This window comes from Anomaloglossus baeobatrachus, chromosome 4 (genome assembly GCF_048569485.1).
Source record: "Anomaloglossus baeobatrachus isolate aAnoBae1 chromosome 4, aAnoBae1.hap1, whole genome shotgun sequence".
Lineage (NCBI taxonomy): Eukaryota > Metazoa > Chordata > Amphibia > Anura > Aromobatidae > Anomaloglossus > Anomaloglossus baeobatrachus.
Window position 1 is genome coordinate 306,645,729 of NC_134356.1, and position 288,358 is coordinate 306,934,086.

The following is a 288,358-nucleotide window of genomic DNA, read 5'->3' on the forward strand; positions in this document are numbered from 1 at the left end:
TTGGCAAAAGAGCAGAGCGGAGCGCGAAATCAGCCCATCCAACATGGCATCACTGAAGCAGTCTGAGAAAGACAGGCCGGTGAAGGTTGTCTCCTGAGGGTGAAGGTTGTCTCCTGAGGGACCTGAGGATGCTTGTTCTGAGCCGGGAGAGCAGCTGGAGGATCTTGGAACGCATGGCACAGAGAAGCGTTCTAAAATTGAGCTGTCTCCATTCAACTCGGATCACTCCTCCTGAAAACCTGCTAGCAACAGTGCTATTTTAAAGCTGGCCTTTGACCGCAGAGATGTGGAGGCCGAGTTTTGCGAACTGAACCCACCAATAAAAGATGTATTTGCAGCAGCCTCCCTCTGTAACACCAGTATGGCCTCCTAGAATATGCATATGGGAAGTCTTAGGCTATGTGCCCACGGTGCTTTTTTTTCAGCACAAAAAAAAGCTGCTTTTTTCTGTGCTTCTTTTCATGCTTTCATGCTTCTTTTCATGCTTTCTTGCTTCTTTTCATGCTTTTTTTCTTGATTTCTTTTCTTGCTTCTTTTCATGCTTCTTTTCATGCTTTTTTTCCATGCTTTTTTTCATGCTTTCATGCTTTTTTTCCTGCTTTTTTTCCTGCTTCTTTTCATGCTTTTTTTGTTACTATTGAATGCTTGTTTCAGCTCATTAAAGTTGGATGTGAAAAAAAGGTGTTCTGATGTCATTTCCTTGTTCAGCCCATTTTTTTCAATCTCCATTTTGGAATAAAAGTGACAGGAAAATGATGATCTATTAGATCGTTTACCAGCACCGCTATTTACCGGCTCATGCAGGTGAATAGCGGTGGCGGGAATCAGGTGCTCAGAGATCACCGTTGCTATAGCAACCTGCTCATTAGGTTACTATGGCAACAGTGGTAGCGGTGATGTCACCACTTACCAACCTGCAGTCTCTGCTAACTCATTGAGTGATTAGACAGCACGGGGATTTGAAGCGTTCTTCCTCCCCCGTGCTTTCTGATATAGCAGAGCTAGATCGGTGACAGAAGACCAGGATTGAGGAGGGGTGAGAGGGAGTAAAAAAATGGAGTCCCTAAGTGTGTCTGTGTATTTATTTTTAATAAAGTATTTTTTGTGTGGTGTCTTTTTTTAACCCTTTATTGGAGATTCTTAATATCCGGGTCAAACTTGGCTTCACATTAAGAATCTCGGGCTTAATACCAGCTGGTAAAACAAAGCTGGTATTAACCCCTTATTACCCAGCGTGCCACCTGGCACCATGTCCACTGGAAGAGTTGGATACAGCGCCAAAAGATGGCGCTTCTATGAAAGCACCATTTTCTGGGGCAGCTGCGGACTGCAATACACAGCGGGTGGCCCAGAAAGCTTGGGCCACTCATCGTTACGGTTTCCAGTCCCCAGCTGTCTGGTTGTACCTGGCTGGACACAAAAATTGGGCTAAGCCCATGGAATTTTTTTTTTAATTTTTTGGCAAAAAAACTCAAGAAAAAAGGGCTTAACTGGATTTTTCATTGCCAGTGAAGGTAACACCAAGCAGGAGGGGTTAGCAGCCAGTAGCTGTTTAAGTTACCCTAGCAATAGAAAATACAGCGAGAGCCTAAGCATTTTTTTTTACTCCTAACCCTTTTGGGTTGTGTTTGTTTTTTTGTTTTTTTTTTTTAATGAATTAAAAAAAAAAATCGACATGGGCTTCGCCATATTTTTGTATGCCAGCCAGGTACAGCAGGCAGGTACGGGTGGCCTCCAACCCCCAGCAGCCTATTTGTACCCAGCTGGGAACCAAAAATATAGGGAAGCCCTTTTTTTAATTATTTCATGAATTTCATAAAATAATTAAAAAAAAAAAAACGACATGGGCTTCGCCCAATTTATGTGTCCAGCCAGGTACAACTAGGCAGCTGGGGACTGGAATCCGCAGTACAGGGTGGCCCAAGCATTCTGGGCCCCCCCACTGTGAATTGCAGTCCGCAGCTGCCCCAGAAAATGGCGCATTCATAGGAAGCGCCATCTTCTGGTGCTGTATCCAACTCTTCCAGCGGCCCTGGTATCGGGTGGCTCACTGGGTAATAATGGGGTTAGGGCCAGCTTTGTATTATCAGCTGGCCCTAAGCCTGAAATTCATGGTGTCACGCCAATATTAGACACAGCCACCATGAATTTCTAGTAAAGATAAAAAAAACACAACACAGAGAAAAATATTTTTTATTAGAAATAAAACACAACACAATTAGTGACTCCATCTTTATTGAACTAAAGAACCCCCCTCCGCTGTAGTCCTGGGTCGAGGGTCCCTTGATGTCCAATCCGAATCCAATATCATCTGATTGAAAGGCAAACTGATCAGATGATGACACATCATCTGATCGGTTTGCCTTCTGATCAGATGATATTGGATTCAGGTCTTTGAACCTGACACAGGTTCAAGGACCTGAAACAGATTACACATCAGCTGATTGTCTAAAAGTCCCATGGGCTCCAGAACCCGCTGGTAAGCAGCTGATGCTATCACCTGATAGCATCATCCGATCGTTTACGTCCAGGGAAGATCAGCTGATTCATCATCTGCTTGTTAAAAAGCTGGCAAGCTGTTCACCGCTGGACGTAAACAATCAGCTGCTTACCGGGAGGTCCTGGAGCCCATCGGACGTGACCCAGGAGACTGCAGAGAGGTAAGGTGAAGAGTTCATGCCAGCAGCAGATCTCCTACATGAACTGTATTCAACTTGTGACATCCCCGGACCTCCCTGTAGAGTGGTGTCGGTAAAACACTGCAAGAATACTGAATGTCTGGTGCAAGGCACAAGGTGAACACAGTTCATGCAGGAGGATCACCGGGGTTTTTCGGGGTTCACCTTGACGTCAGCGGGGGTTGCCTGCATTTATGTGGCATAGGCTGTGCACCAGGCATTCAGTATTCTTGCGGTGTTTTACCGCGACATCTCTTTGCAGGGAAGTCCGGGGATGTCAGGAGGCGAATACAATTCATGCTGGAGAATTACCGGGGGCTTTCCTGGAGATCCCCCGCTGGGATTAACTATTCACCTTGTGACGTCAGCGGGGGTCCCTGCATTGTTTAATGCCACACGTCACTGCAGAGAAGTTCGGGATGTCACAATGTGAATACAATTCATGCAGGGGGATTACCGAGCAATGCCGCCCACATTCTTGGAGATCCCCGCTGGGATGAACTCTTTACATTGTGACATCAGCGGCGGTCCATGCATTGTTTACCGCGACACCTCGCTGTATAAGTTCCGGGATGTCACAAGGTGAATACAATTCATACAGGGGGATTACTGTGGGATTTCCTGGAGATCCCCCGCTGTGATGAACTCTTTACCTTGTGACGTCAGCGGGGGTCCCTGCAGAGGTGTCGCGCTAAACAATGGGAGATAAGATAACAGCTGCCAACGCTGGCTATGTGGCTTTCTTCTATGAAGGAATCTACATAGCCATAGCTTTCTTTTCTCCCTAAAAACGCCCAAACGCATAAAATATAAAGCAACGTGGGCATTACACATGCGTTTTTTCTTGCTTTTTTCCCTGACTCCATTGAAGTCAATTGGGGAAAAAAGCAGGAAAAAACGCTAAAACAATTGACATGTTGCTTCTTTTTTCAGCAAGAAAAAAAGCAACTGAAAAAGAAGCAACGTGGGCACAGCAAGTCCTGATTCTCACAGACTTTGCTGGGATGCTTTTTCCTTGCTTTTATTGATTAAAAAAAGCAATGAAAAACGCTAGAAAAAACGCTGTAAAAACGCCCTGTGGGCACAAGGCCTAAAATAGGACATGTTCCTGATACAGAAGGAGCTAAAAAAAAGTAAATGAGAGGATAAAAGAAGATGAAGGAAGAGTTAGTGCATTAGAAGACCAAATTCCTGCCATACTAAAAAAAAGTGCACAAAGTATTAATATGCCTTTGAATAAGGCAGGTGGTCTGGAGTAAAACTTAGAAGCAACAACATCCAGTTGGTCAGTGGTCCAGATAGAACAGAGAAAGGTGATGCCGGAACCTTTTTTGAAACCTGGCTTTTTAAATCTTTTGGAAAGGACACCCTCTCATGCATCTACAGCCTCCTGGGGTGCCACCTCGTTCTATTTTGATAAAAGGGGTATAACCATCTCCAAAATCCTATCCCAATATGTAGTAGGTGTAATAATAATAAAATTGGCAAATACCTCCAATTAGAAATGTAGTATAGTTCTCCTGATATAGCCATGGCTCTTAAACAGATATTTTTCATTTATTGCTCTGTCTCATTGCATTGGCTCTTATTTCTATTATTGGGAACGTAAATAACTAATTCACAATCAAAAAATGCCTTTAAAATTTTAATTTTTAATCATGATCATTAAAACACTATAAAGTGCATGTACGAAAAACACACTCCATAGAAAGAGAGTGGACTAGAGGGTAATTGCAGGAGAAAAAAAAGGTAAAGATGTATATTATACCTGAGAGGCTATGTTACCCCTAAAGTTTCACCCTGCCTTACAGTGGAGGTCGGCGCCCTAAATAAAACGCAACTGGCGCCCCCGCTGACTGAAGACTCAGCCTCAGAGACCCTATGGAGACCCTACAATAGGTCCAACCAACACAAATTATATCCACCACAAAAAATAGGTAAATAAATAATTCTGACCAAAAGGAATAATGACCTGACTCAGACACTGATAATGTAAAACAATTTTATCCACTAGCCACATACAGTAATATGCTGAGCCCTAATAGATCCAGCATAAAACACAAATCCAAACCGCTACGGCTACTGGTGTGCACCACAGTACCCAGCAATGAATGGAATGGAGAATCCTTCTTATAAATTTTCTGGAGTCCAGGAAGTACTTAATATATGTAATATAATATAGGATTGTGAATTCTCTAATTAGCCTTGATTATTATATCTGGGATGATTGTTTACATTCTAACTTTAGGTATGTAGTGTTGTTACTTACCACTATAGGTGGTCTGTCCCCCATATTAATTTAATTCCATAAGTCACTTGGGTAGTCCATTTGATTTTATGTATTTTAATTGCTAATAAAGATATATTGATAATGTTCTTGTAAACTTTCTTGCTTTGGTTTATTGGTGTTTATTTGTGTAATGTTGTAAAAGTAAAACCCCAAAGAGGCCAAAGTGCGTTTTTTTTTTAATTTTCGGTGACTGAATATTTTTCACTCTTTCAATATATTACATGATAACATGGATGTTGTTATTCAAAAGAGACACTTGTCCATACATGCATGGAAAAAAATAGGAATTACTACCTACCGGTAATGGTGTTTCCAGGATCCATCATGACAGCACCACAGGAGTTGCTTCCTCCGCCCTCTACAGGGACAGGAACACAAGAGGTTAAAAACCCCTCCTCCACCCAACCTCTCCAGTGGCTTTTCAAGTACCACACCAGGATGGTACTAACACCACGTTTATTCATGCTTGAGCTACATACAATGTAAATGCACACGCAGTAGAAACAAAGGGAGGGAAATAAGGGTGCGGTCATGATGGATCCTGGAAACACCATTACCGGTAGGTAGTAATTCCTATTTTCCAGGACCACATGACAGCACCACAGGTGAAAACCAAATTAATTTATCATTGGAAGGGGGAGGGGGGGGGGGAATTCCTGCCTGGAGCACCTTCCTACCGAACTAGGTCTGATGGGAGGACAGAATATCCAAATATCCAACTTGTAGTGTCTACAAAAAGTGTTGGGACCTGACCAAGTGACAGTTTTGCAAATCTGGTCTAAAGAAGCTCCCGCCCTTTCTGCCCATGTGGTAGATAGTGATCTAGTGGAGTGGGCTCTAAGGTGATCTGGCGAGGTCTTACCCGCCAATTGATGGGTTAGATCCACAATATCCTCAACCTATCGAGACAGGACAGCCTTAGATGCCAATTTGCCTCGATATTTTCCCCTAAACTGAAGGAATAAGGTGGAGTCCAATCTCAAGTTCCGGGTTGCCTCCAAATAGCTCAGTACTGTCCGCTTCACATCCAAGGAATGCAGCCGCTGTTCCTTTTGGTTCGTGTAGTTGTGGCAAAAGGATGGCAAGACAACTTCTTGTTCTAGGGTAGCAGAGGAGACCACCTTGGGGCGAAACGTCAGATCAAGTTTCAGCACAATCCTGTCATCCAGGACCTGAAGATACGGTTCCCTGATAGACAAAGCCTGTAATTCACCAATCTGCTTAGCCGTGGTGACGGCCACTAAAAACACCGTCTTGAAGGACAAATGTTCCAGCGAAATGGTAGATAAGGGCTCAAAGGGAGAATCACAAAGGCCATTGAGCACCAAGGTCAGATCCCAGGGAGGCACTGTGGGCCGAATTGTAGGGCGAAGGTGCTGAATCCCCTTCACGAATCTGGCAATCCAAGGATTGGACGCCAGTGGCATGTCAAAGAAGACGCTGAGCGCTGATATTTGGAACTTCAAAAGTGCTAGGCGTAAGACCCTTGCGGAATCCCAGTTGCAGGAAATCCAAGATTTTCGGAACATTAGGCCGAGAACTGTCAGCAGGTTCTTCACCCAAAAAGGAGCAGAATTTCTTCCAGATTTTCCCGTAGATGGTCCGGGTAATCTGCTTATGACTTGCCTGGAGTGCAGAGATGACATCAAGCGACAAGCCTTTCCGTCTCAGGAACCGCCCTTCAAGATCCAGGCCGACAGCTGAAGGTGAGCCAGGCACAGGTGAAGCACTGGACCCTGGCTGAGGAGATCGCCCGTCAGGGGAAGGAGAACCGGATCCGCAACTGACAGGTTTCTGAGTAAAGAGAACCAGCTCCGTTTGGGCCAAAACGGGGCTATGAGAATCACATGGGCGCCATCTTGTTGAATCTTCCGGAGTACCCTGGGGAGCAATGGCAGGGGTGGAAAGGCGTACACCAGTCCCATGGACCAAGGCTGGGCCATGGCATCGATCGCAGCCGGAGCATCCCGGGGATTCAGAGAGAAGATTGGTAGTTTGGCATTGGTCCTGGACGCGAACAAATCCACCTGGGGTGTACCCCATCTTTTGACCAGATCCTGAAAGACACTGTCCTTCAGCTCCCATTCCGATGGGTCGATTGTGCGCCTGCTCAGGAAGTCCGCGAGATGGTTTGTCCAAGCCCCTGAGATGGATAGCAGAGATGGAGAGAACCGTGCGTTCCGCCCACTGAAAGATCCGTGATACCAGAGCCTGCAGGGGTGGGTGGTGAGAGCCCCCCTGATGACGAAGGAATGCCACCACCGTAACATTGTCCGAGAGGACCCGAACATGGGGACCATGGAACAAGGGAGGAGCCGCCTGTAGAGCCTGCAAGACCGCTTGGAAATTGGACGACTGGGTTGACACCTCCAGGGGCCACCTGCCTTGAAAGTAAAGGGAGTTCACATGGGCGCCCCAGCCCGTCTGACTGGCATCGGTGGTGAGCGTGACGGATGGCGAACAGTCCCACAGAACGCCCAATTGAAGATTTTTCCTGCACATCCACCATCTGAGACCTTGAATGACCTGGGGGGGGTCAGGGAAATCTTGCAATGGAGGGACCAGCAGGACCCCACAGTGTAAGACAGGATCAGCTTTTGAAATGGCCTGGAGTGAAATTGACTCCAGCGAACACATTGGATGCAGGAAGTCATCATGCCCAGGATGCTCATGGCCTCTCTGATGGAGCACAGGTTCCTTTGACGGAAGGCCCGGATTTTCGACCTGATGTCAACTACTTTTTGAGATGGCAAAAAGGATGTTCGCGCATCGGAGTCCAGAAGAATGCCCAGAAACACCTTTCTCGTCTCCGCCCTGAGATTGGACTTCTGATCGTTTATGATCCAGCCGAGGGACGTCAGCAGAGTCAAGGTGGTGGCAATCGTCCGGGATAGCTCCTCCGGGAAATCCGCCAACAGCAGAAGGTCGTCCAAGTAAGGGATGATGGACACGTTGGATCTTCGCAGGTGTGCCACAACTTCCGTCATTATCTTCGTGAACACCCTGGGAGCAGAAGAGAGACCGAATGGCAGGCACCGGAACTGGAAATGATACATTACTCCGTCCCTCTCGAACGCAAACCTCAGGTATTTCTGGTAATGTGGGTGAATGGCTATGTGGTAGTATGCGTTTTTCAGATCTACCGTGGCCATGATGGAATGGGTGTTGAGAAGAGGGATGGTGGATTTTATTGATTCCATCCGGAATCTTTTGTACCGGACCCACCGATTGAGGGGCTTTAAATTTATGATCGTCCGGAATTCTCCGGAGGGTTTGGGAACAGAGAATAGGCAAGAATAGTGGCCCTGGAACTGTTCTGAGATCGGAACCGGGAGGACTGCTCCGGTGTGTAGTAAGGTATCCACATCCGACCATAGGCTGTTGGCAAGGGACTGCGACTGCGGTTTCGTCAGGAGGAATCTGGTTGGGGGGGTCCCTGAAAATTCTATCCGTAGACCTTCCCCCACCACTTGAAGGACCCATGGATTGGAGGTTATCTGTTGCCAGGTGCCCAAAAACTGGCTGAGCCTTCCCCCGTTAATGGCGTCAGGATCTATCCTGTTTCCTGCGGGGTTCGAAGTGGGGTTGCCTATCTGGGCCGCCCTTATGGAAACCCCACCTGCCCGTCTTACCCCTACCCTTATAGTCCTGCCTAGCGGGCTGAAACCTCCGGGAGGGAAGGGAACGTGGGTGCCTAACCTCCGTGAAACCGCCCTTTTTATCGGAAGCCTGTTATAGAATTTCATCTAGAGCAGGACCGAACACCCGGGCATCTGAAAAGGGGAGGGAGCACAGCTTATTTTTGGACGCTCCGTCACCAGACCAGGTTTTCAACCATATGGCCCTGCGGGCAGAATTAGTAAGGGCCTCATTCCTGGCAGAAAAACGCACAGACTCAGCGGAAGCATCTGCCATGAATCCTGTTGCCAGCTTTAGCACAGGAAGGGATTCCAAGATGGCGTCTCTAGGGACGTCATCCCGAACCTGAGTTTCCAGGTCCGATAACCAACGGGACATAGACCGAGCCACGGAAGTAGCGGCAATGTTGGCCTTAATGGTGGGTGCAGAAGCCTCCCAAGCTTTTTTAAGAAGGCCATCAGCCTTCCTATCCATGGGGTCCCGGAGACCCGAGGAGTCCTCAAACGGAATTGACGTCTTCCGTGCGACTTGTGCCATGGGAACATCAATTTTGGGAACATCCTCCCATTCCTTGAGGTCGTCGGGTTCAAACGGCAGTCTGGCTTTGAAGTCCCTGGGAACAAGCAGTCTTTTCTCCGCCTCCTCCCACTCGGCCAGAATCATTGCACGCACATGGTGATTTACGGGAAAGACCCTGTGGCGCTGAGACCGGAGCCCCCCACACATTTCATCCTGTATGGTCCGTGGCTTTTCCGTATCCTCCACCATCATAGTTCTCCGTACGGCACGGAGTAACTCATCAGTGTCGCCTGCGGAAAATAAGTAACGCCGCTCTTCCTCAGGCAGGGGACCCAGGACCTTATCTTCCCCTGGGGAGTCGGAGTTCCTGGACATCTCATCTTCCTCTGAGGACTCTAACAGATGGCGTGGACGTTTTTGTGCAGGAGGCGCCGGGGGCTCAGGTGGAGGGGAACGCGACTTGCAACGACAGCCTGAACCTCCTCCCGTATCATAGACCTCATGTCCAACAGGAGGGTAGTCTGCTCTTCAGAGATCAGTTTTGTAATACAGGTCTTACAGAGCTTTTTAAACACAGGTGTCAGGTTGTTTAACATCACACACCGCACAACGTTTAACTTTAGTGGTACATTTCTTTTTGGGGATGGTGCCAGAACCCACAGAAGAACCTCCAACCTGCAAAAAAGAACAAGGCTCAGACAAGTCTCCTGGCTACAGGGCAATGAAACCCTGAAGGGCTGACACTTACAGAGACCTGGGCATCCTTAGAGGTTTTAGTGTCTGATTCCTTTTCAGCCATCACAGGCAGTGCTGGAGTGCAGCCTAACGAAAAACAATGTACCACCCCCCTACCCTTCCAGGTTTTTATTACCTGAGTGAAGGGGCCAGGTTGCAGTCCTGCCGTCCGAGTCCCGTTTTTGAAATTCGCGCCAATTTTCCGGGGCCGCACTAACCCGGAAGTGCGGCACATGCGCTGTGCCCGGAAGTCTCGCGTGGCTGGAGGCAGGAGGCAGAGAGCCCTCCCCTCGGAGGGAAGCGGCAGGCGCCGGGAGCTGCAGCTCGACCGGCGCAGCTGAGGGACCCCGTGCAGCGAGGTGTCGGCCTGGGGCATCTTGACAGGCCGGAAGGAGAGAGAGCGGAGCCCCCCCCTCGATCCACCTGGACCCTGTACATCCCGGTAAGTTCCTACATCCGTCCTATACAGGGACAGGAAAAACACTGGAGAGGTTGGGAGGGGAGGGGTTTTTAACCTCTTGTGTTCCTGTCCCTGTAGAGGGCGGAGGAAGCAACTCCTGTGGTGCTGTCATGTGGTCCTGGAAATAAAAAGTTATGGCTTTTGGTAGAAGGGGAGGAAAAAAAAAAAAAGGAAAATGGAAATTGGCCATATCGGGAAGGGGTGAAAGTTAAACAGGAGCAAACGGAGCTCGCTCCGGCTACCACAGCCGAATTCTCCTAGGTATGGTGTGATCACGCTCCATAGACCAGTACCCAATCTGATATATTATTACATCACATGTTGGGAAAGGGATTTAAGTATTCAAAATAGTATTTAGGAAGTTTAACCCTTCAAGTAATTCACAGGAATTTTTGCCAGGTAGAATGAAAAAAATAAAAATTATTTTTTTCCATTAAAAAGCTGTTCTTGCCCCAAGTGTTTGATTTTTAAAAGTAATAATAATAATAATAATAATAATAATGGAAAAACCTGTGTAAGAAGTTGTGTGTTCCATTTTCTAAGCATGGCAATGCCCTATAAATGGTCATACACTACTGTTTGGGCACATGACAGGGATGGAGCACAAATTTTGTTGGGATAGCTTGCAGGCACCTACAGAACCCCTGAGTTACCAAAAATGCAGAGACCCCCCCCCCAAAAAAAATCATACGTCTCCATGAATATTGAACATACACACAGCCCATGATAAAACACAAACATGTGAATATCACCATAGATTATAATGAATACGTGTTGTATCTGTGAAAAAAATGGATACAAAACGTAAGTCTGAATGAGGCCTGAGGGTGTATCGAGTACATTAATCCACAAATGTTTTATTGAGTTCTATAAATCCGGGCCATGAAAAATGATATTCTTTACAAATATTTAATTTACATTTTTTTCCTAAGAGGTAATAGGAGAAGGACCATGCAACTTAGCATGCAATTTCTCCCCAGTACGGCAATGCCCCATATGGGGTCATATATTAGGTACAAGTACAGTAGAAAACAACAAAAGTGACCCCATTTTGTAAACTCTACCCCTAAAAACATTTATCAAACAGCGTAGTGGTCATATTGATGCTCAACATGTCTTATAAAAACTATGGAAGAAAGAAGCGCGCATATAGGGTCTTACCCAGTAGGGAGATCGATAATTTTCAAGGGAGTACACTCACCTTTCAGGGTTGTGAAAGTCACAACCCCTTGATGCACTTGGAATGGTGGTGATCAGCCGCAGCCCCGAGATGTGCACATACTGGAAGTATCCAAGGAAGTATCCTATACGATACCCTTTGATACGATTCCTTTTGAATGTCCTGATGGAGATGGATACATCTCTGAAACGCGTAGACCTGTATAAACAATAAAGGGATTTCATCAATAATCGGATCCTGTGGTATAGCGCGGCATTTTACCAGATTTCTTCTTCCTTGGATACTTATATAAACATGTTTTATGAAATTAATATACAACAGATAGCAAAAAGTGAAAGTTTCATTTTTCTGCATTTAGGTTTTATTGTTTACAGCGTTGATTGTGACGTGTTAGCTTCATTTTGCCAGTCAGTATGATTAACACAATACCAAAAGTATATGGTTATATTTAGAATTTTCCCTGTCTGCACATTCTGGAAGCATATTGCTGATCCCTGCCTAACCGTCCCTGTATACACTAGCATAAAGGGATCTTTAGAAAAAGTATTTCAATGCAGCATCACCAGTGGTGATGCACTTACCTATGTCCGCGGTGAACGCTGTGCTGAATGCCGGGCACATCCGGTCACATGCAGTATGAAGCCAGGTGTACGCTTCCAAGCTTCAGACAGGTATAATGATAACAGAGAGTAATAGAGACGGGTTTCACAGCCGCGCCAAAGGACTACTGGATTCTTCTCAGATTAATGTTTCTTTATTTCATGCACAGGTCAAGTCTTTTTTTTTTTTTAAATCAGATACTTTTTTATTAAAACAGAGTACATACAACAGAATAACAAATCGGCATCCAAATTAAATTTATCACATCTATTGCCCCTTTAACTCCCCCTCCCGCCCCCCTCCCCCACCCCGGCAGCAACACTTCTCCCCGATACTACATCCCATATAGTACACACTTATAATACCCTTCAACTGTAGTATAGCAACCATCCCGTTGTGCAGGAGGAACAACTAGTAACACAAATAAAACAAAACATACACATCAGAGGTCTCAGACGGCTATCCCCGTCCCATATCAGTTTACTGGTCCATCACTCGTCTTATTCGCATTGCAGCCAAGGAGACCAGAGCTTCTCAAACATTTTAACATTCCCCCTTCTTTCATACACTCCCCGTTCCAGCTGAAGAATACATTTCACCCTTTTAATGTACTCTCCCCTGGTCGGGGGGTCTTTTTTAATCCAGGACCTGGCGATTAGCTTTCTTGCCGCATACAGCAGCCTACCAATGACAATTTTCATAGTATTTTCCACCCCAAGCTCCTCAACATATCCCAATAGGCAGATCACTGGTTCCCTGGGGAGGACACACCCATATGTTCTTCCTATCTTGTGGATAACCTTAGTCCAAAAGGACACCAGTCTCGGACAAGACCACATCATGTGAAAAATACCTGCGTCAGATCCCTGACACCTTGGACACTCCGAATTCCTTTTCAACCCCATTTTAAACATCAGTAAGGGAGACCTATATACCCGGTGAATCACGTATAGGTGAGACAGTCTGGCCGGTTCGCTCATGGAAAGTTTAGGGACATACTCCAGGATACTCTCCCACACCTCCTCCGTTATCGGCCCAACTTCCTCCTCCCATTTAGATTTAGTTTTAATTGGGTATTCTAACAGAAAGGTATGTAGTATATCTTTATACGTGCCAGAAATGATCCCTTTAGTGCTTCCTCCGCCCTTACACACATACTCCAGTACCAGGTCAGTCTGTATGGCCACACTTTGTTTAGCCGCTTGGGCTGCAATCGCATGTTTTAATTGTCTGTAGTGGAGCCAGCCGGACGCCGGTAACTGAAACTCACTCTGTAACTGCGGGAACGATTTCACAATTCCTCCGTCCAATATCTGATGCATGTATATCACACCCTTGCGTCTCCACTCCTCAATATTCCCCATTTTCTGAATCTCCGGGAGATTACTGTTATCCCAGATAGGTGTAAACTTAGTTAACCGGGTCACCCCTCTCACCCTTTTCAGCCTATCCCAGGTCTTATTTATAAGTGCCATTGTAGGAGATGTTCTACCCAGGAGCCCCACCGCACCATCCTCTAGTCCCATTACCAATGGACTTCTACCCACTATGTATTCCAGTACTTCTTTAATGCCCCCATCTTTCTCTCGATCAGACCAACCCCTGAGGTGTTGACATTGCGCCGCTATATAATACAATTCCGGATTTGGGATTGCTAGACCCCCCTCATCCTTCGGCCTTTGTAAAGTCTCTAATCGCACCCTAGGCTGCTTTTTACCCCACACCAGGTCCCTAAACAGCGAGTTTATCCCTTTAAATCTTTTCCTTGAAATACAAACAGGGGCATTGTGCAGTATGTATAGGAGTTTAGGCATTACTACCATCTTTAGTAAATTAACCCTTCCAACAACTGACAAATGTAGCTTGTTCCAGGCATCCACCTTGGTTCTCAATTTTTTAAGGAGCGGCCATAAGTTCACCTGTATGTATTTTTCTACTGGCAGAGATATCTGGATACCTAGATATTTAAATTCGTCCACATTCTTCAATTTGTTAGCCCCAGTATCCTCATTTGTCCAGGCTACTTCCCCATCCACCTTAAAGAGGCTCGATTTAGACCAATTAATGGTCAGTCCCGAAACTTTTCCAAATTTCTCTATTATCTGCATGGCATGATCCAATGAGGCTGATGGATCCCCCAAGAAAAGTAATAAATCGTCAGCATAAAGAGCTATTTTCTCCTCTAAATGCCCATACTTAAATCCATGGATCTCCTTTGTTTTCCTAATGGCCGCCGCCAGAGGCTCTATTGCAATAGCAAATAGGAGCGGCGATAGTGGGCAGCCCTGCCTCGTTCCCCGGTGCAACTCAAACGCTGAGGAGGTCATACCGTTAACTCTAACTTTAGCAGTAGGCCTATTATACAACAGCTGCACCCACTTTACAAACCGTGGGCCAAAACCCATATGCTGCAACACTTTCCACAGATACCCCCACTCAACACTATCGAACGCTTTCTGGGCATCTAACAAAGCGATCACCCTCCGGCCAGGGTTGTCAGGCGGCAACTGTAGATTAAGGTACAATCTCCTGATATTAGCAGCTGTCGACCTATTGGCCATGAACCCTGATTGGTTCATATGGATTAGGTTAGATATAACTCCAGTCAGCCGGTTTGACAACACCTTAGCCAGAAGCTTCACGTCCGCTGTTAATAACGAGATGGGTCTATATGAGAGTCTGGAAGCCTCGGATTTTTATCCTCCTTAGGAATTACTACTATTATTGCTTCTCTCATAGATTCAGGCAATACACCTTCCCCCTCCGCCACCTCAAAGACTTTCAATAGTTTGGGTAATAGGATTTCTTCTAACTGTTTATAAATTTCAACTGGTAGCCCATCTGCTCCCGGTGCCTTGTCATTGCTCATGCCATGCAGAGCGCCCTCCAGTTCATCAATAGTAATAGGTGACTCCAGTTTATCTCTATCCGCCACAGACAACACCGGAAGCTCACCTCGCTCAAGAAATGAGTCCACCTCTTCCACCCTCATCTCTCCGCTAGAAGAATATAGCGTGCGATAGAAATCTTTAAAGACCTCAAGGATCGCCTCAACCTCAGTGACCTGTGTCCCCTCCACCGTGTCCATACCATGCACAAATGAACTACTCCTTTGAGCTGCAGCTATGACCGATAATAGATGACCAACTTTTTCCCCCTCCTCATAAAAATGCAATTTTTGGAATGCCTGCTTCCTTGCCGCCTTCTCCAAAAGCATCTTATTAACCTGTTCATGCGCCTGCCTAAGATTTTGCTTCGCGTCCGTAGTAGTACTCCGGATTGCTTCCAGCTCTGCCTTATCTAAGGCCTCCAGCCTATCTTTCTCATCCTGCCTCGTCTGTGTTTTACGTTTACAGATATCCCTGAACAGGAGCCCCCTGAGGTATGCCTTCATCGCATCCCATACCACCAGCGGACCAGTGCTACCCTCGTTGTGGATAAAGAAATCCCCAAGATCCCGTTCTATAGTCCCCATATTAATACGACGGATCCATGTTGGATGAAGCTTCCACTCTCCCCTCCTTCCCCCTGTCAGGGTCCCCCGTCGTATGGACACTAGAATTGGGCTATGATCTGAAATCACTCTTGTCAGATATTGCACGTCACTTATCATTGCATCCATCAGATCACTAGCTAGAGCCATGTCAATGCGGGACAGAGTGTTATGCGAAGCCGAATAACAAGAGAAGCAGGATACCCTCCCATTCCTCACTCGCCAGGCATCCACCATTCCAAGTTCCCCAATAAGAGTGCCAAACGAAGTCATACAACTATCCTGAATACCTGGAGGTCTACTACTCCTATCCCAGTACAGGTCTATCACATTATTGAAGTCCCCCACCAGTAAAAAAGGGATTACTCCCCCCTTCTCAGAGAACTCCCTTATCTCCCTTAGTTTGGTGCACTTATATGGAGGTGGTATATATATTGCAGCTATACACATGAGTCTGCCAAATATTTTACACTTGACGGCCACACACTGTCCCTCTTTATCCACATACACTTCTATCTCTTCATATTGCACAGAGTTATGGATCAGCAGTGATACACCCCTTGCATAGTTGGAAAAGGTGGAGTGATAGGCCTTCTGCACCCATCTCCTATTTAAAACATGTGTTGTCTCCTTTGTTAGATGCGTTTCTAGTAGACATATTACTGACGGGTTCTGGTCTTGACCATATTTAATTATTGCCGCTCTCCTAGACCTATCTGATAACCCTCTAATATTCCAACTCAACACCTTAATTCTATCCCCCATTATCCCACCCAGTAAAACCATCAAACCTTGTAGTATCTCCCAATGCTGCCTCTACCCTACCCCTTTCCCCCCTCCCCCCCTGCTCCCCTCCCCTCCTACTCCCCACCACTTCCTGTTTTCGAGTACTCCCGTGAAGCATCGGGTTTTCCAAACCTGGTCCATAATCCCTACTAAATTCCCCCCTACCTCCCTCGCCTTCCCCTCTTAGACACATTTTAAAACTCGTCCCTTTTCCAACAATTCTCCACTCCCCCCCTTTCTATGTATAATCATATTCCACTCAACCAATATAACAGTAAAATGGCGAACAGTAATTAAACTGGAATCTCAAATTGTAAATACCACCACCGCGCCAAATTAGGCAGTCCCCATGTCCTGCGAAGCTCACATCAAACCCTTCGCATTCCCCCTGCATACTACCTCAATCCCAAAGGGAAGGAGAAAAAAAAAAAAAAAAAAAGAAAAAACAAGAAGGGTCCCCTGTAAGCTCCTAAGGATGTTGTAGAGCCTCAGCCGGCCTTCTCCAACACACTGCAGATTCAGACAGTCAGCTCATTCCTTCAAACGGATCCGCTTTTCGTTTGCGTCCAACCACTGCATGGCTTCCTCTGGAGTTGTAAAAAAGTGCACCCGCTCCAACGCCGTCACTCTTAGCTTTGCCGGGAACATCATTGAGTATTGCACCCCCATCTCTCGCAGGCGCCTCTTTACTCCTGTAAAAGTCATACGTTGCTTTTGAACAGAAATGGAGTAGTCCGGGTATATGGAAATTCTCTGGCCGTCAATCATAAGATCCTCCATGTCTCTTGCCTTTCGCAGTATAGTGTCCCTGTCTCTGTAGTTGAGGAGCTTGGCTAGCATAGTGCGAGGGCCCCTGCCTGCTGGTTGTGGCTGCATCGGGACTCTGTGTGCACGTTCCACAGCATAGAGCTTGGATAAGACATTAGCACCCATTTTCCCTCTGAGCCAGTCTTCTACATATTTAGTGGGGTTTCTTCCTTCCGCTTTCTCAGGGATGCCGACAATTCAGATGTTATTTCTTCTAGAGCGGTTCTCTAAATCATCATTTTTTGCCATGATTTCAGCTATCTGCTGTGCAAATGTTTTTTCAGACTTTTGTAGTTTTGTAATATGATCCTCTGTTATCCCCACTCTCTCCTCTACAGCCGTTGTTCTCAGGTCTGCTTTCTTGAGGTCTTTCTTAATGTCAGCAACCTCTGCCTGTAATCCCTTAACTTGCTTCGTCAGGGAAGTCAGAGCCTCTTTACAAAAAGACACCACTGCAAAAATGTCCTTTAAAGTGGGGTTTTCTGGAGCCTGGTCTGCACTATGTGCTTCCTCTACTTCTCCTGTCTTATCTTGCTGCTGTTCACCATCCCCCATCTCATCAGAGCTGGCATTGTCTTCTCCCTCCTCACCTCTGTTATCTGTATGCTGATGTGATTTCTCTGAAGTCCGGGCAAATTTCTCCAGCCTTGCCGCGACCTGCATCCTCTCCTGACAGGCTGCATTAACTTTCTCAGCTTCCTGCCTTATCATGGCACCATCCTGAGAGCTGGGGACTTTCCCGCCTCCATTATCTTTTTGCCTGTGACGGACCATGGCACCTCTCTGCATCCACCAGACTCACTCCAGATAAGTCCTCACCACCTTATCTTCCTGACAGCCGGCTGAGGCAGTGATAACAGCGGTATTCCATGCACAGGTCAAGTCTACGCGTTTCAGGAGAACACAGCTCCCTTCTTCAGGACAAACCAGCAAAGAATCATCAAATCTTTCTTTGCTGGTTTGTCCTGAAGAAGGGAGCTGTGTTCTCCTGAAACGCGTAGACTTGACCTGTGCATGAAATAAAGAAACATTAATCTGAGAAGAATCCAGTAGTCCTTTGGCGCGGCTGTGAAACCCGTCTCTATTACTCTCTGTTATCTGCCTCATGGGGACCGCTGCCGGGACTTGGTGTTACATGCTGCTATAGGTGTTGCGACTATCACAACCGGAATTGGTGAGTAGTATTACTCTTTGCTTTACCCTATATATATTGGGGTAAGACCCTATTGCGCTTTCTTTTTCCACAGTTTTCACTCAGACAGGTATAATGAGCATGATCAGAAGAGCGGGGCATTCAGTACAGCATTCACCGATCTAATCTGTAGTTGAATTACCAATTATAACTATTGATAGGGGACCTTTTTTGTATATACTATTATAGGACAAGGTACAGTTTTTATTTGTACCATTTTGGGGTATATCTGATGTTTTGATCACTTATTTTTCCATTCTTTAGTGATACAAAAAAAAAAAAAAACTTAAAAAATATAAATATATATACAGTATATCAGAATACAGTGATACCAAATATGTAGTTTTTTTTGCTTTTTACTTTATTACAGTGAAAATTTTATTTTTTACAAAAAAATATATTTCAACTGTTTAAAGGGTTTAACCTTTCTTTTTTTTTTTACTATGAGCCTAAGACATTATAGGTAGATAACTGCTCCTATCTGCCAGCTCAGAGTGGTCACAGACCGCACTCACCGGTGGTTCTGCGGCTTCTACTTACTCACGTTGACGATCTACTCTGTTGACGGGGGAGTTTCTGCCGATGTCATGCTGATCGACTCCCCACAGCCTAAAAGCTGTCATGCCCCATCAACACAGCAACCCCAGAAGAAGAAAAGCTGCTCTGTTCACATGAAAGAGCAGAATCACTGTCAGGCTATGTCCGCACGTTGCTTTTTACCTGCTTTTTACCTGCTTTTTTGCTGCTTTTTCAACTGCAGCGTTTAATGCCAAAATGGATGTGTTCTGCTTTTCAAGCAAAGTCTATGGGAATTGTGGTTTCTTGTCCGCACGATGCAGTTCAAACTGCAGCCTTTTGTCAATTGTTTTTGCCATTTGGGTTTTGCACTGCAAAGCTGAGCTTTTGACCAAAGTTCTGCAACAAAAAGGTTGCAGTTTGAACTGCATAGTGCGGACAAGAAACCCAAATTCCCATAGACTTTGCTTGAAAAGCAGAACACAACCATTTTGGCATTAAACGCTGCAGTTGAAAAAGCAGCAAAAAAGCAGGTAAAAAGCAGGTAAAAAGCAACGTGCGGACATAGCCTTAGAAGTGGTCCATGACTGCTCAGATACAAGGCTAGGTACAACAGGCAAGTATGATATGGGGGGGGGAATCCCTGATAGCTCTATTAATAAAACTAAGAGGCTAGGAGTTTTTTGTTTTATTTTTTGCATGAGGAAAAGTTGTTATTCTCTGAATAATTTGGGGGTTAATGTGACTTTTTGGGGTTTTTTTAGGTGAAGTTTCCAAAAAAAAACAGCAATTCTATCTTATGTTATTGTCACTGGTTTGGTTTATTGTTATATAATTTTTATTGATTACTTTCTAGTAAATCTTTTGAGATGAAAGATGAATAAAAAAGACATTTATTGTTCATTACAACTGGAGTTCACATAATATGAGAAAGTTTTAGTTTATAATGTTACAGAGGGTTTGATGTCAACTGTGTTCATTTTTATGTTTTACTACTTATTTGCAATAAAATTCCTTTGGAAAATATTTGTTTTGTGTTGTTATATTGAGCCACAACTTTTGTAATTTCTTGTCAATGAGATATATGTGGGTTTGTTATATGTAGAGCGATATTGTTTTTATTGCTACCATTTTGGGCCTATTTGATTTTTTTTTTATTACTTTACCCCCCAGGCAGAAAGGTCGCCATTTTTATTTTCATTACAATATTCACTAGGTTGGATAAATATCATGATCATTTTCTAGTTTGGGTTTTTATGAATATTGTGCTACCAATAATTTATTTAAATTCTATTACTTTTTCACATTAATTAATTTAATTCCCTTAAAATGTATTTTTATTTATTTTGTGTTATACTCTAAAAGCCATAATTTTGTTTTTATGTATTTTTAGTCAATAAAGTTGTCTGGGAGATTTTTCTTCTTTATTTCTTTTTGGTGGGAGAAAACGAAACGTTTTGTTTGTATACATTTTTTTATTAGATGAAATGTCATATAAAATAGCAATTATGTCACTGTTCTGGGTAATTTTGTGTGTAGGAAAATATTTTTTTTTTTTAGGTTTCAAAACATCTGATAATTTGTTTATGTCCCCTTTTGCTACCTTAACTCTAGGATATATAATTTGTAACATTACTGATATAGTTCACTGCGATATTTCTGTATATCATATTATGCCCTGCCTCTGATGAGGCCCAGTAGGAATATCAAATTGGTCCCCTCTTGCCCTATGAACAGAGCTACATTTCACAATCTCGTACGGGGGGGGGGGGGGGGGGAGGTACTCTCTCTGTCGTCTACTGGATGCAGCCTTCACATCACATCTGAAGTGACTGAGAAGCTTATACGACAGAAAATACCCAAAATTTCACCTTTCTAAAAACTGCATCCCTTAGGCCCCTTTCACACATCATTTTTTTGCCATAAGTGGCAATCCGTCGAAAATGTGACAAAAAAAAACGGATCCAGCACTGGATCCGTTTTTTTCTCATTGAGTTGTATTAGACACGTATGGTGAGACGTTGCATCCGTCGTACGACGGATCTGTCGAAAAATGTGTTTGCGGCCGACGGAAATGACGTCCAGAGGAATGTTTTTTGTCACCATCGAAAAAATGGACGATGGATCCGTAGCATTTTAGAATGGAAGCCTATGGGCACCGGATCTGTCCTATAACGGAAACCAATAACGGATTAGTTTTTTTTTTTTTTTTTTTAAACAGAGCATGCTCAGATGTGGTAAAACATGGTCTGGCTGAACAAATCTCTCTCAGGATGTGTTCATATAGGTTTTTAACCCCTTAACGACCGCGGGAAGTAAAATTACGTCCTAGCGGTCATAACGTTACTGCCCGCGGTCTGCCGGCAGCAGCATGCTGCGATCGGCGCACATCTCAGCTGATTTTCACAGCTGATATGTGTGCCTGCTAGGCACGAGCAGAATCGTTATCTGCTCGTGCCGTTTAACCCCTTAAATGGCGCTGTCAATATGTAACAGCGCCATTATAAGTGCGATCGCGGCAAACTTTTACTTACCGCCCGATACCAGAAGTCACGTGACGCAATCACGTGACTTCCGGTAGTTGTCATGGTAGCACAGGGTCATGTGATGACTCCTGTACTACACATGACTTGCTTTCACTTTCACTGTGCCCGCGGCCCAGTGAAAAAGAAAGTGAGCGTATCTGCTGTTTACAGCTGTGTAGCTGTGATCAGAAGATAGTGCAGAGCGATCGGATTGCTGATCGCTATAGCCCCCTTGGGGGACTAGCAAAATAAAAAAAAAAAAAAAAAACCTAAACGTTCAAATCACCCCCCCATTCACCCCATTGAAAATTAAAGGGTTAAAAAAATAAAAAATATACACACACATTTGGTATCGTCGCGTTCAGAAACGCCCCATCTATCAAAATATAAATTCAATTAATCTGATCAGTATACGGCGTAGCGGCAAAAAAATTCCAAACACCAAAACGACGTTTTTTTTTGTCGTCACAACTTTTGTGCAAAATGCAATAAGAGGCGATCAAAAAGTAGCATCTGCGCAAAAATGGTACAGTTAAAAACGTCAGCTTGAGACGCAAAAAATAAGCCGTCACTGATCCATAGATCCCGAAAAATGAGAACGCTACGGGTCACGGAATATGGCGTAAAACGTGCGCCACTTTTTTTGGACAAACTTCCGAATAGTTTTTAACCCCTTATATAAAAGTAAGCCTATACATGTTTGGTGTCTACAAACTCGCACTGACCTTAGGCATCACACCCACACATCAGTTTTACCATATAGTGAACACAGTGAATAAAATATCTCAAAAACAATAGTGCTATCGCACTTTTTTTGCAATTTTTCTGCATTTGGAATTTTTTTGCTATTTTCCAGTACACTATATGGTAAAACTTATGCTTTCATTTAAAAGTACAGCTCGTTCCGCAAAAAAAGAGCCCTCACATGACCATATTGACTGAAAAATAAAAAAAAAAGTTACGTCTCAGAAAAAGAATGGCGAAAAAAAAAACGGAAAGCGAAAAATCGGCGGGTTGTGAAGGGGTTAATAACAAATAACCTTTGACATATATAAAAATGTTACGAGGGATCCATCGCACCAGTTTCACCGCAATCTACAACTGATCCGTTCCATCAGTCACAAATCGGATTGTGACGAATAGCAAAATAAAAATGTGTGAAAGAGGCCTTACACTGTTCAAAACCCAAATCCAACAAATTTATTCAGCTTTACAAACTTCATGGGAACTAAAGCACTTTAGCACTGAAATTAAAAAAATGAAAATGTTACTTTTTTCCCACAAATATGTACGTTTATCCCCAAATACTGCATTTCCACAATGGTAACAGGAGAAATTGCACAGTACAATTTGTTGTGCAATTTCTCCCGAGTATGCCGAAACCCCCCTCCATATGTGGTGGGAAATCACTGTTTGGGGACATGGCAGTGCTTGGAAGGGAATGAGCACCATTTGACTTTTTTGAACACAAAATTGGTTGGAATCGTTAGCGGACACCATGCTGCGTTTGGAGAGCCCCTGAGTAACTGAGTGCCTAAACAATGGAAAATCGCCAGAAGTGACCCCATTCTGCAAACTAGACCTTTCAAATAATTTATCTAAATGTGTGGTGAGCAATTTAAAGTCACAGCTGCTTCACAGAATCTTACAACGTAGAACCAGAAAATGTTTTCCCATTTTCACGGTTCCCACAGAACTTGTTTTAGCTCCAATGTTTTTCATTTTCACAAGAATAGCAGGAGACACCTCAAGCCTCCTCAAGTCTCCTCAAGCAGCACCTCACACCTCTCCTCCAATATACACAGCCTACTCCTTCAGCACCTCACACCTCTCCTCCAATATACACAGCCTCCTCCTGTAACACCTCACACCTCTCCTCCAATATACACAGCCTCCTCCAGCAGAAGCGCACACCTCTCCTCCTCTATACACAGCCTCCTCCAGCAACACCTCACAACTCTCCTCCAATATACATAGCCCCCTCCAGCAGCACCTCACACCTCACCTCCTCTATACACAGCCTCCTCCAGCAGCACCTCACACCTCTCCTCCTCTATACACAGCCTCCTCTAGCAGCACCTCACACCTCTCCTCCTCTATACACAGCCTCCTCCAGCAGAAGCGCACACCTCTCCTCCTCTATACACAGCCTCCTCCAGCAGAAGCGCACACCACCTCTCCTCTACACACAGCCTCCTCCAGCAACACCTCACACCTCTCCTCCTCTGTACACAGCCTCCTCTAGCAGCACCTCACACCTCTCCTCCAATATACACAGCCTCCTCCAGCAGCACCTCACACCTCTCCTCCAATATACACAGCCTCCTCCAGCAGAAGCTCACACCTCTCCTCTGTACACAGCCTCCTCCAGCAACACCTCACACCTCTCCTCCTCTATACACAGCCTTCTCCACTATACACAGCCTCCTCCACTATACACAGCCTCCTCCACTATACACAGCCTCCTCCACTATACACAGCCTCCTCCTGTAACACCTCACACCTCTCCTCCTCTATACACAGCCTCCTACTTTATACACAGCCTACTCCAGCAGCACCTCACCTCCAACATACACAGCCTCCTCCTCCAGAAGCTCACACCTCTCCTCTATACACAGCCTCCTCCAGCAGCACCTCACACCTCTCCTCCAATATACACAGCCTCCTCCAGCAGAAGCTCACACATCTCCTCCTCTATACACAGCCTCCTCCACTATACACAGCCTCCTCCACTATACACAGCCTCCTCCTGTAACACCTCACAGCTCTCCTCCTCCAGACACAACCTACTCCTTCAGCACCTCACACTTCTCCTCCTCTGTACACAGCCTCCTCCTGTAACACCTCACACCTCTCCTCTAGACACAGCCTACTCCTTCAGCACCTCACACTTCTCCTCTCTACACAGCCTCCTCCTCTATACACAGCCTACTCCTTTCAGCACCTCACACTTCTCCTCTATACACAGCCTCTTCCAGCAGAAGCGCACACCTCTCCTCTATACATAGCCTCCTCCAGCAACACCTCACACCTCTCCTCCTCTATACACAGCCTCCTCCTCTATACACAGCCTCCTCCAGCAGCACCCCACACCTCTCCTCCTCTATACACAGCCTCCTCCTCTATACACAGCCTCCTCCAGCAGCACCTCACACCTCTCCTCCAATATACACAGCCTCCTCCAGCAGCACCTCACACCTCTCCTCCTCTGTACACAGCCTCCTCCTCTATACACAGCCTCCTCCAGCAGCACCTCACACCTCTCCTCCAATATACACAGCCTCCTCCAGCAGCACCTCACACCTCTCCTCCTCTATACACAGCCTCCTCCAGCAACACCTCACACCTCTCCTCCTCTATACACAGCCTCCTCCAGCAGAAGCGCACACCTCTCCTCTATACATAGCCTCCTCCAGCAGCACCTCACACCTCTCCTCCTCTATACACAGCCTCCTCCTCTATACACAGCCTCCTCCAGCAGCACCCCACACCTCTCCTCCTCTATACACAGCCTCCTCCAGCAACACCTCACACCTCTCCTCCAATATACACAGCCTCCTCCAGCAGAAGCTCACACCTCTCCTCTATACACAGCCTCCTCCAGCAACACCTCACACCTCTCCTCCAATATACACAGCCTCCTCCAGCAGAAGCTCACACCTCTCCTCCTCTATACACAGCCTCCTCCTCTATACACAGCCTCCTCCAGCAGCACCTCACACCTCTCCTCCAATATACACAGCCTCCTCCAGCAGAAGCTCACACCTCTCCTCTGTACACAGCCTCCTCCAGCAACACCTCACACCTCTCCTCCTCTATACACAGCCTCCTCCAGCAGCACCTGACACCTCACCTCCTCTATACACAGCCTCCTCCAGCAACACCTCACACCTCTCCTCCTCTATACACAGCCTCCTCCAGCAGAAGCTCACACCTCACCTCCTCTATACACAGCCTCCTCCAGCAACACCTCACACCTCTCCTCCTCAATACACAGCCTCCTCCTCTATACACAGCCTCCTCCAGCAGAAGCGCACACCTCTCCTCTATACATAGCCTCCTCCAGCAGCACCTCACACCTCTCCTCCTCTATACACAGCCTCCTCCTCTATACACAGCCTCCTCCAGCAGCACCTCACACCTCTCCTCCAATATACACAGCCTCCTCCAGCAGAAGCTCACACCTCTCCTCTGTACACAGCCTCCTCCAGCAACACCTCACACCTCTCCTCCTCTATACACAGCCTCCTCCAGCAGCACCTCACACCTCACCTCCTCTATACACAGCCTCCTCCAGCAACACCTCACACCTCTCCTCCTCTATACACAGCCTCCTCCTCTATACACAGCCTCCTCCAGCAACACCTCACACCTCTCCTCCAATATACACAGCCTCCTCCAGCAGAAGCGCACACCTCTCCTCCTCTATACACAGCCTCCTCCAGCAGAAGCGCACACCTCTCCTCCTCTATACACAGCCTCCTCCAGCAGAAGCGCACACCTCTCCTCTATACACAGCCTCCTCCAGCAGCACCTCACACCTCACCTCCAATATACACAGCCTTCTCCTCTATACACAGCCTCCTCCACTATACACAGCCTCCTCCAGCAACACCTCACACTTCTCCTCCTCTATACACAGCCTCCTCCAGCAACACCTCACACTTCTCCTCTATACACAGCCTCCTCCAGCAACACCTCACACTTCTCCTCCTCTATACACAGCCTCCTCCAGCAACACCTCACACTTCTCCTCCTCTATACACAGCCTCCTCCAGCAACACCTCACACTTCTCCTCCTCTATACACAGCCTCCTCCAGCAACACCTCACACTTCTCCTCCTCTATACACAGCCTCCTCCAGCAACACCTCACTTCTCCTCCTCTACTTCTCCTCCGCTACTTCAGCCTCCTCCAGCAACACCTCACACTTCTCCTCCTCTATACACAGCCTCCTCCAGCAACACCTCACACTTCTCCTCCTCTATACACAGCCTCCTCCAGCAACACCTCACACTTCTCCTCCTCTATACACAGCTGTGATACCAATGTGATATGACTGAAAGAATGTGTGATTAGATAGGCATGATCATAATCATAAAAGATAGGAGTGATCCCAGATATTATTTGACCTATCAATAATTCAGTATCAAAAAGATGTCCTTTGGAGGGCCAATATGATGACCAAAGAATACATGTCTTGAAGCAGTTTTCAAGATAAAGGAAGTAACATTCACAGTTCCACTTGCCGGAAACTTGTGGTTAGCTTAAAGACAGGTTTAAGGAAGCTTGCATATGAAATTTACGGCTCATTGCAATATTTCCTAACACTATGGTCAAACTGTGGTCGGTCAGTTGACCACTGGCTAAATGTGCAGGAAATGTGCAGGAAGCTACTGGTGCCCACAGCAGCTTGTGGTCAAGTTACATGAACATGACTCAGCTGTCATATGCTGGTGACCATTTTAAACCCAGTCTACAATATTTTCCTATAAAAAATACACCGAACTCGCTTAATGTTAGGGAAATACCTTCCAGGACATTGAAGTGTACGTACGCACTGTTCCTGTGATGCCATGCCAAGATGCCATGTTGATTCCTTATCATTAACTCGAGTTCCCTCCGATGTGAAAGGATTGCTACAACATAACGGTAATGTTGATGCATATTTCTGTTATTGTATAAGTTTCTATGACTATAGTTCTTATGCCTATGTACCATTGACTATATATATATTCATGTGCTATTAAAATAAATAGTATCTTGCTATAAAGAATATTAGTATTCGTGCCTGATTAGGATATCAGTGAGCGCTTCGTAAGTACGGGCTTTCAGCCCAAAAAGGGGGCTGAAAGCCCGTACTTACGAAGCGCTCACTGATATCCTAATCAGGCACGAATACTAATATTCTTTATAGCAAGATACTATTTATTTTAATAGCACATGAATAGTTAATGGTACATAGGCATTTAGAATCTTATACAATAACAGAAATATGCATCAACATTACCGTTTGTTGTAGCAATCCTTTCACATCGGAGGGAACTCGAGTTAATGATAAAGGAATCAACATCATGGCATCTTGCATCACAGGAACAGTGCGTACGTACACTTCAATGTCCTGGAAGGTTTTCCCTAACATTAAGCGAGTTCGGTGTATTTTTTATAGGAAAATATTGTAGGTTGGGTTTACATTGACAGCCAGCATAAGAAATAGGCTGCTTAAACATGCTCCTCCAGCATACAAAACAGTTATTTTAACCTTAACTGTAGCGCTGACTGGAGAATCAATCGGTGTAGTTCTAGGGAGAATGAGGGAGTTACAGGATATGGGACAGTGGGATAAATCGTCCCCTGGAGGCCATGTTGGTAACAGTAAGCTAAACAATCCTGATTGGAAAGAGAAATCAGTAGGGAAGGCCCCACGGGTGTCTCGCAAAGACATGTTCCAGGCTTTGCTTAAAGCCGGGATCAATAAGGAAAGGATTGATGGAAAGGAGACAGGAGAATTATGGAAGTTGTACAAACAGAAAGTTCTATCTGCAAAGAAAGTGACCACTACAAATATGGAAGGGGGTTCAAAAACCCCCAAGGTAAAGAAATTAGAGGGAAAAGGGGAAAAAACCCCAAAGAAAGTGTCTTGGGAAGATTTTCAGTCAGTTTATCCATGGGAAGAACTGGCTGCAGCCGTGGCCACAAAGGTCACGGAAGGAAGGGCTAATACACAGACTGAAGTCTGTGTAAATGAAAGTTCAGAAGGAAGTGATTTACCATAGGTAGCCAGCCAAGCCCCCCTATTGATAAAAAGGGACGAGCGTCCCTACGTCAATCTTAGCATACATTGTAAAGGGGGAAATGTTCAAAGAGTCCCAGCTTTGATTGACACGGGGGCGGAGGCTACTTTAATTCATGGAAACCCAGAAAAAATAAAAGGACCTCGAGTAAAAATTGCTGGACTAGGTGGTCAATTGATCACCGGGGTTCAGACACAGGTAGCTTTGAAAATAGGTAATTTACCTATCAAGAAGTATACGGTGCTGGTAGTACCTATACCAGAATATATTTTGGGAATTGATATCCTAAAATGGATGACTCTTAATCTAACCAAAGGAAAATTCTCCTTTGGGGTTATGTCTTGTCATAAGGAAATGCAGATTTCACATTATATCAATGATATAATGATACAAGGACAAGATGAGCAAAGTGTGAAAGATCAATTGACAAAACTGGTTGCTCATATGTGGAGTAAAGGATGGGAAATCAGTGATGCCAAGGTTCAAGGACCGTCTCAGGTGGTAACATTTCCAGGGATTCAGTGGAACAAGGGGCACAGAGAGATCTTGCCCAATGCCAGACAGAAAATTATTAATTTTCCGGTCCCTAAATCCAAACAGGAGACTCAGTCTTATATTGGATTGTTTGATTTTTGGAGACAACATATCCCTCATTTGGGACAAATGTTGGCTCATTTGTACAAAGTAACGAGTAAAAAATATGAGTTCCAATGGGGAGAGGAACAGCAAAATGTGTTTGAGATGGTCAGGGAAGTGTGGCAAGACATTGAAGGGATTATTCAATCTACCAAGACCACTGTATTTCATGTCGATGCTCATGTCCCTACTAACTCACTTGAATGTTTGTTTAATTCAGAAGCAGATAAAGCAGCAGCCATCAGACAAATCAGTCCAACAGTTGACAAGGAAAAAAGAGGCATGGTTGCAAGGTACAGCTGTTTGGGCACACCAGAAAGAGCGACACCTTATTCAGCAGGTTTAGACCTCAGTACATTGGAAACTGTCGTGGTACCCCCAGGTAAGGTAAAACCAATTTCAACAGGATTGGCTTGCCAGATACCAAAGGATCATTATGGTCAAATAGCCACTTGTTCTAGTTTAGTGTTAAAAGGAGTCATAGTGGTGGGAGGGGTAATAGATGCAGATTATCAGGGAGAAATCAAGGTACTGATGCTAAATTTTGGAAATGAACCTTTGATTTTGATGAAACACCAGAAGGTGGCTCAGATGTTGATAATTCCAATAAACTTGTCTGAAATAAGAGAAGGAACTGCCCCGGCAGAATTAACAATACGGGGTATTAAAGGTTTTGGATCCTCTAATATTAAAAATGTAGGAGCAAAAATATGGATTCAAAACCTCCAAGGACCGCCCTCAGAGACAGAGGTAATAGCGGTCGGAAAAGATCGTACTCTCCTGATAATGAGACCAGGAGTGGAGAAGTGGGAATATGTCCCACAAGAAAAATGTTATTTACGAGAATAATAGTGTATCTTTATTTGCAGAAGGTGTGGTAAATAAGCGGAATCCATGGTATCGGTTACTGGGAAGAGCTCGATAGTGATGAGATGGAGAAATTCCTGTGTTTGATGTTTGCCTCTCTGGTCGTTGGATGGACAAGTCTACATCAGGAGGAACCTATGGCGAATGAATTTCTGATGCACCATCACATTTTCAACACACAGATTGCTGGATCTGTACACATTCTTCGGTTACAGCCACCAGTATCCCTTATCTGGATGTCCCAGTATCGATGGAGGAAATCTTAAAGTAGAAAAGTTGTTCTGATCATCTTGCTGATAAAGACACTCGATGTGTTCATCTATAGAATGCGACAGTACCCATTTCCATAGTGGGATGGATCAATCTTCCATGGTGGCAAGGCAATTTGAATGCAACAGTCACCAATTTGCAATATCTGGCTTTTAAGGGAGGAATTTGGGTACTAAGAAATAAGACTGGACTGACTAACCTGGGATTCATCCCTATGGGGAATATAAAAATAAGTTTTGGGACAGCTATAAATACTGTAGATGCTTTTAAACCCAGCTTAGTGGAAAGGACAATTCATGATATGTTATGGCCTTATGCCAATATGTTCATAAATGGGACTAGTGAAACTTCTAGTAACATATCGGGAAATGTAATGTGTAATGATTCCTTTGAATATCGAGCAAAATGCCAAAACACATGATATTCAAGGGAGCTTTTCAGATAATATTGCTTTTAGTTTTAATATACATAGTAGTGAAAGTGATTATATTTGTGATTCAACGTTTATCCAAACAAACCAAAAAATCAAAATCTGTGGCAAAGTCAATGTTAGTGTCCTATTAAAAGTGATATTTCTTGGTCATGGTATGGTATATTCCGAGTGATCTTCTTCTAGTTGAATACTGATGATGGAAAATAATCCCTGGGATCAAGGACCGATTGTGATACCAATGTGATATGACTGAAAGAATGTGTGATTAGATAGGCATGATCATAATCATAAAAGATAGGAGTGATCCCAGATATTATTTGACCTATCAATAATTCAGTATCAAAGAGATGTCCTTTGGAGGGCCAATATGATGACCAAAGAATACATGTCTTGAAGCAGTTTTCAAGATAAAGGAAGTAACATTCACAGTTCCACTTGCCGGAAACTTGTGGTTAGCTTAAAGACAGGTTTAAGGAAGCTTGCATATGAAATTTATGGCTCATTGCAATATTTCACTAAACTGTGGTCAGCCAGTTGACCACTGGCTAAATGTGCAGGAAATGTGCAGGAAGCTACTGGTGCCCACAGCCGCTTGTGGTCAAGTTACATGAACATGACTCAGCTGTCATATGCTGGTGACCATGTAAACCCAACCTACAATATTTTCCTATAAAAAATACACCGAACTCGCTTAATGTTAGGGAAAACCTTCCAGGACATTGAAGTGTACGTACGCACTGTTCCTGTGATGCAAGATGCCATGATGTTGATTCCTTTATCATTAACTCGAGTTCCCTCCGATGTGAAAGGATTGCTACAACAAACGGTAATGTTGATGCATATTTCTGTTATTGTATAAGATTCTATGACTATAGTTCTTATGCCTATGTACCATTGACTATATATATAGTCATGTGCTATTAAAATAAATAGTATCTTGCTATAAAGAATATTAGTATTCGTGCCTGATTAGGATATCAGTGAGCGCTTCGTAAGTACGGGCTTTCAGCCCCCTTCTTAGTAGAATTTAGCAAGACAACAGCCTCCTCCAGCAACACCTCACACTTCTCCTCCTCTATACACAGCCTCCTCCAGCAACACCTCACACTTCTCCTCCTCTATACACAGCCTCCTCCAGCAACACCTCACACTTCTCCTCCTCTATACACAGCCTCCTCCAGCAACACCTCACACTTCTCCTCCTCTATACACAGCCTCCTCCAGCAACACCTCACACTTCTCCTCCTCTATACACAGCCTCCTCCAGCAACACCTCACACCTCTCCTCCTCTATACACAGCCTCCTCCTCTATACACAGCCTCCTCCAGCAACACCTCACACCTCTCCTCCAATATACACAGCCTCCTCCAGCAGAAGCTCACACCTCTCCTCTTTACAAAGCCTCCTCCAGCAACACCTCACACCTCTCCTCCAATATACACAGCCTCCTCCAGCAGAAGCGCACACCTCTCCTCCTCTATACACAGCCTCCTCCAGCAGAAGCGCACACCTCTCCTCCTCTATACACAGCCTCCTCCAGCAGAAGCGCACACCTCTCCTCTATACACAGCCTCCTCCAGCAGCACCTCACACCTCACCTCCAATATACACAGCCTTCTCCTCTATACACAGCCTCCTCCACTATACACAGCCTCCTCCAGCAACACCTCACACTTCTCCTCCTCTATACACAGCCTCCTCCAGCAACACCTCACACTTCTCCTCTATACACAGCCTCCTCCAGCAACACCTCACACTTCTCCTCCTCTATACACAGCCTCCTCCAGCAACACCTCACACTTCTCCTCCTCTATACACAGCCTCCTCCAGCAACACCTCACACTTCTCCTCCTCTATACACAGCCTCCTCCAGCAACACCTCACACTTCTCCTCCTCTATACACAGCCTCCTCCAGCAACACCTCACACTTCTCCTCCTCTATACACAGCCTCCTCCAGCAACACCTCACTTCTCCTCCTCTACTTCTCCTCCGCTACTTCAGCCTCCTCCAGCAACACCTCACACTTCTCCTCCTCTATACACAGCCTCCTCCAGCAACACCTCACACTTCTCCTCCTCTATACACAGCCTCCTCCAGCAACACCTCACACTTCTCCTCCTCTATACACAGCCTCCTCCAGCAACACCTCACACTTCTCCTCCTCTATACACAGCTGTGATACCAATGTGATATGACTGAAAGAATGTGTGATTAGATAGGCATGATCATAATCATAAAAGATAGGAGTGATCCCAGATATTATTTGACCTATCAATAATTCAGTATCAAAAAGATGTCCTTTGGAGGGCCAATATGATGACCAAAGAATACATGTCTTGAAGCAGTTTTCAAGATAAAGGAAGTAACATTCACAGTTCCACTTGCCGGAAACTTGTGGTTAGCTTAAAGACAGGTTTAAGGAAGCTTGCATATGAAATTTACGGCTCATTGCAATATTTCCTAACACTATGGTCAAACTGTGGTCGGTCAGTTGACCACTGGCTAAATGTGCAGGAAATGTGCAGGAAGCTACTGGTGCCCACAGCAGCTTGTGGTCAAGTTACATGAACATGACTCAGCTGTCATATGCTGGTGACCATTTTAAACCCAGTCTACAATATTTTCCTATAAAAAATACACCGAACTCGCTTAATGTTAGGGAAATACCTTCCAGGACATTGAAGTGTACGTACGCACTGTTCCTGTGATGCCATGCCAAGATGCCATGTTGATTCCTTATCATTAACTCGAGTTCCCTCCGATGTGAAAGGATTGCTACAACATAACGGTAATGTTGATGCATATTTCTGTTATTGTATAAGTTTCTATGACTATAGTTCTTATGCCTATGTACCATTGACTATATATATATTCATGTGCTATTAAAATAAATAGTATCTTGCTATAAAGAATATTAGTATTCGTGCCTGATTAGGATATCAGTGAGCGCTTCGTAAGTACGGGCTTTCAGCCCAAAAAGGGGGCTGAAAGCCCGTACTTACGAAGCGCTCACTGATATCCTAATCAGGCACGAATACTAATATTCTTTATAGCAAGATACTATTTATTTTAATAGCACATGAATAGTTAATGGTACATAGGCATTTAGAATCTTATACAATAACAGAAATATGCATCAACATTACCGTTTGTTGTAGCAATCCTTTCACATCGGAGGGAACTCGAGTTAATGATAAAGGAATCAACATCATGGCATCTTGCATCACAGGAACAGTGCGTACGTACACTTCAATGTCCTGGAAGGTTTTCCCTAACATTAAGCGAGTTCGGTGTATTTTTTATAGGAAAATATTGTAGGTTGGGTTTACATTGACAGCCAGCATAAGAAATAGGCTGCTTAAACATGCTCCTCCAGCATACAAAACAGTTATTTTAACCTTAACTGTAGCGCTGACTGGAGAATCAATCGGTGTAGTTCTAGGGAGAATGAGGGAGTTACAGGATATGGGACAGTGGGATAAATCGTCCCCTGGAGGCCATGTTGGTAACAGTAAGCTAAACAATCCTGATTGGAAAGAGAAATCAGTAGGGAAGGCCCCACGGGTGTCTCGCAAAGACATGTTCCAGGCTTTGCTTAAAGCCGGGATCAATAAGGAAAGGATTGATGGAAAGGAGACAGGAGAATTATGGAAGTTGTACAAACAGAAAGTTCTATCTGCAAAGAAAGTGACCACTACAAATATGGAAGGGGGTTCAAAAACCCCCAAGGTAAAGAAATTAGAGGGAAAAGGGGAAAAAACCCCAAAGAAAGTGTCTTGGGAAGATTTTCAGTCAGTTTATCCATGGGAAGAACTGGCTGCAGCCGTGGCCACAAAGGTCACGGAAGGAAGGGCTAATACACAGACTGAAGTCTGTGTAAATGAAAGTTCAGAAGGAAGTGATTTACCATAGGTAGCCAGCCAAGCCCCCCTATTGATAAAAAGGGACGAGCGTCCCTACGTCAATCTTAGCATACATTGTAAAGGGGGAAATGTTCAAAGAGTCCCAGCTTTGATTGACACGGGGGCGGAGGCTACTTTAATTCATGGAAACCCAGAAAAAATAAAAGGACCTCGAGTAAAAATTGCTGGACTAGGTGGTCAATTGATCACCGGGGTTCAGACACAGGTAGCTTTGAAAATAGGTAATTTACCTATCAAGAAGTATACGGTGCTGGTAGTACCTATACCAGAATATATTTTGGGAATTGATATCCTAAAATGGATGACTCTTAATCTAACCAAAGGAAAATTCTCCTTTGGGGTTATGTCTTGTCATAAGGAAATGCAGATTTCACATTATATCAATGATATAATGATACAAGGACAAGATGAGCAAAGTGTGAAAGATCAATTGACAAAACTGGTTGCTCATATGTGGAGTAAAGGATGGGAAATCAGTGATGCCAAGGTTCAAGGACCGTCTCAGGTGGTAACATTTCCAGGGATTCAGTGGAACAAGGGGCACAGAGAGATCTTGCCCAATGCCAGACAGAAAATTATTAATTTTCCGGTCCCTAAATCCAAACAGGAGACTCAGTCTTATATTGGATTGTTTGATTTTTGGAGACAACATATCCCTCATTTGGGACAAATGTTGGCTCATTTGTACAAAGTAACGAGTAAAAAATATGAGTTCCAATGGGGAGAGGAACAGCAAAATGTGTTTGAGATGGTCAGGGAAGTGTGGCAAGACATTGAAGGGATTATTCAATCTACCAAGACCACTGTATTTCATGTCGATGCTCATGTCCCTACTAACTCACTTGAATGTTTGTTTAATTCAGAAGCAGATAAAGCAGCAGCCATCAGACAAATCAGTCCAACAGTTGACAAGGAAAAAAGAGGCATGGTTGCAAGGTACAGCTGTTTGGGCACACCAGAAAGAGCGACACCTTATTCAGCAGGTTTAGACCTCAGTACATTGGAAACTGTCGTGGTACCCCCAGGTAAGGTAAAACCAATTTCAACAGGATTGGGTTGCCAGATACCAAAGGATCATTATGGTCAAATAGCCACTTGTTCTAGTTTAGTGTTAAAAGGAGTCATAGTGGTGGGAGGGGTAATAGATGCAGATTATCAGGGAGAAATCAAGGTACTGATGCTAAATTTTGGAAATGAACCTTTGATTTTGATGAAACACCAGAAGGTGGCTCAGATGTTGATAATTCCAATAAACTTGTCTGAAATAAGAGAAGGAACTGCCCCGGCAGAATTAACAATACGGGGTATTAAAGGTTTTGGATCCTCTAATATTAAAAATGTAGGAGCAAAAATATGGATTCAAAACCTCCAAGGACCGCCCTCAGAGACAGAGGTAATAGCGGTCGGAAAAGATCGTACTCTCCTGATAATGAGACCAGGAGTGGAGAAGTGGGAATATGTCCCACAAGAAAAATGTTATTTACGAGAATAATAGTGTATCTTTATTTGCAGAAGGTGTGGTAAATAAGCGGAATCCATGGTATCGGTTACTGGGAAGAGCTCGATAGTGATGAGATGGAGAAATTCCTGTGTTTGATGTTTGCCTCTCTGGTCGTTGGATGGACAAGTCTACATCAGGAGGAACCTATGGCGAATGAATTTCTGATGCACCATCACATTTTCAACACACAGATTGCTGGATCTGTACACATTCTTCGGTTACAGCCACCAGTATCCCTTATCTGGATGTCCCAGTATCGATGGAGGAAATCTTAAAGTAGAAAAGTTGTTCTGATCATCTTGCTGATAAAGACACTCGATGTGTTCATCTATAGAATGCGACAGTACCCATTTCCATAGTGGGATGGATCAATCTTCCATGGTGGCAAGGCAATTTGAATGCAACAGTCACCAATTTGCAATATCTGGCTTTTAAGGGAGGAATTTGGGTACTAAGAAATAAGACTGGACTGACTAACCTGGGATTCATCCCTATGGGGAATATAAAAATAAGTTTTGGGACAGCTATAAATACTGTAGATGCTTTTAAACCCAGCTTAGTGGAAAGGACAATTCATGATATGTTATGGCCTTATGCCAATATGTTCATAAATGGGACTAGTGAAACTTCTAGTAACATATCGGGAAATGTAATGTGTAATGATTCCTTTGAATATCGAGCAAAATGCCAAAACACATGATATTCAAGGGAGCTTTTCAGATAATATTGCTTTTAGTTTTAATATACATAGTAGTGAAAGTGATTATATTTGTGATTCAACGTTTATCCAAACAAACCAAAAAATCAAAATCTGTGGCAAAGTCAATGTTAGTGTCCTATTAAAAGTGATATTTCTTGGTCATGGTATGGTATATTCCGAGTGATCTTCTTCTAGTTGAATACTGATGATGGAAAATAATCCCTGGGATCAAGGACCGATTGTGATACCAATGTGATATGACTGAAAGAATGTGTGATTAGATAGGCATGATCATAATCATAAAAGATAGGAGTGATCCCAGATATTATTTGACCTATCAATAATTCAGTATCAAAGAGATGTCCTTTGGAGGGCCAATATGATGACCAAAGAATACATGTCTTGAAGCAGTTTTCAAGATAAAGGAAGTAACATTCACAGTTCCACTTGCCGGAAACTTGTGGTTAGCTTAAAGACAGGTTTAAGGAAGCTTGCATATGAAATTTATGGCTCATTGCAATATTTCACTAAACTGTGGTCAGCCAGTTGACCACTGGCTAAATGTGCAGGAAATGTGCAGGAAGCTACTGGTGCCCACAGCCGCTTGTGGTCAAGTTACATGAACATGACTCAGCTGTCATATGCTGGTGACCATGTAAACCCAACCTACAATATTTTCCTATAAAAAATACACCGAACTCGCTTAATGTTAGGGAAAACCTTCCAGGACATTGAAGTGTACGTACGCACTGTTCCTGTGATGCAAGATGCCATGATGTTGATTCCTTTATCATTAACTCGAGTTCCCTCCGATGTGAAAGGATTGCTACAACAAACGGTAATGTTGATGCATATTTCTGTTATTGTATAAGATTCTATGACTATAGTTCTTATGCCTATGTACCATTGACTATATATATAGTCATGTGCTATTAAAATAAATAGTATCTTGCTATAAAGAATATTAGTATTCGTGCCTGATTAGGATATCAGTGAGCGCTTCGTAAGTACGGGCTTTCAGCCCCCTTCTTAGTAGAATTTAGCAAGACAACAGCCTCCTCCAGCAACACCTCACACTTCTCCTCCTCTATACACAGCCTCCTCCAGCAACACCTCACACTTCTCCTCCTCTATACACAGCCTCCTCCAGCAACACCTCACACTTCTCCTCCTCTATACACAGCCTCCTCCAGCAACACCTCACACTTCTCCTCCTCTATACACAGCCTCCTCCAGCAACACCTCACACTTCTCCTCCTCTATACACAGCCTCCTCCAGCAACACCTCACACTTCTCCTCCTCTATACACAGCCTCCTCCAGCAACACCTCACACTTCTCCTCCTCTATACACAGCCTCCTCCAGCAACACCTCACACTTCTCCTCCTCTATACACAGCCTCCTCCAGCAACACCTCACACTTCTCCTCCTCTATACACAGCCTCCTCCAGCAACACCTCACACTTCTCCTCCTCTATACACAGCCTCCTCCAGCAACACCTCACACCTCTCCTCCTCTATACACAGCCTCCTCCTCTATACACAGCCTCCTCCTCCATACACAGCCTCCTCCTCCATACACAGCCTCCTCCTCCATACACAGCCTCCTCCTCCATACACAGCCTCCTCCTCCATACACAGCCTCCTCCAGCAACACCTCACACTTCTCCTCCTCTATACACAGCCTCCTCCAGCAACACCTCACACCTCTCCTCCTCTATACACAGCCTCCTCCAGCAACACCTCACACCTCTCCTCCTCTATACACAGCCTCCTCCTCTATACACAGCCTCCTCCTCTATACACAGCCTCCTCCAGCAACACCTCACACTTCTCCTCCTCTATACACAGCCTCCTCCAGCAACACCTCACACCTCTCCTCCTCTATACACAGCCTCCTCCAGCAACACCTCACACCTCTCCTCCTCTATACACAGCCTCCTCCTCTATACACAGCCTCCTCCTCTATACACAGCCTCCTCCTCTATACACAGCCTCCTCCAGCAACACCTCACACTTCTCCTCCTCTATACACAGCCTCCTCCTCTATACACAGCCTCCTCCTCTATACACAGCCTCCTCCTCTATACACAGCCTCCTCCTCTATACACAGCCTCCTCCTCTATACACAGCCTCCTCCTCTATACACAGCCTCCTCCTCTATACACAGCCTCCTCCTCTATACACAGCCTCCTCCTCTATACACAGCCTCCTCCTCTATACACAGCCTCCTCCTGTAACACCTCACACTTCTCCTCCTCTAGACACAGCCTACTCCTTCAGCACCTCACACTTCTCCTCCTCTGTACACAGCCTCCTCCTCTGTACACAGCCTCCTCCTGTAACACCTCACACCTCTCCTCTAGACACAGCCTACTCCTTCAGCACCTCACACTTCTCTATACACAGGCTCCTCCTCTATACACAGCCTACTCCTTCAGCACCTCATACCTCTCCTCTGTACACAGCCGCCTCCTCCTCTGTACACAGCCTCCTCCTGTAACACCTCACACCTCTCCTCCAATATACACAGCCTCCTCCAGCAGAAGCGCACACCTCTCCTCCTCTATACACAGCCTCCTCCAGCAGCACCTCACACCTCACCTCCTCTATACACAGCCTCCTTCAGCAACACCTCACACCTCTCCTCCTCTATACACAGCCTCCTCTAGCAGCACCTCACACCTCTCCTCCTCTCTACACAGCCTCCTCCTCTCTACACAGCCTCCTCCTCTCTACACAGCCTCCTCCTCTCTACACAGCCTCCTCCTCTCTACACAGCCTCCTCCTCTCTACACAGCCTCCTCCTCTCTACACAGCCTCCTCCTCTCTACACAGCCTCCTCCTCTCTACACAGCCTCCTCCTCTCTACACAGCCTCCTCCTCTCTACACAGCCTCCTCCTCTCTACACAGCCTCCTCCTGTAACACCTCACACTTCTCCTCCTCTAGACACAGCCTACTCCTTCAGCACCTCACACTTCTCCTCCTCTGTACCCAGCCTCCTCCACTGTACACAGCCTCCTCCTGTAACACCTCACACCTCTCCTCCTCTAGACACAGCCTACTCCTTCAGCACCTCACACTTCTCCTCCTCTGTACACAGCCTCCTCCAGCAGAAGCGCACACCTCTCCTCCTCTATACACAGCCTCCTCCAGCAACACCTCACACCTCTCCTCCTCTATACACAGCCTCCTCTAGCAGCACCTCACACCTCTCCTCCAATATACACAGCCTCCTCCAGCAGAAGCGCACACCTCTCCTCTATACACAGCCTCCTCCAGCAACACCTCACACCTCTCCTCCTCTGTACACAGCCTCCTCTAGCAGCACCTCACACCTCTCCTCCAATATACACAGCCTCCTCCAGAAGCACCTCACACCTCTCCTCCAATATACACAGCCTCCTCCAGCAGAAGCTCACACCTCTCCTCTGTACACAGCCTCCTCCAGCAGCACCTCTCCTCCTCTATACACAGCCTCCTCTAGCAGCACCTCACACCTCTCCTCCAATATACACAGCCTCCTCCAGAAGAAGCGCACACCTCTCCTCTATACACAGCCTCCTCCAGCAACACCTCACACCTCTCCTCCTCTGTACACAGCCTCCTCTAGCAGCACCTCACACCTCTCCTCCAATATACACAGCCTCCTCCAGCAGCACCTCACACCTCTCCTCCAATATACACAGCCTCCTCCAGCAGAAGCTCACACCTCTCCTCTGTACACAGCCTCCTCCAGCAACACCTCACACCTCTCCTCCTCTATACACAGCCTTCTCCTCTATACAGCCTCCTCCACTATACACAGCCTCCTCCACTATACACAGCCTCCTCCACTATACACAGCCTCCTCCACTATACACAGCCTCCTCCACTATACACAGCCTCCTCCACTATACACAGCCTCCTCCACTATACACAGCCTCCTCCACTATACACAGCCTCCTCCACTATACACAGCCTCCTCCACTATACACAGCCTCCTCCACTATACACAGCCTCCTCCACTATACACAGCCTCCTCCAGCAACACCTCACACCTCTCCTCCTCTATACACAGCCTCCTCCTCTATACACAACCTCCTCCAGCAGCACCTCACACCTCTCCTCCAATATACACAGCCTCCTCCAGCAGAAGCTCACACCTCTCCTCTGTACACAGCCTCCTCCAGCAACACCTCACACCTCTCCTCCTCTATACACAGCCTTCTCCTCTATACACAGCCTCCTCCACTATACACAGCCTCCTCCACTATACACAGCCTCCTCCTGTAACACCTCACACTTCTCCTCCTCTATACACAGCCTCCTCCAGCAACACCTCACACCTCTCCTCCTCTATACACAGCCTCCTCCTTTATACACAGCCTACTCCAGCAGCACCTCACCTCCAACATACACAGCCTCCTCCTCCAGAAGCTCACACCTCTCCTCTATACACAGCCTCCTCCAGCAGCACCTCACACCTCTCCTCCAATATACACAGCCTCCTCCAGCAGAAGCTCACACATCTCCTCCTCTATACACAGCCTCCTCCACTATACACAGCCTCCTCCACTATACACAGCCTCCTCCACTATACACAGCCTCCTCCTGTAACACCTCACAGCTCTCCTCCTCTAGACACAACCTACTCCTTCAGCACCTCACACTTCTCCTCCTCTGTACACAGCCTCCTCCTGTAACACCTCACACCTCTCCTCTAGACACAGCCTCCTCCTCTCTACACAGCCTCCTCCTGTAACACCTCACACTTCTCCTCCTCTAGACACAGCCTACTCCTTCAGCACCTCACACTTCTCCTCCTCTGTACCCAGCCTCCTCCTCTGTACACAGCCTCCCCCTGTAACACCTCACACCTCTCCTCTAGAGACAGCCTACTCCTTTAGCACCTCACACTTCTCCTCTATACACAGCCTACTCCTTCAGCACCTTACACCTCTCCTCCTCTACACAGCCACCTATTCCTCTGTACACAGCCTCCTCCTCCTACTCCTCTCTACACAGCCTCCTCCTGTAACACCTCACACCTCTCCTCCTCTAGACACAGCCTCCTCCAGCAGAAGCGCACACCTCTCCTCTATACACAGCCTCCTCCAGCAGCACCTCACCTCCTCTATACACAGCCTCCTCCAGCAACACCTCACACCTCTCCTCCTCTATACACAGCCTCCTCTAGCAGCACCTCACACCTCTCCTCCTCTATACACAGCCTCCTCCTCTCTACACAGCCTCCTCCTCTCTACACAGCCTCCTCCTCTCTACACAGCCTCCTCCTGTAACACCTCACACTTCTCCTCCTCTAGACACAGCCTACTCCTTCAGCACCTCACACTTCTCTATACACAGCCTCCTCCTCTATACACAGCCTACTCCTTCAGCACCTCACACCTCTCCTCCTCTGTACACAGCCTCCTCCTCTCTACACAGCCTCCTCCTGTAACACCTCACACTTCTCCTCCTCTATACACAGCCTACTCCTTCAGCACCTCACACCTCTCCTCTGTACACAGCCTCCTCCTCTGTACACAGCCTCCTCCTGTAACACCTCACACTTCTCCTCTAGACACAGCCTACTCCTTCAGCACCTCACACTTCTCCTCCTCTGTACACAGCCTCCTCTGTACACAGCCTCCTCCTGTAACACCTCACACCTCTCCTCTAGACACAGCCTACTCCTTCAGCACCTCACACCTCTCCTCTGTACACAGCCGCCTCCTCCTCTGTACACAGCCTCCTCCTGTAACACCTCACACCTCTCCTCCAATATACACAGCCTCCTCCAGCAGAAGCGCACACCTCTCCTCCTCTATACACAGCCTCCTCCAGCAGAAGCGCACACCTCTCCTCTATACACAGCCTCCTCCAGCAGCACCTCACACCTCACCTCCTCTATACACAGCCTCCTCCAGCAACACCTCACACCTCTCCTCCTCTATACACAGCCTCCTCCTCTATACACAGCCTCCTCCTCTATACACAGCCTCCTCCAGCAACACCTCACACCTCTCCTCCTCTATACACAGCCTCCTCCAGCAACACCTCACACTTCTCCTCCTCTATACACAGCCTCCTCCTCTATACACAGCCTCCTCCTCTATACACAGCCTCCTCCTCTATACACAGCCTCCTCCTCTATACACAGCCTCCTCCTCTATACACAGCCTCCTCCTCTATACACAGCCTCCTCCTCTATACACAGCCTCCTCCTGTAACACCTCACACTTCTCCTCCTCTAGACACAGCCTACTCCTTCAGCACCTCACACTTCTCCTCCTCTGTACACAGCCTCCTCTGTACACAGCCTCCTCCTGTAACACCTCACACCTCACCTCCAATATACACAGCCTCCTCCAGCAGAAGCGCACACCTCTCCTCCTCTATACACAGCCTCCTCCAGCAGAAGCGCACACCTCTCCTCTATACACAGCCTCCTCCAGCAGCACCTCACACCTCACCTCCTCTATACACAGCCTCCTCCAGCAACACCTCACACCTCTCCTCCTCTATACACAGCCTCCTCTAGCAGCACCTCAGACCTCTCCTCCTCTATACACAGCCTCCTCCTTTATTCACAGCCTCCTCCTCTCTACACAGCCTCCTCCTCTCTACACAGCCTCCTCCTCTCTACACAGCCTCCTCCTCTCTACACAGCCTCCTCCTCTCTACACAGCCTCCTCCTCTCTACACAGCCTCCTCCTCTCTACACAGCCTCCTCCTCTCTACACAGCCTCCTCCTCTCTACACAGCCTCCTCCTGTAACACCTCACACTTCTCCTCCTCTAGACACAGCCTACTCCTTCAGCACCTCACACTTCTCCTCCTTTGTACCCAGCCTCCTCCTCTGTACACAGCCTCCTCCTGTAACACCTCACACCTCTCCTCCTCTAGACACAGCCTACTCCTTCAGCACCTCACACTTTTCCTCCTCTGTACCCAGCCTCCTCCTCTGTACACAGCCTCCTCCTGTAACACCTCACACCTCTCCTCCAATATACACAGCCTCCTCCTCTATACACAGCCCCCTCCTCTATACACAGCCCCCTCCTCTATACACAGCCCCCTCCTCTATACACAGCCCCCTCCTCTATACACAGCCCCCTCCTCTATCACCTCACACTTCTCCTCCTCTGTACCCAGCCTCCTCCTCTGTACACAGCCTCCTCCTGTAACACCTCACACCTCTCCTCTAGACACAGCCTACTCCTTCAGCACCTCACACTTCTCCTCTATACACAGCCTCCTCCTCTATACACAGCCTACTCCTTCAGCACCTCACACCTCTCCTCTGTACACAGCCTCCTCCTCTCTACACAGCCTCCTCCTCTCTACACAGCCTCCTCCTCTCTACACTGCCTCCTCCTCTCTACACAGCCTCGTCCTCTCTACACAGCCTCCTCCTGTAACACCTCACACTTCTCCTCCTCTAGACACAGCCTACTCCTTCAGCACCTCACACTTCTCCTCTGTACCCAGCCTCCTCCTCTGTACACAGCCTCCTCCAATAACACCTCACACCTCTCCTCTAGAGACAGCCTACTCCTTTAGCACCTCACACTTCTCCTCTATACACAGCCTACTCCTTCAGCACCTCACACCTCTCCTCCTCTGTACACAGCCACCTATTCCTCTGTACACAGCCTCCTCCTCCTCTCTACACAGCCTCCTCCTGTAACACCTCACACCTCTCCTCCTCTAGACACAGCCTCCTCCAGCAGAAGCGCACACCTCTCCTCTATACACAGCCTCCTCCAGCAGCACCTCACCTCCTCTATACACAGCCTCCTCCTCTATACACAGCCTCCTCCAGCAACACCTCACACCTCTCCTCCTCTATACACAGCCTCCTCTAGCAGCACCTCACACCTCTCCTCTATACACATCTCCTCCAGTAGCACCTCACACCTCTCCTCTATACACATCTCCTCCAGTAGCACCTCACACATCTCCTCCTCTATACACAGCCTCCTCCACTATACACAGCCTCCTCCACTATACACAGCCTCCTCCACTATACACAGCCTCCTCCACTATACACAGCCTCCTCCACTATACACAGCCTCCTCCACTATACACAGCCTCCTCCACTATACACAGCCTCCTCCTCTATACACAGCCTCCTCCTCTATACACAGCCTCCTCCTCTATACACAGCCTCCTCCTCTATACACAGCCTCCTCCTCTATACACAGCCTCCTCCTCTATACACAGCCTCCTCCTCTATACACAGCCTCCTCCTCTATACACAGCCTCCTCCTCTCTACACAGCCTCCTCCTCTCTACACAGCCTCCTCCTGTAACACCTCACACTTCTCCTCCTCTATACACAGCCTACTCCTTCAGCACCTCACACCTCTCCTCTGTACACAGCCTCCTCCTCTGTACACAGCCTCCTCCTGTAACACCTCACACTTCTCCTCTAGACACAGCCTACTCCTTCAGCACCTCACACTTCTCCTCCTCTGTACACAGCCTCCTCTGTACACAGCCTCCTCCTGTAACACCTCACACCTCTCCTCTAGACACAGCCTACTCCTTCAGCACCTCACACCTCTCCTCTGTACACAGCCGCCTCCTCCTCTGTACACAGCCTCCTCCTGTAACACCTCACACCTCTCCTCCAATATACACAGCCTCCTCCAGCAGAAGCGCACACCTCTCCTCCTCTATACACAGCCTCCTCCAGCAGAAGCGCACACCTCTCCTCTATACACAGCCTCCTCCAGCAGCACCTCACACCTCACCTCCTCTATACACAGCCTCCTCCAGCAACACCTCACACCTCTCCTCCTCTATACACAGCCTCCTCCTCTATACACAGCCTCCTCCTCTATACACAGCCTCCTCCAGCAACACCTCACACCTCTCCTCCTCTATACACAGCCTCCTCCAGCAACACCTCACACTTCTCCTCCTCTATACACAGCCTCCTCCTCTATACACAGCCTCCTCCTCTATACACAGCCTCCTCCTCTATACACAGCCTCCTCCTCTATACACAGCCTCCTCCTCTATACACAGCCTCCTCCTGTAACACCTCACACTTCTCCTCCTCTAGACACAGCCTACTCCTTCAGCACCTCACACTTCTCCTCCTCTGTACACAGCCTCCTCTGTACACAGACTCCTCCTGTAACACCTCACACCTCTCCTCTAGACACAGCCTACTCCTTCAGCACCTCACACCTCTCCTCTGTACACAGCCGCCTCCTCCTCTGTACACAGCCTCCTCCTGTAACACCTCACACCTCTCCTCCAATATACACAGCCTCCTCCAGCAGAAGCGCACACCTCTCCTCCTCTATACACAGCCTCCTCCAGCAGAAGCGCACACCTCTCCTCTATACACAGCCTCCTCCAGCAGCACCTCACACCTCACCTCCTCTATACACAGCCTCCTCCAGCAACACCTCACACCTCTCCTCCTCTATACACAGCCTCCTCTAGCAGCACCTCAGACCTCTCCTCCTCTATACACAGCCTCCTCCTTTATTCACAGCCTCCTCCTCTCTACACAGCCTCCTCCTCTCTACACAGCCTCCTCCTCTCTACACAGCCTCCTCCTCTCTACACAGCCTCCTCCTCTCTACACAGCCTCCTCCTCTCTACACAGCCTCCTCCTCTCTACACAGCCTCCTCCTCTCTACACAGCCTCCTCCTCTCTACACAGCCTCCTCCTCTCTACACAGCCTCCTCCTCTCTACACAGCCTCCTCCTGTAACACCTCACACTTCTCCTCCTCTAGACACAGCCTACTCCTTCAGCACCTCACACTTCTCCTCCTTTGTACCCAGCCTCCTCCTCTGTACACAGCCTCCTCCTGTAACACCTCACACCTCTCCTCCTCTAGACACAGCCTACTCCTTCAGCACCTCACACTTTTCCTCCTCTGTACCCAGCCTCCTCCTCTGTACACAGCCTCCTCCTGTAACACCTCACACCTCTCCTCCAATATACACAGCCTCCTCCTCTATACACAGCCCCCTCCTCTATACACAGCCCCCTCCTCTATACACAGCCCCCTCCTCTATACACAGCCCCCTCCTCTATACACAGCCCCCTCCTCTATCACCTCACACTTCTCCTCCTCTGTACCCAGCCTCCTCCTCTGTACACAGCCTCCTCCTGTAACACCTCACACCTCTCCTCTAGACACAGCCTACTCCTTCAGCACCTCACACTTCTCCTCTATACACAGCCTCCTCCTCTATACACAGCCTACTCCTTCAGCACCTCACACCTCTCCTCTGTACACAGCCTCCTCCTCTCTACACAGCCTCCTCCTCTCTACACAGCCTCCTCCTCTCTACACAGCCTCCTCCTCTCTACACAGCCTCCTCCTCTCTACACAGCCTCCTCCTGTAACACCTCACACTTCTCCTCCTCTAGACACAGCCTACTCCTTCAGCACCTCACACTTCTCCTCTGTACCCAGCCTCCTCCTCTGTACACAGCCTCCTCCAATAACACCTCACACTTCTCCTCCTCTAGACACAGCCTACTCCTTTAGCACCTCACACTTCTCCTCTATACACAGCCTACTCCTTCAGCACCTCACACCTCTCCTCCTCTGTACACAGCCACCTATTCCTCTGTACACAGCCTCCTCCTCCTCTCTACACAGCCTCCTCCTGTAACACCTCACACCTCTCCTCCTCTAGACACAGCCTCCTCCAGCAGAAGCGCACACCTCTCCTCTATACACAGCCTCCTCCAGCAGCACCTCACCTCCTCTATACACAGCCTCCTCCTCTATACACAGCCTCCTCCAGCAACACCTCACACCTCTCCTCCTCTATACACAGCCTCCTCTAGCAGCACCTCACACCTCTCCTCTATACACATCTCCTCCAGTAGCACCTCACACCTCTCCTCTATACACATCTCCTCCAGTAGCACCTCACACATCTCCTCCTCTATACACAGCCTCCTCCACTATACACAGCCTCCTCCACTATACACAGCCTCCTCCACTATACACAGCCTCCTCCACTATACACAGCCTCCTCCACTATACACAGCCTCCTCCACTATACACAGCCTCCTCCACTATACACAGCCTCCTCCACTATACACAGCCTCCTCCACTATACACAGCCTCCTCCTCTATACACAGCCTCCTCCTCTATACACAGCCTCCTCCTCTATACACAGCCTCCTCCTCTATACACAGCCTCCTCCTCTATACACAGCCTCCTCCTCTATACACAGCCTCCTCCTGTAACACCTCACACTTCTCCTCCTCTGTACCCAGCCTCCTCCTCTGTACACAGCCTCCTCCTGTAACACCTCTCCTCTAGACACAGCCTACTCCTTTAGCACCTCACACTTCTCTATACACAACCTCCTCCTCTATACACAGCCTCCTCCTCTCTACACAGCCTCCCCCTCTCTACACAGCCTCCCCCTCTCTACACAGCCTCCCCCTCTCTACACAGCCTCCCCCTCTCTACACAGCCTCCCCCTCTCTACACAGCCTCCCCCTCTCTACACAGCCTCCCCCTCTCTACACAGCCTCCTCCTGTAACACCTCACACTTCTCCTCCTCTAGACACAGCCTACTCCTTTAGCACCTCACACTTCTCCTCTATACACAGCCTCCTCCTCTATACACAGCCTACTCCTTCAGCACCTCACACCTCTCCTCCTCTGTACACAGCCGCCTCCTCCTCTAGACACAGCCTCCTCCTGTAACACCTCACACTTCTCCTCTAGACACAGCCTACTCCTTCAGCACCTCACACCTCTCCTCTGTACACAGCCTCCTCCTCTGTACACAGCCTCCTCCTGTAACACCTCACACTTCTCCTCCTCTAGACACAGCCTACTCCTTCAGCACCTCACACTTCTCCTCCTCTGTACCCAGCCTCCTCCTCTGTAAACAGCCTCCTCCTGTAACACCTCACACCTCTCCTCTAGACACAGCCTACTCCTTCAGCACCTCTCCTCCTCTGTACACAGCCACCTACTCCTCTGTACACAGCCTCCTCCTGTAACACCTCACACCTCTAGACACAGCCTACTCCTTCAGCACCTCACACTTCTCCTCTATACACAGCCTCCTCTATACACAGCCTCCTCCTGTAACACCTCACACCTCTCCTCCTCTATACACAGCCTCTTCCTCTGTATCACAGCCTTCTAGTGGAGTACCTACTCACTCCTTTCATTTTTTTTTTTCCCCCCTCACACGTGCACTACTGCTTCCTGTTATGAGCACAGCGGTGTAATCCACGGTGCTCCTCCCTTTCCTGTGACGTCATGCCTCACAGGAGCAACTCCATTCTAGACACGACGGAGCTTGATGTGGCCTGTGCCTGCCGCGCACTGATACACTGAAGGCGGCGGCTCTGATTACAGCTCGCAGCGGCCGGGACGTCGCAGCCGGTGAGTGGTGTGTGGCGTTCGTGGAATTTGTGTGTCCGCCGTGTCCTCTAGCAGTGTGGGCCGTGTGGACGGGCTCTGCGTGCCTCCAGTGTGAGCCGCGGCCTTGGTGCCAGCGAGTGTGGCGGCGTGACACTGAGCAATGTGACATTCTCGCCGGAGGTGCCGAGTGGGGAACGCCGCTGTCAGCTCCATGCTCCGCCGTCAGGCTGTCACGTCCTGTTTATGCCTCTGTATCCGTGCGGGGCGGCGAGCAGTGCTGTATGGTCCTCTCCAGAGCCAGGCTGGTGAGAGGCCCCGAGCAGGGATAGTGAGCTTACAGCTAAAGGGGTGCTCTACTGTTAGGCGAGTGGACCTAATCTAACAGGGCAATACTCGTCCTCCCCGGGTCCACTACCAACTCCCTGCAGTTAACTTGGTTTGTGTTTTGGTGCAGAGGTGACATCACATCAACAGCGCAAGCCAAACACTGGGCCCAGCAGCCACACACAAGCCAAGCTCAGTGATTGGCTAGAGCGGTTATGTTCACTGTTCATATGTCACTGCTGCAGCCAATCACTGAGCCCCACAGAGACAGTGATGGACCTGGGTAGGGCGGGACCTGATCTTCAGGGTTTGGGTTAGGGTACTTTCACATTTGCGTAATTTACCTTTTGGCGCAATCCGCTCTTTTGGAAAACAGCGGAATCCGTTAACGGATTCCGCTGTTTCCCATAGACTTGTATGGATGATGGATTGTGCCAAAAGTACCTACGTTGCTTCCACTGGCCGACGCTGCGTTGCGAACGCAGCATGTAACTTTTTTGAGTGGCGGAATCCTTTATTTTTCACTGTGCATGCTCATCTATTTATTTTTTTTTTTTTTTAATCACAGAAACTTTATTTTGTCTCTCGGTGGCCGAACGTTCAGCTTAGCAGCAGTCTTTTGAGAGCGCTCAGCTGGGTGCCCGGCAGCCGGCTTTTGAGAGCGCTCAGCTGGGTGCCCGGCAGCCGGCTTTTGAGAGCGCTCAGCTGGGTGCCCGGCAGCCGGCTTTTGAGAGCGCTCAGCTGGGTGCCCGGCAGCCGGCTTTTGAGAGCGCTCAGCTGGGTGCCCGGCAGCCGGCTTTTGAGAGCGCTCAGCTGGGCGCCCGGCAGCCGGCTTTTGAGAGCGCTCAGCTGGGCGCCCGGCAGCCGGCTTTTGAGAGCGCTCAGCTGGGCGCCCGGCAGCCGGCTTTTGAGAGCGCTCAGCTGGGCGCCCGGCAGCCGGCTTTTGAGAGCGCTCAGCTGGGCGCCCGGCAGCCGGCTTTTGAGAGCGCTCAGCTGGGCGCCCGGCAGCCGGCTTTTGAGAGCGCTCAGCTGGGCGCCCGGCAGCCGGCTTTTGAGAGCGCTCAGCTGGGCACCCGGCAGCCGGGTGATCAGCTGATCATTCACAATAGTCTGCTGCCGGTAAAACTGTAAAGAAGGAAAAAAAAAAAAGCTTTCCGTTGTTTTGTACGATCCGTTGTGCCATTATATGCAACACATCCGTTGCATCCGTCACACAACGCAATGCAACGGATGACGTTCAACACAAGTGTGAAACTAGCCTTAAGAATTAGAGCAGGTGAGTTCGATTTGTTTTTTTTCTTTGATAGGGTGCGTGCCCTTGATCCGTGTTAGCAGTGTTTTGGATATAGCATGCTTCAGCTTCGTCCAAAACACTACAATGTGCAGTATAAGCATAGTGGATGAGATTTCTAAAAATCCCGTGCCCACTATGCTTGTTTTTTCCGCAGCAAACACTGACCTGCGGTGCGGCTTCCCGAGCTGCAGCATGTCAATTGTTTGCTGTGGAGACTCAAGTGTTCAATGTAGGGAGAACAGAAGAGACTGGAGTTCCCCGAACCCTGGTTGTGGATACAAGTAGCTGCGGTCTCCTGCGGAGGAGACTCGCGGATCCGCCGTGTCCAGGATGCAGCAGGTCCAGATCGTGAGCACATACCCTTAGTCCCCGTGCCTATGCTGACTGAGTTTTTTTACCTGAGTATTTATAAGCCGGAACAATGGAGGTAAAGTAAATCAGAAACTTGTGCACTACGTCTGCATTTATTTCCCACTCCTGGCTTTAATTAAAAATACTGCCCAAATACGGCTGGTGTGCTGGTGGCCTGGAACGTCCTTTCCTTCTGTATTCATTTTATAGTATGTTCACAAAGTAGAAAACTCCTTTAAAGTGGGCTGTCCACATAAGTTATTTACTGAAGGAAGCTATGGCTGAAAAATCCCAAAAACCTCAAGTACTTTTTTTTTTTTTTTTCCGTCTCTAAGGCTCTGTGTGCACTAGAAAAGTGATTTTTCTCAAGAAAATTTCTTGAGAAACTTCTGGGAGTTGAAGATTTCCGCACCTGCGGAAAAATCCGCGGGAAAAACGCATGCGGATTTGCCGCGGATTTACCGCAGGTTGCTCCCTGCGGTTTTGCAATAAATAATATAGATAATCGATAGACAGATAATGGATAGAGTGAAAGATGGATAGATGAATAGATAGGCCTCTTTCACACGTCAGTGATTCTGGTACGTTTGTGCTTTTTTTTTTAAACCTACCAGAATCCCTGACATACGCAGACCCATTATAATGAATGGGTCTGCTCACACGTCAGCGATTTTTCACTGCACGTGTCTCCGTGCGGCGTACCCGCGTGTGCGTGATTGCCGCACGGAGACATGTCCATTTTTTTCTGGCATCACTGATGTCTCACGGACCACGCAGTGGTGTGGTCCGTGAAACACGTGCCAGAAAAAAACATGCTTTTAAAATAAAAAACATTTTTACTCACCCGGCTTCAGCGGCGCTCTCTGCAGCCCATGCAGCTTGCTGCTTCTGAGCCGGCTCATTACTGTCGCGCATATTAATGATGCACGACACAGCCGACCCGGAAGCAGCTGCTGCGGGGGTCAGCGCCGGCCGGATGCTGCACCGCGGGAGCGATCAGCACCATGGAGAGCAGGTGCGCGCACAGGTGAGTTGATTTCTAAGTGCAATCACGGGCCACGGAGAATGGAGCCCGGATTGCACTTAGACAACCCACGTGTGCCGTAATTCACGGCACACGCAGGGACATGTGCGTGTTTTACACGCCAGTGAAAAACGTCAGTGTTTTTCACTGACGTGTGAACCGGGCCATAGATAGATAGATGAGAAAGACCTATAGAATGTCCCACCTCCCTGCATTTTCTAAGCTGGCACCCTTTAGTGACTTTCATGTGGCACTAAAGGGTGCTTAGCCTTGTATTTAGCCATAAAATAAATAAATAATTAAAAAAAAAACGACGTGAGGTCCCCCCATCTTTTGTAGCCAGCTAGGGTAAAGCAGACGGCTGCAGCCTGCAAACCACAGCTGGCAGCTTCACCTTGGCTGGTAATCCAAAATAGAGGGCACCCCACGCTGTTATTTTACATTAAATAAATAATTTAAAACAAAAAACGTGGGGTCCCCCCCCAATTGGATCACCAGCCAAGGTAAAGCGGACAGCTGTGGTCTGGTATTCCCAGACTAGGGAGGTCCACTGTTATTGGACACTCCCCAGCCTAAAAATAGCAGGCCGCAGCCGCCCCAGAAGTGGCGCATCCATTAGACGTGTCAATCCTGGTGCTTCGCCCCAACTCATCCCGCGCCCTGGTGCGTTGGCAAACGAGGTAATATATGGGGTTGATGCCAGATGTGTAATGTCACCTGGCATCAAGCCCTGGGGTTGGTGAGGTCAGGCGTCTATCAGATACCCGACATCACCAACCCAATCAGTAAGAAATAAAAAATAGACAACAAAAAAAGTTTTATTTGAAAAAACACTCCCCAAAACATTCCCTCTTTAACCAATTTATTGAAAAGAACAATCAATTCCACGTCCGGCGTAATCCAATAAGGGGGGGGGGGCACGGCGATCCATACCATAGGTCAGCCCAGGTCACTGCATGGGATGCCGAGCGCTGCCATCAGGAGCATAGATGATATCATTACCTGCTGTGATCATCTCCTGTACTGTTGACGTCAGCGCTGTCACTGACTTCTATGCCCGCCGCGTTGTCGGAAGTATCGCGAGAGCCCGTGACGTCACCGCTAGTGACAGTCTCGGGCCGCTCGCGAGACGGGCATAGACAGCAGTGACCGCGGTGACGTCAGGAGGCAGGAGATCGTCACAGCAGGTAATGATCTCACCTCCTGACAGCAGCGATCGTCATCCCCGCGGCTCCCAGCACTGCAGGGTGTCAGTGTCTGCCTGCGCTGCCGCGTGACAGGCTGATGACACTGCGGGCAGACACTGACACCCTGCAGTGCAGGCAGCCGCGAGGCTGGAGCGGGACACAGACTGCACGGGCACCTGGAGGTCGCATGGAGCTTCTTCTGTGCGGCGTCCAGGGAGTGTGACGTCTGTGTTTACTCTGCTCCGCTTCCTCTTCCTGGCATAATGACATCACTTCCTGCAAAACCGCAGGCAGCGATGAGCATTACCGCAGGTAAATCGCGGCTATACCGGGGGTATACCGCACATCATTTGCTATCTGCGGTATACCCCCGGAATTTCGCGATTACATTAGTGAATGGAGTGAAATTCCGGGGGTATACCGCAGGTACCTGCGGAAAATAATGGACATGCTCATTTTCTCAAGAAAGTTTCTCGAAAATTTTCTCAAGGAAATTTCTTGAGAAAAATCCGCACAGTGCGCACAGCTATTTTTTTTTCTGATAGGATTTGCTGGGAAATGTCTGCACAAAGATTGCAGACATTTCTCAAGAAATTTCTGCAGCAAATCCGCGGGTAAATCCGCGGGTAAAACTGCCTAGTGCGCACAGAGCCTAACTCCTCTAAAGCACCACTCTGGTTGTTTTGTGTTCTTCACTGCTGGGGTGGTGCTTTTAATCTAGGTCCCCTGCCTTCGGTCTTAGGCTGGACTCACACGAGCGTATGGCATCCGATGCGAGAGCATCGGATGCGATATGCTAATGTCCCCCGGCTCAGGCTCTGCTGCGAGCGTGAGCCGGGTGTCATGCGACTGTAACCCGATCTTGCGATCGGGTCACAGCTGTGAAGCTGAGTGCAGGCGCTGCGGAGGAGAGGGAGGGGTTCATCCTCCCATCTCCTCCACTGTCAGCCTGTGCGTAGATCGCACTGCACTGGGATAACATCCGAGTGCAGTCCGATGTATCTCTCGCATCCATTCACTTGAATGGGTGCGAGAGATACGGCGGTAGCAGCAAAACGCAGCATGCTGCCGCTTTTCTCGCATCCAGAATCTGGATGCGAGAAAAGCTGACCAACAGCTCAACCTCATTGCCTAACATTGGTCAGAGTGCAATGCGAGAATTTCTCGCATTGCACTCGTCCGATTTTCACGCTCGTGTGAGCGTACCCTTATACTCGCCCTCCAGCATTCTCACCTTTTACCAACGCCACTCCAGTCCCCAACATCATTTTCTGATCGTAACTTCTTACTGGCTGAAAGTCATGTTAGGTTACAAGCACTCAAAACTAGTCGATGAGACACAAAAAGGCTTTCATAGACTTGGATTGAAGTGTTACTTTCTCCTTGCTCCATGAAACACTGCAGCTGCTGGCAGATCACAAACTGCCGAGAGCAGCGATGATAGATGAAAATGGCGTCAGGGAACTCAGACTTAAAGCACCACCGCAGCGATTAAATAAACAAAATGTTGGTGTGGGGCTTTAACCCCTTGATGACATCTGTTGTACATGTATTGGGGGTGTATGGAGCAGGCTCGCGGTGTAATCCCAACCCATACTCTGCAGGTCATGACTGTGTATTACAGCCTGTACCTGCCTCTAACAATCACGGGTGGAGTTTATCTCCGCCCGCAATTTTTAACATGTTAAATATCTGTCAAACTCCGCCAGCATTATGACTTGCCCATGACGTCATCGCTGGGTGCCAATGGATTGCTATGATAGCTAGGGGTCTGCTGAAGATCTACATGCTTGTGATAGCTGTGGTCCTATGAAACCCTGTTTGTGGCCGGGCTTCAAAGGAGACTGATTTTCACTAAATGCAGCAATTGCTGTAATATTGCACAAGTGAGCAGATGATCGCAGGTTATAGTCCCATAAGGGGGTTATTAAGAACAGTAAAAAGTATTAAAAAAAAAAAAGTTTAAAAAGATATAAAAATTCAAATCACCCCCCTTTTGCGTCACTAACAATAGAGATAATACCGTTAAGAATAGACCTTCACTACTCACAAAAAGTCAGGGAAATTTGGCTTTCTGGTTAAGCTTGTGTAAAATGTAAAACATTCACACTACAGTGATATTTTATCATGAAAGTTTAAGGGTATGTGCGCACGTTGCTTTTTACCTGCTTTTTTGCTGCTTTTTCTTCTGCGCTGTTTAATGCCAAAATGGATGTGTTCTTCTATTCAAGCAAAGTCTATGGGAATTTGGGTTTCTTGTTCACACTATGTTGTTCAAAATGCTGCCTTTTTGTGGCAGAACTTTGGTCAAAAACTCAGCTTTTCAAAGAAGCAACATGTCAATTGTTTTTGCCATTTGGGTTTTGCACTGCAAAGCTGAGTTTTTGACCAAAGTTCTGCCACAAAAAGGCAGCATTTTGAACACCATAGTGTGAACAAGAAACCCAAATTCCCATAGACTTTGCTTGAATAGAAGAACACATCCATTTTGGCATTAAACAGGGCAGAAGAAAAAGCAGCAAAAAAGCAGGTAAAAAGCAACGTGCGCACATACCCTAAGTAGAAGCAAAGAGTGGTGATTTTCTCTAGTCCCTTCAACGACAGCATAGGACAGGGGTGGGGAACCTTTTTACTGCCGGGGGCCATTTGGAAAATTCTACCAACCTTCGGGGGCCGCACAAAATTATCAACTTGAAAATGACCCGGCTATAATTAGTCAAACAATTAACTCTCCCCTATACCCCTACTGTGGCGGCCGTAGATGATTCTCTTTGGTGCGCTGTGATGTTTGCTTCTCACAACTGCTTTTCCAGGTTTGTCTTTGTTTGAAGCGCAGATTGGTAAATCATATATATCACACAGGAGACACTGTATATACACACACCGCTCTGACACACTGGCCGTATACTGCACACAGCCTTGACACAGATGTCCTATTTTACACCACCCACGATGCACACTGGCCATATATAGTACACATGCACAGGAGATACTGTATACTGCACACAGCACTCACACGCCGTAACCAGCACACACACAAGCCATACACAGCACTCACACGCCGTATACAGCACACACACAAGCCATACACAGCACTCACACGCCGTATACAGCACACACACACGCCGTATACAGCACACACACACACACAAGCCATACACAGCACTCCCACGCTGTATACAGCACACACACACACAAGCCATACACAGCACTCCCACGCCGTATACAGCACACACACACAAGCCATACACAGCACTCCCACGCCGTATACAGCACACACACACAAGCCATACACAGCACTCCCACGCCGTATACAGCACACACACAAGCCATACACAGCACTCAACAAGCCGTATACAGCACACACACACACAAGCCATACACAGCACTCACACGCCGTATACAGCACACACACAAGCCATACACAGCACTCAACAAGCCATACATAGCACTCAACATGCCGTATACACAGTACATAAGGAGAAGAAAAAAAGCTCTGCATGTAAACATGTGCACACCAGGAATTAGATATACCAATAAACCTTACAATATGAAACTTTATTAAGTGCCAAACACAACAAACAGCGCGCGCACACACACACACACACGCCATATACACAGCACACACACGCCATATACACAGCACACACACGCCGTATACACAGCACACACACGCCGTATAAACAGCGCGCACACACAGCACACATGCCGCACACATGCCGCATACACGCCGTATACACAGCACACACGCCGTATACACAGCACACACGCCGTATACACAGCACACACGCCGTATACACAGCACACACGCCGTATACACAGCACACACGCCGTATACACAGCACACACGCCGTATACACAGCACACACGCCGTATACACAGCACACACGCCGTATACACAGCACACACGCCGTATACACAGCACACACGCCGTATACACAGCACACACGCCGTATACACAGCACACACGCCGTATACACAGCACACACGCCGTATACACAGCACACACGCCGTATACACAGCACACACGCCGTATACACAGCACACACGCCGTATACACGCTGTATACACAGCACATACACAGCACACACGCCGTATACACAGCACACGCACATGTATACACAACAGACGCTGGACACTGAAGTCACAAATACATTTGATATATGGTGGTATATATTAGATATAAACACACTTAGCGCAGATATAAGTACCTGCTGCTTAGGTGCCCTGTAAGATCAGGTGCAGCACAAGTGATGGATGCAGCAGCTCAGCTCAAGGGCTGGCTTCATTCTCGTCTTCTCTCCAAAAAAAGACCTCCTAGACCTGAGCAGCCGAGCACAGAACGGGAGGGTGAGAGGCAGCACGCACAGCACTATGCACTGCAGCCTTCTATGTCCCGTACAGGCCCCTCCCCCATCACTCTGATTCTAGCTGTAATCTCACAGGGAGCATGTAGGAGCCAGAGGGAGGAAGTCCCATCCCCAGTGCTGTCTCCCGGCAATAGACAAGATGAGCGGCTGCCCGAGCATCGCAGCCACTGGGAATCTGCTCCAGTGCCCCGGGGGCCACAGAAAAGGTCATCGCGGGCCGCATACGGCCCGCGGGCCGGAGGTTCCCCACCCCTGGCATAGGAGGTTGTCTCTCCACGCCCTAATTGGGACAGGAAGCACAAGAGGTTAAAAGGACCCTCCCACCTCCCATAGCCAGTGTCTTTGGCTGCTTTCACACCTCCGGTTTTTCCTGTGCGGCACAATCCGGCACTTTGCAGGAAAATCGCAACCGTTTTTTTTTTTGCTGCCGGTTGCGATTTTCCTGCATAGACTTTAATTAGTGCCGCATTGTGCCGCATGGCCTTGCGTTCCGTCCGGTTTTTGCCGCATGCGGCAGATTTAGCCGATGCGGCGGCCGGATGGAACGTTGCCTGGCACGTTTTTTCGTGCGGCAAAAAAAAACCGCATCGCGCCGCATTTGGCCGATGCGGCACATTTTTCAATGCATGCCTATGGCGGCCGGATGCGGCGCGATGCGGCAATAACCGCATCCGGCCGCCGCATGCGGTTTTTGCCACTGCGCATGCTCAGTAGCATGCCGCAAGCGGCAAAAACCGGACTGGCCGCAAAGGAAAAACTTATGCAAAGGATGCGGTGTTTTCACCGCATCCGTTGCATAGCTTGCACAGCCGGATTGAGCCGCACAGCTCAAGCCGGATGTGTGAAAGTAGCCTTTCCTGTCCCCATGGGGCATGGAGAGGTTTATTTTTTTTCTCCTATGCTATGGTGGCAAACATTCCGTTTCAGGGGGGCTGGAGCCCTTATGTCGGCACCCAGTCCTCCAACTACCGGGAACACAGGGCGGTCGGAGAAGCCCTCCTCGCTGCCCAGGATCTCGTCCGGGACACTCACGTCCTGGTCTACTAGGACAATGTCTCCACAGTGGCACATCTCCGCCATCAGGGCAGTACTAGGTCAGGCGCTTTGAAGTCCGTGTCCTCCCGGATCTTCCACTGGGCAGGACAGTCCCTGCTATCCCTTTCTGCAGTCCATCTACAAGGATCCCTAAACCTTCAAGCAGACTTCCTGAGTCATCAGGATGTTCACCCAGGGGAGTGGAGTCTGGACCCAGCGGTGTTCTGCTCTCTAGTGGAAAGGTGGGGTACTCCAGAGGTAGACTTCTTTGCTTCAGCTGGAATTCGCAAGGTCACAACATTTTTTTTCTCCCTGAACCCTCGGGACAACGCGTTGGCGGTGAACGCCTTCTGCCACAATTGGTTCTTTTTTTGCCTCGCCTACGTCTTCCCGCCTATTCCTCTTCTCGCACTAACCCTGAGGAAGATCAGGGACGACGGAGCCACGACCATCCTGGTAACTCCTCTGTGGCCGCGGCAGAGTTGGTACAGCCTGATCCTGACTCTCAGAATCGACGGACCGGTCCTCCTGGGTTCAGACCCCAGTTTACTGTCTCAGGATCCGATATTCCATCCGGTCCCCCAGAATCTCCAGTTGGCTGCCTGGCTTCTGAGGCCCGGGCACTGAAGGCCCAAGGACTTTCTGACAAGGTTGTGGCTGCTCTACAGAAGAACCGTAAACCAGTGACTAATAGTATTTCCAATAAAATCTGGATGAGATTTTCCTCCTGGTGTGGTTCTCTGCCTCCTGACCCGCTCCGGCCTAACGTTGCGCAGATTCTAGACTTCCTCCAGAGTGGATTGGACCTAGGCCTTCGGCCTAGCACCCTGAAGGTACAGGTCTCGGCACTCAGTGCAGTCTTTGACACGGCTCTGGCAGATCATCGCTGGAGCCGCCGTTTCTTTGTGTCCGCTAGTAGGCTCTGTCCGCGACAGAGGGTCCTGACGCCTTGCTGGGATCTCAATGTGGTCCTTACCGGACTATCTCAGTCGCCCTTTGAGCCGCTGTCCTCCTGTAACATCCGTTCTCTTTCTCACAAGACTGCCTTTCTCGTGGCTATTACGTCTGCTCGTAGAGTCGGGGAACTTCAAGCATTGTCTATTCGGGAGCCTTACCTGACTGTCAGAGATGACAGCATTGTCTTTCAGCTGGACCCTTCCTTCCTTCCCAAAGTGGTTTCGGATTTTCACCGTTCTCAGTCCATCGTCCTGCCTTCCGTCAGCATTCTAGGACTCCGGGTGAGGAAGTGTTCCATTCTTTGGACGTTCGGCGGACAGTGTTGCACTACCTGGATCTTACTGCACCTTGGCGTCTTGATCATAACCTGTTTATCCAGCCCTTTGGTCGAAATAAGGGCAGGAAGGTGGCTAAGAGTACCGTCGCGAACTGGATTGTGCGGGCCATTAGAGACACCTACCTCGCTCAGCATCTGTCTCCGCCTACCGGATTTCCGGCGCACTCCACCAGGGCTACCTCTGTCTCCTGGGCTGAACGGGCAGGGGCTTCTCCTGAGCAGATCTGCAAGGCGGCTACGTGGTCTTCCCTCCATACTTTCACGAAGCATTATCGTTTGGATCTGGATTCCAACAGGGATTTGGCTTTTGGCAGGAAGGTCCTGCAGGCTGTGGTCCCCCCCCTAGGTATCAATTCGTTATTATTCCTCCTATGCTGTCGTGGAAGGGACTAGAGAAATAAGAATTATTCTTACCGTTAATTCGGTTTCTAGGACCTTCCACGACAGCACGTAATTCCCTCCCTTATCCTCGATGTTCCTGAATGTGTTGCACTTCTCATATGCGATGGGTTCTTTGTAAGACACTGGCTATGGGAGGTGGGAGGGTCCTTTTTAACCTCTTGTGCTTCCTGTCCCAATTAGGGCGTGGAGAGACAACCTCCTATGCTGTTGTGGAAGGTCCTAGAAACCGAATTAACGGTAAGAATAATTCTTATTTCACTAAATGCAGCAATTGCTGTAATATTGCACAAGTGAGCAGATGATCGCAGGTTATAGTCCCATAAGGGGGTTATTAAGAACAGTAAAAAGTATTTAAAAAAAAAAAAGTTTTAAAAGATATAAAAATTCAAATCACCCCCCCTTTTGCGTCACTAACAATAGAGATAATTCCGTTAAAAATAGACCTTCACTACTCACAAAAAGTCAGGGAAATTTGGCTTTCTGGTTAAGCTTGTGTAAAATGTAAAACATTCACACTACAGTGATATTTTATCATGAAAGTTTAAGTAGAAGCAAAGAGTGGTGATCTCTTCATCTTATACATTTTATTGGGGCAAAAGGTAACAGCGGTGGAATTACCCCCCCCAAAACAATAAATAAAAAAAATCAGTGTCTAAAAAACTTATCATGTGGCATTGAGCATCAATTACAGCTTGACAGTGATGTTTCATGCTCCTTACAAGTGCAGTTATTGTCTGCGGAGGCATCCCACTCTTCTTGAAGGGCGGCCCTGAGGTCATTGAGGTTCTGGGGTACAGAGTTACGAGACTCTACACAGTGATTCAGCTGATCCCATAGGTTTTCTATGGTATTCAGGTCTGGAGAAAGTGCGGCCACTGCGTTTGAGGTACCTGTGTCCAGCAGCTATTATCTAATCTAATGAAGCGACCTTGATGAGCTAGAGCATTGTCGTCCATGAAGATGAAATTAGGCCTTTGTATTTCATACAGAGGCACAATGACTGGATTAATGGTGTTATTCAAGTAGTTGGAGCTTGTTACTGTACCATTCACACAGTGTAGGGCACTTCTGACTAGACACCTGTCCACACTATAACACCACCACCACCAAAGGCTTGTCTGGTGACAAAAGTGGTTGATGCATAGCACTCTCTTTGAAGTCTCCAACATCTTTGGTGGCCATCATTTCTGCTCGGCATGAATCAACTTTAACCAGTTAACAGCACAGTTAAAGGCCCACTGGTCCCTTGTCCAGCGTAGATGCTCCAATCAAGAGTGGTCAGGTATTTTTGCAGGTCGTCTAGCACACAGACCACGCTGATGTAATTGGTTTTGAATGGTCTGACAAGACATTTGGGTACCTCGCGCCTCCTTAAACGTGCCTGGAGTTGTCATTCATCCGGTTCTGAAGGGGATTGTTCACAAGGAAGTGGTCATCAGTGCCAAATCCCAGTCCCCATATAATATGGGTATCAGAATCTGGCCCTTAACAATGGTGGTGGAAAGGATAGGGGCATTAGAGCAAGCGCTTTACTTACTGAGGCTCCGACGCGACTGTACTCCTGGCATTTCCCTTGTAGGGCTGCTCATTAGCCTCCTACATATTCACTGCTTTCCCCCGCAAACCAGCATCTGTGATTGGTTGCAGTCAGACTTGGCCCCCCCCCCCCTCCACCCTGAGTGACAGCCTGTCTGCTTCCAATCACAGTTGCATTGTGTGTCTATTCGTGGTATAAAAAACATTGGTGTAAGGTCCCTCCATATTATGATACCAAGCACAGATAAAGCCTATGGCTTCAGCCCCAGCAGTGCGCTTATCTTGGCTGTGTATCAAAATAAGAGGAACCACATGCAGCTTCTTTGTTTAAACTATTTAAATTAAAAAAAAACAGCATGCGGTCCCCCTAATTTTGATACCCAGCCAAGATAAAGCAAGACAGCTGGAGGCTGGTTTTGTCAGGCTGGGGAGACCCATGCTTATTGGGAGCCCTGCAGGCTAAGAATAGAAGCCTGCAGCTGCCCCAGAATTGCCGCATCAGTTAGATGCGACCATCCCAGCGCTTTATCCGGCTTTTCCCGATTGCCACTGCTCTAGGGCAAATCACGGTAATAAGGGGTTAATTGCAGCTCACAGCTGCTACTAATCCCTATATTAGTAATGGGAGGTATCCATGAGATACTCCCCATTACTAATCTGTAAATGAAAAGTAATTACACACACACACGCACACACACACACACACACCAAAAAAATCCTTTTTTTGAAATAAAATACAAAAATCACCCTCTTTCACCACTTTATTAACCCCCAAAACACCCCTGCAGGTCCAACGTAATCCACACTCTCCCACAACGATTCCAGCTCTGCTACATCTGAAGTCCAGCGCACGATCATGGACTTCAGGCAGAGACTGAGTCACAATGGTGAGCGGTGACGTCACTAAGGTTAGTTGCAGCCACAGATGGAGGTTCCCACGGCCCTCCAACTGTGACTGAGGTAACTTGACCTTGCATTGCACTCTGACCAATGTTAAGCAGTGATGCAAGTCAGAGAACACCCACCCTCTCGTTTATCAGACTAATGTGTGTGTGTTTTGGCTTCATACTGCTTACCTGTATATGATTGTCCTGATGAAGAGGCCTCTGAGGGCTTTGAAATGTGTTGATCAATAAATCATATTTTATCTACTGTATTTTTCGCTTTATAAGACGCACCGGATTATAAGACGCAAAAAAGGTAAAAAAAAGAAAAATGGGGTCCGTCTTATACTCCAGTGTTCTCTTACCGGAGGGGGGCAGCAGTGGTGGTGAAGCGGGGTCACAGGAGGCACAGGTTGTGCTGGCAGGCACGGCGGGTCAGTGGCAGCGGGGTCCGTGGTTGCAGGCGCGGTGGCGTCCGTGGTGGCAGGAGCCGTGGGGTCCGTGGTGGCGGCAGCAGCTGTGGCGGGTGAGCCGTGCAGCAGGCCGGTGCATTGAGTGTCCGCGGTCCCAGTTCAGTGGTGGCAGCGGTGGCGACTGCTCAGTGGTGGCAGCGGCGGGGACTGCTTAGTGGTGGCAGCGGCGGCGACTGCTCAGTGGTGGAGCAGACGGATGCGGTATTTTCCTCATTGTGTCCGCGGTCACTTTTCAAGTAATGGCGCCCGGAGCGACGCATGCGCAGATGGAGCTCTCATCCAAGGGCTCCATTTGCGCACGCGCTGACTCCCGGAGCAGCGCGTGCGCAGATGGAGCTCTCATCCAAGAGCTCCACCGGCGCCATCATTTGAAAGTGGGACCGCGGACAACTGGTAACTTGCTGCACAGCCGCCCGACCCGCACGCACAGAGTGGCAGCCAGCAGGCTGCCCGCCCACCCTGCGTTCAAGCCGCCAGGTACCTGTGCTTGCGTGCAGTGGCAGCCGGGTACCCATGGCTGTGTGTGGGTGGCAGCCGGGTACCCATGGCTGTGTGTGGGTGGCAGCCGGGTACCCATGGCTGTGTGTGGGTGGCAGCCGGGTACCCATGGCTGTGTGTGGGTGGCAGCCGGGTACCCATGGCTGTGTGTGGGTGGCAGCCGGGTACCCATGGCTGTGTGGGTGGCAGCCGGGTACCCATGGCTGTGTGCGGGCGGCAGCCGGGTACCCATGGCTGTGTGCGGGCGGCAGCCGGGTACCCATGGCTGTGTGCGGGCGGCAGCCGGGTACCCATGGCTGTGTGCGGGCGGCAGCCGGGTACCCATGGCTGTGTGCGGGCGGCAGCCGGGTGCCTGTGTGCGGGCGGCAGCCGGCTGCCTGTGTGCGGGCGGCAGCCGGCTGCCTGTGTGCGGGCGGCAGCCGGCTGCCTGTGTGCGGGCGGCAGCCGGCTACCGCCCGCACGGGCACCCAGCTGCCGACCCCACACAGCCATGGGTACCCGGCTGCCACCGCACGCAAGCACAGGTACCCGGCCGCTTGCATGCAGCCACAGGCACCCGGACGCCCGATCGCCTCAGACAGGACCCCCCCCAGGTACCGCTATATAAGACGCACCCCCCATTTTCCTCCCAAATTTTTGGGAGGAAAAGTGTGTCTTATAAAGCGAAAAATACGGTACATCATTTGGACTGATTTGGTGGTGTAGGAGAATAACCCTTTTTTCTTCCTTCCACTGTTTGTATCCCCACGTGGGTTCTGCAGCGGCCTTCAGGCATTTGTATGGTGGTTGTTACCTGCACAACCCCATCAGGTGCGCGCCTAAGTGGTTTCTCCTTTAATTTTAATTGTAGAAGACCCTATTTTGCTCTTCTTTTTTTTTTTTTTAATTTTTTTTTTTTGTTTTGTTTTGTTTTTTTTTTGTAGCTTCTATTTACTGTCTTCTCCACACCTGTGACCCGACTCGCACATGTAAGCGAATCGGAGCACCATATAATGACACTGCCCACAGCAGAGATTGAGCAGAGTGTCATTAGCATATCTCATTTGATGCTCTCCCATCGGATGCTGTATGCTGATGTGAGTTCACCCTTATTCTATGTTAAGCTGCTTTGACACATCCAGTTTTTTGCAATGCGGCAGTTTTTGCAGTGCGGCTCAATCCGGCTCAAAAACCTATGCAATGGATGCGGCGACAAAAACGGATCCGTTGCATAAGTTTTTCCATGCGGCCCGTTCGTTTTTTGACGGATGTGGCTTGATACTGAGCATGCGCAGTGCAAAAAACTGCATCCGGCGTCCATAGGCTTGCATCGTGAATCGCACGGATCTGGCGCAATGCGTTTTTTTTCGCTGCATAAAAAACCGTGCCAGGCAATGTTTTATCCGGCTGTCGCATGGGCTAAATATACTGCATCTGGCAAAGAACGGATGCAACGCAAGGCCATGCGGCACAATATGGCAAGTCTATGCAGAAAAAAAACGCAACCGGTGGCAAAAAATAACGGTTGCCTTTTTTTTCTGCAAAACGCCGTATTGTGCCGCTCAGCAAAAACCGGATGTGTGAAAGCAGCCTTGGGCTGTGTGCACACTGCGGGTTTGTTTCTCCAGCCAAAAAGGCCCCTACCTGCTGAAAAACCGCACCTAAAACGCATGCGGTTTTACCAAGTTATGCTGCGTTTTTGCTGCGGTTTTGTCACTGCGGTTTTTTAACATTGTCAATGGCAAAACACAGGGGAAAAATGCAGAAAAGAAGTGACCTGCTACTTTTTTTTTCTGCAGAAATTCTGCAGCAAAACCTGTAAGGAAAAAAGACGCAAACTGCACCAGCAAAAAAACGCAGTGTGCGCACAGGGCCTTAGTAAATACTTCTTCTTTGTGGAGATCCATCCACCGAACAGGTGGGGCATTTCTAGATGCTGATTAGACCGCATGATTATTGCACAGGTGTGTCTTAGGCTGGCCACAATGAAAGACCACTCTAACGCTGGTTTCACTTCAGCGGTATTCTGCAGCACTGCCGGATCCGGCACAAGTGCAGTACAGTTCAATACAGTTCACAGGCATCGTGGCAAGCTCCGGTCACATGACCGCCAGAGCTTGCCGTGAACTGTATTGAACTGTACTGCACTTGTGCCGGCAGTGCTGCAGAATACCGCTAATGTGAAACCAGTGTAAAATGTGCAGTTTTATCACAGTACAAATGCCCGAGATGTGCCAAGTTTTGAGGAAGTCCACCAGAGGACCTCAACATCCAAGATCGTCTGAGACCAGCCACCTGGACCGCTGCTGTAACAATCGGTTTGCATAACCAGAGTTTTTGCAGAAACAGTCTCAGGCAAGCTCATCTGCTGCTCGTCGTCCGTATCGGAGTCTCCACTTGACTGCAGTTCGTTGTTGTAACTGACTAGAGTCGGCAAATGCTCATATTCAATGGCGTCTGGCACGTTGGAGAGGTGTTCTCTTGATGGATGAGTCTGGGTTTTCACTGTACAGGGCAGACTGCGTGTAAGGAGTGATGTGGGTGAGCGGTTTGCTGATGTCAACGTTGTGAATCGAGTGGCCCATGGTGGCAGTAGGGTTATAGTCAGGCGTATGTTATGGATATGCGGTGTCTTTTATTCTTTATGCCATACTTGTTTCATACACTTCATCAGGGTGCACCCAAGTGCATTATTAAGTATAGTGGTGCGCTCCAAAACTCCCCTTTTCGCTCTCCCGCGTATGTTATGGATCACTAACACAGATACATTGTATCGATACCATTTTGACTGCACAGATACCATAACTGTCTGAGGCCCATGGCTGTGCCATTCATCCACGACCTTCACCCCATGTTGCAGCATGGTAATGCACAGCCCCATGTTGTATGTACAGATTCGTACATAATTCCTGCAAGCTGAAAACATCTCAGTACTTGCATTCTCTGCATACTCACCAGACATGTCACCCATGAGCATGTTTGGGATGCTCTGGATCTACGTGTATGACAGTGTTCAAGTTCCAGCAGCTTTGCACAGCCATTGAAGACGATTGACCAACATTCCACAGGCCGCAATCAAGCTGAACAAGTCTATGGCTATGTGCGCACGTGTGCGTATTGCATGCAGTTACGCTGCGATCTGCACCGCAGCGTAACTGCATGCGTCCTGCGTCCTCAGCACAATCTATGAAGATTGTGCATGAGACGTGCGCACGTGGCGTATTAGAACACAGCGATTCGGCTGCTGCTTAAAGCATACGTTCTAAGAAGTGACATGTTACGTCTTTCGTGCGCTTTGAATGCTGTCTATAGGGAAAGGTAGCATGCATAGTGCATGAATTCTGCAGGCACCAGGCGCTTCACAATGGAGCTTTTCAGCTGCGCTTTGAAGCGGACCTTTTGTGGCAGTGCATAGCGCACATAGCCTATGAGGCGCTTATAGGAGATGTTAGGCTATGTATCCACGGTAGAATGTACCTGCGGACTTTTCTGCCTGAAAATCCGCGACTTTCGTGGCAAATCCGCACCCGCGGATTTTGATGCGGATTTTTTTTTTTTTTTTCCCATTCTATACCCAAATCCGCACCAAAATCCGCAACAAACAATTGACATGCTGCAGATTTTTCCGCATCAAAATCCGCGGCAAATCCGCAGCGGAAAAATCCGCAGCATGGACACAGCATTTCCAAAATGCCATTGAAATGGCTTGGAAGTGCCGCTGCTGCAGATTTTCGGCAAATCCGCGGTAAATCCGCAGCGTGGGCACATAGCCTTACACTGCATGAGTCAAATACTACTACTCCTAATATTCACTTATAGCACCATTAATTCCACAGCACTTTACATACATTGGCAACACTGTCCCATTGGGGCTCACAATCTAAATTCCTTTTTATGTCTTTTGAAATGTGGGAGGAAACTGATGAACCCCGACTAGACATAAAAACATATAAATGCCTTGCAGATTTTGTCCTTGGTGGGAATTGAACTCAGGACTCCTGTGCTAAAAGACTGCAGTGCTAACCTCTCTAAGGCTAGTTTCACACATCTGGCTTTTCGCCGGTTTGCCGGATTCAGCTCACGCCAGTACAGTGTATACAGTACACTGGCAGCATGACAAGCGCCGGTCACATGCTGTCATGTGACCGGAGCATGTGACCCGGAAGTTGCGGCGCTGCCATTGTACTGTATACACTGTACTGGCGTGGGCTGAATCCGGCAAACAGGTGAAAAGCCGGATGTGTGAAACTGAGCCACTGTGCCGCACTCTGGTAGTAAAACTGCACATTTTACAGTGGCCTTTTATTGTTTCCAGCCTATGGCACACCTGTGCAATAATCAGCTGACTAATCAGCATTTTATATGTCACACCTGTGAGGTGGATGGATTATGTCAGCAAAGAAGTGCTCAATAATACAGATTTGGACAAATTTGTGAATCATATTTGAAAGAGTCATTTTATGTAATGGGAGTAAAAACAAGTGTTTCATTTATATTTTTGTTCAATGTATATTTTAGTGTTAAATTTAAATATATATGTATTTTTTTAAAGAGAACCAGCCAGCAGAATTTTTCTATATGAAGTGTAAGCAGTGCCATACTGGCACTAGGATGCTGAATTCAGGCATACCTTTTGTTCAAAGATGTGATGCTCGGTTGTTGAAATATCTTTAATCGAAGTTCCAGAAATGCACTGCACTTTGGTTATGTGCATCGGGGGTGGTCCTTTGTGGGTCATGTCCATGACGTATATGCCTTCTCCTGTGTCATGTATTGCATGCCCCCTTTTCCTTATCTAAATATAGCGCCACGCTGCCATTGCTGCTGTTGGCGTGCAATGCAAGTCTCAGGAGGAGGGATATATGGTAAGGACCTGACCCACAAAGGCTCAGCCCACTGCACACATCAATCCAAGTGCATTTGTCCCCCATGTGGCTTCCACCAGTAAGCTCTTATATGCGGCATTCTAGAATACTGTTTATACGTGCCTAAGCCAATCTATATACTATAAGAAAGCAATTATTATTCTCAACTTTGGGGCGGTCCAGTCCGATATGCGTCCCAGGTCTTGATCCGTACCTGCTATCTTCTTGCAGTCGCCGTTCTCCATACCTGCTACATGTGGATGACTCATTCTATCATGTACAGCAGGGGTAGGGAACCTCCGGCCCGCGGGCCGTATGCGACTTTTTCTGCGGCCCCCGGGCTGATTCCCGGGAACTGTAGTGCTGGGGCGGCAGCCGCATCTTACTGGCTGCTGGCCCTTTTAAAACCCCACACAGCGCGTTCAATGCTGAACGCTGCATTTCCTATATCTGAAAGACTACGTCCCCACGCTGGCACTGCCTACGTGAGGACGCACTTTGTAGGTGGGGTCGGCGTGAGGGGCGCTAAAATCAAAAGGAGAGGATTGACTGCCAATCATCCCCCAGGTCTTACTGTGCCGGCAGCGCTCTGTGCCCAGCGGCGGTGGCTCCCTGTGCCCAGCGGCGGTGGCTCCCTGTGCCCAGCGGCGGTGGCTCCCTGTGCCCAGCGGCGGTGGCTCCCTGTGCCCAGCGGCGGTGGCTCCCTGTGCCCAGCGGCGGTGGCTCCCTGTGCCCAGCGGCGGTGGCTCCCGGTGCCCGGCGGTTGCGGCGGCTCCCGGTGCCCGGCGGTTGCGGCGGCTCCCGGTGCCCGGCGGTTGCGGCGGCGGCTCCCTGTGCCCGGCAGCTACCTGTGCCTGGCGGCGTTTGCTCCTCTCTGTGCCCGGCGGCTCCCTGTGCCCAGCGGTTGCGGCGGCGGCTCCCTGTTCCCGGCGGCTCCCTGTGCCCGGCGGCGAAGGCGGCTGCTCCTCTCTGTGCCCGGCGGCAGAGCCCTCCGTGCCCGCAACCACCTCCAGCGCTCTGTGATCCCAGCCTCCCCCAGTTCTCTAACTACCTCCAAGCTCATCCGAGTCTGCCTGTGCCCCCAGCGCTCTGTACCTCCAGTGCTCTGTGCCCCCCCCAGTGTTCTGTGCCTCCCCCCAGTCTCCCCAGTGATCTGTGCTCCCCAGTCTCCCCAGTGATCTGTGCCCCCCCAGTGTTCTGTGCCTCCCCCCAGTCTCCCCAGTGTTCTGTGCCTCCCCCCAGTCTCCCCAGTGTTCTGTGCCTCCCCCCAGTCTCCCCAGTGTTCTGTGCCTCCCCCCAGTCTCCCCAGTGTTCTGTGCCTCCCCCCAGTCTCCCCAGTGTTCTGTGCCTCCCCCCAGTCTCCCCAGTGTTCTGTGCCTCCCCCCAGTCTCCCCAGTGTTCTGTGCCTCCCCCCAGTCTCCCCAGTGTTCTGTGCCTCCCCCCAGTCTCCCCAGTGTTCTGTGCCTCCCCCCAGTCTCCCCAGTGTTCTGTGCCTCCCCCCAGTCTCCCCAGTGTTCTGTGCCTCCCCCCAGTCTCCCCAGTGTTCTGTGCCTCCCCCCAGTCTCCCCAGTGTTCTGTGCCTCCCCCCAGTCTCCCCAGTGTTCTGTGCCTCCCCCCAGTCTCCCCAGTGTTCTGTGCCTCCCCCCAGTCTCCCCAGTGTTCTGTGCCTCCCCCAGTCTCCCCAGTGTTCTGTGCCTCTCCCCAGTGATCTGTGCCGCCCGAGCCTCTCCCATTCTTCTGTGCCTCCCCCCAGTCTCCCCAGTGATCTGTGCCCCGAGCCTCTCCCATTCTTCTGTGCCATCTGTGTCCCCAGCGTCACCCTGATTTCTGTGCCTCCAGCCTCTCCCATCATTCTCTGTTCCCCCAGGGCTCTGTGTCCCTCCAGCATCCCCCAGGGCTGTTTGCCCCCGGCTATTTATATAACCCCAGCAATGTATGTGCCCCCCAGCTATGTCTGTGTAACCCAGTGATGTGTATATACCCCCCGTGAAGTCTGTCGCCCAGTGATGTGTGTACCCCCAGTGACGTCTATGCCCTGCTGCTTCCCTAGTGATGTATATTCCTCCCAGCCCTCCCCAGCAATGTTTATGCCCCCCAGCTATGTTTTGTGCTCCCCATCAATGATGTATGTATCCCCCAGTGATGTATGTACCCCCCAATGATATCTATGCCCCCAGCCTCCCCAGTGATCTATATTCCTCCCAACCCTCCCCTGTGATGTATATACAGGAGTCCCAGCCAACTCAAACCTGGAAAAGCAGTTGTGAAAAGCAAAAAGATCAATATCGCCTAATATTACAGCTGCACCAAAGAGTACAAGCTCCAGCCGCTACAGTGAGTTAATTGTTTGACCAAATATATTAGGGTAATTTTCAAGTTGATAATTTTGTGCGGCCCCCGAAGGTTGGTAAAAATTTCCAAATGGCCCCCGGCAGAAAAAAGGTTCCCCACCCCTGATGTACAGTGTCATCCATTGCGCTCCTGCGCACTTCTCTGCCCTGCTGAGGTCAGAGCAGATTATTGTAGGGCGCATGCACAGGCGTTCTTTCCCCGCACCAGCGCATTACAGTACTTTACTCTGCCCTCAGCAGGTCAGAGAGAAGTGCACAGGAGCACACCGGAGGAATGAGTGGATGAAGTAGGACGCGTTATTCACACAAAGCAGGGAAGGAGAACTGCGATCGAATGCGGAGATGAGGCGTCTGATTAAGACCAGCAACGCCCATTGGACCAGACCGGGCGGCATGTGAATATAATAAAAGGTCGTTTGTTTGTTTTTGTTTTTTTTTTGTTTTTTTGTTCCCCCCCACCCCCACCCCCACCCCTCCCCCCTTCAACAGATCAGCCTGGGTACATACAATGTTCTAGAATGCAATATATAAGGGCTTACTGGTGGTGCTAGCCGCAGCTCATATGGGAAAAAAACCTAGGAACAGGTTCCATTTAATATGTTGAGCCATTCTGTTATAATTCCACAACTTTTCCTTTTTGGTGTTGCTATGTCTGTGATGACGAATGTGTAGACATGTAGTGGACTCCACCAGCATGGACACTTCAGTCTATGTGATCATTGTACATATGCTACCTTCTCTGCAGGTTCTGTTAGGCTATATGCGCATGCTCCAGTTGCAGCCAAACTGCAACCAAAACTGCACCTTGTCACACGGAGCCTGAAAATGTAAAAAAAAATGCTTGTAATGATGGTGCATTTTTGCTACGTTCTTGTTAATACGTTTTTTTAAAGTAGAAACAAAATATGATTGGATAGGATAATTAATATAATAGATGGATAGAAAGCATAGATAGATAACATATAGAATAGGTAATAAGAAAGAATAGAAGGAAATAACAGAATAGCTTGATAGATGGCTAGCTTGTTAAGCTTTTTTTTTTTGTGTGTGTGTGTGTGTGTGTGTGTGTGTGTGTGTGTGTGTGTGTGTGTGTGTGGTAAAAAATGATGGGTCCCCCTCACTTTTCATATCCAGCACAGGAACAGCTGGAGGTTGCAACCCTCAGCTGTCTGCTATACCTTCGCTGGTTATGAAAAATAGAAGGGATCCCATGCCTTTTTTTTTTGGGTTGGTTCCCCCCCATTTTTCAGAAACCAGCCAAGGTACAGCAAACAACTGGGGGCTGGCATTAATAGGATGGTAAGGGCCACCGTTATTTGGCCCTTTCCAGCCTAACAATAGCAGCCCACAGCCACCTGAGAAGTGGCGCATCCATAAGATGGACCCAGGTTTTCCCTTTACCCTGGTGCGGTGGCAATTGTGTCAGTGAGTTAATAGCAGCCTACAGCTGCCCTACCATTAAGTCCTAAATTAGTGTTGGCAGTCTTCTAAGACCCCGCGCCCATCACTAATCTGTAAGTGAAAATAAATAAACACTCCTGCACCCCCCCCCCCCAAAAAAAAATCCTTTATTTGGAATGAAATACAAAAAGCACCCTCTTTCACTATTTTATTAACTCCCAAACACCTCTGCAGGTCCGAAGTAATCCACACGAGGTCCCACGTTAATTCAACTCCGCTACATCTTTCCTGTCACAGTGAGCGTCATAGAGCATGACTGCCAGCTGTGAGACCGAGCCGCGCAATCAGAATAAACTCTGGTGAACCCCTGACGTCACAGCTGCAGGACCCACAGTACAGCGTGTGTCGCGTTAGTGACGTCACAGGTTCACCGCTGTGAGGTTCAGGCCACGACTGAAGTGAGCTGCGCGATCAGCGGTGACGTCACTTAAGACTCCAGCTGTGACCGCAAATCACCTGAGTGACGTCACCGCTGATCGTGCGGCTCACTTGAGTTGCTTTGTGGAGCTGACAGCAGGCAGTCATGTTCGATGGCGCTTGCTGTGAGCATCAAATGTAGCAGTGCTGGAAGCATCACGGGACCTCGTGTGGATTACGTTGGACCTGCAGGAGTGTTATTGGGGCTAATAAAGTGGTGAAAGAGGCAGGGCTGTGGAGTCAGAGCTCATTTTGGTGGAGTCGGTATAAAATGTACCGACTGCGACTCCTTAAATATATAATAAATTGGTGACAGTAGTGCACTGCAGAATGTGCTGAATATTTTACTAAATATTTAGTATAATTCTTATATTTAAGTGAAAAATTTATTGTAGTTCAATGTGAACATCAGACATTTAATTATTTTTATGATACAATTAATCAAGATATTTAGAACATAAAATATATTTATTGCAATACAACTTTAGAACACAAAAAACTAATACATTGTAAATATGTAATACACTATGTAATATACACACGATATATATGTAATCTACTGTATATTACATAGTGTATTACATATTTACAATTTATTACAGTTTTTGTGTTCTAAAGTTGTATTCCAATAAATTTTATGTTCTATCCAAATATCTTGATTATTGTATTATAAAAATTATTAAATATGTAATGTTCACATACACATGTTCATGTACTACAATACATTTTTCACCTAACTATAAGCAATATATGTAGGAGTCGGAGTCTGTGCAAGAGAAATTGAGGAGTCGGAGTCGAAGGTTTGGCTTCCCGACTCCACAGCACTGGAAAGAGGGTTGTTTTGTTTTTTATTTCAAATATGGGGTGTTTGTGTTTACTTTACTTACAGATTAGTAACGAGGGTGTCTCATTGACGCCTGCCATAACTAATCTAGGACTTAACTGCAACTATGGGCTGCCATTAACTCCTTATTACCCCGATTGCCACTGCACCAGGGCAATCGGAAGAGCTGAATAAAGTGCCACGACTGTCGCATCTCATGGATGCTGCAATTCTGGGCAGCTGCTGGCTACTATTTTTAGCCTGGGGAGAGGCTAAAAACCATAGGCTTCTCCAGTCTGAGAATACCAGCCCCCAGTTGTGGGGTTTTATCTTGGCTGGGTATCAAAATTGGGGGAACCGCACAGTTTTTCTTTTATTTTACTGTACGATATAGACCTGCCCACTGGCGTCTGAGTGGTTGCAGTCAGAGCTTTCACTCAGCGACTGGGCAGATCTGACTGCAACCAATCAGACACCGGTGGTCTGTAGGAGCAGTGAATATCTAATAGATTAATGAGCAGCTCCGGAACAAGGAAAGGCAGCAGGAGCAGTGTGACAGCTGCGCTGGTGATCGGTGAATATGAAACACTTTGGCTATGTGCGCACTAGGCCGTTTTACCCGCGGATTTACCCGCGGTTTTGCTGCGGAAATTTCTTGAGAAATCTTTGAAATCTTTCTGCAGACATTTCCCAGCAAAACCTATGGGAAAAAAAAATAGCTGTGCGCACGCTACGTTTTTTTCTCAAGAAAATTCTTTGTGAAGATTTTCTTGAGAAAATTTCTCGAGAAAATCTGCATGTCACTTCTTTTCCGCAGGTACCTGCGGAATACCCCCGGAATTTCACTCCATTCACTGTAATGTAATTGCGAAATTCCGGGGGTATACTGCAGGTAGCAAATGATGTGCGGTATACCCCCGGTATAGCCGCGATTTACCTGCGGTAATGCTCATCGCTGCCTGCGGTTTTGTAGGGAAGGGATGTCATTATGCCAGGAAGAGGAAGCGGAGCAGAGTAAACACACACGTCACACTCCCTGGAAGCCGTACAGAAGCGCTTCCGTGTGATGTCCGGCGGGTGCCCGTGCAGTCTGTGTCCCACTGCAGCCCCGCCGGTGCACGCACAACAGTATCTGTGTCTGCCCGCAGTGTCAGCGGCTTATCACCCTGCTGTGCAGGCAGACACTGACACACAGCAGTGCGTGCAGCCGCGGGGATGCCGAGCGCTGCTGTCAGGAGGTGAGATGAGGTCATTACCTGCTGTGACGATCTCCTGCCTCCTGACGTCACCGCGGTCACTGCGGTCTATGCTCGTCTCGCGTGCAGCCCGAGAGTGTCACTAGCGGTGACGTCACGGGCTCTCGCGATACTGCTGACAACGAGGCGGGCATAGAAGGCAGTGACAGCGCTGACGTCACCAGTACAGGAGATGATCACAGCAGGTAATGATCTCATCTATCCTCCTGACAGCAGCACTAGTCATCCCCTGCAGTGACCTGGGCTATTGATGTTGGCTCAGGTCACTGCATTGCTCTCCCAGCCGATGGGGAACATTCTGTTCTTCATGGACTGGGACAGTGACTATGGTATGGATTGCCGTGGGACGGCCCCCCCTTATTGGACTACGCCGGACGTGGAATTGATTGTTCTTATCAATAAATTGGTGAAAGAGGGAATGTGGGAGTGTTTTTTTTTTTTTTTGTTTTGTTTTTTTTTCCCCCTCAAATAAAACTTTTTTTTTGTTGTCTATTTTATATTTCTTACTGACTGGGTTTGTGATGTCAGGTATCTGATAGACGAGTGACATCACTAACTCCAGGGCTTGCTGCCAGGTGACATTACACATCTGGCATCAACCCTATATTTCTTTATCGTTCCTATGGGAGACCCAGACCATGGGTGTTTAGCTTCTGCCTCCGGAGGACACACAAAGTACTACACTTAAAAGTGTAGCTCCTCCCTCTGAGCTTATACACCCCCTGGAGAACCAGATCTAGCCAGTTTATCGCTTTGTGTTCAGGAGGCATACATCCACACATGCATTCTCATCTGATTTGTTTGATTTTTGGAAAGAGTTTGAAGAAAAGCGGGTCCAAGTCTGGACTCCCGGCATGTCCCTTCTCACCCCACTGTGTCGGCGGTGTTGTTAAGGTTGATTTCCAAGGCTGGAGCCTTACATGCCACGCTCCTTCACCATCCCTCCTGGGCTCTGGCTTGAAGTGGGAGCCAGCACGGTCTCCATGCCTGGCAGGAGTCCGGTCTCCATCCACAGCCCCTTGAGGATCCTGTTGGACCGGAGCACTCATCCCTAGGGACCTGGCCCTGCGTCTCAGCAGCTAAGTACCTGAGACGTTTGTGTTGGGGGTCCCGGTTCTTTATTGTTTGGGGAGAGTATGCTGTATATGATTATTTTGCCTTTTCCGGCGGGTTCTCTAGCTTTTGCCTGAGAACCGCGCCGATGGTGCCTGCTTGTCGGCCTCGCCGCTTATATTTAGGCCCCGGCTTCGCCGGAGGCCTAGTTTCGTTTTCCTGCCCTCGCATGTCACTCATGCAGAGGGACAGGCGACAGGCTCGGCTCCTCCCGGCGGCCGTTCTACACAGGGGAGGGACACTCCCCACTGCTTGGGCGTCCCTCCTCCCCTGCAGGTCTCTATAGCCCTCCAGTACCCGCTCTCCTATAGGAACGCCCCCTAGTCCCGCCCCCTCTCCTCGCTCCGGCGGCCATTTCTCACGCAGAGTTCACTCTGCTCTGGGACATTCTGCACTCTGCATCTCTGCTGAGGTGCTGTGCACTGGGGGACCGGGCTTCGGGATCTGGAGGGCACACAACACCGCGCCCAGCGGTCTGGTAAGCCACAGCCGGTCTCCGGTTGTGGACCTCTGTATTTTCTCGCTGGGGTTCATTCTCTGCAAAGCCCCCACTCCAGCAGCATGTCTCACACAAGGAGCAAGGCTCCAAAGCTTTATTCAGTATGCACTGCATGTAAGCTCCTGCTGCCTGAGCCGAGCACTTATCCACACTGTGATGGTTGCTCTAACTTGGCGGTGCCACAGCCTGGAGTCTCACCCCCAGTGGTCTCTCAGGCTGCTTCTGCACCTGTGGCTGAACCCCCGGCCTGGGTAGAGTCCTTTTCTAGGTCCATATCCCAGTCATTTGCTGAGTCCATGGGACTTTTGTCCAGGACTTTGATGAATATGCATCAGCCCTCCTCACAGGGTGCCTCTAATACTCTTGACAGAGGATTCCTATCCTCTGACCTCCGTCCATCAGAGCTCAAAGAGGATTCATCATCAGGTCCCAGACCCCGTCCTTCTAAGAGAAGGCGCAGGGTTTCCTCCCCCTCCTCATCCCACGGCTCTGTCTCAAGAGCTGACTCGCAAGATGAGGAGGATGCCCTCACGGGTGGCTCGGAGGCTATGTATCCCATCGATTTCTCTGAGGGTGACTCAGATCTTAAGGCTCCGTCACACTAAGCAACATCGCTAGCAACATCGCTGCTAACGAACAACTTTTGTGACGTTGCTAGCGATGTTGCTGTGTGTGACATCCAGCAACAACCTGGCCCCTGCTGTGAGGTCGTTGGTTGTTGCTGAATGTCCTGGGCCATTTTTTAGTTGTTGCTGTCTCGCTGTGTGTGACAGCGATACAGCAACAACTAAATGTGCAGGCAGCAGGAGCCGGCTTCTGCGGAGGCTGGTAACCAATGTAAACATCGGGTAACCAAGAAGCCCTGTCCTTGGTTACCCGATATTTACCTTTGATACCAGCCTCAGCCGCTCTCACTGTCAGTGCCGGCTCCTGCTCTGTGCACGTGTAGCTGCAGGACACATCGGGTTAATTAACCCGATGTGTGCTGTAGCCAGGAGAGCAGGGAGCCAGCGCTAAGCATTGTACGCTGCTCCCTGCTCTGTGCACATGTAGCTGCAGCACACATCTGGTAATTAACCCGATGTGTGCTGTACTAGGAGAGCAGGGAGCCAGCGCTCAGTGTGCGCTGCTCCCTGCTCTCTGCACGTGTGGCTGGTCACTGGTGAGCTCACCAGCAACTCGTGTAGTGACGCTCCAGCGATCCCTGCCAGGTCAGGTTGCTGGTGGGATCGCTGGAGCGTCGCAGTGTGACATCTCACCAGCAACCTCCTAGCAACTTACCAGCGATCCCTATCGTTGTTGGGATCGCTGGTAAGTTGCTTAGTGTGACTGGACCTTAAGTGACTTGATTGCTTCTATTAATTCTGTGCCGGATCTCAATCCGCCAGTCTCAGAGGAGCAACCCTCGTTGGCAGAAAAACATCAGTTTACCTCGCCTAAGAGAGTGAAGAGTGTGTTCTTTAACCACTCCAGTTTTCAGACCGCTGTGACCAAGCCCAGGGCCTGCCCTGACAAACGCTTTCCAAAGCGTGGTTCTGATGATCGGTTTCCATTTCCACCTGAGGTGGTCAAGGAGTGGTCTCACTCCCCAAAGGTAGACCCTCCGGTGTCTAGGCTCTCAGCCCGGACCGTTGTCGGTGGCTGACGGCACCTCACTTAAGGATTCCACTGACCGTCAGATTGACCTTTTGGCCAAATCTGTGTTTGAAGCTGCGGGGGCTGTGTTTTCCCCAACTTTTGCAGCAGTGTGGGCTCTCAAAGCCATCTCTGCTTCTCTGGAGGAGATGCATTCCCTCACCAAGGAATCTATGCCTGAGATGGTTACCTTAACCTCTCAGGCTTCAGCTTTTTCATCTTATGCCAGGTCTGCAATGCTAGAGGCTTCTCACCGCACTGCGGTGGCTTATGCTAATTCTCTTGTTATCCGCAGGATTTTGTGGCTTCGAGAGTGGAAGGCAGATTCTTCTTCCAAGAAGTTTCTTGCTGGGCTCCCTTTTGCTGGTTCACGGCTGTTTGGTGAACAGCTGGATGAAATCATTAAGGAAGCTACTGGCGGGAAGAGTACTTCCATGCCACAAACCAAGACCTGGAAACCCGCCCAGGGTAAGAATCAATTGAGGTTTCGTTCCTTTCGTTCCTCCAACTGGTCATCCTCTAAGCCTTCCGCCTCGTCCGCTAACTCAGCTAAGGATCAGAAATCCAACTGGCGCACAAAAGCGCGTCCGCAGGAGGTTCTGCCACTAAGGCAGCCTCCTCATGACTCTCGGCCCGCTCCAGCCACGTCCTCAGTCGGTGGCAGGCTCTCCCACTTTGGCGACGCTTGGTTAAAGCAAGTCTCCGATCAGTGGGTGAGAGACATCATATCTCACGGCTACAGGATAGAATTCTCTTCCAGCCCGCCAAACAGATTTTTTTCTCTCAACTCCCCCCTGCTCCAAGGCTGCCGCCTTCTCACAGGCCGTGGCATCCTTGCAGGCAAACGGTGTGATTGTACCAGTTCCTGCTCGAGAACGGTTCAGAGGTTTTTACTCAAACCTCTTCCTAGTTCCAAAAAAGGACGGTACCTTCCGGCCCATCCTGGATCTCAAGCTTCTCAACAAGCATGTCCGGGTGCGCATGGAGTCTCTGCGATCAGTCATTGCCTCTATGACCCAAGGGGATTTCCTGGCGTCCTTCGACATCAGAGATGCCTATCTACATGTGCCAATCGCAGTGTCACACCAGCGTTGGTTACGTTTTGCGATAGGAGAGGATCATTTCCAATTCGTGGCTCTCCCCTTCGGGTTAGCCACGGCCCCTCGGGTATTCGCCAAGGTCATGGCGGCAGTGATTGCGGTCCTGCACCTCCAGGGGTTGGCAGTGCTTCCTTATCTGGACAACCTTCTGGTCAAGGCTCCATCCAGCGCAGACTGTCAGCGGAGTGTCTCGCTCACTCTCGCCACTCTAGCCCAATTCGGGTTGCTTGTCAATCTTCACAAGTCCACCCTGACTCCGACCCAGAGTCTCACGTACCTAGGGATGCAGTTCGAGACTTTGCCGGCACTTGTGAAGTTGCCCTTAGTCAAACAGCAGTCTATCCGGCTAGCGGTGCGCTCTCTGCTGCGGCCCCGCCGTTATACCCTCAGGCGCCTGATACAGGTGCTGGGTCAAATGGTGGCGTCCATGTAGGCGGTTCCCTTTTGTCCAGTTCCATCTGCGCCCCGAGCAGCTGGACATTCTCCGCTGTTGGGGCAAGCGGCCTTCCTCCTTACACAGGTTAGTGGCTCTGTCGCCACGTACCAGGAGCTCTCTTCAGTGGTGGCTTCGACCCCTCTCCCTGTCCCAAGGGCGCTCCTTTCTGACTCCGTCCTGGGTGATTCTCACCACGGATGCCAGCCTATCCGGCTGGGGAGCGGTATATCTCCACCACAGAGCACAGGGCACTTGGACTCCGTCCGAGTCAGCCCTTTCAATCAATGTGCTGGAAACCAGAGCTGTGCTTCTAGCTCTCCTAGCCTTTCACCACCTGTTGGCGGGCAGGCACATTCGAGTCCAGTCAGACAACGCGTCAGCGGTTGCCTACATCAATCACCAAGGCGGGACACGCAGCCGCCTGGCAATGTTGGAGGTCCAACGCATTCTTCAATGGGCGGAAGACTCCAAGTCCACCATATCCGCAGTCCACATCCCAGGCGTGGACAACTGGGAGGCAGATTATCTCAGCCGTCAATCCGTGGACAGTGGCGAGTGGTCCCTGTACCCGGCAGTGTTTCAGTCAATCTGCCGCAAGTGGGGCACTCCGGACGTGGACCTAATGGCATCCCGTCTCAACAACAAGGTTCCGGTTTACGTGGCTCGCTCCCACGATCCTCAGGCCTTCGCCGCGGACGCTCTGGTTCAGGATTGGTCCCAGTTTCGTCCGTCCTACGTGTTTCCCCCTCTAGCTCTCTTGCCCAGAGTCCTGCGCAAGATCAGAATGGAGGGCCGTCGAGTTATCCTCATTGCACCGGACTGGCCCAGGCGAGCTTGGTATCCGGACCGGCTCCAACTGTCCGTAGAGATGCCGTGGCATCTTCCGGATCGTCCAGACCTACTCTCGCAAGGTCCGTTTTTCCGCCCGAATTCTGCGGCACTCAATTTGACGGCGTGGCTCTTGAGTCCTGGATTTTGACGGCTTCTGGTATTCCTCCTGAAGTCAGCTCCACTATGACTCTGGCCCGTAAGTCTTCCTCCGTCAAGATCTATCACAGGACTTGGAAAATTTTCCTGTCCTGGTGTCGCTCTTCCGGCCATCCTCCTTGGCCATTCTCGTTGCCGACCCTTCTGTCTTTTTTACAGTCCGGTCTGCAGCTAGGACTGTCCCTCAACTCTCTCAAGGGACAAGTCTCAGCTCTATCAGTGCTGTTCCAGCGGCGTCTCGCCCGGCTGGCTCAGGTCCGCACCTTCATGCAAGGCGCGTCTCACATCATTCCGCCTTATCGGCGGCCCTTGGATCCCTGGGACCTTAACTTGGTCCTCACGGTATTGCAGAAACCCCCTTTTGAGCCCCTTAGGGAGGTTTCTTTGTATCGTCTTTCTCAAAGGGTGGCCTTTCTAGTTGCCATAACTTCTCTCAGGAGAGTCTCTGATTTGGCTGCGCTCTCCTCGGAGTCACCTTTTTTTGGTTTTTCACCAAGACAAGGTAGTTCTCCGTCCGACTCCGGACTTTCTTCCTAAGGTGGTCTCTCCCTTCCACCTTAACCAGGACATTTCCTTGCCTTCCTTCTGTCCGGCCCCTGTTCATCGCTTTGAGAAAGCGCTGCATTCTCTGGATCTGGTGCGTGCTCTCCGGATTTATGTGTCTCGCACCGCTGCGCTTAGGCGGTGAACCTCTCAAGCTTTTCAAAGCACACTCGACCAGAGCTGTCGGTGCCTCTTGGGCTTTTAGGCACCAGGCTACGGCTCAACAAGTCTGTCAGGCTGCCACTGTCAGGCTGCCACAGACTAGCCTGCATACCTTTTCGAAGCACTACCAAGTGCATGCTCATGCTTCGGCAAGTGCGAGCTTGGGCAGACGCATCCTTCAGGCGGCTGTCGCCCACTTGTGAAGTTAGACTCCGCCTACTTCTTCATTTTTTTTGTTTATTCCCACCCAGGGACAGCTTTGGAACGTCCCATGGTCTGGGTCTCCCATAGGAACGATAAAGAAAAAGAGAATTTTGTTTACTTACCGTAAATTCTTTTTCTTATAGTTCCGTATTGGGAGACCCAGCTCCCTCCCTGTTGCCTGTTGGCAATTTTCTTGTTCCGTGTGTTATCACCGGCTGTTGTCGTGGACAGAGTCTCCGGTTGTTCCGGTTCTTGCTCGGTTCTACTTGTGGGTGGCTATTCTCCTTCAGCTTTTGCACTAAACTGGCTAGATCTGGTTCTCCAGGGGGTGTATAAGCTCAGAGGGAGGAGCTACACTTTTAAGTGTAGTACTTTGTGTGTCCTCCGGAGGCAGAAGCTAAACACCCATGGTCTGGGTCTCCCAATACGGAACTATAAGAAAAAGAATTTACGGTAAGTAAACAAAATTCTCTTTATTACCTCGTTTGCCACCGCACCAGGGCAACGGGATGAGTTGGGGCGAAGCGCCAGAATTGGCACGTCTAATGGATGCGCCACTTCTGGGGCGGCTGCAGCCTGCTATTTTTAGGCTGGGGAGTGTCCAATAACAGTGGACCCTCCCTAGTGTGAGAATACCAGACCACAGCTGTCCGCTTTACCTTGGCTGGTGATCCAATTTGGGGGGGACCCCACGGTTTTTGTTTTAAATTATTTATTTAATGTAAAAATAACAGCGTGGGGTGCCCTCTGTTTTGGATGACCAGCCAAGGTGAAGCTGCCAGCTGTGGTTTGCAGGCTGCAGCCGTCTGCTTTACCCTAGCTGGCTACAAAAATAGGGGGAACCCCACGTCATTTTTTTTTTATTTATTTATTTTTTGGCTAAATACAAGACTAGGCACCCTTTAGTGCCACATGAAAGTCACTAAAGGGTGCCAGCTTAGAATATGCAGGGAGGTGGGACATTATATAGGTCTTTCTCATCTATCTATTCATCTATCCATCTTTCCCTCTATCCATTATCTGTCTATCGATTATCTATATTATTTATTTCTGTTCAGCATAAAAAAAAACGCAGGGACCAACCTGCGGCAAAAACGCATGCGTTTTTCCCAAGAATTTGGTGTGGTAATATTTAACTCCCAGAAGTTTCTCAAGAAATTTTCTTGAGAAAAATCACTTTTCTAGTGCGCACATAGCCTTAGAGAGAGAGAATGAATTTATCCTGGAACAATCTGGGTGACCTGCGTTTTTTGTGAAACACATGGAAACCACACAAATTTAGTAGCATGCATTTTCCGTGCGGACAGCAAATCTGAATGCTCATAGACTTCTCTGGGAAGTCAAGTCAGAATTTGTGGACAACAAAACTGCACTAAAAAACGCAGCGTGCACATATAGCCTTAGAGCATCACTATATATTGTACTTGTTAGATCAGAAGCCTCTAAATCTGCTGACATAGCTAATATTATGAGGGCCGAGCCTTCTCTGCAATATCTATAGCTGTAGTGTTAGACTATGGGCATCTGTTTTATCAGCCGCCCTCATTCCAGGATTGTGTAAACTTGTTATGTATTTCATACGAGATACAAAGTACATGTGTGGTGGGAGGGAGCATAGTAAAACCACTGCTCCAGAAGTTTGCACAACTTTTTTATTACGACTTTAAGGCCCTGTGCGCACTAGAAAATGGTATTTTCTTAATAAAATTCCGCACCCTCTGAAAGATTACCGCACCTGCGGCAAAAAAATCGCACCCTAAAACCGCATGCGGTTTTTCTACGGGTTGTTACCTGTTATGCCTTCAATGCAATAAAGCACGTTGAAAAAAAGTGTTGTCATTTCCTTCTTGTTCTGAGATAAATGATAGATAAATGATAGTTACTAGAGGAATAGATAGATGATGAAAATGGTTGATAGATATTACAGCTTTATTTCGGTTTGTGCCCCCACCCACCCCCAACAGTATTTGTGATACAGCAGTGACCCTGCAGGACTTTGGATCTGAGTTCTCGCAGGGTCACTGCCGGTCGGTGACGTCACTATTACCGCTTGTGAGGCCCTGAAGTTCTCGCGAGCAGTAATGTGTTGACATCACCGACCGTGAGAAATGTCCTTTAGTTACCCCTGCAGCCTTGTTCACGAGGCTGCATTGAGTACTGTGTGTCAGACGCTGCTGGATGAGTATGCAAGTGTCGTGGGACCTCGAGGGGTATTTTGAGATTTTAATAAAGTGGTGAAAGAGGGTGTTTTTTTTTTTTTTTTCTGTTTTATTTCAAATAAAGGATTTTTCAGTGTACATGTTTATTTACTGTCCCTTTCAGATAAGTAGTGTTGTGTCATAGACGCTGCCATTACTAACCTTTGACTTAGTGGCAGCTATGGGCTGTTGCCATTAACTCTTTATTACCCCGATTGCCACTGCATCACGGCAATCGGGAAGAGCCGGTAACACATGCGACATTCTCAGGGAAGCTGCGGGCTGATATTCTTGGCTGCGGGAGTGGTGGGGGGGGGGCATTAACCATGGTTCTTGTTAGCCTGAGAATACCAGGCCCCTGCTGTGTGCTTACCATGGCTGGACGGTAAAAATACATTTACATACGATTTTTTTTTATCGGTTTTAATTTTTAACATGTAAGTTTCTGATTTCTGTGTGTGTATGAGAGACGTGTGTTTACTCTGCTCAATTTCCTCTTCCTGTCCTAGTGACATCACTTGCAAAACGCAGGGTAGTGATTGACTGTCTCGAAAATCGTGAAATACCGCAGGAATAACGCAATGAAACGCACATAATTTGCTACCTGCGGTATTCCCTGCAGTATTTCATGATTACCGTAGTCAATGGGGTAAAATACCGCAGTTACGGTAGGTTTGTTTCCACGTTGTTTTTAGTTCTTGTGAACTACCTGAAAGCTTAAAAGGAAGGTATCGTCAAAAAAAAAAAAAAAACTGAAAAAAATGTAAAGTAATAATGTTTAAATGTTTTGTTTAAATATTTTTTTTTTAATTGTGCAAAATATAAAAAAAAAATTAAGTTTGATATTTTCCACTGTTAAACACTAGGGGGAGCAGCTTCTGAAATCCTACTGAATTTCCACTGTATAAAAAGCTCAGATTACAGCCTGCCGTAAAGTGGGAGGAGTCTACTCTCCTGTGTGTGATGTCGCCTCCCCCCTCCTAATCTAAGTGTTTACAACAGATAACAGAGAATGACATGTAGGGACACAATGCACAGCCATTTTCATGGTGACCAGAAATGCCTAAAAGCTGGGTTCACACTAAGCGACAACGACGTCGCTGTTACGTCACCATTTTCGGTGACGTAACAGCGACCTTGTAAGTCGCTGTTATGATCGCTGCTTAGCTATCAAACACAGCAGAAGCAGCGATCATAACGTCGCTGTGCTACATGTGCAGAGAGCAGGGAGCCGCGCTTAGCGCTGGCTCCTTGCTCTCCTTGCTACAGTATACATCGGGTTAATTACCCGATGCGTACTGCAGCCACATGTCACAGTGCAGGAGCCGGCGCTGGCAGCAAGGGCGGAGGCTGGTAACTAAGGTAAATATCGGGTAACCAGGGAAAGGTCTTCCCTTGGTTACCCGATGTTTACGCTGGTTACAGCTTACCGCAGCTGCCAGTGCCGGCTCCTGTTCGCTTCATTTCGTCGCTCTCTCGCTGTCACACACAGCGATGTGTGTGTCACAGCAGGAGAGTGACGACCAAAAAATGAAGCTGGACATTCAGCAACGACCGGCGACCTCACAGCAGGGGCCAGGTCGTTGCTGGATGTTACACACAGCGACGGGACGTCGCTGCAACGTCACAGAAAATGGTGACGTAGCAGCGACGTCGTTGTCGCTGTGTGTGACACCAGCTTAAGTGTCACCAAGGACAGCAGACAGTATCACACAGGATAGGATTAGATACACAGCTCAGCAGACAGTATCACACAGCAGAGGATTAGATACACAGCTCAGCAGACAGTATCACACCGGAGAGGATTAGATACACAGCTCAGCAGACAGTATCACACAGGAGAGGATTAGATACACGGCTCAGCAGACAGTATCACACAGGAGAGGATTAGATACACGGCTCAGCAGACAGTATCAGAGGATAGGATTAGATACACGGCTCAGCAGACAGTATCACACAGGACAGGATTAGATACACAGCTCAGCAGACAGAATCACCGGTACACACACAGGTACTCACATGCAGTGACACACACACACACACACACACACACACACACACACACACCCCTTTCACATCATTCCTCCCTTTGACCTCCGGTGGGCGCTCCAGGCCATCCTCCCCTGCGTCCGGCCAACATTTTACACATCCGATCGCATACACTCACACACACTCACGATATCGCACATACCTGTACAATCGCGCACACACACACACACACACACACACTCAGCAGCGGCGGGCAGACCTGGGGGAGCTGCGGCAGGAAGCAGAGCGGGGACTTGGGAGAACGGAGGGAGGTGGGTGTCATTGGAGACGGTAACGGCGGCGGCAGTAGCTGGGGCAGAGCAGGGGCTGGGGAGAACGGAAGGATGGGATGTCATCGGAGACAGTAAGGAGGGGAGGGGAGGCGGCCCGTACTCACATCCCGGCGGTTGACAGGGGTAAAGTGGAGCAAACAGCACACGCTGTGAGCTCCACAATAATGGCGCTGAACTCCTCCCTCTTGTGTTCTGGACAGCCCAGGGGGCACGTCCACGTCACAGCAGACGCCCACTGTAACGTATGGCAAGGGGTCGGAGCCCGACTATCAGTCTATGCACAGGGGCTGCCATAAAGGAAGGAGTTACTGTCGTTACACACAAGGCAAATCCAGCATGGCAGCCCCCAGTGCCTCCAGTAAAATAAGAATTGCATAAAAACTAAATAAGCTGCGATTTTCATTTTGTATTAGAAATACTTGATTTCATAATCACTATTTTTAATACAAAAATTAAAAAACCGCGATACCTTCCCTTTAACAAATTTCCTAAGAATGGTTTTGAAGGGTGCTGTTTTTAAAATGGGCTCCCTTTTCGGCGTTTATTAATTTATTGGCCCCCAAAAGTCATTTCAAATGTGAAATGGTCCCTAATAAAATAGGACATGTACATTTTGGTTGGAAAAATTAAAAATCGCTGCTTAACTTTTAACCTTTTTTCATTTCAAACAAAGTGTCAAATACAAGATTTACAAACATCCAGGTGTAATCTCACCAGTCCCGGTAAAATGGGGCAAAATTCAGTATTCTCGTTTATTCCTGATACGAAAACAAAGTGGGATCTACAGAACGATTCTAAAGCCCTTTAAGCAGTAAATGACATACAGAAGATTCAAGATGGAATCCATAAGGTCCACCATTCCCCTGATGACATTTTTTGGCATGGCAACAGTCTATTTACACAATTTCTGCTATCCCATCCCTATACATCCAGCTCATCTGAAATCTCTTAAGCTGGGTTTACACACTGCAACATCTCAAACGACATCGCTGTAACGTCACCGGTTTTGTGACGCAATAGCGATGTTGTTTGCGATGTTGCAGTGTGTGAAACCTATCAGCGACCTGGCCCCTGCTGTGAAGTTGTAATCGTTACAAATCGTTCAGGACCATTCCTAGGTCCTTTGTTTCCCGCTGTGCAGCATGAAGTTTCAGTGTGTGAAGACTTTGTAGCGACTTTGTTAGCAACTTCCCTTTCAAAAGGCTGCTTATCAACGTCCCCAACAACCAGCTAGGTCGCTCTGCAGGTCCGGATCGCTGTTGAGTTGTTGGCCAGGTTTGCCTGTTTGACAGCTCACCAGCGACTTAGCAGAGACTTAGGGAGGTCGCTGTTACGTCACAAAACCGGTGACGTTATAGCGATGTCCTTTGCGATGTTGCAGTGTGTAAACCCAGCTTTAGATTCATGGTTCTACAAGGGCAAAGGATTCTTAATTTTCAATTCAATGCTCTGCCCTTTGGTATCTTATCAGCACCTCGGGTGTTCACAAAGATTAAGGGTACTTCTCACGTAGCGAGATCGCTGCTGAGTCACGTTTTTTGTGACGTACCAGTGATTTCATTAGCGATCTCGCTGTGTCACTGAGCAGCGATCTGGCCCCTGCTGTGAAATCGCTGCTCGTTACACACAGTGCTGGTTCATTTTTTTTTTTTTTTTTTTTTTTTTTTTTTTAGACATTGCTCTCCTGCTATGATGCACACATAGCTTTGTTTGACAGCGAGAGAGCAACGATCTGAATGTGCAGAGAGCCGGCGTCTGGAAGCTACGGACGCTGGTAACCAAGGTACACATCGGATAACTAAGAGAAGCGCTAAGCTTGGTTACCTGATATTTACTTTGGTTACTAGCGTCCGCCGCTCTCGGGCTGCCAGTGCTGGCTCCCTGCACACGTAGCCAGAGTACACATCGGGTAAATAAGCAAAGCGGTTTGCTTAGTAACCCGATGTGTTCTCTGGCTACGAGTGCAGGGAGCCAGCGCTAAGCGGTGTGCGCTGGTAACCAAGGTAAATATCTGGTGACCAAGCAAAGCATTTTGCTTAGTTACCCGATATTTTAATTACCAAGCGCAGCATCGCTTCCACGCGTTGCTGGGGGCTGGTCGCTGACCGAGATCTGCCTGATTGACAGCTCACCAGCGACCGTGTAGCTACGCACCAGCGATCCTGACCAGGTCATATCGTGGTCTGAATCGTTAGTACGTCGTTTAGTGAGACGGTACCCTAAGGGGCACTTTGCACACTGCGACATCGCAGGTGCGATGTCGGTGGGGTCAAATTGAAAATGACGCACTTCCGGCATCGCATGCGACATCGCAGTGTGTAAAGGCTGGATGATACGATTAATGAGCGCAAAAGCGTCGTAATCGTATCATCGGTGCAGCGTCGGCGTAATCCATGATTACGCTGACGCGACGGTCCGATGTTGTTCCTCGCTCCTGCGGCTGCACACATCGCTGTGTGTGAAGTCGCAGGAGCGAGGAACGTCTCCTACCGGCCTCACTGCGGCTTCCGTAGGATATGCGGAAGGAAGGAGGTGGGCAGGATGTTTACATCCTGCTCATCTCCGCCCCTCCGCTCTGATTGGCCGCCTGCCGTGTGACGTCGCAGTGACGCCGCACGACCCGCCCCCTTAACAAGGAGGCGGGTCGCCGGCCACAGGGACGTCGCATGGCAGGTGAGTGTGTGTGTGAAGCTGGCGTAGCGATAACTTTCGCTACGCCAGCTATCACCACATATCGCTGCTGCGACGGGGGCGGGCACTATCGCACTCGGCATCGCAGCATCGGGCTGCGATGTCGTAGTGTGCAAAGCCCGCCTAAGGCTATGTGCCCACGCTGCGGATTTTGCCGCGGATTTCCCGAAAATCTGCAGCAGCGGCACTTCCAAGCCATTTCAATGGCATTTTGGAAATGCTGTGTCCATGCTGCGGATTTGCCGCGGATTTTGATCCGGAAAAATCTGCAGCATGTCAATTGTTTGTTGCAGATTTGGTGCGGATTTTGGGTATAGAATGGGGAAAAGAAAAAAAAAAATCCGCATCAAAATCCGCGGTAAATCCGCGGGTGCGGATTTGCCACGAAAGTCGCGGATTTTCATGCAGAAAAATCCGCAGGTACATTCTACCGTGGACACATAGCCTAACAGTGGTAAGCTTTTATCAGGAAACAGAATGTAATCATCCACTGTCTTGACTGCTTCTTGATTATGGCTCCTACCATACTACTGCTTAGAGAAAATGTACAGATGACTATCCAAATTCTAACATCCCTGGAATGGCTGGTAAATCAACAAAAATCAAGCCTACATCCATCAACCTGGAACATTTTTCTAGGAGTCTTCCTGGATTTTCGATAAGAATCCTAACCAGAATCCTTTCTGCCGAAAGACAAACTGGTATGAATAAACTACAGAATTTCTTCACTTCAAAGTCAAAGGGTCAGTATCCATAAGGTTTGCAGTGTCTGTTCTGTGATCCATGACATCATGTATTCAAGCAAAATACCATGGGCCCAGGCTCATACAAGAATTCTTCAAACCTATATTCTATCTTGCTGGAAAAGATTCCCCCTAATCCCTGAAATAAAAGGATTCAACTGCCGATTCAAGTAATGTCTTCTCTCAGCTGGTGGCTCAAACCAGAGAATCTAGAAAAATGTGTATCCTGGATTCAGGATGACGGAAGCCAGCAAAAGAGGATGGGGGGTGCTGTAGTCTCCAGAGTTTCTTTCCAGGGAGGTCTGGCGAGAGGAGATGTACATTCAGTCATCAAATTTGAGTGCTGAAAGCGGTGGAAGAGACCCTCAAAGCTGCAGTAACTTTACTTGAAGGGACACGTGTGTACTCCAACAATATGACACCAGTGGCTCACCTTCATCATCAAGGGAGTACGAGATGTGGAAATCTGAGGGCTGTCTCAAGAAAAAAATTTCCTGGACAGAGCAGCGCTTTCTGTCCCTATCAGCATTCCATCTGAAAAGTTCCTCCAACTGGTAAGCAGATGTCCTAAGCAGAAAAGTCAAACATCCGAGCAAGTGGCGTCAGAACAGGGTCATTTTTTCTAACGATGACCAACAAATGAAGCCATTCAGAAGTGGACTTATTTGCAAATCGCTTAACGCAGAAGTCAATACTTCTCACTGAATGCAGGTGCATGGCAGTAGACTCATTTGCCCACCCCTGGAACTTCGTTGGCATACGGGGAAGATCAATACAATCCTCATGGCACCCTTCTGGCCCAGAAGGAGCTGGTTTGGAATATTAAACAATCTGCAGTCGGAGAACCATCTTATCCTCCCTCCAGTCCACGACCTTCTACAACAGGGTCCAATCTCCCATCCAACCCCACAAGATCTACATTTGAAACTATAAGTTTACATACATTTTTTTTTAAAGAGACACACATGCATGTTTTTCTCATTATCTGACATGAAATCGGAATAAACCTTTCCTATTTTAGGTCAATTAGGATTACCAAAATTTATACTGTATTTGCCAAATGCCAGAATAATGAGCGAGAATGTTTTAAGGTATTTTTATTAGTTTCTACAAAGTCAAAAGTTTATATACTGAGTACTATGCATTTAAACAATATGGAACAGTCCATATGATGTCATGTTTTTGGAAGCTTTATAGGTTTATTGCCAACATCTGAGTTAGAGACACACCTATGGATGTATTTTAATGCACACATGAAACACTCCGCTTTTTTGTGTAGTATCATGGGAAAGTCAAAAGAAATCAATCAAGATCTCAGGAAGAGAATTGTGGACTTGCAAAAGTCTAGTTCATCCTTGGGTGCAATTTCCAGATGTCTGAAGGTGCTTCCTTCATCTGTACAAACAACTATACGCAAGTACAAACAAGATTGAAGTGTCTAGCCATCATACCGCTCAGGAAGGAGACTGGTTCTGTGTACCAGAGATTAATGTGGTTTGTCATGTTCTGAACGTTTGGTCAGACGTGTATAGCAACCCAAGAAAAGCAAAAAGACCTTGTTTCACTGTGGCTTCTGTTAGCATCTTAACGAGTACTGTATCAACAGGAGGCCATTACTCCAAAATAAACCTAAAAAAAACCCATTAATGTCTGCAAATGCACACAGGAACAAATACCTTAATTTTTAGAGACGTGCTGTGGTCAGAAGAAACTAAAATTTAACTGTTTGGCTATAATGACCATCGTTACATTTGGAAGAAAAAGGAAGAAGCTTTGAAGTCTAAGGACACCATCCCAAGTGTAAAGCACGGCGGTGGCGGCAGCATCATCATGTTCTGGGGTTGATATACTGCAGGAGGGACTGGTGCACTTTTACAAATAGATGACATCATGAGGAAAGAAGATTATATGGCCATACTGAAGCATAATTTCAAGACATCAGCCAGGAGCTTAGTTTGGGCAGAAATGGGTCTTTCAAATGGACAGTGACACAAAACATACTGCCAAGCTGGTTACAAAGTGGCTTAAGGATAAGTCTGTTTTTTAGTGGCCATCACAAAGCCCTGATCTCCATCCTATTGAAAATTTAAGGGCAAAGCTGAAAAGGCCAGTGCGAGCAAGGCGATCTACAAACATGGCTTAGGCTAGTTTCACACATCAGTCATTTTGCCGGATTGCTGGATCCGACACACTCCAGTACAGTGTAATACAATACAATGGCATCGCGGCATGACATCAAGTGACTGGAGGTTGCCGCGATTCCATTGTACTGTATTAACACTGTACTGGAGTGTGACTGTTCAGCAATCCAGCGAAATGCCGGATGTGTGAAACTAGCCATAGTTACACCAGTTCTGTCTGAAGGAAATGGCTCAAATGCCTACCAACTAGTGTGAGAAGCTTGTAGAAGGATATGCTAAGTCATACAGTTTAAGGGCAATGGTACCAAATAGTAATGAAATGTATGTACACTTTTGACTTTGCATAAAGTAGTAATGCCTTAAAACATTGTTTTTTTTTATATTTATTTTGGTTCCTAATTGACCTAAAATGGGAAAGGTTTATGCTGATTTCATGTCAATGATGAGAAAAATATGTATGTGTGTCTTTATAGATTTTTAGATGGTGTATGTAAACTTCTAATTTCAACTGTTTGCTTCAGTGCCTGTTGGGCATTCAAGGCTATGAGAATTTTGATTTTTTTTCTGAAGAAAGTTAACTACGAGGCTCAAGGATGGTCAATATGTGGTCTGAAAGTTTTCTTTCCTCTTGGGGCAGCAGGGTAGATACACAAAGCACTTATGCTTTTTGTGTGATCGAGCCGGTATAGGTCCCATCACGACTTAAAAAGTTAACCAGCAAGAATATCTATCTTTGCAACCTGGACTCCAGAACATACAATGTTTTTTGGATTATAAAAGTTTTGGAGGAAAATGAGGGGTGCCTGTCTGTGCCAGCTGCCGGGTGCCTGTCTGTGCCGGGCGGGTGTTCCAGATAGTCTGCCCCCAGTTCGGGCTTCAAAAAATGGATTTTGGATGAGCGCTCAATCTGCGCACGTGGTGCTCAAGACGCAATTTCTTTGATGCACGAACTTCCAACAGAGCATCTGGGACACTCGCCATACCGGCCTGCTCCACCGCAGCTTCCGCTGCCACCACTGACCCGCCGCTGCTGCTAGCACTGACCCACCGCCGCTGCTGCCAGCACTGACCTCCTGCCAGCACAGCCTCTGCCTCCTGTGACCCCACTCCACCACTGCTGCCGCCCCCCTCCGATGCGTCTTCCAAAATGAAAAGTACGGTAGTTTAAGAAAGTTTAGTTCATACCACTAATGTTCTCCTGCTACATTAAGCTTGGACTTTGAATCAGTTTGTGAAAGCTCTACTGAAAGAATGAAAGACTTTTGTCTCAAGTTTCAGGGACTTTCCAAAGCAAAACTGAAGGAAGGCATCTTTTGTGGGTGCGTTTTTATCGAAAACTCATGAAGGGCGACGTGTTCAAACCAAAATGAAAGTTGTTTAGAAAAGGGCTCTGAATTCTTTTAAAGGCGTGAAGAAATTGCTAAGTAACAAAGATCCAAAATGCAAGTCCATCATGGAGAACATGCTGAAAAGTTTCAAAGCCTTGGGTTGTCTGAATTTGAAGTTACATTTTTTACGTTCCCATTTGGAATACTTTCCTGAAAACCTTGGTGCGGTTAGCGAAGCGCAAGGAGAGAGATTTCATCAGGTTATCAACTGCTGGATGTTTCATAGAAAAATCTGCAGGCCTTCTATAAGAGAATAGCTATCTATGTTTTGAAGAGAAATTTAAAAAGTGCAACAATACATTTCCAGTAAAGTTGCAGAATGAATGTTCAGTACATTTTTATAAATAATTTTGTCTTTTTTGGGCTACAATAACATTTTTCTTTTCTCACTTTTATGTAATTTCACGTGCATTTTGTGCAAAATCCATACGTGTTAAAATTAGAAGTGTTTTTTCTTTTAAATCAGGATATAAGAAAACATAATCTGTTATTGGATTTGATACAATTTTCATAAACACAAATTTTGCATACCTGTGAAATGAAAAAGAATTTGTCACCAGATTTGGTAACTATAAGCTGTGGCCACCACCACTGAGCTCTTGCTGCGGCCACCACCACTGGCTTTCTGGAATGCTGTGTATAAGACTATGTGCGCACTAGATAAGAAATTTTCTTGAAAAAAAAAATCACTTGAGAAACTTCTGGGAGTTGAAGATTACCGCACCTGCGGTAAAAAAACTCACCAAAACCGCGGGAAAAAACGCATGCGTTTTTCCCGCGGTTTTTCCGCAGGTTGGTCCCTGCGGTTTTTTTATGCTGCAACTGCAATAAATATAGATAATAGACAGACAGATAATGGATAGATGAATAGATAGATGAGAAAGACCTATATAATGTCCCACCTCCCTGCATTTTCTAAGCTGGCACCTTTTAGTGACTTTCATGTGACACTAAAGGGTGCCGAACCTTGTATTTAGCCATAAAATAAATAAATAATTAAAAAAAAAACACCACGTGAGGTCCCCCCATCTTTTGTGGCCAGCTAGGATAAAGCAGGCAGCTGCAGCCTGCAGACCACAGCTGGCAGCTTCACCTTGGCTAGTAATCAAAAACAGAGGGCACCCCACGCTGTTATTTTACATTAAATAAATAAATAAATAAATAAATAATTTAAAACAAAAAACGTGGGGTCCCCCCCCAAATTGGATCACCAGCCAAGGTAAAGCGGACAGCTGTGGTCTGGTATTCTCACACTAGGGAGGTCCACTGTTATTGGACACTCCCCAGCCTAAAAATAGCAGGCTGCAGCCGCCCTAAACTCATCCCGTTGCCCTGGTGCGGTGGCAAACTATGTAATATATGGGGCTGATGCCAGATGTGTAATGTCACCTGGCATCAAGCCCTGGGGTTAGTGATGTCACGCGTCTATCAGATACCTGACCTCACCAACCCAGTCAGTAAGAAATAAAAAATAGACAACAAAAAAAGATTTATTTGAAAAAACACTGCCCCAAACATTCCCTCTTTCACCAATTTATTGAAAAGAACAATTAATTCCACGTCTTGCGTAATCCAATAAGGGGGGGGGAGGTCCCACGGCGATCCATACCATAGTCCCTGTCCCATTCAATGAAGAACAGAATGTTCCCCATTGGCTGGGAGAGCAATGCAGTGACCTGAGCTAACATCAATAGCCCAGGTCACTGCAGGGGATGACGAGTGCTGCTGTCAGGAGGATAGATGAGATCATTACCTGCTGTGATGATCTCCTGCAGTCCTGCCATCAGCGCTTTCACTGCCTTCTATGCCCGCTGCGTTGTCAGCAGTATCGCGAAAGCCCGTGACATCACCGCTAGTGACAGTCTCGGGCCGCTCGCAAGATGGGCATAGACAGCAGTGACCGCGGTGACGTCAGGAGGCAGGAGATCGTCACAGCAGGTAATGATCTCATCTAACCTCCTGACAGCAGCGCTCGTCATCCCCGTGGCTGCACGCACTGCTGTGTGTCAGTGTCTGCCAGCGCTGCAGCGTAACAACAAACTGCTGACACTGCGGGCAGACACTGACACACAGCAGTGCTGGCAGCGGCGGGGCTGGAGCGGGACACAGACTGCACGGGCACCTGGAGGTCACACGGAAGTGCTTCTGTGCAACGTCCTGGGAGTGTGACATGTGTGTGTGTGTGTGTGTGTGTGTGTGTGTTTACTCTGCTCCGCTTCCTCTTCTGTCATAATGACATCACTTCCTCCAAAACCGCAGGCAGCGATGAGCATTACTGCAGGTAAATCGCGGCTATACCGGGGGTATACCGCACATCATTTGCTACCTGCGGTATACCCCGGTATTTTGTGATTACATTACAGTGAATGGAGTGAAATTCCGGGGGTATTCCGCAGGTACCTGCGGAAAAGAGGTGACATGCACATTTTCTCAAGAGATTTTCTCAAGAAAATCTTCACAAAGAATTTTCTTGAGAAAAAAACGCAGTGTGCGCACAGCTATTTTTTTTTTTTTTCCATAGGTTTTGCTGGGAAATGTCTGCAGAAAGATTTTCAAACATTTCTCAAGAAATTTCCGCAGCAAAACCATGGGTAAATCCGCGGGTAAAAACGGCCTAGTGCGCACATAGCCTAAGAGCCCAGGCTGCTGTGTAAAACGTAAACCCTTTTATAATACTCAAAGGGCGGTCCGGTCCAATGGATGTTGCTGCTCTCCGGTCCGGCGCCTCCTCTCTCTGGTCTGGCGCCTACTCTCTGCGGCGATTGCCGTTCTTCTTCTGCAGTCTGTGTGCATGGGCAGGGCAGATCAAAGTATTGTAGTGCACATGCGCGGGCAATCTTTAACCTTTCTCATGTCTGTGCATTACTGTACTTTGATCTTCCCTCAGTAGGGCAGATCAAAGTGCCCCTGTGCAGGACTGCAGTATCTGTGTGTGGATGATGTAGACTTGTCATTCACACAGAGCTGGGTAGTAGGATGACTGAGCTAACAGCAGAGAGAAGATTCCGGACCGGAGAGCAGTGACACCCATCAGACCCAAACCGCCCCTTTAGGTGAGTATTATAAAAGTGTTTAACGTTATACAGCGCGGCCTAGGCTCTTATACACAGAATTCTGAAATGCTGTATATAAGAGCTCACTGGTGGTGGCCGCAGCTTATAGTCACCAAATCTGTGTGACCGGTTCTTTTTAATATTCAATTATTAAATAACAACGTTTCCTGTTCTTTTTGCTGTATATGTATGAATAGTGTCTGAGATGAACTCATGTACTAATAAAGAATATTTGTTTCACAACAAGTGTCTACAGCTTTTATACTATTAACTACCACAATAATACGGGATATAATATCACACAATAGCAGGCAATGAAACCCACAAGAACTTAATAATTTTTAAACCCACAGAAAAGGGGGCGTTTGCTAAGATTTATCTCCCCGGTCCCTGGCTGAGGGTTGTGATGTATCTGGGGCATGTGCATTGCCGGTGTGGGCGATGCTATGATGTACCCTTTGTTACCTCGGCTGATAGAGCAGAATAGAATAACTGGTTACTCTTGTTTTCAGTAGATGGACTATTCTTCACCTTCTATTGACTGGGCATCGCTTTGACCAAGGAATTCCCCCAGCAGACACTGTTTGTACCTGTCATGGGGGAAGGGAACTTCTAATGTGAGTGTATGTATGACATATAGCTGTAGATAGAGATAGATATCGATAGAGATATGTATATAATATTTCATAGAACGAAAGCTATAGATCTATATAGACAGTGCTCACACAACACTGAATATATGACACTTTGATACAGTGTAAAGTAGAGAGTGTACAGCTTGTATAACAGTGTAAAATTGGTGTGCTCTCTAACGCAACACACAACCATTAATGTCTAGTCCACTGGAAACAAGTGATTACACCCCTAAGTAGAAATAGCCAAATTGTGGCCAATTAGCTGGGGTTTTTTTTCCCTGGAGCTGTGTGATTCATTAATGTTACAAGGTCTCAGCTGTGTGTAGTAAGCAGGCGTGTTACATTTGGTGTTATCGCTCAAACATTCTCTCATACTGGTCACTGGAATTTCAGTATGGCACCTCATGGCAAATAATTCTGAGGATCTGAAAAAAAGAATTGTTGCTCTACATAATGATGGCCTTGCCTATAAGATTGCCAACACCCTGAAATGGAGTTGCATCACGGAGGCCAAGACCATATAAGTGTTTAATAAGACAGGTTACACTCGGAGCAGGCCTCACCATGGTGGACCAAAGATGTTGAGTGCACGTGCTCAGCATCCTATCCGGTTGTCTTTTCAAAATTATGTATGAGTGCTGCCAGCATTGTTGCAGCAGTTAAAGGGAACCTGTCTGGTCCCTTATGCGTTCTGACCTACAAGCGGGGTGATGTGTGGCCTAGTAACCCCTTCCTACCCATCCCTCTGTTGTAATATTGTGTAATGTGCATGTATAAAAATGTTTTATTACTTGTGTACCCTATGTAAATGAGCAGAAGCTCTAGTACCCTGGGCGTCGCAACGCTCTGTGGGCGATTGCATGGTTTCCGTGGTATCACGCCTCTGTGGGCATGATACCATGGATTTACATGAGCACCGTCGCTCCTTGAGATCCCGCGCATGTGCATTTGCCATTCCCGCAGCCTTGTTATCCGGGTGCTGGCTTCTCTGCTTCAGACGCGCACTGTGCATGGTCGGAACCGTGGGAGCCTTTTGAGCATGTGCAGTCACGCTAAGTAGCCCTAGCTAGCTGTCTAGGTTTGCATACTAATATTTCAATATGGTGTTTGCAACGACCTCACTCATGAGTTCCTTCAAAAACAGAATGCAAGTGTGTCTATGAGAATTAATGTTGTTTTGAAGACACTAAATACCGGTTTGCTTTAGGTTTCTCTTGTTAATTCACTTTGCATCTTAATTTTTTTCCTCCCACCTAAAGCTTTTGCACAGTACTGTACGTGTATGATATATAATATGTGACTTGCATGTATGTATTTATGCACACACTAGTATGATTTTCTTTTTTTTTATTTTAGAGGTAAGATGGAGAATAATTTATGTTCCCCAACTACCAGAAATGAGCAACCGGAAGAAAATGATGGTGAGTGTTCTCTATTGCCATAGTGTGTATTGGATTAAACATTCTTACTGTATAAATATTGTGATCCATGCAACTGGTACTTGTAGTGATTTTGTTTTCAGCAAAACAAGTGGTTGTATGTATATTATTTTGAGACTGTGCACATGTCTATTTGGGCTTTCAGTTTGACATTTCCACTTTGGGTACAAAACAAACCGAATAAGTGATCTGGTTCATCTATTACTCAAACAGAAGCAGAGGTCCTCCATTGATTATTATGGGTTCCCTTTGGTGTCTGTTTTTTTTTGAAACAGAAAAATTTGACTCTTTATAAAAAAAAAAAAAAAAAATTCTGATCTGTTTTAAAGGTAACCTGTCATGTAAAAAAACACTATTAACCTGCAGATATGGAGTTAATCTGCAGGTTAATGGCGTTCTAAAGCTGCCTAGCGCCTGCCTTGAGAGCCCCGCTGCCGGGAGGAAATTTACCTTTTATTCCTCCCAGAAGCCTCAGTATTTTCGTCACCACTTAGTGCATAGGGAGCGGCGGCTATAACATGCCTCTGCGCTGTAAATAGGAGCTGGAAAGAGAAATCGCGCAAAATAGAGTCTTATCCAATTAAAATCAAAGGTGAAACAACTCAGAAAGGCTCACCTTGTGCGGTTGTGCAAGTCACAACCACCATAAAATGCCTAAGGCCGCTGCAGAACCCACGTGGAGATACAAACAATGGAAGGAAGAAAAGGTTAATCTGCACCAAACCAATCCACATGATGTAGATAAAATGTGATTTATTGGTCAACGCGTTTCAAAGCCCTCAGAGGCTTCATCAGGACACGTTGACCAATAAATCTCATTTTCTCTACATCATTTGGACTGTTTTGGCGGTGCAGGAGATTAACCCTTTTCTTCCTTCCATAGTTTATGCCTCTACACTGACTGACAGCCAACTCAGCATTGCATCAGTACAGAGCTGTCAGTCAGGGCGCAGTCACCACCGCTGGTCACTATGCGCTGAGCAGTGACTGAAGTCGCTCCAGCCCACCTCTATGACTTGAAGCCTGAGACGTCCGAGAGGAATAAACTTAATTTCCTCCTTGCTGCAGGGCTCACTGTTGCTGGCGGACAGCATCAGAACGCTATTGACCAGCAGGTTAAATTACCCCATATCTGCAGGTTAATAGCTATTTTTACTTGATCTGTTCCATTTAAGCTCAGCCTTTCAGATTTGTGTGATTGACTTTCTCAACTTAGTGTTAAATGCCTGAAATATGATGATTGCTTTTTTTTTTTTTTTTTTTTTTTTTTTTTTTTTTTTTGCTTCAGGTGAAGAAAATAATGATGGCAGTTGTGCCAATGCTGAAGCATCTAATACATCTGAAAGATGCCCCATATGTCTTAACTTTCTTGCCCTAGAAGTTGGCTTTCCAGAAGAATGTTGCCATGCATTTTGTGTTTCCTGTATTCTGAAGTGGTCTGAAGTAAGTTTAACAGCCAAAATATTGGACATTTCATAGGTCTGATTGTTTTAAGGGTTATTTCCAGAATATTAATATTTTTCACAACTTTGTTTCTGCAACTTCTGTAAATATACAGATCATGGCCAACATAACATTTCCTCTTTCCTCTTAGGCTATGTCCGCACGTTGCTTTTTACCTGCTTTTTTGCTGCTTTTTCAACTGCAGCGTTTAATGGCACAATGGTTGTGTTCTGCTTTTCAAGCAAAGTCTATGGGAATTTGGGTTTCTTGTCCGCACTATGCAGTTCAAACTGCAGCCTTTTTGTTGCAGAACTTTGGTCAAAAACTCAGCTTTGCAGTGCAAAACCCAAATGGCAAAAACAATTGACATGTCAATTGTTTTTGCCATTTGGGTTTTGCACTGCAAAGCTGAGTTTTTGACCAAAGTTCTGCAACAAAAAGGCTGCAGTTTGAACTGCATAGTGCGGACAAGAAACCCAAATTCCCATAGACTTTGCTTGAAAAGCAGAACACAACCATTGTGCCATTAAACGCTGCAGTTGAAAAAGCAGCAAAAAAGCAGGTAAAAAGCAGGTAAAAAGCAACGTGCGGACATAGCCTTATTCCTTTGTCGTTTTTCCCCTCTTCTTCTGCCCCTCTGTGCTTCCAAGAATGACACCTTAGAATATGGTGAATGTGGCCTGCTATTTTAGTTTGAAAACATTTAATGCATATTTATAAATGTGACCTTCTCAATGGGCCTAAAACTCAATATTATATTGGTGGTTCGTAGGAATCATCAAGATCTGTGTTTAGGCACAGAGGGAAAAAAAAAATCCTAAAAGCAGCTGTGTACTACAGTTATACTGAATATGTAGCAGAACTATACTGCTTAGGCTGCTTTCACACATCCGGCTTGAGCTCTGTGGGTCAATCCGGCTGTGCAAGCTATGCAATGGATGCGGTGAACACACCGCATCCTTTGCATAAGTTTTTCCTTTGCGGCCAGTCCGGTTTTTGCCGCTTGCGGCATGCTACTGAGCATGCGCAGTGGCAAAAACTGCATGCGGCGGCCGGATGCGGTTATTGCCGCATCCGGCCGCCATAGGCATGCATTGAAAAATGCGCCGCATCGGCCGAATGCGGCGCAATGCGGTTTTTTTTGCCGCACGAAAAACCGTGCCAGGCAACGTTCCATCCGGCCGCCGCATCGGCTAAATCTGCCACATGCGGCAAAAACCGGATGGAACGCAAGGCCTTGCGGCACAATGCGGCACTAATTAAAGTCTATGCAGAAAAAACGCAACCGGCAGCAAAAAAAAAACGGTTGCGATTTTCCTTCAAAGTGCCGGATTGTGCCGCATTGCAGAAACCGGAGGTGTGAAAGCAGCCTTATTTACTTTATTTTGAAGAGCTCTTCAATAAATTTGGAGTAGCATAGACTGAATAACAGCATGACTGCTCCACACTCAATCCGCACAGCTGTTTGATGGCAGGCATGACACAGGTTCTTTGTATTGGAAGCTGGCTACTCTTGGGGCTTAGCTCTATGTATAGCTGACTCAGATATCCTAGTCTAGAGCAGGGGTCTCAAACTCGGCTGGGTGTATGGGCTGCACATAGAAAAAAAATTTGGGGGGCCGCATACTTTGCAGGGCCAATTGATATTTTAGTGATTCCATGTATTTTCTTCTATACACCTTTTGGATCACTTTTTGTGAACATTTTTTGCTTTTTTATTAAAACAAACCTGCACTTTGTTACGTTTTATATGTAAAAAAAAAGCATTTTTAATGGTAAAAACTTTTTTTATCTTTCTTGTTCTCAGTAGTAATGTACCCATCCTTGTGCTTTGTAGTAATGTGCCCATCTTTGTGCCCAGTAGTAATGTGCCCATTTTTGTATTGTGCCCATGCTTGTCCCCTGTAGTAATGTCCACCATCCTTGTGCCCTTCCTTGTAGCATTGTGCCCATCCTGCAGCATTGTGCCCTGTAATATTGTTGCCATCCTTGTAGCATTGTGCCCATCCTTGTAGCATTGTGCCCAAGTAGTAATGTCCCCAGTCCTCATCCTAGTTCCCTATTATGCCGTTCTTGACATGCGCAAAAAAGAAATTCTTCTCATCTTACCTCCGTTCCCTCTGTTTTCTCTTAAAAGCTTGTTGTAGCCTGCAGACCCCGTGATGATTGCGGCCAGTGCAGGGGGCTGGTGCCGGCAGGGCTTTTTTTCATTTGATGCATTTGCGGCGCAGCACGCACTTAGGAGCTCTCTGCACTCTGCCAATCACAGGCAAGCAGGTGACTTCATACAGCGATGTTACGTGCTTGACATTGGTATAGTGCAGAGAGCTCCTATACGTGTGCAGTGCCGCAAATGCATCAACTGTAGTAAAGCCCTGCCGGCCCCTGCCCCCTGCATAGTATCGTGATCATCACGGGGTCTGCGGGCACTCGGGCCACGACAAGCAGCCTCAGGGGCCGCATGTGGGCTGGGTGTTTGAGACCTTTGGTCTAGAGCCACACATACTGATTGGAGGAGAGCACTGCCTGAGGGAGTGTAAGGCTATGTGCCCTACGAGCGCATGTTTCCCGCAGCTGCCCGCCGGCGTCCGCAGCTATTTTTAGCTGCGAGATTATGGCGGAATAGCTGCGGGAAACATGCGGACATTCATGCGAATTACCTGCGGATGTCCCGGCCTCTATCTCCATAGCGGAGGGCCGGGACATCCGCAGGTAATTCCGCATGAATAATTGACATGCAGTTATACGTGCGGATGCCTACATCCGCAGCATGTTCGGCAGCCACACTTTCCGCAGCGTGGACACAGCACTCCCCATGTCCCATAGGATAACATGGGGAGTGACTGTACATGCTAAAACCTTCGGATTTATCTGGAAAATCCAGATAAATCCGCATGTTTTCCGCGGTAAAATCCGCACAAACAGGCTCCCGTGGCACATAGCCTAAGACCAGAGCTACAGAAGCGGCAAGACAGCTAATGCATGTTATCTAAGAGGCATCATATGGAAGTTAGCAGAAAGGAACTGTGCGTGCTCAAACATTGCCATTGGAACCAAAGGAGGACGGTGCCAATAGCAAAGAGGGTAAATAGAGCTGTGAGCATCTTTAGGGAGTAACATTTGAAAAATACTGTCTAAATTTCAAAATTATTTATATTGTAACACTTCTATAAAATGTGTGTTTATTATGAGGACATTAGTATATTGGGAATAATCCTTTTATAGTTGTACGAAAGAATTGAATATTAGTCAACCATGTTTGGATGTCATCTCCTCCTTTTTGAATACATTTTAGATACTACAGTATTCTTATTCAGCAATTATTTTTGGAGCACTGCTCCATCTCCCTACACCTTCTGTGATTAGTTTTGTTTTTTGTAAATCAGATCTTTTATTAAAACATAGAACGAAGGGTACATATGAAAAGCCGACATTTTGTTACGAGGGGCTGCTAAGTCTTTGGCTTTGTGGTTTTTTTTGTTTCTTTGGTAACGAATGTTACATCACATGAAAGCCTTATGTGTCATATGTTTTTCAAAATTTTGTTTGTTGCTTATGGCAACAGTGTTCTAAGCATGCAGGAAAACAAAATGGCCGAGTCTAATGCGATATTCACTTCAACTGTGAGGAGAATAGTGATAAAATTCTTGTTTCTGCAAGGAAAGTCTGATAAGGATATTCATGGTGATATGTGGCAGACATTGGGGCATCAATGCCCTTCATATTCCACAGTTAAAAACTGGGTTGCCAAATTAAAAATGGGCCACTTCAGTAACAATGATGAGGAACGTCCTGGACGACCCAGAGTGGTGGTTGCTCTGGAGATCGTCGATGTTGTGCACAACCTCATACTGGAGAATTGACAAATTTCAGCTGAAGCAATAGCAGACCTCATGGAGATTTCCCGTGAACGTGTGTCACTATCCATTAACATTTGGACATGAGTAAGCTATCTGTAAAGTGGGTCCCCAAATGTTTGACAACAGATCAAAGAAGCATGTGAGTGATAACTTCCCGGTCCATTTGTCAGCGTTTCTGGACCGAAAAGAACTTCCTGGATCGACTGGTCAGTATGGATGAGACCTCAATTAATTTGTATGAAAACAAGGCGCAGTCAAAAGAGTGGAGGCACAGTGGTTCTCCTTGTCCAAAGAAGTTCAGAGTGCAAAAATCAGCCACTAAGGTGATGGCGTCTGTGCTCTGGGATAAGGAAGTCGTGCTGCCAATGGACTACCTTCAAAAGGGTTCCACCATCAATGCAAGGTATTACATTGAACTTTTTGACCTATTGAAGGCAGCTCTGAAGGCCAAAAGGCACTGCAAGCTGTCCAAAGGAATCTTGTTCCTGCAAGACAATGCCTTTGCTCACACTTCACAAGCTACCACTGTAAAACTGGCAGAGCTGGGCTTCCAGCTGGTTGACCACCCACCTTATTCACTAGATTCAGCTTCCTCCAACTATCATCTGTTTCCAAACCTGAAGAAACGCCTCAAGGGTACCAAATTTCACACCATTTCTGATGCCTTGGCTGCTATGGATGCCTGGTTTGAGGCACAACTGAAATCCTTCTTTTTGCTAGTCTTACAGAACTTGGAATACTGATGTATGAGGATGAAACTTTACATTTATTCCAATCTCGTTTCTTGCTGAGTAAAGCCAAAGACCTATCAGCAGGCCCTCGTATATATGCACAATTGTCATTGAACTAAATATTATAATAGTATCCAGATTTCCAAACTTACCCTCTGTAGATTGATTCTTACAAATAATTTTGTTTTTCAAGAAAGAAAGAAAAATCAGAACATGGTAACTTTATTCTCTGCCAGAATTGATCAGTGATTATCAAAATTCTCACTTCTGAGAAAATCAGTATTCAGTGAGGACTTTCCCATTACTGACAGGAGATGGCAGATGTTACTGAGGAGATTCTATGTAGATAGAGAGGAAGGAGCTAGAGACAGATCTCCACCCCATCCTCTATATACATAGCAATTTGTGCTGATGAGATTCTATCTCCTGTCTCAGTAATGGGAACGTCTTTACTGAAGACTAATTTTACCCCCAGAATTGAGAATTTTGATGACTGATCAATTCTGGCAGAGAAAGAAACAAATGTGTCGGATAAGCAACTTTGCATATATCTTTTGTGTACTAAAGTTTTCTTTGAAAAATCACATTTTGCTGCATCTGTTTTTCAGACGTCATCTTCTTGTCCTGTTGACCGTAAACCATTTCAAGCAATTTATAAAACAGACACAGTTGGTTCATTGACTAAGGTTAGTGGGTGTTTTTTTTTTTTTTGTTTTTTTTTTTGTTTTTTTTTTTTTTAGTTTTATGTGAATATACTTTCAACTTTAAAATTGAAACAATGTGCAAATATGGAAATCATAAGATTGATAGTCATGCTAATTATATCCAAATTAAGCCAAAAAAACCTTTTCAATTCATCTCGATTTAGTCAGCTTTGAATAAGTGCTATGGTAGCATGTTTAGGCCAAATAATCTGCTCACCGTGGCACAAGAAACATCTGGCTCCTGGCACACTTTAAACAAATGGTCATACCACTGCTTCCACAACCAAATTAATGTAATGTCGAGCTGGTATTTTTATGAAAAGACTGGAGTGGTTTGTCTGCCATGTATTATGCTAGTCCATAAGATTATCCCAAGAGTGGTGTGACGTTCCCTCGCAAAGGCCTCCTCATGATGTTGCCCATGTGTTTATCAGCTATAATTGCATCCAAGAGAAAAGCTGCACTCTTTGCTGAAGAGGATAGACCTTCATTCCAGCCTCCTTTACTCCATTTCAGCCTGTCCTCTCCATCTGGAGACCAGGTGTCTGCTGAAGACACCCATGCCGGTCATTACAACCCTCCTGTGTAATCCAGCATGGAGCTGGCCTTCATAGATCGTAATTTTATCTCTTTGTAGCAGTGCTATGTGTACAGCACAAGTGATCGGACAATTGCTCCTTCAAGTCCTCTAAGAGGACTATTAAAAACAAAGGGAAAAAAGTTACAGTATATATATTATATATTTAAAATCACCCTTTTCGCCCCATTAAAAATAAAAAATAAAAATAGACCAGACTAACCAAGCATGTTTATCAAAATCTAAAGTAAGTTTAGAAAACAGGGCAACAAAATTAAAAATCGCAAGGTAGTGAAGGGATTTTGAGGGTTTTGTAAAGTATTCCCAAATGCAGAATCACTGGACAGGCCCCTCTTGGACCTAGAACCATGTCTTTAAAGGGAACCTGTCAGCAGAAATGTCGCCCAAAACCTAAAAGATTCCCCCTCTGCAGCTCCTGGGCTGCATTCTAGAAAGGTCCCTGTTATTATTGTGCCCCCTGTGAGACCAAAATAAAGACTTTATAAAGTGGTACCTTTTTGTATTCAGATTCTGTAAATGTGACACGGGGGCAGGCTGCCTGATGGCCGTTAGTCTGCCTCCTGCCGCTTTAGGCCGTCCCCCATCGCTGATCTCCATAGCTGTGGACGCCGCCCAGTGCTCCACAGGTCCCCGCGCATGCCCAGTGCTCATCTCTCGTGGATGAGCACTGTGCCCAGTGTCACCGCTGGTGACGTGCGCGCAGGCTTTAGATTATGGGCGGTGCTGTGATGTTTATTACCAAGCAACCGCCCATAATCGCGGGACCGCGCTTTCCCCCTCGGCGTCCTTCGTTCTGCGCAAGCGCGGTGCTGCTGACCCCACGTCAACTCCTTCTATCTATTTCCTGCCTCAGGGCAAGATGGGAAGGAGGTGACGTGGGGTCAGCAGCACCGCGCTTGCGCAGAACGAAGGACGCCGAGGGGGAAAGCGCGGTCCCGCGATTATGGGCGGTTGCTTGGTAATAAACATCACAGCACCGCCCATAATCTAAAGCCTGCGCGCACGTCACCAGCGGTGACACTGGGCACAGTGCTCATCCACGAGAGATGAGCACTGGGCATGCGCGGGGACCTGTGGAGCACTGGGCGGCGTCCACAGCTATGGAAATCAGCGATGGGGGACGGCCTAAAGCGGCAGGAGGCAGACTAACGGCCATCAGGCAGCCCGCCCCCGTGTCACATTTACAGAATCTGAATACAAAAAAGTACCACTTTATAAAGTCTTTATTTTGGTCTCACAGGGGGCACAATAATAACAGGGACCTTTCTAGAATGCAGCCCAGGAGCTGCAGAGGGGGAATCTTTTAGGTTTTGGGCGAAATTTCTGCTGACAGGTTCCCTTTAAGCCGTGAGCTTTAAAAAGAAAGAAAAAGAAAAAAAAAATTTGGGCTCCACACATGCTGCACTAGATGTGCATCACGTCTTCCCCAGTGGATGCATGAGAAGAGGCAATCCTATGCCTTCTGCAGTCCCAATGATCTGGAGAGAGCCACCCAATCACATACCAATTGCTATTTGTTCATGGTACCTTCCATTAGGAAACATTTAAGGAAGGATTGGACCAGAAACCTGTTTCGTTTGGTCAAGTGAGAAAGAAGCCGCTTAGTGTCATGAAGCATCTTCGTTCCACAACCCAGACTTTATCAACCTCAAACGAACAACTATAACAGTGAACTGAACAATCTTCTTAGAGATTTGGATCTGCCCAAGACGAAGTCTGATCTCTTAAGGCCCCTTAACAAACTGAGACTTTCTAGCGATCCCACCAGCGATCCTGACCTGGCCGGGATCGCTGGATAGTCGCTGGTGAGCTGTCAAACATGCAGATCTGGTCAACAACGCAGCAGCGATATGGACCTGCAGAACGACCTCGCTGGTTGTTGGGTTTGTGCCACACAGCAAGGGAAAGAAAACGCTATAGCACGCTGGGTTCTAATTCACTAACTACTTCATTGTAACGGTGTCAAACACACCGATGCATGCTGCGCAGTGGGAAACAAAGGACCAAAAAATGGTCCTGAAAGATATGTAGCGATCAGCGACCTCACAGCGGGGGCCGGACGCTGATGCGTGTCACACACTGCAATGTCGCTGGGGAGGTCACTATTACGTCACAAAACCGGTGATGTTACAGTGATATCGCTAGCGATGTTGCAGTGTGTAAAGGGGCCTTTTAGGTTCCAGGCTACAGCAGTGGTATCTTCTAGTGGGCGATGTTTTGGATTTCTTTGTTTGCAAATAGTGATAACGATCTTGTCCAATACCTCTTCATGGAGGGCAATCTTGTGGCATGCAACAACATCAACAATTTAATGGAAGCTCTGAATATGTCATAATCCAGAGGAATGAAGGCTCTTGGTTGATGCTTCCAAAACAAGCCGAAAAGCTGTCTTGTTGCCTAATGATAATGCGCTGATTTCAGTTCCAATTGGTTATGCAGTCTACATGAAAGAAACCTATGACATGATACAGCTGGTGCCTGAATTATGACCAACATCTGTGGCCTTTCTTTGGTGACTTAAAAGTCCTTTTTACTTGGTCTCCAGGGTAGATATGCAAAGTACTGCTGCTATCTCTGTGAGTAGGATAGTTGTGTAGGAGCATATCACTTCAATAAATGTCTGGCTTCCCCGACATTCACATCAGCCAGGAAGTAAAATTGTCCTGCATTAAGCACTTGAACCACGTAAGGTTTTGTTACCACCATTGCATATCAAGTTGAGCCTAATGAAGAACTTTGTAAAAGCAATGGATAAAAATGCAAAAGCATTCAAGTATCTCATTGATAAATTTCCAAGGTTAATTGAAGCAGAAATAAAGGAAGGAGACTTTATTTTTTCTCAGACTCGTAAGCTTCTTTAACTTGAGGAGTTTCTCCGTTTGTTGCAGGCCAAGGAAAAGGATGCATAGAGAGCATTTGCATTTGTAGTAACTATTTTTGGGGGAAACTCAGAAGCAGGTGACTATAAAGAATTGATGGAAAATCTCCTTAACCCCTTCACGACCGCGGGCAGTACAATTACGTCCTATTTTAACGTGACTTAACGACCAGGGACGTAATTTTACTGCCTAAACTTCATTTGATTGCCGTGGCCATAGCAACGGCTTTCAAATGATGTCCCCTGCTGTTTCTTACAGCAGGGGACCTTTGCTTGACCCCAGGGGGGGTGGCATCGCCACCCCCTATCGACGATCGATGTGATTGGCTGTTCAAATCTGAACCGCCAACCACATCGATCGCACTAATTTCGGCAAAAATAATGCCCGAATTAGTGCGATCCTGTGAGATCCAGCTATGAGATGCCGCAGCTGCTGCAGCATATCATAGGTGGACCTCAAACATGTCGCCCCCAGCCCCTGCAGCACTGATTGGAGCGATCGTGCTATGACGCGCAATCGCTCCAATCAGTGTGCAGTGGGGCGGTCTGATCTGTCAATGGCCGCCCTCCCCAGGCCTGTACTGCTCTGGGGACCCTCCCCCAACATGGCTGCAGCGTGGAGTGGCTGGTACTTTTGGTACCACGCCACCGCTGCTGCCGCCGCAGACGCCGCCTCTGCTGTCACCGCGCCAGCTCCAAAGGTAAGTATTGCGCTCCGGCGATGGCCCCTGCGCGCTCCCGTGAAGGCCCCTGCGCGCTCCCGTGAAGGCCCCTGCCCGTGCCCCCCCAGATCTGCCCCCCTACGCCCCGATCTGCCCCCCGGCATCCCGATCTGCTCCCCACGCGATCTGCCTGCCTCCTCTGTCATCTCTATTCTGCTTCCAAGGTTCCTTCCTTCTGCCTTTGCTTCTCCGCCCCCTCTGCTCTCCCTCTAAACCCCCCCCATCTGCCCCCCCCCTCTCCCCATCCCCCCCTGCCCCCCCCGACGTCCTCTTACCTGCCTTCACGGGTCGTCCGAGGTCTTCACTGGCCCGATCACATCTGCCTCCATCGCTGGGTCCTTCTGCTGATCTGTCCAACGTCCTGCCTGCTGCTGGTGTAAAGCTGTCTATCTCACTGCCTTCTTGTTCCTCTGCAACTCTTCTGGTCAGTGATCCTCTTGGTACTGTGAGTATAACTTTTTTTTTTTTCTTGTATCCTGTCCATTTTTACACTTCATCTGTCCGTGCGTCCCGCCAAGCGCTGATCAGGGATGCAGATAACGGATCTGCATCCGTGGTCAGTTTTTGGCATGACTTTTTTCCGTATTCGCGACGCTTTTTGTATCGCGTCCGTCCGTGCGTGCCGCCGAGCGCTGATCAGGGATGCAGATAACGGATCGGCATCCCTGCTCAATTTTTGGCGTGACTTTTTTCCGTATTCGCGACGCTTTTTGTATCGCGTCCGACCGTGCGTCCCGCCGAGCGCTGATCAGGGATGCAGATAACGGATCGGCATCCCTGCTCAATTTTTGGCGTGACTTTTTTCCGTATTCGCGACGCTTTTTGTATCGCATCCGTCCGTGCGTGCCGCCGAGCGCTGATCAGGGATGCAGATAACGGATCGGCATCCCTGCTCAATTTTTGGCGTGACTTTTTTCCGTATTCGCGACGCTTTTTGTATCGCATCCGTCTGTGCGTCCCGCCGAGCGCTGATCAGGGATGCACATAACATATCTGCATCCATGGTCAATTTTTGGCGTGACTTTTTTTTTTTACGTATCCCAGACACTTTTTTTATCGCATCCGACCATGCGTCCTGCAGCGGCCGATCAGTGCACTGCGTCTGTGCGTTTGAAAAGTCAAATGGCGCTCCTTCTCTTCTGAGCCCCGCCATGCGCCCAAACAATTACTTTCCACCACATATGAGGTATCTGCGTACTCAGGAGAAAATGCACAATACGTTTTATGGTGCATTTTTTCCTGATAGCCTTGTGAAAAAAAAGCTACCTAGTTGAAGCAACCGTTTTGTGGTAAAAAAATTTTTTTTCTTTTCACGGCTCAACGCTATAAACTTCTGTGAAGCCCCCAGGTGTTCAAAGTGCTCACCAAACATCTAGAAAAATTATTTGAGGGCTCTAGTTTCCAAAATGGTGTCACTTGTGGGGGAGCTCCACTGTTTAGGCACCATAGGGGGTCTCCAAACGTGACATGGCGTCCGCTAATGATTCCAACCAATTTTGCTGTCAAATGGCGCTCCTTCTCTTCTGAGCCCCGCCATGCGCCCAAACAATTACTTTCCACCAAATATGATGTATCTGCGTACTCAGGAGAAAATGCACAATACATTTTATGGTGCATTTTTTCCTGTTACCCTTGTGAAAAAAAAAGCTACCTAATTGAAGCAACCGTTTTGTGGTAAAAAAAATTTTTTTCTTTTCACGGCTCAACGCTATAAACTTCTGTGAAGCCCCCAGGTGTTCAAAGTGCTCACCAAACATCTAGAAAAATTATTTGAGGGCTCTAGTTTCCAAAATGGGGTCACTTGTGGGGGAGCTCCATTGTTTAGGCACCTCAGGGGGTCTTCAAACCTGACATGGCGTCCGCTAATGAGTGCAGCTAATTTTGCATTTAAATGGCGCTCCTTGCCTTCCGAGCACTGCCGTGTGTCCAAACATTTGATTTCCACCACATATGAGGTATCTGCGTACTCAGGAGAAAATGGACAATACATTTTATGTTGCATTTTTTCCCAATACCCTTGTGAAAAAAAAAGCTACGTAGTTGAAGCAACAGTTTTGTGGTAAAAAAATTTTTTTTTTCTTTTCACGGCTCAACGTTATAAACTTCTGTGAAGCCCCCAGGTGTTCAAAGTGCTCATCAAACATCTAGAAAAAATATTTGAGGGCTCTAGTTTCCAAAATGGGGTCACTTGTGGGGGAGCTCCATTGTTTAGGCACCTCAGGGGGTCTTCAAACCCGACATGGCGTCCGCTAATGAGTGCAGCTAATTTTGCGTTCAAAAATTCAAATGGCGCTCCTTGCATTCCGAGCACTGCCGTGTGTCCAAACATTTGATTTCCACCACATATGAGGTATCTGCGTACTCAGGAGAAAATGGACAATACATTTTATGTTGCATTTTTTCCCAATACCCTTGTGAAAAAAAAAGCTACCTAGTTGAAGCAACAGTTTTGTGGTAAAAAAATTTTTTTTTTCTTTTCACGGCTCAACGTTATAAACTTCTGTGAAGCCCCCAGGTGTTCAAAGTGCTCATCAAACATCTAGAAAAAATATTTGAGGGCTCTAGTTTCCAAAATGGGTTCACTTGTGGGGGAGCTCCATTGTTTAGGCACCTCAGGGGGTCTTCAAACCCGACATGGCGTCCGCTAATGAGTGCAGCTAATTTTGCGTTCAAAAATTCAAATGGCGCTCCTTCCCTTCCGAGCTCCGCTGTGCACCCAAACAATTGATTTTTACCACATATGGGGTATCGGCGTACTCAGGAGAAAATGCACAATAAATTGTAGGGTGCACTTTCTCTTTTCTCCCTTGTGAAAATGAAAATTTTATGGCTAAAGTAACATTTTTGTGTTAAAAAGTAAAATTTTCATTTTTTCCTTCCACATTGCTTTGGTTCCTGTGAAGCACCTAAAGGGTTAATAAACTTTTTGGATGTGGTTTTGAGCAGAGTGAGGGGTGCAGTTTTTAGAATGGGGTCACTTTTGGGTATTTTCTGTCACCTAGGTCTCTCAAAGTCACCTCAAATGTGATGTGGTCCCTAAAATTATTTTCTAAATTTTGTTGGAAAAATGAGAAATTGCTGATGAACTTTGACCCCTTCTAACTTCCTAACGAAAAAAAAATTTGTTTCGAAAATTGCGCTGATGTAAAGTAGACAAGTGGGAAATGTTATTTAGTAACTATTTTGTGTGACATATTTCTCAGATTTATGGGCATAAATTTTCAAAGTTTGAAAATTGCGAAATTTTCAAAATTTTCGCCAAATTTCCTAAATTTTCACAAATAAACGCAAAAAATATCGGCCTAAATTTACCACTGACATGAAGTACAATATGTCACGAAAAAACAATCTCAGAATCGCCAGGATCCGTTGAAGCGTTCCAGAGTTATAACCTGTCAAAGTGACACTGGTCAGAATTGCAAAAAATGGCCCGGTCATTAGGGTGTTTTAGTGGCCGGGGGTGAAGGGGTTAAAACTTGTAAGGATCTTGGCTGTAACATGTCCTTAGAAATGCGCATCTCTGCAGTTTGCTGGAAAAACTCTAGCAGTGAGTGACAAGCACTGAGAGATTTCATGAAGATATTGCTGCTATCGAAAAACTGTCAAAGAAAATGGAATCCATCAATGCTTGCAGATTACTGTTGGACAATTATAAGAGCTGATCCAAGCAGGAGTACAAGAGGCAAGCAAAAAAGAGATATCACTGAATGAGGACTACATTTTGTAGTGCAATTTCTGTAGCGGTTTATAATTCACTATCATGTTTAGACATGTTTTACTTAGAGGAATCTAAGAAACAATTCAAATATCAGAAAATTAGAATAACAAAATATTCTGGATCTTTATATTCGCAAAAATAATCATGTTTCAGAGTGCTGAAACTTTCATGCATTAATTATATATAGCAGTAAAAGGGAAATTCCTTCATATCCTAGAAACAAGAGCCAAATACAAATATTCATTGTCAGATTTGACTTCAGGAGGTCAGAATCAATAAGTGGCTCACATTTCATAACTGAACCTGATAACTTTTTAAAATATGTAGATCAGTGTAACATATTGTATGAGGAAAGGACAATTGTTTTCATGCTGTCCCCTCATATTTCAGTGGCCGATAATAAGCTCAAAAGACTTACTATTGGTGCTCTGTAAATTGCAATGATGGCACGATAAGGCCTAAGACACATGGCGTGAAAATCGGAGCGAGTGAGATGCGATAAAACATCGCATTCTACTCGGACCAATATTACCCTATGTGCCAGCACTCATGAGCAATTATTTTCTCAGCCCTAATCGGACCGAGAGAACAATCGCAGCATGCTGTGATTGTAATGCGATCCAGGTTTCTCTCGCACTGCATCCGCATTACACCGGTGTACCGCGATGCAGGGGGCGAGAATGGCAATAGCCGGCTACGGAGGAGAGAGGGAGATAAATCCCTCCCTCCCCTCTGCAGTGCCGGACCTCCCCCCCCCCCCCCATCCCCCACCGCTGAGGTCCGATCGCATGATTGGACCTTAGTCGCAGTGACACTCGCATGACACTCAGCTCCCGCTGTGCTGCCAGCGTGAGCAGAGTGTCATGCGAGGATCGCACTAGTGCCCTGTGTGGCCCCGGCCTTAAAATCACTAATTTAAAAGTGTTCTGTTTTTTATTATGACATGTTGTACACTGATTACTTTGTCTTTTTCCACTGTTAAGATCAGCGTTGAGGAAAGAAGACCGAGGGAAAATCTGAGTTGTGTTTGTGATCAGACGTTAACGTACTGTACAAAAGGGAAGCTTTGTTTCAGGTGAGTGTGAATAAATGATGGTCAACTAGACCGGAACAGGATGATTTGTGTCTGATTCATAGTCCTGATTTCATGTAATACAATGGCAGTATTTGCCCACACAATATAATGTATTTGCCCACACAATATAATTAGTTATGCAAAAATAAATTGTAATTAAAATACAAATGCAACCTAGAGACTGTTTGCTTTTGGTCTCTGGAAGCTGTTAATGTAAATAGGCTTTTTTTTCTTGGTACTGGTATTACTTTACTGTAATAATGTTGGATAAAGAAGATTGCGGGCTTTATTCTGTCAAAATGTCTGTGTGTGATTGCTAACTCACACCAATGTCATAAGTGTTGAAAAGTTACTCACCTCTGTTTTTTGGGCCCAAATCAATCAATGTTTAGCACCTGTCCAGCGGATACAGGATAAATGTCTTTCATGGGGGGAAAAAATACATTTTAAGCCTCTCCACAATATGGGAAGGTAATTACAGATGGTGTGGGCACCATAATCTGAGTAGCTGGGTATATGAGAGCATGTTTAAAGGGGTTATCCGGCTTATTTTACTTATTTTTTTTGTTGTTTCACTATTGGGGCAGGTAAGTAGATAGCAACTATCTACCTGCCCTGCTGTCAACCCCTCTTCCCCGGCTCAGAGCGGTCATGTGACCGCTCCTGCCATGATTTTGCTGCTTGCTGTGATGATACGTCAACAGGGGCAAGACCTGCACTGCAGGACAGTGCACAGGTGATGGACAGAGTGGGGGGGAAGGGGAGGTGGCAGAGAAGAGTGCAGGGGGAGAGAAGACCGGCACGGGGAGGGGAGTGCTGGGGGAGCAGAGGAGCGAGTGCAGGGGGAGAGAAGACAGGCACGGGGAGGGGAGTGCTGGGGGAGCAGAGGAGCGAGTGCAGGGGGAGAGAAGACAGGCACGGGGAGGGGGATGCTGGGGGAGCAGAGGAGCGAGTGCAGGGGGAGAGACAGAGCTGGGGGGCAGAGAAGAGAGTGCACGGGTGAGAGACAGAGTGAGGGGAGGGTGGGGCAGAGAAGAGTGCAGGGGGAGAGAAGACAGAGCCGGGGGAGAGGAGACATGAGGAGGATTTTTTTTTTAAATTAACTCTAGGTGTATGTGTGTGAGTATGTGTATATACCTCCTATAGACCCACATAAAGGGCTATATATAGTCTTCATTACATAGTATTCATTTATCTGTCCGGTGCTAGGGCAGAATACTGATAGGGGGAAATGTGTGTGCAGAGGGCAAGGCTGGACAGTGAGGCCGGGCGGTGCCAGCTGTGACTGAGGTTTGGCATAGGAAGATGTCATGTTTTGGTTGAGGTGCAGGTAAACAAAGAGCTGCAGAGAATAAAGTGATAATTCAAGAGAAACAAAAGTTAGAAAACAAAAAAAAACCTAATGCAGGGATTGTTTTATGACAAAACAGCACAGATTACCTTTAAAAAAATTTTGGGGTTTGTCGGACAACTCCCTTTTTTTTTTTTTTAAGCTAGTTAAGTGCTGAAAAAAAAGTTTTTCAGCTGTAAGTTACAAATGTGAAAGTGTCCCTAGGCGTAAATGTATGCAATTGTAAACTGAAATGGTTCACTTTAAATATGGGCATCTATATCGTTACTTGAGAGGTGTAACTATCTGAACCTTCTCATTTCTACAGAGTCTGTGTAAAAGGAGAAACTGGCGAGGTTATAACGCCAAAGAAAGAAAAGGGTAAGTTTTGAGAGTGAGTATTAGTTGGTGTGCTATTGTGTTAAGGCTGGGGTCACACAGCACAGAAAATACTTGCCCTTTTGACCTTCTCTTCTTACCACTCCTGGTTAATATGCATTTTAATGTTAAATAATAAATGCAGGGTATATACTGTCACGCTTGAAAGTGTTAGCACCCTTGAAATTGTTCCTGAAAATAATGTATTTTTCCCAGAAAATTATTGCAGTTACACACATTTTGTTAAAAGAAAGAAGTTTTGATTACAGTGTTAGGCAGTTGAAAAATGATTGCTCTCAGTGAGAGAAAATTAAAATCTTGTAGTTGTGATACCTTTTTAATGGATAACTAAAATAAAAAAATAAATTACCAAGCAAGCTTTCGAGACTTCTCAGGTCTCTTCATCAGGCATGGTATAAAAATATCTGGAGAAACACAAATATATACACAAACAGAGCAGAGGCATGGTATAATAAAAGAGCATTTAAATAAACACTGAGCTTAAAGAGTGAATCCTTAATTGGCTTTGATTAGTTGTGTGAAAGTTTTATTGTCCCTATATCCATGTAAGATGACAGACCTGGTGCCTTCAGTCTCTGAAGCAGACTCCTCAGATTTTGTAGGGTGTCATAAATCCTCCTGACCGATTTAGTCCTGTGTTCCTAGAATCAAACATTATAATGAATTTGTATTCCCAGACCCTTCGATGGTTCTGTGATCTGAAGTTGCCTTTTAATATGACACAACTTTCATGTGGTTTATGTTGTGTCCTGAAGCACAGAAATGTTTGGCCACAGGTAAATGGTTTTTTTTGTCTGTAATTGTGTGGCGGTGAGATCTCATCCTTGCTCTGTCTCTGTTCTGTTTCTCCAACATAGAGACCCCCAATAGGACATATAGTGCACAAGATAAAGTACACCACATTGGAGGAGGAACATGTGAATGTCCCAGGAGTCTTATAGTCCTTCTGTGTGTTAGGGATCTGTATCTTGTATTTTGTCTCTACATAAGTGCAGGTTTTGCAGTTTTTATATTGCAAGGATAAGTTCCTTGTGGTGTACCTGAGGGCATTGAACTTCGGATCCTGATGATTCTTAAATTAGGAGGTTGCCTGTAGCATAGCATGGGAGAATCTTTCAATATTGTGTTTATCCGGTTATTCTTGTGTAGAACATGGTGAATTTTCTTAGACGTTTTTCTCAGTACCTCCAGCTGTGGGTTGTAGGTACATGACTATTTTCCTCTTTGTTTGTATTGAAGCAGTTCACTTCTAGGGGTCCTTGTGGCTCTAATGATCTGATCATCAATGGAGGTGGGGGGGTGGTAGTAGCTTTGGTTTAAAAATGTCTTTTTAAAAATGTCTTTTTAAGTTGGGTTCAGTGTTCATCCCGGTCTGCAGGGCTGGAACAGACACGAATATATCTGAGGGCCTGGCTGTAGACAATGGACTTTTTAATGTGAAAATGAAGGAAAGTGATCCAGCTGAGTGACCAGGTGATTTATTCAGTGCAGTACAGACATGTGAGGTCAGACGTGGGTGAGCTGGATTCCATTACGACTTTTTAATGTGTTTGGGGTGGAAGCTGACCCACCAGAGGTATGTGGGATGGTCAATAGGTTTCCGATACACAGATGTCTGAATTGAACAATTTTGATTTCTTATGGTTGTATCCAGGAAGTTGATTTCTGTTTTTGAGTGGTTCAAAGTCCAGTTTATAGTAGGATGAAATGCATTGAATTTTTCATGGAATTTTAGAAGCTCTTGTTCATACTCTGTCCAGATTATTAAGATGTCATTGATGTAACGGAACTAGGCCAATGGTTTGATGGAGCAGAATGCTAAAAAATAATTTTCCAAGTTGGCCATGAAAAGGTTGGCATACTGCGGTACCATGTTGCTGTCCATAGCATTTCCTGTGCAATACCAAATGTGGTTTTTTTTTTTTTACTTTTCAATGGGGCAAAAGTGGGGTAATTTGAACTTTTTGGGTTTTTCATTTTTTTTCTTTTTTTTTTTTTTTTTTTTTTTTTAATTTTACTAGTACCCCTAGGGGACTATAAGGATCAGCAGTCTGATCGCTCATTTATTTCTGTTGCTCACAGCTACACAACTCTGATCACCAGAAATACCTCCTGTCACTGGCAGCACTTGGCCCAGTGAAACAGGAAGTGACTCATGCTAGTTAAAGGATTCATCACATGACTCTGTCCTACCATGACAACCACAGTGATCATGTCACAGCGACGCCGATGGAGCCGGGTGAATAAAGATATATTACCACAGGGATTTAAATGGCTGTCACATTTTGACAGTGCCATTTAAGGTGTTAACAGGCACGAATCCACTCGTGCCTGCGAGGCACACGTCAGCTGTTCAAATCAGCTGACATGTGCGTGGATCCTCGCTGGCTGCAGGCAGAAGCTGGCGGCTATTACACTAGGACCGCTTAGGATGTAACTTTACTGCCTGTGGTCGTGAAGGGGTTAATGGTGATTACCTTGTTTTTTCTTCAGGCTGTGAATTGCCCTTCTCTCTTGTACACTGACATTAGATGCTTGCTTTTTTTTGTCCAATACCAAATCTCTAAATGAGTCAATATATTGATCCAAAATGGTGTTGCAGCCAGGAGGAGGCGTCCAGTCAGAGGTTTTCTTGTTCTCTATTTTGATTTGATTTTGGCGTTTTTTAGAAGCCTCAAGTCTTCTTTACCATCAAAGAACCTCTTCAGTCTCAGTCTCCTGAAGTATTGTTCCATATCACTACAAAGTTCTGTTTTGTCTAGAGGTTTTGTAGGACAAAATGTGAGACCTTTGGAAAGCACACTGCGTTCTAGATTAGTGGGTTTGTGGGATGATAAATTAATACAGCTGACTGTACCTGTGTCCATCTGGCAGTTTTGCTCCATGCTGCTGTGTTTAGGAGGAACTTGGCTGGTGCTTGAAAAGAATCCTGCTTTCAGCCGAGGTCTGTGGAGTTTCTTTTTATTGTTGGTTATTGTTTATTGTTAGGTATGACTGCAGGGATACGCATATTTATTTTCTTTTGTGTGTACTGGAACAACACAAAAAAATTGGGGGAAAAAAAAGACAAATGGCCAACATTTCAAACACAACTCCAAAAATGAGCCACACAAAATTGTTGGCACCCTGAAATTAATATTTGGTTCCACACCCTTTGGAATAAATAACAGCAATCCATCGCTCCCTATAACCACTAACAAGCTTCTTACACTGTTCAACTGGAATTTTGGACCACTCTTCTTTTGCAAACTGCTCTAGGTCTCCTATTTGAAGGGTGCCTTCTCCCAACAGCAATTTTAGGATCTCTCCACAGGTGTTCACTGGGATTTAGATCCAGACTCATTGATGCCACTTCAGAACCCTCCAGTGCTTTGTTTCTTTTCATTTCTTGGTGCTTCTTGAAGTATGTTTGAGTCACTGATCAAGCTGAAAGACCCATGACCTAGGACACACGGCCAGCTTTCTGACACTGGACACTACATTGTGACCTTAAATCCTTTTGGTAATCCTCAGATTTCATGGTGCCTTGCACAAAGTCAAGGCACCCAGTGCCGGAGGCAGCAAAAGGACTTCAAAACATCTTTGATTATCCAGCTTATTTGACTGTAGGTACGGTGTTCTTTTCTTTGTAGGCATCATTTCATTTTTAGTAAACACTGGAATAAATTGCTTTAACGAAAAAGCTCTATCTTGGTCTCATCTGTCCACAAGACACTTTCCCAGAAGGATTTTGACTTACTTGCATACATGTTGGCAAACTGCAATTTAGTTTTGTCTCTTGTGTCAGCAGTGGGGCTACCATGGTGTTTCATTTAATTAAAATGTGGACAGATAGTTTGCACTTACACTGCACTCTTAGCCAGCAGAACAGCTTGAATTTCTTTGATACTTAATTGGGGCTGCTTATCTGCCATCCCAGTAATCCTGTGTTGCAATCTTTTATCAATTTTTCTCTGCCATCTATATTCAGGTAGATTAGCTACAGTGCCATGGGTTGTAAACTTGGTTATGTTGCACACCGTCAACAAAGGAACATCAAGATCTCTTAATATTTTTCAACACATTTGGTTCTCAAGGCCTCACAGTGCTATTGTCCTTTTCTTTGTCGCTCCATTGGGAGACCCAGACAATTGGGTGTATAGCTACTGCCTCCGGAGGCCACACAAAGTATTACACTCAAAAGTGTAAGGCCCCTCCCCTTCTGGCTATACACCCCCAGTGGGATCACTGGCTCACCAGTTTTGTGCTTTGTGCGAAGGAGGTCAGACATCCACGCATAGCTCCACTGTTTAGTCAGCAGTAGCTGCTGACTATATCGGATGGAAGAAAAGAGGGCCCATACTAAAGGGCCCCCAGCATGCTCCCTTCTCACCCCACTCTTGTCGGGTGTTTGTTAAGGTTGAGGTACCCATTGCGGGTACAGAGGCTGGAGCCCACATGCTGTTTTCCTTCCCCATCCCCTTAGGGCTCTGGGTGAAGTGGGATCTTATCGGTCTCCAGGCACTGAGGCCGTGCTCCATCCACAGCTCCTGGGAATCTGCTGGACATGGAGCGGAGTATCCTCAGGGACATGGCCCTGCTACGTTAAGGTACTCTGTGTCCCTGTGGGGACCGCGCAGACACACGGCAGCATTGCTGGGTGTGTTAGTGCGCCAGGGACGGCGGCGCTGCCCGCACTAGTGCCATCGCACACTACAGCTTGCTGGGTGTGTTAGTGTATTAGGGGACTACCGCGCTAACCGCCGTTGCCATTTTTATTTCGGGCGCGGCTGGGACTTGTGGTGCGCCGGGGACTTCCGCGCCGACCAAGGCTTATATGCCGGCCGCGCTTAGCACTCGAGTCCCCGGCTTGCGCGGCCTAGTCTCACTTCGTTTCCGCCCACAGACCTGCCAGTCAGGGTAGGGGCGTAACGCTGCACAGCACGGCAGCGCTGAGAGCTGGAGTATGCTTTGCATACTCCACCCCTCTCACTGGATGCACGGTGAATCCGGCAGCGCTGAGAGCTGGAGTATGCTTTGCATACTCCACCCCTCTCACTGTGTACACTGTGCAGCCGGATTCCCGCACTTTCTCAGGCACGCCCACGGCTTCTTCCTCTGCACAGGACGCCGGCAGCCATTCTTGTCAGTGTTTTCTGTAGCGACAGAAGAGACAAGTTAGGAATCCCTGGCAGGGATTCGGATAGTCACACAACCGCTGTGACCAGGCGTTAACCAGCACCTGTGGGGCTGACTCCACTAGTGCCGAAGTGCACATATACATATATGTTTATTCACTATGCATTGCACTGTTTAGCTGCATTTTTGTATATACCCTCCTTGATTGTGCGGAGGACATAACAGCATATTGTCTGTGTAAAACAGAGGTGCAGAAGCACATGTTTTCTATGCAGCCGGTACAGCATGTATGGCTATATGGCCGGCAGTGTACATAGACCCCCATTGTATACTACGGAGTCTCTGCTAACCGTCCAGGACATGGGGACGGTGCCTGCAGTATTTACTGACAGATTTTCTGAGACTATGGCTATGATACTAGAAGCCTTGCAGTCCAGACAAGTCTCTCAAATCCATGGCCACTGTTCACATTATCCATGGTCCCCCTCAGTGGGAACAACTTTGAGCTCCGAGGGGTCATGTGCTTCCCAGAGTGACGGCTCTGACACGGACGACAGTCCCAGACAGCCTGAGAGGCTCACTATGAGCGGCCCGCGACTTCATCACACTAGTCAGGGTCCCAGCAAGCGGACTCTCTGTGTGATGTGGCGGAGATAGCTGCTCAAGATCTAATCCTGAGACCGCTCTCAATCTGGATACACCTGATGGTGACGCCATAGTCAATAATCTCATAGCGTCCATCAATAGAATGTTAGTTATTTCTCCCCCAGCTCCTCCAGTGGAAGAGTCAGCTTCATAGCAGGAGAAATTCCATTCACGTATCCCAAGCGTAAATTAAATACTTTCCTTGACCACCCTGACTTTACACAGGCAGTCCAGGAACACCACGCTTATCCAGTTAAGCGCTTCCCCAAACGGCTGAGGATACACGTTATCCCTACCCCCTGACGTGGGCAATGGCTGGACCCAGTGTCCCAAGGGGCATCCTCCAATCTCCAGCTTGCAGCTAGATCCATAGTTGCAGTGGAAGATGGGGCTGCACTTAAAGATTCCACTGACTGACAGAGGGATCTCTGGTCGAAATCCATCTATGAGGCTATCGGCGCGCTGTTAGCTCCAGCAGCCGTAGAGGCACCCCAAGCTACTTCAGCTTGTCTTTCACAGATGAACACGGTCACACGTACATCTGTTCCGCAAGTGTCATCCTTAACCGCTCAAATGTCTGCATTTGCGTCTTAGGCGATTAATGCTGTCCTGGACTCTACGACCCGTACGGCAGTGGCGTCCGCTCACTCCGTGGTTTTACGCACGGCCTGGGTGTTAACTGAATGGAAGGCAGATTCTGCTTCCAAAAAAGGGCTTAACCAGTTTGCCTTGTTCTGCTGACCGACTGTTTAGTGTGCGTGAGATGTAATCATTAAACAGTTCAAGAGTAAGGATTCTTCCTTACCTCAGCCCAGACAAAACAAACCCCACATGCCAAGGGACAGTCGGGGTTTTCGGTTTTTTTCAAGGCTCGGGCAGGTCCCATTTCTCCTCGTCCAAAGAGGACTCAAAAGGATCAGAGGAGCTCAGTTTCTTGGCGGGCTCAGTCACGCCCAAAAAAGACAGCCTGAAAACCTACTTCCAAGAGGCTTCCTCATGACTTGTGGCCTCCTCTCTCCGCATCCTCGGTCGGTAGCAGGCTCTCCCGCCTTGGCGATATTTAGCTGTCTCAGGTCAAAGACCGTTGGGTGAGAAACATTCTGTCTCACGGGTACAGGATAGAGTTCAGTTCTCGTCCTCCAACTCAATTCTTCAGAACTTCTCCACCTTCCGACCGAGCCGACGCTCTTCTGCAGGCGGTGGGCACTCTAAAGGCACAACGAGTGGTGACCCCCGTTCCCCTTCAGGAACAAGGTCACGGTTTTTACTCCGAATTATTTGCGATGCCAAGAAAGGACGAGTATTTCCGTCCCGTTCTGGATCTAACACGGCTCAACCAGCTCGTGAACACCAGGCGGTTCCGGATGTAATCCCCCGCTCCGTCATCGCCTCAATGTTTCAAGGAAATTTCCTAACATCGATAGACGTCAAGGATGCTTATCCCCACGTGCCGATTGATCCAGAGCTCCAGCGTTTCTACGCTTTGTTATAAGACGCGAACACCTTCAGTTCGTAACCCTGCCTTCTGGCTGGCGATAGCCCCATGGGTCTTCGCTAAGGTCATGCCAGCAGTAGTACCAGTCCTGCAATCTCAAGGTCACTCTGTGATCCCGTGTTTGGGAGATCTACTTGTCAAGGCACCCTCTTAAGGAACATGCCAACACAGCCGAACGTTGCGCTGGAGACTCTCCAGAGTTTCGGGTGGATCATCAACTTTTCAAAGTCAGATCCGACCCCGGGCCAATCACTAACATATCTAGGCATGGAGTTTCATACTCTCTCAGCGATAGTGAAGCTTCCGCTAGACAAACAGCGTTCACTACAGACAAGGCTGCAATCTCTCCTTAGGATCAGTCGCACACATTGAAACGCCTCATGCACTTCTCACGTAAGATGGTAGCAATGGCGGCAGTCCCTTTCGCGCAGTTTCATCTGCGTCCACTACAATGGGACATTCCCCGCCGATGAGACGGGAAGTCGACGCCCATCGACAGAGACGTCTCCCCTTCTCAGGCGGCCAAAGAATCTCTACGGTGGTGGCTTCTTCCCACCTCATGGTCAGAAAAAAGGTCCTTCCTACCCCCATCCTGGGCGGTAGTTACGACAGGCACGAGTCTATCAGAGTGGGGAGCAGTTTTTTTCTCCGCCACAGGGCTCAAGGTACGTGGATTCAGCAAGAGTCCACCCTTTAGCTCAATGTTCTGGAAATCAGAGCAGTGTATCTTGTCCTACAAGCCTTCCAGCAGTGGCTGAAAAGCAAGCACATCCGATTTCAGTCGGATATCTCCACAGCGGTGGCATACATCAACCACCACGGAAGAACACGCAGCCGGCAAGCCTTCCAGGAAGTCCGGCGGATTCTAACGTGGGTAGAAGACACGGCATCCACCATATCCGCAGTTCACATCCCAGGCGTGGTAAACTAGGAAGCAGACTTCCTCAGTCGCCAGGGTATGGACGCAGGGGACTGGTTTCTTCACCCGGACGGGTTTCAGGAGATCTGTCGCCGCTGCGGGATGCCGGACGTCGACATAATGGCGTCACGGCACAACAACTTTGTTCCGGCTTCATAGCACAGTCTCACGATCATCGAGCTCTGGCGGCAGACGCCTCAGTTCAACATTGGTCGCAGATTGGCCGAGGAGGTCGGGGTTCCCGGATCTGTGGTACCTCACGGTAGGCCAACCGTGGCCACTACCAGACCGACCAGACTTGCTGTTTCAAGGGCCCTTTTTTCCATCTGAACTCTGCGGCCCTGAACATGACGGTGTAGCCATTGAGTCCTGGATCCTAGCGTCTTCAGGATTATCTCAGGAGTGGTTGTCACCATGACGCAGGCCAAGAAGCCAACGTCCGCCAAGATCTACCACAGATCGTGGAAGATATTCTTATCTTGGTGCTCTGCTCAAGGAGTTTCTCCCTGGCCATTTGCATCGCCTATTTTTCCTTCCTTCCTACCATCTTGGTTGGAAAATAGTTGGTCGCTCAGCTCCCTTAAAGGACAAGTCTCAGCGCTATCTGTATTTTTTCAGAAACGCCTAGCCGACTTCCGCAGGTATGCACGTTCCTGCAGGGAGTTTGTCTTCTCATCACTCCGTACAAGCGGCCATTAGAGCTCTGGAGTCTGAACAAGGTTCTAATGACTCTCTTGAAGCCGCCTTTCGAGCTTTTGAAAGTTGTTTCCCTTTCCGTATTTCACAGAAAGTGGCCTTTCTAGTAGCGGTCACGTCTCTTCAGAGAGTGTCCGAGCTGGCAGCGCTGTCATGCAAATCTCCATTCCTGGTCTTCACCAGGACAAGGGGGTTCGGCGTCCGATTCCGGACTTTCTCCCTAAGGTGGTATCCCACTTTCATCTCAATCAAGATATCACCTTACCTTCTTTGTGTCCTCATCCAGTCCATCAATTTGAAAAAGATTTGCATCTGTTGGATCTGGTGAGAGCACTCAGGATCTACATTCCCGCACGGCGCTCCTGTGCCGCCCGGATGCACTCTTTGTCCTTGTCGCTGGTCAGCGTAAGGGGTCGCAAGCTTCCAGATCCACCCTGACTCGGTGGCTCAAGGAACCAATTCTTGAAACCTACCGTTCTGCTAGGCTCCCGGTTCCCTCAGGGCTGAATGCCCATTCTACCAGAGCCGTGGGTGAGTCCTGGGCATTACGGCACCAGGCTACGGCTCAGCAGGTGTGCCAGGCACCTACCTGGTCGAGTCTGCACACTTTTACCAAGCATTATCAGGTGCATACCTACGCTTCGGCAGACGCCAGCCTAGGTAGACAAGTCCTTCAGGCGGCGGTTGCCCACCTGTAGAAAGGGGCCGTTTTACGGCTCTATTACGAGGTATTATTTTACCCACCCAGGGATTGCTTTTGGACATCCCAATTGTCTGGTTCTCCCAATGGAGCGACAAAGAAGAAGGGAATTTTGTATACTTACCGTAAATTCCTTTTCTTCTAGCTCCAATTGGGAGACCCAGCGCCCGCCCTGTTTTCTTAGGGTTTTTTTCGGTACACATGTTGTTCATGTGAATGGTTGCAGTTCTCCGATGTTTCTTCGGATTGAATTGGTCTTTAAACCAGTTATTGGCTTTCCTCCTTCTTGCTTTTGCACTAAACTGGTGAGCCAGTGATCCCACTGGGGGTGTATAGCCAGAAGGGGAGGGGCCTTACACTTTTGAGTGTAATACTTTGTGTGGCCTCCGGAGGCAGTAGCTATACACCCAATTGGCTGGGTCTCCAAATTGGAGCTAGAAGAAAAGGAATTTACGGTAAGTATACAAAATTCCCTTCTTTTGTTCTCAATGCTTGGTGTGGCACAAACAGACACACAATACACAGATTGAGTCAACTTTTCCCCTACTTATCTGGTTTTTAGGTGTGATTTTCAAATTGCCCACACATCTTACTTGCCACAGGTGAGTTTGAACAAACGTCAGAGTTGTTTACCTACAATTTTGGGAAGGTGCCAACAATTGTCCTGCCTATTTTTGGGTTTGTGTGACATTATGTTCAATTTTCCTTTTTCGTTTTTTGTTTTTTTTTTTTTTTATTTTTGTGTTCCAATACACACAAAACAAACACTTGTAGAGCAAAATGTGTAATTGCAATAATTTTATGGGAGAAATACTTCATTTTCCTGCAACAATTTCAAGGGTTCAAACACTTTCGAACTTGAAAGTACTTCCTTATCCCCTTCACCCCAGCCGATTTTTCAGTTTTTCGTTTTTTGGGGGGGGTTTTGTTTGCTCCCCTTCTTCCAAGAGTCATAATTTTTTTATTTTTCCGTCAATCTTGCCATATGAGGGCTTGTTTTGCGGGATGAGTTTTAAATGAAACCATAAGTTCTACCACATAGTGTACTGAAAAAGCAAATAAATTCCAAGTGCGGAAAAATTGCAAAAAAAAGTGCACTTACATAATTGTTTGTGGGATATTTTATTCATCGTTTTCACTGTATGGTAAAATTGATGTCGGTGTGATGGCTCAAGTCGGTACGAGTAGGTAGACGCCAAACATGTATAGGTTTACTTTTATCTAAGCGGATAAAGAAATCAGAACTTTGTCCAAAATAAGTGGCACACTTTTTGCGCCATTTTCTGCGACCCGTAGCATTCTCATTTTTCGGAATCTACGGCTCGGTGACAGCTTATTCTTTGCGTCTCAAGCTGACATTTTTAGTGGTACCATTTTTGTGCAGATGCTACATTTGTATCGCCTACTATTGCATTTTGTGCTAAATTTGCGGCAACCAAAAAACTTTGGCATTTGGAATTTTTTTTGCAGCTACGCCGCTTACTGATCAGAGTAATTGATTTTTAGATTTTGATCAGGCATTTCTGAATGCAGCAATACCAAATGTGTGTTTTTTTGTTTTTTTTTTTAACCCTCTAATTTTCAATGGGGCGAATAGGGAGTGATTTGAACTTTTTTTTAGGTTTTTTTTTTTTTTTTAATTTTTTTTTTATTTTACTAGTCTCCCTAGGGGACTATAACGATCAGCAGTCTGATCGCTCATTCTTTGTTAATCACAGCTACAGTGCTGAGATCACCAGAAATACTCATCTCTTGTTACAAGCAGCACTTGGCCGCTTGTTACAGGAAGTGAGTCGTGTGAGCGACAGGAGTCCTCACATGACCCTGTACTACCATGGCAACCATCATCTCACAGTGATCATGTCACGGCGCCGATGGAGCCGGGTAAGAAGATTTACAGGTGCGGGAATTTAAATCACGCTGTCACATTTTGACAACGCGATTTAAGGGGTTAACAGGCACGGATGGATTGTGGATCCACTTGTGCCTGCGAGGCACACGTCTGCTGTTCAAATCAGCTGACGTGCGCGGATCACCGGTGGCTGCCCGTAGCAGCCGCAGGTGATTACAACTATATGGCTTAGGACGTAATGTTACGGCCCGCGGTCGTTAAGGGGTTAATTGTTGTCAGCTCAATGCTGCATTTTACCAATTACATAATAAGTTGGCCAGCAGATGAGTAACACCACATGGCTAAACACAAGATCATGCACACTTTAGCCAAATGGAGCTGTTTTTGGTTTCCTGTCGTACGCTGCTTACTTCCATTTTTTTTTCTTTTTATAGAATGTCTGGACCATAAAGACAAGCCTGAAATGGAGGTAAGATGAATTCTGTGTAGTTGATAAAACATCTACTGACTTTTCTCTTCTGCCTGCTCACCAGCCAATTAGAGAATGTTATATTTAATAATTCAGTAAAACTTGTTGCGTTATGTTTGTACATAAAGGAAAAGGGCACTCTATAGGTATGCTATATACAGTATTTATTTATTTTTTTACCGTTTCATAAGCTAAATAATCTGACCACAAAAGATATCCGTACAGCTATATTCACAATTCTGTTTGGACATTGTGTTTTGACTTTGTATTGACCAACATGCAGATTGCATTAAGGGGTTATTCCCAAAAAGAAAGTTATCCCCTATCCATAAGAGGGAATAAGTTGCTGATCTGCAGGGATGTGCATGCCCTGCCTTTCCTCTGTTCATGGTCTTAGGGACTGCTGAACACTGATCTACTAATGTTTTGTTGTCTCAGATAATTATAGGAGCAGAAACCAAGGAAGCGCACCTCTGCTCCATTAAAGAAAGGGCCACAGAGCCATAGACCATTTCTATAAGGTTTTTGTTTTTGTTTTTTTTTTTGTGAGAATGGTAATAACACTTGAATCATACCAAATTGTGTTTTGTTAAAAAGAAGAAAGTTTTTCCAGCTTACCCCATATATTGTAGGATCAAGCTGCTATGACTATAGAGGCTCTTAGCACGGATATATGGTAGAAGCTCTTACCAGCACAAATAGGAGAGATGAATCCAGCGAGCCAAAGTTGTAGTAGATAAAGTTTCTTTAGTCTTTATTTCAATCATATTAAAAAAAAGTCTTTGTCCATAGCAGCATAAATGATGACAGACAGAGGTAGGAAAAGTTGCTGCTGGCGCACGGCAAGACGCGTTTCGGCTAAACCTTTATCATGTCCATGGAATGAACATTTTAATTTTTTTCCGTTTTTAAAAACATTATTTACATTTTTAATTAGTTAAACATGCGATCTTCCAAAATGTTTTAGTTGATCAATGATGGATATGTCAGCTATGGAGTGTAAAAAGGTTAAAGGTATTTGTCAGCTCTAAGCAAGAAACACTTTTTTTTTTTTTTTTTTTTTTCCCCAAACCCCGCCCCCCCCACCCAAATTTGGAAGGAAAAATGGGGCTGCATGTTTATAGTTCGATTGCATGTGGCCCACTGTGGGGGGGGGAGAGGGAGGAGGCAGAGGTGGAGAGCGGTCACAGGAGCAGCGTCACCAGTGCAGGAAGCTGATGAGCCAGACGTGAAAATATCACTTGTGTCCCCCATTAATGGGAAGTTAATATTCACTGTTCCCCACTATCGACACAGAGGTCAGTGATGGTAAATGACTGAAGATTTTTACGATCACGGACAAGATGAGTTTAATTTATTACGTATATCACAAAAGTGAGTACTCCCCATTACATTTTTGTAAATATTTTAGTATATCTTTTTATGGCAAAACGCTGAAGATATCACACTTTGATACAATGTAAAGTAGTCAGTGTACAGCTTGTATAATCATGGAAATTTAGTGTGTCCTCTAAATAACTCGTCATACAGCCATTGTTTAAACCACGGCCAATAAAAGTGAGTAGACACTTAAGTGAAAATGGCCAAATTGTGCCCAATCAGCCATATTCCCTCCCTGGTGTCATGGGACTCATTAATGTTACAAAGTCCCAGATGTAAATGGAGAGCAGGTGTGTTAATTTGGTATTATCGCTCACACACACTTGCTGGTCACTGAAAGTTGATATGCCATCTCATGGCAAAGAATTCTCTACGGATCTGACAAAAAGACTTATTGCTCTACATAAATGGCCTAGGCTATAAGAAGATTACCAATACTGTGAAACTGAGGTGCAGCATGGTGGCCAAAACCATACAACTGTTTAACAAGAGAGGTTCCACTCAGAACAGGCATTTCCATGGTCGACCAAAGACGTTTTGTGCACATGCTCAGCATCATATCCAGAGGCGTTCTTATAAAAATAGATGTAGGAGTGCTGCCAACATTGTTGCAGAGATTAAAGGGCTGAGAGGATAGTCTTTCGGAGCTCAGATCATGCGCCGAACAGTTCATCAAATTGCATGGCTGTCGTCCCATAAGGAAGTCTCTTCTAAAGCTGATGTACAAGAAAGCCCGCAACAGTTTGCTTAAGTCAAGCAGGCTAAGGGTATGAATTACTGGAACCTTGTCCTGTGGCCTGATGAGACCAAGATAAACTTTATTTGGTTCAGATGGTGTCATGAGTGTGTGGCAGAAACCAGTTAAGGAGTACAAAGTCAAGTGTGTCTTGCCTACAGTCAAGCATGGTGGTGGAAGTGTGATAACGACCCCAAACACACCTCCAAAACTGCCATTGCCTTGCTAAAAAAACTTAGGGTAAAGGTGCTTGACTGGCCAAACATGTTTCCAGACCTAAACCCTATTGAGCATCTGTGGGGCATCCTCAAACAGAAATTGGAGGAGTGCAAGGTCTCTGCATCTACAAGTAGTTGAAGAGGATTCCAGTGGCTCCTATCAAGCTCTAGTGAACCTCATGCTCAAGAGAGTTAAAGCAGTGCTTGAAAATGGTAGCCACACAGAATGACACTCTGGGCTCAATTTGGTCATTTCACGTTTGGTGCCAGCGGTTTACACATTAATGGCTGTGTTGCGTTTAGAGGACACACCAAATTTACACGGTTATACAAGCTGTACACTGTCTACCTTACATTCTATCCAAGCGCCATCTTCAGTGTTGTCCTATAAAGAGATATAAGGCTCTGTGCGCACTGGGAAGTGGAATTTTCTTGAGAAAATTCCGCATGCCCTCAAAGATTACCGCACCCGTGGTAAAAAACCGCGGGAAACCGCACCCAAAAACCGCATGCGGTTTGCTGCGGTTTTACCGCGGTATTATTCGCGGTATTGCCGCGGTTTTGCCGCGTGCGGGTTGGGATGTGCTTTATTGCATTCAATGCAATAAAGCACATTGAAAAAAAAAAAAAGTCATATAATTCTGAGAGTAGATAGACAGAAGTATAGATAGAGGGATAGATAGATAGACAGACAGAGGGATAGATAGAGGGATAGATGACAGATCGCTGCATTTCCCACGGTCGGCAGTGAGTTCACATTACCGGCCGTGGGAAATGACCGGTAATTACCTCTGCTGTCTGCTGCATTCAGCCTGTGTCTGTGTCTGTGACAGTCGCGGCTGGATGTCAGCAGTGCAGGACGCAGGAGCCGGAGCGGTGGATTACGCCGGAGCTTTGTTTGGGGGGGTTAATAAAATGGTGAACGAGGCTTGTTTGTTTTATTTAAAATAAAGGATTTTTCTGTGTGTGTGTTTTTTTCACTTTACTTACGGGTTGATCATGTCAGCTGTCACATAGACGCTGCCATGATCAAGCCTGGGGTTAATGGCGGTGGTCCCCCATCATCATTAACCCCTTGTATTACCTTGCCACCACTGCTACACGGTGGCAAGAAGAGCCGAGGACACGCCGGCATTGCCGCATATTGCATGCGACAGTGCCGGGGCAGCTGCGCCTGATATTCTCGGCTGCCGGAGGGGGAGTGAGGCGGGGGACATTACCCCTGCCCCTCTCCCTCCCCAGCCTGAGAATACCGGGCCGCCGCTGTGTGCTTACCTCGGCTGGATGGTAAATATGCAGCGGAGCCCACGTCCTTTTTTTCCTATATTTCCGTTTTCTTTCTATGTGTGTTCTATGTGTCTGTGATCTGTGTGTTCTATGTCTGTGTGTGTCTGTGATGTCTGTGTGTGTGTTTACTCTCTCCTCCGCTTCCTCTTCCTGTAATGACATCACTTCCCTGCAAAACCGCAGACAAGCGATGCACATTACCGGAGGTAAACCGCGAAATACCGCAGGGAATAACGCAGGAAAACGCAGTGAACCGCACAGAATTTGCTGCCTGCGTTATTCCCTGCGGGATTTCATGATTAACATTGAGTCAATGGAGTGAAATCCCGCAGCGATGTGCGGAAAAGAAATGACATGCACTTGTTTTTGCTGCGGGATTCCTGCAGCAAAACATGCAGCTGTCAAATTCCGCCCAGTGCGCACAGGATTTTTTTTCTCCATAGGATTTGCTGGTGATTCACTGCAGAGATGTTATGAACATTTTCTGCAGCGAAACATGCAGCAAATCCGCGGAAAATCCGCGGCAAAATCCGGTAAGTGCGCACATAGCCTTATAAAATATTTAGAGGTCTACTCCCTTTTTTGTTGTACTGTATCAGGAAGGGGCCTAGGATTCCCCCCTACTCCCACCCTCAAAATAGTGCGTTATGACCACATTTTTTCTTTCAAATTTTTTTTTTTTCCTATTATCCTCTAAAACCTAAGTGCATCTTGTGGTCCAAAAAATACAGTAGATGTGGAGACGTAGCAGAACCTGGGCCTGACTGTTGAACACTTGCCTGTGGAGAGCTGTATAGCTAAAGGGGCGCAGCCCAGGATGGTGGCTACACCCCAAATGTGCGGTGTACAAGAAACTAAATTAAAACGACAGTCCGGCACAGGTCTTTAGTGCTGATGGCAGACAGTGGCTTAACCCTGCTGTTCTGTTCGGATTTACTATACTTATAATGTTCCAGTTATTTTTGACAAAAGTAAAAAAAATAAAAAATACCAACCCATAGTAAGAACTCCTCAAATGAGGGAAAAGTCAATTAACCACAAGTTTCAGAACCGCATAATGAATATTTAAAAACAGAAAAAAATTTAAAAAATCACATTTCGAATTCTAACAGAACAGCAGGGTTAAAAGCTGCAAATTTAAAAAAAAAAAATCTGCCACATAACCTCGGACCGAAATGTCTAGTAATATTGCTTGTTTCCACAGATCACGAGAATGAGCTGCCATAATTGTCTTACTGGAGATATCATTGACCCATGTCCTTTCACCTTTTCTGAGGCAACGCCGTGTTTTAATAATCGGTAAGTTGTTTGTTTTTTTTAGTTTTAAAGCTTTATGTATTCTTGTGTATACTGTTAGAGTAGCTGTTAAAAATGGTGCACTTTAAATTTTAATGGGGTTCTCTGAGAAATTAAACTGAGATAATACCATTGTGTAAATTAATTCTTATACTGTATCCCTTTTATTTCTCAATACTCTTGTCTTGGAGTTATCATTAAGTTACTTAGGTGGCTGTCAGTTATGTAAATAAGCAAATGGCCCGACAGAAGAAAATGTGAAAAATATATAGTATGTGCCACTGGCATATTCCAGCAGTACCACTTAAAAAAACTCCATTTCCACATAAGTCCTCACTGCTTCTGACTACTTCAGACTTTTGTGTACTCCTTAGGTGGACACGGCAGTGATGTATCACAGCAGAGAGAACCTTCTCTATGGGTGCGTGCCCACGATCAGTATTTGCAGTGTTTTGAACTCAGCATGCTTCAGCTGCCTCCAAAACACTGCGGTGTACAGTACAAGCACAGTGGATGGATTTCTAGAAATCCCATGCCCACTGTGCTTCTTTTTTTCTGTAGCAAACAGTGACCTGCGGTGCATCTTTCCAGACTACAGCATGTCAATTGTTTGCTGCGGAATTGCATGCGTCACTCCGTAGGGAGAACAAAAGCAGGAGAGGAGACATGCAACCCCTGCCGGTCAGGACTTGCCACGTCCAGGAAGCAGCGAGTCCTGATCATGGGCACATACCCTTAGGCCTTGTGTGCACACTGCGTTTTTACCCGCGGTTTTGCTGCAGAAATTTCTTGAGAAATGTTTGTAACCTTTCTGCAGACATTTCCCAGCCAAACCTATGGGGAAAAAAAATAGCCCGTGCGCACACTGCATTTTTTTTCTAAAGAACATTTTCTGCAGAATTTCTTGAGAAACTTTCTTGAGAAAATGAGCATGTCACTTCTTTTCCGCAGGTACCTGCGGTTTTTGCCATAGGTAAAAACCGTGCGGACCAACTTGCGAAAAAGCCGCGGCAAAAATGCGCCATAAACGCGGGTGCGGTTTTACCGCGGGTGCAGGGTTCTTTCAGGGGTTCCGGGTTTTTTTTTTCTCAAAAATGCACTGTCTAGTGTGCACATAGCCTTAGACTTATTTCTGACTTTTCTTTCAGTTCTCATGGCCAACAAGAATTTTGTAACTAATCCTAGAGATATTTCATAAGGAAGTCTTATTGATGGAGGTCAAACCTATGTGCTCTCCAAGCCAGAGAACAAGCGTACAGAATTTTATTAAGTTAAGGAATCGCTCCTCAAAACCACTGAAGGAACTGCAGCACATGTAGTTCTCTTGCCCAAAGTGTGGGTGAGAAATCAATGAAAGGGTTAAGTTGCATACCTTCGCTGCAACCCCTTCATTTAAAGGATCGCGGTGGCCATGGCAGTAATTAATGGAAAACTTGCCAACATACCATCCCTTTAGGAAAATTCCTTTTAAATAGACGATGCATTGAGAATTGAGCTATTTCTTCCATTTTATATGGTTTACTTGGATAGACTGGTTTTTCATGTATACTGAGTCTGTGCACAATTTCTATACTTCTATACATTAAAGGGCAAATTTTGGGGGTCTTATCTGAATACAGCGAGAAATAAGTGAATACATGGTGAGTTCAGATATAGTGTTGATAGCATTTGATTATGTACTTGTAGAAAGGTGCTTTTATGGTGGTATGAGGATATCAAAGCCTTCTTTTCTCATCCCTCGTACTGGAGATTGACAACCCGCACTGTACAGAAACCTGTATGTTTGTGCATGAAACAGAATTACCCATCCTAGAGTGTTAAAAGAATTAGGTTTTTCACCTGACAATACTTGGTCTGTACCCATTCTTTTGCGTAATATTAAAGCTGAGGATAAAAAGTGCAAATAGCGTCTTATCATGTATTAAGGTTTGTGGAAATCACAACCCCTATGGAAGCTTGGAGTAATGGCGGCTTCACGTCGTTTAAACTTCAGTGCTGGAGAGGGAGAACTGGGTTAATGCTATTCTGCTGCCAAAAGAATAAACTGTTGATTTAATAAAATTCTTCTTTTATTTCATACAGTGCTGGCCAAAAGTATTGGCACCCCTGCAATTCTGTCAGAGAATACTCAGTTTCTTCCTGAAAATGATTGCAATCACAAATTCTTTGGTTTTGTTATCTTCATGTAATTTGTCTTCAATGAAAAAAAGAAATGTCAAAAATCCAAATTGGATATAATTCCACACCAAACATAAAAAAAAGGGGTGGACAAAAGTATTGGCACTGTTTGAAAAATCATGTGATGCTTCTCTAATTTGTGTAATTAACAGCACCTGTAAGCATGAGCAATCTCAAGGCTACAAGTCCATCTCAAAAGACCTGAAAGTTCCTGTGTCTACGGTGCGCAGTGTCATCAAGAAGTTTAAAGCCCATGGCACTGTGGCTAACTTCCCTAGATGTGGAAGGAAAAACATTGACGAGAGATTTCAACGCAAGATTGTGCGGATAGTGGATAAAGAACCTCTACTAACATCCAAACAAGTTCATGCTGCCCTGCAGTCCGAGGGTACAACAGTGTCAGCCCGTACTATCCGTCGGCATCTGAATGAAAAGTGACTGTGTGGTAGGATACCCAGGAAGACCCCACTTCTTACCCCGAGACATAAAAAACCAGGCTGGGGTTTGCCAAAACTTACCTGAGAAAGCCTAAAACGTTTTGGAAGAATGTACTCTGGCTAGATGAGACAAAAGTAGAGCTTTTTGGGAAAAGCCATGAACAAAGAGTTTACAGGAAAAAAAGAGGCATTCTAAGAAACGAACATGGTCCCCACAGTCAAACATGGCGGAGGTTCCCTGATGTTTTGGGGTTGCTTTGCTGCCTCTGGCACTGGACTGCTTGACTGTGTGCATGGCATTATGAAGTCTGAAGACTACCAACAAATTTTGCAGCATAATGTAGGGGCCCAGTGTGAGAAAGCTGGGTCTTCCTCAGAGGTCATGGGTCTTCCAGCAGGACAATGACCCAAAACACTCTTCAAAAAGCACTAGAAAATGGTTTGAGAGAAAGCACAGGAGACTACTAAAGTGGCCAGCAATGAGTCCAGACCTGAATCCCATAGAACACCTGTGGAGAGATCTCAAAATGGCAGTTTGGAGAAGGCACCCTTCAAATTTCAGGGGCCTGGAGCAGTTTGCCAAAGAAGAATGGTCTAAAATTCCAGCAGAGCATTGTAAGAAACTCCTTGATGGTTCCCGGAAGCGGTTGTTCGCAGTTATTTTGGCTAAAGGTTGTGCAACCAAGTATTAGGCTAAGGGTGCCAATACTTTTTGTCTGGCCCCTTTTTTAAGTTTTGTGTGAAATGATCAATGATTTGATTTTTGTTTCATTCTCTTGTGTTTTTTCATTGCAAGCAAAATAAATGAAGATGATAATAACAAAGAATTTGTGATTGCAGTAATTTTCAAGAAGAAACTGAGTATCTGACAGAATTGCAGGGGTGCCAATACTTTTGGCCAGCATTGTATGTTGAGAAGCAATATTTTACAGATAGAAGCATGAAGCCTATATACACCATACAAAAATATTGGGACACCTACACATTTCATGTACAGGAGCTTTCATGACTTCCCATTCTAAATCCATAAGTATTAACATTATATTGGTCCCACTTTCCAACTCTAACCGCTTTCACTTCTCTTGAAGGCTTTCTACAAGATTTTGGAAAGTGTTTGGGTATTTTTTGCTTTTTTACCGAAAAGAGTATGTGTGTTAGATCATCTAAAAAAAATGACAATGGGGTTGAAGTGAGGGCTGTTTTCAGACGAGTAAAGTTCTTAAGCTGGTGTCACACACAGCGACAACGACAACGACGTCGCTGCTACGTCACCATTTTCTGTGACGTTGCAGCGACGTCCCGTCGCTGTGTGTGACATTCAGCAACGACCTGGCCCCTGCTGTGAGGTCGCCGGTCGTTGCTGAATGTCCAGCTTCATTTTTTGGTCGTCACTCTCCCGCTGTGACACACACATCGCTGTGTGTGACAGCGAGAGAGCGACGAAATGAAGCGAGCAGGAGCCGGCACTGGCAGCTGCGGTAAGCTGTAACCAGCGTAAACATCGGGTAACCAAGGGAAGACCTTTCCCTGGTTACCCGATGTTTACGCTGGTTACCAGCCTCCGCTCTTGCTGCCAGTGCCGGCTCCTGCACTGTGACATGTGGCTGCAGTACGCATCGGGTAATTAACCCGATGTATACTGTAGCAAGGAGAGCAAGGAGCCAGCGCTAAGCAGTGCGCGCGGCTCCCTGCTCTCTGAACTGTGACATGTAGCTGCAGCACACATCGGGTTAATTAACCCGATGTGTGCTGCAGGAGAGCAAGGAGCCAGCGCTAAGCGCGGCTCCCTGCTCTCTGCACATGTAGCACAGCGATGTTATGATCGCTGCTGCTTCTGCTGTGTTTGACAGCTAAGCAGCGATCATAACAGCGACTTACAAGGTCGCTGTTACGTCACCGAAAATGGTGACGTAACAGCGACGTCGTTGTCGCTGTCGTTTAGTGTGAACCCAGCTTTACACTCCAAACCTAAACAATGCCTTTGTGTACCTTGCTTTGTGCACTTGGGCACAGTCCTGCTGGTACCGAAAAGGTCCTTTCACAAACTGTTCTCAGGAAGTTTTAAAGCATACAGTTGTCCATTAAGATTTCCTATACTGGAACAAAGGGGCCAAGGCCAACCCCTGAATTGCCCCATCTTTTTGTACCTCTTCCAGCAAATGTTAAAGGTAATGTAATGCAGTCAGACAGGTTGCATTCTCCTGGCTTTTGCTACATCCAGATTCCTCCATCAGATTGCCTTATAGAGAAATGATTCATCACTCAACAGATCACATTTCTGCTACTCCAGAGTCCAATGATGGCATGCTATACGCTACTCCATTTGATACTTTGTATTGTGCTACGTGATGTAGGCTTGCATGCAGTTGCTCGGCCATTGAAACTGTTGCCATGAAACGCGCAGCCCTCAATTTTTTTTTTCTGACCATTCCTGCCACAGGAGGTTAGAAGTTCTATATAGACAGCCCATCTGCACTTGCACATCAAAGAGCGGAATTGTGCTCTTTGCTACTGCTGCCAGTAGTAAGGATTTTATAAAAATTTCTGCAAGGAAAAAGTGACCCACAAAGATTTCATCTTTACCCCATGCAACATGTTTGGCATGAACTTGAACTCCCGTTGAAAGCCATGGCCAGATGGAAATCCAAAGTTGAGTGGAACATTTCCAGAAGTTAAACAATGTTTGCTAAAAATCAAAAGGAAAGGCGGTGAAGGCAGGCAAGGTTGCAACACCTGTGAATTTCGGAATAGCTTGTTCTGATGTTGTCCAAATCATTTTGAACAGAATGATACAAAATCTTGATTCTTGTAAGAAATAAGACAATTTTTCCTTCTGGAGGAATATTCATCTTTGTTCATAGTCCTTTTAGTCTAAGGAAAATGGTTCTGGGATCTTAATTTTGGCAAAACAAAAATTTTAAAGGTGCATTCCCATCGCCAACATCATATCCCAATATGTAGTAGGCTTAATAATAATAATAATAATAATAATAATAATAATAATAATAATAATAGTAGTAGTAAATACCTCCAATTAGAAATGTAATATAGTTCTTCTGATACAACCATTTCTCTTACCTCATGTGCAGAGCATTGCAGCTTAGGTATCCATGGTTATGAGCAACTGTCACTGAGTGGTCGTAACCATGGATACCTAAGTTGCAATGCCCTGCACATGAGGCAAGAGACATGGATATATTGGGAGAACTATACTACATTTCTAAATGAAGGTATTGTTCTAATTATGCCTGCTACATATTGGGATAGGATCTTGGAGATGGTTATAAATATCCAGATACAGAAGGCATGGAATCATGACACGTTACAGGACATGATCTGCTGGTTGTTTCACTATAGAAAAATGTCAAGAATGTTAAGGCAAAGACTAGCCCCTTTGGGATTATCATAAATAGGAGGACAAACTCTAGCCTCATAATACTTCAAATCCCATTTTCTAGACACATCATCTCATGGGATACATTATGTGTTAGGAAAATCACTTTAAAACTTCATAGACTTTTGTCACAAGTTTTGTGTTATGCAGGTGGAATGAGTTCCACAAAATTGGTGGTTTTCAAAGAAAGATACCTTGACTTCCATGGTTGGACACAAACTACTGGTATCTTTTAATGTTTTAATTCTAATAATTAATTAGTCCAAGTGAAATTTCAGAATAAGCAATCACGGGTGATCAACTGAGGGAAAAATATTTTCGAAAGAGTCTTCAGTATAATAGAGAAAGCTAGTTTGAGGTTAGGAAAGAATCCGTTTTTCATGGGCTCTGTTGCGGAAGGGGCCTACCCTTCTAGCGATCAAATACTCTTGATTGTTATGACGGTCCCGAAATCAAACAGTGGACAGCTGGAATGGCGGATAGGTTCTGGCGATATTGCAGAGGTGGCATATGATATACAAGTGCATCTCAATAAATTAGGATATCATCAAAAAGTTAATTTATTTCAGTAATTCAATACAAAAAGGGAAACGCATATATAGTCATTACAAACAGTGATCTATTTCAAGTGTTTCTTTCTGCTAATGTTGATGATTATGGCTTACAGACAATAAAACCCAAAAGTCATTATCTCAGAAAATTAGAATACCACAAAAACATGCAAAGGCTTCCTAAGCATTTAAAAATGGTCCCTTAGTCTGTTTTTAGTAGGCTACACAATCATGGGGAAAACTGCTGACTTGACAGATATCCAGAAGGCAGTCATTGACACACTCCACAATGAGGGTGTAAGCAACAAAAGGTCATTAATAAAGAAGCTGGCTGTTCAGAGTGCTGTATCCAAGCATATTAATGGAAAGTTGCGTGGAAGGAAAGTGTGGTATAAAAAGGTGCACAAGCAACCAGGATAACCGCAGCCTTGATGGGATTGTTCAGAAAAAGCCATTCAAAAATTTGTGGGAGAGTCACAAGGAGTGGACTGCTGCTGGAGTCAGTGCTTCAAGAGCCACCTCACACAGACATATCCAGGACATGGGCTACAACTGTCGCATTCCTTGTGTCAAGCCATTCATGACCAATAGACCATGGCAGAAGCGTCTTACCTGGGCCAAGGAGAAAAAGAACTGGATAGTTGCTCAGTGGTCCAAGGTGTTTTCAGATGAAAGCAAATTTTGCATTTCATTTGGAAATCAAGGTCCCAGAGTCTGGAGCAAGAGTGGAGAGGCCACAATCCAAGCTGCTTGAGGTCTAGTGTGAAGTTTCCACAATCAGTGATGATTTGGGGAGTCATGTCATCTGCTGGTGTAGGTCCACTGGGTTTTATCAAGACCAAAGTCTCACAGCCATCTACCAGGACATTTTAAAGCATTTCATTTTTCCCTCTGTCAGCAAAATTTTTGGAGATGGAAATTTCATTTTCCTGCAGAACTTTGCACCTGTCTACACTGCCAAAAGTACCAATACCTGGTTTAAAAACCACAGTATCACTGTGCTTGATTGGCCAGCAAACTCACCTGACCTAAACCCCATAGAGAATCTATAGGGTATTGTCAAGAGGAAGATGACACCAGACCCAAGAATGCAGACGAGCTGAAGGCTGCTATCAAAGCAACCTGGGCTTCCGTAACACCTCAGCAGTGCCACAGGCTGATCACCTCCATGCCATGCCGCATTGATGCAGAAATTCATGAAAAAGGAGCCCAGACCAAGTATTCAGTGCATTTTACTGTACAGAGTCTAAATTCATTTTTTCAGTTGGTCTTATATAATTTTCTAATTTTCTTAGATGACTTTTGGGTTTTCATTGGCTGTAAGCCATAATCGTCAACATTAACAGAAATAAACACTTGAAATAGATCACTGTGTAATAGCGCTATATAATATGTCTCACTTTTTGTGTTTAATTACTTAAATTAACTTTTTAATATTCTAATTTATTGAGAAGCAATTGTACATACTTTTAAGAGGTAAAACATGTATTTTTGCACACAATTCTGTGCCTGTTTCTAATGATTCTGAAAAGCTCACCATGTGTTCCCAATCTTAATAGTATGGTTGATTAACTGTTTCATGAGGCATGAAAACTGACAGTTTGTAGATCTTCTTCCCTCCAGACTCAGCACTAAAGTGTTTAGTACATTCTAACTACTATTTAACACTCAAAAGCTGCGTAGTTGCTTTTCAATCACCAGTAATAGATGGTCGAAAGTTGGTCATACACCATAACTGTTTGGACACCTTTTCAGCCGACATCTATTCTTCCCAACCCTCCATTCAGTGCATGCACGACTAGGTTGAGCATGCATGTGTTTTCTCCTCCTGGTTGTACCTTTCTTCAATAAGAATATAAGAATCAAGCATAGTGAAATCTAAAATCTTTAGGGAGAATTGCAGGAGCCCCATAGATGGTTTTTAGTTCTGCTGACAGTCATCCAATGTGTATGACAACCTTTTGTACTTCATTAAAACTTTACTCAGTAAGCAAAACCTTTCTTCTTCGGAAGAGGCCTGTGTATGCGTAAGCAACTTCTCTTCCCCTTTGTTTCACCTCACTCTTCTCTGTTTAGTGTAATGTGAATAGCCACGTAGATCCTCGTAGGCGTTTTATGCTCCTTATTTGTTTTTCAGTGAGTACAGAGATTGAGTAATCAGCTGAGTAGAGAGGAAAGGAACACTTTCCTTTTAGCAGGATATACAGTATACCAGATAAGTGAGTGCACCCCTCACATTTTTGTAGATCTTTTATTATATCTTTTCATGGAAAAACACTAAAGATATGGCACTTTGTTATAAAAACTGTACATTGACTATTTTATCAGTGTAAATTTGGTATGCCCTCTAAATAACTCAACACACAGCCATTAATGTAAAAACCGCTGGCAATAAAGGAGTACAATTTGGCCATTTTCACTTAGGGGTGTAGTCAATATTGTTGCCAGCGCTTTAGACATTAATGGCTGTGTTGAGCACACACCAAATTTACACTTAGGCTAGGTTCGCACACTGCGTCTTTTTGACGCTGCTTTTTTGTGCGGTTTTGGCCCCTAAAAACGCATAAAAACGCACCTGCGTCGAAAAACGTGTCAAACGCATGCGTTTTTACCGCGATTTGGTGCATTTTTGGCTGCGTTTTGCTGCGTTTTTGATCTATGCGTTTTGCTGCGTTTTTCCAATGCATTGCATGGGGGGAAAACGCAGAAAAACGCAGGAAAGAATTGACATGTCCATTTTTTTTTTTTTTTTCAAGCTCAAAAACGCAGCTTAAAAAAACAGTTGTGTGCGGACAGCAAAATTGAAAACTCAGACTTTGCTGGGGAAGCAAAGTCATGCAGTTTTGAGGCCAAAAACGCACCCGAAAAACGCTCAAAAACGCCGCGAAAAACGCACTGTGCGCACATAGCCTTAGGCCGGGGCCACACAGGGATTACTGCAATCCCCTCGCATGACACTCTGCTCATGCTGGCAGTACAGTAGAGCAGAGTGTCATGCGTGTGTCCCTGCGAGTGAAGTCTGACCGTGCGAGCGGACCTCAGCTGCGGTGGGCGGGCCGGCACTGAGGAGGGGAGGGCCGGCTTTGAGGAGGGGACGGGTGGTGCTATGGAGTAGAGGGAGGGATTTATCTCCCTCTCTCCTCCGTAGCCGGCTATTGCCATTCTCGCACTGCACTCGCGGTACACCAGTGTACGCGAGTGCAGTGTGATTTTTCTCTCGCCCCATATACTTGACTGGGTGCAAGAGAAAGCGTCTCGCATTAGTCACGGCATGCTGCGATTGTTTTCTCGGTCCGATCAGGGCTGAGAAAATAATCGCTCATGTGTGCAGACACACAGGCTAATATTGGTCCGAGTGCAATGCGATATTCTTTTTTTTTTATCACACTCCGCTCACACAAATTTTCATGCCGTGTGGCTTAGGCCTTATACAAGCTGTACACGGACTACTTTACGTTGTATCAAAGTGTCATATCTTCAGTGTTGTCCCATAAAAAGATATATTTACCAAACTGAGGGGTACTGCTATACGACATTATCTTTGCATACAAATTTCTTGTAAAATCAAGGGTTGTTGCACACTAAAAGGATTGATTTAATCATGTCTTGTTATCCTGGTGTGTTTGTGTTGTCCATGTTAGTATTTTGGCATGACTTAAGTAAAGGCTTCTGTCAGTATCTGTGTTGGAGAGAAAAGAACTGTCATACTCTCATTTTGGAATAGTTTGGCTCATGATTACCTGTACTACCTACATTGTGGGTTTCCAGTATATTATCACACGGTTGAAAGTTTACTACCTTTTGAAAACTACTGCTTATCTGGTGGAACTCCAATTTAATTTCCTTGTAACATTGGAAGATGCCAGATTCTTGATCCCATAGGTTCAAAAGGGACACTAGTCCTACAAATTCTGTAAATTTGAGTCCTTAGTGGAAATAGTAAATACTGGTCAAATTTTGACATGCAGAATGATTACTTTTTTAATACATCTTTTAAGATTTAGTTAACTGTTTCACGTTAGTAAAGGTTTTTGTACAGTAATGTTGCATTTCTGCATGTTTATCTGGTAAAGTATGCTTTATTGGGATGATGTGGGACCTGCAGGACTATATTAATATTGACAGCCTGCAATTTGGGTACTTTATAGGTTAAAGGAGGTATGCTTTTACAGCAGAATTTGCCAAATTATTGGTTGCTTTTATCTTTTTATAGTAAAGAAATTCAGATTTCAAGTCTGTTACTACAGCGGGTTTTAAATCTGTTTTGCAGGCATTAACCAGGCCAACACATGAGCTTCTTGATGATTATTGAAGACTTCCTCGCACTTAACGCTCTTTTCGGTTGTGAGCAGATCCTCAAGAGTGTGGAAGAGATTACATGCTTTTAGTTTGCAAGCAGCTCATTTGTAGAATTTTTTTTTTCTTCTAATAGCTGAAGTAAGAATCCAACTTTTTCGAGAGTGCCTGTGGTTATCCCTGGATACCTTGCCAGAAGCCTTGAACCAAAAACTTATGCAATGCCAACATATTAACAAGTGCATGCAATAAGAATGCATGTTTGTTTATTTGTCTTTTTTTTCCCAGTTCTATATGTAGCAAGTGCTTGATTTCTATTTAATTGAATCACTTTGCCCTTTTTGAGTGTGTCCACATGAGAAGTTAATGGAGCAGAAAAGGTCCACAATGAAACTGCTTCAACAGTAACCTGCAGATTTAGCCTCGCGTTTACTGCAGATTTGTTTCAAATTTCTCCCCAAGCATTGCAAGGGATGATGGACTCTGATGATCAAATCTGTAGCATAAACTGTGGATTTAAAAATCTCAACTCCTTTGATAGTATTGTTATACCTTGTGGGTTTTCACCTGGAAAAACTGGATGGAAAATGTACAGCATATATTACTCTACAGATGCCTTATAAAGCAAAAACATTGCAAAAGAGAGCAGAACTAAACAAGCATGTAAAACTGTTTTAAGTATGTGTTGTATTTCATGATTTCCAGGCACGTGGCTGAGCAGGTTCTGAATGATAACCCTTGACACAAGGGCATCAGCCTTCTCCAAGTGAAAAACTGATTTTCCTATGTGCAGTATTTTTTTTTTTTTACTTGGAAGCTGATACAGGTCTCCGAAAATGTTTCTCCCTCAGCCATTTTGAGAATGGGAAAAATACAGAGCGCTCCATGGATCAGAATATCGTTTAAGAGAAATGAGATTTAATGTTGATAAATGTAAAGTAATGCACCTAGGACGGAGTAATCCTATAACTGCATATACATTAAATGGAAGTAATCTCTGAACTACAGAGCAGGAGAAAAACTTGGGTATTCTGGTTGCAAGTAAGCTGAGCAGCAGCACTCAATGTCAGGCAGCAGCTGCTAAAGCAAACAAGATTTTAGCGTGTATAAAAAGAGAGATTAGATCCCGTGATTAGAGATGAGCAATACTGGCAAGAATAGGATCGGTTCAGGATCACCGATCCTGCATGAGGTCACTGAACCTGGCCGAACCCATTAAATTAAATGGGAGGCAAAAGTGATGTGTTGTAAAATGGCGTAGAGGGATCTGTAAAAGAAAGAGAAAATAAAAAAGGGTTAAAGCAGTACAGCCTTACTGAGTCTCCTGCGGCTGCAGCGCTACTTGCGGGTCCGACTGACCATTATCTCTAAGGCTACTTTCACACTTGCGTTGAACGGTATCCGTTGCATTGCGTTGTGTAACGGATGCAACGGATGTGTTGCATATAGTGACACAACGGATGCAACGGATGCTGCAAAACAACGCAATTCGTTTTGATTTTTTTTTTTTTTTTCCCGGTTTTACCAGCGGCAGACTATAGTGAACGATCAGCTGATCGTTCCCTGCAGCCGGCCGCTGGGTGATCAGCTGATTGCTCCCAGTAGCCGGCCGCCGGGTGATCAGCTGATCGCTCCCGGCCGCCGGGTGATCAGCTGATCGCTCCCGGCCGCCGGGTGATCAGCTGATCGCTCCCGGCCGCCGGGTGATCAGCTGATCGCTCCCGGCCGCCGGGTGATCAGCTGATCGCTCCCGGCCGCCGGGTGATCAGCTGATCGCTCCCTGCAGCCGGCCGCCGGGTGATCAGCTGATCGCTCCCTGCAGCCGGCCGCCGGGTGATCAGCTGATCGCTCCCTGCAGCCGGCCGCCGGGTGATCAGCTGATCGCTCCCTGCAGCCGGCCGCCGGGTGATCAGCTGATCGCTCCCTGCAGCCGGCCGCCGGGTGATCAGCTGATCGCTCCCGGCCGCCGGGTGATCAGCTGATCGCTCCCTGCAGCCGGCCGCCGGGTGATCAGCTGATCGCTCCCTGCAGCCGGCCGCCGGGTGATCAGCTGATCGCTCCCTGCAGCCGGCCGCCGGGTGATCAGCTGATCGCTGTCACTTGCCGGCGCCCGGGCATGCCGGCGGGCGGGCGCTCAGCTGAGCGCTGTGACTTGCCGGCGGCCGGGCATGCTGGTGGCCGGTCATTCAGCTGAGCGCTGTCGCTTGCCGATGGCCGGGCGCTCAGCTGAACGTTCGGCCACCGCGAGCCAAAATAAAGTTTGATTTAAAAAAAAAAAAAAAAAAAAAAAAAAAAAGAGCATGCGCAGTGAAATCCAGAGGATTCCGCTGCTCAAAATAACGTTACATGCTGCGTTCCTCCCGCTGGGCGGAAGCAACGGAGCGTCGCCCAGCGGAAGCAACGCAGCTCCTTTTGGTACAATCCGTCAACCATACAAGTCTATGGGAAACAGCGGAATCCGTTAACGGATTCCGCTGTTTCCCAAAAGGGCGGATTGTAACGGAAGGAAAATAACGCAAGTGTGAAAGTACCCTAATGCATATTCACTGCTTTCCCCTTCCACCATTGTCTGACTGCCGTTTGACCACGCTACCACCCCCTGAGACAGGTCTGTGATTGGTTGGAATCAAAAATGCTGTCTGTGTCTTTATACTGGGGATAAATAGAACAATTGATATATGCACAGCTAAAGCCACGGCTACAGGCTGCAGCCCTCAAATGTGCGCTTATCATGGCTGTGGATCAAAATAAGAGGACCGCAGGCAGCTTTTTTTTGTTTAATTGAACAAAAATATTTAAAAAAAAAAATAAACCGTATCCTGTCCCCTCAATTTTGATACCCAGCTATGATCAAACCTGACAACTGGGGGCTGGTATTCTCTGGCTGGGGCGACCCATGCTTATTGGCCTCCCACAGCCTAAAAATAGCAGCTTCCCAGGATTGCCGCAACTATTAGATGCAACAATCCCAGAACGTTACCTACCTCATCCTCATTGCACTGATGCGGTGACAATTGGGGTAATAAGGGGTTAATCGCAGTCCGCAGCTGCCACTGAGCCCTAGATTAGTGATGGGCGGCGGCTAAGACCCCCCATTACTGATCTATAAGTGAAAATAACTAAAACGCCGAAAAAATCCTTTATTTGAAAGACCAGAAAAAACACACTTCCACAACTTCAACCCCTCCAAAACACCTAGAGCCGACGTAATTGACACAAGGTACCACAACAATTCCAGCCTCTGCTACATTACAGAAGGCACACCATGCAACCTTGGAACATGACCAAATTCCGTAACTTCAGGCAGAAAATGAGCTGCAGTGATGAAGAGTGACATCACTCAGGTTGCAGGTGGAGACACAGGTGGAGGTTCCCATAGTCCTCCACTTGTGATCACAGGTAACCTAACCTCAGGGGACCTCAATGAACTCTTACTGAGCTCAGACCTGCATCTCCTGGTAGAAAATTGCATTTTTTTGCCAAGAGATGCAGATTTGATGCTGAAATCTTTACACTATATTACTGCAACCAATCTACATCTCCTGACAAAAAAAAACCCTCATCACTAGCACATGTGGTAGTGATGTGTTTGTTTTTTTGTTTGTTTTTTTTGCCAGGTGTAGATTCGGTGCAGGAATATGGTGTAAAAATGTTTAGGACCAAACCTGCATATCTTTGCAAAAAAAGGTTTTCTGCCAGGAGATGCAGGTCTGTGAACGCAGTTCATTGAGGTCACCTGAGGTCAGGTTAACTGTGATCACAGTTGGAACCTCCAGCTGTGACCGCAAATAACCGGAGTGACGTCATCGCTGCAGCTCAGTCTCTGCCTGAAGTTACAGCGTATGGTCATGCTCCATGATCGCGTGCTGTGTCTTCCGTAATGTAGCTCAGTTGGAACAGTCATGAGTCGTCTGGGTTACGTTAGACCTGCAGAGGTGTTTTGGGGGTTAATAATGTGAAAGAGGGTGTTTATTGTCTATTCCAAATAAAGGATTTGTTTTCGGTGTTTGGGTTTTTCTTTTCACTTACAGATTAGTAATGGGAGGCGACTATGAGGCCCTCCCCCCATTACTAATCTAGGGCTTAGTGGCAGCTATGAGCTGCCATTAACCTCCTACTACCCCGATTGACACCGCACCAGGGCAATTGGGAAGAGATGGGTAAATTGCCGGGACTGTTACATCTAATGGATGCTACAATCCTGGGCTGCTGCTACAGGCTGTTATTTTTAGGCCTGGGAGGCCCAATAATCATGGGTCTCCCCAGGCTGAGAATGCTAGCCCCCAGCTGTCGAGCTTTATCATGGCTGGGTATCAAAATAAGTGGGGACCGCGTGCTGTTTTTTTAATTTATTTAAATAATTAAAAAAAAAAAAGTCGAATGTGGTTCCTCTTATTTTGATACACAGCCATGATAAGCGCGTGGCTGGTGATTGCAGCCTGTAGCAGTAGCTTTATCTGTGCTGGTATCAATACGGCAGTGGACCCTACGCAATTTTTGTTTATTTTATACCACGATAGAGACCCGCGTTTAGCGTCTGTGATTCCAACCAATTAAAGACGCTGTCTTAGGGGACAGGGTCTGACAGGAGCAAATCAGACGGAGGAAGCTGTGAATATGCATTAGGGATAATTATCGGCATCGGAAGTGGTGCTGTGGCCGCTGGAAACTCCGTATGTACTGCTTTAACTCTTCCACTTTTTTATTTATTTATTTTTAAACAGTTACAAGTCACAACCATGCCAATACTTGACATGGCTGTGATGGGCAGGAAGAGGATGGTTTTTGCAATCTGAACATTTACCGATCCTTGGCAAGATCGCCGACTTATGCGATAAATGACTGCATGTCCGATTCTGATCCAGCCAAAGATTGTACAATGTTAACATATTCCCATCTTTGCCGATCAGGGTCGTTCATCTCTTCCTATGATCCCAACATATTGTTACCCCTCTATAAATCACTTGTAAGGCCTCATGTGGAATATGGGATCCAGTTTTTGGCTCCACATTTTAGAAAGGATATTCGGAGGATCAGTTCAAAGGTGGGCAACTGGATTATTGCAAGGAATGGAAGGTCTCCCATATGAGCAGAGGTTGAAAAAGTTGATTTTGTTTAGCTTGGGGAAAAAAAACAACATCTGAGGAGATCTTTTATATGTATAAATTCATGTGTGGTCAATATAAAGGACTGGCACATGACTTATTCCTTCCAAAGACAATACTAAGGACCAGGGGGCATTCCCTGCAAGTGGAAGAAAAGTGATTCCGGCAGCTAATAGGAAAGGATTCTTTACTGCTAGATCAGTCAGACTGTGGAATGCCCTACCACAAGAGGTAGTAATGGCAGATACTATAACCACTTTAAAAAAATAAATAAATAAATGAAAATGGCTGGATGATTTCCTCAGTATACACAACATTGTCAGTTATAAATGATTTAGTGACAATGTAGAATTGGTGGAGGAAGGTTGAACTAGATTGATCGAGGTCTTTATTTCAACCTATGTTACCTGACAGCTGATGCATGCGGTCCAATCTGTGGGCAGCATGTATCAGACTGTGTGGCTGTATTTTCTCAGCTAGGCATGTTTGACTCTGAAACACTGGGCTGTCAGAGAAAAACCTACTTGAGTATCTGGCTGGGGTCTGAGACGCACTATAGAATAGTCTGACAGGCAGACCTCGATGGCATCTCACTCTTCTGCGGCTCTGGATTGACAGGGCTCTTCATTTATGCACATTGTGACGGAGACCATCAATCTAGGGTAGCTGGAGGGGAAAAATGGTTAGGGGCCCGCCTTTCTGACTATTCTACAGTGCAGCTAAAGTGTTTTGTTTTTTTTTCTCTTTTTCTGAAACATCTCAGCATTTCAAAGTCAAACATACCTGGTGGCGATAATTCTCCCTGCCTTCGGATGTATAAGTAATCAAGCGAAAATGAGCGCTGCGGCTGCAACTCACTTCCTGCTGATTTACTCATAAATTCGAAGTCTGAGACAGCAAAGCTGGCGGTGATGAGGCGCTGGGTTGTCGTGGCGCAACAACCTCACTTGAACCCTAGGAGAGTAATTGCTGACACTGGAGGGGAGTATAAGGCTGCTTTCACACCTTCGGTTTCTGCAATGCGGCACAATCCGGCACTTTGCAGGAAAATCGCAACCGTTTTTTTTTTGCTGCCGGTTGCGTTTTTTCTGTATAGACTTTAATTAGTGCCGCATTGTGCCGCAAGGCCTTGCGTTCCATCCGGTTTTTGCCGCATGCGGCAGATTTAGCTGATGCGGCGGCCGGATGGAACGTTGCCTGGCACGTTTTTTTCGTGCGGCAAAAAAAAAACGCATCGCACCGCATTCGGCTGATGCGGCGCATTTTTTAATGCATGCCTATGGCGGCGCGATGCGGCAATAACCGCATCCGGCCGCCGCATGCGGTTTTTGCCACTGCACATGCTCAGTAGCATGCCGCAAGCGGCAAAAACCGGACTGGCCGCAAAGGAAAAGCTTATGCAAAGGATGCGGTGTGTTCACCGCATCCATTGCATAGCTTGCACAGCCGGATTGAGCCGCAGCGCTCAAGCCGGATGTGTGAAAGCAGCCTAAGCTGAGTAGTAGGCAACTCCATTAAGCTTGGCAAATGCAAGTTCTCAAGGTTTGACGAGATGTACTACTAGTGAAAAAACAGGCTAATTTATAGCTCTTTAAAAGAAGAGGGAGGAAAAAACAAATTAAAAATCCCTGGCTCATTGAAAACTTGGATATATTTTGATTTTATTCTATACTTTTTTTTTTTTTTTTTTTCTTGTTCCAAGAGCCGTTCCTTTTTTTCTTTTGTCGGGATAGCTGGTGATGAGCAAGTGTGCTTGCCACAGCTCGTTATATGATTGAGCCTCGAGCATCTGCATGTGATAATGCTCGAGTTTCCCATTGACTTCCATTATACTCCGTACTAAAGTTATGTCAGAGCAACCTGATGCTCATTCACATAACGAGCAGTGCGAGCACACTCGCTCATCACTGTTACCTTCACAAACTCCTGTTTTTAGGCTCTGTGCGCACTAGAAAAGTGATTTTTCTCAAGAAAATTTCTTGAGAAACTTCTGGGAGTTGAAGATTTCCGCACCTGCGGAAAAATCCGCGGGAAAAACGCATGCGGATTTGCCGCGGATTTACCGCAGGTTGCTCCCTGCGGTTTTGCAATAAATAATATAGATAATCGATAGACAGATAATGGATAGAGTGAAAGATGGATAGATGAATAGATAGGCCTGTTTCACACGTCAGTGATTCTGGTACATTTGTGCTTTTTTTTTTTTTTAAACGTACCAGAATCCCTGACATACGCAGACCCATTATAATGAATGGGTCTGCTCACACGTCAGTGATTTTTCACTGCACGTGTCTCCGTGCGGCGTACCCGCGTGTGCGTGATTGCCGCACGGAGACATGTCCATTTTTTTCTGGCATCGCTGATGTCGTGGTCCGTGAAACACGTGCCAGAAAAAAACGTGCTTTTAAAATAAAAAACATTTTTACTCACCCGGCTTCAGCGGCGCTCTCTGCAGCCTGTGCAGCCTGCTGCTTCTGAGCCGGCTCATTACTGTCGCGCATATTCATGATGCACGACACAGCCGACCCGGAAGCAGCTGCTGCGGGGTCAGCGCTGGCCGGATGCTGCACCGCGGGAGCGATCAGCACCATGGAGAGCGGGAGCGGGCACAGGTGAGTTGATTTCTAAGTGCAATCACGGGCCACGGAGAATGGAGCCCGGATTGCACTTAGAGAACCCATGTGTGCCGTAATTCACTGCACATGCAGGGACATGTGCATGTTTTACACGCCAGTGAAAAACGTCAGTGTTTTTCACTGACGTGTGAAACGGACCATAGATAGATAGATAGATGAGAAAGACCTATAGAATGTCCCACCTCCCTGCATTTTCTAAGCTGGCACCCTTTAGTGACTTTCATGTGGCACTAAGGCTATGTGCGCACGTTGCGTACAGTGACTGCAGAAATTTCTGCAGCGATCTGAAGAGCACATGTGCGCTTTAAATCGCTGCAGAAATGTCCGTAGTGAAAAAAAAAAGCCGATTCCATGCGCTCTGCCTGCAGCTCCTGCCATAGACAGAGCAGGAGCTGCCGGCAAAGCGCACGGAAGAAGTGACATGTCACTTCTTAGAACGCAGCGCTTTGGCAGAAGCCGAAGCGCTGCGCTCTAAAACGCCACGTGCGCACGGCCCCTGCACAATCTCCATAGACTGTGCAGGGGACGCATGCAGTTACGCTGCGCTACAAAGCGCAGCGTAACTGCATGTATTTACGCAACGTGTGCACATAGCCTAAAGGGTGCTTAGCCTTGTATTTAGCCATAAAATAAATAATTAAAAAAAAAAACATGAGGTCCCCCCATCTTTTGTAGCCAGCTAGGGTAAAGCAGACGGCTGCAGCCTGCAAACCACAGCTGGCAGCTTCACCTTGGCTGGTAATCCAAAATAGAGGGCACCCCACGCTGTTATTTTACATTAAATAAATAATTTAAAACAAAAAATGTGGGGTCCCCCCCCCAAATTGGATCACCAGCCAAGGTAAAGCGGACAGCTGTGGTCTGGTATTCTCAGGCTAGGGAGGTCCACTGTTATTGGACACTCCCCAGCCTAAAAATAGTAGGCCGCAGCCGCCCCAGAAGTGGCGCATCCATTAGACGTGCCAATCCTGGCGCTTCGCCCCAGCTCATCCCGCGCCCTGGTGCGTTGGCAAACGAGGTAATATATGGGGTTGATGCCAGATGTGTAATGTCACCTGGCATCAAGCCCTGGAGTTGGTGAGGTCAGGCGTCTATCAGATACCCGACATCACCAACCCAGTCAGTAAGAAATAAAAAATAGACAACAAAAAAAGCTTTATTTGAAAAAACACTCCCCACATTCCCTCTTTAACCAATTTATTGAAAAGAACAATCAATTCCACGTCCGGCGTAATCCAATAAGGGGGGGGGGGCACGGCGATCCATACCATAGTAGCTGTCCCAGTCAATGAAGAACAGAATGTTCCCCATTGGCTGGGAGAGCAATGCAGTGACCTGAGCTAACATAAATAGGTCAGCTCAGGTCACTGTAGGGGATGACGAGCGCTGCCATCAGGAGCATAGATGAGATCATTACCTGCTGTGATCATCTCCTGTACTGCTGACGTCAGCGCTGTCACTGACTTCTATGCCCGCCGCGTTGTCAGAAGTATCGCGAGAGCCCGTGACTTCACCGCTAGTGACAGTCTCGGGCCGCTCGCGAGACGGGCATAGACAGCAGTGACCGCGCTGACGTCAGGAGGCAGGAGATCGTCACAGCAGGTAATGATCTCACCTCCTGACAGCAGCGATCGTCATCCCCGCGGCTCCCAGCACTGCAGGGTGTCAGTGTCTGCCGCGTCACAGGCTGCTGACACTGCGGGCAGACACTGACACCCTGCAGTGCAGGCAGCCGCGAGGCCGGAGCAGGACACAGACTGCACGGGCACCTGGAGGTCACACGGAAGTGCTTCTGTGCGGCGTCCAGGGAGTGTGACGTCTGTGTTTACTCTGCTCCGCTTCCTCTTCCTGGCATAATGACATCGCTTCCTGCAAAACCGCAGGCAGTGATGAGCATTACCGCAGGTAAATCGCGGCTATACCGGGGGTATACCGCACATCATTTGCTACCTGCGGTATACCCCCGGAATTTCGCGATTACATTACAGTGAATGGAGTGAAATTCCGGGGGTATACCGCAGGTACCTGCGGAAAATAATGGACATGCTCATTTTCTCAAGAAAGTTTCTCGAGAAAATCTTCTCAAGGAAATTTCTTGAGAAAAATCCGCACAGTGCGCACAGCTATTTTTTTTTCTCATAGGATTTGCTGGGAAATGTCTGCACAAAGATTGCAGACATTTCTCAAGAAATTTCTGCAGCAAATCCGCGGGTAAATCCGCGGGCAAAACGGCCTAGTGCGCACAGATCCTTAAGGCTTTATTCTTAGGCTCTCCGCTTCTACTGAGATTAGGCAGGGCATTACCGACTCACTGGAATGTAGTTGAGGCAAGAATAAAACAGAAATAATGCTGGTGAAGTAGAGCACCACTCTCGCTAAACCTTTCTTGTCTTACTCGCTTCTTCTTTCTCTCTTCCCTTTTTTTTTTTTCTCTCTTTTCTCTTCTCAATCTGGTATTCCCGTTATATAAAACCTTTGGTAAACATGGAGAGGTCTTATTGTTGAAAATTTTCTGGTGTCACAGCTACTCTGTTATACACTGTCATGCATTGGTTGTGAATTGTATCGCAATTGACTCAGATTGGTACGATTCCATGTTTATTGTTAAATAAAGAATTTAAAAAAAAAAAAAAAGTAGAGCACCACTCCAGGGTAGAGATCACCACATTTATTGGATCAATCCGCTTACATAGGCTACTTGGTTCAGGGTCGTACCAGCTCTTACCTCAGGCTAACCATGGACAGCAATAGAAAGGAGCTGTTTAAATAAATGGAATGTGTGGGGGAAAAAGTTAAGGGGCAGGATACCTGCATATCATAAGACATAGTTAAAAAAACAGCGTACATACAGTAACAAGGCATATGCCATTACTAGGGATTCTACAAGAATTGGAAATATAAATATCCTAGAATCCCTAGTATGCTGTTTGTTTTTTACGACATCATGTGATTTGTTTGTGTCCTCCCCTTTGATAGTTTTCCTGCACGTTACCAGTTTAAACGGTTCCTATTACTGTCCATGATTGGCCTGAGGTAGGTGTAGGTACAGCACTGAAATACGTAGCCTTGTAACCTGATTTTGTGGAGCCAATAAGTGGTTCACGGATTGTCTACTTCAGCAGTGCTTTTCTTCCCAATTTTTACTTTTTTCCAAATCTAACTTTAGAGAACAGGAGAGTTATGCAGTCGGTGAGGAAGGCTGCATGAACAAATGCCAGAGGATAACCTGTAGTATATATTAGCAAGTGCTACATAATCTTGTTCCCATCACATGTTTTAGAGCAGGGGTGGGGAACCTCCGGCCCGCGGGCCGCATGCGGCCCGCCATGACCTTTTATGTGGCCCCCGGGCAGATTCCCGGGGGAGGCAGTGCTGGTACTGTCACCGCAGTTTGCTGCCGCCGGCCCTTTAAATCCACACATTGCTGTTTGTGCTGCAATGTGTTCTCCCGTCGGCCAGTGCCAATTGTGGGCGGGTCCACAGCAGCCTGACAGCTTCCTGCCTTGTGTGTCCGCCCCCTGCCCTCCGGAGATCAGTGCCCGCCTTCTCCTTCTGATGCAGTGTCCGGCTCCTGCACTCCGGTAATGTGAGTGCAATGCTGCTGTGAGTCCAGCGCCGACCCTCTGCTGCTATGTGCCCTGCTCAATGCTTTGTGCCTCCCCACACCAGTTCTGTAAACCCTCTCCCCCAGAGTTGCATGAAACTCTCAGCGCAGTGTGGCCCCCAATGTCCTGTGTGCACCCCTCCCGCAGTCCTGTGTGCAGCCCCCCAATGTCCTGTGTGCAGCCCATCACCCAGTAGTCCTGTTTGCACCCCCCCAATCCTGTGTACACCCCTCCCCCAGTCCTGTGTGCAGCCCCCCAATGTCCTGTGTGCACCCCCCACACAATCCTATGTGCAGCCCATCACCCAGTCCTGTGTGCACCCCCCAGTCCTGTGTGCACCCCCCAGTCCTGTGTGCACCCCCCAGTCCTGTGTGCACCCCCCCAGTCCTGTGTGCACCCCCTCAGTCCTGTGTGCACCCCCCCAGTCCTGTGTGCACCCCCCCAGTCCTGTGTGCACCCTCCAGTCCTGTGTGCACCCCCCAGTCCTGTGTGCACCCCCCAGTCCTGTGTGCACCCCCCCAGTCCTGTGTGCACCCCCCCAGTCCTGTGTGCACCCCCCAGTCCTGTGTGCACCCCCCAGTCCTGTGTGCACCCCCCAGTCCTGTGTGCACCCCCCAGTCCTGTGTGCACCCCCCCCAGTCCTGTGTGCACCCCCCAGTCCTGTGTGCAGCCCCCCCAGTCCTGTGTGCAGCCCCCCCAGTCCTGTGTGCAGCCCCCCCAGTCCTGTGTGCAGCCCCCCCAGTCCTGTGTGCAGCCCCCCCAGTCCTGTGTGCAGCCCCCCCAGTCCTGTGTGCAGCCCCCCCAGTCCTGTGTGCAGCCCCCCCAGTCCTGTGTGCAGCCCCCCCAGTCCTGTGTGCAGCCCCCCCAGTCCTGTGTGCAGCCCCCCCAGTCCTGTGTGCAGCCCCCCCGTCCTGTGTGCTGCCCCCCCCAGTCCTATGTGCTGCCCCCCCCAGTCCTATGTGCTGCCCCCCCCAGTCCTATGTGCTGCCCCCCCCAGTCCTGTGTGCTGCCCCCCCCAGTCCTGTGTGCTGCCCCCCCCAGTCCTGTGTGCTGCCCCCCCCAGTCCTGTGTGCTGCCCCCCCCAGTCCTGTGTGCTGCCCCCCCCAGTCCTGTGTGCTGCCCCCCCCAGTCCTGTGTGCTGCCCCCCCCAGTCCTGTGTGCTGCCCCCCCCAGTCCTGTGTGCTGCCCCCCCCAGTCCTGTGTGCTGCCCCCCCCAGTCCTGTGTGCTGCCCCCCCCAGTCCTGTGTGCTGCCCCCCCCAGTCCTGTGTGCTGCCCCCCCCAGTCCTGTGTGCTGCCCCCCCCAGTCCTGTGTGCTGCCCCCCCCAGTCCTGTGTGCTGCCCCCCCCAGTCCTGTGTGCAGCCCCCCCCCGTCCTGTGTGCAGCCCCCCCCCGTCCTGTGTGCAGCCCCCCCAGTCCTGTGTGCAGCCCCCCCAGTCCTGTGTGCAGCCCCCCCAGTCCTGTGTGCAGCCCCCCCAGTCCTGTGTGCAGCCCCCCCAGTCCTGTGTGCAGCCCCCCCAGTCCTGTGTGCAGCCCCCCCAGTCCTGTGTGCAGCCCCCCCAGTCCTGTGTGCAGCCCCCCCAGTCCTGTGTGCAGCCCCCCCAGTCCTGTGTGCAGCCCCCCCAGTCCTGTGTGCAGCCCCCCCAGTCCTGTGTGCAGCCCCCCCAGTCCTGTGTGCAGCCCCCCCAGTCCTGTGTGCAGCCCCCCCAGGTCCTGTGTGCAGCCCCCCCAGGTCCTGTGTGCAGCCCCCCCAGTCCTGTGTGCAGCCCCCCCAGTCCTGTGTGCAGCCCCCCCAGTCCTGTGTGCAGCCCCCCCAGTCCTGTGTGCAGCCCCCCCAGTCCTGTGTGCAGCCCCCCCCCAGTGATGTCTGTGCCTCCTCCCCCAGTGATGTCTGTGCCTCCCCCCCCAGTGATGTCTGTGCCTCCCCCCCCAGTGATGTCTGTGCCTCCCCCCCAGTGATGTCTGTGCCTCCCCCCCAGTGATGTCTGTGCCTCCCCCCCAGTGATGTCTGTGCCTCCCCCCCGTGATGTCTGTGCCTCCCCCCCAGTGATGTCTGTGCCTCCCCCCAGTGATGTCTGTGCCTCCCCCCCAGTGATGTCTGTGCCTCCCCCCCAGTGATGTCTGTGCCTCCCCCCCAGTGATGTCTGTGCCTCCCCCCCAGTGATGTCTGTGCCTCCCCCCCAGTGATGTCTGTGCCTCCCCCCCAGTGATGTCTGTGCCTCCCCCCCAGTGATGTCTGTGCCTCCCCCCCAGTGATGTCTGTGCCTCCCCCCCAGTGATGTCTGTGCCTCCCCCCCAGTGATGTCTGTGCCTCCCCCCCAGTGATGTCTGTGCCTCCCCCCCAGTGATGTCTGTGCCCCCAGCCCCTCCAGTGATGTCTGTGCCCCCAGCCCCTCCAGTGGTGTCTGTGCCCCCAGCCCCTCCAGTGGTGTCTGTGCCTCCAGCCCCTCCAGTGGTGTCTGTGCCTCCAGCCCCTCCAGTGGTGTCTGTGCCTCCAGCCCCTCCAGTGGTGTCTGTGCCCCCAGCCCCGCGTGTGGTGTCTGTGCCCCCAGCCCCGCGTGTGGTGTCTGTGCCCCCAGCCCCGCGTGTGGTGTCTGTGCCCCCAGCCCCATGCCCCCAGTTAATTAATTGCTTCACCCAATATAGCAGGGTCATTTAAACATTGATAATTTTGTGCGGCCCCCGAAGGTTGGTAGAAATTTCCAAATGGCCCCCGACAGAAAAAAGGTTCCCCACCCCTGTTTTAGAGGAAAGGTAAAGTGGGCAACACCCATTTTTAGGTAGGCATAGACTTGCTATCAATAGAATTTGTAGGGGGCTGATTCATCAAGGCCAGTGTTTCAAACGCTACTCTTGGAGAATAATCTGGAAGAAGATGCGCAAAACTATTACAGGGAGTCTGTCACCCCTGAAATGCAAACTGACTAAACAGTTATGTAGGGGACTTAATATGATTTTTTTTTTTTTAGTGATTAACAGTATAGAGCTCACTGTTGCAATTCATTTGAATACTCTTTATATTCTATGTGCAAATGAAGAATTTTGATGCATCCTTACCTTGCCTAAGAGCTCGGTGTACCCTTTTTGCCTCTGTCAATTTGCATATTGAGCAGCTCCCTGATTCTGGATCAGTGCTCACTTAGCCAGAGGGAGTGCTACCTGAACCCTAACCACTGTGCTACACATGCACACTGACTGTTTTCAACAGCTGACATGTGTGCCTGCATGCTACGAGTGGAATCGCATTCCACCCGTAACATTAACCCCTTACATCTCGCTGCGAAAGTCTGGCAGCAAGATGTATATACGCGCGGTCATGATTTTCACTTACCGCCGACCCCATCGGAAGTCACGTGAGTGATCACGTGACTTTCGGTGGTTGCCATGGTAGCACAGGGTCATGTGATGACACCTGCAGCTATGACGAGTCACTTTCGTTTTCACTCGGCCCGGAGGCCAGTGAAGCAGGAAGTGACCATATCTGCTGTTTACAGCTGTATAGCTGTGATCAGCAGATAGATCTGAGTGATCGGATTGCTGATCGCTATAGCCCCCTAAAGGGACTAGTAAAATAAAAAAAAGTTTTAAAAAAAAAAACAACCTAAAAGTTGAAATCACCCCCCTTTCACCCCATTGAAAATTAAAGGGTTAAAAAATAAATATATATATATATATATATATATATATATATATATATATATATATATATATATATATATATATATATATATATATATATATATATATATATATATATATATATATATATATATATATATATAATATATATATATATCTCTATACACAGATTTGGTATCACCGCGTTCAGAAATGCCCGATCTATCACAATATAAAATCAATTAATCTGATTGGTTAACGGCGTAGCGTAAAAAAAATTCCAAACGGCAAAATTACGTTTTTTGGTCGCCGAAAGTTTTACGCAAAATGCAATAACAGGCGATCAAAACGTAGCATCTGCGCAAAAATGGTACCATTAGAAACCAAGGCTGTGGAGTCGGTAAGCCAAACCTTCGACTCAGACTCCTCAATTTCCCTTGCACCGAATCAGACTCCACGACTCTGACTCCGACTCCTACATACGTATATTGCTAATAGTTAAGTGAAAAATTTATTGTAGTACATGAACATGTGTATGTGAACATCAAGCATTTAATAATTTTTATGATACAATAATCAAGATATTTGGATAGAACATATAATATATTTATTGGAATACAACTTTAGAACACAAAACTATAATGAATTGTAAATACAGTATGTAATACACTATGTAATATACAGTAGATTACATATATATCTGTGTATATATGTATGTATGTGTGTATATATATATTATATGTGTGTATATATATATATATATATTATATGTGTGTATATATATATAATGTATGTGTGTATATATATATTTGTGTGTGTGTATATATATGTGTATATATAATAATAATATAATAAAATATATATATATATGTATAATATATAATAAATATATATATGTGTATATATATATATATAATTTACATTTACAATTTTACAATTTATTAGTTTTGTGTTCTAAAGTTTTATTCCAATAAATATGTTATGTTCTATCTAAATATCTTGATTATTGTATCATAAAAATGATTAAATGTCTGATCACATTGTACTACAATACATTTTTCACTTAAATATAAGCATTATACTAAATTTTACCATTTAAATTTTGTTTTTTGACACTTAAATAGTGCATTACATAGTGTATTACATAGTGCTCTATATAACACTATGTAAGTGGCAAAAAATAGTTTTCAACAAAAGCATACTAAATAACATTTGTCCAGTCTATGAATTTGTTCTAAGGGCGGCTTTGCACACTACAACATCGCACGTGCGATGTCGATGGGGTCAAATCGAAAGTGACGCACATCCGGCGTCGCAGTCGATATCGTAGTGTGCAAATCCTTTTTGATACGATTAACGAGCGCATAAGCGTCGTTATCGTATCATCGGTGCAGGGTCCGACATTTCCATAATGCCGATGCAGCGACAGGTACAATGTTTTTCCTCGTTCCTGCGGCAGCACACATTGCGGTGTGTGAAGCTGCAGGAGCGAGGAACATCAGCTTACCTGCGTCCCGGCTGCAATGAGGAAGGACGGAGGTGGGCGGGATGTTTACACCCTGCTCATCTCCGCCCCTCCTCTGCTATTGGCCGCCTGCCGTGTGATGTCGCTATGACGCCGGACTGCCCGCCCCCTTAGGAAGGAGGCGGGTCGCCGGCCAGAGCGACGTCGCAGGACAGGTGAGTGCATGTGAAGCTACCGTAGCGATAATGTTCGCTACGGCAGCTATCACTAGATATCGCACCTGCGACGGGGGCAGGTACTATCGCACTCGACATCGCAAGCATCGGCTTGCGATGTCGCAGCGTGCAAAGCCCGCCTAAGAAATAGAATTGCCTCCATCAGATTCTCCTTCACAGGTGACCTCAAATCTGACCTAATAGTTTTAAGGCTAGAGAACAACCTCTCTACAGTAACTTGGGTTGGAGGCAAAGCCGTAACCACATGGGCAACATCTCAAACAATTTCCGGGTATAAAGGAATTGCCTCATGCACAGTCAGTTTTGATGAACGGTTGAATTTTTCTGTTTCTTTGAGAGCAAGTGAAAAATTTTACTGAAATCATCTGGTCAATCTGCTTGCTATAGGAGACGGTGTGAAATCTTTTTCTTGAGGCAACGCTTTGCCTGCTCCATGTCATCTAAATACTTGTCAAAGTTAAACTCCTCATCTGATGAGGATGAAGATATGGCAGCAGTAGCACTGTCAGGCCCCAAGTCCTCTTGCGCCTGGCAGTCCTGTAGCCGCTCATCCTAACTGCTACCTCACTCAAAGCTTCCTTTCCTTTAGTAAGCTGTTGATCATCAAGCAGTATACGATGACTTGGGTCCACATAAACGGCTGCCAGAAGAATTTTATTTTCCAATAGCTGTGTCTCTCTCCGTTTCATTGAAGCAGAAATGCCATCTGCAATTTAAACCTCCTCTTTGGGACAGGCAAAATAGCAAGTTCTTCCACTCCCTTATGAAAATGCCAGGAGATAAATCCTCAGCTTGTAATTTTTTAGTCACAGTAAATGGGTGATTAAGCAATTCCTTCAATTCAGCCACCTGTGTCCATTGACCTTCATTTAATGTTACTTGAGGGTTCACTAGATCTATAAGAAACGATTTTAGTTCAAGCAATCGCTCAGTCATTAAATAAGTGCTGCCTCACCGAGTGGCTTGATCGACAATTGCCCCTTTCCCAGCACGTCTCTTCAAGATGGAATCGATTTTAGGGGGTTCTGGCGGCAATAACCAACTTCCTCACTATTCCAATTAGATTTCCAGCATGTCCGCCCAGTTTCACAGATCCGGCATTTCGCCGGTTTTGCGGATGCGGCGCACGCCAGTACAGTACGATATAGTACAGTGACAGCGCCGCAACTTCTGGGTCACATGCTCCGGTCACATGAAAGCATGTGACCGGCGTTTGTCGTGCTGCCACTGTACTGTATACACTGTACTGGAGTGCGCCGCATCCACCAAACTGGCGAAAAGACGGATCTGTGAAACCGGGGTCCCTCTTGTAGACTATCTCTTATTGCCAGCTGCAGCGTGTGCACAACACAGCACATGTGATGAATATGAAAGTGTTTTGAAGCAGCTTCAACAAGATCTAATCCTAAAGTATCATTTTGATGTTCTTCTGTTGTGATATCTGTTTGTTTCTCAGTTACATGAACAGCACTGTGGCCTTCCATCTCTAACATATTAAATCCTAAATTTTCTTCTAGCTGTTGTTCATTACTAACATTCATCAGTTTAATTGTACTTATCAAGTTTGAAGCATTGTCCTTTACAATGGCAAGAACCTGTTCTCTTTTGCGTTCCTAATCTTGCAGAACTTTTTCCACTAAGGCCTGGAGAAACTGGCTGGTGTGATGAGCTTTAGTATCTTTTACTGCCAGTAACAACAATTTCTTTCTTGTTACAAACATATCGAACATTGATGGCAAAATAATTCAGTGAAATGCAGTGACTCTGGCATCCCAGCAAAGGCAATGGGTTTCAAGATAGGACATTCAGACACCGCGTTTTATGAGGATCCTCACAAAAAATGAGCATGTCAGTTTGTGGCATTTTCCTAATCTGCTTTTGCTATTGAAAACATTATTTATGAGCTCAAAAACCTTTCAGGTGATGCAGTTTTTTAAAAAGCTGATCTGCTTTTTCAGCTGACAAACGTATCCTCAAACGCAGCAAAAACACTGTGTGAATGTAGGCTTAGATCAGGAATAGAACAGACATTTATAGGACATTTCATAACTTTCCCAAATTCCTATGAAAACATATTTGGCACATTCTGCATTGCACTACTGTCCCCAATTTATTATATATTTTAGGAGTCAGTCGGTGCATTTTATACCGACTCCGACTCCACCAAATGAACTCCGTCTCCACGACTCCGACTCCACAGCCCTGTTAGAAACATCAGCTCGAGACGCAAAAAATAAGCCATCACTGAGCCATAGATCCCAAAAAATGAGAACACTGAGTTTCGGAAAATAGCGCAAAACGTGCGCCACTTTTATTGGACAAGCTTGTGAATTTTTTTTAACCTTTTTAGATACAAGTAAACCTCTACATGTTTGGTGTCTACAAACCCGCACCGACCTCAGGCATCACAATGACACATCAGTTTTACCATATAGTGAACACGGTGAATAAAACATCCCAAAAACTATTGTGCCATCACTTTTTTTGCAGTTTTTCCACACTTGGAATTTTTTTGCTTTTTTCCAGTACACCATATGGTAAAACTTATGGTTTCATTTAAAAGTACAAGTCGTCCCGCAAAAAACAAGCCATCATATGGCAAGATTGACGGAAAAATAAAAAAGTTACGGCTCTCGAAGGGGAGCAAAAATGGAAAGTGCCCGGGGGCTGAAGGGGTTAAATGGAGCATGCTTAATCAGAAATCCAATGTACATGAAAATCAAACTAATTCCATCTTTTAAATCTTTTTGACATACAAGGGAAAAATCTGTTGCGCTCAGCTTTGCCATGCAACTACATGTTGAAAGAAAAATTTAACTTTATATGTTTGAAAACAGGCATAAATTAAATGAGCTGCTTGATGTAGGGGCAGAGATTCTGATTCCAGGAACATATCACGTACTGGGCTGCTTGCTAAACTGCTGTTGTATCTGCTGCAGATCTCCCAGTTCTTTGAATGCTGAGCTCTGTATAACCTGCTTGCACACACCACTAATTGGCAGATTTGTGTACACTGTACATGGGCAGAAAGCTGCCAGTCTGTGGTGGGGTGGGGTTATATGGAGCTCATGAATATGGAGGACTACATGGCAGCAGGTTTACTAGTCCTCTAGTGAGTTCCTGCTGACAAAACAGGGATTTTATCAAAACTACAGCAAGCAGCTCAGTAAGTGACGTCTGGGATCAGGGTTCAGGTTAGGTGGAAGAAGCCGGACTATATATTCACTTTAATATTTAATTGAAGCAAGGTTTTCAGGTACGTTGCCCTGTGAATAGTTTTACCTTAACCCAAAAAAGACACACATCAGTTTGTGTAAAGTTTTTTTGTTTTTTTTTTGTCAAAACAGAAAAAGTAATTGAGATGTAAAGGTTAAGAATTTCTGTAGGTTTTGAAGAACACTGCTTCATTTTAAAAATATTCCTATCTCAGACATTTATTCTTGGAGACCGAAACAGTTCAGCGACCATCTAATGCTTATTTTATGGCAATCTTTTTTCTCCTCCGTAGCCGGCTATTGCCATTCTCGCCCTTCACTCGTGGTACACCGGTGTACTGTGAATGCAGTGCGATTTTTCTCTTGCTCCATAGACTTGAATGGGTGCGAGAGAAACAATGATCGCATTACAGTGGCAGCATGCTGCGATTGTTTGCTCGGTTTCGCTCATGGGTGCTGAAACAGACTAATATTGGTCCGAGTGGAATGCCATGTTTTATCGCACTCAACTCGCACCGTTTTTCTCGCCGTGTGTCTTAGGCATAATGGGCATTAAGGTACATAGAGACTTGCTGCTGAGCACTCTGGACTTCAGACTGGTGTGAAAATTTACCTTTCAGCATGACTTTATAGATTTCAGATGCCAATCCTGCAAAGTCCTTCATTACCCAGCCAGTGCTTGAACCAGATTAAAAAAATCTCTGCAAAAAACTGAGTAGATCTCGGCTCCCCACCCAACTTTATACAAATCAATACCAAAGAAAGAGAGGAATAGGAGGAAATCCTCAAATCCTGGCGTACTTGCAAGCTTCCTCCATAGCCATGATGACTTTGACTACTTAAATGATGTAAAATGTGTCTGAAATAGCGATGGGCAGACTCGCAGAAAACCAGGACCGGCGGGACCCTGTTAATTATTTTATTTTTTATTTATTTTTTGTTTTTATTCTGGTTCCGGTCCGGAATCTGGTACCCATATAAATCTGGCAACCAGAATCTGTGGATTAAAAATGTTGTTGGAAGGAATGGGGGGCTAGGAGCTCAAGCGGTGTACTCACCGAAGCTCTGTGTCATGGCGGCAAGCTGCATTCACTTCTGGGCCTGCGTGCAACTAGATTGTGCATTAAAAATAAAGGTAGCTACTAGACTGTATGGGCTCCCTGCAGGTATTACTTAATTTTTCACGTTATAGGGGGGCGTATTCAAAATGCAGCTCAGGATGAGCTGCACCCGTGATGTCTCCTCTTCTGCTCACTCTGAGCCCTCCTGGTTCATGATTCATGAAGCAGCAGGCTCCGGATAAGCTGCGCCTCCGATGTTTCCTCTGGTCATTCTGAGCTCTCCTGGTTCATAAATCATGATTCTGACCCGCAGACTGAGCCTGTGATTATTTGGAGGCAGACACTGTCACTCAGGCTGGGGGTGTGTCTGACTGCAACCAATCAGAGGCCAGGCCAGCTGGTGGGCGGAGAAAGCAGTGCATATGTATGAACAATGATGAGCGGCTCAGGAAAGCAGCAGGAGCATTGTGACAGCCGTGCAGGAGCAGTTTACAACAGCGACGGAGCCTTGGTAAGTATGAAGAGCTTGCTTCATTTTTATTTTTTCTTTATTTTTCCTTTTTTATTTTTTTAATTTCTCGAGTGCCAGATCCGAATCAAACACCTGGAATACCGGGCCTGGCACCTTTGAAACCGCACACATCTGGACTTTTATAGTCCGGGTCCGCCCATCACTAGTCTGAAAGTAAAGTCTGGTTGCACTCCAGTTAAATACTAGTTTCCAGAGGACATAATAACATCCAGTTACCATGACAACAGTTGGCACCATATGATTGCGCTGCTGGGGGCAATGGGTGACTATTTGCTATTAAGTGCATTATCTAGAGCAGACCTGGGCAGGGGCGGCCCGCGGGCCGTATGCGGCCCGCCTACTGTCTGTGACTGGCCCGCCCGTCTTAGCTCAGAGTTGGAGGCGTGGACTGATCTATGCCTCAGCCCCGCTCACACTGCCAGGAGCTATGTATCCTGCAGTGCATTGATAAGCAGCTGCCACGCCCCCACTCTGCCAGTCACGCCCCCTCTTGCCAGTTATGCCCCTCTGGATGCTGGTCAGTCTCTGGATGCCTTCCATGGCGTGTATGGTGCTAGCCACGCCCCTTTTGCTGTTGTCCACGCCCCCTCTGAATGCTGGACACACACTCCTCGGATGCCTTCCTTGTCCCCTCCTGCTGCTGTTGATGCTGGCCACGCCCCCTTTGCCTGCCCCTTCTACCCAGGGATCCTCACATGTGACCGACTCATCTGCACAGCGGCCACTTCAAAAACCTCTGTTCTGCAACTGAGGTAATGTGCACCAGTAGCAGCAGGGAGAGTGCAGAGTGTATGCAGGAGGGGGGAGCAGTGTGAGTGCAGGAGGACAGTGCAGAGTGCAGTGCAGAGTGAGTGCAGGAGGGGGGAGCAGTGTGAGTGCAGGAGGATAGTGCAGAGTGAGTGCAGGAGGGTAGAGCAGGGGAGCAGCACTTGTGTCTTATCGTCCCCCTGTGCCTGCAATAGAAGAAGCAGACACACAGGGGACTCAGCGAAGGCAGCCAGAGGAGCCCTCAGGCTCTGCTGCTGCAGTGCTGCCTGCCTGTGTCCTCAGCACCGCCAGTATGTATGCTCCCCACTGGCCACCAGGACCAGTATGTATGCTCCCCACTGGCCACCAGGGCCAGTATGTATGCTCCCCACTGGCCACCAGGGCCAGTATCTATGCTCTCCACTGGCCACCAGGACCAGTATGTCTGCTCTCCACTGGCCACCAGGACCAGTATGTCTGCTCTCCACTTGCCACCAGGACCAGTATGTATGCTCTCCACTGGCCACCAGGGCCAGTATCTATGCTCTCCACTGGCCACCAGGGCCAGTATCTATGCTCTATACTGGCCACCAGGGCCAGTATCTATGCTCTCCACTGGCCACCAGGGCCAGTATCTATGCTCTCCACTGGCCACCAGGGCCGGTATCTATGCTCGCCACCAGGGCCGGTATGTATGCTCCCACTGACCTCCATATTTTCATTGATTCTTTGTATTGTTTAACTTACTGTTTGTTTATGGAGGGTTAGTGTATATACTAAATACAGTATTGCGTAGAACTGAGTTTATTACATCAGTCTGGCCCTCTAAAACCATCCCAATTTCTCATGCGGACCCATGGGAAAATTAATTGCACACCCCTGATCTAGAGGGTTGAACAGCTAGGGGCGATACTGAGGCACCGTCCCTATTAGTTAAACTGCGCGCCTATGGTAATTGTGCTAGGCACAGCTCCTATGATCACATCGTTTAACCCCTTAACGACCCATGACGTACTGGGTACGTCATGGATCGTGTGAGGTTAATCCCCGCCCCCTGCCGTGGGCAGGTCGCGGCGATCCGCGCACATATCAGCTGTTTTCAACACCTGATGTGTGCCTGCTAGTCGCGGGTGGAATCTCTTCCACCCGCGACCATTAACCCCTTACATCTTGCTGCCAAAATCTGGCAGAGAGATGTATATGCGCGCCGCCATGACAGTGACTTACCCTGCCCCCATCTGAAGTCACGTGACACGATCATGTGACTTTTGGTGGTTGCCATGGTAGCACAGGGTCATGTGATGACGCCTGTAGCTAACATGAGTCACTTCTTCTCAATGCCGGAATACAGCCGGCATTGAAAGTAAAGCACCATATCTGCAGTTCTCAGCTCTGTAGCTATGATCTGCTGATAGGGCAGAGCCATCGGATTGCTGTTCGCTATAGCCCCCTAGGGGGACTAGTAAAATAAAAAAAAGTAAAAGTTTTAAAAAATAAAAAAACCTAAAAAGTTCAAATCACCCCCCTTTCACCCCATTGAAAATTAAAGGGTTAAAAAAATATACACATTTGGTATCGCTGCGTTCAGGAATGCCCGATCTATCAAAATATAAAATCAATTAATCTGATCAGTAAACTGCTTAGCAGCAAAAAAATTCCAAACGCCAAAATGACTTTTTTTGGTCGCCGCAAATTTTGCGCAAAATGCAACAAGAGGTGATCAAAACGTAGCATCTGCACAATAATGGTACCATTAAAAACGTCAGCTCGAGATGCAAAAAATAAGCAGTCACTAAGCCTCAGATCCCGAAAAATGAGAACGCTACGGGTTTTGGAAAATGGTGCAAAATGTGCGCCACTTTTTTTGGACAAGCTTGTGAATTTTTTTTAGGCTATGTGCGCACTAGAAATGTGAAGTTTCTCAAGAAAATTTCTTGAGAAACTTCTGCCAGTGAAAGATTTCCGGACCTGCGGAAAAAATCCGCACCAAATCCGCATGCGTTTTTGCCGCGAATTTGCCGCGAATTTGCCGCGGATTTACCGCGGATTTACCGCAGGTTTGTCCCTGCAATAAATAATAAAGATAATCGATAGACAGATAATGGATAGAGGGAAAGATGGATAGATGAATAGATAGATAGATAGAGGGATAGATAGATGAATAGATAGATAGATAGAGGGATAGATAGATAGATAGATAGAGGGATAGATGGATGGATAGATAGATAGATAGATAGATAGATAGATAGATAGAGGGATAGATGGATAGATGGATAGATAGATAGATAGAGAGATAGATAGATAGAGAGATAGATAGATAGAGAGATAGATAGATAGAGAGATAGAGAGATAGAGAGATAGATAGAGAGATGGATAGATAGATGGATGGATAGATGGATAGATAGATAGAGGGATAGATAGATAGAGGGATAGATAGATAGAGGGATAGATAGATAGATGAGAAAAACCTATATAATGTTCCACCTCCCTGCATTTTCTAAGCTGGCACCCTTTAGTGACTTTCATGTGGCACTTAGGCTACTTTCACACCTCCGGTTTTTGCTATGCGGCACAATCCGGCACTTTGCATGAAAATCGCAACCGTTTTTTTTTGCTGCCGGTTGCGATTTTCATGCATAGACTTTAATTAGTGCCGCATTGTGCCGCATGGCCTTGCGTTCCGTCCGTTTTTTGCCGCATGCGGCAGATGTAGCCGATGCGGCGGCCGGATGGAACGTTGCCTGGCACGTTTTGTTCGTGCGGCAAAAAAAACCGCATCGCGCCGCATTCGGCCGATGCGGCACATTTTTCAATACATGCCTATGGCGGCCGGATGCGGCGCGATGCGGCAATAACCGCATCCGGCCGCCGCATGCGGTTTTTGCCACTGCGCATGCTCAGTAGCATGCCGCAAGCGGCAAAAACCGGACTGGCCGCAAAGGAAAAACCTATGCAAAGGATGCGGTGTTTTCACCGCATCCGTTGCATAGCTTGCACAGCCGGATTGAGCCGCAGAGCTCAAGCCGGATGTGTGAAAGTAGCCTAAAGGGTGCTTAGCCTTGTATTTAGCCATAAAATAAATAAATAATTAAAAAAAAATGACGTGAGGTCCCCCCATTTTTTGTAGCCAGCTAGGGTAAAGCAGACGGCTGCAGCCTGCAGACCACCGCTGGCAGCTTCACCTTGGCTGATAATCCAAAACAGTGGGCACCCCACGCTGTTATTTTAAATTATATAAATAATTTAAAACAAAAAACGTGGGGTCTCCCCCATATTGGATCACCAGCCAAGGTAAAGCGGACAGCTGGGGTCTGATATTCTCAGACTAGGGAGGTCCACTGTTATTGGACACTCCCCAGCCTAAAAATAGCAGGCCGCAGCCGCCCCAGAAGTGGCGCATCCATTAGACGTGCCAATCCTGGCGCTTTGCCCCAGCTCATCCCGCGCCCTGGTGCGTTGGCAAACGGGGTAATATATGGGGTTGATGCCAGATGTGTAATGTCACCTGGCATCAAGCCCTGGGGTTGGTGAGGTCAGGCGTCTATCAGATACCCGACATCACCAACCCAGTCAGTAATAATTAAAAAATAGACAACAAAAAAAGTTTTATTTGAAAAAACACTCCCCAAAACATTCCCTCTTTAACCAATTTATTGAAAAGAGCACAATCAATTCCACGTCCGGCGTAATCCAATAAGGGGGGGGGGGGGGGCACGGCGATCCATACCATAGTCGCTGTCCCAGTCAATGAAAAACAGAATGTTCCCCATTGGCTGGGAGAGCAATGCAGTGACCTGAGCTAACATCAATAGGTCAGCTCAGGTCACTGCAGGGGATGACGAGCGCTGCCATCAGGAGCATAGATGAGATCATTACCTTCTGTGATCATCTCCTGTACTGCTGACGTCAGCGCTGTCACTGACTTATCGCGAGAGCCCGTGACGTCACCGCTAGTGACAGTCTCGGGCCGCTCGCGAGTCGGCCCTAGACAGCAGTGACAGCGCTGACGTCAGGAGATCGTCACAGCAGGTAATGATCTCACCTCCTGACAGCAGCGATCGTCATCCCCGCGGCTCCCAGCACTGCAGGATGTCAGTGTCTGCCTGCGCTGCCGCGTGACAGGCTGCTGACACTGCGGGCAGACACTGACACCCTGCAGTGCAGGCAGCCGCGAGGCCGGAGCAGGACACACACTGCACAGACACCTGGAGGTCGCACGGAAGTGCTTCTGTGCGGCGTCCAGGGAGTGCGACGTGTTTCCTCTGCTCCTCTTCCTGGCATAATGACATCGCTTCCTGCAAAACCGCAGGCAGCGATGGGCATTACCGCAGGTAAATCGCGGCTATTCCGGTGGTATACCGCACATCATTGCTACCTGCGGAATACCCCCGGAATACCGCAGGTACCTGCGGAAATTAATGGACATGCACATTTTCTCAAGAAAGTTTCTCGAGAAAATTTTCTCAAGAAATTTTCTTGAGAAAAATCCGCACAGTGCGCACAGCTATTTTTTTTTTCTCATTGAATTTCATGGGAAATGTCTGCACAAAGATTGCAGACATTTCTCAAGAAATTTCCGGGGCAAATCCGCGGGTAAATCCGCGGGAAAAAACGGTCTAGTGCGCACATAGCCTTAACCTCTTAAATGCAAGTAAACCTATACATGTTTGGTGTCTACAAACTTGCACCGACCTGAGGCATCACAATGACACATCAGTTTTACCATATAGTGAACACAGTGAATAAAACATCCCAAAAACTATTGTGCGATTACACTTTTTTTTCCAATTTTTCCGCACTTGTAATTTTTTTGCCGTTTTCCAGTATATTATATGGTAAAACTTATGGTTTCATTTAAAAGTACAACTTGTCCCGCAAACAACAAGCCCTCATATGGAAAGATTGACGGAAAAATAAAGTTACGGCTCTCGGAAGAAAGGAAAAAAAAACAAAACGGAAAAACACAAAATGCCCCGGGGATGAAGGGGTTAACTGGTACATGAATTTGCACGAACTCCTAGAAAAAAAAGGACGGACCAGTTTGTCTAATATCTGCATTGGATTGAAAAGACAACTAATAGATGTATGTGTGACTGTATCAAATAAATCTGTCCAATCTGTGCGGCTATAAGCATCTCATTATTCTCAATTGTTTTTAAACACATTTCCATTGTCTTTAATGGACCATCTAATCTGCAAAACAGAACATATGCTTTTTTCCCCCGTTTTCCTTCAGTTTTGAACTAACCCATTGGTAAGTCAGACAGATTCTCAGGTTTTACCTTCAGAAAAAACATGCACAAAAACAAAGCTAATGACAGTAGTGAAAAACTTTTTTTTTTTTTTTTTCCTGTGAATGTAAAAGCTAAAATAGATATATAAATATAGCCTGATTGAACCTACCCAAGCTTTCCCACCATTTTGGGTTAATGTGGGTTGATGCAATCTTTCCTCAAACAAGCGGTCTCCATATGACTGGGTTCACATCATATTTGGTCTCTGCATTAATGGGTCTAGGGTTCTGACTCTGTCCCCACTGTTTTTATGAGAGCAGAATATATACATCTGGCCAGTCCAAGCATTGTGCTGCGTTCCTCGGGCAGTGGTGTGGCAGTCTGAGTGAATCACTGACAGCACAGAGGGGTGGGAATAATTCAGTTACAAATAATACAGTCCAGTTACTGACAACAGCGCAGAAGGTTGAATGTTCACTTTTGATTAACGGGAGAAGCAATCACTGACGGAAATACAAAAATTAAGACTTTCCCTGAACTCTTCCCCCTGAAATAACAATTAGCGCTTCTTTTGGAGCCAAAATTAAAGGGTCTCTGTCACCAGGTTTCTGCTATCCTCTCTGAGTGCAGGATAATGTAGAGACACAGACTCTGATTCCAGCAATGTGTCACTAAGGCTACTTTCACACTTGCGTTGGACGGGATCCGTAGCATTGCGTTGTGTGACGCATGCAACGGATGCTTTGCATATAGTGGCACAACGGATGCTATGGATCGTACAAAAGCAATCCGTTATAGGTTTTTTTCCTTGACTTTACACACCTGGGCATGCGCGGTTGTGTAAAGACTGATGCGTTAACGAAATCCGTCAAATGACGCATTCTAACGGAATCCGCCACCATAGGCGTCCAATTTAAAAACGGACGCCAAACTGATTCCTGCAGGTTCCGTTTTTTTGACAGTCCGCCAAGCGCAGAAAAACGCTACATGCAGTGTTCCATCCGCCCGTTGCAGCGTCAAAATAACGACGCTGCGTCGTCCAGCGGATGCAGCGCAGACACTTGTGTTACAGTGCGTCGTCCATACAAGTCTATGGAGAATAGCGCAGTGCGTTAACGGACTGTGCTATTCTCCATAGTGATGGAATGCGCTGAACGCAAGTGTGAAAGTAGTCTTACTGGGCTGTTTGCTGTCATTTTGATAAAATCAATGTTTTCTCTGCTGCAGATCTAGCAGTTATACAGAGCTCATGAATATGCTGGACTGCCAGGCAGCAGGCCAAGCAGTCCTCCAATAATGATCTACTGCTGATTTAAACTGATTTTATCAAAACTACACTAAGCAGCCCGTAATTGTTACACCACTGGAATCCGGATCTATGCCCCTACATTATGCTGCTCTCAGATTAAGTGGAAAAAATCTGGTGACAGATTTCCTGTAATATAAGACCCTGTTTTAGTTTCGGGGAAACATCATGGTTCAAAACGAATTTTAGATGGGGCTTATTTTATTCATAAGCTGCAGAGATGGTTTAGCTATGTAACAAACCCATATGAGTCTGTTGGGTTTCTGCTTTTGATACAAAAGAATAGCGCAGGAGACTACCCTATTCTAGCTAGAAGAAGCCCAACAGAATGGAGCCTTTGGCCCTGTGCCCACGGGAGCTTGCTTCTGCAGATTTTGCCTCGGAAAACCTGCAGATTTATCTGGATTTTCCAGATAAATCCACAGGTTTCAGCATGTACAGACACTCCCCATGTTATCCTATGGGACATGGGGAGTGCTGTGTCCACATTGCGGAATGTGCGGTTGCGGAATATACTGGGGATATCCCGCAGTCGCACATAACTGCATGTCAATTATTCCTGCGGCATTACCTGCGGAAATCCCCTGCTTGGTCCCATACTTACCTGCCTTGATAGCAGACACCCGGTCATTTTCCCTCGGTGCACAGGAGCAGGAAGGAGGAGGTGGGCGGGGCCTGCACGAGTTCCGGTCATGTGACAGCCGGAGCTAGTTCAGGCCTGCCCACCTTCTCCACAGTGTAAACACAGCAGGAGACGGGAGAGAAGTGCTGCGTGATGGAGGTATGAACGCCCCGATCACTCGGCACTAGTGTTGAGCGGACCCGGACTGTAAACGTCCGGATCCGCGCGGTTTCAGCGCTATCCCCGGGCTGGACCCGGACGCGGGATTATGGCTGCACGATCCGGAATCAGCAATTTAATAAAAATGAAGGAAAAAAAAACAATTAAATGAGCGTTTTATACTTACAGAGACTCGGTGTCATTGCGGCACACTTGCTTCTGGGTCGCGCTTTCACTTCCTCTGCTGTGCAGGCAATCACACAGCTTTCCGTGTTTTCCCCGGCCGTCCTCTCAGCTGTAATTGGTTCCTGGCTGATGCGCCCCCTGCCTGTGACAGCTCTGCCATGCAGTCATCGCTTATCGCGGTCAGTAATGGGCTGCACTCAGAGCGGGCAGCCGTGCTCTATGGCTGCTCACTCTGACATGTAGCAGAGCTGGATGTGTCTCCGCTGGATGTCGTGTGGCTTACACCGGAGCTGCAGGGCTGTGTTGGGATAATAAAGTGGTGAAGGAGGAGGCTGCGTGTGTAATTTATTCCAAATATTCCAGTGTCTTGTTTATTTAAGGCCCCGTCACACACAGAGATAAATCTTTGGCAGATCTGTGGTTGCAGTGAAATCATGGACATATTGTTCCATTTGTACACAGCCACAAACCTGGCACTGATTGTCCACAATTTCACTGCAACCACAGATCTGCCAAAGATTTATCTCTGTGTGTGACAGAGCCTTTACTGTAATTTACAGGTTTGTGATGCAAGTGTCTCACAGACACCCGTGCGATCACAAACCTGGGGTTTAATAACAGCCGTGTGCTGTTATTAACCCCTGCTATTACCTTGATTGCCACCGCACTAGGGCAATCAAGATGAGCCGATATCGCACCGGAATGGCCACCTCTAACAGATGCGGCTATACCGGGCGGCTGCGGGCTGAGGATATACCAGCCCCCAGCCGGCGTTATGGCTGGGAATGAAAATTGGGGGGGGGGGGGAAACCGCACGTCATTTTTTTTTTTTTTTTAATTATTTAAAAAAAACAAAAAAAAAACGCATGCAGTTTATCTTAGGCAGCAGACACAGCATGGGACTCCCACAAGTGTGACATCGCAGCACAGCCGCACACACATCTGACAGGAGCGTGCATGTGTTTCTAGGTACATGCATGCTCATGTTCAGACAGCAGCAGGCTGTGCCATGTGATGTTAGACTCGCATGAGTCTGACATTGCAGCACAGCCGCACATGTATGAGGGCTCTTGTACACTTGCGTACCGCTTCCGATGCGACAGCGTCGGAAGCAATATGCAAATGACCCTCTGCTGCGGGTGTCAGCCGAGGGTCATGCGACTGTGATGTGATCTTGCAATCGCATCACATGAGCGGAGAAGATAGAGGGAGCACTTTCTCCCCATCTCCTCCACTGTCTCAGCGTGCATCGGTGCAATCCCATCGCATGACACACGGCTCACGCAGTCAGTACAGCAGAGCCGAGTGTCATTCGAGTGTCCGTCTCTGCCACTGAGGTCAGTGAGAGCGGACTTCTGCTGCGGCCGGCACTGAGGAGGGGAGGGGCTGGAGCTGCGGAGGAGACAATGTCACAGCCCAGCCTGTCACAGCCGCTCAGTCAGTGTCTACGCTCAGAGCGGGCAGCCGTGCTTTACGACTGCTAGCTGTGAGATGTAGCAGAGCCGGATGTGTCGCCGTGGGACGTGTGGATTACGTCGGAGCTGCAGGGTGTTGGGGTAATAAAATGGTGAACGAGGCTGCGTTTGTACTTTATTGTAAATAAAGGATTTCTCTGTGTTTATTTACATTCATTTTCAGGTTTGTGATGCGGGTGTCTCAGACGCCCGTGCGATCACAAACCTATTACCCCGACTGGCACCGCATCACGCCGCCGGGAAGAGCCGGTAATGTACCGGTATAGCCGCATGTAATACATGCGGCTTTACAGGGCGGCTGCGGGCTGAAATACCAGCCCCCGGCTGGCATTTCCATGGCTGGGGATGAAAAGTAGGGGGACCGCACGTCGGGTTTTTTAATAATTTATTTAATATTAAAAAAAAAAAGCCGGAGTCACACTTGCGACGGACACACTGCTTTCCCCGCCCACCGGCCGTCCTGGCGCCTGTGATTGGTTGCAGTTAGCTGACACGCTGCCACTCAGGGTGGGGGCGTGTCTAGCTGCAACCAACACGCGCCGGTGGGCGGGGAAAACAATGAATATTGAATTGTCGGCTCCGGAAGGTAACAGCGTAACCCGGAAAAAGTGTGCTGCCATGACAGCGCCTCGGTGGGTATGTCGCGCTCGCTCCTAGCCCCCTAGCCCCTCCACAAACGTTTTTTACCCTCTGGATTCCGGTCCCCATTGACTTATATGGGGACTGGATTCCGGAGCGGATCGGATTCTTTTTTAAATCTGTTAGTGATCCGCCAGCCCCGGATTATTGGCCGTTCGATTAGCTCTACTCAGCACTTGTTCTGCATTGAGGATGCAGTGCCGAAGTCATGGTACTGTATCCTCAATGCAGAATGCCCGCACCATATCCGCAGGACATTCCGCAAATAAACCGCAGCATGGAAACATTGTGCTGCGATTTTCTGGGAGCTCCTGCGGATATAACCCCAGGACACTTTCCCCAGTGGGCACATAAACCGTTTAGTAACTGGAGTCTAAAGGGGTATGCGTGTGAAGTTGCCCTATATTCACTTAAATATCCATATTGAGCAGCATTGTTGCTTTGCAGTGCTGGGTTTATATCCCATCAAAGACAGAAAATAGAAAAAGTAGTTCAGCTCACCCTTCCTAAAGTCCAGGTCAGGATCGGTGTTGGTGCACGGAGCTGCCCTGGCCTCAGGCAGAACACAGACAAGGAAACTAGAGTATGATCTCCAGCACTTCAAAGAAAGTTAAAAATATTTATTGAGATTCTATTAAAAAAGATCCATCGATCATGAAAACAGTGAGGGGGGACACATTAAGAGAAATTGCAATCCTTGAATAAGGCTCTACTAGCTGAAACATGTTGGATTTCTCTTAATGTGTCCCCCCTCACTGTTTTCATGATCGATGGATCTTTTTTAATAGAATCTCAATAAATATTTTTAACTTTCTTTGAAGTGCTGGAGATCATACTCTAGTTTTCTATATCCCATCAAAGACCAGATCTGCAAGGAGATTGTACTCCCTCCCTCTCCCCATTATCGCGTTTTGGGTTTTTTCTGGGTACTCCTGTTTCCTTTCACACTCCAAAAGATGTACTGATCGGGAATCTAGATTGTGATGTCTGAAAAGCGCTGTGGAATAGGATGGCATTATATAAGCAAAGCATAACTAAGAAAAAAAAACATCTGCATATGGGGCAAAGCCAAAAGTTGTGCTCTTGGGATTGGCAACCTCTGCAATATATATATATATATATATATATATATATATATATATATATATATATATATAACTACGAATGGGCAAAGTATTATATTTTGTTTTAAAACCTCACTTTAGTGCAAAAGAAGCCATTGTTTTTGTAAGTATTAGCAGATAAGTTGTGATTTGAGGCGCACACCAACCCATTGCCAGAACAAAGGAGCTAAGAATGTGTGCCTCACCTCTGTGTGAAGTAAGTGACACTTCTCTTGATATAGAGTGAGGAAAAGAAGTATTTGATACACTGCTGATGTTAGCAAATTTTCTCACCTACAAACAATGGCGTGGTCTGTAATTTATATTGTAGGTACTCTTCAACTGTGACCATCTCCACCCCCCTCAACCCTAAAAAAAAAAATCCAGAAAATCATTGTATTATTTTTAAATAATTAATATGCATTTTATGGCATGAAATAAGTATTTGATCACCTGCAAACCAGCAAGAATTCTGGCTCTCAAAGACCTGTTATTTTTTCATTAAGATGCCCTCCCACTCATTACCTATATTAATTGCACCTGTTTAAACCCGTTACCTGTATAAGACACCTGTCCACTCAATCACACTCCATCCTCTCCACCATTGCCATGACCAGAAAGTTGTTTAACGACACTAGTGACAAAATTGTTGACCTGCACAGGCTGGGATGAGCTACAGGAGAAGAAAGCACCTTGGCAACAACTGTTGGCACAATTATTAGAACATGGAAGAAACACATGATGACTTTCAATCTTATTTGGTCTGGAGTTCCATGCAAGGTCTCGCCTTGTGGGGAAAGGATGACTTTGAGAAAGGTCAGGAATCGGCCCAAAACTACATAAGACCTGGTCAATGACCTGAAGGGATCTGGGACCACAGTCTCAAAGATTACAGTTGGTGATTTAAATCCTTCAGGGCACGCATGGTCCCCCTGCTCACGCCAGCACATGTCCGGGCCCGTTTGAAGTTCGCCAATGACCATCTGAATGATGCAGAGGAAGCATGGTATAAGGTATGAGTCAGATGAGACCAAAATAGAACTTTTTGGTTTCCACTCCACTCGTTTCTAGGAAGGATGAGTACAACCTCAAGAACACTGTCCCAACCGTGAATCATGGGGGTGGAAACCTCATACTTTAGGGGTGCTTTTCTGCAAAGGGGACAGAATGACTGCACCGTATTGAAACGAGTATGGATGGGGTTATGTACCCTTTAGATTTTGGCCAACAACCCTTTCCCTCAGTAAGAGCATTGAAGATGGGTCATGGCTGGGTTTTCCAACATAATGGCTCAATACACACAGCCAGGGCAAGGAAGGAATGGCTTCATAAAAAGCATTTCAAAGTCCTAGAATGGCCTAGCAAGTCTCCAGACCTGAACCCATTTGACACTTTTTTGTGGGAGCTGAAACTCAATGTTGTCCAGCAACAGCCCCAAAACCTGAAAGATCTGCAGTAGATCTATATGGAGCAGTGGGCTAAAATCACTGCTGCCATGTGTGCATATTTGGTCAAGAACTACAGGAAACATCTGACCTCTAAGGCTATGTGCGCACGTTGTGTACTGTCCCTGCAGCGATTTGAACAGCACACGTGCGCTTCAAATCGCTGCAGAAACAGTCCGTAATGGAAAAAAAAAAGCCAATTCCATGCGCTCTGACTGCAGCTCCTCCCATAGACAGAGCGGGGGCTGCAGGCAGAGCACAGGAAAGAAGTGACATGTCAGAAAGAAGACGCCACGTGCGCACGGCTCCTGCACAATCTCTCTAGATTATGCAGGGGATGCAGGACGCATGCAGTTACGCTGCGGTGCAGATCGCAGTGTAACTGCATGTAATTACGCAACGTGCGCACATAGCCTAATTGCAAGAAAAGGTTTCTGTACCAAATATTAAGTTCTGTTTTTCTATTATGACAAATACCGTATTTTTCGCTTTATAAGACACACCGGATTATAAGACGCACCCCAAACTTAGACATAAAAAAAGGTAAAAAAAAGAAAAATGGGGTCCATCTTATAATCCGGTGTTCTCTTACCGGAGGGGGGCAGCAGTGGTGGTGAAGCGGGGTCACAGGAGGCAGCGGATTTGCTGGCAGGCACGGCGGGTCAGTGACAGCGGCGTCCGGGGTGGCAGGAGCCGGGGGATCCATGGTGGTAGGAGCCGCGGGGCCCGTGGTGGTGGCGGCGGCAGCAGCAGCGTCGGCGACGGCGGGTGAGTCATGCAGCAGGCCGCTGCTGTGAGTGTCCCAGTGTCCGCGGTCCCGGTTCGAATAATGGCGCCTGCGCAGATGGAGCTCTCATCCAAGGGCTCCATCTGCGCACGCGCCCGCTGCCACCATTTGAAACTGGGACCGCGGACAAACTGGGTAAGTTGCTGCACAGCCGCCCGCTCCGCAAGCACAGAGTGGCAGCCAGCAGGCTGGCCGCCCACCCTGCGAGCAAGCGGCCGGGTACCTGTGCTTGCGTGCGGGCGGCAGCCATCTGCTGCCCGCACACAGCACCCGGCCGCTGCCCGCACACAGCACCCGGCCGCTGCCCGCACACAGCACCCGGCCGCTACCCGCACACAACACCCGGCCGCTGCCCACACACAACACCCAGCCGCTGCCCGCACACAGCCGCCGACCGCCGCCTGCACACAGCCGCCGACCGCCGCCTGCACACAGCACCCAGCCGCCGACCGCCTCCTGGACACAGCCGCCGCCCGTACACAGCACCCAGACGCCGACCGCCGCCTGGACACGACCGCCGCCTGGACACAGCCGCCGCCCTCACACAGCACCCGACCGCCGCCTGCACACAGCACACAGCCGCTGCCCACACACAGCACCCGGCCGCTGCCCGCACACAGACGCCGCCCGCACACAGCCACGGGTACCCGGCTGCCGCCACCGCATGCAAGCACAGGTACCCGGCCGCTTGCACGCAGCCATAGGCACCCGGCCGCCCGATCACCGCACAGACAGGACCCCCAGGTACTGCTATATTCGCTTTATAAGATGCACCCCCCATTTTCCTCTCAAATTTTTGGGAGGAAAAGTGCGTCTTAGGCTATGTGCGCACTTACCGGATTTTTCGCGGATTTTGCCGCGGATTTGCTGCATGTTTCGCTGCAGAAAATGTTCATAACATCTCTGCAGTGAATCACCAGCAAATCCTATGGAGAAAAAAAATCCTGTGCGCACTGGGCGGAATTTGACAGCTGCGTGTTTTGCTGCGGAAATCCCGCAGCAAAAACAAGTGCATGTCACTTCTTTTCCGCACATCGCTGCGGGATTTCACTCCATTGACTCAATGTTAATCATGAAATCCCGCAGGGAATAACGCAGGCAGCAAATTCTGTGCGGTTCACTGCGTTTTCCTGCGTTATTCCCTGCGGTATTTCGCGGTTTACCTCCGGTAATGTGCATCACTTGCTTGCGGTTTTGCAGGGAAGTGATGTCATTACAGGAACAGGAAGTCGTGCAGAGAGTAAACACACACACAGATCACACACACACACACATCACAGACACACAGACATCACAGACATAGAACACATAGACACAGAAACATAGAACACACATAGAAAGAAAACGGAAATATAGAAAACAAAGAACGTGGGCTCCGCTGCATATTTACCTTCCAGCCGAGGTAAGCACACAGCGGCGGCCCGGTATTCTCATGCTGGGGAGGGAGAGGGGCAGGGTTAATGTCCCCCGCCTCACTCCCCCTCCCGCAGCCGAGAATATCAGCCGCAGCTGCCCCGGCACTGTCGCATGCAATATGCGACCAATACCGGCGTGTCCTCGGCTCTTCTTGCCACCGTGTAGCAGTGGTGACAAGGTAATACAAGGGTTAATGGTGATGGGGGACCACCGCCATTAACCCTAGGCTTGATCATGGCAGCGTCTATGTGACAGCTGACATGATCAACCCGTAAGTAAAGTGAAGAAAACACAGACACCAAAAATTCTTTATTTTAAATAAAACAAACAAGCCTCGTTCACCAGTTTATTAACCCCTCCCGCACCAAAGCTCCGGCGTAATCCACACAGCTCCGACTCCGGCGTCCTGCACTGCTGACATCCAGCCGCGATGTGTCACAGACACAGGCTGAATGCAGCAGACAGGAGAGGTAATTATCGGTCATTTCCCACGGCCGGTAATGTGAACTCACTGCCGACCGTGGGAAATGCAGCGATCTGTCCTCTATCTATCTATCTATCTATCCCTCTATCTGTCAGTTTATCTATCCCTCTATCTATTCTTCTGTCTATCTATCTACTCAGAATTAAATGACTTTTTTTTTTTTTTTTTTTTTTTTTCAATGTGCTTTATTGCAGTGAATGCAATAAAGCACATCCCAACCCGCACGCGGCAAAACCGCGGCAATACCGCGAACAATACCGCGGTAAAACCGCGGCAAACCGCATGCGGTTTTCGGGTGCGGTTTCCCGCGGTTTTTTACCGCGAGTGCGGTAATCTTTGAGAGGATGCGGAATTTTCTCAAGAAAATTCCATTTCCCAGTGCGCACAGAGCCTTATAAAGCGAAAAATACGGTACTTATTTTATGCAATAAAATGAAAATCAATTATTTAAAACTCATAGAATCCCCCCAAAAATCCAGAAAATTGTATTGTATCGCACCGTTTAGGTGTACCTACAATAAAAATTACACACCTTCATTCTTTGTAGGTGGGAAAACTTGCAAAATTAGCAGTGTATCAAATACTTATTCTCCTCACTGTTTTATATTTAAAGGGAACTTGTCACCAGGGTTTACCCTTATGAGCTGCGGCTACCACCAGTGAGCCCTGATATACAGCATTCCAAAATGCTGTGTATATAATAGCCACCCACTCTGTATAATGAAAAAAAACAGCTTTAAGATACTGCAGCACCTCCTCTCTTCTTGTGATCGCTGTCCTTCTGCACAGCCCCGTGTGCTTGATTTGTCCTGCTTCATTCACAGAGAGGCCTCCATTGGGCTCCTGTGCACTTGGATCTGCCCTGCTGAGGGCAGGGCAAAGTACTGTAATGCACAGGCGCGAATAAAGGTCTCCCACGCATGCACACTACAGGTACTTTGATCTGTCCTCACCAGGCCAGATCAAAGTGCGCATGCGCAAGGTCACAATGGAGGCCTCTGTGAATGCTGCAGGTTGCATTATGCACACGGGGCTGGGCAGGAGGACAGCATTCTCACCAGATGGAGGAGGCACCAGACTCGCGACCTGCAACACCCATCGGACCTGACTGACCCCTCGGTGAGTATTATAAAGCTGTTTTTTACGTTATACAGAGCGGCCTGGGCTCTTATATACAGCATGCTAGAATACTGTACATATAAGAGCCCACTGGTGGTGGCCGCAGCTCATAAGGGAAAATCCTGGTGACCAGTTCCCTTTTACAATTAGCTGTAGTACCCGGCGTTGCCAGGAATAGTAACCAAGTCACTCTCCTTATCTCCCACTCTCCTTCTCACCACCGGAATCCTATTAACTTACACATAGGTTGTCTTATACAGTGGAACCTTGGTTTACGAGAACAATCCGTTCTGGGAGTGTGCTTGTAAACAAAGTTATTCCTCTAGCAAAGCAAAATTTCCCATAGGAAATAATTGAAACTCAGACAATTCGTTCCACAACTTGTGCCATGTGCCATCCTGCTCCTCTACACATACCTGCGGACTACAAGATCCAGTAGGCCGCCCAGAGAACGGAGGGTATGGTGAGCATAGTGTGTTTTTCTGCGGACTATAAGAGCGGGTCAGAGTGCGGTGAAAGTACGGAACCGGAAATGTGTGCGGTAAGTATTTTGCTCCTACCGCAAAGATTGCTCATAAACTGAGTTACAAATTTACAGCAAGCTGCTCGTATAGCAAAATACTCACACACCAAGTTACTCGTAAACCGAGGTTCCACTGTACCAAGAATGTCCTTCGTTGCTCGTTGCCTATAGCAATCAGCGCTCTTATTAATGATCTTTAGCAAAATAAAAGCAGAGCTGTGATTGATTGCTATAGGCCACCTGAAAATATCCAGGCTGTCAAAACACCCAATATATTACTGCACACATCCAAACAGTAAGTAAGAGGGGGTAGTTTGCGAATAACTGTAAAGCGCGGGTTAAAATTTCCCCTCAACACAGTCTGATATTGCCTGAGTCAAAATAAGTGACTGGAAAATTTCGTGATTTGTAAATGCGACCGTGTGGATTCCTTTAGCGAACATACTTGTATACATATTCTGCTTTATATATTAGAAGAACCATAAATATCAAACATCTTGTAACGTTGGTAAACTTGGCTCGATGAAAGCGATGCAACCACAAGCAAATCTGACTGCATACATTTTGCCCACTGCTGCTTAGTTCTAGCAATCATTGATAGTCTATGGAACTAGTCCCACATAGATCACAACTTCTGACATGTCTCTTTTTTTAAAGGGATCCAACCCCCAGGATTTTACTGTATGAAGTATAAGCAGTGCCATACTGGCACTAGGATGCTGTATCCAGGCATACCTTTTGTTGAAAAATCAGATGCTTGTTTGCTAAAATATCTTTAATCAAATTGCAGAAATACACTAAACTTTTCATTGACGTGCATCGGGGGTGGTCCTTTTTGGGTCGGGTTCTCTGTATATGTCTCCTTCTGTGTCTTGTATTGCATGCCCCTTTTCTTTAAGTATTGCACCATGCCACCATTGCTGCTGTTGGTTTACAATACCAGACTCAGGAGGCAGAATATAACCGAAGGACCTGACCCACAAAGCCTCGGCCCACTGCACACGTCAATCAAAGTGTAGTGTATATCTGCAACTTTGACTTTAAGTTATTTTTAGCAACCAAGAATCTAATTTTTTTCAAAAAAAGCTATTCCTGGATACAGTATCCTAGTGCCAGTATGGTGCTGCCCCTACTTCATGTAGCAAAATCCTGTTGGTTGGTTCCCTTTAAGGTGTGTAAAATGACAGTGGCCTTTTAATTGTGGAGATCATGCATTTTATGGCTTTTACACATTATGAATTACTGGTGATTTATTCAATATAAATTTGTTTCAGGACTGAACAAGAGGAAAGTGAAGTGTGTATGATAAGGCGTAAGAGAGACACGTTAAAGCACTTAAGGATTCCATTTGATGCTAAAGGAATTCAAAGGTGAGAGATTGATATTTATAGATGTAGATATTTTAATCTTTTTACTATGTGTGCACAATAAGTGTTTTCTTAGAGAAAGTTAAGAAGTTTGTCTTTCTGCATCCATAATATGTTCTATTGCTGTAGCTTTGATCGCTTTTTTTCTTTCAATAATATACTTTTGTGTAAAGGAACATTTTTTTTTTTTTTTTTTTTTTTTTTTTACTCCCGGGAATGTTCATTTTTTGAATGTAAATTTTTTTTTAAAATCAGTCTTCTAGGAAAATAAATGTTTGCATTCATGCTCCTCGTGAAAAATTTCTATGAAGAGAAGAGGGAGGAAGAGCTACAGGCAGACGGGTGTTTTTGCTCCAAGTTTATTTCAAATAGATACAATTAAACCTTTTAAGTGTATTTTTTTTTTCACTTTAGGCCCCAGCTGCTATGATAGCCTATAGGCACCCCACAATTGTTTTTGCGGTGTGTTCAATAGCTTTAGACAGAAAAAAAAGAAAAATCACAGCCAGGGCTGTGGAGTCTGAGTCAGTGTCCATTTTGTTGGAGTTGGTGTAAAACGGACCAACTCCTAAGATATATAATAAATTGGGTACAGCGGTTCAATGCAGTATGTGACGAATATTTTTTCATAAGAATTTGGGAAAGAAATGTCTGTTCTGTTCCTGATCTTAGCTTTTAGTGGCGATGAATCTGTGCTGCACTTCAGCTACATGATATAAGTAATGATGTTACCATTTTACTACAGTAAATTTGTCACACATATCAGTCACGTACAGTTGAAATCAGAAGTTTCTATCCTCTCTAGAGACACACATGCATGTTTTTCTCACTATCTGATGCGAAATCAGAATAAACCTTGATCATTTTAGATCAATTAGGAACCAAAATTATTTATTTGCCAAATGCCAGCATAATGAGAGAGGATGTTTATTACTTTCTGCAAAGTCAAAGTTTACCTACACTAAGAATACTATGCTTTTGAACAATGAGACAGCCCATATGTCATGTCTTTGGAAGCATCTGATAGGTTTATTGGCAACATCTGAGTTAAAGACACACCTGTGGATGTATTTTAATGCACACCTGAAACACACTGCTTCTTTGTGTAGCATCCTGGAAAAGTCAAAAGAAATCAGCCAAGATCTCGAAAGAGAATCGTGGACTTCGACAAGTCTGGTTCAACCTTGGGTACAATTTCCAGATACCTGAAGGCGCCTCGTGCATCTATGCAAACAATTTTATGCAAATACAAACAAAATGGAATGTCCAGTCATAAAACCGCTCAAGAAGGAGATGGGTTCTGTGTATTAAAGACTAACATGCTTTGGTCAGACGTTCATATCTACCCAAGAACAAAAGCAAAAGACTTTGTGAAGCTGCTGGTGGAAGCTGGTAAGATTGTGTCATTATCCACAGTGAAACAAGTACTGTATTTACATGCGCTGAATGGCCACTAATGTTTGCAAATGCACACAGGAACAAAGACCTTAATTTTTAGAGACCTTTCCTGTGGTCTGACTAAACTAAAATTGAACTGTTTGGTCATAACGACCATCGTTACAGTTGGAGGAAAACGGGAAAAGCTTTGAAGCCTAAGAACACCATCCCAACTGTGAAACACGGTGGTGGCAGCATCATGTAGTGGGGTTGTTTTGCTGTAGGAAGGACTGGTGAACTTCACAAAATAGATGGCATCATGAAGAAAGAAGATTATGTGGCAATACTGAAGCAGCATCTAAAGAAATCAGCCAGGAACTTAAAGCTTGGGCGGAAATAAGATGGCCAAATGGACAATGACCCAAAGCATATTGCCAAACAGGTTACAAAGTGGCTTAAGGATAGAAAAGTCAATGTTTTGGAGTGGCCATCACAAACCCATGATTTCAATCCTATTGAACATTTATGGGCAAAGCTGAAAAGGCCGGTGTGAGCAAGGCGACCTACAAACGTGGTTCAGCTACACCAGTTCTGTCAGGAGGAATGTGCCCAAATTCCTACCAACTATTGTGAGAGGCTTGTGAAAGGATATCTAAAAATGTTTCTTCCAAGTCACACAGTGTAAGAGAAATGCTACTAAATACTAATGACATGGAGGGAAACTTCACTGTGCAGAAAGTAATAAAAATGCCTTGAAACCTTCTCTGGCTCTCATTCTGACATTTAGCAAAGGAATAAATTTGGTAATCCTAATTGACCTGACATGGGAAAGGTTTAATCTGATTTCATGTCAGATAGTGAGAAAAATATGCATATGTGTCATTATAGACAGTGGATGGAAACTTCTGGTTTCAACTGTATAGGGAGTCTCAGCCATGGAGTCAGAATCAGAGAAATTGAGGTGTTGGAAATTTGACTTAGACTCCACAGTCCTGGTCACAGCAGCATCTGAGAGGGGGGAAAATTAGTAACGGTCTGAGAGGGCGGAGAATGTGGGCTATAGAAAACCACATGAAGAGGAAACTGGTCCTATATTAGGACCAATGACACACATGAAAGCATGTAAAGGCTGCAACACACTGGATACACAGAGCCCACATCCAGCCTGTATTACTGGATGGGACAACAGAAAAATCTGTATATTGTGGTCGAAAAATAAGTGAAGATTGTTGCAGAAAGCTACATGGCTAGAAAATATATATATATATATATATATATATATATATATATATATTTGCCTCTGTCTGTCTGTCTTGCTCCAAAATTGTGTCCTTACGGTGACACAAAGCTGATTGGCCGCTGGGCTCGCCATGGCCCCGCCCCCCCGCACGGATTGGCCGCTCGGCTCCGCCCCCCCACGGATTGGTCGCTCGCCTCGGCCTGGCCCTGCCCTCCGCATGGATTGGCCGCTCGCCCTGGCCCTCCGCACGCATCGCCAGACATAACCTTGCGCTGCTGGGATCGTGACGGAGCCGGTTTACGCTGGTAACCATTATACACATCGGGTAACTGAGGTCCCTTAGTTACCCGATGTGTATCATAGTTACCAGTGTACACCGGCTCCGTCACGATCCCAGCAGCAACAGACATACCCTTGCGATGCTGGGATCGTGACTGAGCCGGTGAACGCTGGTAACCATTATACACATCGGGTAACTGAGGTCCCTTAGTTACCCGATGTGTATCATAGTTACCAGCGTATACCGGCTCCCGCTACACATGTGCAGGGAGCCGGCATTATACTGCTCTCCCCCCAGGACTACGCCTCCTATTATAGTCCTCCTATTATACTCCTCTCTGAGTATAATAGGAGAACTATTATAGCATGGGGGATGGAGCACGATGGGGTGCGCAGCATGGGGGATGTAGCACGATGGGGGTGCGCAGCATGGGGGATGTAGCATGATGGGGGGGTGCGCAGCATGGGGGATGGGGCACGATGGGGGGTGCGCAGCATGGGGGATGGAGCACGATGGGAGGTGCACACCTCCCCCCAACACACACACACAACACACCACACACACTGAGAACCACAAACACCGCCATACACAGACACCCACACACACAGACAACGCCGCACACACACAGCACCCAACACACAAACACCGCTGCATACATAAACGCACATACCGCACAACACACACATTGCACAAAACATACCTCCCCCCCCAAAACACACCACACCCACACAAACTGCGCAACACACACACAACACGCTACAGACACACAGCGCTCCACAAACAACGCAACACACTTACAACACCGCTCTCACCCCCCGCCACACCCAGACAACACCCAGAACATGTACAGCCCCTACACAAACACTTGGTAACTACAGACAACTATATATATATATATATATATATATATATATATATATATATATATATATATATATATATATATATATATATATATATATATATATATATATATATATATATATATATATATATATATATATATATATATATATATAAATACAAAAATCATACATGAACTACACACTACGTAAATTCTAGAATACCCGATGCGTAGAATCGGGCCACCTTCTAGTATATATAATATATATATATATATATATATATAGAATATATATATTTTCTAGCCAGGGCATTGTTTGTCTTCTTATAATTGCATATTGTGTTTTTATTTTTAGTGTCATTTAGCAATTTGTTGAATTTACTAACAAAAAGAGACTGGTTATTTTTCAAGATTTCAAAATAAAGGACCTATTCTTATGTATATTAGGTTCTGCAATCTATATCCATCCACTAAAGAAGCTGAAAACAGCTGGTGAAATATCGATGACTGACTGGTCATCAGTTTTCAAGATCAGAAGCCTGGACAATCTATTTAAACAAAGTCTATTAAACCTGCATTTACGCTGGCTGATTTATCTTGAGCGCACGTTCCTAAGAACGCAAACAAGCTACCAATCACCCAACAAATGAGTCTAAAGGTACCGTCACACCTAGTGAGATCGCAGCTGAGCCACGGTTTCTGTGACGCAGTAGCGATCCCGTTAGCGATCTCGTTATGTGTGACACCTACCAGCGATCAGGCCCCTGCTGTGAGATCTCTAGTCGTTGCAAAATGGTCCAGACCATTTTCTTCAAAGGCGATGTCCTGCTGGGCAGGATGCATTGCTGTGTTTGACACTGTGTGACAGGGTCACAGTGACTGCTGAGATCGTTATACAGGTCGCTACTGCGACCTGTATTGTTCCTGCATCGCTGGTAAGATCTGACTGTGTGACATCTCACCTGCGACCTCCCAGCGACTTACCTGCGATCCCTATCAGGTCGCATCGTTTTCGGGATCGCTGGTAAGTCGTGTGTGACTGGGCCTTAACTCTTCAGAATCATTGTTCTCTGCCACACATTGTCCTGTGTAAATGGGGCGTGAGCTGAGTGGAACTATGACACCCATGCCACAGAAAAATCTTTAAACAGTTGATCTTTGTTTTGGAAGCCTGTCTGTAGCCTGTCTAAACAGCCTGCTATGTAGCCAATCAGCAGTCAGTTGTGTGGGTTGGCTAGAGAAAATGAGCATTAAAGGGAACATCCCTCAGCTAGCTTTTTCCTACATGTCATATGTACACACAGTTCCTGTGCGTACATGGTGAGAGAAACTGAATCAGCTGGAGCAGTGTGGGAAGTAGCTGGCTGGAGGCAGCGCTGGACAGTGCACGCTTCTCCCTATGGTCCACGGATCCTCAAACTAATGTTTCTGAAGTTGTTTCTCTGCAACTGTGCAGCCAGGCTGATTCATGCTGGTTTGAATCTGTCACCAGATTTTTGCTGCCCATCTGAGAGCAGTATAATGTAGGGGCAGAGACCATGATTCCAGCTATGTCACTTTCAACTCTGCTTGCTGTAGCTTTGGTAATCTCACTCAGTGGACTAGTAAAACCTGTGGAATTGTAGTCCTTGCTATGAGTTGTCTATCCCCTTAGACTAGCATCATTTCAGTTTTCTGTCATCACTGTAGATGAGCAGAAAGCCGTTTGTTATACAGAGCTCATCATTCTGAGGACTGGTGAGTTGTCAGCAGAGCAGAACATTAATATATAAATACTACAGTAAGCAGCCTACTTGGAGACATTGCTGCAATCAAGGTTTTTCTCCTATATTATCCTGCTCTGATGGGACAGTGAAAACCTGGTGAAAGATTCCCATTTAGAAGATTTTTTTTTTTCCAACAAATGGTTAATGCTGCCATTAATATCAGTGTTCTTACTTCCTTTTGTCATTTGTTTGCATAAAGTGCAGTTTCATTGCTGCAAGCACCATATTGAAATTCTATGTATAGTCTGTGTATTGGGGGTTTTACCTTTTATAAATTGTTGTCTTCTAGCATTTCCACTGTACCTGCTGAAATACTTATCCATCCACCAACGCTTTTGGATGAATATATCTTCCCTTTAAGTCCTACTCCGTTTAGGAGCCAAGGTAACTATATTGGAAACTTCATAGTTATTTTCTCAGAAGTTGACATAATGGCATTTACTTGTGAATTAAACCAATACTCATATAAGCATTACTTTCCTTTAAAAGCATATTTACGTGCATCCCCGACTATCTTTGGCTGCAGGGATGATATCATGACATTGCAAGTAATCTCATTTTGTATGGGAAAAATGCATAGCCATTCCCACTGCTGCAGGTTTTCCAGTCGTTATAAAACAGCGTAGTTGTAACTCAACATCCAGAGATAGCAGTAGTCCCATTATCCTTATGAAATAAGGCCAATTCATGTGTGGCCAGACTTTCTGAAACACTATATTTTTAAAATCTAATTTAAATCATTGTTTTATAGATGAAGTGGCAGTCAAACTTTAAGTTCCTGGCATGCCTAGTAGCACGGTTCGACTGCTTGGAAAGGAACATGATGTTTTTATCCTAAACAGCAAGCTCGCACAAGTGATCATGAGATCTCAGTGCTGGGAATATGAGGCTGAGGGCCCTTGATCCAGATGAACTGAGGAGGAGCAGGAGCTGCTGTCCGTGGGTGCAGTTAATAGATGGAGGACACATGGGATCAATAAGTCCCGTAAAAAACTTGACTCTTCGCTACTGATACCATGAGTCGCCCATCTATAGTGTGGGAAATAAGTATTTGATCCCTTGCTGATTTTGTAAGTTTGCCCACTGACTAAGACATGAACAGTGTATAATTTTTAAAGGTAGGTTAATTTTAACAGTGAGAGATAAAACAGCCAAAATAAAATCCAGAAAATCACATAGTATAATTTATATATATTTATTTTCATTTTGCAGAGAAATAAGTAGTTGATTCCTCTGGCAAACAAGACTTAATACTTGGCAAAACCCTTGTTGGCAAGCACAGCAGTCAGATGTTTTTTGTAGTTTATGAATAGATTTGTGCACATGTCAGAATTTTGGTCCACTCCTCTTTGCAGATCATCTCTAAATCATTAAGGTTTTGAGGCTGTCGCTTGGCAATTCGGAGCTTCAGCTCTCTTCATAAATTTTCTATGGGATTGAGGTCAGGAAACTGGCTAGGCCACTCCATGACCTTAATGTGTTTATTTTTGAGCCACTCCTTTGTTGCCTTGGCTGTATGTTTTGGGCCATTGTCGTGCTGGAAGACCCAGCCACGAGCCATTTTTAATGTCCTGGCGGAGGGAAGGAGGTACATGGCTCCATCAATCGTCCCATTGATGTGGTGAAGTAGTCCTATTCCCTTAGCAGAGAAACACAACATAATATTTCCACCTCCATGCTTGACACTGGAGACGTGTTCTTTGGCTCATAGACAACTCAACTCACCATGTTTGGAGGAAGAGATGCTAAGGCCAAAGAGCTCAATTTTTGTCTCATCTGACCACAGCACCTTCTCCCAATCACTCTCAGAATCTTCCAGGTGTTCACTGGCAAAGTTCAGACGGGCCTGCACATGTGCCTTTAGAGCATTAGGACTTTGCGGGCACTGCAGAATTTTAAGTCATTACCGCGTAATGTGTTACCAATGGATTTCTTGGTGACAAAGGTGCCAGCGGCCTTGAGATCATTGACAAGTTACCCCCGTGTAGTTTTAGGCTGATCTCTCACCTTCCTCATGATCTTGGATACCCCACGAGGTAAGATTTTGCATGGTGCCCCTGATATGCCTCCTGTATTGTAATTAATTTAACCACAGGTCCTTAAACACTTCTTCTCTGGTGAACTCCGTCCATTATGTTCACATGATCCTGCATAGACAACTCCTAACATTGCTGAGCTCCACCCCATCCGTCACAGGTTCTGCACACCACTTCTCAAATTATGAGCTCTGGAGATCAGCAGAGGAGAAATGGTAGTGCAGGACTTTTGTGATGTTACGATCATGTGACTAATGGGCGGAGCTCAGCATTGTTAGAAGTGGTCTATGCAGGATTTGTGATGTCACGATCATGTGATCGTAATGGGCAGAGCTTAGCAAAGTAGTGTGTTTGAAGTACCTGTGGTGTAATTACAATGCCCCTATGACTGATATGACTGAAAACAAAGGTATTAACTGCATTCACCTAATTATATAAACGTTTTTATTAAGAAAAATACAATGAATCATTTATTTTAATTTTTTATACCATGTTAGTGATGTACATTGCATCATGTAAAACTGTAAAACATTAGGGACGGTTAATATAAAAAAAATGACAGGTTCCCTTTTAATGTTCTCTTTTCCAATTAACAATGCACGGGGGGGAATCAAAACCATATTTGGTGTGACCACCCTTTGCGGTCAAAGCTGCATTCATTCTTCTAAGTATACTAGAACCAAAGTTTTTGAAGGAACTTGGCAGAGAGGTTGTACCAAACGTTTTGTAGAACTGACTCCATATTTGTGAACATAGGCTTGCAAAAATTCCTCATGTAATCAGAGACCAACTCTGATGTAGAGATCGAGATTCTTTGGAGGCCATTATCCTCATATGAGGACTCCTGGTCTTTACTAAGAGTTTTTAAAGAGAGTTTGTTAGCAGATTTGTCCTCTAGAAGCTGCGGCCACCACTAGTAAGCCCTTATATACAGCATTCTAGAATGCCAATCTGTATTATACTCACCTGTGGTGTGGTGCGGTCTGGTCCAATGAGTGTCGCTTGTTTCAGTCCGCTTCCTCCTTTCTTCTTGCAATCTATTTCATCCATACAGAGGCCTCCATTGTGCTCTTGCGCACGCACACTTCTTTCTGCCCTGCTGTGGCCAGAGCAAAGCACTGTAATGCGCAGGTGCAGCAAAGGTCAAAGAATGTATGCACACTACAATACTTTGATCTGCTTTCAGCAGGGCAGAGAGAAGTGCGCAGGAACACTGTGGAGGGCTCTGTATAGCTAACGTAGGACTCTTCATCTACATCGAGCAAGGAAGGAAGAGGGTGATCGCAAGAAGGAGGCACCGGATCAAAATCTGCGACACCCATTAGACCGGACCGCCCCACAATTGAGTATAAGATGTTTTTTACGTTATACAGATTGGCCTGGACAATTCTAAAATGCCGCATATAAGGGCTTACTACTTACTAGGGGTTGCTGCATCATAGGGGACAAATCTGGTGACAGGTTGCCTTTAATGACATTGGCTGTATATTTTAGGGTGGTTCTCCTGCTGCAAAATTAAATGTGGTGCCAAATGTTGTTGCATGATGGATAAATATCTGCTTCTATTTCTTAACGTTGATGGCACCATTTATCCTGACCAAATCCCTAGCTTTTTTGTTGAAATGCAGCCACAATCTTGCATGAAAACTGCAGACAATCATTCTTCTGCTCTCCAGGCCTTAGTAATAATTTTAGCTCTTCAGTACGGAGCACTTGCTGTTATTTTTATGCACCCCAGTCCTTATATTTTTGTTATTAATTGAGTCACTTGTTCTTATTTCTATGTCAAAAGTACAGGGTGGGCCATTTATATGGATACACCTAAATAAAATGGGAATGGTTGGTGATATTAACTTCCTGTTTGTGGCTCATTAGTATAAGGGAGGGGGGAAACTTTTCAAGATGAGTGGTGACCGTGGCGGCCATTTTGAAGTCAGCCATTTTGAATCCAACTTTATTTTTTCCAATGGGAAGAGTTATGTAACACATCAAACCTATTGAGAATTTCACAAGAAAACAATGGTGTGCTTGGTTTTAACATAACTTTATTCGTTCATTAGTTAGTTTACAATTTTATGACCACTTATAAAATGTGTTCAAAGTGCCGCCCATTGTGTTGGATTAAATACAACCTATTAGAGACGGCACAACCCAAATCAAAGTTGAAACGTGCTACCACTCATATATAAATAGACAAATGGAACACAACATTTATGGGAAATAGGACACAGCTTGACCATAAATACACTGGAAATCCAGAATTTAAATGGACGACAGCAAAACACTTGCTGTATGCAAAAAGTGAACAAGTTTTTTTAAGTGCAGAATGTTAAAACACCATTAAAAAATGGGATTGTAAAAGAGGTAATGTGGATGCACGTGCCCGTCCCACACGCGTTACGCCACCGAATGTGGTTTCATCAGGGGTGTACCTCTTTTACAATACAGACCATGTTTATTGTATTGCAGGCTTTCCTTGTCCTGTACATTTCTACCATGATTGGAATATACTGTATATCATTAAGTAGTTGCACGTTTTGGCTGTATATAGTTGATAGCCAGTATTGCCTACTCTTTGTTATTGAGGTATTAGTGTGTATGTACTTTTTTTTTTTTTTTTTTTTTTTCTTTCAGTCCTTCCCATTTTTTAATGGTGTTTTAACATTATGCACTTATTAAACTTGTTCACTTTTTTCATACAGCAAGTGTTTTGTTGTCATCCATTTAAATTCTGGATTTCCATTCTGTTGGTTTTTCAATGCAACACTCTTCTCCCACTATTGACACACTGATAGCAACATTGCAGAAGAAATGCTAGCACAGGCTTCCAGTATTCGTTGTTTCAGATGCTGCTCATCTTGTATCTCCACATCATGGACAACTGCCTTCAGATGACCCCAAAGATAAGTCTAAGGGGGTCAGATCAGGAGACCTTGGTGGCCATTCAACTGGCTCACGATGACCTATCCACTTACCAGGACATTGTTCGTGTAGGAAAGCTCGGACCTGACACCCATAATGTGGTGGTGCACCAAACAGGAAGTTGATATCGCCAACCATTCCCATTTTATTTAGGTGTATCCATATAAATGGCCCACCCTATATAACTTTTTTGATGTAATGTTTCCACAAAGATCCTGTCTGGCAGGACATCTCTGAACAGTAGATGAGTGTAGCTAGACCACACTGGTAGCTACTAGTGATGGGCAGTCCGGCTCTTTTTGGTGATCCGGCTCACATGTCTGCACTCACTAAAAACAGCTTGATCTTTTCGATGCTAAATGGATCCCTATGAAATGTGTTCACCCCAGGTGAACATATATTTTAAGATTGTCAACACAGCTAAAACCCCACCCACCTGCTGCTAAACCACACCCACTTGCAATAAGCCAATTCAATTGTTGAGTGGGCGGGGTTTTGTTCACTGATCACCGGATGTTAACACCCAGTAAAGATGCTTTCACACATCCGATGGTTTTTGTCGTCAGGCACAATCCGGCAATTTGCGGAAAAAACAGATCCGGTGTCTGTTGCCGCCGGATCCATTTTTTTCGTCATTGACTTGTATTGGCGCCGGATTGTGCCGCAACTCATCGCGTTTCATCCGTGTGCACTGGATCCGGCGAAATTTCTGTGTCTGGCTGTCGGAAAGGACGCACAAGGGAACGTTTTTTTTGTCACCGGTAAAAAAACGCGGCGTGTTGTAAAACAGTGTATGGGCACCAAATCCATTGTAATGCAGCAAATAAAACGCATTCCACCAACATATCCTTCTTCTTTTTTTTTTTTTTTTTTTTTTTTAACAGCTTGCTCAGATGTGTAAATTCCTTCTGGTTAGAAAATGTCGGTCTCTCTGTCAGTCTCTCTCTCTTGGTCGGTCTCTCATACTCTCCAATCACTGGCGCATCTCTGCACAGCTTTCACACTGCTCCGGCGGCTTCTCCTACTTTGAAAATTCCGGACGCTCCTTATTCCATCTCGTATTCACTACTTTCACCGCCCACTGCGCACCTATGATTGGTTGCAGTCAGTTAAGCCCCCACACTAAAGGGGGCTTTACACGCTACAATATCGTTAATGTTTTATCGTCGGGGTCACGTTGTTAGTGACGCACATCCGGCGTCATTAACGATATCGCAGCGTGTGACACGTACCAGCGACTTTAAGCGACCTCAAAAATGGTGAAAATCGTTCACCATGGAGAGGTCGTCCCAAACTTAAAAATCGGTAAGGGTTGTTTTTCGTTGTTGTTCGTCGCTCCTGCGGCAGCACACATCGCTGTGTGTGACACCGCAGAAGCGAGGAACGTCTCCTTACCTGCCGCCGGCCACAATGCGGAAGGAAGAGGTGGGCGGGATGTTTAAATCACGCTCAGCTCCGCCCCTCCACTTTGATTGGCCGGCCGCTTAGTGACGTCCCCCTTGAAGGAGGGATTATTCGGCAGTCACAGCGACTCCGCCAACCAGATAAGTGCGTGTGATGCTGCTGTAGCGATAATGTTCGCTACGGCAGCGATCACACACAATCGCAGGAACGACGGGGGTGGGTGCTTTTGCATACGATATCGCTAGCAATTGCTAACAATATCGTAGCGTGTAAAGCCACCTTTACTGATGGCTGTCTCACTGCAACCAATCACAGCTGCTGGTGGGCGGGTCTTTATCTTGCAGTAAAATAAAAAATTGCGTGCGGTCCCCCCAATTTTGATACCAGCCAAGGTAAAGCCACACGGCTATTGGCTGGTATTCTCAGGATGGGGAGCCCCACGTTGTGGGGAGCCCCCAGCCTAAAAATATCAGCCAGCAGCCGCCCGGAAATACCGCATCCATTAGATGCGACAGTCCCGGGACTCTACCTGGCTCATCCCGAATTGCCCTGGTGCGGTAACAATCTGGGTAATGAGCTAATGGCATCCCATAGCTGCCACTAAGTCCTAGCTTAGTGATGGCAGGTGTCTGTGTTTTATTTACTTTCACTACAGTTTAGTGATGTGGGGGGGTGCCTCAGACACCGAAAAATCCTTTATTTGAAATAATAGACAAAAAACACTCTCTTTCACCACTTTATTAATCCCTAAATACTTCTCCAGGTCCGGCGTAATCCACACGAGGTCCCACGACGCTTTCAGCTCTGCTACATCGGAAGCTTACAGGAGTGACCTTAGAGCACTGGCGCTCGCTGTGAGCTCCACGGAGCAACTGAAGTGAGTCGCGCTATCAGCGGTGACGTCACTCAGGTTACCCACGGCCACAGCTGGATTCTGCCAGGTACAAACTGCTACAACGGATCCGTTTTTTTACCGGATCCGTCGCATCAGTTTTACCACAATCTGCGACGGATCCGTTGCATCAGGCTCAAACCGGATTGTGCCGGACAGCAAAAACCGGATGTGTGAAAGCTCCCTTAGAGCCATGAAGACAATTTAGTGGCTCTCACTGGGTGTCTCATCCAGTCGTTCACAGCAGGGAGCCAGTTATTTTGTATCGGTCGCAACCAACACCTCACTAGTTGCTACCAGGAGTAAGCTGATGGCATTGCTGGACATATGAGTCTGATGGAAAATAAGTATGATGTGACTTACATCTCCTGTGCGCACTGAATCAAGGGTTCAGTGTTGCTTTTTCTTGATGTAGTGACCTCTGCCTGTGAGATACTTTGCTGATACAGTCAGTCTTGTTGTGCTCATATTTGCCATGGAGTATGACCTGTGACGTGAAACTGTCTCCCACAACATCCTCTTGTGTTCATCCTATTTATGAATGATGATTATCAGTTTTTTTTATATCTGTTTGATATAATTGGGAACTTATACACCTGACTATAATCCTACAAAATCTGACTTTGTACAACTGTACCTAGAACAAGTGATGCTGCTTTGAAGTTAAAGGCTGGTCACCAAATATTGATTTCATTATTTATTTTTTTTCATCCACTTTTATTTTTATTAAATTACAACTATTAACACTTATATATTTGAAAATGTATGCATTTAATTTTATAGCAATTTTGGGGATTTTGCGATGTGCTAGTTAGTGATTGACGTAATCACTTCAATTTGTAAAATTAACCCCTTCCTGCAACTGCTTTTCTTAAGCTTTTTCGAAAAGCCATAATTTTGATGTTTTTCTGTCAACATGATGTAAGGGCTTGTTTGTTGCAGAAAGAGTTGTATTGTTCAATACCATTTATTTTACCATATAATGTACTAGAAAAAGTGCAGTAAAATGAAGAAAAAAAAAATGTTTATCTTGTTTTTTATGTTTTGCTCTTGCGGCATTCATTTGTGAGGTAAAAATGACATGGTGCCATGATTCGTTGGGTCAGTGTGGTTATGATGATGGCAAACTTAAGTGTTTTTCTTTTTGCTTTTGTTGTTTTTTTTTTTTAAATATAGTACACACTGTCACCATTTTCTGAGAGCCATAACTCTTTAATTCTTCTGTTAAAGTTGTACAAGGGGCTGTTTTCTGCTTGTCTAGCTGCCATTTTTATTTATACTATTTTGGGTTAAATATAATTTTTATCACTTTTTTTTATTATTATTACTACATTTCGTGGGGTGGTGCAGTGACTGAAAATTTACAATTCTAGCATTTTTTTTCTCTCCCTGCATTATGGCACATATTGTATGGTGCACATGGGGTTAAGTAACTTTTAGGTTTTATAGATCAGTCTTGTTATGGACATGATAGGGCCTGATTCATCAATACTAGTGTTTTGTATGCTTGCCTTTAGAAACTGTGTTCTGCATTAAGATGCAGCCAATTCATTGAGGTGTGTGCTTCTTAATGAATTTGGAATATATCAACCACCATTTCCAGTTTTTAGCTTTTTCAAACATTATTTTGCCGACTCTTATCAGAATACATAAATACAAGAAAAATGAGTCTTTAACGCAACGAGGTAATTTTTACAAAAGTATCAAAATATTTTATTTAAGATCTAAAACACACATAATAAACAGCACATGCAGGGTCTTCAAGTGATGCAAAAAACCTGAAAAAACAGGTCCTCGCCATGGACTAAATAAATAAGTACCTAGTGGTGCATAATATATTAGGGTTTTGGTAGGCTGCTTTCACACTACGTTTTTTAACATGCGTCATGAACTTTTTTTGCTGCAAAAGCAGATCCTGCTTTTACAGCAAAAGAACGCATGCAAACGCCTGTTATTTCGCAGGATCCTGTCACTTTAAGTTTATGGGCGGGCATTGGAGTCATGTGATCGAGAGTGAGGGGAACTGAACGTGAGACTGGGAGCTGGCTTCTGACAGCTGTGGAGGCTGGTAACCAAGGTAAACATCGGGTAACTTGATTGGATACCCAATATTTACATTGGTTACGAGTGTCTGCAGCTGCTAGGAGCCGGGCTGCCTGCACACGTTACCAAGTTAAACATTGGGTAACGAAGACCGCGGTTACCCGATATTTACATTGGTTACGAGCGTCGGCAGGGAGGGAGAGGGAGGGGGAGAGAGGGAGGGGCAGTGAGACAGGGAGGGAGAGTGAGACAGAGAGGGAGAGAGGGAGGTGGGGAGAGAGACAGACAGAGAGGGAGGTGGAGAGAAGGACTGATCACGCGAGGCTGGTGTCTGGGCATGCTCAGTAGAGTAAGCAGGATCCTGTCTATCAGCATGCCAGCGTTCACATGCGTTTGCATGCAGTATAGTCAGGATCCAGCAATTTGCAGTATTTGGACGCAGCTCAAAAGCGCTACAAGTAGCATTTTTGAAAAAATGAAAAAACTGTAAGTCGCTGGATCCTCACTATAACGCACGCAAACGCAGGTGAACGCATGTTGACGCGAGTCCATTACAAATGCATTGAAATGAAAACGCATTTGCACTGGATCCGTTTTTGCGTTATAAAAAAGTTCATCACGGATGTTAAAAAAACGTAGTGTGAAAGCAGCCTTAGTCTGACTTGACTACACAATCTTTACTCACAAAGTTGGTGAATAGATGACAGTATTGGCTCATAATTTAACAGTAGATTCGTACATAATAATTATATGGCATTCAATGAACCATGGTGATTTAACAGTGGAACTGAATTTGGTGCATCTTTCAACTTCCTTGTGACACCTCCAGAGATCTTACTCCAGATAGGGACTGGAGTACATTTCTGGTGTTACTTATATCACTTTAATTCCTAATTTATACCATCGGTCTGGTGCACTTGGTCTAAAAGTTGGCAGAATCGGCCAATGCCAGTAGTGGTATAAAACATGCCAAAGGCTCGTAAATGTTTGTACACCACCTAGTTGCTAAAACAAATTGATTATTTGTGTGTGTTTTCTTTTATTTGTGCCTTTTCATTTTGAAGAGCTGATTCAAATTAGTGTGCGTGGAGATATATATATCTTACACAAAATACAAATAACTTTGTAGTTTAAAACTTAAAACATTCTCTACATTCTCAAAAAGGAGGTTTTTGGGTTTTTTTTTTATATTTTATAGTATACAGCTCATTGTCTAAGTTAACAGCCGCCATGCAGCCCCAAGTCTGGGCTATTATCTTGGCAAGGAGCATGCACTTGCAAGTTCTGGGCTTTACAGCTTGCCTTTCTGAAGCTGGATGGATTAGATCTGACCAGCTCCCTTTTTGCTTCTTACAAGCCTCAACCAGCAGCCTAGGAGAGACCACAGTTCGGACCATCAGCACAACCATGCTTTTGGTCTGGACTGTCGATCTTTAGAAGCGTACCACCTCACAGAGTGGCTGGAAGCCAGGGGAAATGTGCTGCTAAAGCTTCACGTCGAGAGAAAACCCATTCAGTCCCCTAACTCATATTTCTGATCGCTTCTTTTCTATACAGCAGTATTGTGATAAATGGGTAAAATCACTGTCTCCTATGAGTCTGCACAGGAGTACCAATATTGCAGCGATCAGGGTCTTCAGCAGGCCCTCAGCAACCCATTCGCACTCCTCTTAGAAATTGATAGCGCTTATATTAACACCTTGCGTTCCATTCACTGTTATATGGAGATACTCGCTATGGGTTAACTCTGAATACAATTATGCCAAACCATACTTGACAGTTATTTTGACAATGTATATTATAATGTATACACAAACATTAAAAAGGAAATATATACATAGTTTACATTTTATAATATTTGAAAAATTATAGTCATAAGGCACTGTAAATAGTATAAAAAAACTGTAGCTACAGTATATTGCAAAAGTGAGTACAACCTTCACATGTTTGTATATATTTTATATCTTTTCAACACTGAAGATATGACACTTTGATACAATGTATGTAAAGTAGTCAGAGTACTGGTTGTATAAAAATGTTATATAATTTATACAATGTGATTTTCTGGATTTTATTTTGGATATTCTGTCTCACTGTTAAAATTAACCTGCCCTTAATATACTGTTCATGTCTTTGTCACTGGGCAAACTTACAGCAAGGGATCAAATTATTACCCCCAACTGTACAGTGGTTGTGTTGCACAGTATCACACACACGAGAGGATTTGAAACAGGTGCTAAGCAGGCCGTATCGCACATGATGGCTTAGATCAGGAGTGGGGAACCTTTTTTCTGTCGGGGACCATTTGGACTTTTCTACTAACCTTCGGGGGCCGCAAAAATTAGGTTGAAAATTACCCTAATATTTCTGGTTATACAATTAATAAACTCACCCCTGCTGTGGTGGCTGTAGCTGCTTCTCTTTGCTGCGGCTGTGATGTTTGGCGATATTGATCATGTTGCTTCTCAGAACTGCTTCTCCAGGTTTGTCTCCGTGTGGAGCGCAGTCAGCAGATTGGTAAATCATACACATCACATAGACGCTGGAGGTAACTACATCACAGGAGATTCTGGGGGCATATATACAGCACAGGAGATGCTGAGGGCATATATACAGCACAGGAGATGCTGAGGGCATATATACAGCACAGGAGATGCTGGGGCCATATATACAGCAAAGGACGTGCTGGAGGCATACATACAGCACAGGAGGTGCTGAGGACATACATACAGCACAGGATGAGCTGGGGACATACAGTATAAACAGCACAGGAGGGGCTGGGGGCATATATACATCCCAGGAGGGGCTGGGGCTCAGACATCATCCGTGCATGGACAGCACTGGCAGTGACACGAGCCACACTAGAAGGGCATAAACAGGACTGGGGGACATGGACAGAACTGAGGGAGCACAGACGCCACCAGGAAGCATAGACAGCATGGGGGGGCGGACAACCCTGGCAGTGGCACAAACAGCACTGGCTGTGGCACAAACAGGACTGGGGGACATGGACATTGCTGAGGGAGCACAGACATCACCAAGGAGGCACGGACAGCACTGGGGGGGTGGCACACAGCACTGGGATGGTGGCACACTGCATCGGAAGGCATGTACAGCAGGAGGGAAGCCGGTAAACCTGCTGCTACTCTTCTTCTGTGGGATGGGAGTACAGCGCATCGCGCACTTATCCCACCTACAAAGTACGTTCTTAGCCCATTGGCACAGGCCAGGCCCGCGTGCTGAGAAACTAATGGTATGCGCGCCACACAGTGATTTTAAAGGGCCGGCAGCTGAGAAAACCGCAGCTGCCACCTGACTCACTGCGGTGCCTGGGATGTGCCCAGGGGCCGCATAAAATGTCATTGCAGACCACTTACAGCCCACGGGCAGGAGGTTCCCCACCCCTGGCTTAGATAAACCAGTTTAGTATGCATATTACATATGATCAGCGCCAGCAGACCTGCTCAGCAAACAATTTCACACTTTGCTTTACGCTGTGCCCTACATCAGGGTTTCCATCTACATTCCCAAAAATTGTGATTTTGATGGAGACAGTATATTAATGTACTCCAGATGGCCTCCATTCCCTTAGTCATTTTCTTTTCCACACCAAAAAAGCATAGTTTACCAGTCTTAGTACTAAGTATCTCTGCCTCATAATTGCCTCCATTGGGTTCTATCTAAGTTTATTGGGTGTTTTAGACAGAAACCCCAGTTCAGTGTTCAATGTAGAGCACAGTACGTAATGCTGGTACGCATTTAATCTGACTTATCATGGTCTTAGATGCATAGATACAGTATTAATAAGAATGAGCTATGATACTGCTGATGACAACCAGCTTGGAATCCGCAGGCACGTCTTATCAGAACACCGCAGCCTGAGCTGCCAATCCCAAAATGGCTGCTCCCATGAACTGTATTTAGGTTGGCAGTCTAATACTTTATCATATTTAGTCATTGCAAGTTCAAAGGTAATCCATTCCATTTTTAGTTTAATATTTGCTGACTCCTTACTGAAATAGAACATAGGCCTCAATCCATTAGTGATTTTAATTGGTTATTTCAGATTGTTTTTCCATCTGTGTTTTGGATCAGAATTTAATCAGTGTGTCAGTTTTTATTATCAGGGTTATCAATAATTTTTTACTTTTATTAAAAGCAAACAAACTGCAAAACCTTAACCCCTTCACCCCCGGCCACTAAAACACCCTAATGACCGGGCCATTTTTTGCAATTCTGACCAGTGTCACTTTGACAGGTTATAACTCTGGAACGCTTCAACGGATCCTGGCGATTCTGACATTGTTTTTTCGTGACATATTGTACTTCATGTCAGTGGTAAATTTAGGCCGATATTTTTTGCGTTTATTTGTGAAAATTTAGGAAATTGTGCGAAAATTTGGAAAATTTCGCAATTTTCAAACTTTGAAAATTTATGGCCATAAATCTGAGAGATATGTCACACAAAATAGTTACCAAATAACATTTCCCACTTGTCTACTTTACACCAGCGCAATTTTCGAAAGAAATTTTTTTTTCGTTAGGAAGTTAGAAGGGGTCAAAGTTCATCAGCAATTTCTAATTTTTCCAACAAAATTTACAAAATATTTTTTTTAGGGACCACATCACATTTGAAGTGACTTTGAGAGGCCTGGGTGACAGAAAATACCCAAAAGTGACCCCATTCTAAAAACTGCACCCCTCACACTGCTCAAAAGCACATCCAAGAAGTTTATTAACCCTTTAGGTGCGTCACAGGAACCAAAGCAATGTGGAAGGAAAAAATGAAAATTTTACTTTTTAACACAAAAATGTTACTTTAGCCATAAAATTTTCATTTTTACAAGGGAGAAAAGAGAAAGTGCACCCTACAATTTATTATGCATTTTCTCCTGAGTACGCTGATACCCCATATGGGGTAAAAATCAATTGTTTGGGTGCACGGCAGAGGTCGAAAGGCAAGGAGCGCCATTTGAATTTTTGAACACAAAATTTAGCTGCACTCATTAGCGGACGCCATGTCGGGTTTGAAGACCCCCTGAGGTGCCTAAACAATGGAGCTCCCCCACAAGTGACCCCATTTTGGAAACCAGAGCCCTCAAATATTTTTTCTAGATGTTTGATGAGCACTTTGAACACCTGGGGGCTTCACAGAAGTTTATAACGTTGAGCCGTGAAAAGAAAAAAAAAATTTTTTTACCACAAAACTGTTGCTTCAACTAGGTAGCTTTTTTTTCACAAGGGTATCGGGAAAAAATGCAACGTAAAATGTATTGTCCATTTTCTCCTGAGTACGCAGATACCTCATATGTGGTGGAAATCAAATGTTTGGACACACGGCAGTGCTCGGAAGGCAAGGAGCGCCATTTGAATGCAAAACTAGCTGCACTCATTAGCGGACGCCATGTCAGGTTTGAAGACCCCCTGAGGTGCCTAAACAATGGAGTTCCCCCACAAGTGACCCCATTTTGGAAACTAGAGCCCTCAAATAATTTTTCTAGATGTTTGGTGAGCACTTTGAACACCTGGGGGCTTCACAGAAGTTTATAACGTTGAGCCGTGAAAAGAAAAAAAAATTTTTTTACCACAAAACTGTTGCTTCAACTAGGTAGCTTTTTTTTTCACAAGGGTATCAGGAAAAAATGCACCATAAAACGTATTGTCCATTTTCTCCTGAGTACGCAGATACCTCACATGTGGTGGAAAGTAATTGTTGGGCGCATGGCGGGGCTCAGAAGAGAAGGGCACCATTTGACAGCAAAATTGATTGGAATCATTAGCGGACGCCATGTCACGTTTTTAGACCCCCCCCTATGGTGCCTAAACAGTGGAGCTCCCCCACAAATTACCCCATTTTGGAACTAGACCCCTCAAGGAATTTATCTAGATGTTTAGTGAGCCCCTTGTACCCCCAGGGGCTCCACTGAAAGTTGATAACGTTGAACCGTGAAAATTATTTATTTTTTTTTTTAAAGTTTTTTAAAATTTTTGCAGCAACAAGGTAGCTTTTTTAACGGTATCAGGAAAAAATGCACCATAAAACGTATTGTGCAATTTTTCCCGAGTACGCAGATACCTCACATGTAGTGGAAATCAATTGGGCGCATGGCGGGGCTCAGAAGACAAGGAACGCCATTTGACTTCTCAAACGCACAGATGCAGTGCACTGATCGGCCGCTGCAGGAGGCACGGTCGGATGAGATACAAAAAGCGCTGGGGATACGGAAAAAAAAAAGTCACGCCAAAAATTGAGCAGGGATGTTGATCCGCGCTCAGCGGGACGCACGGACAGATGCGATACTTTTTTTTTTCCGTATCCCCGACGCTTTTTGTATTGCATCAGTCCGTGCGTCCCGCCGAGCGCTGATCAGGGATGCACATAACGGATCGGCATCCCTGCTCAATTTTTGGCGTGACTTTTTTTTCCGTATCCCCGATGCTTTTTGTCACGCCAAAAATTGAGCAGGGATGCCGATCCGTTATGTGCATCCCTGATCAGCGCTCGGCGGGACGCACGGACAGATGCGATACAAAAAGCGTCGGGAATACGGGAAATAAAGTCCCGCCGAAAACTGACCACGGATGCAGATACGTTATCTGCATCCCTGATCAGCGCTCGGCGGGACGCACGGACGCATGAGGTGTAAAAATGGACAGGGGATAGAGGAAAAAAAAAAAAAGTTATACTCACAGTACCCAGAGGATTTGCAGGAGGAACAGAAGGCAAGGAACAGCTTTACAGCAGCAGCCAGCCGGCAGGAAGTTGGACAGCTCAGCAGAAGACCCAGGAAGAAGGACCCAGCGATGGAGGCAGATGTGATCGGCCGGTGAAGACAGGTAAGAGGACGTCGGGGGGACAGCAGAGGGGGACGGGGACAGCAGAGGGGGACGGGGACAGCAGAGGGGGAGAGCAGAGGAGGGAGATACCGGAGGAGCTGCAGAATAGAGATCACGGGGGAGGCCGGCAGACCGGGATGTCAGGGGGGCAGACCGGGATGTCAGGGGGGCAGACCGGGATGTCAGGGGGGCAGACCGGGATGTCAGGGGGGGCAGGCCGGGATGTCTGGGGGGCAGACCGGGATGTCTGGGGGGCAGACCGGGATGTCTGGGGGGCAGACCGGGATGTCTGGGGGGCAGACCGGGATGTCGGGGGGCAGATCGGGATGGCGGGGGGCATTACGGGAGCGCGCAGAAGCAAATCACAAGAGCGCGCAGGGGCTGCAAGAGAGCAGGGGAGGAGGGATACCGGAGGAGCTGCAGAATAGAGATGTCGGGGGGGGCAGATCGGGATGTCGGGGGGGGCAGATCGGGATGTCGGGGGAGGCAGATCGGGATGTCGGGGGAGGCAGATCGGGATGTCGGGGGAGGCAGATCGGGATGTCGGGGGGGCAGATCGGGATGTCGGGGGGCAGATCGGGATGTCGGAGGACAGATCGGGATGTGGGGGGCAGATCGGGATGGCGGAGGGCAGATCGCAGGGGGGCACGGGCAGGGGCCATTACGGGAGCGCGCAGGAGCAAATCACAAGAGCGCGCAGGGGCTGCAAGAGAGCAGGGGAGGAGGGATACCGGAGGAGCTGCAGAATAGAGATGTCGGGGGGGCACGCGCAGGGGCTGCAAGGTGAGCACAATACTCACCGCTCCCGCTCCTGCTCCGTGACGTGACAGCAGCGGCAGCAGCAGCGGTGGCATGGTACCACTAGTACCAGCCAGTGCTGCACGCTGCAGACATGTTGGGGGAGGGTCCCCAGACCAGCACAAGCACAGGCCTGGGGAGGGCGGCCACCGGCAGATCAGACCGCCCCACTGCACACTGATTGGAGCGATTGCGCGTCATCGCACGATCGCTCCAATCAGTGCTGCAGGGGGGGCCACGGTGTCTGCTTGCTTCCAGCCAATGATCGGAGCTGCTGCAGCTCCGGTCCTAGCTGGATTTTACAAGATCACACTATTTTTGGCATTTTTTTTTTGCCGAAAACGGCGTGATCAATGTGATTGTCGGTTCCGATTTGAACAGCCAATCACATCGATCGCCTATGGGGGGTGGCGATGCCACCCCCCCTGGGGTCAAGCAAAGGTCCCCTGCTGTAAGAAACAGCAGGGGACATCTTTTGAAAGCCGTTGCTATGGCCACGGCAATCAAATGAAGTTTAGGCAGTAAAATTACGTCCCTGGTCGTTAAGTCACGTTAAAATAGGACGTAATTTTACTGCCCGCGGTCGTGAAGGGGTTAAAGGAGTTGTCCGACATAAACTCAAAAAATTTTGTTAAGCTAATCTGTGCTGTATTGTCATATAAATCACACCTACATTATTTTTTGTTTTCTAACTTTTGTTCCTCTTGAATTATCCCTTTATTTTCTGCAGCTCTTGTTTACATTCAGATCCAGCAAACATGACCACTTCCTGTGCAAAACCTCAGTCAGAGCTGTCACCACCCACCCCAGTGTCCAGCCCCACCCTCTGCCCGCCCCCTGCACACACATTCCCTGTCGGTATTCTTCCCCAGCACCTGACCTGGTATCACTACAGCATTGCAAATAACAGCCCCACATCGGGCTCTGCACCGCACACATATGGCTCTGTACCGCACACATATGGCTCTGTACCGCACACGCACACATATGGCTCTGTACCGCACACGCACACATATGGCTCTGTACCGCACACGCACACATATGGCTCTGTACCGCACACGCACACATATGGCTCTGCACCGCACACGCACACACATGGCTCTGCACCGCACACGCACACACATGGCTCTGCACCGCACACGCACACATATGGCTCTGCACCGCACACATATGGCTCTGCACCGCACACGCACACATATGGCTCTGCACCGCACACGCACATATGGCTCTGCACACATATGGCTCTGCACACATATGGCTCTGCACACATATGGCTCTGCACACGCACACTTATGGCTCTGCACACGCACACATATGGCTCTGCACACGCACACATATGGCTCTGCACACGCACACATATGGCTCTGCACACGCACACATATGGCTCTGCACACGCACACATATGGCTCTGCACACGCACACATATGGCTCTGCACACGCACACATATGGCACTGCGCACCCCCCCCCCATAGGGAACACATGTAGGGAGTACATACTCACCCGTCCTCGGTCCCCGCTGCTCCTGCACGTTCGCCCGCTGTCTGTGCTCTGGACATATCAGCACAGTAGTGACGTCACCGCTGTGCTGAAGAGAGCACAGACAGCCGGAGGGACAGTGATGAGAAGCAGCGCTGCGCTGCTTCTCATCAGCACTTTCAAATGTACCGGCATCGGTGATCTGTGTTGCCGGTACATTTGAATGTGTGATCCTGAGCAGGGGGCCTGATGCTGGCGCTGACACCACGGCAGCTGCCGCCAAGCCCCTCCCCCAGGGCACGGACCCCACAGCAGCGCAGGGGGAGGTTACTGGAGAGTAAAAGAGGTGCGGGGGAATGTGTGGGAGGGTGCAGGGAAGGGGGCGGGGACTCCTCATACTGTACAGCCCAGCAGGCAGGCGACATGCTGTTCCACATTTGCATGTCAACATGGCCCTGCCCATGTTGACATGAAATGACCGGAAGCAGCAAAATCGCGGCAGGAGCGGTCACATGACCGCTCGGAGCCGGGGGAAAGGGGCTGACAGCAGGGCAGGGAAGTGGTCTCTATCTACTTACCTGCCCCAATGTAGCCCAATAGGGGAATAAAAAAGTCAAAGAAGCCGGATAACCCCTTTAACATTGAAAAACACTACTCCAAAATAAAAAAAAAAAACAAAAAACCACGAGACTTCCTGTTCCTGCGCTGAGATGTGAGGAGGGAGAAGAAGCAGCGCCATACAGCCCCTGCAATATACAGCGACCTACAGAAGTAAACCGCACCCTAGACGAACATAGAGAGGCTGCACTGAATTACCAGCTGTCAGTGCATGGATCGTTATCTCCTCAGAAGTGGAGGAACACCATTCAAGCCCAGAGCAGAGGGAGGAGGGGGTGAGTGCAGATATCATGGCACCGACAGTGAGCAGGAAGGAGGGGGAGGAGGGAGAGGGCAGCTGCAGCAATGTGCAGGAGGCCAAGATAACAGAAGAATTCAGAGTATGCAGAGTGGTACAGAGACATTGGGCTTGGGGGAAAGATTGATGAGATGAGATGAGATTGATTACAAAAGGTTGGCAAAAGAAGTGGCAGATCATCTGACAGCAGACATCAGAGAGGCAATAGCAACCTCAGTGAAGAAGGCTTTGGCTGAGCTGCAGGAGGATGTGGAGCACCATGATATGAGACTGACAGAGGTAGAGCAAAGAGTTTCTGATGCTGAAGAGAATCTGACAAGATTGGAGGGCAGATTTAAGGAGCTAAACACTAATGCTCAGCTTATGAAGGATAAAATAGAAGATCTTGAAAACAGATCGAGGAGGAATAATTTAAGGCTGATGGGTCTGCCTGAGACAGTGACAACAAAATATTTGGACTCAATCTGTGAAAAAGAATTACCCCAGGCTTTAGGCTTACCACATAGCTGCCGTGTAGAAAGAGCGCACAGAGTGGGACCCATAAGGGAGCAAAGAGATGGTCACAGTAACAATGATAATACCTCCAAGCAAGGTGAAATGTCCAGAGCAAGACAGGTTATTATAAAATACCTGGAATACAAAGATAAAGGAAGAAATTCTACAGGCCTTCAGGTATAGGAAACAGGCACTATGCATTCAGGGACACAAGATTCTCTTATTTGGCGACTATTCGGCAGAAGTCACACGAAGAAGAAAAGCATTTAGCCAGTTCTGCACTGCCCTCTATCACAAAAACATTAATTTTCAGCTTTTATACCCAGCAATACTAAGAGTAAGAGGAGCAGATGGGGTCACAAAGACTTTTCGGGATCCTTCAGAGGCGGAGCGAGAGATACTACAGGACGGGAGAACACTGCGACAGGAGAGGAATGGAAAAGAAGGGACTTTCACTGATCCGAAACATGCAGATCCTGCAAACATAACATCTGCAGTTAGACCCGACAACGAGCCAGAGTGGAGTCCATCGATATCCAGACCAGCCAGTCCGAAGGAAAAGCGACAGATGGCGACTTCAGCTGGGAAAAGAGGAGAAAGAGGCAGCAGCTCATGAACAAGCAGGCAAGACAAGGACTTAATTTGGGACTGCTGAATGGAGCCGTATGGTGACAAATGTGCCTTAACTCTCAAGTCTCGCATACCTCCTCTTCTCTTTCTTCTCTATCTTTTTCTTTCGCTCCCTTTTTCTCTCTCTTTTTATGCTTATTACTTTTTTCCTTTTATCATTTACTAATGCTTTTTTTTTTTTCTTCTCTCTCTTTTTCTTCTCTTAATGATGGTTTTAGGACCTTGATAAATTTATTAAGGCTGTTTAGGGGCAAGGAGTTAATAGCCAACAGAGGGGGAGAGGTGACTTAGTGGGGTGGCTTCATGGAGAGCTTGACTTGAAGCAGGGGTTTGAAAGGAGTCTCAATCATCTCAGAAAAAATGGAAGACGTTAATTATATTTGTAAAGTTGGGGATGGGAGGGGTTATATACAGTTGGGGGAGGGGAGGGGAGGGGAAGGGAAGAGAGTTGGGGAATCCATGCAACACGGCCTGAAAAAGGAACTGTTGATTTTGGGGATTATGGTTAAGCTCATTACATGGAATGTTAAGGGACTCAGATCGCTGCACAAACGAAATATGATACTACGTCATCTCAAGAAGCTTAAGGTTGATATTGCTTTATTACAGGAGACGCACTTGCAAAAGGATGAGTTCTTCCGTATGAACAAGATGTGGGTGGGAAGGGTATATGGGTCGGCCTCAAAAGGTAGGAAAGCAGGGGTTCTTATTTTGATCAATAAAAACTTTGCACACGAGGTGGAAACACAAGATTCAGATGAAGAAGGAAGATACATACATATAAAGATTGCAGGTACTCAAGGCACTTTTTAGTATCCACAATATATATGCACCCAATACGGAACAAAGGTTTGTTTGTTTTTTTTTAAATATAGGTAATAAGATTTTGCTGGATGGGGATATATGTAAATTGGTGGGGAGATACTTCAATACAGTGGTTTCTCAGGAAGAAGACAGGAGGAGTCAGGGGAAGCAGGGGAGGAACACGGAGGGGTCGCTGAGAGCATTGTTAAATACAACTACACTACAGGATTGCTGGAGATTATATCACCCGCAAGAGAGAGAATTTACACACTATTCCCACCCACACGACTCTTGGTCAAGGATTGACCTTTGGCTGACAAGTGAGAATTTATTGCAGAGGGTTAAAGAGATAGTTATAGAGACTATGGTAATATCGGATCATAGCCCAGTGGTAGTCAGTATAGCTGACAAAGTTCAGAGAGGACAGGATTATATATGGCGCTTCCCCTCATTATTTACTTTGGACGAGAACTTCCATAGAATACTGAGAGAATGGTGGGTGGATTATACATTGACGAATCAGGAGCACAGTGGGGAAACACTATTGTATTGGGAGACGGCCAAGGCAGTTTTGAGAGGAAAAGTGATAGGATATACGACAAAGGCGAACGGCAGGCACAAGTAAAGTTTCAGGAGGCTAGCCGGGCAGTCAGGGAAGCATATACTGACTTCTTAGAAAAACCATCAAGGTTGACAAAAGCAAAGTGGGTGGAGGCGAAGGGCCATTTTGAGAACTGGGTAGAAAGGAAAGAAGGTATGTACAGGACACAACAAGAGGCAGAGTTGAATCGTTTCGGGAACAAGGCAGGGAAGTTATTGGCAAATCTGGCAAGGGGACGACGACCGATGACACATATTATGACACTGAGAAACGCAGTGGGGAGTAAAACGACAGATCCCAAAGAGATAAACGACATTCTTGGAGACTTCTATGCAGGTTTATATAAAGAGGAGGGGTTAGATGATAAGAGAGAAGGAAATGAGTGGTTAAAAGGAACAAAAATGCCTACGCTCACAGAGGAAAATTTACAGGCTCTGAATAAAGAGGTGACTGAGGAGGAGGTGCTACAGGTTATAGGAGAGTTAAAAACGACAAAGGCCCCAGGACCAGATGGCTTTAGCGGCAGTTTTTTCAAAATTATGAAGGATCAAATCTCACCTATACTGACAGTTATTCAATAAGATAATGGACGGGGAAAGAATATCGGGTACACTTAATACAGCCTATATAAAGCTCATTCCTAAAGGAGGAAAGAATTTAGAAGACCCATCTAGTTATAGGCCCATCTCGCTGATTAATCAAGACCTAAAAAATTTTAGCGAAGTTGATGGCAAATAGGTTAGCGGCAGTATTGCCAGAGATTATAGATCTTCCCCAGGCTGGCTTTGTTAAAGGACGTTCAGTGGTGACAAACATTAGGAAAGTAATGCTAGCAATTGATGTAGTAAAGCAGACGAGAGAAGGGGGGGAGGGGAATCCAGCCTTGATCACCTTGGACGCGGAGAAAGCCTTTGACAATGTGAGGTGGTCATGGCTGGAACAGGTGTTAGATCACCTGGGCTTACACAGAGCTTTTAGGAATTTTGTGAGGGTCCTTTATGCAAATCCTCAGGCAAGAGTGAGTACCCCGGGATTTCTGTCAAAAACATTTCCTTTGATGAAGGGAACCAGGCAAGGATGCCCGATGTCACCACTATTGTTTAACTTGGCTATTGAACCACTGGCTAGACGTTTGAATGGGGGGGGTGGTTTGAGGGGATCAAGGTAGGGAGGAAGTCATTGCACTCAGCCTTATTTGCTGACGACATAATCCTGTTCATGAGCAAACCTAAAACGCAATTGAGTAGAGTCATGGAACAAATTGAGGAGTTTGGGAGGTTAGCAGGGTTTAGACTTAACAAAAACAAATGTGAAATTCTCTTCTTGGACGGAAAGAGAGCGGAGGGGGAGAGGGGTGCATTATGTGACATTCCAATAGCTAGAAATATAATTAAATACTTGGGAGTACAGGTTGGGAGGGATACTAAGACCATATATTCATTAAATTATTCCCCTTTGACCGAGAATATTGAACGTGAAATGCAAGGTTGGGCAAATTTGCCGTTGACTCTTCTGGGAAGAAATCATCTAATAAAAATGATGAGCTTTTCCAAGCTTCTCTATCCAATGCAGACAATCCCATTGCTTCTTAAACACTCGGATGTGAACAGATTGACAAAAGCGTTCTCACGTTTTTTGTGGAAGGGATATAGGCCGAGGATTAGTGCCAAAAAGCTAATTTTATCAACAGAAAATGGAGGGCTCAGACTACCTAACATCAGGGGGTACAATTTAGCCTGTATCTTAAGACATGTAGTCGATTGGATTAGACGAACAAGTAGGTATTCTGACTGGGATATAGAGGCTGAATTTTGTAAACCTTGGGACCTGAGTTCAATCCTACATACCTCCATTCCAAATTTGCCGCCCAACGTTAAACACTCACTGATTTGTAGAGACACAGTGATGACTTGGAAGGCGGTTAGGAAAAAGTTCGGGTTAGCATGGAACATCTCCAAATTCCTTAATATATGGGCTTGTCCTGACTTTCCACAGGGAAGGGAAAATTTTCTCTTTAAAGAATGGAGGGAAAAAGGGATTGGAACTCTAAAAACCTGATGCATGATACAGAATGGAGATGGATGACGTGTGAGGAGTTGAGAGCAAAGTATGACTTGCGCCCATTCCAGACTCTCCAGTTTGAACAGGTAAAACAAGGGATAATGAAGAAACTATACAACATAAATAACGAATATGAGGCAAATCAGATGGATGCGATCATATTAAGGGACATCCATGCCACAAATATATCAAGTCTTTATGGAAATATGAGAGAAGTGTTGGTCCCTAACATATCAGGAAGAATGTTGGAAGGGTGGGCAAAGCAGTTGAGAGATCAAGAAGTGGAGGAAAAGATTTTGAATGGTTGGATGGTGATGAGAAAGAAGATTGTGAATGAGAACTTAAGAGATACCCAATTCAGGATCATACATAGAGCTATCTATGGATTTAATATACTGAATGCAAGACATCCAGATAAGATGATGAGTTGTCCAAATTGTGGTACGGAAAAAACAGATCTATATCATGGGATATGGCAGTGCGAAAGGATTGAAAGATTTTGGAAACAAGTCCAAGGGGTAGTGAGGAAAATCTGGAATAGAAATGTAGAGTTAGATCCAATGGTCTGGTTATTTCACTATCCGCATCGGGAGGAGGGAGAGAAAGGGGGAGACAAGTTACCGAATCTTTTCCATGATATAGCAATGATAAGTAAAAGGGCTTATTCTTCAGAAGTGGCTGGTGAAGGAAATACCAACAAAACAAGAACTTGTTAATCAATTGAAAAAAACGCTCATGTTGGAGAAGGTGATGGTGGAGAGGTGCAAAGAAAGGATGACAGCAACATTTTTCAGTAAATGGAGAAAGTTCATAAGCGTTATATGTTCTAGAGAAGAAACAATACAAATAATGTCCACATTTGTGTCTACGGAATGGTACATGAAGGAAGACCTGTCAGGGTCCCTGTGCGAGCTGAAAGTATAGTTGGCCAAATTCTGGGTTGTCACATGGAGAGGGGAGGGGGGAATGGGAGGGATAGTGTTTACAAGTAATGTTTGTAACAAGTTATCAAGGAATGCTGAAGGGGGGTAGCGGAGACTGAACAATGTAAATATACACTGACGAAGAAGGGGAAGGAGCAAATTTGATGACCGTGACAAATACTTGATCGATAAATTGTAGAGACTGTTATTTGATATTTTGATTTGTTGACCCTTATTTTCTTCATTCTGTACCCTATTTTACCATTATAAGAAAAGAAATAAAAAATTTGGTTTAAAAAAAAAAAAAAAAAAAACACTATTGTAAATCAATCTTTTATTTTCTGTATTCACAAGGACCATAGAATAGTCAAAGCATGAATATCCAAAAAGAAACTGTGTACTACGTCCAATTATAAAATTAAACCTTTTTTGAATAATCAATAAAAATTAAAAAATTGCACTGATATAATAAGGTGGAAGGAACCCAGCCATGTGGTAAACAACAATAATAAAACATCAGGGTACATCCATAATTATATTAGGAATGCAGCAAAACTAATCAGGGCTTACATATCAAATCTATGGTTAATAAAAACCAATGGGAAGGGCAGTGCAATAACAATGTATATAGAAATGCGCTATAAGCATAATTAAGGCTGCTTTCACACACCTGGTTTTTGCAGTGCGGCACAATCCGGCTCAAAATCCTATGCAACGGATGCGGCGAAAAAAACGGATCCGTTGCATAAGTTTTTCTATGCGGCCCGTCCGTTTTTTGACGGATGCGGCTTGATACGGAGCATGCGCAGTTCAAAAAACCGCATCCAGCGGCCAGATGCGGTTTTTGCGGCAGGACGCCGCATCCAACGGCCATAGGCCTGCATTGTAAATCGCGCCGGATCCGGCGCGATGCGTTTTTTTTCGCTGGAGACAAAAACGTTCACTTGAACGTTTCATCCGGCTGCTGCATCGGCTAAATATGCCGCATCCGGCAAAAAACCGGATGCAACGCAAGGCCATGCGGCACAATCCGGCGCTAATAAAAAGTCTATGTGGAAAAACCGCACTCGATGGCGAAAAAAAAAGGATGCGGTTTGCCCGCAAAGTGCCATATTGTGCCGCACAGCAAAAAACGGATGTGTGAAAGGAGCCTAAGAGTTATACCACTATATTTATGGGTGGACAGTACAACAATGGCATTGATAAATTAAGATAATGTAATAGATAATCATGATTGTATTGTTACAGAAGTTACAAAAACTGCACATATGTTATACTATTGCACCAACCCTAAGGCTATGTGCGCACACTGCGTTTTTTTGACGCTGCGTTTTTGTGCGTTTTTGGCCGCTAAAAACGCACAAAAACGCACCTGCGTCGAAAAAACGCAGCAAAAACCGCACGCGTTTTGCCGCGATTTGGTGCGTTTTTTGCTGCGTTTTGCTGCGTTTTTGCTCACTGCGTCCTTATGCGTTTTTTATCAGTGAACAAAAAAAAAAGGTCTGATGTCATTTCCTTCTTCAATGTGTTCTTCATTCTCCACTAGTGTATGCAGAAGAGCAGACAGCTGCAGAACTACAAGGCTCAGCATACTCCATCCAATAGTGAAGGTAGAAAGAGGTTTTTTGCCCAGCTCACCTGTGTGATGGAAGCCAGTAATCCTGGGCTGTGCACGGAGAAGAGGTTTGGAGAGCCAGTCCATATGCATTGAAATTGGTTAAGGGATTTCACCAGCACAAAACTCCAGGCATTTTGTTCTTTAAAATAAAACTTCCTTTATTTTCTTATCATTAAAAAGTCCATGCTATGGTGGTCAAGCCCATGTCAGAGAGGACGCGTTTCGAACATCCAGTTCTTATTCAGTCTCAGACTGAATAAGAACTGGATGTTCGAAACGCGTCCTCTCTGACATGGGCTTGACCATCATAGCATGGACTTTTTAATGATAAGAAAATAAAGGAAGTTTTATTTTAAAGAACAAAATGCCTGGAGTTTTGTGCTGGTGAAATCCCTTAACCAATTTCAATCCATCCAATAGTGTATGCAGGAGAGCAGACAGCAGCTGAAGAACTACAAGGCTCAGCATCCTCCATCCAATAGTGTATGCAGGAGAGCAGACAGCAGCTGTCGAACTACAAGGCTCAGCATCCTCCTTCCAGGACTGTATGCAGGATTTCTTTGCCCCCCCAAACAAAAAAAATGACGTGGGCTTCGCCATATTTTTGTATGCTAGCCGGGTACAGCAGGCAGGTACGGGCTGCCCCCAACCCCCAGCTGCCTATTTGTACCCGGCTGGGAACCAAAAATATAGGGAAGCCCTTTTTTTTTAAATTATTTCATGAATTTCATGAAATAATTTTAAAAAACAAATGACGTGAGCTTCGCCCAATTTTTGAGTCCAGCCGGGTACAACTAGGCAGCTGGGGATTGGAATCCACAGTGCAGGGTGCACATGCTTTCTGGGCACCCCCGCTGTGAATTGCAGTCCGCAGCCACCCCAGAAAATGGCGCTTTCATAGAAGCGCCATCTTCTGGCGCTGTATCCAACTCTTCCAGCTGCCCTGATGCCGGGTGGCTCGCCGGGTAATAATGGGGTTAGGGCTAGCTGTATAGCTGGCCCTAAGCCCGAAATTCATGGTGTCACGCCAATATTAGACATGGCCACCATGAATTTCTAGTAAAGATAAAAAAAAAACACAACACACAGAAAAATATTTTTATTAGAAATAAAACACAACACAATTAGTGACTCCATCTTTATTGAAATAAAGAACCCCCCCTCCGCAGTAATCCTGGGTCAGGGTCCCGCGCCGTCCAATCCGGATCCAATATCATCTGATCGGTTTGCTGGAAGGCAAAGCGATCAGATGATGTGTCAGGATCAAGTGCCTGAATCACATCACACAGCAGCTGATTGTATAAAAGCTGTATATATCAGCTGAAGCATTGGTGCAAAAAAAAAAAAAAAATAATACTCACTTATGTGCTGATTACCGGCAGCTCCTGCAGCGATGGGGCGGGAGTCTGATCCCGTCCGATCGCTGCAGCAGCTGCCGGTAATCAGGGATGAAGTCTCCTGACGCATCCGCTGATACCGGCCGGGCGCCCGCGTCACCGCGATACTTACGATCACCTGATGCGTCAGGTGACTGCATCAGGTGATCCATCGCCAAGTCCTGCATCCATCGGAGGTTTCCCGGCCGTCTGCACACAGCCGGAGCGGGGGTGGCGATACCGTGAGAGGAGCTGGGAGCGGGCATGGCACCGGGAGGCTGCAGACAGGTGAGTATAACTTTTTTTTTTTTTTTTTCCTACTGTTAACTTTTTTGTTTTCGCAGCCGCTTCCACCTCCCGCCCAGACATGGCGCCGCACGGCAGCATAGATGCACAGGACTGGAGGTGGACGCGACGGTGACGGTACCGGGAGGATTCACGCTTCTGTATATTCTGACAGAAGGAATCCTCTTCCTGTACACGTCACTTTACTACCCACCTCCTGTGTTTATAGCTGCGTTTTTGGTCTTAGAAACGCACCAAAACGCACCAAAATGCAGCTATTTGCGTTTCTCATTGCGTCTTTCAACATCCCATTGAACTCAATGGATGAAAAGCGCAGTGAAAAACGCGGGAATAATTGACATGCTGCGTTTTTGTGGCACCACAAAAACGCAGCTGAAAAAAAAACAGATGTGTGCGGACAGCAAAAATGAAAATTCATAGACTTTGCTAGGGAAGCAAAGTCCTGCAGTTTTGAGGCCAAAAACGCACCCGAAAAACGCGCAAAAACGCCGCGAAAAACGCACTGTGCGCACATAGCCTAAGCCTAAGTAAACCGAAAACACAAGCTGCCAATCACAATGTCTATGACTGTAAGATAATTGTATTGCACCAATTGCAGAGACTAAACATGTGTTACACTATTGCACTATCGCTTAACCATAGTGAACTGTCTGTCAACCACAAAATCTCCAAGGACAATCGCTCTCCTGACGCACGTTTCAGTTTCTGCTGCCTTTCTCAAGGGAGGAAGTTCCTCCCCCCCTTTTTATTATTGTTGTTTACCACATTGCTGGGTTCATTCCACCCTATTATATCAGTGCAATTTTTTTAATTTTTATTATTCAATAAAGTATTGTTTTTATAATTGGTCGTAGTACGCATTGTTTCTTTTTGGATATTAAAACCTTAACATTGTAATGGATAAATCACAGGCATTACATTGATGACAATAAATGTCAGTGATTTTTAAAAGACTTGTATTGGTAATTCTAATCTGTGACTCGGATCAAAAATAGAAATGTCTCCATGATTTTTATGAGAACCACTCGGTCAGCAAAAAAAGACATGTAAACAGCCATATAGACTAAAATGTTCTTTCCATGAAAAACACTTAACTAAGACATCTGAATGAGATTTTTCTGTTTGGTGATGGGTTCTCTTGCATCCCCTCCTGATATAAAATGCTATGTCAGGTTCCAATGTATGGAGCTTGCTCAGAAGATGAGTCTGCTTCATACCAGGCAGATACCGCCTGTGCTACATAGCTGGCATCTCTCTGTAACTACAGCTGCCGGAGAAAGCAGATTTGCTGTAGTTTCACCACTTAAATGCCACTGTCAATTGCTGACAGTGGTATTTAAATTAGGCCCCTTTCACATTGCACTTTTACCTATGTTCAGTGGTCCCATCGGGGCATCCGTCCGAACCGCCCACCTTGCAAAACGTGTTTCAGACGCATGCGCCGACAGGGCCATTGACTATAATGGAGCTAACTCCGCTAGCGAGTGCTCTGTCTTGCACCATTTTTGCACATATACGTTTTCTGCAGGCGGACACCCAAACGTAGTCGACAATGTTTGGGTGTCCGCCTGCAGAAAATGTATATGTACAAAAATGGTGCAAGACAGAGCACACGCTAATAGTCAATGGCCCTGTCGGCGCATGTGTCCAAAACACGTTTTGCTGGGTGGGGGAGGGGCGGTTTGGACGGGTGACCCGACGGGACCACTGAACGTAAGTAAAAACGCAATGTGAAAGTAGCCTTACGTACATGCTGGTGCACACATTCACTGATTTCCACCATCCCTATGATGTGAGTACAAGGAGGTTATGGTCTGTCATTTCAGAGGGGGGCTTTCTGAATGCCTTTTGATGCCATATTTGTCCTCTTTTCAAGCCCAGTCTGTGGCTGGACTTTTATTGGAAAACCTCTCTTCACCATATATGCAATACTGTTGTATAATTTAATTATTATTTTTTTTTTTTCTCCCAAATTGTCCCTTCTATCCCTTTTGCCCCTATTAAAAATAAATTAAAGAGAAGGTGTCTTAAAAAAAAAAAAAAAATTCAATAACTGATAAAATGTAAAGTATAAATGTTTTCATGTTTTGTTTAAATATTTGTTTTTGATTTGAGCAAAATATAAAAAAAAATTAAAAAGTTTGATATTTTCCACTGTTAAACACTAGGGGGAGCAGCTGCTGAAATACTACAGAAATCCCACTGTAGAAATAGCCTGGATTACAGCTGCAGTAAAGTGGGCAGAATCTGCTCTCCTGTGTGTAATGTCACAGCTCCACCTCCCAACCTGAGTGTTTCCAACAGATAAGAGAGAATGACGTTTAGGGACACAGTGCGGAGCCGTTTTGTTGGTGACCAGAAATGTCTAAAGTGTCACCAAGGACAGCTTGAGTATCACACAGGACAGGATTAGATACACAGCTCAGTAGATAGTATCACACAGGATAGGATTAGATGCATAGCTCAGCAGATAGTATCACACAGGATAGGATTAGATCCATAGCTCAGCAGACAGTATCGCACAGGAGAGGATTGGATACACGGCTCAGCAGACAGTATCGCACAGGATAGGATTATCATACACAGCTCAGCAGACAGTATCGCACAGGATAGGATTAGATACACAGTCCTGCATACAGTATCACCGGTTCACGCACAGGCCGACAGGTTGCAGGAGGAAGGGAGGGTTGAGCGAGGGTGTTTTTGGAGACGATAGCGGTGGTGGAGGGAGGGGCGCTGGTACTCATATGCAGAGGCACAAACACACGCAGCGGCGACGGGCAGAGCGGGGACTTTGCAGTTCCAAACGCAAATGGCAAAAACAATTGACATGTCAATTGTTTTTGCTTTTTACGTTTAGAACTGCAAAGCTGAGTTTTTGCCCAAATTTCTGCCACAAAAAGGCTGCAGTTTGAACTGCATAGTGGGGCTTATAAACCCAAATTCCTATAGACTAAGCTTGAAAAGCAGAACACATCCATTTTGGCATTAAACGCTGCAGTTGAAAAAGCAGGTAAAAAGCAAACTGGGGTCTTAGCCGAACGGTCGTTACACACACAGCAAATCCAGCATGGCAGCCCCCAGTGCCTTCAGTAAAATTAGAATTAAATAAAAACTAAATAAGCAGTGATTTTAATTTTGTATTAAAAATACTTGATTTCATAATCACCCTTTTTTAATACAAAAATAAAAAAACGCGACACCTTCCCTTTAAAAAAAAAAAAAAAATAAATAAACATTTAGTATCACTGTGACCGGACAATCGAGATCTTTCTAGTGGAAGAATTCTATTGGACTTGTTCTTACTGTGTGAATGTACGATTGTGAATAGGATTACCTAAGGGATTGTGAAAATGCTTGGAGTGGGGAGAAGTATCCATGGCCATATCTATATAGTGTTTATTTAGACACTGACTAGCCCTACTCTAAGCAAAAATACAAGTATGTAGTCTAACACAAGAAATGGTATGCTGTATGCTGCTAGAGCTTTGTGAGTAAATTAAATAATTTTTTTTGCCACTGCATGGATGGTGTCCATATATAACAGGAGAAGGAAGGGAGACAAGGCAACAATCATGGAAAATAGCATTTTATTAATTAAAACCACATAACGTTAATTTTTACAAAAGTTACAACATATGGATTAGGTATGGATAGTGTCCATGCATCACCGGAAACAAAATGCAAGAAACATCCATTTTTATTTTGTCTAAAAGTTTTTTGGTTTTTTTTATGCATATATTTTCTATGAGTGTGCAATTCCTTTTAATAGTGGTATCTGTTTTTATTTGACAATAGATTCTTCAACCCGAAAGTGTGCTCACACTGGTGGCCATGAAGGCAATGAAAAAAAGCAAGCTGCGTCTGGCACATCAACCAGCAGAGGAACGAGAAAAAAATCTGTGCAATCCAGCACTAGACGGAGATCGACACGAAATAGCAAATCTGACACAAGCAATCTTCAGAGTTCCCCAAAATCCAGTAGCTCTGATCACGATACACCAGGTCATACTACCAATGCTACAAATGCGTCTCCATCAGAGGACTCTGGTAAGCAGTCTTCGAAACCACGAAAACCAGCTCCTAAAAAGGGCTCTCGGACTAGAAAAAGAATCTGCTCAGCTACACAGTATGAAGATGAATCTAAAGATGACAAACATTCTGAAAGTGAGGCAGAGCAAGAGAAGAAATGTAAACTCTCCGATGATAATGTGTCAGAGACAGAACTGTATAAGCCAAGTCAGTCTCCCAACAATAGCATTGCAAAAGAGAACGAGCATCTAGATGTGTCCGCTCCTCTTGAACATTCGGAGGAGAAACCTTTGCTAGATTCCTCGCCTGCACACAGTGTGCATTCTATCGATAATGAACGGTCTGCTAGTCCTGACTTACCTAATAAGCATCAGTTTCATGAAGAAGAGCGGTCATCTCCTTCCCCGATTTTCAAAAATGGTGAGGCTGATTTGCAGGATGATCAAGCGGCTTTCCAAAGATCAGCAAATGAGACTAGTGTAAATTCTGCAGAAAATCAGTTGGACATAGAGGCTAAATCCCCTTTGGTATCTGAAAATCTGAATGTTTCATATGAAGAGATTTCTTCTTCCTCTCCACAATCGGCAAAGCACATAATTTCTGATCATACAGAATTGTCTCCTTTGTCATGTGAGAAGATAGAGCCATGTGATGTTGCGAAATCTGCATCTTCACCTTCATCTCCTAAAGAAATTAAATCTCCTGTAAAACATTCACAGGACTCTCCAACATCTGAAGAGATTGATATGAATGCAGAGAACCACTCGCACCCCAACGAAGTGAAATTGCAGTCAAATGAAAGCCATTTTCAAAGTGTGGATTCACACTCCACACAGTCTGTGCTTCCATCCGAGTCGGTAAAACAATATGATTTGGACTATGCAGCAACCTCCCTTGATACATCAAAAGAAGAAAGTATCCAGAAACCTGAAAACATCCAACACTTTGAGCCTGATGAGGTTTTAAAAAGTGTGCACAACCCAGATAAGCTAGAAAAAGTTTCAGAAGTGAGCTTGCAGGCAGAGGACCCGGAAGACTGCATTGGGGCCCAAAATGCTAAAACAAGTACGACTTCTGAGCCAAACTGTCAACACGGTTCAGAAAGCTCTACTTTATTAACAGAACAATCAGAGCAGTCACTGGTGTTATCAAAAAATTCTGCTGAAGAATTATCTAATACTACAGATATTTGTGGGAATACAATATGCAAGGAAGAATTACACAGTCCTAATTTAGGGGACGATAAAATACACGATACTGATCGAAAAACAGACTTAAAAAATGACCCGCAGAAGACTTTCTCTGATGACAACACTGAACCGGTTGCAATGGAGTGTGAATCGTTGTGTAGTGATCATAACGATTCAGAAGTTGAGCAATCTGTGAACACTATAAAAACTGATACCTTGACTGAAAACAAAGTGTCTCCTCCAAAGCAGCCATTACCTCCTGATGATGCATCCAAGAAAGAATCACGGACAAGAAAATCTAGATTTCATTCCCCTTCAACAACTTGGTCACCGAGTAAAAATAATGTTAAAGAAAGACCAAGATCCCCTTCACCTCCCAAACCTAAAAGACCAAGATCCCCTTCACCTCCTAAAGCTAAAGAAAGACCAAGATCCCCTTCACCTCCTAAAGCTAAAGAGTCTCCTATTAAACCGAAATCTAGATCACGCAGTAGAGACAAAGATGGAGAGCGCAGTCATGGGGGTCAGTGGAAAGGGAGGAGCAGAGACAGACACCATAGAAGACATTCAAGATCTAGGAGTAGACATTCCCAGTCAAGAAACAGACATTCTAGATCTAAAAGTAGATCTCGATCAAGGTCTGGATCACGTACCAGATATAAAAATAGAATTGTTCCAGTTGATAGAAATGAAAACGATTGTGTTTCCCCACCGTGGAAAGAGCGACGCTCAAATGAAAATTGGAAAAGTCCCAGAGGAAGTGAAATGTATAGAAGAAATGAACCTGCCAAACATGAAAATTTCAGAAATGATAAATATGATACAAGAGATTCTGCTGAGGCATATCATGACAATAAAAATGATTACCCTGATTGGGTGGTAGAAAAGATTAGATCTGCAGAAAGCAGAGGAAGAGGCGACACCTGGATGAGGGGAGACTGCAGAGGGGAAAGAGGATGGGGGGATCACAGAGGAAGAGGAGACCGACCTAGAGGAAGAGGTGATTTTAGGGGTAGAGGAGAGAGTCGAATGAGGGGGGACAGAGGTAGAGGCGGGAATAGAGGAAGAGGTTACCATTGGGATGATGGCCAGTATGGACCAGGGGATTCATGGAACAGAAATGTAAACATGGAATGGAACTCGCCTAGAAGTCGTGGGGGACATGGACGAGGGGGGTTTATGGGTGGATTTAATTATGGAGAACAACATGAGAATAATTGGAACAATAGACAGCCCTACTCAGGAAATTCAGCTACTCAAGGGCAAGAATGTCCAAGGTTTTTGGAAAGCAAAAATAAGCCTAAATATGAAGATATGTTTGACTCTGCTGCCGATCGATCTGGGTGGTCTTCTGCATCAAGTTGGGCTGTTCGAAAAACCCTGCCTGCTGATGTTCAAAATTACTACTCAAAACGGGGAAAAAGCACCACAGGTCCCCAAGGAGGAGTGTGGCCTAAACAAGAAGAGTCTCAAGGTTTGTTGATGACCTTTTTATTTTTGGTTAAAATGTTTAAGTAGCTTGCTGCATTTTAGTGACCAGGCAAATAATTTGTGTTTTCTTGCTGTAAGTATATTAAAGATGTCATGGCTCCACACGCCTCTGTATCGAAAGGTGAACTGGGTCAGTGACATCATGTCTATAGGGTTCTGCTGGCTCACGTAGAACATTTGCAATAACGGATACTCATCTACAGATATCTGCTGCCTTACATGCACATCACATCATCCCTGCTCACCTCCTACAGAAAGGAGTGAAGCTGATTTCTCCATCTATGGATTGTAAGATAAATCTGAGTGCAGTCAATTACACCACTAGTAGAGTCTTGATATGTTTTGTGTGTGTGTGTGTGTGTGTGTGTGTGTGTGTGTGTGTGTATATATATACAGTGCCTTGCAAAAGTATTCGGCCCCCTTGATTTTTTTTTCAACATTTTCCCACATTTCGTGCTTCAAACATAAAGATAAAAATTTAAAAATTTAAATTTTATGGTGAAGAATCAACAACAAGTGGGACACAATTGTGAAGTTGAACGTAATTTATTGCTTATTTTGAACTTTTTTTTTTAAAAAAACAAAACAAAACTGAAAATTGGGGCGTGCAATATTATTCGGCCCCTCTAAGTTAATACTTTGTAGTGTCACCTTTTGCTGTGATTACAGCTGCAAGTCGCTTGGGGTATGTCTCTAACAGTTTTGCACATCGAGAGACTGAACTTCTTGCCCATTCTTCCTTTGCAAACAGCTCGAGGTGAGTGAGGTTGGATGGAGAGCGTTTGTGAACAGCAGTTTTCAGCGCTTTCGACAGATTCTCGATTGGATTCAGGTCAGGACTTTGACTTGGCCATTCTAACACCTGGATACGTTTATTTGTGAACCATTCCATTGTAGATTTTGCGTTGTTTGGGATCATTGTCTTTGTTGAAAGACAAATCCCCGTCCCAGTCTCAGGTCTTTTGCAGACTCCAAAAGGTTTTCTTCACGAATGGTCCTGTATTTGGCTCCATCCATCTTCCCATCAATTTTAACCATCATTCCTGTCCCTGCTGAAGAAAAGCAGGCCCAAACCATGATGCTGTTACCACCATGTTTGACAGTGGGGATGGTGTGTTCAGGTTGATGAGCTGTATTGCTTTTACACCAAACATATTGTTTGACATTGTGCCCAAAAAGTTTGATTTTGTTTCATCTGACTAAAGCATCTTCTTTCACATGTTTGGTGTGTCTCCCAGGTGGTTGTGGCAAACTTTAAACAATACTTTTTATGGATATCTTTGAGAAATGGCTTTCTTGTTGCCACTCTTCCATAAAGGCCAGATTTGTGCAGTGTACGACTGATTGTTGTCCTATGGACAGACTCTCCCACCTCAGCTGTAGATCTCTGCAGTTCATCCAGAGTGATCATGAGTCTCTTGGCTGCATCTCTGATCAGTCTTTTCCTTGTTTGAGATGAAAGTATTGAGGGATGGCCGGGTCTTGGTAGATTTGCAGTGGTATGATACTGCTTCCATTTCAAAATGATCAGTGCACAGTGGTTCTAGAGATGTTTTAAGTTGTGAAAATCTTCTTGTAACCGAATCCGGCTTTACACTTCTCCACAATAGTATCACGGACATGCCTGGTGTGTTCCTTGGTCTTCATGATGCTCTCTGTGCTTTAAACAGAACACTGAGACTATCACAGAGGAGGTGCATTTATACGGAGACTTGATTACACACAGATGGCTTATATTTATCATCATCAGTCATTTAGGACAACATTGAATCATTCAGAGATCCTCAATGAACTTCTGGAGTGAGTTTGCTGCACTGAAAGTAAAGGGGCCGAATAATATTGCACGCCTCAATTTTCATTTTTTTATTTTTTTAAAAACGTTTAAAATGAGCAATAAATTTCATTCAACTTCACAATTGCGTCCCACTTGTTGATTCTTCACCATAACATTTTTATCTTTGTTTGAAGCCTGAAATGTGGAAAAAGGTTGAAAAAATTAAGGGGGCCCGAATACTTTCACAAGGCACTGTATGTGTGCACATATGTGTGTGTGTGTGTGTGTGTGTGTGTGTGTGTGTGTGTATATATAGGTTAGTTTGCATAGTTTTGAATAGGTGCTTTCCATGAATGAACTCTTATAGTAATGAGCTGTTTATAGATTTAATTTATTTATTTTTTTTTTTTTATATGAACAGATCAAGCAGTGACAGATCAAGCAAGTCAACAAAATGAAAATCCTCCAGTCCCTGTCAATATGGTGCAAAGTCAAATGAATGTTCAGCAACCTGTTCCTCCACCCCCTCAACCAATGAATATTGCGCTGCCCCCTCAACCAATGAATATTGCTCCACCCCCTCCTCAACCAATGAATATTGCTCCACCCCCTCCTCAACCAATGAATATTGCTCCACCCCCTCCTCAACCAATGAATATTGCTCCACCCCCTCCTCAACCAATGAATATTGCTCCACCCCCTCCTCAACCAATGAGTATTCCTGCACCCCCTCAGCCATTGAATATGTTTCCCTACTCAGTGGGTGTCCACCCTCCCTTGGTGAACATCCAACACAATCCTTACAATCCTCATCGACAACTTCCTATTCATCTCCACCCAACTCTACCTCTAGTTCAGATGTCTGCACCATCTAGTGTGCCTCAGGGATTACCTCCACCCCCACCACCACCTCCTCCATCTCAGCAAGTCAGTTACATTGCTCCACAGCAAGATGTAAAACCACTGCAGGTACCTGTTTTATTTGTCTGTTTGAGCTACTGTTTAGTGTGCCATAGCTTTTATACACATACAAATATATTATACATACCATACATATATTTTGTACTTTTCTCTTATATTTTGGTCCAGTCTGGATTATTATGGGTTATTGCAGTGATCTTTGTAGCACTGTTATGACCAGAGTAATAGATTACATTTGTTAGTAGAACAATTTCCATTTGCTTTCTCTTAATTAGATGCACACTATAAGGGAATGTGTCATTAGACAGTCATCTATCAGGTTTTTATCTTAACGGGGAAGGTCACAGTTCACCTTCTCCCCCTCATGAAGCATGCATAAAAAAAAATCTCTCCAGTAGTCAGGACATTTTTTTAACCGTACAGGTGCTACACAGAAATTACTGCAAAGTGGAATGGAAAAAAAAATGCATTTAAATTTTTTCACTTTTAACCTTCGTCCGGCTGAGTAGGTACAATTGTAACTATTCCGTTTTAAAATTGCAATAATTTTTTTTTTTTTCCAAAAGCCGTAGAGGGCTGAAATTTCGTGACATCTCTGCAGTTTTGGTCCAGAATATATTGGCCAAATTTCAATAAAATATCTCAACCCCCTTCCGAGATAAGGGGTCGCTGTTAACGTTGTAAAATTATGCAGCCTGACGAAGGTTAAAAGGGATAGCACGACAAATTGGACCACAAAATGTGTTATCCGTTTTCTTCGGAGTGCGCTGATACCTTATATATGGTTAAAAACCCCTGTTTGGACAAACATCAGGGCTTAGAAGGTTGCTTTAGCCCCAAATTTCTCACTCTTGCAAGAGGTGACACGAAAGTGGACTTAACAGTTTAACCCCTTGCTTCTGAGTATGGTGATACCCCGCTTGGAGTCAGAGTTCTGTTTGGACAAATGGGAGGGCTGAAGGCACAATATATGAATTTTGGAACACAAATTTGTCTAAAGTAGCTTGCAGTGCCCCTAAAGTACCTAAATAGCACAACCCCCCCCCCTCCCCCACAAGTGACCGCATTTTGGAAACTACAACCCTAAAGGATTTTATCCAGGGGTATGGTGAGCATTTTGAACCCTCAAGTACTGCACTGAATTTGATAACATTAGATCATCATATTAAATATTTTCATTTTTTCACAAACCTGTTGCCATAGCCGCAAATTTATTACTTTTGTGAGAGATAACCTGAACGTCGACTCTACAGTTTCTTCTGAGCATTGCGATATCCCACATGTAGTCAAACGTTGTTAGGTCACACAGCCAGGTTCAGAGCACAAGTGACATTTGGAATGGAAATTTTGCTGGAATAAATTTCAGACATCTCTCATCTGCAGAGCTCATGAGGTACCAAAGCCACAAGTCCTACAAATGACCCCATCTTGGAAAATAGACCCATCAAGGAATTCATCTAGGGGTGTGTTGAGCATGCTCAACCTGTGGATGCTTCACAGAACTTTTTAAAATATGGATGTGAAAATGAAAATTTAAGGTTTTTTGGGGGGGTTTTTTTCCACTAAAATGTTTTGGGCCCCAAAATTTATAATTTTCACAATGGATATAGGAGAAAACGGACAAGATAATTATGTTATTTCTCTTTAACATGTTTTCCATATGTGGTGAAAAACTGCTGTTTGGGTACATGTCAGGGCTCAGAAAGGAAAGAGTGCTATTTGATTTTATATTTTTTATAAGCATATATTTGTCTGGAATAGATTGCCGACACCATGTCGCATTTGTAGAGCCCCTGACATGCCAGAACAGCGGAAATCCACACAAGTGAATCCAATTTTGGAAACTAGACCCATCAAAAAAGAATTAATATAGGAGAGTACTGAGAATTTTTAGCTACAGGTGATTCACAAAGCGTTAACATTTACCGTAAATGAGAAAACAAAAATTTGTGGTTTTTTTCCACTAAAATACTGTTTTGGCACCAAATTTTATAATTTACAGAATTGGTAATAGGCAAAAATGAACCCAATAATGTGTTATGCAGTTTTTATTGAACGTGACGGTGCCCCATATGTGGTTGCACACTACTGTTTGAGCACACAGCGGGGATCAGATGGGAAGGAACGCTATTTGGCTTTTGGAACGCAGATTCTCAGTGAGTAGAGTTTGGCCTCCATTAGCCAAGCCCTTGAGGTGCCAGATCAGCGTAAACCCATAAGTGACCCCTTATTGGAAACTTGACTGCTTAAGCAATTTATCTAGGGATGTAGTGAGTATTTTGAACCCAGAGGTGCCTCGCAGAATTGTGTAACATTTTAGTGCTAAAAATGTATTTTTTTTTTAATTTTTTTTTATTTTTTTTTTTTTTTAGTGCAGATTTGTGCGTTTCATAAGGGTTAAAAGGTGAAAGTGGACCCCACAATTTGTTGTGCAATTTCTCCCGAATGTGGTGATTCCCTTATATGTTGTCATAAACTGTTTGGTCACGGGTCAGGGCTGAGAAGGACAGAATTGTATTTGTTTTTGGAGCACAGATTTTGTTAGAATACGTTAGTTTATGGGTGACGTTGGTGGAGAACCCTAATGTGCCAGAACATCAGAAAAAACCCATTGTAGTTTTTTTTCTGGAGAAGGGCAAACATGCATCCATACATTGTGCTTAGCTCATGCTTCTGGCGACACATATTGTGTGCTCTTCAGACTACAATAATATCATATATGTGGTTGCCTACTGCGGTTCGAGCTCAGGAGACAGGCATTTGGATATGTAAGCCAATATTTCACAGAATTTTATTTAGGGGTGAAGGAGAGGAGAGGGAACTGGCGTTTTTGTACAGTTGTCACCCACCGCATTTTCGCTGGTGGGAAGGCGTAATTCACTTATACCTTTATCGCAGTTGTAAAACTGCAGTGAGGAATAAGGCCCCTTAATAGCCCCTGTTTTAATACGTTTTGTCTGTTAATTTACCGGATTTTAAGATTTTTTTTTTTTTTGTGTGGAGAAGCTTTAGTTTTTTGTAGCATTTTGGCATACATACAAGATTTTGATTATTTTTTTTTACTCCATGTTGTGGAGTTGCAATGTGGCCAAATAAACAGTTCTGACTTGTCTATGTTGTGTTTCCTTTAAATTAACGTCCACCATACAGAATATGTAAGATGATTGAACAGTTTAGACTTCTAGGAACGCGGCAACACCAGACTATTGATTAATTACTGATAGCCAGTGGGTCGTTAGTGGAGGGGGGTGGGGGAGAAAGGAGGGGTAAAACAAAAAACTCAGTGAATAAAAACTTGTCAGAAACGTAAACCTCTTCCTCTGAAACCTGTTATGACACGTAATCAGCCAGGCTAGGGTGTTTCTAGTTGGGGAATAAGGCCTAAGCCACACGGCGAGAAAAACGGTGCGAGTAGAGTGCGATAAAACCTCACATTCCACTCGGACCAATATTAGCCTGTGTGCACATGAGCGATTATTTTCTCAGCCCTAATTGGACCGAGAAAACAATCACAGCATGCTGCGATTGTAATGCTAGACTTTCTCTCGCACCCATTCAAGTGAATGGGGCGAGAGACAAATAGCACCGCACTCACAGTATACCAGTGTACCACGCGTGCAGAGCGAGAATCACAATAGCCGGCTACGGAGGAGAGAGGGAGATAAATCCCTCCTCAGTTCCGGCCCTGCCCCCGCAGCTGAGGTCCGCTCGCACAGTTGGACCTCAGTCGCAGGGGCACTCGCATGACACTCTGCTCCCGCTGTGCTGCCAGCGGGAGCTGAGTGTCATGCGAGGATCGCACTAGTGCCCCGCGTGGCCCCAGCCTAAAGCAGAGACTGAGAAGCTAGAAGTGCATTGTTACGCCCCAGTGCACTTAGACTTAGCTGCTGATGCATTGCTTTATGGTCGTAAAGGGATCCACTAGCTTATCTTTTAAAGGGAACCTGTCAGGTGCAATGTGCACCCAGAACCACTAGCAGATTGCTAATCCCTGCCTAACCATCCCTGTATTTAGTAGCATAGATAAAGAGTCACTGCATTGAATAGCATGTTAGTATGCCCCTGTGGGTGTATTAACATAAGAGGGCAGCTAGTCGGGAGAAGCAACGCCCTCACGACTAGTCCCTTCGCTCATTAGCATATGATATAAGAGCTTTAGAAATACTTTTTCTAAAGATCCCTTTTATCTATACTAGTGTATACAGGGACGGTTTGGCAGGGATTAGCAATACCCACCTAAAACCGCTCTTGGCTCTGGGTATATATTGCACCTGATAGGCTCACTTTAAGGGGCTACACAATCATATTAATAGTTTGGTGGGGGGTGAAAGCTTGACAGGTTACTTTTGACACCTTCACAACCGGCCGATTTTGCGTTTTCCGTTTTTTTGGGTTTTTTTTGCTACCTTTCTTCCGAGAGCCGTAACTTGTTTATTTTTCAGTCAATCTTGCCATGTGAGTGCTTATTTTTTGCTAAACAAGTTGTACTTTTAAAGTATTAGTTTTACCATATAATGTACTGGAAAATGGCAAAAAAATTCCAAATGTGGAAAAATTGCAAAAATAAAGTGCGATTCCACAATGGTTTTGAAGATATTTTATTAACTGTGTTAACTATATGGTAAAACTGATGTGTTGGTGTGATACCTCAGGTCGTTGCAAGTTAGTTGACACCAAAAATGTGTACGTTTACTTTTATCTACGGTGTTAAAAAAAAAAAAAATCAGAAGTTTGGGAAAAAAAAATGCCACAGGTTTTGCGCCATTTTCCACAAGCTGTAGAGTTCTCATTTTTCGGGATCTGGGGCTCAGTGATGGCTTATTTTTTGTGTCTGGAACTGACCTTTTTAATGGTACCTTTTTTTGCACAGATGCTACGTTTTGACCGCCTGTTATTGCATTTTACTCAATTTGCCACGACCAAGAAACATAATTTTGGCGTTTGGAATTTTTTGCCGCTACGCCATTTTTCCGATCAGATTAATTTTTGTATTTTGATTGGCATTTCTTAACGCGGTGATACCAAATGTGTATATTTATATTTTTAACCCTTTAATTTTCAATAGGATGAAAGGGGGGTGAGTTGAAATTTTAGGTTTTTGTTTTTTTTAATTTTGCAAAAATTTTATTTTATTTTATTTTACTAGTGCCCCTGGGGGACTAAAGGGATCAGCAGTCTGATCACTCTTCCATATCTACTGATCACACCTACACAGCTGTGAACACCATATATGCTCCTCTCCTGTCTCACACAGCTCTCGGGCGGGTGAAACAGGAAGTGAGTCATGTGAGCTACAGGAATCATCACATGACCCTGTGCTACCATGATAACCATCGGATTCATGTGATCACATCACATGACTTCCGGTGTTGGGTGGTGACTAAACTTTAACCGCGACAGCGATTATAGTGGTGCTGTCACATTTTAACAAAGCCATTTAAGGGGTTAACAGGTACGGGCAGATCGCGGAACTCCTCTTGCTTGCTAGGCACACATGTCAGCTGTACAAATCAGCTGACATGTGCACGGATTTCCCCCCCACCCCCAGCTGCTCGCTGCAGGAGGGTGGGATTAACACTGACAGCTGGGATGTAATTTTACTACCTGCGGTCGTTAAAGGGTTAAGTTCAATTTTTAGCTGCCCTATCGTATCTTGCACAGGTTGATGGATGACAGATGCCCACTTCTTTAAGCATTGGCTATTAACCCCAGAATCTAACAGGAAAATCTCCCACTAATTGCAGCTGCTATAGGTAGATGCTAGCTGCACAAGACTGCGCTCATTATTATTATTTATTAGTATAGCGCCATTTATTCCATGGCGCTTTAGAAGTGAAAGAGAGTATAAGTACAACAATCATTAACAGTATAACACAGACTGGTACAGGAGGAGAGAGGACCCTGCCCACGAGGGCTCACCTTCTACAGGGAATGGGTGAGGATACAATAGGTGAGGACAGAGCTCATACAGTTACTCAGGGAATTTTGAGGAATTAGTACTTTTGGCAGCCTGATACTGTGAGGTTTTTGCATAGGTCACTATGTATTGTTTTTGTGTTGTTTTTTTTTTTTATTTTAAACATTGACATTGTGTTAACTTTTAAACAGGGTAATCCTGGTGCTAGCTATGTAAGTAATAATGTAAATGCACCACTCTTGCCTGCTCCAGCATCAGTCCAACGAACTGTCGGGGTTGCACTAGGACTACATTCTGCCAGTGTGGCATCATCTGGTTATAGCAAGAATTCACATACTACTTCTATAAAATATATTACTCGAAAGGAAAGTGTGACCGTGGAAGCCAGTGCTGACAGCTCCAAAAAAGAAAAGGTAAGCAGAACTGTGATTTTCTCAAATTATCAAAGTTTTTATTTTATTTATTTGGTTCCTATTGACATAAGATGTTTGCCTTACCAGGTCTTGTATTATGAGAATCTTGTGTAAAATGCACTGAACACAAATCTAAACACAACACTGTTTTGTGTTTGCTCTCATTTGTTGTGAACTGAACTCAAAAGATCGAAGACTTTTTCTATGTACACTAAAGGTCTTTTTCTCTCAAATATTGCACACAAATGTCTAAGGCCATGTGCGCACTAGAAAGTGACTTTCTTGAGGGAAAAACCGGATCCTCTGACAGAATCCCGCACCTGCGGTAAAAAAGGCACCAAAACTGCAACGAAATCTGCATGCGGTTTTGGTGCGGATTTGCCGCGGTTTTTCCGCAGGTTGGTCCCTGCGGGTTTTTACCATTACAGTGCTGGCCAAAAGTATTGGCACCCCTGCAATTCTGTCAGATAATACTCAGTTTATTCTTGAAAATGATTGCAATCACAAATTCTTTGGTAATATCTTCATTTAATATGTCTTCAATGAAAAAAAATAAAAAAATTGTCATAAAGCCAAATTGGATATAATTCCACACCAAACATAAAGGGGGGTGGACAAAAGTATTGGCACTGTTTAAAAAAAATCATGTGATTCTTCTCTAATTTGTGTAACAGCACCTGTAACTTACCTGTGGCACCTAACAGGTGTTGGCAATCACTAAATCCCACTTGCAGCCAGTTGACATGGATTGAAGTTGACTCAACCTCTGTCCTGTGTCCTTGTGTGTACCACATTGAGCATGGAGAAAAGAAAGAAGACCAAAGACCTGTCTGAGGACTTGAGAATCCAAATTGTGAGGAAACATGAGCAATATCAAGGCTACAAGTTAATCTCCAAAGACCTGAAAGTTCCTGTGTCTACGGTGCACAGTGTCATCAAGAAGTTTAAAGCCCATGGCACTGTGGCTAACCTCCCTAGATGTGGAAGGAAAAGAAATATTGACGAGAGATTTCAATGCAAGATTGTGCAGATGGTGGATAAAGAACCTTGACTAATATCCAAACAAGTTCAAGCTGCCCTGCAGTCCGAGGGTACAACAGTGTCAATCCGTACTATCAGTTGGCGTCTGAATGAAAAGGGACTGTATGGTAGGATACCCAGGAAGACCCCACTTCTTACCCCGAGACATAAAAAAGCCAGGCTGGAGTTTGCCAAAACTTACCTGAGAAAGCCTAAAACGTTTTGGAAGAATGTTCTCTGGTCAGATGAGACAAAAGTAGAGCTTTTTGGGAAAAGCCATCAACATAGTTTATAGGAAAAAAAAAAGGGCATTCAAAGGAAAGAACACTGTCCCTACAGTCAAACATGGCCGAGGTTCCCTGATGTTTTGGGGTTGCTTTGCTGCCTCTGGCACTGGACTGCTTGACCGTGTGCATGGCATTATGAAGTCTGAAGACTACCAACAAATTTTGCAGCATAATGTAGGGCCCAGTGTGAGAAAGCTGGGTCTCCCTCAGAGGTCATAGGTCTTCCAGCAGGACAGTGACCCAAAACACACTTCAAAAGCACTAGAAAATGGTTTGAGAGAAAGCACTGGAGACTACTAAAGTGGCCAGCAATGAGTCCAGACCAGAATCCCATAGAACACCTGTGGAGAGATCTCAAAATGGCAGTTTGGAGACGGCACCCTTCAAATTTCAGGGGCCTGGAGCAGTTTGCCAAAGAAGAATGGTCTAAAATTCCAGCAGAGCATTGTAAGAAACTCCTTGATGGTTCCCGGAAGCGGTTGTTCTCAGTTATTTTGGCTAAAGGTTGTGCAACCAAGTATTAGGCTAAGAGTGCCAAAACTTTTGCCTGGCCCATTTGTGGAGTTGTGTGAAATGATCAATGATTTGAGTTTTGGTTCTTTCTCTTGTGTTTTTTTTCATTGCAAGCAAAATAAATGCAGTTAATAATACCAAAGAATTTGTGATTGCAATCATTTTCAAGAATAAACTGAGTGTTATCTGACAATTGCAGGGGTGCCAATACTTTTGGCCAGCACTGTATCTATGGCAAAAACCGCAGGTACCTGCAGAAAAGAAGTGACATGCTCGTTAATTTCGCAGCAGAAAATCCGTGGGTAAATCCGCAGGTATAAAAAAAAAATGCAGTGTGCATACAGCATTTTTTTTATACCTATAGGTTTTGCTGGGGATTGACTGCAGAAATTTTAGACACGGCAAATCCGTGGTAAATCCACAGCGTGCGAACATAGCCTAAATCTGTATTATTGAGCACTTCACTTCTCCTTGGTGAGATAATCGATCCACCTCACTGGTGTGGTATATCAAAATGCTGATTAGACAACATGATTATTGCACAGGTGTGCCTTAGGCTGGCCACCATAAAAGACCACTCTAAAATTAGCAGTTTTATCACCATTTGCCTCACGCAGTGCTGCACCGATCCTTCACATAGTTGATTAGGTTGTTGGTTGTGGCCTGTGGAATGTTGGTCCGCTCCTCTTCAATGGCTGTGTGAAGTTGCTGGACATTGGCAGGACCTTTAACACACTGTCGTATACACCGATCCAGAACATCCCAAACATGCTCAATGGGTGACATGTCCGGTGAGTGTGCTGGCCATGGAAGAACTAGGATGTTTTAAACATCCAGGAATTGTGTACAGATCATTACAACATGGGGTCATGCATGATCAACCTGCAACATGAGGGGATGGTCGTGGATAAATGGCAAAGCAATGAGCCTCAGGACCTTGTCTTTGTATCTCTGTGCATTCAAAATGGCATCCATAAAATGCACCTTTGTTCATTGGCCATAGCATACAGCTGCCCATAACACAATTCCACCTCCACCATGAGCCACTCAATTGACAACATGGACATCATAAAATCTCACATTGCACTCTGCTCCATTTAAGACAATACTGCGGCTCAGATCTGCAATGTTTTCTTCAGTCCTAATCGAACTGAGGAAAAAAACGCAGCATGCTGCAATTGTCTGCGAGTCTCTCATCACACTCACCCATAAAAGTCTACGGGTGCAAGTGAAACATCGGACTGCACTCGGATGTCGGCGCAGTGCATTATACACACAGGCAGACAATGACACAAATGGGGAGATTAATCCCTCCCTCTCCGCCACAGCTGTGATCAGATCACAGTTGCATGACACTCAGCTCACGCTCGCAGCAGGTCAAGAGCCAAGGGTCATTAACATATCGCAACCGATGCTCTTGCGTCTTATGCATACCATAATGTGACTCCCACTTTAGACAAATTTGTGAACAGTATTTGAGAGAAAAAGGCCTTTTGTGTACATAAAGTCTTAGATCTTTTAGTTCAGCTCATGAAAAATAAAAGCAAGTGTTGGGTTTAGATTTTTGTTCATTGTAATTGGCACTGGTGTATGGATGGCATGGAATAAATTTAGCCCCCTTTCTAACAATTTCTAGCATGTCTTGGAGGTCCCCTACCAATAAAGTGCTGCTGTTTCCTGTTCAGGTTAAAGCAGTGTTTCCCATCTGCATCACTCAGTTGGCTATCCCCTGGCTGTGTAATACACAATCTGTGTGTCCGACCAGCTGTTGGCAACACTGTTCATCTTTTTGCTTTTCTGAGGATTATCCCTTCCATTAAAAACACTGCATAGAAATACATGCTGCAAAGTGTCGGATTGTGCCGAATCATGGATTTGTTGCTGAGCTGATTAGATGCTGTTACATTTTTATTAGCTGATATATTTCTCTGCTTTTCAAGGGGTTTCCCACAAGCAAAATTCATATTGAAGTTGATTTTAATCAATAGCTCTTATAATAATAATAATAAGTTCCACAATTGGATGTGTTTAAAAAATGTTCCTGTGCTGAGATAATCTTATATATGTGTCCCTGCTATGTACTGTGTAATGGCCGTGTCTGACTATGCAGGGACATGGTCTGATCATACCACTTCTGGACCAGGGAGGACACAAAAGAGAATATACAGACATTGCAACACCGGATTGCAGGTGATTCTTTTTGTGAGGTAAAACATTTCCCCCTCTGTTTTTATAGTGTTTTACTTCACAGAATAATTTGTGATCCTTGTACTGTAATGTTTGCATACTCTCTCTTGCTTCCTCCTAGGCCCAGATGTGATATGATCAGACCATGTCCCTGTACTGTCACACATCCATTACACAGTATGTAGTGGGGACACATATAAAAGATTATCTCAGCACAGGAACATTTTTATTTTTTTGTTTAAAACTTATCCAATTGTGGAAATTGTTATTGTTCCAAGATCTTTTGATTTAAATGAATTATGTTATGGGACAAACCCTTTAAACAGAATCTGTCGGCAGGTTTTTGCTATCCCATGTGACAGCAGCATAATGTAGAGACCGAGTACCTTATTCCAGTGATGTATCAGTTATTGGGCTGTTTCCTGTCATTCTGATAAAATCACTGTGTTCTTTGCTGAAGATGTAGCAGTTATTTGATATGGAGTTTTATAGCCCGCCTACATCACAGATTGGCAGCATTCTGCCCATGTACTGTGTACACAGCAGTCAGTGTTGGGGCATGGTACAAAGCTGATGAATATGCTGGACTACCTGGCAGCACGATAAGTAGTCCTCTAATGATGATCTACTGCTGATTAAACAGTGATTTTATCAAAGCTACACTGCGCAGCCCAGTAAGTGACACATCGCTGGAATCGGGATCTCTGTCTCTGTTATGCTGCTCTCAGATTAGGTGGAAAAAACTTGGTGAAAGATTCCCTGTAACTTGTTCAGTGATTGGATGGTTTTTATTTTAATGACTTTCTTTTTTAATACTAGAAGATTCAAATTCAGGAGAGGGCAGCGCATGAAGTTAAAATGGCCATAAGACCATACTATCAGAATAAAGATATCACAAAGGATGAATATAAAGAGATAGTGAAGAAAGCGGTGGACAAGGTAAGATGAGTAGCAGTAACTGCCTATGGGTGTGTTCACACTGTGCGATGTGCAGTGTTAACTGAAATCAGAGTGGTAACATGGTCGTTTAATGACCTGTTTGCACGACAGGCCACACTTCTGATGTGCACTAATCAGTGTTACACCGTTTGGTGCACATTTACTGACATGGGTCGTGGCATCACAGGTCATGTTTACACAGAGCAATATATTGGGCAAGCCAAATGATCATTTCACCTGACGAACAGTCTTGTCAGGTGATCTGCTTCCTATTCAGACTCAAAGATTAGCGCCCTGTGCGCATGCTGCGGATTAACCGCAGAGTTTCTGCAGAAAATGTGTTTAACACAGCTGCAGCTATTCCCCAGCAAATCCTATGGGTTTTAAAAAATGCTGTGTGCACACTGCGTTTCTTTAGATAGACAAAAATTTTGTTTTTCACAAACTTTACTGCTTTAGTTTTTTTCAATGTTTTATTCAGGTGTTTCTATGGGTACTGAAGTACAATTATGAATATTTCATACATTTTTACTTTTTTTTGCAAATACGTCAAGATTGTGGAAATACTCAATATTTACCGTGTTCATCCTTCTTTTCCAAGACTTGGATTCTTCCTGGTATGTTGTGTCAGCTTCTGGGCCGAATCCTGACTGATGAAAACCCGTTCTTGCATAGTCGGGGCTTGGATTTTATCAATTTCTGTATTGTTGTCTACTTGCATTTGAGGATTGAGCCAAAATATCAATGTTTTGTTCATCAAGCCACTTTATTTTTACCTTGTGACATCACTCATCACCAAAGTGCTCCTGGATCATTAGGAGAAGAGGAGAAGCTGTTCTTGGATGAGGTTTACATCTCATTATTTAACCATAACAGTGTTCTTCAACAAAAAGCATTAATTGGTCAAGAATGGGTTTCTATCAATCAGGATTTGGCCCACAAGCTGATATCCAGCATGCCAGGGTGAAGGGCAGATGTCTTGACAAATAAGGGTCAACACGGTAAATATTGAGGTTTTGCGTATACTGTACTTAATTTGTCAAAGTGTAGAAATGTATGAAATTTTTATAATTGAACTTCAGTAACCATAGAGACATCTGAAAAAATACTGATCAGCAAAATTTTTGTAAGTCTCAAAACGTTTCGCTATGACTGTACCAGCTTCAACCGGTGCTTGTGGGTGTTGATGTGGAGGGACAAGGCTGTGTGTACACGTTGTTTTTGTAGTGTTTCTTAATGGAAATTAAAAGCTGCTTTTTACAGTACCAGCAAAAGCAATGAGATATCAGAAGCCTCATGCACACGCACTTGCTTTTTTTTCCCTGGCTGAATTGGAAAACTGCTGCTTTTTAAAAACTGCAGCATGTCCATTCTTCCAGCAATTTTGCTGCATTTTTTCACGATGGAAAGCAATGAGAGTGAAAAACACAGCCATGCATTCTGCTTTTTTGGTTAATTAAACTAACTTTATTAAAAATGCACTTTAGATCATTGTATTTTTGGGATGTGCGATCCATGTGTTTTTCTTCATAGTGTGTTATACAACAGTCTATCCCCCTCTTCTTTTTTTTTTTTTTTTTTTGCTTGGATCTGCACTCTCCCCATTTGGCACAGGTGATTTTAATCAGCAGGAGACTGCAAGAGGGGTCAGCCTTCTTTTTGCTCCCAGTTCACATATGGGAGCCAGTGGGAGGTGAGTGCACAGCTCCTCTCACTGTGTGCTGGTGTTGTGTGGTGGCCGCTGTTGTGGTGGTGTCGTGTCAGTGGGGCGGCGCGGCCTGGAGCCTTGGGGGCTTCGCCTTGCAGCATGGGTGCTGTGAGGCACCAGGTCGCCCGTGTTTTTTTTTCCATTGAATATAATGAAAAAACGCATGGGCAAAAACTTGCCAAAAATGCGTAAAAAATGGGGTTTTTTTATGCGTTTTTTTTCTGCCAGACGGTGCGTTTTTGCTGAAGAAACAAAACTGCAGTGTGCGTACATAGCCTAAGACTTGGTTTAGTTACTCTTTAAAGATTCCTTCTGACTGCTGGAGGTTGATGGTTTATACTATTTATGTCTAGTCTATGGTAGACGGTCTGTGGCTGAACATGCATTTTTAATAATTTTTCTTTCTTTTTCTAGGTTTGTCACAGTAAAAGTGGAGAAGTAGATTCAGCTAAAGTGGCAAATCTTGTAAAAGCGTATGTCGATAAATATAAACACTCTCGCAAAAAGGGAGATGACGACAAACTGTGAACCACAGGCCATCACTGGAATTAAGTAAACCGAGGACTGCTACATTATTTGTCCAAGTGCAATTTCAGTGTCTCCACAACAATGGTTGCAACTGTGATTTAGACTGGGTTTTGATAATTTTTCAATGTAGAAACCTTTGATTTAGAGCGCTCTACCCTACTTCCCCCAAAAGACTTAATTAATTTTTTTTTGTTAGGGTGAACATATGAATAATAATGTACAGCGTTTTTGACCTTCTCAATGATGTGTGTAATATTAGAGATGTTAATCTCAATACTTGGCTATCAGCTGGTTATTGTGTGTACAGTACATGTAATCTGTTAAGAAGTCTGATCATAAGAATCTTTGATTGTGTTTTTCTTCTATTAATAGTGAGATGTTTTCTTGGCTCCTTTATAGTCTAACTGGACACGCTGGTCTTTAAGTGTACCCAATGTATGCAGGTGTCTGTACCTTGATATAGAATCTGTTTAGAAATAAACTTTCAGAATAACAATATGCCTACTGCAAAATATGTCCAACAAATATATATATTTTTAACATGGACATGATCTATGGAAACACCAAATAAATAAATATGCTGCTTGTTTGGGTTGTTTCTCGTTTGTGAGATTTGTTCTCTGTTACATACTTAGAGGCTTATTTGCCTCCATTTCCAGACATCACATATGGGTGCATTTGACTACTTACAGCGAGCAGAAATGAGGGCGATACCTATATTGAGTTGCAAAAATTGGGACTAACTGCTACGTATTTTCACTTTTTTATTCTGTTGATATAAAAATCTACACTCCAAGTTTCATACAGCTCCTTTATGGTTCACTTGTAAGCTCAGATATGGACTGTATGCTGTAAAAGGAGATCCGCAGGCAGGTGAGTATGACTTCATTTAATAAAGTGGGATGGCATATCTTATGATTCAAGGCAAGAAATATTGGGCTTGTTCAGTTTGGCAAAAGGACAGCATGATTGTGATCTTATTAGGCCCTTATTCCATTGGCTGTATTTTAGTGTCATTATTTTGGGTATTCAACCTCCACTTCAAACTGTTTAAGTGAGTCTGTCTTATCACCACAGGGCTTTAATGTGATCTAATCTAGGTCCACTTAAAGCAGGGATCTCAAACTTGACTGGGTATATGAGCCGCATATAGAAAAGACTTGAATTTAGGGGGCCATATTTTTTGCAGGATAACGTGACATTCTTAATGATACCACATTTTTCTATACACCTTTTGATCACTTTTTTCGGTACAATTTTTACTTACTATTTTTTTTTTATGGCATTCATTCTATGGGTTATGGTAGTTTTCCAGCTTGGGTCCTTACAGATGTGGTGATTTTTTTGTTTCTTAGTTTATATGTAAAACAGCACTTTTAGTGGTAAAGAAAAATGCTTTATTTTGAAAAATAATGTATATACATGCATGCATGCATGCATACATACATGCATACCCTTGTAAGTACTTGTGTCTTACAATTAGTGATTTTGGGCAACATCTTATAGTAATGTGTCCCATCCTGATCTCCTTGTAATATTGTGTCCCATTCTGGTCCTCTTGTAGTAATGTACCCCATCCTGGTCCTCATCTTGTAATAATGTCCACTATCCTGGTCCCCTTCTTCTAAAAATGTTCCCATCTTGTACTAATTGTCCCCATCTTGTAATAATTCCTCAATCCTGGTCCCAATCTTGTAGTAATTCCCCCATCCTGGTCCTCATCCTGCAGTAATACACTCTAATGTGCCGTTCTGCGCACACACACACACACACACTTACACACACATACTGCTCACCTGTCCTCCATTCCCTCGACATCCTCTTTTCTGCACATGCAGCCTGCAGGCACCATAGACTTGACGATCGTGGTCCGGTCCAGGGGGCCACCAACGTCAGTGCTTTTATTTCAGTTGAATGTGCCTCCGTAGACGCACATTCAACTGAAATGTATTGCCGCGCAGAGATTAGCTCTCTGCACAGCTATACCAATGCCAGCTGCTGGCCACTGATTGGCCGGCAGCTAGTATTAGTATAGCTGTGCAGAGAGCTTCTCTCTGCGTAGCGCCGGCAGTACATTTCAATTGAATGTGTGTCCAAGGACACCCTTTCAATAGAAATAAAGCTCTGACATAAACAGTTCTCTGGATCAGGCCGCAAATGTCAAGGGGTCTACGATGCCTGTGGGCCACATGAAGCAGCCTCATGGGCTGTATGCATTGCCATGTGATTGAGACCCCTGTCGTAATGGGATTATTACGGACTTTTTTAACTATGGGTTAAAGAGTCGTTCAGCCTGGTGCCAATCTGTGCTAGAACAGAGTGGTCACATCCGCTCCTGCCAGGGGTTCTGCAGCTTCTAGTGATATCATTGTCAACTCAGCAGCATTTTTTCTTTTGTTCTGCTCTGTTCATGGGTCATGACTGCTGATGTCATTGCTGCTTGCCAGCTGACTACCCATTGCCTAACTGTGGGAAGCCGGCTGTCAATCAACATGACGTTTGCAGTCACGCTGCATCAACAGAACAGCTGGAAGATCTGACGTGTAGCAGCAATATCACCAGCAGAAGCGGTCCATGACTGGTCTCAGCCAGCAATTGGTCAAACAGGTAGGTAGATAGTGTCTTAGTTCTTAGGTCCATAGTAAAAAAAATAAAATCATCCCGGATAACCCATTTAAAAGGAGCATGTCATGTTCACAAAAGCTGTGTACCTGAAGACAGTGTTTATCTATCTGCATATTAATAGCATTAAAATACTGTCCAGCCGCCTTACTAAAAAGAAAAACAGCTATAGTCAGAATTTGCTTCCTTCAGTCATAGAGGTGTGCCCAGAGTGACTATAGTCATCACTTTCTATACTGTAAGCACGACCTGGTAACTTGTCAGCTGAGTCTGCTGCACGTCTGTGCAGTGCGAGCTGTTAAAGGGTCGGGACATGCTTACAGTTTCTCACTGTATACTGAGCAGTGCTATGAGCAGTGAATGAATGGTTGCAGTCAAGAGAAAACCAGTTAATTTTCTCCTAGTAGGCAAAGCTTTCAGTAAAGTGGTCGAGCAACATTGCAATGTACCGTATTTTTCGGACTATAAGACGCACCGGACTATAAGATGCACCCTGGTTTTAGAGGAGGAAAATAGGAAAATAAAATTTTAAGCAAAAATGTGGTCATGACACACTGTTATGGGGCGAGGATCTGCTGCTGACACTATTATGGGGGTAATGTCCCTAAATTCTCTACTAAGGTACCCCATCCTGGTAATGATCCTTCTGCCTTTTATATGATCCCCATCCTTGTATATATACAGTATATCCCTCATCCTGCTACATAGCCCCTTCCTGCTACATAGCCCCATCCTGCTACATAGCCCCATCCTGCTCATAATATGCCCCATCCTGCTATGTGGCCTGTATCCTATGGCACGGAAAAAAAATAAACGTTTATACTCACCTTTTCTTCTCTCCCTGCAGCATCGATAATCTTCCTCTGTCAGCAGCAGCGCCGCTGACCTGTGTAGAGCCATTCCCCTGCAGCATCGCAATGTCCTCCTGTCTGCCGGCTCACTGAGATGTGTAGAGACTAGTGGTGCACACAGTGATGACGTCATCTCTGTGCTCACCGTTCTCTACACAGATCAGCTGGCCGGCAGACAGGAGAACACCACGATGCTGCAGGGGAACGGTGACGGGTGAGTATAGCGTACTTATTCACTGCCCCCTCCCAAAGCGCAGATGATGCGCGGGGGGGAGCAGGGAATATAGCCACACATGATCACTCCAGGCTGTAGTTGCCAGGGGTGATCACACGGGCTGGCTCTTTACTATGCACACACCCCCTGCCCATAATCCCGCCCACCTGTCAGCGTGGGCTTCAGCGCTGAGATATGATGGGCGGGAGGATGCATGCAAATGAAATGAGCAGGCCCACATGGTCACAACAGGCGCTGCTATAGCCTGCTCGTGCCACCGATGACCCGCTCCACCGCAGCACACATTTCCCGCAGCCCTACATTCAGACTATAAGACGCACCCCCCTCTTTCCCCCAACATTTGGGGGAAATAAAGTGCGTTTTATAGTCCAAAAAATACGGTAATTATCCTGTAGATTAACGCTTATATCTGCAGGTTAGTAGTGTTTGAGGATATGACCTGTACTCTTTAAAGGCACTGTCATGCTAAAATAACCTATTGGTAAAACCTGGGTTTTGTTACCTTTTTTAATTTTGTCAGGTTTTTTTCCCCCCCCCATATCAATCCTTATTAAAAATGAAAATTAGAAATATTTAAATTTTAACACTGGCCACTGGACTTTTTAAGCATCTTAACTTTGAGGAAATGTACATGTCACAATCTATTTGTGCTATCTTTTTATATTGAGGCATCTAAAGAGCCCTTAAAATCGTCATTATGAAGGGAGGTGGAGCAGGGTCAGATGTGACATAAACTATTGTCAATAATTGATCCTCTGTCATCAGACTATAGAGGTGTTGAGTGTCATTTTGTAATCCTGTCTCTCATAAGGAGTTTACTCAAAAATCTACTTGAATGGACAAGTATGAGCCTTAAAGTGTCCCTAGTGTCCAAACTGCAAGGTTACTAATTTTGTGTTTTACTTCAATGGCCTGTTAAACCATTCTGGCATGATCTAACAGGCATTTGGCCAGTGGAACACTGACAGGTATAATGTATTGCAATGCTTGTGCATATCTATGTAAAAACTAAAATAAACAAAATACACTTTTGGGATTGCCGCGTCCGGAACAACTCGATGTATAAAACTGTTTATACCATTTAACTCCTTCAGTGAACACCGTAAAATATCTAAATAAAAAACAGAGCAAAAACTGGCTTTTCATCAGAGCCAACAAAAGTGGAACAAAATGCTAGAAAACTCATATGTAAATTAAAATGCTATAGATGAAAGTGTCAACAATGCAAAATGGTACCAATGAAAACCTCCAACTCTTCCTGGAAAAAACAAGCCATCACGTGACTGTGTGCAGAAAAAAACTATAGCCTTCAAAATTCGGTGATGCAAAAAACGTATTTTGTAAAAAAAAGTGTTTCTCATTGTAAAGGCCCCGTCACACTAAGCAACATCGCTAGCAACATCGCTGCTAACGAACAACTTTTGTGACGTTGCTAGCGATGTTGGTGTGTGTGACATCCAGCAACAACCTGGCCCCTGCTGTGAGGTCGTTGGTTGTTGCTGAATGTCCTGGGCCATTTTTTAGTTGTTGCTGTCCCGCTGTGAGGCACAGATCGCTGTGTGTGACAGCGAGACAGCAACAACTAAATGTGCAGGCAGCAGGAGCCGGCTTCTGCAGAGGCTGGTAACCAATGTAAACATCGGGTAACCAAGAAGCCCTGTCCTTGGTTACCCGATATTTACCTTTGTTACCAGCCTCCGCCGCTCTCACTGTCAGTGCCGGCTCCTGCTCTGTGCACATGTAGCTGCAGGACACATCGGGTTAATTAACCCGATGTGTGCTGTAGCTAGGAGAGCAAGGAGCCAGCGCTAAGCATTGTGCGCTGCTCCCTGCTCTGTGCACATTTAGCTGGAGCACACATCGGGTAATTAACCCGATGTGTGCTGTAACTAGGAGAGCAAGGAGCCAGCGCTAAGCATTGTGCGCTGCTCCCTGCTCTGTGCACATGTAGCTGCAGCATACATCGGGTAATTAACCCGATGTGTGCTGTAACTAGGAGAGCAAGGAGCCAGCGCTAAGCATTGTGCGCTGCTCCCTGCTCTGTGCACATGTAGCTGCAGCACACATCGGGTAATTAACCCGATGTGTGCTGTAACTAGGAGAGCAGGGAGCCAGCGCTCAGTGTGCGCTGCTCCCTGCTCTCTGCACGTGTAGCTCTGTGCGCTGGTAACCAAGGTAAATATCGGGTTGGTTACCCGATATTTACCTTAGTTACCAAGCGCAGCATCTTCCACGCGGCGCTGGGGGCTGGTCACTGGTTGCTGGTGAGCTCACCAGCAACTTGTGTAGCGACGCTCCAGCGATCCCTGCCAGGTCATGTTGCTGGTGGGATCGCTGGAGCGTCGCAGTGTGACATCTCACCAGCAACCTCCTAGCAACTTACCACCGATCCCTATCGTTGTTGGGATCGCTGGTAAGTTGCTTAGTGTGACTGGACTTTTAGAGTAGTCAAACTTATCTCTGTAATCGTACTGATCTGAAGCTGCCTTATCACTTACACCGTAAGGTTAAACGGCGTTAAAAACAAAGCCAATTCTTTAACTGATATTGATTTCATTCATTCTGCTTCCCAAAGATCGTAGTAAGGCTCGACTCACATTTAGCCTGTGCTCTATGCTATGCACGTACATCAGGGTTTACATGTAAATCTCTGAAAAAAATGTAAGTCAGCCAAAATTCGAAATGGAAAATTCACTTTAATAAGGCAGTCACTTTTAATACATGTTTTGGCCTGTGGTCCGGAGTTGTCCATCTTGCAAGACATGCACAAAAGTGTGGTCAACAACCATTTTGAGCACCTTTGAAAAGGACATGGATGAACAGAGGCCAAATTTAGTCTGAAGTAAATCTTCTCCCTCATTAGTGAATTGATCCATCATGAATTTCACCTGAACCACGTATTTCGGAGATGTAAATGGAAAACCTAATGTTAGTACTCTGCATAGAGTACAGAATAAATGTGGTACAGAACATTTTGGATCAGTTCACAAGTTGCTACTAATGACATTCAACTCAACCCACAAAAAAGGTCCCCACTCAGGTCTGTCATCTGTTAATGCAAATATAGGGGGCTTCCATGTTCCTTGTAGCACAAAGGCTCTGGAAACACTCTATGCTCTCACCAGTAAAATATGTGTTCTCAAATTCAAATGTCCCCTTCTTTTCTTAACCCCACAGTGTGCCTAAACCACAGTTAATGTCCACATTTGGCATTGTTATAGGGAGGAAAATCTGTTTAAAGGGAACCTGTCACCAGATTTGGTGACTATAAGCTGTGGCCACCACCATTGGCCTCTTATATACAGCATTCTAACATGCTGTGTATATAAGAGCCCAGGCCGCTATGTAGAACGTGAAAAACACTTTATAATACTTACCTAAATGGTCGGTACGGGTCAGATGGGTGTCTCCGTTCTCCAGGTGTGGCGCCTCCTCTTTTGGCCATCTTTGTGATCCTTCTTCTGAAGCCGGGGTGCATGATGCGTCCTACGTCATCCACAATAGCCGGCATTGAGGTCCCGCTTATGTGCACTAGAGTACTTTGATCTGCCTTGCTCAGGGAAGATCAAAGTGTGCCTGCGCAGGACCTCAATGCCAGAGCGTGTGCATGACGTAGGACGCGTCATGCACCCCGGCTTCAGAAGAAGGATGACAGATGGCCGAAAGAGGAGGCGCGCACCTGGAGAACTGAGACACCCATCTGACCCAAAATTTCACTGTATCTTTGAAAACCTACTGAAATGTTTCAAAGCCTTGTGTTGTCTGATGCATTTGAAGTTACATTTTTACATTCCCATTTGGACTACTTTCCTGAAAACCTTGGCATTCTTAGCGAAGAGCAACGAGAAAGATTTCATCAGGATATCAAAGAGATGGAACGATGACACAAAGGAAGATGGAATGTGACTGGGGGACTACTGCTGGATCCTTCCCCGAGAAGATCTGCAGTCCTTCTCTAAAAAAAAAAGAAAAAAAAAAAAAAATGGTATCAAGAGACACTTAGAAGAGAAAAGGAAAAGGCGCAAAAATTAATTTCCAATAAAGTTGCAGAAAGAATATTCAAGAAATTTTGTATGTATAAAATTGTGTATTTTTGGCTACAATAAAGATTTTCTTGTTCATATCGCTTGTGTGGAATTTCACTTGGGTTTTGTGCAAACTCCATACATGATAGTTAAAAATAGAAGTGTTTGGGGGTTTTTTTGTTTTTTTTTTTTCTTTTTCTAAAATCCGGCCATAAGAAAACATAAGTCAGGTAATGGATTTGGAAAAAAATCAAACCCAAATTTTGCATACCTCTGATTTAGGTCATATATACCTGGGGATGCTTTTAATTTTCTGTAAGTCATACCATGGGTATGATCATAATACACCAGTGACATATAAATTGACTCTTTTTTACATAATATAATGAATGGTGAGTAGTCAAATAACAAATAGAAAACTGTTTGAACTTCCTGCAACATATATAACAATGGGCACAGTACCATTCATAGTAGTTAGATTCTAAACAATGAGCTGTTCAGAGCAGCATAAATTAAAAAAAAAATAAGAGTTGCCTAGAGTACTAAAGTGCAAGAGAGAATTGACATGTTTGCTATTAGTATAAGGTAATATCACATTGTTTTGATGTCTAGATGTACATTGCCTAATATAAAATACATTCATCCAGTGCAAAAACAGCAACCTTCACAGGAGAGAAATATACAATAATGTACAAGTACATACTTTGCCACCTTGAAAAGACATGAAAATGTCGATGTGTATAGAGTCTCTGCTCAAATACAAGAATAAGGGCTCGTTCAAATGATCATAGCATTTAGACATGTGCTCTTATACTAAAAATCAGACTGCACACTGACCAATGTAAATCAATAGGGCTGCTTATGACTGTTTTTGTGTGTTTGTTTTTTTTGGTTTTTTTTTACCAGCAAAAGATACTCTATTACAAAAAGAAATCAACCTTTACTAATGTAATATTTATTGAATCAGAAACCCTTAAAGATGTGATGCCTTCCCTTCTCTTGAAGGTGAATCCAACCGCATTGTGCAGGGTCAGTCGTCTTAGGCTTTGTTCACATACTGAATCTTTTCTTAAACACAAAGATTCCGCAATTTTGGACCAAAAAAACGCACCTGTGGCAAAAATGCATCAAAAAACGCATGCGGTTTTACTGCATTTTGCCCAATGAGTTGGTTTTTTTTTGTTTTTTTTTAAGTCAAATCTACTTGACTGGAAGGGCTCAAAAACGCTGGCAAAAGGAACTGACATACTGCATCTTCAAAAACGCAGCCAAGATGCAGCCAAAAAAAGATGCCCAGTGTGGACCGCAAAATAGAAATCTCAGACTTTGCTGGGAGAAGGAAATACTTGCATTTTGGTGCATCTTTGACCTCAAAAATACACCAAAAATACTGTACAAGATGCAGTGTATGAACATGGCTTTAAGGTTCCTGATATTTGTTTGAGATCTCGTACACAACCGACTATATCAGATAAGTTCTATCCATGGTTTCTACAGATAGCACTCATATCCATGTTATTCTACGGGACTGTACACATGTCTGATCTTTTATCCTCAGACCACTGGTCTAAGGAGAAAATTGACATGTCCAATTTTGAACCGAGTGTCCGCTCAATATCGGCAATGCAACTCAATGGGTACATGGAAAACTGCAGACCATACTTGGATGACAACTGATTGCAGTCCAATATTTTTTTTTTTTTCTGGACTGAAATAATGGAGCAGGTGGAGAAACTTTTTTTTTTTTTTTCTTCTTTTTCTTTCTCTCCACCTATGGGAAAAACTGATCCAACTCTGATCAGACTTTGAACAATCAGACTGTTTTTCTTGGCTGGAGAGATAATGGTCGGGTGCACCTTCTTCATTGTGACCATTGTGAATATTATCTTCACATATTCTTCAGTGAATACAGGGAGTAAAACTAAAGAAACACTACAGTTGGCTTCTAGCCATTCCTTGTTAGGACCTAATCGTTAAACTACTGGGGTACTTTACATAAGCAAAAAAAAAGGATAATTTTCATCAAAATGGAGAATTTCATGAAAGAAAGATGCAGACAATGAATATTTAAGCTTTTCTTTCCTAACATTCTTTACAATTCTGCCAACCCCCACACAGGGCATAATGTAATATTGAGCCTCTATCTACGAATAGGAACTCCACCCTAGTTGCTGGGCCCCTTTACAAAATATGATGGTGAAGCTGAGACGTACAGAAAATTGGAGTTGTGTAAGCCCAAGGCTACATGCGCACGCTGTTTTGTCACGTTTTTATTGCGGGTTTTTTATGCAGTTTTGTTGTCCGAACTTTCTCACTTTTGACTTCACAGCAAAGTCTGAGAAGTCAAATTTGCTGTGTATACGTTGCAGTTTGTCAGCGGTTTTCTTTCCCCCCCCCCCCCCCCAAGAGTTTGTGACAAAAAAAGAAGCAGCATGTTCATTCTCTCTTGCGTTTTTGTCAACATTTGTCACCCACTGAAATCAATGAGTGCATCAACAACTCAAGGAGAAACGCATGCTATCAAATTGGTGCGTTTTACATGCATTTTGCCCACGGTTTTCTCAACAAAAACGCAGCTCACCAACTTAGTTCCAGAATGACAAAATCAATGCTAGAGTGATTTTGGCATGTCTGTGTTGTTGTCTGTCTCTGCTTCATACTTCCCGATCAGCGGCACATGCGGCTGTCACACTGCTCCTGCGGCCTCTCATTCTTCCGACCCACTCATTAGCCTCATAACATATTCACTGCACCGGCTCATTATGTTCATACATATTCACTCCTCCCCACGCCCACATGTTGAGTGACAGCCGTCTGACTGCAACCACTCACAGCCGCCGGTGGGTGTGTCTACATCATACAGTACAATAAATAATTGAAAAAAAAACAGCGTGTGGTCCCCCCCCCCCCCCCCCTTCAAATTTTGATCCCCAGCCAAGATAAAGCTTTATAGCTGAGGGCTGGTATTTTCAGGCTAGGGAGACTGACGTTATTGGGAGCCCCCCAGCCTAACAGTATCAGCCAGCAGCCACCTGGAATAGCCGCATCCATTAGATGCGACAATCCCGGAGATTTACCCTGATGTGGTGGCAGTCGGGATAATAAGGAGTTTGTGGCAGTATAGCTGCCATTAGGTCGTAGATTAGTCATGGCAGAAGTCTGAGACACTACCCATTTCTAAACTGTAAGTGAAAGTAAATAAACACAAACACCACAAAAGTCCTTTAATTTGAAATAAAAGAAAAAAAAAAGAACACCACCCTCTTTCACCACTTTACAAACTCCCCTCCAGGTCTGACATAATCCACACGTGGTCCCACGACGCCTCCAGCACTGCTACATCTGTCTGACGCTCACAGCAAGCGCCATAGATCAAGACTGTTCGCTGTGAGCTCCACGCAGCAACTGAAGTGAGTTGGTCTATCGGCAGTGATGTCACTCAGGTTAGCCATGGCCACAGCTGGAGTCCTCCACCTGTGACAGCAAATCACCCGAGTGACTGAAGTGAGCAGCGCGATCATCAGTGCTGTTGTTCAGGTGATTTGCGGTCACAGCTGGAGACCTCCACCTGTTAGTGCAAATCAAGCCGTGACTGAAGTGAGCCACAGCTAGAGGACTCACGTGAGTGACAGTACCACCGATTGCACTGCTCACTTTAGTAGCGTCCTGAACCTCACAGCAGTGAACCCGTGACATCACTGCTGCGACACACGTTGTACTGTGGGACCCGTAGCTGTGATTTCAGGGGTTCACCCGAGTTCATTGTGATTGCTGCAGCTCTGTCTGCACACACAGCTGGCAGTCATGTTCTATGATGCTCGCTGTGACAGGACAGGGATGTAGTAGAGCTAAATCGCCATGGGACCTCGTGTGGATTACTTCAGATCTGGAGGGGTGTTTGGGGGTTAATAAAGTGGTGAAAGAGTATGCTTTATATTTTATTTCATTTTTGGCTGTTTGTGGTTATTTACTTTCACTTACAGATTGGTGATGGGGGTGTGTCTCAGATTCCTGACATCAATAACCTAGGGCTTAGTGGCCACTATGGGCTGCAATTAACCCCTTATTACCCAGATTGCCACCGCACCAGGACAATCGGAAAGAGCTGGGGCCAGCGCCAGAATTGGTGTATCTTATGGATGCGCCACTTCTGGGGCGGCTGTGGGCTGCTATTGTTAGGCTGGAAAGGGCCAAATAACGATGGGCCTTCCCGCATTAATAATATCAGCCCCAGTTGTCTGCTGTACCTTGGCTGGTAATAGAAAAATGGGGGGGCCCTATGTCATATTATTTATTTTTAAGAAATAAAAAAAAAGCGTGGGCTCCCTTCTATTTTTCATAGAGAGATATTTTTCTGTGTTGAGACTCCTAACAGAGGCTCCACGGACTTTTTTGATTTGCATATTTCCCAGGGGGCAATGCACCTAGGATTTCACTGTATTGAGCGCCCTCGTTGGCTGCCGGCAGTGATTTCTCTGGCTGGTCTCCCCGAGATCAGTGATTGTTTTGTGTTGTTGGTCTACTAGGCATTGCTCCTACCTGGCCAGAATCCTACTCCACACTGATGAGGGGCAATACCCCAAAACAGCTGTCTGTGGATGGATACCTGGCCTTGGTATTTCCCTTGTCATATCTTTAAACTTGTCAAAGAGTTGGATATTGACTAAAAGGGCCACTTAATATGGTGGTTATGGTGGTCTCCTAAAAAGAGCCACTCCTTGGCTAGGTCCTTCCCGGAGGGATATCTGGCTTGTTTCTGTGTTGAGACTCCTAACAGAGGCTCCACGGACTTTTTTGTTTTTCTCTATTTTTCATAATCAGCCAAGGTACAGCAGACAGCTAAGCGTTGAGGGTTGCAGCCTGCAGCTGCTGCTGTTCCTGCACTGGTTATGAAAATGGAGGTGAAAAATGCATTAAAAAAAAAATGCACTTACAGTACACGCTTTTTTTTTTTTTTTACACTTCCAGGCTCTCTGACAAGCTGCAGTTTTGGTTGCCGTTTATGTGCAGAAAAAACTGTGGCATGCGCATATAGCTCAAGAAATGCTTTTATTGCAGCTTTCGCTCCTTGCCCATCACTGTGCAGGAGCCTGATACTGTGCACTTTCCTATCAGAAGAATTCACTCGGTTGATGTCTCCCCCCAAAAAAAATATCTTTACCAAAAAGGATTGTTAAACTGACGTAAAGAAAAAAACAACAAAACTGCAGTCTCTGAAGCCAATGAATATTGTATCAAAATTTATTTTATGTATTTTTGTGCCCAGCGCTGTTGTCTGTCACCCACTTGACAATCCTAAAATAATGTTGATGGTAGAAATTTCAGCCTTTAAAACAAATTAATTTTTGAGTGAATAAGGGAGAAGTATTGTTAGTATGACAAGCAGGAGGTAAACATGCTGACACCAACCAGGTCCACCTGAGGAAATTCAGATCAATCAAAAGATGGAAACATTCATTCTCATCAAAATGGCACTAATAATCATGGAAGCAATGGCTTATTTATTTTTAAATGCCACAAAAACAAATTTTGGAGCCAGCATTAGCAATAACATCCCTGTATTGTTACTTTATGTACATGTCTGTTGAGAATATGTAGAAAGTGCATAAGCGTTGTCTGGCGTGGAGGTGTCACCAGCAAACCTCAGATAAGCAATACCGGTGTGCGTTCAAAACACATTGCTAATTGTGACATGGAATCCATTTTTTAAACATTTTCCAATAAAGCTTTGAATTTTATTTTGCCACCATGCAAAACATAAACTCAGTGGGGCATACAGTTTCTGGCCTTATGGAATTGCAAAACTGCTCTTTGGTGACCCCTTACTGATTTGTTATCCAGTTTCCCAGGAACCAAACGAGGACAATTGGCCATTTTTTTTTATTTTTTTTTTATAGCCTAAGAAAATTGATCTCTTTAAATGTACAATAAACTTGTCCAAATTTGTGCTGGAGAATCTGCACCTCAAATCCACCACGTCTGACCTCGTTCTTATAGAGGTCTTCCAATTTCAACCATTTATGCCGCATCCCTGGATCATCATAGATGGTACATGCGGATCTCACCAATGGGGCCTACATGTATCTGGAGAATGAGGCACTGCCGCTCTTTGTGGAGAGATGATATAAATTCCTATACACTTAAGGCCACGTCTCAAATCTCACGGTTTTCGTGACAGCGATCTCGTTATGTGTGACATCCAGCAACGACCTGGCCCCTGCTGTGAGGTCGCCGGTCGTGGCTGAATGTCCTGGACCATTTTCTTCAAAGGCGATGTCCTGCTGGGCAGGACGCATCGCTATGTTTGACACTGTGTGACAGGGTCCCACTGACAGCAGAGATCGTTATACAGGTCGCTACTGCGACCTCTATCGTTACTGAGTCGTTGGTAAGGTCTGACTATGTGACATCTCACCAGCGACCTCCCAGCGACATACCAGCGATCCATATCAGGTCGCATAGTTTCCGGGATCGCTGGTAAGTCGCTAAATGTGACGGGGGCTTTAGAGCGGCGCAGGTCATGGCCACATTGATGGGATCAGCATCTACTATACAAATTCTGAGGATAAATGTACAGGATGATACCAGACAATGCACGATGGAACCGGCGGCTGATTCTGCGTGTACTCCGGACCAAAAAGTCCAAAATACAGATGTTAAAGGAAAATGTACAAAATTAGAAAAAAAAAATCTCTGCTTTCTACATAATAAAGAGTCCTCAGATTATATTTGTCGCTGCCTCTCAGCTCCAATGACCTGAACAGACAGCTGCAGTACCACATACACACCATGAGGGAGGAGCACTGTGTATGGAAGTACACATATATACTGTAATTCCAAGGAGTTGGTTTGCTCCTGTCCAACCAATGCTCCTTTGCACCAATTCCTCTACCACCCTCTGTTACTCTCCCCTCTTTTCAGGTGCACTCTGTCCGCATCTATTCCCCCTCCAACCTCCAACTGGCTATCGTTTATCGCCCTCCAGGGTCAGCCACTGCCTTTTTTGAACATTTCACCACCTGGCTACTACATTTCCTTTCCACCGACATCCCCACCATCATCATGGGTGAGTTCAAAATCACCATTGACACTTCCCACTCATCTGTCTCTAAACTTCTAACTCGCTTCCTCCTTTGGTCTCACCCAATGGTCCTCTGCAGCTACTCACAAAGATGGCCACACGCTGAACCTCATCTTCACTCGCCTCTGTTCCCTATCTAACCTCTCTAACTCATCTCTACCCCTGTCTGACCACAACCTACTCACATTCTCTTCCCTCTCTTCTCTAAGTATGCAACCCCCCTCCACAAACTTTCACACTCTTGCAGAAATATCAAACACCTTGATCTACACGCACTTTCCCAGTCTCTTTTCCCTTTTGCAGACATTGCTTCTTTACATGATGTATAAAGTGGCAGCAGCATCTGCAACACCACCATCTCTGCAGCTCTCGAATCAGCTGCCCCCCTCACACACACAAAAACCAGCACAATCAACAGGCAACCCTGGCACACGAGCCAGACTAAAGAATTTAGGCGGACTTCCAGTATTGCTGAGCGCAGATGAAAGAGGTCTCATTCCACTGAGCACTTTGTCACATACAAACAGGACCTCACCACTTTCAAGTCCACACTTACTGCTTAAAAACAAACCTACTTCTCATCTCTCATATCCTCTCTATCTCACAACCCCAAACAGCTGTTCAACACTTTCAACTCTCTCCTCCGTCCCCCAGCACCACCTCCCTCTCCTCTCATCTCAGCTGAAGACTTTGCCTCTTTCTTCAAGCAGAAGATTGACAACATCAGAGCAAGCTTTAGCTCACAATCACGACAGCCCCTCCTCACAAGTACTCAGCCTTCTTCCTCCAAATCCAGCTTCTCCACCATGACAGAAGATCATCTTTCCACTTTACTCTCAAGATCACATCTCACAACCTGCCCGCTTGCTCCACTCCCATCCCACCTCATCCCCAATCTCACCACAGTCTTCATCCCCAGCCCTAACCCATCTTTTCAACCTATCACTAACAACTGGTGTATTCCCTTCATGCTTTAAACATGCCTTCTTTACACCCTTCCTCAAAAAGCCCTCCCTTGACCCTTCCTCTGTGTCAAACTATCGCCCCATATCACTTCTCCCCTACGCCTCTAAACAGCATTTCTATCTCGAATTGTCCTCATACCTCTCTTCCTGCTCCCTCTTTGACTGTCTACAATCTGGCTTCCGACCCCATCATTCCACTGAAACTGCCCTAACTAAAGTCACTAATGACCTACTAACTGCCAAAACCAAGAGACACTACTCTATCCTCCACCTCCTCCTGGACCTGTACTTTGCCTTTGACACAGTAGACCACTCCCTTCTACTACAAATTCTCTCATCTCTGGGCATCACAGACTTGCACCTATCCTGCATCTCCTCATACTTAACCGACCAAACTTTCAACGTCTCCCACTCTCACACCACTTCCTCATCCCGCCCCCTATCTGTCGGGGTCCCACAGAGTTCAGTTCTAGGACCCCTGCTGTTCTCAATCTACACGTTCGGCCTGGGATGGCTCATAGAGTCCCACGGCTTTCAGTATCACCTCTACGCTGATGATCTACCTCTCTGGACCTGACATCACCTCCCTACTAACCAAAATCCCACAATGTCTGTCTGCTATCTCATCCTTCTTCTCTGCTCGATTCCTAAAACTGAACATGGACAAAATAGAATTCATTATCTTTCCTCCTCCTCAGTCAACCCCCCCACCTGACCTATCAATGTCAATGACTGCTCCCTTTCTCCAGTGCCACGTGCTCGCTGCCCGAGAGTAACTCTAGACTCCGATCTCTCTTTCAAGCCACACATCCAAGCCCTCTCCACCTCCTGCCACCTCCAACTCAAAAACATTTCCCAGATCCGTACATTCCTTTCCCAAGAAGCGGCATGCCCTTATTATTTCCCGCCTGGATTATTGCAAACTCCTGCTCTGTGGCCTCCCTTCTAATAGCCTCGCACCCCTACAATCTATTCTAAACTATGCTGCCCGACTGATCCACCTGTCCCCCCGCTACTCCCCGACCTCTCCTCTCTGCCAATCCCTTCAATCGCTTCCCATTGCCCAACGACTCCAGTTCAAAACCCTAAATATGACCTACAAAGCCATCCACAACCTATCTCCTCATACATCTGTGACCTAGTCTCCAGGTACTTACCTGCACAAAACCTTTGATCCTCGCAAGATCTCCTTCTCTACTCCCCTCTCATTTCCTCTTCCCACCATCGCATCCAAGATTTCTTGCGTGCCTCCCCCATACTCTGGAATGCCAAGCCACAACACACCAGACTCTTGCCTAGCTTGACAAGCTTCAAAAGGAACCTGAAGACCCACCTCTTCCGACAAGCCTAAAACCTGTCGTAACCCTCAGTCTGATACAGCACCACACGACCAGGTCTACCCTCACCTACTGTATCCTCACCCTTCCCTCGTAGACTGTGAGCCCTCGCGGGCAGGGACCTCTGTCCTCCTGTACCTGTCTGAGCCTTGTATTGTTTATGATTAGTGTACCTGCCCCTATTTTGTATACCCCTTTCACATGTAAAGCGTCATGGAATAAATGGCGCTATAATAATTATTAATAATAATTCCTTCATTAACCAGTTTGGGTTCACACCAGCTGGCAATGCTGCAAATAATTTTGTTGGAAAATTTGTAAGATAAATCCATGCCGAATCGTGATATTCTGGAAAATTTCATAATACACACCTCAGCTGCTGCAGAACTTCTTCATACACATCTCAGCTGCTGCAGAATATCATAATACACCTCAGCTGCTGCAGAACCCCATAATACACATCTCACTGCTGCAGACCCGCATAATACACCTCAACTGCTGCGATGCATTACATTGTTAGAATGGCATTCATAACGACACTAAACCATTACATGTGATGTGCAGACAGTCACGTATGAAACTCCAATGTTATTTTGCTACAAGATAAGGAACCCGACAGCTGATTCCTCCTGCACAACCCCCAGGTGGAAGGAATCAGACACTGGCTCCATTATTGCAGTTGTGTATATTTTACTCTCATGCTGCCACGTTTCAGATAATACATACATGTACTATCTGGCCGGGGACGATGCAGTCAGGATGAGGAGTGTCCTATATATAGCAGGGCCCCCCACATTGCCTCCTATATACAGCAGGCGCCCCCATATAGCCTCTTATATATTACAGGAGCCCCCACAGATCCCATATTGACATAAAATAATTTATACTCACCTAATCCGAAATTCCCAGCACCGCAGCCTCCGTCTTCTCTTCTATGGTGACCTGCAGAGGTAGCGCGATACAATGATGTCATCGCGCTGCACTCATGGACATACAGTCTCCAAAGCCACAGGCCCCCCCTATTTTAAATATCCAGTACACGAACATAAGCAGATGCAGGCTACAACCCTCAGCTGTCTATTGTACCTTGGCTGGTTATGAAAAATAGAGGGGAGCCCACGCTTTTTATTTTTTTTTAAATGACGTGGGGTCCCCCTCATTTTTCTAAAACTAGCCAAGGTACAGGAGACAACTGGGGGATGATATTATTAGGGTGGGAAGGGCCATCGTTATTTGGCCCTTTCCAGCCTAACAAGAGCAACCCACAGCCGCCAATTCTGGTGCTGGGCCCAGCTCTTTCCGTTGCCCTGGTGCGGTGGAAATTGGGGCAATAAGGAGTGAATAACAGCCCACAGCTACTAATAAGCCCTAGCTTAGTGATGGCAGGCGTCTATGAGACACTCCCCATCACTAATCTGTAAGTGAAGGTAAATAAACACAAACACCCAAAAAATCCTTTATTTGAAATAAAAGACAAAAAAGCATCCTTTCACCACTTTATTACCCCCCCCCCCCCAAACTCCTCCAGGTCTGAAGTAATTCACATTCCCACGACACTTTCAGCACTACAACATCTGACACTCACTGCAAGTGCCATAGAACATGACTGCCCACTGTGACCTCCACGCAGCAACTGAAGAGAGCCGCGCGATCAGCAGTGTTGTCACTCATGTGATTTCCAGTCACAGCTGGAGTTCTCCACCTGTGACTGCAAATCAGGCCACGACTGAAGTGAGCCACAGGTTGAGGACTCACCTGAGTGATGTCACCGCTGATCACGCAGCCCACTTCAGTCGCGGCCTGATTTGCAGTCAGTCAAAGGTGGAGGACTCCAGCTGTGACTGCAAATCACCTGAGTGATGGCTCCGCTGATCGCGCAGCTCACTTCAGTCACTCAGGTGATTTGCTGTCACAGGTGGAGGATTCCAGCTGTGGCTGTGGCTAACCTGAGTGACGTCACTGTTGATAGCGCGACTCACTTCAGTTGCTGCGTGGAGCTCACAGTGGGCAGTCATGTTCTATGGCGCTCGCTGTCAGTGTCAGATATAGCAGTGCTGGAAGCGTCGTGGGACCTCGTGTGGATTACGTCGGACCTAGAAGGGCATTTGGGGGTTAAATAAGGTGGTGAAAGCGGACGCTTTTTTGTCTTATTTCAAATAAAGGATTTTATTTGGGTGTTTCTGTTTATTTACTTTCTTTTCTAAATCAGAACTTTTTTATTAAACAACTAGGAATCAATACAGAGAAAATATATTGCATCTTATATAACTAGTAAAAGCGTACATTGAAAAAACATATGTTGTCTATAAATCAGGTTCTTCCTCTGTATATATATATAAAAAAAAAAGAAAGGATTCTTAGATCAATTATATAAATTGAGCCTACAAACAACATAGCTCCACAGATAAACAAAAGTTAAATTATGCAATAATACCTCAGTCTAATAGAAAAGTCTCCTCCATCAGCTGTGTCGCTCCACATCATATTTCCATACCCGCTTGCCTCTCTCTCCCCGTTTAGCCATCAATCACACCCTTCAGGCCCCCTCCCACAGCGCCGCTCATCCACTTCGCCACGTAAAACACTAGTTTTAACGTTTACTCCCCAAACGTTCCATTCACTGCAATGTTTATTTACTTTCACTTACAAATTATTAATGGGGGGTGTCTCATAAACACCTGCCATCACAAACCAAGAACTTAGTGGCAGCTATGGGCTGCCATTAACTCCTTATTACACCGATTGCCACCACACCAGGGTAATCGGGAAGAGCCGGCTAAAGTCTTGGGACTGTCGCATCTAATTCCGGGCAGCTGCTGGCTGATATTTTTAGGTTGGGGGGCTGCCAATAACGTGGGTCTTTCCAGCCTGAGAATACCAGCCCTCAGCTGTGAGGCTTTATCTTGGTTGGGTATCAAAATTGTGGGGGACCGCACGCCTTTTTTTTAAATTATTTATTTTACTGTATGATATAGACTGCCCACGGCGGCTGTGATTGATTGCAGTCACACACGCCCCTCTAGCTGAGTGATGGCAACCAATTACAGATGCCGGTGGGTGGGGGAAGCAGTGAATACGTATGAGTCTAATGAGCAGCAGCAGTGAATATGTATGAGCCTAATGAGTGGCTCCGACAGAAGCATGAGAGGCCATGGGAGCAGTGTGACAGCTGCACCGGTGATCGGTGAGTATGAAGCAGAGAGACAGAGGGAGATTTTCACTCCTGTAGTGTTGTTTTTTTTTTATCCTGGAACAATGTGGGTGACCTGCGTTTTAGTGACGAAACCGCAAGTACAACGCATGTAAAACGCAAAAATTTGATATAATTCGTTTTTCCATGCGATTTTGATCAACCTCATTGATTTCAATGGGTGACAAAACGTGACAAAAACGCAAAAAGAAGTGACATGCTGCTTTTTTTTGTCAAAGATTTTGACAAATAAAAAGCAGACAAAAAACTGCAACGTGCACATGAAAAGTCACATTTCTCATAGACTTTGCTGGGGAAGCAAAAGTATGCAGTTTGTCATTGACACAGTGCAGTTTAAAACACGACAAAAACAAGATGTGCACATGCAACCTCAATCCAATTTTTAGCCCAAGTCCTTCAGAACCATAGCCAAGAATATCAGGTGACACTGGATTTTCGGTGCTGTCTTTGCTCTCTTGGTGAAGAGGACACAGCCAAACTGTATTCCTTCAGTGGCAACCGGATGCGGGGCCTGTCCTCGGCTGAAGGAAAACCCCATCTCACGTGGGCTTGTCATAGTGGAAGTGAATCTTTCAGCCTCTGCTGAGATCGTAAAGGATTTTGTTGAGTCATCTTGGAGATGTATGGTAAGGACTGCAGGATATCGCAAATGAAACCACACCTCTTTCTTATATAAAGATGAACAAATAGTGGAGAAGGCCTTGCGTTGGCGCGATATTTCGGCTGAAAAATCTTCGAAAAGAAGGAGCTTAATCCCATTTGCCTCCAATGGCTGTTGAAGTCGTCTATATGCCATTAAGATCTCGGACTTATCAGTGAAATCAAGGTACCTTGTGATAACCTGTCTAGGCAGTGCAGCCTTCTCCTTGTCTGAGACCTTGTTTGGAGAACCCATTCTGTGGACTTTCTCTATCCTGCAACCACCTGTTATGTTTAGGACTTTAGGGATAATGTCCTCGCATACATTTCTCATATCTACAATAGTATAGGTTTCGGGTAGACCTATGATGCGAAGATTATTGTTTCTTGACCGATTTTCCAGGTCATCAATCTTGTCCCGGAGTATAACTTTCTCTTTTGAAAGCCTGGAGAGCATCGCATGGTCCGCACGTATGTCATCCTCCAGAGTAGAAATTCTATCCTCCATTGCAGTTATTTGTTCTGAGGTTTCATTTATTTGGGCTTGCATAGCTTGTAGAGCCGATTTGATGAACTCTCTCAGTGTCTGACTATAAAGCACTGGCAGCTGAAGTAGCTAATTAGCTATTACCTGAGATATCACAATCAACAGAGACCTATTTCCTAAGGGAAGCCCCACCGGTATTATCTTGCATTTCTGTTATCCTCTCTTAGTACAGAGGTATCCAAAGAATCACCAGGTTTTGAGGCACTGCGCAACAGGTACCTCTTCGTATGTAGAGGACAACAAGAAGGCAGGAGGACAATTGGTTTATTCAACTGAACTTTCGGTCTGTAGATCACTGTTTGTTGTATACCTAGTTAACGGGAGCTTTGGGATCATATTAAGGTGTTGCTTCACATGATCTGCATGATCACATGAGAAGCGGGAGTCTGGAGAGATAGGAAATGTTTTAGGCAAGTGAGAGCATCCTTTTGAAATGGCTGCTGTCCCTTTAAGAATGATTATATGGTGCAGGCAGGTTGTTAAAGACTCCAAACAGGGGGGAACTACTGCCTGCACTGAGTCAATTAAGAAGCAGGCCTGCTCGATTTCTTGATTTGCAGAGGGGTTTACAGGACACCGTCAGGTCTTAAAGCCTTTGCCAGATGAAACATGTGATGTTAGGGTGCAGGGTAACCGATTTGTATTGTGGCCACTGCTACAGCTCCCTGGTAAATCAGACACACAGGCCCTCCCTGCACCGCATACATATACATACAGTGCTATCACCACTTTTTCTCCTCCGTGACTCAGGGAAGACCAGAAAACCGAGGGGGTCCCTCCGCAGGGGGCAGTCACCATCTGGAAACTTCACCTGGGGATCTTGCCACCCGCACCGTCACTGACCGGAACAAAAGATGGCGGCAGCTTCTTCCCTGATCCGGAGCAAGATACTGCCTGCGGTCACCTCTGCCTGGGATCTGCGGGCAGGGGACACTGACAGATGGAGTGTTTTCCCCTGTCACTTCAGTTTTGATAGGGTACCTCCATGCGACGAGTGAATACACTGCCTCTGACTGCAGGCGCAGGGTCCCTGGGAGGTCTCTGGTAGGCCCGATAGAGGGGGTCCACAAACCTGCCCAGATCCAGCAAGCAGGTCCTGCCAAATGGACCCGGACATGGTCCCCAGATGTTCCAGAACCAGAGGGACCACACAGGGTAGAGGCTGAGGGTAGATGTCTCTGATTCTGCCTTGGGGCTCAGGAGCTCTATCACTTGTATCCTGTGTGGACGGCAGCCGTCTTGGATCCTCTAGGAGCATTTTATAGCTCTTAAGTTCGAGTCCCTATTGACTTATATGGCGTTCAGGTCTTAGCCCAGGTACACGGACTGAACATTTGACTAAAATCCATTAGAAACCAGTGAACCCAAACATCCATGGGTCTGCTCATCCCTACAAATAAATTATGGACAGACAATGAACAATAGAGAGATAGTGGAACAAAGACAGACAATGGGCTGACATTGGACAATGGGATGACATTGGACAATGGGCTGACATTAGACAATGGGCACAAACAATGGTCAGTATTTGAGAAAACTTATCCAATGGGGGCAAGCCAGGTTAGCCTCCCAGGTAGCCACTCTTCATGATATCCAAGAGGATACTACAGAGTCAGTGGAAAAGTACTATACCCCACTCTGGTAAAGATGATAATACTTACCGTACGAGCACACGTCCGAGGTCCACACCCATCTACTGTCCTGTGCTTTTGTTGCAGATTTAAAGCCTGTGATTAAAGCGCCCCTAATAATGTCTTATCCGGAGTACCAGGCCATGTTGCCGTACATTATGCTACAAGTAGCCAAAGGCATGGAAGCAACCAATGCCCTGAATAACAGGGTAAAAAACCCAAGCTGTTGCCCCCCTTATATTTGACCAGACCCAGCAAGGAAACCAGACTAGGAAAGAAAGGAAGAATTTCACGTAATAATTTGGTGAAAACCTGAACACCTAAAGAGAATTTTGGACTCCATTCAGTACCAAGGTTCAAACATCACAACATACTTCCATCCACTCTAGTGGAAGAGTCAGAGTCTTGTTAGGAAAATGGCAAACCAGAGTCAGAGCCTGTGCATGTAATGTCCCGAAGTATTTTTGGTCCCGCACTCCTTCTCCCCACTTTAATTGCGGGTGGTGATCCCTTACCTTTTCTCATTGAAACTGGTGCAGCCAAATCAGTAGTGCGCAGGAAAGATTTTGATGCTAGCTGCCTCTCTATGCAGTTCCTGCCCTCTGTAGGAGGGGAAGGAAAAACAAAACATACCCCACTGACACACCCTGTTCCAACCCAATCAGTCCACCCTCAGCAGACTTCTTGTCAATGTCACTTCCCTGTGAATCTTCTTGGCGCTGACCTGCTGCAGATGATATGTGCCAATATACAGTATCACAGGGATGGCACTGTGCGCCTTTCCAGTACCCTAAAAAATGAGATTTGCCAACAGGCTGTCTGTGACTGTGAGGCTTGGTCCATGTTTAGCACACTATGCCCCGAAGAGGGGACCGCTCAATTTCTGCTTTTACTTTGGTCCCATGGGCCAGCAGATGTAGGCCACCTATCTGTGCCCCCATAGCTGATCTAAAGCTTGGAGCCCTTTTGCAAAAGAGGAAACAGAACACATTAAGCACGGCACAGGCAGATGCAATATCCAAGACAGTGATGAAGGTCTTAGAAAAAGGAGTTATTGTTGAAATTACATCACCATGCAATACACCACTGTTCCCAGTCAAGAAAAAGGTTGAGAAGGGTCAGCCTACCCAGTACCACATGTACATGACTTGTAGGCTGTTACTGAAGCTATTGTCCTCAATACCCCTTTTCTGCCTAAGCCACATACTATATTGGCACAGATCCCTCACACAGCCACCCATTTCATGGTCACTGATCTGGCCAATGATTTCTTCTCAGTACCACTTCAACCTCATTCTTGTTATTTGCTAGCCTTTACACACCAGAGCAAACAGTGCGCCAGGATGTTACTCCCCCAAAGAGCTCAAAATACACCCAGCCAATACACGGCCACCAGGTCTTCAGTCCTAGAAGACTGGCAAAGATCATCTGACCAGGTGGTCCTTCTCCAGTATCTTGATGACTTACTCCAATGCTGCTTCAGTGCAGAAAGGTGTATGGAAAAACTCTCTCTCATGCAGTTCCTTGCAGACAATGGCTGCAAATCCTCAAAAAGAGAACTCCAGTTTTGCTGTATGACTGTCATATTTTCTGGCTACTGTATTTCTGCAGTGGTGAATCAACTACTACAGACAGAAAGAAAGCCATTGAAATGCTCACCCCTCTTTCCAATCCGCATCCCTGAGAATGTTTCTTGGCCTTGTCTCATAGTGCCATTCATAGGTTTGAAATGTCTCGGTCCTTACGCAGCCTTTGTATGATTGCGTATCTACTAAGACTTTCCAACTGAGATACGAAGCCATAGAAAACTTCTATAACCTCAAACTGACTGCCTCCACCCCGTCTCTAAGGCTCCCAGACTGCTCAAAACCTTTCAGGCTGTACTGTCATGAATAATCAGGTCATACTTCTGGTGTACTCAACCAAACCCATGGTAGCCAACAGTGACCAGTGGCCTACTACTCCACCAGATTAGATCACATAGCAAGAGGTGCTCCCTCTTGTTTGCAATCAATAAATGCTGTACAGCTTCTCCTGGCTAGGTCTGCTGCCATTGTTCTGACTTTCTCCCTCACTGTTATTGTCCCTCATAATGTTACTGCCATTCTTTCTCAAGTACTGCTCACCATGTAAAGGTCCAGTCACACTAAGCAACTTACCAGCGATCCCAACAACGATAGGGATCGCTGGTAAGTTGCTAGGAGGTTGCTGGTGAGCTGTCACACTGCGACGCTCCAGCGATCCCACCAGCAACCTGACCTGGCAGGGATCGCTGGAGCGTGGCTACACGAGTTGCTGGTGAGCTCACCAGCAACCAGTGACCAGCCACACGTGCAGAGAGCAGGGAGCAGCGCACACTGAGCGCTGGCTCCTTGCTCTCCTAGTTACAGCACACATCGGGTTAATTACCTGATGTGTGCTGCAGCTAATGTGCACAGAGCAGGGAGCAGCGCACACTGCTTAGCGCTGGCTCCCTGCTCTCCTAGCTACAGCACACATCGGGTTAATTAACCCGATGTGTCCTGCAGCTACATGTTTACAGAGCAGGAGCCGGCACTGACAGTGAGAGCGGCTGAGGCTGGTATCAAAGGTAAATATCGGGTAACCAAGGACAGGGCTTCTTGGTTACCCGATGTTTACATTGGTTACCAGCCTCTGCAGAAGCCGGCTCCTGCTGCCTGCACATTTAGTTGTTGCTGTCTCGCTGTCACACACAGCGATCTGTGCTTCACAGCGGGACAGCAACAACTAAAAAATGGCCCAGGACATTCAGCAACAACCAACGACCTCACAGCAGGGGCCAGGTTGTTGCTGGATGTCACACACAGCAACATCGCTAGCAACGTCACAAAAGTTGTTCGTTAGCAGCGATGTTGCTAGCGATGTTGCTTAGTGTGACGGGGCCTTTAGGCTTCACCGTGCCCTTGTCATGCCTGATAATATCACTATCCAATGGTTTACTGCTCTGAATCCAGCCATCTTGTTATCTCTGGTGGGGGTGGGGTGGTAGTGATAATCTGGGTGACCAGCTAGTTGAACCAGAACAGGAACATGACTGTGTACAACTACAGTGGGTATGGAAAGTATTCAGACCCCTTTAAATGTTTCTATCTTTGTTTCACTGCAGCCATTTGGTAAATTCAAAAAAGTTCATTTTTTTCTCATTAATGTACACTGTGCACCCCATCTTGACAGAAAAAAACAGAAATGTAGAATTTTTTTTAAAATTTATTAAACAAAAAAAACTGAAATATTACATGGACAAAAGTATTCAGACCCTTTGCTCAGACACTTATATTTACGTCACATGCTGTCCATTTCCTTGTAATCCTCCTTAAGATGGTTCTACTCCGCCATTGAAGTTATTATTATTATTTATTATTATAGCGCCATTTATTCCATGGCGCTTTACATGTGAAAGGGATATACATAATAGGGACAAGTCCAATAATCCTAAACAATACAAAACACAGACTGGTAAGTCCAGCTGTGTTTAATTAAACTGATAGGACTTGATTTGGTAAGGCACACACCTGTCTATATAAGACCTCACAGCTCACAGTGCATGTCAGACCAAATGAGAATCATGAGGTTAAGGCCCTGTGCGCACTAGAAAATGGAATTTTCTTAAGAAAATTCCGCAGGCTCTGAAAGATTTTCGCACCGGCGGAAAAACAAACGCAAAAAAACGCACCGAAATCCGCATGCGTTTTGTTGCGGATTTGGTGCGGTTTTTCCGCGGGTTGGTACATGTGTTTTAATGCATTCAATGCAATAAAGCACATTGAGAGAATAAAAAAAAATTCCTTCTGATATAGATAGATAGAGATAGATAGATAGATAATGGATAGATAGATAGATAGATAGATAGATAGATAGAAGGATAGATAGAGGAATAGATAGATAGATAATGGATCGATAGATAGATAGATAGAAGGATAGATAGATAGATAGATGGATAATCAATAAATAGAGGACAGATCAAACAATCAATAGATAGAGTCCCTGTAAGGAGACACTGCAGTTCTCGCGAGCGGTAATTTGTTCACATTACCAACCGTGAGAAATGACCTGTAATTACCTCTGCAATCTCGTTACGAGGCTGCATTCAGTACAGTGTCAATCGCGGCTGGATGCAAGCGTCATGGGACCTCGGTGGATTACGCCGGAGCTGTGTGTTTGGGGGGGTTAATAAAGTGGTGAAAGACGGGGCTTTTTTGTGTTTTATTTAAAATAAAGGATTTTTCGGTGTGTGTTTATTCATTTTACTTACGGGATAATCATGAAAGCTGTCTCATAGACGCTACCATGATTAAGCTTGGACTTAGTGGCAGCGATGCTCTGCCATTAACTCGTTATTACCTTGATTGCCACCGCATCACGACTATCTGGAAGAGTCGGGGACACTTCGGGACTGTCGCATAATGGATGCGACAGTCCCGGGGCAGCTGCGGGCTGATATTCTCGGCTGTGGGAGGGGGGGGCATTAACCATGGTGCTCGCCCTCCCTAGCCTGAGAATACCGGCCCGCCGCTGTGTGTTTACCTCGCCTGGACGGTAAAAATACGGCGGAGCCCACATTTTTTTATTTTTTATTTTTAATATGTACGTTTCATTTCTATGTGTATTATATATGTCTGTGTCTGTGTGAGTGTGATCTGTGTGTGTTTACTCTGCTCAGCTTCCTCTTCCTGTCATAATGACATCACTTCCCTGCGAAACGCAGGGCAGTGATGAACATTATATCCCGAAAAACGTGAAATTCCGCAGGAAAACGCAATGAAACGCACAGAATTTGCTACCTGCGTTATTCCCTGCGGGATTTCACGATTACATTACAGTCAATGGAGTGAAATGCTGCAGCTACCTGCGGAAAAGAAGTGACATGCAATTATTTTTGCTGCGGGAATCCCGCAGCAAAACCTGTAGCTGTCAAAATCCACCTAGTGCGCACAGCATTTTTTCTTCCCCATAGGTTTTGCTGGTGAATCACTGCAGAAAGGTTATGAACATTTTCTGCAGCGAAACATGCAGCAAATCCGCGGGAAATCCACAGTAAAATCCGCCTAGTGCGCACGTAGCCTAAAGGAACTGCCCAAGGAGCTCAGAGACAGAATTGTGGCAAGGCACAGAATTTCTGTAGTACTCAAAATTCGTAATCCTTAAATGGAAGAAGTTTGGGACCACCAGAACTCTTCCTAGATTTGGCCGTCCAGCCAAACTGAGCAATCGTGGGGGAGGAGCCTTGGTGAGAGAGGTAATGAAGAACCCCAAGATCACTGTGGCTGAGCTACAGAGATGCAGTAGAGAGATGGGAGAAAGTTCTACAAAATCAACTATCACTGCAGCCCTCCACCAGTCAGGCCTTTATGGCAGAGTCGCCAGACGGAAGCCTCTACTCACTGCAAGACATATTAAAGCCCGCATAGAGTTTGCAAAAAAAAAAACCACACGAAGGACGCCCAGACTATGAGAAATAAGATTCTATGGTCTGATGAGACAAAGATAGAACTTGTTGGTGATAATTCTAAGTGGTATCTGTGGAGAAAACCAGGCACTGCTCATCACCTGCCCAATACAATCCCAACAGTGAAACATGGTGGTGGCAGCATCATGCTATGGGGTGTTTTTCAGCTGCAGGAACAGGACAACTGGTTGCAATTGAAGGAAAGATAAATGCGGCCTAGTACAGAGATATCCTGGAAAAAAACCTCTTCCAGAGTGCTTTGGACCTCAGACTTGGGTGAAGGTTCACCTTCCAAAAAGACAATGACCCTAAGCACACAGTTAAAATAACAAAGGGGTGACTTCAGAACAATTCTGTGACCATTCTTTACTGGCCCTGCAGAGCCCTGACCTAAACCCAATTTAGCATCTCTGGAGAGACCTGAAAATGGCTGTCCACCAACGTTCACCATCCAACCTGACGGAACTGGAGAGGATCTGCAAGGAAGAATGGCAGAGGATCCTCAAATCCAGGATCCCAAGAAGACAAAGACTCATGGCTGTATTTGCTCAAAAGGGTGCTTCAACTCCATACTGAGCAAAGGGTCTGAATATTTATGACCATGTGACATTTTAGTTTTTCTTGTTTAATAAATTTGCAAAAAATCTACATTTCTGTTTTTGTTTCTGTCAAGATTAGTGAGAAAAAAAAATGAACTTTTTTGAATTTACCAAATGGCTGCAATGAAACAAAGAGTGAAAAATTTAAAGGGGTCTGAATACTTTCCGCACCCACTATAAATGTCTCATTAAACAGCGGGTTTGAGTCATGTTACCAATGTTCCACTAGATAACCTCAATCATGAGCTCTTTATGGATGGCTCGCAGTATGGCATGGATGGCCGGTTCTACACTGGATATGCTGTTGTTTCCCTCTATAAAACCATGAAAGCAGAACAGCAACCCCACACATGTTCGCTCAGGCAGCTGAACTTTGTGCCCTAGAAGAAGCCTGTAGACATACTGTAGACCAGACTGCCAACACTTACATAAATAGCAGCTATGCTTATGGCATTTCGCATGACTATGGACCTATACGGAGAGCTCGATCCTTCCTCACAGTGGCAGGCAAGCCTATCATGAATTATGAATCCATCCAATGCCTGATGAAGGTCCTATTTTTACTCACGAAAGTTGCCATAGTGAAAGTCAAATGTGTTGTGAATGTCCAACAACAGGAAGATGAAAAATCGACCGCAAACAGCTGCTATGCCAAACAATTTCTTTTTTATTCAAGCGTTCTTTTCATCGGTGCAGATAAAAATGCGGGAGGTGACTAGGATGCGAGTCCCTCCAAAGGACGACGGCCGTTTCGTCTGTAAGCCAGACTTCTACGGGTCCACCAAGTGGACCCGTAGAAGTCTGGCTTACAGACGAAACGGCCATCGTCCTTTGGAGGGACTCGCATCCTAGTCACCTCCCGCATTTTTATCTGCACCGATGAAAAGAACGCTTGAATAAAAAAGAAATTGTTTGGCATAGCAGCTGTTTGCGGTCGATTTTTCATCTTCCTGTTGTTGGATCTCCTAGCTGCTCAATACCGACCAGCACGCTGCGCCTGCAAACCAGCGCTACATGGCAGTCATCAGCACGTGAGCCACTGAACTTGGAGGTAATCTGAGGGCAGGCGGTGCAGGACTTGTTCACTTGTTGCTACAGTATATTTGGATTCTTTTCTGGAGTCTTTTTTGCACGCTGTTGCCGGGCTCAGTACCAAAGTTCGCAAGAGACTGTGTGTTTTATCACATTTGCGGTGGCCACGATGGAACTGATGGACAATGAATGCGCAAGTTCTGTGGACGTTCCAGGTGTACAGGCGGGGAGGATCGATGCGGCTTCCTTTTTCGAGGAATGAAAAAGTGGACCCGTAGAAGTCTGGCTTACAGACGAAACGGCCGTCGTCCTTTGGAGGGACTCGCATCCTAGTCACCTCCCGCATTTTTATCTGCACCGATGAAAAGAACGCTTGAATAAAAAAGAAATTGTTTGGCATAGCAGCTGTTTGCGGTCGATTTTTCATCTTCCTGTTGTTGGATCTCCTAGCTGCTCAATACCGACCAGCACGCTGCGCCTGCAAACCAGCGCTACATGGCAGTCATCAGCACGTGAGCCACTGAACTTGGAGGTAATCTGAGGGCAGGCGGTGCAGGACTTGTTCACTTGTTGCTACAGTGTTGTGAGTGTCAGTTATGCTTTTGATGCTGTGAGGCTCCCTCTTGTGGCCAAGAATGGTTTGGACAGAGACCAGGTGTGCTGGAGCAATGGGCGTTTCAATTGCTAACTCTCTGCCTATTTAAACCCTGGCCTCCTGGCAGGCTGAGTCGGTTATAATTGTCTTGTAGCTCTCAAGTCTTTTCATCTTGCTTCTGACCACATCTACCCCAGATAAGTGCTAGGTTTTTTCTTATGTTGTTTTTGTTCTTTTTCTCTTATCTGGGTTGTCAATTATTATGGTTATTGTCAGTTTATTTGCTTTGCATGCAGGAATCTTCCCTCTTTGTTGCTTTGCTGGGAAGCTCCCTGCAGCTATGTTTGGAGTTTTACTCCTATAAGTCCATGTGTTTGTTTCTTCTGGAATTTGCAATTGTTCCTGTTTTCTGTTCATTGGTTTGACAAGAGCGCCTGATATAGGACGGAGTGCAGATCGTGCGATCTGAGGACCTTTTTGTACTATCAGGTATTTGGGTTTTTGTAGGGTTTTTCTCTGGCCACCATCACCCCTTTCCTATTTAGTCAGTGGGGCCTCACCTTTGCTAATCCTATCCTCCATCTGTGTATTGTATTTTCCTATATCACCGTAGTCTTTGAATGTGGGGGGCTTGCTATACCTTTTGCGGTCTGTTTCTGAGGCAGAGGGTTATTCATCCTTCCTTCCTTTAGGATAGCTAGTTCTCCGGCTGGGTTCGCGGTGCATAGGATGTTAGTTCACCCCTCAGCTACTTCTAGTGTTGATAGTAAGGGGATGGCGGCCAGATTAGTTGCCAATGCTCTTGTCACCTTTTTGCCAATGATCTATGGTGATCTTCCATGTTTCCGGATCATAACACAAATGCTATGCAAAGGACAATCTAACAACAGCCAAAAGAAACCACCTGGCCCTCCAGGCTGCAAAATCTGTAGCTTACCAAGTCAGTGACAACCCTGATGGAGCGGCAGCTACACAAGTGGCTTCCATCAGGGACCCACCTGTGACCTATGACTTTCTCCAGAAGCTACAATAGGCTGGGGCTGAAGAATTCGCCAGACTGCAAGAGAAAGGAGCTGTGTAGTCACCAGAAGGACTGTGGCACATGGGGAACAAAATTTACCATCCATGGGTTTTGTATCCCATGATGGCTCAAGACACCCATCTAAGATTACCATGACAAACCACGCACACCACCATTGGTATGCTCCTCGGTTCAATGTCACTGTAGCACATACAGTTAGGTCCAGAAATATTTGGACAGTGACACAATTTTCGCGAGTTGGGCTCTGCATGCCACCACATTGGATTTGAAATGAAACCTCTACAACAGAATTCAAGTGCAGATTGTAACGTTTAATTTGATGGTTTGAACAAAAATATCTGATAGAAATTGTAGGAATTGTACACATTTCTTTACAAACACTCCACATTTTAGGAGGTCAAAAGTAATTGGACAAATAAACCAAAACCCAACAAAATATTTTTATTTTCAATATTTAGTTGCGAATCCTTTGGAGGCAATCACTGCCTTAAGTCTGGAACCTATGGACATCACCAAACGCTGGGTTTCCTCCTTCTTAATGCTTTGCCAGGCCTTTACAGCCGCAGCCTTCAGGTCTTGCTTGTTTGTGGGTCTTTCCGTCTTAAGTCTGGATTTGAGCAAGTGAAATGCATGCTCAATTGGGTTAAGATCTGGTGATTGACTTGGCCATTGCAGAATGTTCCACTTTTTTGCACTCATGAACTCCTGGGTAGCTTTGGCTGTATGCTTTGGGTCATTGTCCATCTGTACTATGAAGCGCCGTCCGATCAACTTTGCGGCATTTGGCTGAATCTGGGCTGAAAGTATATCCCGGTACACTTCAGAATTCATCCGGCTACTCTTGTCTGCTGTTATGTCATCAATAAACACAAGTGACCCAGTGCCATTGAAAGCCATGCATGCCCATGCCATCACGTTGCCTCCACCATGTTTTACAGAGGATGTGGTGTGCCTTGCATCATGTGCCGTTCCCTTTCTTCTCCAACTTTTTTTCTTCCCATCATTCTGGTACAGGTTGATCTTTGTCTCATCTGTCCATAGAATACTTTTCCAGAACTGAGCTGGCTTCATGAGGTGTTTTTCTGCAAATTTAACTCTGGCCTGTCTATTTTTGCAATTCATGAATGGTTTGCATCTAGATGTGAACCCTTTGTATTTACTTTCATGGAGTCTTCTCTTTACTGTTGACTTAGAGACAGATACACCTACTTCACTGAGAGTGTTCTGGACTTCAGTTGATGTTGTGAACGGGTTCTTCTTCACCAAAGAAAGTATGCGGCGATCATCCACCACTGTTGTCATCCGTGGACGCCCAGGCCTTTTTGAGTTCCCAAGCTCACCAGTCAATTCCTTTTTTCTCAGAATGTACCCGACTGTTGATTTTGCTACTCCAAGCATGTCTGCTATCTCTCTGATGGATTTTTTCTTTTTTTTCAGCCTCAGGATGTTCTGCTTCACCTCAATTGAGAGTTCCTTAGACCGCATGTTGTCTGGTCACAGCAACAGCTTCCAAATGCAAAACCACACACCTGTAATCAACCCCAGACCTTTTAAGTACTTCATTGATTACAGGTTAACGAGGGAGACGCCTTCAGAGTTAATTGCAGCCCTTAGAGTCCCTTGTCCAGTTACTTTTGGTCCCTTGAAAAAGAGGAGGCTATGCATTACAGAGCTATGATTCCTAAACCCTTTCTCCGATTTGGATGTGAAAACTCTCATATTGCAGCTGGGAGTGTGCACTTTCAGCCCATATTATATATATAATTGTATTTCTGAACATGTTTTTGTAAACAGCTAAAATAACAAAACTTGTGTCACTGTCCAAATATTTCTGGCCCTGACTGTATATGTTCAAGCTTGTCTGACAACAGTGGACGTACTACCAAGTTGCCCATGAGAGACACACCAAGGCCCTTGCACGCATTCCAGCGCCTCCAGATAGACTACATTCAACTTCAAAAGGTGCAAATACAAATATATACTTGTGTTAGTCCTTCTCTTTTCAGGATGGCAGGAACTGTACCCTGTGTGTAAAGCCACAGCCAAGGCTACTGCGAAAAATCTAATCTGAGAAGTTGTCTGCAGATTACAGGGTTCCTCAGACCACAGAAAGTGGCAGAGGCACCCACTTCACTGGAGAAGTGATGCAGGAAATAATGTCCATCCTGGGAGTGGAACAGGACTTGTATACTCCGAGTAGTGGTAGAGACTGAATGGGACCCTAAAACTGAAAATCTGTTTTGTATTATCTTGACTCCATTTTAAGTATTTACATATAGTCCTTGTCTCTGTGTAATGGAAGAGACCACTGTTTATTTTAGATTAGAATCATATGCATCTCTTTGTCTGAAACAAAACTAAGGGAAATTGAGGACTCTAAACTTAAGGCTACAGTCATATGAAAAAGTTTGGGCACCCCTATTAATGTTAACCTTTTTTCTTTATAACAATTTGGGTTTTTGCAACAGCTATTTCAGTTTCATATATCTAATAACTGATGGACTGAGTAATATTTCTGGATTGAAATGAGGTTTATTGTACTAACAGAAAATGTGCAATCCGCATTTAAACAAAATTTGACCGGTGCAAAAGTATGGGCACCGCAACATAAAAGTGACATTAATATTTTGTAGATCCTCCTTTTGCAAAAATAACAGCCTCTAGTCGCTTCCTATAGCTTTTAATTAGTTCCTGGATCCTGGATGAAGGTATATTTGACCATTCCTGTTTACAAAATAATTCCAGTTCAGTTAAGTTTGATGGTCGCCGAGCATGGACAGCCCGCTTCAAATCATCCCACGGATTTTCAATGATATTCAGGTCTGGGGACTGGGATGGCCATTCCAGAACATTGTAATTGTTCCTCTGCATGAATGCCTGAGTAGATTTGGAGCATTACACCAAATTTTACTGTGGGTAGCAAGTGATTTTCTTGGAATGCCGTGTTTTTTTGCCTCCATGCATAACGCCTTTTTGTATGACCAAACAACTCAATCTTTGTTTCATCAGTCCACAGGATCTTCTTCCAAAATGTAACTGGCTTGTCCAAATGTGCTTCTGCATACCTCAGGCAACTCTGTTTGTGGCGTGCTTGCAAAAACGGCTTCTTTCGCATCACTCTCCCATACAGCTTACCCTTGTGCAACATGCGCTGTATTGTTAACCGATGCACATTGACACCATCTGCAACAAGATGAAGCTGCAGGTCTTTGGAGGTGGTCTGTGGATTGTCCTTGACTGTTCTCACCATTCTTCTTCTCTGCCTTTCTGATATTTTTCTTGGCCTAGCATTTCTGGGCTTAACAAGAACTGTACATGTGTTCTTCCATTTCCTTACTATGTTCCTCACAGTGGAAACTGACAGTTTAAATCTCTGAGACAACTTTAAGCTTTAAGTATCCTTCCCCTGAACAACTATGTTGAATAATCTTTGTTTTCAGATCATTTGAGAGCTGTTTTGAGGAGCCCATGATGCCACTCTTCATAGGAGATTCAAATAGGAGAACAACTTGCAAGTGGCCACCTTAAATACCTTTTCTCATGATTGGATACTCCTGCCTATGAAGTTCAAAGCTCAATGAGGTTACAAAACCAATTTAGTGCTTTAGTAAGTCATTAAAAAGTAGTTAGGAGTGTTCAAACCAAGAAATTGATAAGGGTGCCCATACTTTTGCACCAGTCACATTTTGTTTAAATGCGGATTGCACATTTTCTGTTAGTACAATAAACCTCATTTCAATCCAGAAATATTACTCAGTCCATCAGTTATTAGATATATGAAACTGAAATAGCTGTTGCAAAAACCCAAATTGTTAGAAAGAAAAAAGGTTAACATTAATAGGGGTGCCCAAACTTTTTCATATGACTGTATGTTCACACAGTGCATCTTTTATTGCATTTTTGAGGTCACAAAGATGCACCAAAATGCATGCATTTTCTTCCCCCAGCAAAGCCTGTAAGATTTCTATTTTTCTGTCCACACTGTGCATCTTTTTTTGTCTGCATCTTGGCTGCGTTTTTGAAGATGCAGCCAAGATGCAGCATGTCAATTCTGTTTGCGTTTTTCCATTCCAGTCAATAGATTTGACTTAAAAAACGCATTAGGCACAATGTGGTAATGCATTTTTTGATGCGTTTTTGCTGCGGGTGCATTTTTGTGGCCAAAAACGCTACATCTTTGTGGTTAGAAAAGATGCACTGTATGAACATAGCCTAAGAGGTATTTTATACACCCAGACTCTTACAGTTAGATGTAAAAGATGCTAATATTCAGCCAATAGAAAAAAAATTAAATTATATATATATATATATATATATATATATATATATATATATATATATATATATATATATATATATATATATATGCAGCTCTGGCAGAAATTAAGAAGCCAATGCAAAATTTTCAGTTTTTCTGATTTTTCTCTTTATAGGTATATTTTTGAGTAAAATGTAAATTGTTTTTTTATTCTATAAACTACTGACAAGTCTCCGAATTTCCAAGCAATAAATTTTGTATTTCTTTTCTGAAAATGGGAATGGTCAAAATAACAAAAAGAATGCATTGCTGTCAGACATCTCAAATAATGCAAAGAAAGCAAGTTCATAATCATTTAGAAACAACAATACTAATGTTTTAACTCAGGAAGAGTTCATAAATCAATATTTTGTGGAATAACCATGATTTCTAATCACAGCTTTCATGCGTCTTGGCATGCTTTCCACCAGTGTTTCACACTGCTTTTGGGTGACCTTATGCCACTCCTGGTGCAAAAATGTAAGCAGTTCTTTGATGGCTTGTGACTATTCATCTTCCTTTTGATTACATTCCAGAGGTTTTCAATGGGGTTCAGGTCTGACAATTGGCTTGGCCATGCCAGGGTTTTGATGTGGTGGTCCTTCATCCACACATTGATTGACCCAGCTGTGTGGCATGGCGCATTGTCCTGCTGGAAAAAGCAATCATCTGTGTTGGAGAACATTGCCTGAGTAGAAGGAAGGAACTGTTTTTCCAGGATAACCTTGTATGCGGCTTGATTCATACGTCCTTCGCAAAGTTTAATCTGCCCAATTCCAGCCTTGCTTAAGTATCCCCAGATCATCACTGATCCTCCACCAAATTTCACAGTGGGTGCAAGACACTGTGGCTTGTACGCCTCTCCAGGTCTCCATCTAACCATTAGACGACCAGGTGTTGGGCAAAGCTGAAAATTAGACTCATCAGAGAAGATTACCTTACTCTAGAAATTGAGCAGATTAAACTTTGCGAAGGATGTATGAATCAAGCCGCATATAATGTTATCATGGAAAAACAGTTGCTTCCTTCTCCTCAGGCAATGTTCCCCTACTCTGAGGACTGTTTTTTTCATGGCCAGCCCAATCTCCAGAATTGAACCCCTTTGAAAACCTCTGGAAAGCATGCCAAGACGCATGAAAGCTGTGATTAAAAATCATGGTTATTCCACAAAATATTGATTTCTGAACCCCTCCTGAGCTAAAACATTATTAGTATTGTTGTTTCTAAATGATCATGAACTTGTTTTGTTAGCATTATTTGAGGTCTGAAAGCAATGCAGTTTTTTGTTATTTTGACCATTTCTCATTTTCAGAAAATAAATACAAAATGTATTGCTTGAAAACGTGGAGACGTTGTCAGCAGTTTAAAGAATAAAAGGCAATTAACATTTTACTCAAAAATATACCTATAAGGAGAAAATTCAGAAAAACTATACACTAATATATATATATATATATATATATATATATTAGTGTATATATATAGTGTTTGTTAATGCCAACACTATGTAAGAGATGAGCTGGGCCAATTGCTACAATGTATGTCCCAGAAATGCCTATATAACTTAGTGATTTGTTTCTGCAGTTTAATCTGGAGCAGGCACAGTTTTTCTTACAACATGCCGCACTGAGTGTCAATGACAAGAAAACGACATATTGCATATTTAAAACACACACCACAGGTCAGTTTGTGCTGAATAAAAAAGAAGCACAGAGGGCAGGACATTTCTATAAATCCCATCCACTTTGTCGAAACTGTGAGATGCTGCATTAGGCTGCTTTCACACCTCCGGTTTTTGCTATGCGGCACAATCCGGCACTTTTCTGGAAAAACGCAACCTTTTTTTTTGCTGCCGGTTGCGTTTTTCCTGCATAGACTTTAATTAGTGCCGCATGGCCTTGCGTTCCGTCCATTTTTTGCCGCATGCGGCAGATTTGGCCGATGCGGTGGCCGGATGGAACGTTGCCTGGCACGTTTTTTTGTGCGGCAAAAAAAAACCGCATCGCGCCGCCGCATGCAGTTTTTGCCACTGCACATGCTCAGTAGCATGCCGCAAGTGGCAAAAACCGGACGGGCCGCATGTAAAAAACTTATGCAAAGGATGCGGTGTTTTCACCGCATCCGTTGCATAGGTTTCACAGCCGGATTGAGCCGCACGGCTCAAACTGGATGTGTGAAAGCAGCCTTATTGACACACAAAAGTGCCACACAAAAGGTTGGTACATAAAATGAGAATAATGGGGATAGGGGAAAATATGTGTAACTGGGTTAAAAACTGGCTCAGTGATAGGAAACAAAGGGTGGTTATTAATGGTACGTACTCGGACTGGGTCTCAGTTCATAGTGGGATACCACAGGGGTCAGTATTGGGCCTGCTTCTTTTCAACATATTTATAAATGACCTTGTTGGGGGCATGCGGAGTAGAATTTCAATATTTGCAGATGATATGAAACTCGGCAGGGTAATCAATACAGAGGAGGATAATTTTATATTACAGGGAGATTTATGTAAATTGGAGGATTGGGCTGAGAAGTGGCAATTGAAGTTTAATGTAGATAAATGTAAGGTCATGCACTTGGGTAGAGGAAATAACATTTATGATTATGTACTTAATTGTAGAACACTGGGTAAAACAGACACAGAAAAAGACTTGGGTGTATGGGTGGATGGTAAACTTCACTTTAGTGGACAGTGTCAGGCAGCTGCTGCCAGGGCTAATAAAATAATGGGATGTATTAAAAGAGGTATAAGTGTTCATGAAAAAAATATAGTTCTACCTCTGTACAAGTCACTAGTGCGACCGCACTTAGAATACTGTGTACAATTCTGGTCACCGATATATAAGAAGGACATAGCTGAACTGGAGAGGGTGCAGAGAAGAGCGACCAAGATTATTAGAGGAATGGGTGGGCTGCAATACCAAGACAGGTTATTAAACTTGGGGTTATTTAGTTTGGAAAAACGAAGGCTTAGGGGGGATCTAATCACAATGTATAAATATATGAGGGGACAGTACAGAGACCTTTCCAAAGATCTTTTTACACCTAGGCCTGCGACTGGAACACGGGGGCATCCGCTACGTCTTGAGGAAAGAAGGTTTAATCATAATCGCAGACGAGGATTCTTTACTGTACGAGCAGTGAGACTATGGAACTCTCTGCCGCATGATGTTGTAACGAGTGATTCACTACTAACATTTAAGCAGAGCCTGGATGCCTTTCTTGAAAAATTTAATATTACCAGTTATGTATATTAGAGTTTATGACAGGGTATTGATCCAGGGAACTAGTCTGATTGCCGGATGTGGAGTCAGGACGGAAATTTTTTCCCCATTGGAACTTGTTTGCCACATTGGGTTTTTTTTTGCCTTCCTCTGGATCAACATGTTAGGCTACGGGTTGAACTAGATGGACTTAGAGTCTCCCTTCAACCTTAAAAACTATGATACTATGATACTATGACACAGCAGAAATTCGCTGTGTCAAAAACTCACCAAAAGGTTATTGTGGGAACACAGCCTACCATAATTTTCCTCCGGGATTGTCCTGTGATCCATCTTCAACTTCATCAACTCTGACCAGCTTCCCTGGTCCTGCTGAACAAAACAGCCCTACAACATGATTCTGCTACCACCATACTTGACGATGGGGATAGTATTTTCAGGGTGATGTTTAGTATTAGTTTTCCGCCAGTTCAGTTTTCACTTTTAACTATTCCCTCATAAGACTTATTAAGAAATAGTGATTCATCTGTTTGATTGTTTTTAATTCTTCTCTGTATTTTCTGTTTCACACTGGCATTTTGAACCTGCTGCTTGCAAAACCCAAGGCTAGGTAGGCCTCCAGTTGTCATAGCAACATTGGGGAAATCGTGTGTATAACTCCTTACATGCCATGGTATTAGTAACCATGGCATCGGGGGGGGGTGTTAATCAGTAGGGATCGATACTGGCACCAATATTTGCCATGGCAGATATATCACAGCTGACAAGTGTTGCTGATTATACAAATGCCATAACACTATACCAGAGTTCCTATTAATGCCCACCCGCCAAAGATGTAATAGTTATGGGACGGCAAGGGATTAAGAATATCAGATCATAAATCACAAATATTATACCTCATAACAAATGCAAGAAATATATTATTTTTAGTTGTTTTGCTATATTCTCCCCAGCAATTTTCTTCCATCCCACAATGAAAACACTGGGAGATGAGGCAGAAGATAAGTTTCTCAACAAAGGAACAGATGGTCCAGAGAGAATCAAATGTGTATCTTAGGTACGGTACAACACCATTATCTTCAGGGAACTTGGGTCTCCATCAATCCATAAGATGTCCTCAAGCTACAGAAAACTAATAAGAATTTTAGAGAACCTGCTCCAGTGACCTGGTCCCTTCCTGAGTTTGTTCCCGGTTCCATTCCTAGTTATAGCCCGAGTTCCTGATTCTGTTTCTGGTGCTCAGTTCCAGCCTGAGTTCCTGATCCGTGCCCATGTCCTGGTGCCATCCAGTGTTCCTTTATTCTGTATCCGTGCCCGTGTCCTGGTACCAACCTGTGTTCCTGTATCCTAAATCTGTGCCCATGTCCTGGTGCCATCCTGTGTTAGTTTATCCTAAATCCGTAACTGTGTCCTGGTACAAGTCTTTGTTCCTGCATCCAGTCCCATTTTTACTTGTACCAGCTTTCACCTTGTTGGTTATCCTGATCCTGTCCTGGCACAGCTTCTACTCCTCCTTGCTCGACTCCACTAATGCCAGCTTCTGTGGATCCAGGGACTGCCTTGTAATGGTACTTGGTGGGTACCTGCAGCACAAACCTAACTTCATCACCAGAGGCTCTAGAAAAGACCAGGTAGCTGGTTAGTCACGGTCCTCCAGGGTAAGCCTGTGTTCTGTGCTCCAGTGGATACCCATCCCCGTTCTGGCTGAACTGGTCATTGCCGTTCCGCCCATAACAGATTGCACAGGACATCAACCATGCTGACTCCGGTTATCCTTTTTCTCTGAATTTTTCTTGAGAGCTCCCACATGTGGGACGGACAGGATCAATTCCCAACTATGGTCCTACAGACAGAGCACACCTGTTCGCTGGACCTGTGGATGGTGCCCACACATTTTATGCTTTGGCCATCCCACTCTGGGCGTAATCAGAATCAAATAGTCACCTACCTGCGAAAGGAGTAAACCTGATTCCAGTGTCGGTTTTTCCACTCTAGTCGAGTTAGTGTGGGCGGACCGTGGACCCCTCTTACATGCCCATTAGTCTTGTTTTTGGTTGTTTTTTTGTTTTTGCCCCACCTTTGGACTTGTCTGTGCCCTGTGTCTATGCCAGAATATGCGTCATATAGCTGAGCCTGGCATTCTTTGCAGTTACTATCATCAGTACCTAGTTTATACCTGGTCTTTCTGCTTTTTGGTTCCAGTCAGGTTTTTCGGGCCTAGCTGATAATGCACTAATTTGCAGGGACGTCAACATACTAACCCCACCACTCTCCGCCTTGCTGCTTCGCCAGCGTCTGTGCCTCGTTTGCCTAGTCTCTAGATCCTGCTCCAGATTCGTTAATCCTCTGTATGCCCGATTCTGTTTCTGATTTCATACTCACACTTGTTCCGAGAGCTTGAACCTGCTCCAGTGTCATGGTCCAGTGTCATGGTTTCGTCCTGATTTCTTGATCCCACTGGTTCCACCCTGAGTTCCTGATTCTGTTCCTGATCCCGTTTTTGGTTCACAGTTCCAGCCTGAGATCCTGATCCATGCCCATGTCGAGGTGCCAGCCTGTGTTCCTGTATCTAGAATTTGTGTCCTGGTACCGGCCTGTGTTCCTTTATCTAGACCCATCTATATCTGTACCAGTTTCCACCCTGCCAATTATCCTGATCCTTAGTAACAAAAAAGAATCAGTTACACTCTGTAGTGCTAAGATATGTGTAACAATGAATATAGGAATATATTCATGCAATACTGCTATGAAAAACATGTAAAATTGAGATACTTCGTACACATAAATGGCCAGTTTTATGTGAGCCCAACAGCCAATATGACCTATTATTGCTGGGTCCCTGCCTTTTCTAGTGCCTCTCTTTGGGTTAAAGAAACCGCCAATTTATGGCTGGACAGGAACCTGTAAATAAAAAAATTAAAATGCCTAAGGCTGAAGAGCAGGAGTGCTCAAGCAGAAGGCATAACCTTATAATCTAAGAAAAAGACTGACGGCACTTCCTTACTTTCTAATGTGAACAGGTGCAAACTGAGCATGAAACATAGTATCAAAAAAGAGACAGTTGCATTTTGTAGTGCTAAGATATGTCAAACAATGGATATAGGAATATAGACATGCATTACTGCTATGAGAAACATGTAAAACTGAGCTACTTAGCACATAAAAATAGCTAGTTTTATGTGAGCCCAACAGACTTGGCAGACATTCTACTCTGTCTTGCTTGTCTCGGCTAATATCTGCCTCTGCGGCTCTGGGACTTCCTTGGAGTGGTAGCTGGTGGCTAGTTGCAGCACAAACCTAACCTCACCACTAGAAGCTCTAGAGAAGACCAGGTAGCCACTTAGTCACGCCCTCCAGGATAAGCCTACAATCTGTGATCCAGTGGATCCACATCCCCGTCTCAGCCGGATCGGTCGTTGCTGTTCCACCCGTAACACTGTTCTTGGAGAACCATATTTTCTCCCAATGAATAGAGCATTTTAACCAGGGCATTTTGCTTCACCAGAATATCAGACTTTAAATTAACTACTTTGAGCCTGACAAGAATAAGCACAGTCATATCTATGATTTACAAAAGTCTGAAGAAGTTGCATCAGATATTTATCTAAAAACCTGGAAAAGGTCCTGCATTTGGTATGTGGATATCTTTTCAGGTTTTTTTTTCAACAGATATTCGAATCTAAGATCTTTGACTTTCTACAGGAAGGATTTGAAAAAGGCAGATCTGTAACTAGATTTCAGAATACAAGCTGATTACATTACTGAAGTCTTAGACCTGACCTGGATGGGTATCTACTCTGACAACCCATGTCAAAAAGCCTGTATATTTTTTTTTTTATGAAAGTTTAACACAATCACCATCCACTTAGCCCGACTGACAGTTCCTCCTGCTACTGAGAGATCACACAATGTAAAAACTGGGGTTCTCAGTGACGTTGGCTGGAAACTGAAGACACTTAGATTCAAGTAATTTCATTCTACAGCTACTCATAAAATGGGTGTCTTAAGGGGTATTCCCTTTACAAGTTATTTCCAAGGGGCCCAGGGTGAAGTTTAAAAAAAAAAAAAAAAAATAGAGCAAAATCCTATACTTACCTCCGAGAACTCTCCACTGCACTGTACTGAGTCCACATCAATTTTGAGGCAACATCTGGAAGGGGTAGTATGTAACCACTGCAGACAATCGACGGCTGCAGATTTGATTCTCACCTGTATGTTGTTTTGCTTTTTCTTACCTCATACTGGGGCCATTGAATATAACTTTTGAAGTAGAAGAAAATACTGTTAACCCCTTAATAAACTGTGATGTACATTTTCATGACAGGTCGCTGTAGGGTGTATGGAAAGGGATCATGAGCGGAGGCCAATTCAAATGTCAGATGCCAATAGTTGCTACGGTATTAGCCATCTGTATGCTACTGTCAATCGTTGCTCCCCCTGCAAAGCAAAATTAGTTAGGTATTGATATAATCTTACTGCTTTGTCATTTTTACCACATAATGAACAATGTTAAAATAAAACACCAAGAAACAAATAATGTAATTACCTCTTCACTATTTCACACATTTTTCTTTGTATTTTAGGCAAAAAAAGAAAATGTCATCTCTTCCATTTGAAAAATTACAAAAAGGCAAACGGTTTGATGCAAAAGTTTTGGCACTCTACATGGTAGTTACCTAGTAGCATAATATTGGCATGGCTGTGATTGGCCGGTACACCACGCAACTCAACTTTATAAAGGGTTGCGCTGCCATTGTCAGTTCTGATCCTGGTGCAGTGAAGAGTGCCCTAATAACAGCTGCTTTACTCAGCTCAAATATAGCATGGTGCACCACTGATATAATTATTATTATTTATTATTATAGCACTAGTTATTCCATGGTGCTTTACATGTGAAAAAGGGGCATACACAGACAACTATAATAACCGTGAACATTACAAGGCACAGACTGTTACAGGAGAGAGGACCCTTCCCATGAGGGCTAAGTCTACAGGGTACATAATGCCGCCTTGTGCAACACTGCTGTAATACCGGCTGCTTTAATTAGCTCTAATAGTGCTCATATATAGCCCAGTGCACTACTGCTCTAATATCGCCTGGTGCAATACTGCTCTAATACCACCTGGTGCAAAGATCTGCAAAAGCAGCTGCTTTAATAAGCCCCACTACCGCCTGGTGCAAACAGCTTGAATAAAGGCTGGTGCACTACTGCTCTAATACTGCCTGATGCAAAACTGCTCTATTACAGCCTGGTGCACCATTGCTATATCATCTCCTTGTGGAAATACTACTATAATACCAGCTACATTAATCAGCTCTAATACCGCCTGGTGCAATACTGGTCTATTACAGCCTGGTGCAATCCTGCTCTATATCACCTGGTAAAAACAGCTCAAATATTGCCTGGTGCACTACTGCCATAATACCGCCTGGTGCAATACTGCTTTAATATGGCATGGTGCAATAATGCTGTAATACCGGCTACTTTAATCAGCTCTAATACCACCTGGTACAATACTGGTCTAATACAGTCTGATGTAATAATGCTCTAATACTGCCTGGTGCACTACTGCTCTAATATGACATGGTGCAACACTGCTATAATACTGGCTGCTTTAAGCAGCCCTAATACCGCCTGGTGCAACAGCTCAAATATAGCCTGGTGCACTACTACTCTAATACCGCCTGGTGCAACAGCTCAAATATAGCCTTGTCCACTACTGCTCTAATACCGCCTGGTGCAATAGTGGTCTAATATGGCCTGATGCATTACTGCTCTAATATTGCTGCTTTAACCAGCTCTAATACAGACTGGTGCAAACAGCTAGAATATAGCCTGGTGCACTACTGCTCTAATACTACTTGGTGCAAACAGCTGTAATACAGGCTGCATTAATGAGCTCTAATAACGGCTGGTGGAAGCAGTTCGAATAGAGCCTGGGGCACTACTGCTCTAAATAGCACCTGATAGAATACTGGTTTAATATGCCCTTGTGCACTACTGCTCTAATACTGCCTGGTGCAAAACTGGTCTAATCTAGCCTTGTGCGTGCAGCCCTAATACAGCCTCTTCGCTACTTTTATTTTTTTTTTTGTTGGGTAAAACCATGAGGTTAGGATAAGATTAAATAGAGGATGTGGACATGGTTTTGCTGGTGTAGTTGCTGCAGAGAGAGGACTGGGTCGATCTGTGCCTGCTACATGCACAAATTAAATATCTTCCTCAGATGCACACAAGCCATAGGATGTTCTTCGTCATTTCGTAGGCCCGAGTACTGTTGGGCGAATTGCGAGAACAAAACATGTTGAGGTGGTTTTAATTGGATGGCTGACAGTGCCTCCAGTTCCTTCGCATTGTGTTCCAGCTGGTCCTCTGTTGCAAGTGCAGAGTTGTCACCTGAGTACTAAGGGCATCTTTTTTCTACCTCACCCCCTTGCATATCAGCCAAGCAGTGTGAGCCTCAAGTCATGCAGCAGTCACTTTTGCTATTTGATGACTCCGCTGCCTGGGTCTCCATCCATGGCCCATCCACCTGACCTTGCACCAGAGGGGAAAGAGAAGGTGCACTGTTCCCAATTATTTGATGTGCTAGAAGATGAGTATGTGGCATGGCTAGTGCATACGGTCAGTGGACCACTACAGCACATCGCTGAGGATGAGAAAACACAGGTGCCAACTGATTAGTCTTTTGGCAGTGTGCAGACTGGCAATGAGGGCAGGGGTGAGGCGTGGGTGGAAGATGTTGTGGGGGATGATGACGTCCTAGACCACAACACAGAGCAAAGACCATCTTCCTGATGTGTGCAGTTCAGAGGAAGAGGAGGTGGTCACACTAACACAGTAGCACAGAAAAAGAGGAGGGTGCAAAAGCATAGACGTCGGCCCCTGGTCAATACGTTTGCTTCTACTGCCCACCATGTTGAGGAAATGAGCATACCAAAGCAGCCCTAAGGAGATCCCCGACGTGCCATTACTTGAGGCAATGTGTGGACGATAATAGGTGGTTTTCACGCTGAGCCGTTAAAACTTGAAGCGAGGCATAAATGTTCTGAACTTGAGCACCACCTGCATAAAGAGGCATCAAAATTCCAAGCACGAGTGGCAGTGAAATAGACACCTGAAAAACCAGGAAAGATCTGGAGGTTGCACCTGCTCCCTCTTCTGCTGCGGTCTCGGCCTCTTCTCCCAATCACAATCAACAGGGCCACCTGCGTCCCCACAAACAGAGGATATAACAGCAACACCAGCGGTGTCGCTGAACATCTTAACACCGTCCTATGGAAGTGAACATCTCTCCACCCTCCTCCCCCCCCAAACCCTGGATAGAAAGAGTTTGATGCACATCCCTTGCCTTGCACTTATACTGAATTTGGTAGTGCAGATATTCCTTAAAAACTAAACACGTCAGAGCTGCTGCTGAAAGTGCAGACAGTCTCAGCACATTTTCAGCATTCTAACCCTTGCTGTTGCACGGCTGTCTGCGCTGTAGCATAACTTCGGCCTTACTGCTCAACGCGTCATATGCGTCATACCAACAAGTTGGTGCTCCACCTTGATTATGCTGGAGAGACTGCGTGAGCAGCAGCAGGGAATAGTGGAGTTTTAGATATAGCATGCATGGATGAGGATGAGTCACTGTGCAGAACACCACTTCACCACAGAGTGGGCCTTGATGCAGGACCTGTATCCCATGTTGCGCTGTTTTAAAAACTCTAATAACATGGCCAAAACTGATGACACCATCATCAGCGTTACTATTCCCCTTGTATGTCTGCTTGAAAAAACACTTGAGGTCATGATGGATGAGGTGGTGGCACAGAAGGAAGAGGAGCAGGAGGAACAGGGAACATTGTCATCATTATCAAGACTGTTGGAACACATAGGGCTTGGAGGGTCGGTTCCTGTAAAGACAGTGGGCATATACGCTAGCTTCCAGCCAGGGTACAGTTTTGGAGGAGAAGGAACAGTCTTCACAACAAGGCGGCACTGAAATGTGTGCAGGGACATCACTGGAGCGTGGCTGTGGGGGGGATACAGAGGACCCAGCACACACACCTCCAACCAAGGACAGCTTCTTTTCTTTGATCAGCTTGGCAAACATGATCCAATACAGTTGCCAGGATTGTGACCGGCTCTGATTACTGGGTGGTCACCCTACTACTGTAGATCCAGACTATGAAGACAACGTACCATTGTTACTTCCGTCACTGGAGTAGTATCGGAAAATGCGTGAATACAAGCACATACTGCTGGAGTAGTGCCTACTGACGTCCTTCCAACCTGACAGGGTGGAGGGGTTCGGAGCATCTCACTAGAAGAATAAGGAGGAGGAGAAGGAAGTAGCCATCGCAGCTGGTGCACCGGCACCACCTCGAAGGGGAGAGTTTTCATGGCCGAAATGTGGAAAAAGAATTCATCAGCAGCACGACACATCTGGCACCACAATCTGATGCGGTCCGCATTAGCAGGAGGCAGTGTTTCAACAACATGGTGGAAGAGTATGTGTTCACACGCTTATCCATACTAAGTGATCGATCTGCCCCTTTTAACTTCTGGGTCTCAAAATTGGACACATGGCCTGAGCTTGCTCTTTACACTTCAGAGGTGCTGGACTGCACTGCAGCAAGTGAACAGTCGGAGCACCGTAAGGCTATGTGCACACACCGCTTTTTTTTGACGCTGCGTTTTTGTGCGTTTTAGCGCTAAAAACGCACAAACGCAACATCTTTAAAAAAAAAAAAACGCATGAAAAAACGCATGCGTTTTTACCGAGTTTTGGTGCGTTTTTGGCTGCGTTTCGCCTCACTGCGTTTTTCTGTGTTTTTTTTTATCAGTGAACATTGCCATTAAAGATTGTTGAGAAAAAAAAAAAAGGTCTGATGTCATTTCCTTCTTCCATATGTTCTTCATTCTCCACTAGTGTATGCAGGAGAGCAGACAGCTGCAGAACTACAAGGCTCAGCATGCTCCATCCAGGACTGTATGCTGGAGGGAGAGTCAGGGGCAGCAGACCTACAAGGCTCAGCATACTCCATCCACTAGTGGATGCAGGAGAGCAGACAGCAGCTGCAGAACAAGGCTCAGCATCCTCCATCCAATAGTGGATGCAGGAGAGCAGACAGCAGCTGTCAAACTACAAGGCTCAGCATCCTCCT

At 45.6% G+C, this 288,358-nt stretch overlaps 1 protein-coding gene across 1 annotated transcript; it reads left to right on the forward strand.

Moving 5' to 3' along the window:
• The first annotated feature begins 48,586 nt into the window (after positions 1–48,586).
• SCAF11 (SR-related CTD associated factor 11) lies at positions 48,587–240,390 on the forward strand. The gene is made up of 15 exons (XM_075344961.1): positions 48,587–48,936; positions 97,945–98,009; positions 99,316–99,470; positions 104,670–104,747; positions 113,665–113,756; positions 115,415–115,467; positions 127,345–127,379; positions 132,205–132,299; positions 183,143–183,238; positions 189,032–189,126; positions 220,680–223,577; positions 225,790–226,337; positions 232,398–232,619; positions 237,446–237,565; positions 239,688–240,390. Exons 2-15 carry the CDS (start codon positions 97,952–97,954, stop codon positions 239,799–239,801), a joined length of 4,659 nt encoding a protein of 1,552 aa, XP_075201076.1. The 5' UTR covers positions 48,587–48,936; positions 97,945–97,951; the 3' UTR covers positions 239,802–240,390.
• Positions 240,391–288,358: the final 47,968 nt, after the last annotated feature.

Excerpts from the sequence above, each read along its gene's own strand:
- SCAF11 (XM_075344961.1), top strand. The coding sequence starts at position 97,952 with ATGGAGAATAATTTATGTTCCCCAACTACCAGAAATGAGCAACCGGAA. Across the intron at positions 104,748-113,664 it reads CAGTTGGTTCATTGACTAAG|ATCAGCGTTGAGGAAAGAAG; the intron begins GTTAGTGGGTGT and ends TCCACTGTTAAG. Across the intron at positions 223,578-225,789 it reads TAAACAAGAAGAGTCTCAAG|ATCAAGCAGTGACAGATCAA; the intron begins GTTTGTTGATGA and ends TTATATGAACAG.